We start from the raw sequence: 288,358 nt of genomic DNA on the forward strand, positions 1-288,358 counted from the left end.
TTTTAAAGGTGGGCTAGGAACCAATTTTATCTCCAGACCAAACAGAAGGCAAACACTTCTTTATTAGGAATGCAGTATTTTATTTAAACTACAGCATAAGGTAGTTTTAACAACTCCCTTGATCCCTGAAGAAAGGCACATCTGCTTGCGCCCTGGGAGATTCCGCGCCCGCAGAGCTGCCGGGTCAGGCAGCGGGGTAACCGAAGGTACTGCAGTAAGAGGGCTTCCAGTAAAACTTGAATCGGTGACCCCCAGGCGAAGAGTGGCTGCAGGGCGGCGGCGCGGCCCGGCGCGGACGCGGATTGGTCATCTCGGCGGGGACCCGCCGCGCCTGCGCCGTGCTCCGCGCGCACCGCCCATCCCGCCGCCCAGTCGCCGGTCTTCGGCCTCTGAAGCGGTAGGGCGGCTGCCGGCAAGCCGGCGAGCGGACTGCCCGGCGGGCGGACGGCAGGCCCGGCCTGCTGTCTCCGATGAAGAGGGACGGGACCGTTTTTCCAGTGTCTAGAATCTTGTCGAGCCCGTGCAGCCTGCCCAGGCGGACGAGGGAGAAACTGAGGACCCGCAGACTCTCCACCCGTGCCGCCGCCGCCATGGCTGCCATGATGGATCGGAAGTGAGCCTCAGGGCGACTGCTACCGGCGCCGGCACTTCGAGTTTGGGTTCCCCGGCTCCCGCCGCCGCGGAAAGGGCAGGCGACGCGGCAGACTGCCGACTCTCTCGGCCTTCGCGACCCCTACCCTCAGCTCGGGCCTGCTTCCTTCCAGACTGAGAGGCGGGGAGTGGCTCCCGGCCTCCGGCCCCGGCAGCGAGGAAGATGGCGGACCCGGCCGAGTGCAACATCAAAGTGATGTGTCGCTTCAGACCTCTCAATGAGTCTGAGGTGAACCGCGGCGATAAGTACATCGCCAAGTTTCAGGGAGAAGACACGGTTATGATCGCGGTGAGTGACCCCGCCCCTACCCCTAGTCTATCTCCTTCGGGCCTGGCTGGGCCCCGAGTTCGGGGAAGTGGCGGGGTGCAGAATTGAGAGCTAGCGGTGATGACCCCCAACCCTGCCCCCCAGCAGAGTTTGCGGGTTCAAATAACCCTGGGAAGGGAGACTGCGCGGCTCCCTGGCTGTTCCTGGATCGCCCCCACCCCGAACTTGAAGTGCCCAGAGATGGGAGGCGCCTGATCTCTGTGTCTGTCTGGGACACTCCCCCACCTGGGGCGCTGAAGGAACTGTCCGGGGAGTAAGTTTAGTGCATATTTGCCTGTGTGTGTGTGTGTGTGTGTGTGTGTGTGTGCGCGCCTGCCTGTGCAGTTACTGATGCTGTTGGTGTTTTGCACTATCCCCAAGTTTACCGTTTGTAACGTGCAAGATTAAAGTTCAGCTAAAAACGTTGAGCTTTAAGACCAGCCCTATTGTACCTTAAATAGTAAAGATACTTAGTTTTATGGAAGATAAAGATACAACTGTTTGTTGAACCGTATTGTCTGCCTCTCGGGAGGAGGAAAAATTATCAAACAACTACAAATATACCTGTACCCCAAGTGTTCACCCATCCGTCCTTTGAGTGATGAATGAACGTTCATGTTAACTATTATAAATGACAAATTGAGGACTGTAAAAAGAGTGCGTTTTCTTTTGAAATCGGAGTGACCAATTTTTTTTCCAATTTTCTAGCAGATCTTGCCAACTCTGATTGGGTCAAACAAGTGCCCAGAAAAATCTGTAATCTCTTAGTGGGTTTTATGGGGTAAGAGTATAGCATAGAGTGTTAACTTTTTGTGTGTATTATCATTATAAAAGCAAGCTTTAAAAAAAAATTAAACTTTGACCAGTAAGCTGGATTGGTTTCTTGTTAGTAAATTGATTTTGATAATCTCAAGGATGGAGAAATGATGTCCTTTGTACTGTAAAATATAAAACATAACTAGAGTTTCCTGATCATTGTCAGGGAAACCAGAATGTCAGGTTGATTTTTTTTTTTTTTTTTTTTTGAGGTCTGATCTCTGGTATTGAAAGGTCCTATGTATGTTGAATTCCCAGTTCAAGAAGATTAAAATGGGTAGTAGGATATTACATACCTAATTGTTACTAAAAATTAAATTTATCTTTCTTGGTAATGCAATTGTGGCAGAACTTTTTTGTACATTGCTATCATGGTACAACATCTTAATGTTAATCTTTTCTCTAATGGCGTTCCATGTTTAGCATATTGTTTGCACAGTCTAATTTGGAAATAGGACAAAGGGTCACAGGAGATGGGACATTGATGATTAAGAGCATAGAAGACAAGACTGAACTTCAAGAGTTTTTACGTGAAAATTTGCAAAGTTAAGCTCTAGATAATGAATGTCATGTCATAGCCCTTTGTTGCTTGGTAGACTTGGGGCAAACAAGTCATTAGATTACTAACAACTGCTTGCGACTACTGTGTGAAGACTGTCGGGCTGGCTTTTTGTTAACAAGTTCATGAGAAAAACTAAATGACATCATGGTTAGACAGAGGAGTTAAGCACAGAAGTAGTCATCCTTTTTCTTTATGATGGTATCTTAACATGGAATCAGGAGGCTTGCAGGGCCTGGGTTGTTGGCAAACTGGCTACTAGTTGCTCAGAGTTTTTGTGATTACTCAGCTGCAACCGTGGTTGACACATTGAAGCTATTTCCTTTTTGACTTTTATTAAGAATGTCTCGTTTGTGCAGACTTTTGTGTGTGTTTAAACAAATCTATTAGTATTATAAAGATTCATTTTTTTGAATGATAGGATTTAGGATTCATAAGATGTATTAGGTGAGAAGGCACCTTTCTGCCCAAATATGATGTAAAACGTGACAACAGAGTTAAAACGAGTAATTAATACTGGAAGCACGCATGTATCCTAGGTTGTTCTTTTGAGTTAAGTTCTTGTAAGTTCCTTAACAATGTAAATAAATCTAAATGATAACAGAAATAATGAATAGGTGATTGAGTTGTGAATCCGTAGTAAACAGTTGGCCTTTAAATTGGGTAAGCATTTTATTAGTCTTTTTTTTAAGTTTAAGCAAAAATACAGTGGAGTCACATAGCCTTAAGAAATGTAAGACAACAGGTTTAGTTCATTATTTTCAAGAACTAATCTTCTGCACTTACTAGGTCATTGGTTACTCTGAGGTCTCAATTTCTTTTAATGAATTTATATTTTAAAAGGTTTGGGAATTTATAAGGAATAGCTGGGAGAGTGAAATCTCTAGGTAAAGTTAGGTATTGGTTTATTTTGTTCATTTTACTGGATCTTGATTCAAAATAAACAGTTTTAAGAAGGAATTGCTGCAGTGCATCTTTTAAAACTAAATTATTTAAACATGATTTAAAAAACACTTTGTACAGTCTTCTGGTTAAATTAAGATTTAAAGAATAAGTATTTTAGTTTATAATGTTACTGAATTATAGGTATAATGAATGCTCCTTTAGAAGATAATTTTTAAGGATTCTCATTTTCATTGAAGTTCAGTGTCCAGTATATTGTTGAAACTTTTTTCCTGTTACATCAGTGATTTTAGTATAATATCCCCTGGCAGGTTAAATCTTGTAATATAGATTACAAGTGTCTCTGTGTTTTGCAACTTTCGTACAGATTTTTTTTTTTTGGTAATTAAGTGCTTGTTAAAGAGGTATAAGTATCACATATTGAATGAAATAAATGGATTATTTAAGGAAAACCTTTAAATGATAAAAATAGAACATATTTGCTTTAAATAAGAGAACTTGTTATCCACAAAAAAGAAGGACGAGGGAAACACCATATATAGTTGAAATGAGCCTGCTGAAAACTCCAGGGGAAAAAAATCAATAGAAAAAAGTGTTTATGCATCATAAAAGTGGAACATGTGTATATGTATCAGTTAGTATCTTTACTAATCATTGTTCCTTATATGGTATACTGTAGAGTCTGTCAGAACCAAAAACAGGCTGTTGTAGTTCATTAAAATTAGAGGAAAGTAGGGGCGTCTGGGTGGCTCAGTCAATTAAGTGTCCAACTTCAGCTCAGGTCACGATCTCACAGCTCATGAGTTCGAACCCCTTGTCAGGCTCTGTGCTGACAGCTCAGCCTGGAGCCTGCTTCAGATTCTGTGGTCTCCCTCTTTCTCTGCCTCTCCTTCGTTCATGCTCTGCCTCTCCTTCGTTCATGCTCTGCCTCTCTCTCTCTCAAAAGAAAGAAATTAAAGGACAGTAAAACCTAATTCGATCATTTTGTCCAGTTCCTTGCCTATAGCTCAACATGATTTCTCTTTTCAAGTGAATGATGATTTGGTGTTTGATCATGATTACCTTAAGAGTGAACATTAAAAGAGAAAAAGTCATCATCACATGCCTGTACTGTTGTGGAATATTAGCTGTCATTGTCATTAAACTAAGTAAAATCTGGTAAGCTATCATCCCATGTGATCTGAGGATCACTACTCAAAATTCCAGAGAAAGGTATACGCCTACTACGAGGGTGTCCTTTATAACCAGATTTGATGTTCAACTTGGTCTCTGCAGATACAAACAGGAACCACTTAACTAAGAAATCTGAGGTATGGGGTGCCTGGCTGGCTCAGGCTTTGGAACATGAAACTCTTGATACTGGGATTTTGAGTTCAAGGCCCACATTGGGTGTAGAGACTAACTAAAATTAAAATCTTGAGAGAAAGAAAGAAATCTCATGTAGATTGCAGTTCAAATAAACATTCCTGTTTGGTTTTGTCCACTTGAACCCTAAGTCACATATGAATATATCTTATGACTTGGGGTATCTTTGAAGGTTCATGGAAATAAGACTATATAATGTACATTTCAAGGCCAAGTACCAGGATTTTAAAGAGATGGATGTCTAGATTGTGAGTGTTCCTTGGTTTAATTCATTTGAAAGATTTTTAGTAAAGAAGTGTCCCTTAATTATAGACCCATTACAAGTAGTTTTTATGTTTCATGAATTTTGTTGTTCATCCCAGGAAGCTATGGTCATTTAGTAACTTCAGGTCTTGATCTCTAATCAAAACATTGCCTTATTTAACAAAATTGTAGATTAGTTTTGGAATTAAAACTTTTGTCAACTTAATGCTTATTAGTACTTAATTTTTGATTTAACAAGGATAGAACATCTAAAAAAATCGCTCAATCCCAGCTTAGTTATTTTTTAGTTTGCATATTTGCCATAAGGAATGCTATAGTAAACAGCTGTATAAAAGTACTTTTTAATTGTATTTAAAATTTTTTTTTTAAATTTTTGAGAGAGAGAGAGAGATAGGGTGTGAGTGGAGGAGGGGCAGAGAGAGAGGGAGACATAGAATCTGAAGCAGGCTCCAGGCTGTGAGCTGTCAGCACAGAGCCCCATGCGGGGCTCGAACCACAAGCTGTGAGATCATGACCTGAGCCAAAGTCGGACGCTTAACTGACCAAACCACCCAGGCACCACTAAAAGTACTTCAGAGACAGATTTTACTATTACCCATTATTTTTGGTATATTTCTTTCTAAATGAAAGTTTACGACCACTGTTTTTATTGGTATGATAATGGAGATAACTTAAGGTCAGTCATGTTTGTTCTTTATATACATATATAATTTTTTAAGTTTATTTATTTTGAGAGAGAGTGAGACAGTGCAAGCGAGGAGGGGTAGAGAGAGAGGGAGATAGAGAATCCCAAGCAGGCTCCAAACTATCAGCGCAGAGCCCAGTGCAGGTCTTGAACCCATGAAACTGAGATCCTGACCCGAGCCGAAACCAAGAGTCAGGCACTCAACCAGCTGAGCCACCCAGGCACTCCTGTTCTTTGTATTTTTTATTTTAATAAATTTTTAAGTTTATTTTGAGAGAGAGAGAGAGAGCATAAGTGGGATAGGGACAGAGAGAGTGGGGTGAGAGAATCCCAAACAGGCTCCACATGGTCAGTGCAGAGCCCAAAGCGGGGCTCGAACCCGCAAACCACAAGGTCATGACCTGAACTGAGATCAAGAGTCTGATGCTCAACCAACTGAGCCACCCAGAGACTCTTCTTTATATTTTCTAAATGTTTAATAAAATTTTATTACTTATTTTGGAGGATGCAGTTGTCTTCTTCTTATTACCTATTTTCTGTTGATAAGTTTGTTTCATGCAAGCAGAATTTGAGTTAATCATTGTTTAATTTCATACATAATTTTATACATCTTTATTAAATGTATATTTTGGCTAATTGCAGTCTGTTCTTGACTCTGTACTAAATTGTGAGTTCTTTAATGCCAGATGCTGACTCCATTTCAATTCAGTTAACATTGTGTGACCACTTACATTAGATCCTCGTATACAGCTTCTTACCTTATTAGTATTCAAGATTCTACCCAGCCTTATTCTCTGTTCTTTGAACCCTGCAGTCTGTACTAGCTAAATAACATTTCTGAAACTCTGTTAATCGTTTATCTGATAGTTAAACTGATACCTGATAGGTGCTAAATAAGTGTTTGCTGGATACATGAAGAGGAAACTTTACTTTCTTTTTGGATAGAAAGAATTAGAATGGTTTATCTGTGGATGGTGATTGTTATTTTGATTGTACGTGTGTTTGTTTTCAGAATTGTTCGTCATGATTATGTCTTATACAATCAGTAAAAGAGTAGATTGTCTTTTTTTTTTTTTTTCTTAGTAGCACCTGTAAAATTGGATGTTAATGCCTGTGTAGAATCTTAGTGAAAGGACTTTTTTTTTTTTTTGAATAGTTTATTGTCAAGCTGGTTTCCATACAACACCCAGTGCTCATCCCCATAAGTGCCCTCCTCCATGCCCATCACGCCCCTCCCGCTCCCCCACCCCATCTACCCTCAGTTTGTTCTCAGCATTCAAGAGTCTCTCATAGTTTGCCTCCCTCCCTCTCCCCCACTATTTCCCCCCTTCTTCTCCCCCATGGTCCTTCGTTAGGTTCCTGCTAATCCTCCTACACGTGCAAACATATGGTGTTTGTCCTTCTCTGCCTGACCTATTTCGCTCAGCATAACACCCTCAAGTTCCATCCATGTTGCTACACATGGCCAGATTTCATTCTTCCTCATTGCCGTGTAGTATTCCATTGTATAGATAAACCACATCTTCTTGATCCATTCATCAGTTGATGGACACTTAGGCTCGTGAAAGGACATTTTTATGTATGTTTCATAGGTGAAGAATAATTAGACCTTGAGATGCCTACTTTTAATTGATGTCAAAGTGAGGTCATCTTAGTATAACCTTTAGGAATGCTTTCAGCTGCAGAGGGAACATAACTAATAGTGGTTAAAATAAATACAAGGTTATTTTTCTCATATAAGAAGTCTGCAGATAGGCCCTTGCTGCCACTGTTTACTGACTCTTGTTGTGTGTTGTCATCCTTAAGTTAATTGACTTTTCATCATGTTTGTAAGATGGATGCTACAGCTCCATCATTCCAGAAAGGAGAAAGGGCAGCTCCAGCTGAAGTGGTCCTTTTCATCAGAAAAACAAAAGCATTTCCTTGAGACCTTCAGCAGGCCATCACTTTATAGAATCCAGAAGTGGGTCATATGCCCACTGGTTGCAAAGAGACTAGGCTATCAGGTGGTTAGCTTCCCAGCCTATGTAGTGGAAAGTGGCAAGGGGAAGGGGAATTAGGAATGACTTTTGATAGCCCTTTAGGAGTGTCTGTTTCATTGTAATTTTCATTACCCGAAGCTTTGGGGAAGGAGACTATGAGATATAGTTTCTAAAAAGTAAGGTCTTTTTTTTTATTTTGGCTAAGGCCTGAGAAGTCTTCTGTAATGTTAAGGATTGTTTTGGAAGCCATTATAGTTTTATATTTTAGGGCCCAGCGTCCTTACTTTCCTACAGGAGAGGGTAGAAACCAGACATACACTTCCTTTCAAATACTTAGAATCCCCTTGCCCTCCTCTCTCATCTGTGCATGCTTACTTTTTCTCCTAGATTACTAGATTGTTCCTGCCAGCATTTAAACTTTTTCAGGTCTTGTCCATCTTTAAAAAAATTTTCTTTAGACCTACAGCCGGATTTCTGCTTTACTTACTTAGTTACTTCTCATACTTTTTAAATCTCTTTCCAGTCTGACCTTTGTCATTGGATACTTTTCAGTTTTGCCTTGACCTCACAGCTATATTTGATACAGTCAGTCCCTCCTTGATAATTCCTTGACGTGCATGGACACTATGATTTTTTTTCATTCCATCCCTCTGGCTCATTCGTCAGACAGTATCAGCAGTGGTCTAAATGAGTCCTCAAGATCCTTTCAGGAGACTCAGAAGGTCAAAACTATTTTCAAAATAACACTAAGATGTTATTTGCCTTTTTTTACCTTGTTGTATTTACATTTGATCTTTGCTTCTTAAACTTCCAACTTTTGGCTTCCTGCATTCTACAAGCTTCTTTCTGCCTTAGGATCTTTAAGCATTCAGTACTCAGCTAGGCTACTTCCACACTCACCCTCCCATGACTAGTATTGAGGAAACAGGTAGTGAGCTACTTTTCTTCAGTTTTTAAACATCCTTCTCCAGATTGGTTCCCTGGAATATTTCTGCTTTCTCCCAAACTTGGGAGCTTCTCTTATATGCTGTCATAGCACTCTGTTACATGAGTCAGACAGATATCTAGTCATTTAATTATTTGTCTGATGTCTGCCCCACTATTATTTATGCTGCACTAAAGCAGAGAGTATATCTGCCTTGGTCAGCATTCTAGTAAGATGTCTACTATATTAGGCATTCCATAAATATTTGTTAATAAATGATTGAAAAGCTGTTGCAGTAAAATGGGAGGAGTGGAAGGAGCTCTGAACTGAAAGGAGATTTGGATTTAAATTTTAGTTTTTCATTAACACTGTTTGTACCTTTCAGGATTCTAGTTTTCTTATTTGCAAAATAATATCATTGAAAATAGAGTCTTGGTACTTGCCGGAGTAGACACTCATTAAATAAAAATTCACTCGGCAATATTTGAGTACCTATCATAATAGTGCTAGGCCCTGGAAATCTAATAAAGACATTTTTGGTTTGGTGCTGTTTATTCTAGTGAATGTGTACTTGGTGATCCCTAAGATCCTTTCCACAAAAGATACTATGACACGAAGTAATGCATAGTAGGTACCCTATTTAAAAGGTTAAATATATGATGACATCTTTAAAGGAGCTTATAAGTGCCCATTCACCTTTAATTTGTGATGTTGAAGCCTTTGTTTCTGTTTTTCAGTCCAAGCCTTATGCATTTGACCGAGTGTTCCAGTCAAACACCTCTCAAGAACAAGTATATAATGATTGTGCAAAGAAGATTGTTAAAGGTAAATATATTGCTGTATTGTCCCCAGCAATAAGTAAAATTTTGTTTGTGGTCTTCTCCATTTACCCAACATTTTTTTCATTTTAATGCCCCCCCCTTTTTTAGTTAATTGTAGAAGACAATTGTTTAATAAAAAAGATCAAATACAGTTAGTAAACACACTATTGGCTGAAATTCCATGGTCTAATTCATATATAGTACCTAGTGTAGGGTATTACAGGAATTTTAGTGTTACACACTTGTTCTAGAAGATGCATTTCGATTAGGTATTCCCAGGAGAGTTTCTAAGGTAGCAGTTATAGAAATACAGCAGCATGAAAATGAGTACAAAATGGTTAGACAAATTTATAAAAAGTAGTAGAAAATGGTAGCAAACTATCATTCTTCCATTCCATTGTTATTTCTTCCCCAAAGACTTTTCTTGTGTTCAGCAGAAAAACACTTGAGGAATTTAACAGAAGTTACCAAGGGTGAGAAAAGTGTGTATATTCCAGTTAATACTGTTAATTTGTACTAAGATTTTTCAAGTTTATATTTTCTTTTTTCTTTTTTTAAATGTTTTATTTATTTCTTAGAGAGAGAGAGACCGCGTGAGCAGGGGAGGGTCAGAGAGAGAGGGAGTCACAGACTGAAACAGGCTCCAGGCTCTGAGCTGGAAGTCAGCACAGAACCCGATGCGAGGCTCGAACCCGCGAACCGCGAGATCGTGACCTAAGCAAAAGTCAGACGCTTAACCGACTAAGCCACCCAGGCGCCCCACAAGTTTATATTTTCTAAAATCATAGAACCATAGAGTTGAGAAGAGGGTATGAGTGATAGCCTAGTGAATACTAGGATAGAGGGGATGGAATTTGGTATAAAAGTGGACAGGTCAGGGTTAAGTAGGAGTGCAGTTTATCCAGTAACAGAAAAAAAGGCAGAGTTTTTGGATAGAAGTAAGTCTATAGGTGTGATGGAAGAAAAATGTGGATCTTCTCTTCGTATTAATTCCATTTTGTCTGTGATTCATGGAGCAGAGTCATCACGGAATGAAGATGAAGGGGAGGGGGTTCTAGGAAAAGGAATGAAGCTGACTGGCAATAGAAGTTGAATGGATTAGGGAAATATGACTGTATTGCCAGGCTGCATTACGGGCCCACTTGAAGTTAGCTGCCAGAAGAGTTAAATTTACCTAGTTGGGTTTTTATCAGGTGAGTACAAAAGAGTGAGAGAAAAGCAAGAGAATTGAGGCTGTAGTCGAGAGAATGATGATAATAGTGAACCGTGGGATCTATGGTGAATGAGGGGAAGAAGAACACAGGTGGGTGGAATGGGTTTTAGGGACAGTGAAAAGAAGTGGTAATAATAGTATATTATAGTCTTAGTGGGGTCAAAGGTTTGTTGGAATCAGGGTAGTAGAAGGAATAATAGGGAGTAAATACTTAATTGCCCTTGGGGAAGTAGTGTAATTAATAATTAAAAGGTCTAGAGTATAACTGTAGAGTTGATATCTGAAGGAGTAAAGGACAAGATCATGGAGAAAACTAGGCAGAGGATCTGAGAGACCTGAGTATCTTATTCGGATCATCTACTAAATGGACATTTTAACCACCAAGAATTACAACAGGAATAGTATGGTGAGAGACAGTGGACTGGATGTGAAATCTTCATAGAATGATGGAGAATTAACTTGATTCTATAAATGATTAAAACAAAGAGGAACAGGCAGTGTCATCTTTTGTTTGTAGGCATCAAGTAATTTTCCAAATGGATCTGTCCTAGAACACAATTACATTACCTTCTTTGATTTTGACATAATTTTTTACTCAGTACAGCTTAAGATTTTACAGTAGCTTTTTAACAAATTTATTTCTTTACTTTTTTCTGATCTATAGCTTTTATTTACTTTAAGATTTTATTTTTTAATAATCTCTGTACCCAGCATGGGGTGCGAACTCACAGTATTTATTTTTGACACAGAGAGAGAGAGCGAGAGCGTGAGTGTGCGTACCTGCGAGCAGGGCAGAGAGAAAAGGAGACTGAGAATCCCAGGCAAGGTCTGCACTGTCAGCACAGAGCCCGATGTGGTTCTTAAACTTACAAACCTTTAAGATCATGACCTGAGCTGAAATCAAGAGTCAACGCTTAATCAACTGAGCCACCCTGGCGCCGCACATTCGCTATTTTAATAACATTAAATTATTGATTCATAAGCTCATGGGCAATTTAAATGTACAGATCTTTTTCACATCTGCTGTGGCCAACATTAAACCCTCTTCCACACTTGAATATTGGAGATTTAAAATTTGACTATTGGGGCACCTGAGTGGCTCAGTCGATTGGGTGTCTGACTTCGGCTCAGTTCATGATCTCGCGATTCATGTATTTGAGCCCCACATCAGGCTGTGTGCTGACAGCTCAGAGCCTGGAGCCTGCTTCGGATTCTGTGTTTCCCTCTCTCTCTGCCCCTCTCCCTGCCTGTACTCTTTCTCTCTCCTTCAAAAATAAACAAACATTTAAAAAAATAAAATAAAATAAAATATAATTTGACTATAAGCTTTTAAAGTGTGGATTCTATCTTAACATTTTAGTTCTTGATTATATTTTGAGTTTTGTTTTTATGGTTATCTTATAGGGATAAATATTGGCTATCAGCATATTTAATAAGTCTGTTATGGTGTCAAGGACTTATAAATTTTTTAAAAACTTTTTATGGATGTTGTTTGAAACATATGACTCCAAATCATTTATAAAATGCTTAACTGGGGGTACCTGAGTGGCTCAGTCGGTTAAGCATCTGACTTTGGTTTTGGCTCAGATCGTGATCTAACGATTTGTGAGATTGAGCCCAGCGTTGGCCTCTGTGCTGACAAGTGTGGAGCCTGCTTGGGTGTCTCTCTCTCTCTCTCTCTCTCTCTCTCTCTCTCTCCCCCTCTCTCTCTCTCTCTCTTTCTNGCCAGGATGGGGCCTCCCCGCCTGCAGTTCCCAGGGTTTCTCCATCCGCCGGTTGAGTGGGTCACGCCGACACGCCGAGTCCTCCATTGTCCCAGAAAGGGAGACCCCGCCCGGCGGGCAGCTGCTCCTCTGCCTTCTCGGTGCTCCCTCTAGTGGAAGACATTAGAAGAACACATGGCCAGAGCCATGTCGGGAGACAACTACCATCGAATTGTCTATTCAGCTCACAGGGTGCTAAGTGCTTCCCAGAGCCCTCCTGAGTTCCTCCAGAGCCAGGCAGATCTTCCCTTTACAGAGGAGGAGACTGAGGGTCAGAGAGGACCGAGGGTCAGAGAGTTGAGGTGACTTGATAGAGCTGATGACCTGCTCTGCACCCTTCTCACCCTCTCCCCCTCCCTCCCTGTCTCTCCGTCTCCCTCTCCCTCTCTCTCCCTCTTCCCCTCCCTCCCTCTCTCTCTCTCTCTGCCTCTTTCCCCACTCAAACTTATTAATAAGTTTTAATAAATGCTTAATGGGCTGTGTTCCTTTGCCTAGTTTTCTAAAAACTAAGTAAGGTTTTAGGCAGTTAATTATCACACTGAGTATTCAGCCAACTTCAGACTCTCTTACTTAGACAGTTATCTAGTTCTTAGCTAGTCACATATCAACAAAAATTTGATGAAAAATTTGGATCCTTTTATGAAGTCATGGTACAAGAGTCTGGTGTTTCCCAAAGTGTCAGTCGGGTGACCTTATCCAGACAGGAAATTAGGTAGTTCAGCCATAGCTTTTCCTTAGTGAAATTTTGTATACTTTTCTGTAGTTCCCATGATCTATCATTTTTCCTTTTTGAAAATGAGTATAACATTTACAAGTTTGTCATCTTTTCGTTCTCCACGGCTTTTAAAAATGAGCTTTAGTGGCTGTGAAATTTTTATCCATGGAATGTATTTCTTCTATAACTAGAAATCTGGGCTCATTTATAACCATTCTTTGGCTCTTTTATCCACCTCAGCCTTAAAGTCTGTCTTGACAGTGTTTATTTTGTTGCTCCATTTTGAGGATAATAGTGTAGGAAGTGGTAATAAAATGGGAATACCTCTGTCTTACATTATCTGTTAACATTTTATTCTCTGGGCTGTGCAAGTCTCCTCCTATATTAGTCTCTGTCTGAATATTTAAAAAACTTTAGGGCTTTCTACTTTGTTTTGATTAGACTCACTTATTATGGGCTTTTATTTTTCTCATGCTGTTCTAGTGATTTTATCTCTTTTTGCACATCCTTGGTTAGTCTGTTAATAATAGTCTCATATTTACCTTTCTAAGAACTCTTTGAAATCTATTATCCTGAAGTCCTGAGGTACATGTTTCTATTACGTTTTGTTTCATTACTATTTACAATTTTAAGATGACATGATTCATTTAGTGAAATTTCCCTCCTGTTCTCAAAATTTGATCCCTTTTACTTTACAGCAAATTCCTGTTTTACTTTTAGAACCGAATTTTGAATATCAGTTTCCTTGTTTGCATTATGGTTAAGAACATAGGCTTTGGAATCAGACAAACCTAGATTAAAATCTAGGCTCTTCCACTTTCTCACTGTGTGACTTTTGGTAAGTTACCTAACTTTTCTAAGTCTTCATTTCCTGTTCTGCAAAATGAGGATACTGAATATTGAAAAAAATGATTCATGGAGAGGTGCCTGAGTGGCTCATTTTGGTTAAGCGTCCTGCTCTTAATTTTGGCTCAGGTCATGATCTCACAGTCCATAGGATCAAGCCCCAAATTGAGCTCTAAGAGGACAGTGTGGAGCATGCTTGGGTTTCTCACTTCCTTTCTCTCTGCTGCTCTGCATGTGCTGCTTTCTGTCATTCAAAATAAATTAATTAAAAAAAAATTTTTCATGAAAAAGAACTTCACCCAGGGGCTGATACGAAGAAACAAGCACACAATAAATATCAACTGCTGTTTGTTTCCTTTATCTTCTAAGAGAGGAAATTATTTTATTAATTTAATCTTCCATAATCGTGCTTGGGGTAACTCAGTGTATAATATTTTCACCCTACAAAATTAGGCTTCAAGCAGCTGTTAAAATAGAAAGTTCTGTCCCTGTCTCTCTCCAGCTTCTTTGCTAGCGTGTAATTTGTATTAGGGAAGTATCACCTGGCTATGACTTATTTCTTTTATCTTCCCCCAAATGCTCTCTACCATTTTGGAGGAGCCTGGATATAGATAGTAGGTAGTGGGACTTTTCCTGAACAAGAATATGAATGTGGCAGAGTTACCAATAGATATATAGATTTAAGGAGGGTAAGGAGGTAGACAGGTGGTGGGTGCCTGGTGAGGTACGAGGACAGGAAACCAACCCAAATACATGGCAGGTTGGACTTGGGACAGTTATTGGCACGCCAATCAGGTGGAAGGCCATGGTTAGAAACTGTTGGTAGGCAACAGTCAGCAAAATGATAGGTGAGGTGGTATTTCTTCTGAGATGCGGATTTGATAAGCAAGCTGCCAAAGGTGACCTGAAAGCAGCTAGTACTCTTTGGGCTCCTGACAGTTCACTGAAGCATTGTTTCATAAATTTCTGTACAAGTTTATGTTTGTGTAACTTTATTATGTACAATGTTATTACCTTTTCCTTTCTGTATATTCATTAGATAGGTTTTCTTTATTTTGAACAAGTTTTACCCACTTGTTTTCCCTTGTGAATTCCAAATCTTGAGTGATGTCTCTTCAGTTCCCTATATGAAGTTGTCATTTATTCAGTACTTGCTATACACCAGTCATCTTACCAGACCTTCATAGATTTCTGTTTCCTACCATAGCTTCCTGACCTGAGCTGTCTGCCAACTTTATTTATGTTTAATTTTTCCAGATGCGGCCTGCCATATATTTGTTTTAGTTCCTGTGTTCCTTGATAATACAGTGCAGTGGTCAAGTGTATGTCTTTAGAGCCAAGACTGTCTGGGTTGGGATCCCAGCTCCATCTTACTAGCTGTGGGAGTATGGGCAAATTAATATCTCTGTTCCTCAGTTTTGTCCTCTATAAAGTAGGATTAAAAATAGTACCTTTCACAGGGTTTTGTGAGCATTTAATAAACTAATATATGAAGAATTATGAGAGCCTGGCACATTTTTATGCTTTCAGATGTTAGCAGTAATTTTTTATGATGACTTGTAAGTCTCACAGCCTTCCCTAAACACGTTTTGCTGTTGAGGAAGCTGAAGTTCAGAGATAAGTAACTTTTAGAAGGTGTCATGCTGTTGTCTTGCTTACTAAATGTTTTTCTTTCTTTCTTTTCTTTTCTTTTCTTTTCTTTTTTCTTTTCTTTCTTTCTTTCTTTCTTTCTTTCTTTCTTTCTTTCTTTCTCCCTCCCTCCCTCCCTCCCTCCCTCCCTCCCTCCCTCCTTCCCTCCCTCCCTCCCTCCTTCCTTCCTTCCTTCTTTCCTTCCTTCCTCTTTGTTTTCATTTTTTAGTGTTTTGTTTATTTTTGAGAGAGTATGCAAGGAAGAGGAGGGGATGGGGACAGAAGATCAGAAGCAGTCTCTGAGCTGATAGCAGAGAGCCTGATGCGGGGCTTGAACTCATGATCATGAGATCAAGACTGATCTCAAATGACTCAGCCACCCAGGTGTCCCTAAATGTTTTCCTTTTTTACAGAATATGAGAGAAGTAATACTTGTCTATAGTTGTCCATCTCTGTTTCTCACAAGAACAGCAAAGGTATATTTTAAACAGTGAGGGAGGCTTTAGAAAGATGCTGTGTGTTTGTAATGGTAATAATCATTCAGGAAGCATTTGAGTCCCTACTAAGTGCCAGTCACTGTGCTAAGAGTTAAACACACCCCTGGCCTCAAGGAGTTTACAAGCAGGTGAGGAAGGCAGATAAGTTAATTGACAGTTGCAATGATAGTAATAAGTATAATCTTTAAATGTAAATGCTGTAGGAACACACAGGATGAGATTCTCATCCAAATGTACTTGGCAATGGTTTATCATGTTGGGGTAGAGAAAAAAAGTAAAGCCTAAGCTTGTCTTAAAAGATACACAAAGACTAGGAAGGAGAAGGAGGGGTGCGTTTTGGCAGAGGTGACATTGCGTCAAGGCATACCCACCTGAGAAGAGCATTGTGGATGTGAGGAACAACATACATTGTGGTATGACTGAAGTTGAACCACGTTAATTTGTCAGATTTGATCATTTGACCAACAAAAATAGCAGTGTGAGAGGAAGGATGATTGGAGGTGGAGCTGAAAAAGCAAACAAGAGCCGTGTCAAAAAGAACCTAATTTTACTTGATTACAGATGTATACTCTCTAGGATTTTCAAATACATGTGTATTATTTTTATTTCTTTAAAGATTCATCCTCATGGGGCACCTGGGTGGCTCAGCCTGTTAAGCGTCCAACTTCGGCTCAGGTCATGATCTCACGGTTTGTGGATTTGAGCCCCACATTGGGCTCTGTGCTGACAGCTAGCTCAGAGCCTGGAGCCTGCTTTGGATTCTGTGTCTCCCTCTCTCTCTGACCCTCCCCTGCTCATGCTGTGTGTGTGTCTCTTTCTCCTAGAAATAAAAACATTTAAAAAAAATTTTTTTTTTTTTTTAAATAAAGATTCATTTTCAGGATAGGTACGTATCATTGTATATAAACTTCAGGGAATGAAACTGGAAAATGAATCCTAGTTAATGATATATGCATGGTGAAGTATTTTAGGTGAAAATGTATTGAAGTCTGCAGTTTACTTTGAAATGCATTAAAAAATGAGATGGATGGATAGATACATGATTAAACTGTAAAATTATAAAATGTTAATGACTAAGTTTTTAGTGGTTGTAGGAGTGTTCCCTGTAAAATGTATTCACATTTTCTGTATGTTTAGATTTGTTGGGGGTAAGTCACTAGAGAAAGTATGTAGTCAGGATTTGAAGGTAAGCAAGAATTATTTTCCTAATTAACAAAAATGTTTATCAAACTTACTTTAGTTATACTGTGGCATGTCTAGAAATCACCTCTAATCAGTCATTGTTATATCCCTTCACCCAGAGCAGAGCTTAGATTCTAGCAGGTGTTCGGTAAATATATGAATGTTGAATATTCCATAATCTCTGTAATCATACGAAGTTTTTAGTTATGCTTGAAGTCCCAAATATAAATGTATTGCGTACATTTGTTATCCTAGGTCCCTTCATATAACATAGTTTGACATAGCCACAAATAATACTCTAATATTTTGTAGACATGCTACTAAATATGATCTTGAGAAAGTCACTTGTTAGTTTACTTACCAATATTTTTTTAAGTATTTATTTTGGTGGTTGCTAGGTATTTGGATCATATCATGAATAGACCATATCATAAATAGATGTATCAAAAATTTGGATTTGATTAAAAGATCTTGGGCAGAGAGTGTGACATAGACATACTAAGAACAGGTATGTTTAAAAGAAGTGAATTGGAAAGGGTGCAGTACTTTTTTCTCTGGATGATTTCCTTTTCAGAATTATACTGCAATGCAATGCAATTTCTTTTAAATGTGATATGAGATCTCTTAAGATTTTTCCCAGGGAAGTAAATACCTTTTTTTTTTTCCTCTGTTAATATCTAGTTAGTTGTGCCCAATGTTGGGATTGTCCTTTTTTTCCTTTTTTAAGTAGCCAGTTTAAAAAAACAAGGATTGATTTGCTACTGATTTACTTAAAACTATTGCCATCTGCTATTTCCAACAGAGGCTTCTCTTTTTAACTTTAGCTTCCTCTAGAATACAGTGTAATCTCTTAGTACCTTTTCATCACCAAAAAAATACAACAAACTAGATCCTTGAAAATTGAAAACCAGAAGGTCACCTTGTTACATTTTCTTTTTTCCCTTCAACCTAGTAAAGAAAGATACTTAAATTAAGGTTAATGGTAGATCTTATAGTATATACAGGGCTAAAAAATATTAAATTTCATAGGAACTTTCTGAGAATTTATTTTTGATGTAGAACTGGACTTGTTAAGCTTGTAGAAGGGGGACTGTTGTATGGGTTTGTGAGATTTAACCACTGGTTAACCATCAACAGTAGCCCTAGTTGTTTGTAAAAGTGAATTCCTGTCTCTTATGTAAATTTGCAGAACATTATTTTTCTTTTAGGTCACATAAATCTTTGGAATACAGGTGTAATGACATTTGAGATGTATGTACAGTTATATAAAAGATGACTATAAGCAATAGAATTTAAATTTTGTGTTTTTTTGTTTTTGTTTTTTTTTTATTTTATAAGTTAAGGAGACATTTATTGAGCACGTGCAATGAGCCCTGTCAAGACTAGGGGTTGAAAGACCCTGATCCCTGAGCAGATGTGATTCTTTTTTTTTTTCTTTTTTTTTTTTTTTTAACAAATAGTTTATTGTCAAATTAATTTCCACATAACACTCAGTGCTCATCCCCACAAGTGCCCTCTTCCATCGCAGCCTCGCAGTTTTTGTCAGCATTCAAGTAATCAGGGCTGGAGAGAAAGTAACTGCTTGGGGGAATCATCACTAAGAAAATTACCATTGATGTATTCTTACTTTTTTCTTTAATGTCTTTATAAATTATTCATGAACTAAACTTTGTGATGGTATCTTTCATATTAGTGTAAAGAAAATCCGAATCTTTCTCACTGTTCTTCCCACAAATATTTTATTATGCAGATTTGATTATGCATAGATGAGGATGTGAATTTTTTCAGTGCTTTCTAACATTCTTAACTAATTTCTTATGAAACTTCTTTAAGAGGAAAAAAATCCCCTGAAGTATAAAATCTCTTATTTTCTCATAGATGTACTTGAGGGATACAATGGAACAATATTTGCATATGGACAAACATCCTCTGGGAAAACACACACAATGGAGGTAATATTTTATAATCTGTACTTGCCTGTGGTTTGCAGAATAGAGGTGCATTCATTATTTGTGAAATGATTTTACTGTGTTTAAACAGCTTTATTCTGTTACTTACTCTCCTATGAATAATACATAGGTAACATCACTGTTGGAATCTAATCAGTTCTGGAGTTTGAATAATGAAATTATGTATTTGAAATCATATCTAGCTTTGTTTTAGCAGCATAGCCACACAATTATAACATTTTTGAATTAACAGGAATTTTCTGTTATGATGGAAATTTGAAATCTTGGCTGTTATATGTTTTCATTTCTATTCAGAGCAATTAGTTCTCCTCTCCAAATACCTGTCACTTTTCTTTAATAAGGAATATGTCCACAATTATCGGTGCTGTCACTATAATAAGATGTGGACCTGCCCAAACTTTGCTTCTAGAAAACAGCCTGTACCTTATGCTATTGCTACAAGGCATCTGCTTTTATCATTTATCTGAGCATTATGTATAAATGACTGAGTATTTTAGTGTAATTCATATTACTCATTTCCATAAAGTTATGGAGAATAGCACTTGCATGGATTTAACTTGAAGGAACAATATGGATTTATATGGGAAGAAACAAACTAAACCCATTCTCTAGAATATGTTTATTTCACAAGCATGGACTAAATGATTAAGTAAAAGGCTAAGATTAGTTAGTAACCCATGTTGTTGACATGCAATATTTATGTGTGACTTACAAATACATGTAATAGTTGAATTGGATTCAAATATTTACATATTTGTTAGGGCCATTTTCACAATAAAATGGCAACAATTACAATTCCTATCCTCTATTGACTATAAATTGTAGATTGGAAGTTTTTAAAGTCATACATCTTAAAGTGTCATTTTGTTTTCTGTTTAGGGTAAACTTCATGATCCAGAAGGAATGGGGATTATTCCAAGAATAGTTCAGGATATTTTTAATTACATTTACTCCATGGATGAAAATTTGGAATTTCATATTAAGGTAAAAATCCTTGAGGAAAGATTGTATTTTGTTTTACGTGCAGAAAAACTTTATTCCAAGAAATAATAAATGCTCTTTTGTTTTAAAAATATTTTTAGCTTTTTATGGACCGTTAGAGTAGAAAGATCATTAGAATTAGTAAACTGAGGGTTCTTTATCTGCCATTAGATGACCTTAAACAAGGTCATAAAGTCTCTTGTCCATAAAATGATGGAGTTTATTACTGAACGCAGAGGTTCTTAACTGCTCTCATGAGTCTAATTCATTGAAGATATGAAGATATATAATGGAAATTGCTTTTTAGTTATGTGAGCAGTTTAGAGAATTTAGATCTTCCTATTAGAACATGAGCTGTGGCTGAGTTGTTAACTCTGTCCCCTAGTATAGATGGTGCTTGGCTCTCAGACCCCAATAAATGTAATGACGTAATGAATAAATTATTTTATAATTTTAATTAGTTGGTTTTTTTTCCCCTTTATTTCTTTGCCCTTCAGGTTTCGTATTTTGAAATTTATTTGGATAAGATAAGAGACCTGTTAGACGGTAAGTTAAATTCGTGCTTTTTTATCATTGTAAAATAGCACATGTTACTATTTTTAGTAGTAAGTGTGAGACCATTTCTAAGTAAACTCTATGAAATTGACTTAAATTAGAAGAAACCTATTTTAAAATTCTTTTAAAGTTAGTTAATGCCTTTTACATATTGAATAACTTATTTAATAAGAGCATATTTATAGGTGCTTGTGTTTCTTAAGTAGTAATTAGAGAAATGGATTGTAGTTAGAGATCCTGAGGCCTAGTCTTCTGTCAGCTGTCAATTAGATACATTGCCCTTGGGCAAACTATTCAACCAACCTGGCTTAATGTTATTTCCAAAATGTGGGTGGTATAAGTTGCATTGGACCTAAAATTCTGTGTTGCTGCATTAGTTTCTATTTAAATCTCCTATTGTTTCTACGTAGTCTTTAACAGTGATGTGTTCGTATTTTTAAGATTTACTTATTAGGCTGCTTGGGAAAGGAAACAATCTATTATTGAATTAGCTATTTCATAGTTAACTGTTAGCGTTTAAGAGAATGTTGCTGATATTATTTATTTGTCTTTTTCAGTTTCAAAGACCAACCTTTCCGTTCATGAAGATAAAAACCGAGTTCCCTATGTAAAGGTACTTATAAAATAATGCAGAATGCTTGTTTAGAAAAACCCTGTAATAGGGGCCCTTGTGTGGCTCAGTTGGTTAAGCATCTGATTTGGCTCAGGTCATGATATCACAGTTCATGAGTTCGAGCCCCACATTGGGCTCTGTGTCTTTCTCTCTCTGCCCCTCCCTGCTCATGCTGTCTCTTTGTCTCGAAAGTAAACATTTAAAAAAATAAAATAGAAAAATCCTGTAATAAAATTACTTTAGGTTGTTGACATATTTAAAAAAATTATTTTATAGGGATGCACAGAGCGTTTTGTATGTAGTCCTGATGAAGTTATGGATACCATTGATGAAGGAAAATCTAACAGACATGTAGCAGTTACAAGTAAGTAGAATGTTTATTAACATGAGTTAAGTTTCAAAGCTGCCTTACAGTCTCTTTATCAAGTTGATTAATTGTAAGGTTTTTAAGTAAAGTGATGCTTTAGAAATTACTAGTAAGGGAAAGCCATGTTTGTTTATAGTTGTTTGTGTAATTTCATTGCAGATATGAATGAACATAGCTCTAGGAGTCACAGTATATTTCTTATTAACGTAAAACAAGAGAACACGCAAACGGAACAAAAGCTGAGTGGAAAACTTTATCTGGTTGATTTAGCTGGTAGTGAAAAGGTAAAATCTTTATATTCTGGTAGATGTTTAAGCATTTTTATAAACTTTAGTAACTTGAATTTGGACTTAGGCATTATTCATTGTTAACATCTTAATAACTTATCAAATTGGATTTGGGAGTATTTTTGAGTTTAAACGCATTGATGCAGTGCCAGTGACTACTTAAACTGAAAAATCAATACCAAATTACTGTTATTTGTGCCATAGTCCATTTCAACCAATAGGTGTTACCTTTGGCTTAGGGTATATGTTTTTATTGAGAATTAGTTCAGCGTATGTTGTTACCAGTTTTATTAGGTATCTTTTTCCTAATTTTTGGTATCTATTTTATCCATATTGGCAGTGGGTTTTCTGTGGAAACTGATAACTATCCATTAGTCTTTCTGGTTTGGTTGTATCTTTCTTTCCTTTGGATGATTAATATTACAAACTCTACTGTGTACTATAATCTGTAATTTATGAGATAATCAAAAGTTCAAATATTTTAATATTGATTTCTGTAACCAATTGTGCTGTTTCACTAATTTGTTTCTTCTGTTAAAAGTGACATACCTACTCCCTTTTACCCAAGCCTTAAACATATCCTTCAAAGCCTGTCTTTAATTTTGTGAATTCTGAAAGGCTGTTTCTTCAGTCGACATTAACAATCTGTTATTTTATCCTATCTTTAACATATATATTTCTCATCTTTTTAAAAGAAGCAAGTTGGCTTATATATTTAAACTTAGTGCATAACAGTTAGAATATCAACCTTAATGCTTTAGCAAATTTTAAAAGGTTCCTCTTAATGGAGCAAAGGGGATTAACAAATAGTAAATTACAAATGTACTTGTAAATGTGTTATTTTCAAGAGCACAAACTAAAAATAAAATTTGGGATCTCCTTAATCACATTCTTGTCATGCACCTAGTTACTTGACCAAGTTGTCAGAAGACTAATACTTAAGAAGTAGTGATAGCTTAGAGTAAATAATTGACAACTAAAATCATGAAGCTTTCCATTTTGTTGTTTGCTGGTTATTAATGACCTCTGAACTTTTTAGAAAATTCAAAGAAAATCATTTTAAACTTAAAATTTTGTTTTCATTCTTTTGAAATCTTATGTATAGGTTAGTAAAACTGGAGCTGAAGGTGCTGTGCTGGATGAAGCTAAGAACATCAACAAGTCACTTTCTGCTCTTGGAAATGTCATTTCTGCTTTGGCAGAGGGAAGTGTGAGTACACATATCTTCTCTTTCCCTAGTTATCTAATGGGGAATTAGATATCAATGGACATAAATGCATGGATGTTCCCGGGAGAGGGAGTTCTGGTGTTTTTAAGTTAGTATGTGTGAATTAGTTTTTAGGAATTTAGAGTAGTAGTATGTATGTTCTAGTTCCCATCATAATATTATCAGTTAAAATAACCAAAATCCCTTTGTAATTTACTTAAAGTAGCATATTAATAAAGCAAATTTTATTGTGTAGAAACCCATTGGTCTTGTTTCTTTTGTTTGTTTTTGAATGTAGACGTATGTTCCATATCGCGATAGTAAAATGACAAGAATTCTTCAAGATTCATTAGGTGGGAACTGTAGAACTACTATTGTAATTTGCTGCTCTCCATCATCATACAATGAATCTGAAACAAAGTCTACACTCCTGTTTGGTCAAAGGTTTGTTGTTGAGAAAATACAGAGTCTAAATGTAGATAGGTCTTTTGCTTATTTTTTTTATTTTTTTATTTTTTTTACAAATAGTTTATTGTCAAATTAGTTTCCACATAACACCCAGTGCTCATCCCCATAGGTGCCCTCCTCCATGCCCATCCCCCTTCCCCCCCACATCCATCAGTCCTCAGTTTTTGTCAGCATTCAAGAGTCTCTCATGGTTTGCCTCTCTCTCTTTCCGGTCTTTTGCTTATTAAGTCTAGGAAAATATAGATAGATTTACAGACCAGTGCATATTGTTAATATGACACAACTTTTTAATTCAGAGACATAAGCAAGGTCCATTTTTAAAGCTGCTTGGATTTGAATTAAGTTTTAGTACATATTTAAGTCTTAAATTCAGTCAAATTTGTAGGAGAAACTTTAATTCAACGTTAAAGAAAATAAACATTTTAATCAGATAATGAAGAAAACCTTAACAAATCTAATCCTGTGTTAGTCTCTTGACAGGGTCAAACAATGAGATAACCATATATGAACTGGTTAACCTAGGAAAGTCAGTAGTGATGACTTTATCTTTGACCTTCAACAATATTTTTTTTTTTATTAATTCAGCCTTGCAAATGAATTAGGAAAATATGAGCCCTTGCATTTTTATCCTCATCAGGTGGTTAAACTTTTTTTAAAGCTATTCACAGATTTGAAGACTGACCCAAATTTATTTAGCTTGTTGAAGAAGCATTGTAGTAATTATAGTTCTTTGTATATGGTCTAAAGATAATTGAAGAGCCAAATTACTTAGCCATATATGCCATACATGTATATAAAAAGAGAGATCTATAGCTGTCAATTGAAATAGTTAATCTTAGTCACATTTTTTTCCTGCAATTACTTCTCTTAGGGCCAAAACAATTAAGAACACAGTTTGTGTAAATGTAGAATTAACTGCAGAACAGTGGAAAAAGAAGTATGAAAGAGAAAAGGAAAAAAATAAGACCCTGCGGAACACCATTCAGTGGCTTGAAAATGAACTCAACCGATGGCGTAATGGTAATCATTTATAAATTTGTCATTTTGAGTTTGTTGAATATGACTGAAAAGCTATTTTATAAATTTGAGACTGACATGAATATAAACAAAAATAATAAAGTATATCATTTTTTTATTTTTTAAGTATTAGAGATCATCAAATAAAATGACTAAAACCTCTTAAATTCTGATATTGCCTGAAATAATAAATAGAGGCATAAAGGCCTTCTTGAGAGCTATAGCAATCAAGTTACAGATGGCAAATTTCCTAGATTAGGATGGAAGCAATAAAAATTCCAAGATTTGGTAACTGGATTTTGAAGATGGAAGTGAGTCAAAATTAATTGCAGCTTTTCAAATCTCAGACTGAGTGGATAAGAAAGTTGGTGAGCCCTGCTGAAATGGAATAAAATGATAATAAGTTATAGATAAGTGGATGTTTATTAACTATCTGTTGTCTTATTTTAGGAGAGACAGTGCCTATTGATGAACAGTTTGACAAAGAGAAAGCTAACTTGGAAGCTTTTGCAGTGGATAAAGATATTACTATTACCAATGATAAACCTGCAGCTACAATTGGAGTTACTGGAAACTTTACTGATGCTGAGAGAAGAAAGTGTGAAGAAGAAATTGCTAAATTGTATAAACAACTTGATGACAAGGTGCGTATTGTTCATGTTCTAGTTTGTTTTAGAATGTTATGACATAGGTATTTTTATTATGTAATTTTAATACTGTGGGTCCAGGTGACCTACATTTTCCTTGACTTGTTAACCTTTTGAAAACTGTTGTAAAGATGACCCTCAGACAACTGACTGGTTTGAATTGCATGGGTCCGCTTAGATGTGGATTTTTTTTGATACAGTACAGTAAAATAAATATTTTCTGTATGATTTTAATAACATTTTCTTTAGCTTCCTATATTGTGAAAGTACTGTATATAATACATATAACAAAAAATATGTTAATTCTCTTTGTTATTGGTAAACCTTCCATTCAGTAGCAGACTACCAACAATTAAGTTTTGGTGAAGTCAGAGATTATATGTAGATCAACTCCTTGGAGGGGGGGTCAGCACCCCTAACCCTTGTATTGTTCAAGTCATCTGTTTTAATAAAAAATATAGAATCACAATTGCTGTTTCTGTGCAGCAACTATGTATGAGACAAATTTTTTCCCTTCTTTAATTTTCTAAAGGAAAGTGAACATTGGGTCATTGAGAGCCTTAACAAAATGATCTCTTAGGTCATTGGAGAGCCTTGCCTTAACATTGAGAGCCTTAACAAAATGATCTCTTAGAATCAGGGGTCTAAGGACTCAATAATAAAGGTGATGCAAGAGATTAGAGAGGGAACAGAATAAAGTGGTAATAGTGTTTTCCTGCTTTGATTATATCCATCAGAAGTGTGAAAAATAACAAATTACAAACCAAGTAGAGAGGAAAGGGAAAACAAGAACGGTAAAGAGACTAGAAGAAAATAGTTTTGGTTTTGTTTTCAGGGGAGATTTTATGTGTTTTAAGCAGATAGGACAAGTTTGAAGTGGCTGAATGGCTCTCTCTTGCTGTCTGTCTATCCATCTTTCCTTTTTTATTTAAATTCAAGTTAGTTAATATATAGTGTAATCTTGGCTTTAGGAGTAGAACCCAGTGATTCACCAATTAATATAACACCCTATGCTCATCCCAACAAGTACCCTGCTTAATGCCCATCACCCATTTAATCCATTCCCCCCTCTACCTCCCTCCAACAGCCTTCTTTTTGTTCTGTGTTTAAGAGTCTCTTATGGTTTTCCTCCCTCTTTGTTTTTATCTTATTTTTCCTTCCCTTCCCCTGTGTTCATCTGTTGAGTTTGTCAAATTCCATATGCAAGTGAAATCATGATCTCTCTGACTTATTTCACTTAGGATAATACCCTCCAGTCCCATCCACAGTGTTGCAGATGGCAAAATTTCATTCTTTTTCATCACTGAGTAGTACTCCATTGTGTGTGTGTGTGTGTGTGTGTGTGTGTGTGTACTACATCATCTTCATTCATCAATTGGTAGACATTTGGGCTCTTTCCATAATTTGACTATGTTGATAGCACTGCAATAAACATGGGAGTATAAGAGTGTATGTGCCCTTCGAATCAGCATTTTTGTATCCTTTGGTTAAATACTGAGTAGTGCAATTGTTAGGTCATAGGGTAGTTAGTTCTATTTTTACTTTTTTTGAAGAACCTCCATACTGTTTTCCAGAATGGCTCCACCAGTTTACATTCCCACCAACAATGCAAAAGGGTTCCCCTTTCTCCACATCCTTGCCAACATCTGTTGTTTCCTGAGTTGTTTATTTTAGCCACTCTTAACCAGTTGAGGTGGTGTCTCAATGTGGTTTTGGTTTGTATTTCCCTGTTGAGTAGGGATGCTGAGCATCATTTCATGTGTTTGTTAGCCATCTGGATGTCCTCTTTGGAGAAGTGTCTATTCATATCTTTAGCACGTTGTTCCCTGGATTATTTGTATTTTGGGTGTTGAATTTGATAACTTCTTTATAGATTTTGAATACTAACCCTTTATCCAATATGTCATTTGCAAATATCTTGCCTTTTAGTTTTGTTGATTGTTTCCCTCACTGTATAGAAGCTTTTTGTCTTGATGACGTCCCAGTAGTTCATGTTTGCTTTTATTTCCCTTGCGTCCAGAGACTGTGTCCAGTAAGAAGCTGCGGCGGCCGAGGTCAAAGAGGTTGCTACCTGTTTTCTCCTGTAGGATTTTGATAGTTTCCTGTCTCACATTTATGCCTTTCAACCAGTTTGAATTTGTTTTTGTGTATGGTGCAAGAAAGTGGTCCAGTTTCATTCTTCTGCATGTTGCTCTCCGGTTTTTCCAGCACCACTTGCTGAAGAAACTCTTTTTCCATTGGATAGTCTTTCTTGTTTTGTTGAAGATTAGTTGGCCATATATTTGTGGGCCCGTTTCTGGGTCTGTGTGTGTTTTTGTGCCAATACCATACTGTCTTGATGATTACAGCTTTGTAATTAAGCTTAGAGTCTGGGATTGTGATGCCTCCAGCTTTGATTTTCTTTTCAAGGTTACTTTGGCTATTTGAGGTCTTTTCCCATTCTATACAAATTTTAGGATTGTTTATTCTAGCTCTGTGAAGATTGCTGGTGTTATTTGATGGGGATGGCATTGAATGTGTCTATTGCTTTTGGTAGCATCAGCATTTTAACGGTATTTTTCCTTTCTGTGAGCATGGAATGTTTTTCCATTTCTTGGTGTCTTTAATTCTTTCATAAGCTTTCTGTAGTTTTCAGTGTACAGATCTTTTAACCTCTTTGGTTAGGTTTATTCCTAGGTATTTTATGGTTTTTAGTACAGTTGTAAATGGGATTGATTTCTTGATAGCTCTTTTCTGTTGCTTCATTCTTCTTGGTGTATAGAAATGCAGCAGATTTTCTATATAATGGTTTTATAGCCTTTATTTTGCTGAATTCATGTATCAGCTCTAGCAGTTTTTTGGTGGAGTCTTTTGGGTTTCCCATGTAGAGTATATCATGTCCTCTGCAAAGAGTGAGAGTTTGACTTCTTGCTGATTTGGATGCCTTTTATTTCTTTGTGTGGTCTGATTGGTGAGGCTAGGACTTCCAGTAGTATTCTGAACAATAGTGCTAAGAGTGGGCATCCCTGTCATGTTCCTGATCTTAGGGAGAAAGTTCTCAGTTTTTCCCCATTGAGGATGATTTTAGATGTGGGCCTTATATATGGCTTTTAAAGTATGTTCCTTCTTTCCCTAATTTTTTGAGGGTTTTTACCAAGATGCGGTGTTTTGTCAGATGCTTTTTCTGCATCTATTGACAGGATCAAATGGTTCTTATCATTTGTTTTATTAATGTGGTGTATCATGTTGATTGATTTGAGAATATTGAACTAGCCTGCAGCCCAGAAATAAATCCCACGTGATCATGGTGCATAATTCTTTTGAAGTACTGTTGAATTTGATATGTTAATATCTTGTTGAGAATTTTTGGATCCATGTTCATCAGTGATATGGGCCCGTAATTCTCCTTTTTAGTGAATGGCCATTTTTTTCAGTAATAAATTTAAACATGTTTATTATTTTCTTTAGCATTTAAGTATTTGATGAATAGCGTTTGTAAGTCTAAACTTTTTTAATTGCATGGTTAATGTTATAATTATTCAAAGATATTCCATCTCTTTCAACATTTTCTTAGGAGATTGAAATAAGCAATGTTGGATTTGGAGGAAGTTTTGAAATATTTTGATTGAGGGAATAGTAATCTTACAATTTATGTTAGAAAACGGTTACAATCAGATTGTGAGCTACTTTGTTAACTTGGTACTTTAAAATTCTAGGATGAAGAAATTAATCAACAGAGCCAGTTGGTAGAGAAACTGAAGACACAAATGTTGGATCAAGAAGAGGTAAGTTGGATACGGTTTTCAGGAGAGCTTTATAATTTATCGTTATTATTTGAACATAAAAGATGAACCTACAGAGTTCAGAATATATTAGAATACATTAAAAAAATTTTGAATATGACTACTTCTCTGTGGATATGATATATGGGTTGAAGCAAAGGTTGACTTCCTCTTAAGGTATCTGGTTTTAGTTTTTAATGTTTGTTTATTTTTGAGAGAGACTGTGTGAGCTGGGGAGGGACTGAGAGAGAGGGAGACCCAGAATCTGAAGCAGACCAGGCTCTGAGCTATCAGCACAGATTCAAATTCATGAACCTTGAGATCATGACCTGAGCTGAAGTTGGACGCTTAACCCACTGAGCTACCCAGCAGCCCTGAGTATTTGTTTTTTTTAAGTTAGAGTTCTGTCTAAATGGAGGGAAGAGGATAACAACTTTCGATATTTTTTAACATACTTCTAATAGACGTCTTAAGTCTGTCTTCTTTCCTTGCCTGAAGTATGGTGGTATTTCATCTCCTTATTCTCCCTAAAACATTTCTACTGATTCTTGAGAAAGACTTATTACACTGGGCTGGGATAACTTTAGAGTCCCCCTCGTGTCATGAAAAGCATTTCCATAAGGAAATGGAGGAAAGAATATAAAAAACAATGTTTTACTGTCATTCACTTAAACACACAGAGTTTAAAGGGATAATTAAAGAGGGAAGACACTGATTTCTGAATTACTTTGACCTGGCTTTACTAATTACATAATTTGAGGTATGACTTCATTGTGGGAATGACAATATCAGTAAATGAAATCCCTTGTGACTCCTTTCTCACCACGTCTACCCTCATTGAGCCCATTCATTTCTGCCTTCTTTCAAGTTTCTCTTCTCTAGTTTGTCACCTAGTTTGGACCATCAATTTATCTTACCTGGGAGAGCAGGGGGATAATTGAAAAATGGTACATCATTTAAGATTTGTTTTAGAGATGTGGGCAAAAACTATACAGCTTCCGTAAGGAAGAAATAGCCACTGTCCACCAACTTAATCCTGGTCACATCGTCATTGTACTTAATTCAGTTGTAGAATGTTTTTCAAAAGGGACACTAGTAATTTGCATTCTTCTTCATTATTATTCTGTTCTCTATGTTATAGGACATTTAGAGGACATTTAGCACCCTTCGCCCCTACTTCTAAGTGCCATTAGCATTCTGCCCCATTAGAAATACTTCTACACATATCCAAATACCCCTACTTTAAAGCCACTGACTGTGGATGATTGCAGTATTCTCCAAACTAGCGTCTTGATTTCTTTCCAGTTCAAATTTTATATGTTGATACTAAATTTTCCTGGGGCATAACTCAGGTGTCACCCCTGGTTGCCCAAAGAAAATCTAAAATCTTCTAAACATCTACTAATTTCTTTTTCTGTGCTCACTATTTATGAACCTAATATGCCACTTCCTTTCATATGACTAAGATACATATTCTAGGGGCACCTGGGTGGCTCAGGGGGTTAAGCCTCTGATTTCGACTCCCATCATGATCTCACGATTCATGAGTTCGAGCCCCCTGTCTGGCTCTGTGCTGAAAGCTCAGAGCCTGGAGCCTGCTTCAGTTTGTCTCTCCATTTCTCTGCCTCTCCCGTGCTTGTGCGCATGTGCACACACTCTTTCAAAATATAAACATTAAAAATTTTTTTAAAAATTTTTCTAGCTTCCTTCTAAATGAATAACCTACAGAAATACCCTTGTGTTTTAAGTACTACCAAGTACTTGGTTAGGTTCTGTTCCGTTTTATGGCTCTTGCTTAACATTCCATTTTATGCGTTTATTTATGTACCTGTGTTTCCTCTGTTAGATTCCTCAAAGAGTCATTATTTGATTTCCTTGCTGTCACCTACTGTGTCTAGCACACTGTTATAGTAAATCTGTTGAATGAATAAATGTTAACACAGTTAATGGCATCCATAATTTATTCATTAGGTGTTTAGCAAATGGTGAAGCAAATAGATTTTTTAAACCCGTATACTTTTACTCTTTCATGTAGCTTCTGGCATCTACCAGGAGGGATCAAGATAATATGCAAGCTGAACTGAATCGCCTTCAAGCAGAAAATGATGCCTCTAAAGAAGAAGTAAAAGAAGTTTTACAAGCCTTAGAGGAGCTTGCTGTCAATTATGATCAGAAGTCTCAGGAAGTTGAAGATAAAACTAAGGAATATGAATTGCTTAGTGATGAACTAAATCAGAAATCAGTAAGCTATAATTTTGTTTTCTTAATACTTTAAAGTATTATTTTTAATGCTTATTTGTTTATTTTGAGAGAGAGAGAGAGAACGAGCGCGCATGGGTGCATGGAAGGGGCAGGGGAAGAGAGAATCCCATGTAGGCTCTACATTCAGCACAGAGCCTGACACGGGGCCTGGTCTCAAGAATCAGGAGGTCATGGCCTGAGCTGAAATAAAGAGTCAGATGCTTAACCAACTGAGTCACCCAAAGCCCCTAATACAAGTATTCTTAATTAAAATTATCTCCGTAACTTCTTTCTATGTAACCTCAAGACTGATGTTATCAATTCTTAAGGAACTCCAAATCTCAACTTCATTTCCTCTTTTATATATAGCCTTACAGGTAAAGGAGGGAGTTATCCTTTTAGTTCCTGAAAGTCTATTAATAGGTAATTAAAATGCCATTTTAAGACTTGTTAGCTATTCCTAATATTCTGATGTTAAAGGGAAAATAATTTAGCTTCTAGTTGGTCAGTAAAGTTATTAGATGATTGTTCAAACTAAGTAAATTGAGAAAAAGAGAAAAATATATAACGTTATATAATTTGGGTTTTGTTCACTGTTATATTCCCAGCCCTGGAGCAGAGCCTGCCTGGCACAACGTAGGAGGCTTTTCCTTGTGATTCTGCAATAGCTAAGGATCTTTGTTTGTCATCATTGCTGTAGAACAGGATTTGCCACCCTTCTGGAGTGATGCCAAAGATAATAGATAGCTGTGATTACAACTGCTATACTTTCAGCATCACCGTGGATGAGGTCTCTCATTAAGGATTTATTATTGCTAATGCTAACTTCTTGTCTAGAAACCACATCTGGAGTTGGACTCAGGATCAGTGTTCACTACTTTTTTCCCTGTCCATGTTCATCTATCTAAAGGAAAGCAATCAATACTTTTTAAAGTTTTAGTGCCCCTGATAAATTTCATTTTCCCCTTCTTATATCCAAGGTTACAGTTAAACTTGAAGTTAACAGTTTAATAGCATGGAAACCAAGGTGCCTTTATAACTTGTACTGAGTTGCATTATTAGCAAACCTAATTACTGTTTGGAAGAGCAGTAGGACTTTCTTACATCTCTGTAAGCTATAAGTTGGTCTTTGGTCACTGATTTCAGTCTTTAAGACATTTGTGTTTGTGCCTCAGAAAGCTGAATCTGTCAGCACTTTGATGGTAATAAGAGTTAGAAACCTTATAGCATTCTGCATCTTTGTATATGTGTACTATATTGCTGCTCAGTTTGAGAAAACACCTGCTGATTTAATCATTAAAGCCTATACTACCTTGTGAGACTTGAAAAATATCTGGTATTTTATATTAAACTGGATGAATACACTACTGATATTCAGAAACTTAAGGAAATGACCATAAGAAACAAAAAACTGACATTATGGCATTTTTACTCATTCATTTTTAGTGCAGCTTACTTTTAGTCAGTATCTGACTTGTACTGTAATGATTAGTTTTAAAGTGGCCAAAATGGTTGGGCTTTTCAAAACTGTGGTGACTTTGTTGTTGATAAACCAGCTATTATTTTAAATTTAAAGTAATATAGTAATACTACTTCATCACTGTCTCCTAAATAATTGCGTATATTATGAATTGGTAGTAATTATCTAGTGGATTCTTTCAGTGACTGTATATGTAGAAGGCATATAAAGAAAACCTATAAACCTTAGAAAATTCAGTTCTGTTCTAACATTAATTTGCTCAGACTCTGTTTCCAAATAATCTATACTGTAGAAATAAAAGAAAATCGAATTAATATGGAAGTTTCCCATTTCTAGACAGAAAATATTACAGTCTCAAAAATTAGTGAAATGATACAAACTACCTACTCTTAATGGAGCATAATATGGCAACTTTATATAGTCTATTAGGGCTGCAGTATTTTTTAAGTTTCAACTGAGAGCTATCCCAGAACTCAGTAGATTAGTTAGTTCAAAAAACTGAAAGTAGAGGGGCACCTGGCTGGCTTTAGCTGGTGGAGTGTGTGACTCTTGATCTCAGGGATGTGAGTTAAGCCTCATGCTGGGTATAGAGAACACTTAAAAATAATTAAAAGTAGAAAATAATGCTTTTGTGAGTACTACATGAAAACTTGAAATGTGTCAGTGTTTGAAGTAATATTTCATTTAATAGATTTAACTCTGTCTTTTGTTTTGGGTTCTGTTAGGCAACTTTAGCAAGTATAGATGCTGAACTTCAGAAACTTAAGGAAATGACCAACCATCAGAAAAAACGAGCAGCTGAGATGATGGCATCTTTACTAAAAGACCTTGCAGAAATAGGAATTGCTGTAGGAAATAATGATGTAAAGGTAAGTATAATAACTAAGTATTAAGCATTTAGGCATAGTTATTTGTACATAACTCATATTTCTGTTTACTACTGATTTTCTACAAAGTTCTTTTTCGTGCCCATTATGTCATGCACAACAGCAACATATAGTAAATAGTAGTATGTGAGGAAAGACAAAGAATAAGGGACACTCAGAAGGAATGTTCAGTAAGTAGCATTTATTTGGATCGCATGTGTAAAGATTTCACATTTAGGAATTATACTAATAAATTATAGTACATGAAAGTATGTCACTGGGACAACGGTGAAGATTAGCTCAGGGAGTAAACTCATAAGTGAATTGGCCTATGGTTTTAAATGTTTTAAAAGATGAACATGCTTATTAATTTTTTTAAATTTTATTATAAAAAATATCAAACATCTTAACAGTAGAGAGAATAGTACTGTAAACCTCAGAGTTATTATCAGAATTTTGCCACATCTATTTTACTTATGCCTTTTTTCTGATCATCTTTTTTAGGGTGCTAACATTGGTTATGTTAGCACTAGGCATGTGGTAAAAAAAAAAAGAAAAAAGTTTAGTGACCTAGTTTTAAAACTTGGACCATAAAAGCAAACTAAGACTCTTAACTGCAAGCACATGCACATAATATGAAAGATTTGTATGTTGCAGTAGGTATTAGTTTGGACTCTATCTTCTTGATTAAAGCTTAATCTTGTAACAGAGAACAAACTAGGATTGATAGTGACAGCCTATAAAGAATAAGAAGCCTAGTTTAACAAGAACTTGAATGAGTAAGTTTACAATGTGTAGCACACATTCCATCTCAGTTGTTACTCAGATTTGCTGTTTGTTGATGGAGGCAAGGATTCATTCTCCTCATCATTGTTTAACGTTGGCTCACACCGTAGAAACAAAGGGAAAATGTTATTGTTAAATACTGGATGACTTGACTTGTTCTCTTCAACTCACTTCTGTTTTCATTCTGCCTACCCTTTTTAGGGTGAAATAATGTGAGAGCTGTGTGGAAATCTTTTGGGATGGAAAAGTAAATTTACTTCATATCACTAAAACTAGAATGGTGTCCAAAATTTGCTTTGTAGATTGGCAGCTTCTTTTTAGAAAAATCACTCCATTTTGTGTTCAACTAATCTTAAATGAAAAGATGGTAAAGATCGGGAAAATAAGAGTAGAAATTTTGACTTATGTTCAGTGGCAAGAGCCAGTGATAGAACACTGGTTCCCTTACTCCTAGACTGCTTTTTTCACCATACCACTATGGCATTTTAAAAATAAGTCAGCCTTGCAAATCGGTTCTTTTTTTTTCTTTAAATGTATGGATTCTCAATATTTTTGTCATTTGTACGTAATTCTTTTGACATCATCAGAAAGTACTGCTTGTGTTTTTTATGTTATAATTTACTTTTTGCATTGTACAATTTTATGGATTTGACAATACATAATACAGATCCACCGCTACAGTATAATAATGTAGATTACCTAACAAATCCCTTGTGCTTTTTACCCTATTCATGCCTTGGCCCTGAACCCCTAGCAGTTAGTGATCTTTTCACTATGTGTGTGCTTTTGCCTTTTCCAAAATATCATGTAGTTGGAATTAGACAGTAGATGTCCTTTTCAAACTGGCTTTTTCTTAGCCATTTGCATTTAAGATTCTTCCATGTCATTTTGTGTCATGATAGCTCATTTCTTATATATCAAATCTTCCACTGTATAGATGTACTAGTTTATCCATTCATCTATTGAGGATGGCCATCTTGGTTAACTTCTAGTCTTTGGCAGTTATACATAAAGCTGGTAGAGACTCATGTGCAAGTTTTTCTGTGGACATAATTTTTCGATTCAGTTGGGTAAAAATACCTAGGAGCATGATTGCTAGATCATAAGTTAAGATAGTGTTAGCTTTGTTAGACCCTTAAGGTAGCTATAGCATTTTGTATTCCAACCAGCAATGAGTGAGAGCTCTTGTTACTTCACACCCTCACAAATATTGGTGTCATCAGTTTTTTGGTTTGAGCTCTATAGTGTTACCTTGTTTTAATTTGCATTTGGTTTGTTTTCTTACCTTGAGTTCTTTGTATATTTTGTCTAACAGTCCTTTATCAGATTTGTGTTTTGCAAATTATTTCTCCAAATCTGGCTTTATTTTTTCATTCTATTTAACAGTGACTTTTGCAGAGCATAAGTTTTTAACTTTAACGAAGTTCAACTTGCAAGTCTTTTCTTTTAGGATTGTGTTTTTTTGGTATTGTATCTAAAAACTTCTCTCCAAACCCAGGGTCACCTAGATTTTCTCCTATGTTCTGGAGGTTTTTTGGTTTTATATTTACATTTAGGTCTATGATCCATTTGGAATTAATTTTTCTGGAAGATACAAGGTCTGTCCAACTTCAGTGGGTAGTTTTTCTAGGACCACGTCTTGAAAATCTATCTCCAGGTTACCTGAGTGACTCAGTCAGTTAAACATCTGACTCTTAACTTGGGCTCAGGTCATGATCTCATGGTCTGGACTTGCAGGCTCTGCACTGAGTGTAGAGCCTGCTTAAGATTCTCTTTCCCTCTCCCTTCTCCCCGCCCCCCCCCCCTCGTGTGTGTGCGCATTTATTCTTTTGCTTTCTCACTCTTGATCAAAAAAAAAAAAAAAACCTCCATTAAATTGCCTTTGCCCCTTTGTTAGAGATCTGTTGACTGTATTTGTGAGTGTCTATTCCGGGGCTCTCTTATGTTTCAGTTACCTGTTCTTTTGTCAATACCACACCATCTTGATTACTGTAGCTTTATAGTAAGTCTTAAAGTTGGGTAGTGTCAGTTCTCTGACTTGTTCTTTAGTGTTACATTGGCAAGTCAAGGTCTTTTGCCTTTCCATTTAAACTTTAGAGTTGATAGCCATAAAGTAATTGACTTGTTCTTTAGTGTTATGATGGCAAGTCAAGGTCTTTTGCCTTTCCATTTAAACTTTAGAGTTGATAGCCATAAAGTAACTTGGAAGAATTTTGATAAAGATGATATTAAATCTATAGATCAGGTTGGGAAGAATGGACATTTTCAGTCTTTCTGCCCATGAATATAGACTATCTCCCATTTATTTAGCTCTTCACTGATTTCTTTTGTCCTGTTGATGTTGTATTATTTTATCACATGTATGCCTAAGTAATTCAAGTTCCCTTGTTCTTGCTGGTATATAGGAAAGTGACTTTGGTATGTTAATCATATATTCTACAATGTTACTATGATAGTTTATTTTGAGGGTTTTTTTTTTTTTTGACAATCATATCATCTGCGAATAAAGACAGTCTTAATTTCTTCCTTTTCAAGCTCCACTTAATTTTTACACTGAATATTGTACTGGAATTTTGTAATGAAACTTAAGAAATGTACAGTTACCACAGTTGTTCTTTCGTGAGCTTAAAAGTAATCCTTCCCCTGTCACCTAAACATCAGTATTTGTAAAGTTTTAAGTTGGGCTTACATATGATTAGGAATGAAGAGGAGGAAATCCAAAAATTGAAAGAAGCAAGTGTCATCAGTTTTGTTTTTAGGTTGCATTTTTTTTTTTCTCTTGTAAGCATGTGTTAACATTAAGTTTTAGAAAATAAGGAAGGCAAGGGGTGCCTGGGAAGCTCAGTTGGTTGTGTCTGACTTTGGCTCAGGTTATGATCTCACAGTCTTGGGCTCCAGCCCTGCATCAGTCTCTGTGCTGACAGCTCAGAGCCTGGAGCTGCTTTGGATTCTGTGTCTTCCTCTTTCTTTGTCCCTCTGCTGCTCACACTCTGTCTCTCTCTTCCTCTCTCTCTATCTCAAAAATGAATAAACATGAAAAAAATTTTTTTAAAGAAAATAAGGCCACCTGGGTGGCCCAGTCAGTTAAGTGTCTGACTTTGGCTCAGGTCATGTTCTCCCAGTTTGTGGGTTTAAGCCCTGCATTGGGCTCTGTGCTGACAGCTCAGAGCCTAGAGCCTGTTTCAGATTTTGTGTCTCCCTCTCTCTCTGCCTCTTCCACTGAGGCTCGTTTTCTCTCTCTCTCTCTCTCTCAAAAATAAACAAACATTACAAAAATTAAAAAATTATATTGGAAGGGAAAAATTAAGCTCTTTATTAAAAATAATATTAAAGAAAAACTGTACTTCTATGAATATTGGATAATATTTATTTATTAAAAGATTTTGGAGTCTTAATTTTGTAAGCACAAACTGGACATTTTTGTTTTTAATTTTTTTTCTGACAGCAACCTGAGGGAACTGGCATGATAGATGAAGAGTTCACTGTTGCAAGGCTTTACATTAGCAAAATGAAATCAGAAGTAAAAACAATGGTAAAACGCTGCAAACAGTTAGAAAGCACACAAACTGAGAGCAACAAAAAAATGGAAGAAAATGAAAAGGAGTTAGCAGCATGCCAACTTCGTATCTCTCAAGTATGTATTATTATAGAACAAAATTTAAGGAAAATGACCTTCTGTAGGTAATTTTGGTTAACAATGAAAAGGGTAATACAAGTAGTTTTTCCTAGGTTCACTGCAGTATAACAGCATGAGTGAATTTAACTGGGTTATTTACTAACATGTATAGACATTTATTAGAAAGATGTAACTGATTTGACTGCTGAAGAATTTTAGGGTAGACAAAACTGCAGGACCAGTTTTCTAGCTTTGGGAACTGAATAGATGAGGTCCTTCACCAAGACAGAAGTTATATCAAAAGGGAGAGAGTAATGTTGGATGGAGATAATAGTAAGAATATTATCTCATATGTCAGCTTTGAGTGCCTTAATGTGCAAGTGTTATAAGTTATACAGGTGACCATTTCAGTGATTAAATTTTTTATCATTGCAATATATATTTAGAGATATAAATATCTCTAATAAGCTTGCTTTCAGTTATCCTTATCTACAAAATGTGTGTGTAAGATTTTTTTTTGCACTTCATTCATACCAGTATATTTTTCCCAAAAGCATGAAGCCAAAATCAAATCATTGACTGAATATCTTCAAAATGTGGAGCAAAAGAAAAGACAGCTAGAGGAATCTGTTGATTCCCTCGGTGAGGAACTAGTCCAACTTCGTGCACAAGGTATTAGCTTTCTGTGTTTTATGAGTTCTTGTCTATATTATTCCCTTAGTATAATTGTAGTAAACTTATATTCAAACTGATAGAAAATAGTAGGAATATGAATAACTTGCAATAGGAAACAAGTAATACATTTTAATGTGGCTTTGACACATAATTTTTTCAAAATTGTGTTTGGATATGAAAAGGGCCAATCTAGGAATTTCCCACAAAGTTATGAGGTTGTGTGTGTGTATCTTAACATAGGGGATGTAGTGGAAAGCTATCTCATTCCCAACCGTGCCCTAACCCATCTGTTCTTGGATTAGGCCAAGAAAATAAAAGAAACCATAACCATAATATCAACACAAAGGATAGAACTAAGAGTCAAAATGTTCTGAGCTGCAAGGGCAAGATTCACTATATGCATTTGGATAATTTAAAGTCAAGTACTATTAAGCTGCAGATCCCTCATTAAACCTATTTGCTCCTTAATCAGAGGACTCTAGATGCCGGCAAGGATGTGGAGAAATGGGCACCCTCCTACACTGTTGATGGGAATGTAAACTGGTGGAGCCCCTCTGGAAGACAATGTGGAGGTTCCTCAAAAAATTAACAATAGAACTCCCCTATGACCCAGCAATAGCACTGCTAGGAATTTACCCAAGGGATACAGGAGTGCTGATGCATAGGGACACATGTACCCCAATGTTCAGAGCAGCACTCTCAACAATAGCCAAAACATGGGAAGAGCCTAAGTGTCCATCAACTGACACTTAGATGGATCAAGAAGATGTGGTTTATCTATACAATGGAATACTACGTGGCAATGAGAAAGAATGAAATCTGGCTATGTATACCAACATGGATGGAACTTGAGGGTGTTATGCTGAGCGAAATAAGTGAGGCAGAGAAGGACAGATACCATATGTTTGCACGTATAGGAGGATTAGGAGAAACTTAACAGAGGAACTTAATGTAGAAGAAGAAGGGAAAAATAGTGGGGGAGAGGGAGGGAGGCAAACCATGAGAGACTCTTGAATGCCAAGAACAAACTGAGGGCTGATGGTGGGGGAGGAGGGAAAAAGGGATGATGGGCATGGAGGAGGGCACTTGTGGGGATGAGCACTGGGTGTTATATGTAAACCAACTTGACAATAAACTATTAAAAAAAACAAAAACTATTTGCTTCTTGGTTTATAGGAAGAACTTTCAGGTTTATTTTTTCTCCTGTTTTCTCTCTCTACCCAAACAGAGAAAGTGCATGAAATGGAAAAAGAGCACTTAAATAAAGTTCAGACTGCAAATGAAGTTAAGGCAAGTTTGATGTAACATTGGATTGTAATGACTTTAATCCATTATTCTTAATGTTAATCTGACCTCAACATCCTTTTCCCCCAATAATTTTAGCAAGCTGTTGAACAGCAGATCCAGAGCCACAGAGAAACACATCAAAAACAAATTAGTAGTTTGAGAGATGAAGTTGAGGCAAAAGAAAAACTTATTACTGATCTTCAAGAGTAAGTATACTTTGCTTCCCTCTAAGATATTAGAAGCTAACTCAGTAAGATTGCTGTGTAGCAAGCAGAAATAATAGATTACTGATGGACAATATATCCATTTTAGAAACCTGCATTTTTCATTGATATTATCGTTTTGACTTGAAGATAAAGAATTTTTTTTAGCTTAAGAGTGTAACTTCTATGTTCCAGATTAATTTTTTAAAAATTAACTTCCTTGGGGCGCCTGGGTGGCTTAGTTGGTTAAGCGTCCGACTTTCACTTAGGTCATGATCTCGCGGTTTGTGGGTTCGAGCCCCGAGTCGGGCTCTGTGCTGACTGCCAGCTCAGAGCCTGGAGCCTGTTTCAGTCTGTGACTCCCTCTCTCTCTGACCCTCCCCTGCTCACGCTGTCTCTCTCTCTCTCTCTCCTAGATATAAATAAAACATTAAAAATTAAAAAAAAAAAAAATTAACTTCCTTTTTAAAAATTTAACAGAGAAAATCTTTATTGGAAATTGTGAGGTTTAGTAGTTTTTTTAAAGTTTTTATTTTATTTTAATTCAAGACTTTTTTTTAATAGTTGCTGTCATCTTAGTTTTTCTGGAAGAGATTTTCCCTATTTCCATAGCCATATGTGTATATAGCCTAGATTTTATAGAAATTAGAGGTCTGCAATCTTACTCAAATGATTTGAGTAAGAACCGGAGGTGAGTAACAACAAATGACCAATTTTGACATGTGGGTCTTAAAATGTTAGTACCTAACTGATTTAGGGACAAGGGTTCAGGGAAATCATAACTATAGAAAGATAGTCATGGTTTCAAATCAAAATACAAAAAATATTACATGACTGAAAGTAGTAGCCCGATGCTCTTCCTTTCTTTTCTCCCCACTCTGGGGACAGGATAATAGGTAGTCTAGAGTATTTCAGTCATGAGATTATAGAATTAATGAATTTGATGAAAACATTTTAATGGTGCCATTCAGAAAACAATGGTATTGATACTGTGTTATCTTTTTTTCTTTTGTCAGCCAAAACCAGAAAATGATGTTAGAACAGGAACGTCTGAGAGTTGAGCATGAGAAATTGAAAGCTACAGATCAGGAAAAGAGCAGAAAACTGCATGAACTTACGTGAGTAAATGTTTTAATTCAAGTTAAAAATAAAAACTAGAGGGGTGTCTGGGTGGTTCCCTTGGTTAAGTGTCTTACTCTTGATTTCAGCTCAGGTCATGATCTCACAATTTGTAAAATCGAGCCCCACATTAGGCTGTGTGCCGAGAGCAGGAAGCCTGCTTGGGATCCTCTCTCTTTACCCCTCCCATGTGCATGCTCTCTCAAAATAAATTTAAAAACTTAAAAATTATAAAAACTGAAATAGAGCAGACTTGATTCCTGACTGTATCCAGTGCATTCATTTTTCAGTTTGTATAAGTTAAAGGATATTTTTTTTAAACCTCTGAGTTGGTTTAATTTATACCTTAAAACTTGCAATAATATACTATGTATTATTGTACTTTAGCAAAAGCAAGATACTGTATTTTTCACTGATAGTCAAGATTCAGATTTCTGTGCTACCATATTAGTTGAAGATCCATTGTAAAAATATACCTTACATGACATTAAGTCATTTCAGAGATTTCAGATCTACCACAAAAATTGAATTTTCGTCAGATTTTATTTTGTATAAAAGACGATTATTGTTTCAGCCTGGCTTTTGAACAGAAGTTTTCACCATTTAACTTTTTTCCTAACATACTAAGAATATAATCTGTACTTATTTTTCTAGAATCTGAGCAGGTACAAATGCATGATTATAACTTTTCATATCTTGAATTTATGAAAGACGATTTGTAAGTGGAACTGCTGTTATTAGGATGGCTACATATCAGGACCAGCTCAGAGTTGGTTTTATAAAACCTAGCGAATCTCCACCATCGTTTTGTGTAGAATAATTTTAATATAAAATACATAAAATGTTTGTCTTCAGTTATCTATAATCTCTAATTCCCACTTAATAAGAATTATTTTGGATTAATAGCAGTGTGTTCTGTGTGGCATACTCTAAAATATAATCCCATTCCTTATTATTTGAATTCAGGTGCATTTTATTTCATCCCTTCCATTTCTATAAGAAGGGTTTTTTTTTCTTAATAAACTATAGATTTAGAAGTAAATTATAAAGCATATAAAATTTATCTGAAAATAAAACTACAACTTTATGAAATTGAAGTTGAAAATTACATATATTCTGTTTAGAGTCATGCAAGATAGACGAGAACAAGCGAGACAAGACTTGAAAGGTTTGGAAGAGACAGTGGTAAGAAAAACTTGAAAATAAATAAGATAGTGGGATGTTTAATGGGTTTCCCCTTGCTTATGACTAAATTTAAAGACCAAATTCCAAAAACATTGCTGTTCTTAATTCAAGGCAAAAGAACTTCAGACTTTACACAACCTGCGTAAGCTCTTTGTTCAGGACTTGGCCACCAGAGTTAAAAAGGTAATAAAATAATGCTGAGGTGGGTATTTAAATAAGTGGTGCTTACTATGTCTAAGTATTTATATTCATAAGGAAAATAATTTCATATTGTCATAACATTTCTGTGTACTTAAGGTTAGTTTTTTTTTTTAATCTTTAATGTTTTTGTAGTATTCATTGATCTTCTTTTCTTAGAGTGCCGAGATTGATTCTGATGACACTGGAGGCAGTGCTGCTCAAAAGCAGAAGATCTCCTTTCTTGAAAATAATCTTGAACAACTCACTAAAGTGCACAAACAGGTAATAGAGAGTGTATTTTATGGTAGCTGCAACATTAAGGAAAAAATTGCGTGTTTGTAAATTTCAGAGCACTAAGGAATTTTCATACCCTGAGCTGTTCCATTATTTTAATCAAGCAATTATATAAATAAACCATTAGCAACTTTTAGGGAAGTTAATATTTTTTAGCAACCCTTTTATCAAGAGGCCATTGAAAATGGTTATTATTATTTCTTTACTAGAATTTTAAGTCAGTTTTTCTCTTATTCATGGTAATTTAAAACTTTTTAATAAATTTTTAATGTTTATTTTTGAGAGAGATAGAGCATGAATGGGGGAGAGGGGCATAGAGAGAGGGAGACAAAGAATCAGAAGCAGGCTCAAATCCACGAATCAGGAGATCATGACCTAAGCCAAAGTTGGATGCTTAACTGAGCCACCCAGGTGCCCCTTAAATTTTTTTTTAGTGTTTTATTACTTGCTTAGAGAGCACATGAGCAGGAGAGGGGCAGAGAGAGAGAAGGAATCCAAAGCAGACTTTTCACTGTCAGTACAGAGACTGATGCAGGGCTCAAATGCACAAACAGTTTAGATCACGACCTGAGCCAAAATCAAGTGCCACTTAACTGAGCCACCTAAGCACCCCCTTGGTAATTTAAAAATCTTCAGTAGATAAGTTTTTGTAGTTAAAATACAATTGTTTTAATCTTTTGTCTTTTTACATTTAATGCCCCAGAGTGTGAAATAAATAAAATGAGGCAGTTCAGTTTTTTTTTAAAGTTTCTTAGTGCACTCAATTGTACATCTTTGTTGCTGTAAACCTGGCGTTTGCACTAGAGTAAAGTTAAGGGAGTTTTAACCTTTTTGCTTTCAACACTTGATTTCAACACTTAACATGGTATTTAGCAGATTAGTGTCTTACTGAAGAGACCTAACACTATGTTACAACTTCCTGTCATTGCCCAGTGGGGAGAAAGAACAGTCTTTCTCTCAACCTCTCCCAGAATTAAATGAAATTATATTTTGTGAGATACATATATGGATCTGTATGCATGTATATATTCTTTGCATGTTGCTGCCTAAGTTAAATTAGATAAATGGAAAACATTAATATAAAATGTAGTTTTCTGAAGAAAAGTTATGAAAGTCATCTTGTTAAAGCTAAAATCCTTATTTGTTTACGTACCTTTAGTTGGTACGTGATAATGCAGATCTTCGCTGTGAACTTCCTAAATTGGAAAAGCGACTTAGAGCGACAGCCGAGAGGGTAAAAGCTTTGGAGTCCGCACTGAAAGAAGCCAAAGAAAATGCATCTCGTGATCGCAAACGTTATCAGCAAGAAGTAGATCGTATAAAGGAAGCAGTCAGGTCAAAGAATATGGCCAGAAGAGGACATTCTGCACAAATTGGTTAGTAGAACACGTTAAAACCTTTAAATCTTGCTTGCTTTGAATGTTTTTATTTACTTGAAAACAATCTGATTGACAGATTATGTGTTGTCAGGATCATATTTGTCCTTATTTCTAACTTAAGAGTGGCATTGTTGGGAATGAAGAGGAAACTGAGGAGTACACATTCACAGGACAAGAAGAGAAATAAGAACTAGACTAGCATGCAAGAATGGTCAGGGGGAGGTGAAACTATAAAGAGAGCTTTTTTTTTTTTTCCTAATGTTTATTTTTGAGAAAGGCACAGAGTGCAAGCAGGGGAGGAGAGAGAGAGGGAGACAACCTGAAGCAGGCTTCATGCTCTAAGCTGTCAGCACAGAGCCCGACACCAGGCTCGAGCTCATAAACCATGAGATAGTGACCTGAGCCAAAGTCAAGACACTTAACCAACTGAGCCACAGAGGCGCCTCTCTATAGAGAGCATTTTTAAAGCAAAGAGAGACTTGGAGGAGTATAAGCTTTCAGCAATAATGCTACGTGTTTTAGAATAATCATTGATACAGGAATTAGGTTTTTAAGAGAGTAGGATTGTATAGGTCCTGGAGAAAAGGCTGTAACTGAAAACAGGAATTCTCTGAGTAACGGAAAGGCAAAGAAAAAACACATTTGGGAATTGTTGTGAATAAAGAGAAGAAACCTAAAATATCACTACAGTCATGGGTTAAGATTTATGCTAAAGTCAGTTTTTGTTTTTCACATTAGCTAAACCTATTCGTCCTGGGCAACATCCAGCAGCTTCTCCAACTCATCCAAGTGCAATTCGTGGAGGAGGTGCATTTGTTCAGAACAGCCAGCCAGTAGCAGTTCGAGGTGGAGGAGGCAAACAAGTGTAATCTTTACATATTACCCACAGGTTTGTAGTTTATATCTGGCTTTTAGTCACAGCTCTATATGGAAATATGCAGCCATTGGTTGTTAAATACTACTTTAGATTCCCATATTTTTTTATGTACATGATTATAAAAGTAACTTGGCATGATTTCTTCTAGTCTTTTTTCATAGTTCAGATCATACTATGTTTTCAAGTTTGTGTTCCTAACATTTTTAACTTCACATACTAGATTATTTTTAAAAGCTCTTATATTTTGTCTAATGGATATACCATGGCTTGTAACTATTCCCTTTATTGGACATTTAATTAAGCATGTTAATTCTTTTTCTATATTTACTAAAAATACTAAAATTATTACATTACCTACTAACAGTTTCTGACAAATACTAAAGTCCACTAATTTGCATCTTGCTTAGTTTTACTTTGACATTGAATAAGAATGGCTCTCGGTTTGAGTAGAGAATTAAGCAACAGTCTGGAAGGATTCAAATATCCCAACAATTCATAAAATTTTTTGTCCACATAGTATAGGATTTAAAAGAGTGATATAGTGAAGAATACAGACATTGGATTGGAGTTCCATCTAGGTTTAAATCCTGATTTTTCTACTTTTAGGAACTTCAGCAACTTAACTTTTATATATTTTCTTGTTTGACTCCTTTCACATTTCTTAAGTATGAAAATAAATTATGTTTATGATCTAAAACTAATAAATTTGTAAACATAACATTTTTTCTATAATCACAATATCACACCTAACTTTTTAAACATTATCTGATACCAATTCATATTCATATTTCTCTAATTGTTATTTTTTTCCTAAGTCCTTTATAGCTGGCTTGTCTAAACCAGGGTATAATCCACGACCACTGTTTACATTTGGTTAGACCTCCTAAGTCTCTTTTAATCTAGAAAAATCCCCCCCACCCCCCCTTTAATGACATTGACTTACTGAAGAGACTAGGCTAGTTCTCTTGAGCATATGCCACCTCTGGGTGTGTTTGTTTTTATGTGTAGGAAGTAGCCTTGTTCCTCTGTTCCTTGTAATGAAAGCATTTATTAAATTGGACATAAGTAAGCATTCTTAATAAGACTACCACATAAAGTAGTAATGTGTTTAATATTAATATTGTGTTACATCAGTAACACAGATATAACAGTAGATAGTTTTCCTGCCAATTAGAGGTGCCCTATGTTTTTCTCCATTTGGAGTAATTGTTGAGTCCCTTTGCCAGAAGAATGAAAGTCATCCTTGAGAATTCTATAAGTTAAAATGTTGTTACCTAATATAGAACAGTTGTTCAGTAGATGGAAGTTGCCTTTTCTGGAAGTGTAGGTGGGCAAAGGGATTTTCAAAGCAAATGTATACATACAGATAAAAGTTTACTCTTTTTGGGTATTGTCCTCACATCAGAATTCATGTGTAAACTTTTGCACTATCATTTGTAGACAGGATAGACCATGCCTATAGTTAAATGTAACTTAAGTTTTAGCTTGAAAGTAAAATGCTGATCCCAGTGTAATGACAGCAGTTTAGCACATGAGGGAGATAGCTAACCTATCCAGATGAGGTTTGCAAGACTTGAAGTTACTGTAAAACTATAATCATTTACAGGTTTGTTTCATGGCTGAGCCAGAAGATAGCGGTTGTTATTTAAAGTCTTGCAGCAACCAGTCTTAAACCATGATTGAGGAATATACAAGTCTCATAAGTGGTAAATTGTTGAAATATTAAATAATATGTAGAGAAATTTTTAATTAATTAAAAGAAACATTTCGAGGCACTGGATTTATTTCTGGGAAAGACAACAATGTATTAATACTGATTCTTTTAGAACCCAGTTTTACATGGCTGGTCTTCTAGTTAGCATAAATTGAGTTTTCCTAATCCCACAGGTAAAGAGGTAGTTTAATACGAGATGCTTCCAGGTAACAGCAGTTGGAATTATTTACTTTACAGTCACTGTTTCAAGATGTGTCTCTGGTATATCCATATTCCTGTCCTCAACCCCTACTTTTTGCTTTTCTTTTACGGCTACCATGTATAAAACATTGCTAATTCATGGTCCTTGACTTAAAAATGTCATTTACGGACTCCCATTTTATTAACCATTTGTTTCTTTTTTTAAAAAATGTAATTCCTTCATTTGCTCACATAACTCTCTTGGGGAGAATAAAGAGCTGACCTTTTAAGCATTATACTGCTCATAAACTACCCTGCTTAGAACTTGAATAAAAGGAAAAGGAATAAAATCGTTTAATATTGCCAGTCATTTTAATTTGGGCAAAAGGGGTCTAGCCATTGACTAAAATGTTTTTAAACTATTGGTGTATTTTATGAACTTATTTCATCTTTTTCATGATTATTTGGAAACAAGTGTTATATAAATAAAAATATTTTCTCTTTTTCATCTATTTTCAGGCATTGAAAATAATTGAAGTATGAAGAGGACATAATATCAAACAGAGTCATTCAGTGACTATAACCTCTACCCCCTGGGAGTTGTAGAATTATAACTTTTTTTAATGTATAAATTATACCTGGCTTGTACAGCTGTTTCCTACCCACTCTTCTTGTAAACTCTGCTGCTTCCCAACACAACTAGAGTGCAATTTTGGCGTCTTAGGAGGGAAAAAATGACAGTTTACAACTGTGGTCCTATTTATTACACAGTTTGTCTTTCGTGTCTTAAATTTAGTCTTCACTGTGCCAAGCTAACTGTACCATATAGGATTGTGCTTTTTTTGTGTTTTTTTTTTGTTTGTGTTTATTTTTTAATCTGTTTAAGTTACCTAGCTGCTACTGCTTTTTGGTTTGCTTTTCTTACTAAAATGTCTTCCTTATTTAGGGAAAATGGAACACTTAGATTAAATGTCTTAAATTTTACCACTTAAAACACTACATGCCCACAAAATATATCTGGTCAGTACTGTACTTTAAAATCCCTTGAAATGATTTCAGAGTTAAAATTATTTGTATCATCTCTGAAGTTTGCTTCTGAAAACTACTGTTAGAGCACTGAAACCTTAAAACTGCATAACAAGGCATTTGAGACTGAGCAGTGCTACTTAATTCTCTTGAAATGCCTGTTGCTGAATTATCTTGGATAGAAATATTTTATAATATCAAAAGCAGTCTCACTTTAAGAAAGAGAGTTTAGAGACTCTTCCCAGTTCTGTAATCAACATGGCGTGATGGAATGAAAATACCCTGCTTCATTCTGGTGAGCCTACTAATTAATATAAGAATTGGACAGATACTAGTTTATCATCTTAATATAGTGAAATGAGTTAAGATACTACACGATTAAACAGCATTTAATATTGTTAGTGCTGTATCGGTTAATCTAAATTTATAGCCTGTGGAAATTGAGAAAAACTATGGAAGAACAGGACAAGTATATGATGAACTTAGAAATACGTTGATTCATTTTGGTCTGAAATCCTTAGGTGTTTTTAATCTTTTACACTAAGTCATACACTATAATTTATTTCTTGTTTAGTCTAGAAATAGTAAATTGTAAATCACTAATAATCCTCAAATTATTGTGTTGGCTATAGCCTCTAATTTTGTAATTAGTAATAAGTGTACCTGTTTTTGCCACTTCTCAGCTGATTAAACTACAAGTTTATTTTCAGAAGCTGTAAAAGTAATAGGGAAAGAGGTTTCAATATTTGCTTCATCTGTGCGTGGGGTGACTACAGCTATATTATCAGAAATTTGCAGAGAATGAGGATTTAAGGTTATTCAGTCAGTAAAGAAAGATGGAGAGTTCTGTGTTAGGATCTGGCTGGCAGAATTAACTTTTTGAAGAAGTTTTATACACAGATATTTGTATTAAATTTGGAGCCATAGTCAGAAGACTCAGATCATAATTGGCTTATTTTTCTATTTAACTATTGTAATTTCCACTTTTATAATAGTTTTGATTTAAAAGATAAATTTATTTATTTATTTTTTTAACAGTCAAAAATCCTTGCTGGTGTAGCCTGCAACCTTTAAAATGATTGTGTTGCTTTTAGGATTGATCAAAAGAAACACTCCAGAAATTGAGATGAAACCTTGGTATGCAGCAAGATTGAAGTAATACAGTTTAAAAAAAAATGCTATAGCCTATTTATGATGATAGTTTTATAAATGGAGAAATATTTGGCTGCATTCACATAGACATTTATATTTTGTTTTCAAAAGAAAGCTTGCTTCTTTGGCAGTACTCTTAAATGAAGCAGAATTTTTTTTTCTCTTTGAACATGGTAGTTTCATTCTTGTTAGATGTATCACGGGTATTGGTGCTGTGTAACAAACAATTGTAACTAGCATGTGGCTCAGAATACACAATGTTACGGTTTTTTAATATTGAAATGGTTCTTTTCTATTTATAATTTCAAACTTCACAAAGTGTACAAAGAAATTCATGTTAGTTTTCAGTGAACTGCTCTATTTGCTATGGTAGGTCATTAAACAGCATTTACTCTTATAAATGAAAATTTCTGATCATCTAGAACATTGACGCTTATTTCAATTTGCCTGGTTTTTGTTGTTGTGGTTTTTTTTTTTTTTTTTTGACAATATCAACGTTCCTCTGAATGGTATTGATAAATGGTTCAGAAGAGAAACTCAGTAAAATAAAAGAATAATATTTATTCATGGTGATCAATTAAATTATTTGCCTAACTTAAGCAAACTACTGTTTGTAACTTTCAATTTGATATGAGGTGACAGAAAAGAGTCTGAATATACCTGTGGAATATGTGGGTTTATTTTCAGTGCTTGAAGATACACTCAAAGATCATTGGTTTGGGAAGACGCCATATAATTTTAAGTTAACCTGCATGCTGTAAATGTGTTTTATGTTTAAATAAAGAGGAAAATTTTTTTGAAATGTAATAACTTTCTTAAATTTTATTTGATGAAGTATTAGGTTGATTTTATATGACTAAGTGGCCTTTTGTCTTGACAGAATAGTGACCAATGTGCCATGTATATTTTGTTTCCTAATGTATTACATACTCTTTGGAAGTGTATATTAAATATCTAGGCTGAAAACTTAAGAGCCAAAAATGAATTATCAGTCTCACTATGTTATTTTACTTTAGCTTGCCTACATGGTTCTGTTCACCTGAGCCTGATTGTTTTATTAACCTGTATAAGAAGTGTTTGTTTTTCAGTGCTTACTCAGTGGTCCTCAATGATCATTCAAGCCTAGCTGGAGAAAACTAAAGGCAGACTATTCTTAAGTTCTAGTGGTGATTTTTATGGGGGGGGGGGGAGGATATAAGATTCTTAAATTCTTTAATAGAAATGTTTAATTATATATAAAAGCATACAGTAAATGATGAATCAGTTTCCACAGTTATCAACTCAGGGCTGATCTGAGTTTCATCTGTAACCCCACTCGTGTGGCCCCTCCGCCATATTAAAGCAATCCTGGATATATGCATTTCTTTATAAGCATTTCAGTATATAATGCATATTAAAACACATATTCCTTAAGCGGTTCCTGGTTGGTTCAGTCCATTAAGCATCTGACTTGATAGTGATTCAGGTCGTGATCGCGCAGTCATGCGAATAAGCCCCACTTGGGGCTCTGCACTGAACATGGAGCCTGCTTGGGATTCTCTCTGCCCCTTCCCTGTTTACACACTCTGTCAGATAAACGTAAAGAAATACATACTCCTTAAAACACACACACCAAATACCATTATCACCAAAAAAATTAATAATTCCCTAAACAATTGTTCTATAGATAATTTGTTTGAATCATGATCCAATTAAAATCCATATATTGCAATAGCACCCACTTAATTTCTCATTCTCATTTCCCCCCCCTTAATTAGTTTATGAGGAAAGCAGTTTCTTTATTCTGTAGTTTCCCAAATTTTACTGTTCACATTCTTTTGATACGAACTCCTTGGTCCTTTATATTTCCTACAAATATAGGAATCCTTGATCCACAGACTTAATAAGATTCAGCTTTTTTTGTTGAGAGAGGGGGCAGCATTACTTCATAGGTGCTGACATCTTCCATCAGGTGGTACATAATGTCTATTCTCTTGCTGGATTATTAGCTGTCATTAGTTGCAATGGAGAACTGCCCTCCTCTACTATTTGAGTACCCAAAGGTATAGTTTGTAGAGGAAGAACAGGATAAATCTTGTACTTGCAAGTTTCAAAGTCATTTCACTACTATCTTCCAATAGTGGCCAGTTATGTGTTTTCTTCCTCATTTTTGTTATTTGGTTCTCTTTTTTAAGTGTGCTCTGTGAGCCTCCAAATCATTTTTCCCTTTTATGGAGAAATTTAAATGGAAACTGACTTTGAATTATTATCTCCCACACTGGACACTGGCACAGTGTGTCTTATCAGGGCCTCCACTGTGCTGGCCACTTCTGTCTCGTCCATTCCAGTAAGCTTAACGGTGTTGTGTGGCCTGTGGAGTGGACAGAATTCAGGGAAGTTAACATGGCCCTGGAGCAAACTTGTACATGCATGTTGTCTGGTACATGTGAAAGTGAACTGCTTTTGGTCCTCGTGTAATCTGAAAGGAGCACACTGTACACTATTTTGGCCAGTGGGTGTGGGAAGGGATGGCACCACAGTGTCGGAGGCTTCTGTGTGGCCTCTGGGATAGCCTGTGTCCCACAGGCCAAAGATGCATGTACGGTGTCCCGCCATTAAGTATGTCCATTCTATTTAAGCATGCAGAGATAAGGAAATGGCCCATAAGCTGAGTCCACAGCATGTGCAATTTTATTTTAAACAATCCTGTACATTACTGCTCATCATAAGTGTACTCGCTAATACCCATCACCTCTTTTGTCTGTCCCCCACCCACCTCCCCTCTGGTAACCATCTGTTTCTTTATAGTTGAGTCTGTTTTCATTTTTCCTTGGTTTGTTTTGTTTCTTAAGGTCCACATATGAGTGAAAGGATACTTGTCTTTCTCTGATTTTGCTTAGCATGCTCCGTAGCTCCATCCATGTTACAGATGGCAAGATTTCATTCTTTTATATGGCTAAATAATATTCTATTCTATATATATATATATATATATATATATATATATATATATATACACCACATCTTTATCCATTCACCTATCATTGGACACTTGGGCTGCTCTCATAATGTGACCATTGTAAATAATGCTGCAGTAAACATAGGGGTACATATATCCCTTTGAATTAATGTTTTTGTATTTTGGAAGTAAATACCCAGTTAGTGCAATGAACCTCCATACTGTCTTCCAGAGTGGCTGTAATAGTGTCCATTCCTGTAAACAGAGTAAGAGGGTTTCTTTTTCTCTACATTCTTACCCATACCTGTTGCTTCTTGTGTTTTTTATTTTAGCCATCCTCATAGGTGTGAGGTGATCTCTCATTGTGGTTTTGATTTGCATTTTCCTTGATAATGTGTGATGTTGAGCATCTTTTCATGTGTTGTCTGTTGGCCATAGGATGTCTTTGGAGAAATGTCTGTTTGCTTCTCCCATTCATTATTTGGATTATTTGTTTTTGAGTATTGAATTGTATCAGTTCTTTATAGATTTTGGATACTAACTAACCCATTATCAGATACGTCATTTGTACACATTACAAATACCTTCTCCCATTCAGTAGATTGTCCTTTAGTTTTGTGGACTGTTTTCTTTGCTGTGCAGAAGCTTTTTATTTTGGTGTAGTTGCCAGTAGTTGATTTTTATCTTTGTTTCCCTTGCCTCAGGAGGCATTTAGAAAGATCTGGCGATGGCCGATGTCAGAAAAATTACTGACCTTGCTCTCTAGGATTTTTATGGTTTCACGTCTCACATTTACACGTCTCGCTAACATCCATTGTTAGTTTATTTCTGTATCCAGTTACATTCTTTTGCATGTCGCTATCCAGTTTTCCCAACTCTTTGTTGAAGAGATGGTCTTTTTCCTATTGCATACCTCCTTTGTTGAAGATTAATTGACCATATAATTGTGGGTTTATTTCTGGGTTTTCTGTTTTGTTCCATTGATCTGTGTCTGTTTTTGTGCCAGTACCGTACTGTTTTGATTACTACAGCATTGTAATATAATTTGAAGTCCGGAATTGTGTTACCTCCAGTTTTGTGTTTTCAAGATTGCTTTGGCTACTCAAGGTCTTTTGTGGCTCCATACAAATTTTAGGATTATTCTAGCTCTGAAAAATCCTGTTGGATTTGCATTACATTTTTAGAGTGCATTACATTTGTAGTGATTGCATTCCATTTGTAGATTGCTTTGGGTAGCAAAGACATTTTAACAGTACCTGTTCTTCCAATCCATGAACATATGCAGTAGAAGAGCACTTACATATACATTTATAACTTGGTCAACACTAATGTTTATTACATGCTCTCCCCCTCTCTCCAGCATGATGATGCTTCAGATCACTGAGTGTCACTGTCAATCCAGACTGTGTCTAACAGCCCTCTCTCCAGTGTACAGTTCTGAGTAAATGGCCAGAATTCCTTTTGGGGTCAGATAGGGAATTGTTTTAGTCTGTGCATGCTATGTTGTTGCCAGGTCCTTCCTCCTGGGTACTGAACTTCTTCATTATGTGTTCTGGGTTGAAAAACTGGCTTGGGTAACTGGGAAAGGTATTGTGACTTTATTAGGGCAACTGCCCTTAGCTTCCTTGTTGTCTTCCATCATTAATATTCTGATGGTAAAAACTGAATAATATCCTTATTGGCTGCCCATATATGTTGCCCCTAAGACATACTGTGTTCTATTAACCATACCCATAATTCTCTGTGAATCCAATCCCCTAAACTGCCAGGTCAGCCCTGCTACATAGTGTGATATCATTATATCCTTCTGTCTTCTGGTAGTTAGGCATCAGTACCTGGTCTTTATATTAGAGAGGATAGGGAGAATTTTGTCCTCTCCATCTCTATCAGTAATTCTAGGTGTTTTTTAGGTTTGTTTTTGTGTTGTTTTGTTTTTTAGTTTTATGGGAAGAGTAGAGAGAAGGAGACAGAGGATCCAAAGTGGGCTCCACAGTGAGAGCAGCGCCCAATGTGGGGGTCAGACTCACCAAATTGCAAGATCATGACCTGAGCCAAAGTCGGATGGCTCAACCAACTGAGCCACACAGGCACCCCAATGAATCTAGTTCTCTAAGCCTCATTTACCATTGGGCATCAGCCCTACCTTACAGAAGAAAGCCACCACTGAACTTTTTACTTTAACCAAGTGATCACAATGATACATGTGGATATCCTGTACACTTCATATATAATGAGAGCACTTCACTGGGTTATTCTTCCCCTCACCCCAGTCTGATCATGAGAAAAACATTAAACCAAATAGATCATTCTACAAAATGCCTGACCAGTACTTTTCCAAAGTGTCAAGGTCATAAAAAACAAGGAAAGACAAACTGACAAATCACAGCAGACTGGACTCTTGACAACTAAATGCAGTGTGGTATCTTAGATTGGATCCTGGAACAAAAACTTATAAGTAGAAAATCTGGTGAATAAGTAATGTACCAGTTGGTTTCTTAATTTTGATGCAGCAGTGATAAAAGATGTTAACATCAGGAAAAACTGAGTAAAGAGTATAAGGGAATTCCCTGTATTACCTTTACAACTTTGTAAATCTAAAATTAGTCTGAGAGAAAAGGTTTACTTATTATTTATTATAAAGCCACAAGAAACAGATACAGCAGTAACATTCTGGAAACTGGAAAGCAAAAACTTAGACTCCAGAAACCTGACTCCAAAGTCAACAGTGGAGAATGCCAAGAAGCAACCCTATATCTCCCCTTATGTAGAACGCCCAAATGTTCATGAATGTGACATCAGGTACCAGTAGAAGGAGGCTGACTGAATATAGGATGAGTTGAAAGCATTTAGGACTTTTCAGTTTGATTCCCAGATGGGCTCTTCACTACTATATAGCTTGGCAACAGCATCCCAGCATAAGCCTGTGTGTTTTTTTAGAAGGGCTAAAACAGGGTCTAGGAAACACCAGGAAGAGTTGAGGGGAGGATGACATACTGAAAAGAAGAAGGAGCACGACAATTATCAATTTATTGCCTCTCATCCCCAAATATACCCTTCATTGCTAACAGGAGTTGAATTGTGCGCCTCCCCCTCTCCGCCCCCACTCAAATTCCTATATTAAAGTCCCAACCCTTAGTACCTTAGAATGTGACCTTACATGGAGGAGGACACTTGTGGGGATGAGCACTGAGTGTTATGTGGAAACTAATTTGACAATAAACTATTTGTAAAAAAAAAAAAAAAAAAAAAAAANGAGGAGGACACTTGTGGGGATGAGCACTGAGTGTTATGTGGAAACTAATTTGACAATAAACTATTTGTAAAAAAAAAAAAAAAAAAAAAAAAGAATGTGACCTTACTTGGAGATGGGGTCTTTTCAGAGGTAAGCAAGCTAAAGGTCACCAGAGTAGCTCTAACCCAATATGCCTTGTAAAAGGCAAATGTGACACAGAGACACAGTGAAACTGATGTGAGGAAACAAGGGGGAAGAGCCATCTACAAGCCAAGGAGAGGCCTGACAGAGAACAGCCCTTAGAAGAAATCAACTCTGCCAACACTGATTTTGAACTTCCAGCCTCCACAGCTGTGAGACCATAAATTTCTGTGAGTCAACTAGGCTGTGGTATTTGATTATGGCAGCCCTAGCAAACTACTGCAATTGGCTACATTACAATATTGAGCTCATTTTTCTTTCTCCTTTTTTACCTGGCATGCTTTCATTTGCTTTTTCTTGTTAATACTATCCAGTTGTTAGTGGTGTGTTTGTGGTTTTGGATGGAGACATCCAGGGGCTCTCAACCCTAGGGTATACAAACTCTGAGCTTGCAGCCTAGGCAATGTGACCACTTCTCTGGCTGGCAAATAGACTTCCAAAGCCCTGACTCCTTCTGAGCCTGCCCTTCAGCCTCATGGAGAGGCATTTCCTGCGCACCTGTACTCTGGAGGGATATTCTCTCTCTCTCTCTACCCCTCCCTCATTCATGCTGTCTCTCAAAAATAAATATGTTTTAATAATAAATAAAAATGTTTAAAAACTTAAAAAAAAATGGAAGTGAAAAACTCAATAGAAGAGTTAGAAGATGAAGTTGAGGAAATTGCTAACAAAACAGTACCCAAAAAGTTGGAAAATAGGAGGGAAAAAGAGATTAGAAGACTAGAACAAAAAGACTCATGTGTGAATAATTAAGTATCCTACAAAGATAAAACAGTGGAAATAATCAATGAAATAATTTAAGAAAGTTTAACTGAAGGTCATCAATTTCTATAAACAACGGGTAAAAATAGACCCACAATAAGATACATCATTGTGATATCTCAGTACAAAGAGGACCTTAAAAAAACAACAGATTTTGTACAAACGACTGAGAATCTGAATGCATCAACCAACACTGATATTACAAGAAAATGTATTACTACCTTCAAAATTCTCAGGGAAAATGATTTCAATTTGTATAAAAGAAGTAAAAAAAAAAGGTTTTCAAACACACAGGTTCTCAAAATTTTACTTCTTAGAACCCTTTATTTGGAAGTTATTGCTAACCAAAATGAGGGATTAAGTGAAGAAAGAAGGTGTGGGACATACAAAAGAAGAAAGGGTTCAACAAAAGAAGGGAATCATCAAGGTGACAGATAAAGAGCAACCAGTCTAGATTAGGGCCAGTCAGAAAGCTACCAGTGATATATTTCCAAAATAAAATAGATTAATTGATGTGTTTGAAGATTTGGAGAGGAAATTTATATAACTGAAGAGTAATTTAGGGTTAACTAAATCATTGTTACATAGAACACCAGGAAAAAAGGTAAATTACTGATTCAAAAAAGAACCCTATGTGAGAAAGGAAAAGTCGCCATAATATATTACAGGGCTCAACTGTGATTGGCATATTTCATTGTCACAGTAATATAAACATGGATTATTAAGTAAATTCATGATATGACCTTATTGAGAAGAAGAGGGGTTAAGAGTGTGTATGATGTGTATGTGTGTGGTGGGGGTGAAGGGTGTGTCTGTGTGGGAGGGGTGTATTTGTGTGGTGTGGGGGTGGGTGTGGTAATGAAGAGGGTTCATTTTTATCTTCCGTATTGACAACTGATGCTTAACCATGAATAATCAAGAAGTAACTGGGATTTGGAGATGAAAAAAATGAAAAGGCTGCTTCTGGAGAGTGGGAAAGAGTGAGGTGGGGAAGGGGCCTACGTTTTAGTTTTATTTATTTTGATTTGGGTAGAGGGAACCACTGTTTTTGAAACAAGTTTTCTTTTTCTTTTTTTTTAATAGTTTACTGTCAAGTTGGTTTCCATAGAACACCCAGTGCTCATCCCAAGTGCCCTCCTCCATGCCCATCACCCCATCCCCACCCCATCAGCCCTCAGTTTGTTCTCAGCATTCAAGAGTCTCTCATGGTTTGCCTCCCTCCCTCTCCCCAACTATTTTTCCCCTTCTCCCCCATGGTCCTCCATTAAGTTCCTCCTAATCCACCTATACGTGCAGCCCCTCTGGAAAACAGTGTGGAGATTCCTCAAAAAATTAACAATAGAACTCCCCTACGTCCCAGCAATAGCACTGCTAGGAATTTACCCAAGGGATACAGGAGTGCTGATGCATAGGGGCACATGTACCCCAGTGTTCATAGCAGCACTCTCAACAATAGCCAAAACATGGAAAGAGCCTAAGTGTCCATCAATGGACGAATGGATCATGAAACAAGTTTTCTATAGCGCGTTTGACTTTTCAGGGCTCAGCTCTATATTCTGTGGTCATCAGTAGCTCTCCTGTGAAGATGGCTTTGGATGCTAGCCCCAGGCTCTTGGCCTAACAGACGTTAACTTGTTCATTTGTAGAACAAAGAATTGTCATTTGAAAACCGCAAGGTGGCTCTTAGATTTCTTGTTGCTCTATAAATCTTTGATGCCAACTAACCTTTTCTAGAGATAAAAATATAACATCCGGTGCCTGCTTCAGAAGCACATATACTAAAAGTTGGAATACAGAGAAGATTAACATGACCCCTGTGTAAAGATGACATGCAAATTTGAAGCATTCCATATTTTTTTTATAATTTTTTAAAATATTTTTATTTATTTCTAGGGGAGAGAGAGAGAGACAGCGTGAGCAGGGGAGGGTCGGAGAGAGAGGGAGATACAGACTCTGAAATAGGCTCCAGGCTCTGAGCTGGCAGTCTGCACAGAGCCCAACGCGGAGCTCGAAGCCACGAACTGCGAGATCATGACCTAAGCGAAAGTCGGATGCTTAACCGACTAAGCCACCCAGGCACCCCGTGAAGGGTTTATTTTAAATTAAGCCTTTATAATCACTGATAATCTGCGAAAACAAATCCACAAGTTCTCTGAAATGGAAATAAAGTTATTTGAAATTACTTATGAAATAAATATTGAAATAAATAAATAAATAAATATGAAATAATTCCATATTATGAAATAAATATTATTTATGAAATAAATATTTCCACATTTTGAAAATTTAGAAGGGAATATTTTTTAATTGTGGTAAAGTGTACATAAAATAAAACTTACACTTTAATAATTTTTAAGAGTACAATTCGGTAGTGTTGGAAGAGAAGCGCTTTTTAAAGAAGATGTACACAGAAATTAGCTCAGGACTAGAATTATTTGCGTCATGATCTATACCAGAATATTTATTTAATGCTCTTCATATTAGCTTGATGAATTAATGTTAACATTACAAACTTTCCAATGTGTCCACTGAAGGTAAGATTAGAACCTACGACAACTATTTAAAATATCCAAGAAATTAGTTCGTTTTTTCACCCACTTAACAGTTGGGAACCATTTGAAATAAAAAAATAAAGTAGTGTAACTAAATCTAAGCAATCCCAAATAAATGCCCATTGTTTCTGGAGAGATAGACAAGACATCACCAGTATGAGCTACAGAAAACACCCACATTAACATCTTGGATATATTATTTCTCGCTGAATAAAAAGTTAGGCACACAGCTTTTCTATACAATAACTGGAATTGTGCATAGTCCTCCACCACACAGCTCTGAAAATGAACTTTTGTTTCATGCAGATGTAGGCGAATTAGAATGAACAAAAGGCACACATTTGAAGGCTGAGAACATTCAACTGAAAAGGAAAAATGGATTTTTCTGCCATTAGACAGACTGTTTTGCAGTGGGTAGGTTAGAGGCAGACCAGAGGTCTTCAAACTCTCCCGTCTTTGATAATGGCTGTCCACCAGCAAGAATTTTCTAACTGCCCCTGCCAAGGTTCCCAATGTGGCCTATCTGAAAGAATAAACAGGAACAAGTCGAACCTCTTTCTGGTCATCTCTGGCCCAGTATCTGAGTCCAGGACCAACTTCCTATACCGAGAATCACAATACCTTGCTCATTTTAAGGTCTGAGTAACTTGCTAGAAGACTGAGCTCACAGAGAGCTGATGGGAGTGGAAAACTGCAGCAGACCCTTGAACAGAACTTTTTTGGGACAGGAAGTGTGTATAACCATTCTTAAGAAGGCTGATGGAAAGACGCTTGGTTACCAGGAATGTCGAGGCCAGATCTCTGAGCCTGGTCACAGAGGCAACTGTGAACCCTTCCTACCCCATCCTCTGCACACATGCTCCAAAAGGCTAAATCCACTCTGACATCTGACAATAACTCCACTGAGAACTAGGAAGCCAGAAGAGTGTGCTGTCTTTCCTTGGCCACTGCGAGTGGTCACGGTCCAGAATGATCACACCCTCTGCTCTGTCCAATTCAATCTTTCTTCTCCACACTTCTTGATCCATTCCTTAAACACTGATGTTCCCACTGCTCTTCTGGCAATGCATGGTTTCTGACATGACCTCTCATGATTCTAATGTAACCATTACCTATATGCCCATAAATCCAAAATCTGCTTCTCTAACCCTAATGTCTCCCTTAAATTTCTATCTCATATGTTCAATGGCATGCAGGCCATATACACTTGAACATATACACAGGCACAAAATCCCCCAAACATTATGTGTGTAAATAAGCTCCACGATCTCTTGAAACCCTTGGGAAGAAATGTTTTATGGAATTTTGAGTTTCACAAGTTTAGAAAAGATACTACACAATATATGGATACCACCACCAGTGAGGTCTAGGCCAGTATCTTATAATCATTTTTTAACTTCAGCAAAAGGCACCACTACTCACATTAAGTGGAATTTACAAAGGCTAAATATAGTCTTATGTCAGCTGAGGTTACATTTTGTTATCAAATGAGTTGGCGCCAAATTTACTAAAAACTTCAGGGCTTTTCAGATGTTGGAATTGTGAATAAGTGATTATTCAATTTTATTTGTTCCATATATGATATTAAAGGGCTAATATCCCTAATATACACAGAGCTCTTAGAAATCAATAAGTAAAACAAAGATGAAACCCAGAAGGAAATTGAATGAAGGACACGAGTAAACCATTTAAAGATAACATTTTTAAAATTTTCGACCATACTAACTATAAGCTGCAAAGATATGCAACTTGAAATAGTAAGATATTTTCTGCTTATCAGATAAACAAAGAATAATTTAGCAGTGCACCTGGGTGGCTCAGTCTGTTAAGTGTCCGACTCTTGGTTTTAGCTCAGATCATGATCCAGGGACCATGGAATCAAGCCCCACATCAGGCTCTGCACTGCCTACTTGGGAGTCTCTCTCTCCTTCTCTCTGTCCCTCCCCAACTCATGCTTTCTCTCTCTCAAAATAAATAAATAAACATTAAACAAAATAATTTAGCAAAGGTAGAGAAACAGGCACTCACATATACCATTAGTGAACTAATATTTGTAAAAGACTTAGAATAGTTGCCTTGCATATAGTAAGCTTGACATAAGTGCTTGTTAAATAAATATTGGTAGAAGTTTTTATTGGTAAAAACTTTTGGGAAGACAACTTTTCAATAATTATATTTATTGAAATTTTAAATGTGTATATGCTGATATCCAGCACCTCCAGTTCTAGGAATTTATTCCACCAAAATACTCGGAGATATATTGCGTAGAATGATGTTTGTCAAATCACCGTAATAATGAAATTTGGAAACATCACTTCCCCAGGGGAAGAAGAGAATTATCTTCCTGGGGCTCACGTTTAGGAGTAGAAAAGCTTTTCATGGAAGCTTCCCAGTAGACTTCCTCTCTTATCTCATTGGATATTTCTGGAGTCCAGGAACATTCCCAAACCAATCCACAGCAAAACGAATGGTATTACCCCAGGCCAATGGTTTTTAAACTTTTTATCTTTTTTATTTTTAATGTTTTATTTATCTCTCAGAGAGAGCGAGAGAGACGGCGTGAGCAGGGGAGGGTCAGAGAGACAGGGAGACACAGAATCTGAAGTAGGCTCCAGGCTCTGAGCTAGCCATCAGCAGAGTCCAATGCAGGGCCCGAACCCACGAACCATGAGATCATGACCTGAGCCGAAGTTGGATGCTTAACCGACTGAGCCACCCAGGGGCCTCTCATAAACCTTTTATCTTGGGACCAATCCAGATGCTTAAAAAAATTGATCTCCCCTGCTTGCCCTTTTTCCCAAATAAAAAATTAAAAAGAAATAGCAACAATAAACCCATTAAATGTTAATGTAAGTTAACATGGTTATATTTTCCAAAGCAAAAGCATTTTTTAACATTTATTTATTTTTGAGAGACAGAGAGAGAGAGTGTGTGAGGAGGGGAGGGGCAGAGAGAGATGGAGTACAGAATGTGAAGCAGGCTCCAGGTTCTGAGCTGTGCACAGAGCCCGACACAGGGCCTAGACCCATGAACTGTGAGATCTTGTCCCGAGCCTGAAATCAAGATCCAGATGCTTAACCGACTAAGCCACCCAGGCGCCCCCAAAGCAAAAGCATTTTTAAAATAAAAATGGTAAATATTTAAGGTGTACAACATGATGATTTGACATACATTTAAGTGGTGAAATGATCACTACAATCAAGCTAATTAATATACTTGTCCTCATGTAGTTACCATTTGTGTGTGTGATGAGAGCATCTGAAATCTATTCTCTCAGCAAACTTCCAGTATTGAAGACAGAATTACTTACTGTAGTCATCATGCTGTATGTTAGATCTCTAGACTTACTTATCCTACATACCTGGAACCATGTACCCTTTGGCCAACATCTCCCCCATTTTCCCCACCTCTAGGCCCTGGAAACCACCTTTCTACTCTCTGCTTCTATGTATATGCCTTTTCTAGATCAACATACAAATTAGATCATGCATGTTTGTTTTATTCCTGCGTCTGGATTATTTCACTTGGCATAGTATCCTCCAAGTTCATACATGTTGTCACAAATGGAAGGATTTCCTTCTTTTTTAAGGCTGAATAATATTCCATTGTATGTAGATATCACCATTTCTTTATCAGTTCATCCGTCGACAGACACTGAGGTTGTTTCCACATCTTGGCTTTTGTGAATCATGCTGCATGAACATGGGACTGCAGGTATTTCTTTGAGATGATCATTTCAATTTGTGTGTGTTTATGGGGCAGGGGTGGTTCTACCCAGAAGAGGGATTTCTGGATCACATGATAGTTGCTTTTAGCCATAGTAAAAGCATTTGATGACAACAGTGGTCTTGATTTCCATTTTTGCACATCACCCTAATATTTGGCTTAGTGTGACACAGCTCAATTCTCATACATGCTTTTGCATTTATTTAATCTGTTGGGATCTATTAGTAGAAGTGTTTTTTTAAATATGTATTTATTTTTGAGAGAGAGAGGGAGACTGAGAAAAGAGAGGAGAGAGGGAGACAGAGGATCCGAAGCAGGCTCTGTGCTGACAGCAGAGAGCCCAACGTGGGGCTCGAGCTCGTGAACTGTGAGATCATGAGATGAGATGAAGTCAGACTCTTAACTGACTGAGTCACCCAGACACCTCAGTAGAAGTATTTTTTTAAAAAATCCAGGCTCATGGAGAGGCACCTGTATGGCTCAGACAGTTAAGTATCCAACTTTGGCTCAGGTGGTGATGTCACCGGCCATTAGTTCAAGCCCTGGGTTGGGGTCTGTGCTGACAGCTTAGAGCCTGGAGCCTGCCTCAGATTCTGTGTCTCCTTCTCTGCCCCTCTGTCGTTTTCACTCTGTCTCTCTCTCAAAAATAAATAAACATTTAAAAACATAAATAAATAGGGGCGCCTGGGTGGCTCAGTCAGTTAAGTGTCCGACTTCGGCTCAGGTCATGATCTCATGGTTCGTGGGTTCGAGCCCCATGTCAGGCTCTGTGCTGACAGCTAGCTCAGAGCCTGGAGCCTGTTTCAGATTCTGTGTCTCCCTCTCTCTCTGACCCTCCCCTGCTCACACTGTCTCTCTATCTCTCTCAGAAATAAATAAAACATTAAAAATTTTTTAAAAAACCATAAATAAATAAAAATCCAGGCTCATTCAGATATGTAGCTGGAAACGGGAGACACTCACAGAAACCCCCAGGTCTCAGAAACCCCATGGGCTCTGGCTGCATTTTAGGAAGCTCTGCCTTATGCAAGGAGGCCCACCCCTGGGGGAGGGGGTGATCACTCTCTCCTAACATGTAGGGCTGTTCGGAGAAGAGGTGGGTATGTAAACTAAGTCACACTCTGCCAGGAAGGAGAGAGGAGAAAATAGATACTGTCAGGAAGAAGAGAGGGCAACCAGCCATGTCCCTCTAGAAACTTTTCTCTAGAACCCATCTACAACAAGGTCTGGTTGTCTGTTTCTGTTTCCTAATTGTGGTAAAATATGCATAACATACAATTTCCCATTTTAACCATTTGTAAGCATGCAGACATCCAGTACACTCACACTATTGTGCAACTGTCGCCCCCACCCATCCACAGAACTCTTCATCTTGCAAAACTGAAATTCTGTCCCCATTAAGCAACTTTCCATTCCCAGTTTCCCTTGGCCCCTGGCAGCCACCACTCTACTTTCTATCTCTAAGAGTTTCATGACTCTGTGTACCTCATATAAGTGGAATCACACAGCATGTGTCCATTTGTAACTGGCTTATGTCACTTGGCATACTGCCCTGCAGGTTCACCTATGCCATAAGCATGTGTCAGAATTTCCTTCCTTTCCAAAGCTGAAGAATATCCATTTATGCATGTACACTTAGTTTACCCATTCTGATGATGGGCATTTGGATTCTTTTCACCTTTTGGCTATTGTAAATAATGTTATTATGAACATACATTATTCAAATAGGTGTTCACGTCCCTGCTTTCAATTTTTTTGGGCATATATCCAGGAGTGGAATTGCTGGATCCTATTGTAATTCTATATTTTTTATTGATTTCTGAGAGAGAGGGAGAGAGAGACAGTGTGAGCAGGGGAGGGTCAGAGAGAGAGGGAGACACAGAATCTGAAGCAGGCTCCAGGCTCTGAGCTAGCTGTCAGCAGGGAGCCTGACGCTGGACTCAAACCCATGAACTGTGAGATCATGACCTGAGCCGAAGTCAGATGCTCAACCAACTGAGCCACCCAGATGCCCCTCTATTTTTAACTTTTTGAGGAAGAGTCATATTGTTTTCCATAGTGCCTGTATACCATTTTCATTCCCACCAACAGTGCACGAGGGTCTCAATTTCTCCACATTTTCACCAATACTGGTTATACATTTATAAATTCCTAATAAGTATGAGGTGGTCAGAGTAAGCTTTTAAAAACATAAATCAGATCGTGTCATTTTCCTGGTAAAACTGCAGTGCCTTTCAGCTGTCTTGTAAAAGTGAAACTTCTTGTTACGAGGACTGAGAGGGTCCTGTGGATCTGGCCCCATCCGCTTCTCCAACTTCCTCTCCTACACTCTCCCCTTGCTCACTGTCCTCTGCCCATGAAATTTCTCATTCATTATTATTTTTTTAAATGTTTATTTATTTTTGAGACACAGAGAGTCAGAGCACAAGCGGGGAAGGGGCAGAGAGAGAGGGAGACACAGAATCTGAAGCAGGCTCCAGGCTCTGAGCTGTCAGCACAGAGCCCAACCTAGGGCTCAAACTCATGGACTGTAAGATCATGACCTGAGCCAAAGTCAGAAGCTTAACCGACTGAACCACCCAGGTGCCCCCGCCACCTTCCTGTTTTTCAAACATGCCAAGGGGTTTCCTTGGCCTTTGCACCAGCCTCTTCCCTCTGCCTGGAAACCCTGACCTTTCCCAAGACTGGCTCTCTCCCCTCACTCAGGTCCAAGCTTAAATACAGGTGTTTCCAGAGTCCTACTCCCAATCACTATCATATTTTGTTTCAGACATTTCACAAATGTTTCTTGAGCACTTACTATAGGACAGGCCCTATTCTAACTGCTGGGGGTATAGGGTGAACAAAACACTAAGATCCCTACTCTTATGAGACTTCTGGTGACAGTCTACAGGCGCTAATCACTGCTGCAATTGTCTTGTTCATTTTTTCAATGTTTATTTCGTTGGCTGGTCATTTCGGCATCATTTATAAAGCAAAAGTTGGAAACAACCCAAAAGCCTGACAATGGGAACTAGCTGAAAATTTTACCGTTCATCCTTAATAATATAAAGCCATACGTCTGTTTTGAAGAATGGGTACAACTGTATGTACTGCCATGAAAAGGCAGCAACGATGTACATGCAGGGGATACAGGGCTGTATGCTTCTCAGTTCCCTCGGCACCAGCCTCCTCGCAGATCTCAGCTTTCTGTTCCACCTCAGCACATGGTTCTACCATCAACCCCTGGGCCAAATCCCTGGGCCTAGGAGAGCAAGGCTGTCTCCTCTTGCTGCCGCCACATAAACAGGCCGGACACTTGCCCAGAGTTTACTTGCTCCTGCTACTTTTGAACTTGGAGGACACCACATAGCAGGGCATGGGTCCTGACATCCTAAGCGGCCTCACAACAGGACAGGTGAGGCAACATGGAAGTGTGGGGGTTGACACCCCCTCAGAGATACTTGTCTTTTCTGAGTATTTCAAAGAGCTTTTTTTGATGAGGCTCACATCTCTCCATCTTTATCATATTAGAAATTAAAAGTGAAAAACGCTTAAGTATTTATTAATTGATTTTAAGCATCAACACTCATTGTATGCAAACATGAATAGCATATTTTATATGAAAACAAAATATATTTTCCAGAACAAAAACTGAAACAAGAAGAGTGTATTGCTTCACACTTTTGTAGGTCTCTTTAAAACCTGGTGTAACAGAAAGCAATTCTCATACCTGCTTCTGCATTCAATCTGCTGCAGTATCTTGTTTTGGCTTAAGTTTATGACGATAATCTGGCTGCAGATGTGCAAACAGCATTTTCAGGTAAGTGGATATTCTTCTCTGATACTGCGGCAAAACTTGACAAGGATTAGTTTCTGAAAGGTTGACTGCAACGTGGAATCAGAAACCATGTCAATAAACTCTCTGTACTCCATTATATTAAAATACATTGTTCATCTGCACTCTGGATGGATTTCACCCAAACATAATACTGATCTTGCAGACACCTGAAAGATCTTAGGGATTCTCAAAAGTCCGTGGACCATAATTTGAGAAGTGACGATTTATTTACTTGTTTATAGTTCGCTCTTCCCAATCCTACCCTCTAGAAAGTAAGCTTAACAGGATCAGGGACAGTGTTCTTCTTAATGCCCTTGAACCAGTGCCTAGTTCATTCAGAGTACTCAATAGTCACTAGTTCAGTGAATGCACCTCAGTGACTCTGTAAGAGAGGCATCCCATAAAGTTATCTTATCACCCTACAGTGGTGGCTTATGGTTTTATATAACTTGAGGCTACATTAAATTATTTCCCCAGGATTTAAAAAATTGATGTTGTAAAGATAAATTAATTTAAAACTAACTTTAAAATTCACAAATTTTGCCCTTAAGAAACAGACTCTGACTTTCAATAATAAATATTTATTTCCAGAAACATTAAGTAAAATACGCTATAATACAATGTCAAATACCCTTTAAGAAATATGTGGTACAAAGTTCTACATATGAGGGATAGGTCTATCTAACCAACGTTTTGTGAAGGAATTCTTCCTTCTTTATGGGTATTGTGGAGGAAGAAGAGTAAATGAGACTAAGCTAGAAGAACGTTGTAAGAAAAAAGATGAAAACAAAATAAGAAAAAATTACACGGCATCTTTCAAGAATAACTATAAAAGCTCTGGTATTTCCAAGTTAGAAATGAAGAATCTCAGGTCCCACTAGACCTACTGTGCAATGATCTTTTCCAAACACAGCCACTGCAACATGTTCCATTCCAGACGTTGTGAAGTTACCTTTCTCGCATCAAGTGATGGGGGCAATGTCTCTTCCCCTTAAAAATAAGATCTTTTTGACTGACTCAACCAATAGATTATTGTAGAAGTGACATGAGGTGACTTCTGAGATTATGTCATAAAAATGCCATGCACTTCCACCTTGCTTTGTTGGGCCACTTGATGAAACCCAGCCCCTATGCTGTAAGGGAGCCAAGCATACACTCGGAAGGGACACATGTGAGCTTTCTGGTCAAGAGCCCTTCATCTAGGGTCTCAGTCAACAGTGAGCATCAACCACTAGACTGTGAGTAAACTCTCAGATGATTTCAGTTCCCAGATGTTAAGTCACCCTCAGTGTCCAACTTTCCCATCTAAGCATGTATGGAGACAAGCTTTCCTGACCAGGCCCTGCTCAAATTGCAGGTTTGTGAACAAAATAAATGAGTAATCACTTAATGGCTGTTTTAAGCCACTAAGTTTGGTATGATCTACTGTCCAACAGACAGGTAACCAGAACACCCACTGAATCAGTATCTGCATTTTAACATGACCCTTTAATAATTCATATGCACATTAAAATGTGAGAAATATTAACTTTTTAAAGTTTTTATTTATTTTGAGAGAGAGAGTGAGTATGCAATCGAGGGAAGGGCAGAGAGAGAGAGACAGAGAGAGGGAGGGAGAGAATCTGCGTTGACCCTATAGAGCGCAATGTGGGGCCAGAAACTGTGAGCCCAGAAACTGTGAGATCATGACCTGAGCTGAACTCAAGAGTCGGCGCTCAACCAACTGAGCCCCCCAGCTACCCTAAGAAGTATTGATTTAAAGTAAAATTGTGTGGACATGTAATTCTCCTCCTGCCTTTAACAACACCAATTGCAAATTATGAAAACTGCATACTGAGTTAAAATTGTATTTAGAGTAATTGTTCCCAGAAAGCTAGATAATTGTTCTGTTAAATGTGCTGTGTTCTCTAGGTGTTAGAACTTGTCTGCATCTTAGGTCTGACTCACAGTTGGTGGGTATTTTCTCCATGAGAGATGTAGAAAACTGGCTAAATACTTGAGGCATGTCCAAAGATTTTATAAGCCAAGATTCTTGAAATGTAAAGATGAGGGCTGAGAATGTGTGACTAACTGTCTAGCAAATATACTCATGTCAAGGGCAGTAATCATTTTAATAGCAGAAGACTTAAAGAAAACTTTTGAAAACAGATGGTGTCATGCTACCAAAATTAAATGCAGATGAACATATGCAGGTGTTTGCTATTGTTAAAGTGTAACAACAAAACTATAATTCATCGCATTCTCTGGGGGCAGGTTTTAAGAGTGTTAGCTAAAGTCCTGGCCTATGGTTTCCTAATGCAGTGTAGAGGATAGCTTTCATTCCTACTCGTGCATGTGGTTAATATCACCATGCTTAAGCTCTTTGTTCAGTGAAATTGAACATTTCATTCTTAGTGTTCTAAATTCTAAGTCAATCCAAATCACAATGATCCATGAATAATAATCATCAGCTGTCACATGATGTCAGACAATTGGATATTTGGGAACATCATAAATTTTAAATCAGTTTTTCCAGTTTCCAACCAGATATGTGGCATCCTGTGACCACAGCCAGGTCATTCAGCATTTTCTCCTATCCCTATCAAACCCACCTGCGCTTAGATTATTCCTACAAAGAATAGCCCTGCAGCTGCTGTTATATTAAGTGCAGCTTGCTTTATTCCTTTTCCAGTTATTAAAAAATAACTCATTAGTAAGAGCTCTTGGGTGCAAACAACAGAAACACATTCTGGCTAACATAAGCAGAAAAGGATTTTTTGGAAGGCTAAGGGGCTCATGAACACACCGGGGAGAGGAGTTCCAGGCTCGGGAAAGGGCGGGGTCAAAGAAGTCCCAGCCCCACCCACTTCTGCTCCCACAGCTCTACCACCACAGGGAGACTAACCTCCAAAAGATCTACCATTCTTGTAGCGCTGCCTCCTGGGTCAAAGTCCTGCTGGCTTCTGTAAGTGAGAGGTGGATGTGAGATGGTGGATGTGAGATGGGCGAGCTAACATTTGCCCTCCTTCCAGGATTCCTCACTGAGGGAGAAATACTATTTCCCACAAGAAAACTGGGATGTTATGAGGAAATAGGATAATGCTGGGCATCCCAAACCCTCTATACATCTGCTATAAATAATACGTAAGACTTGTTTACATTATAAAATAATACATGCTCATTGTACAAATATATAATATTGTTTTCTTAATGTTTATTTATTTGAGAGAGAAAGCGTGCGTGAGCAGGGGAGGGGCATAGAGAGAGGGAGAGAGAGAATCCCAAGCCGGCCCTGTGGGGTCAGCCTAGAGACCAAAGTGAAGCTCCATTTCATGAACTGTGAGATCATGACCTGACCTGAAATCAAGAATCAGACATTCGACCGACTGAGCCACCCAAGCACTTCTATAGTATTGTCTTTCTGTATATTTTTTTTTCTAAAATTGGAATTATATTGAATGTACTATTTATAACCAACTTTTTTCTCCCAACACATTGTAATTATTTTCCATGTCATTAAACTATTCATCTGCTTTTCAATTGGTTTTCTCAATGTTGGTATAGTATTTCTTCTCTGTATGTATTTTAATCACTCAGGTAATTTTTGTTTTACCTTTTACATTGTAAATAATGCTGAGCTGAACATACACTTTTTTTTTTCTTTTGCTAAGTACATTGAAGGCTTACCATGTATCAGGCACTATGCTAAGGTGCCTCCTTTACTCCCCACAATACCCTGCGTGGTAAATCCTATTATTATCACCATTTTCCAGATGAGGGACATGCTGCATGGAGACTTTAAGAATGTACTTAAGGGTGCTTGGGTGGCTCAGTTGGTTAAGCGTTGGACTTCAGCTCAGGTCATTATCTTGCAATTCATGAGTTTGAGCCCAGGGTCAGGCTCTGTGCTGACAGCGTGGAGCCTGGAACCTGCTTCAGATTCTGTGTCTCCCTTTCTTTCTCTCTTCCTGCTCTGCTCTCTCTCTCTCTCACACACACACACACACACACTCTCTCTCTCTCTCTCAAAAGTAAATAAACATTAAAAAATATTTTAAAGAATGTGCCTAAAATGACACAGCTGCTAATTAACACACTAATTAACCTGAAGGTCACACAGCCAGCAGAGGCAGAACCTGCCTGCAAAGCTACATACAGCTCAGGCTCTGAACATCTTAAGTTCCTTCTTATGTAGCAGTTCTTGGATAATCCACAAATAGTTCCTTAGGATAATAAATCAAGAGAAGTGGAACTGAGAGAGTAAAGGTCTTTGATACCTTTACTGTCTCCTGAGATCACCAATTTATACAACTGCCAGCAATCAATTAAAGGGCCTGTTTTCCCACACCCTTGGGCCATATCTGTTAGGTATTACTTTTTTTTAATTATTTTTTTTTAATGTTTTATTTATTTCTAGGAGAGAGAGAGAGACAGCGTGAGCAGGGGAGGGTCAGAGAGAGAGGGAGTCACAGACTCAGGGAGTCACAGACTCTGAAACAGGCTCCAGGCTCTGAGCTGGCAGTCAGCACAGAGCCCGACACGGGGCTCAAACCCATGAACCGCGAGATCATGACCTAAGCGAAAGTCGGACGCTTAACTGACTAAGCCACCCAGGCGCCCCAGGTATTACCTTTATCAGAAAACCTTTGTCAATCTACCTGGTGGAAAAAAAGGTACCTTAGCACTGTAGGAAATAAGAAGGGATGTCTGTATGAACATGTATACATTCATACAACTTTCCTCATAAAGCTCAAAGGGCTGAACAACAACAATAATAAGAATTGAATGAATTAAAACAGTTCTCTACAATAGTGGAAAATTATATAAGGAAGGGGAAAAAACTCAACCAAATGTAATATGTGTGAAAATGGAGTTTCTATGCACATGAGTGAGAATTGCTTAGGATGAATGAATTGGTACCATACAATGAGTTAACTGGTAACAAACAGTGAATTCCAGGTATTCACTGAATTCCAATGAATTCCAAGTAAAGGGCCCTGCTTCCAGTCCTTTGAGGGAAAACCTGGAGCCAAAAGATAGTGGCCAAGGAAGACCATGACTGAACTCACCTCCTCCCACAGATACTATATCTGTAGCTACAAATGGGATAATTCCAGCTGAAAGAGAACAGGAACCTGGCTGAACAGCTCTCTCCATAATGAGGGATAAAGAGGCCACACTGAGAAAGGAAGGAGAGGCAGAAGCACAATCTCACCAAAAACTCCACTCCCTGTGCAGCGACCCCCACACAGTAGGGAGGGATCTCACAGGTCTGGAGTGTCTCCCTGAGGAGTTAGAGCTTTATGCCCCATATCAAGCTCTCCAACTCTTTGGATCTGCACCAGAGAGATAAGAGCCCCAAAACATCTGGCTTTGGACGCCAAAGGGGCTTATATCCAGGGAAACTGGGGGGCTGTGGGAATCTGAGATATTTCTAATGAGGGGCTCACATGCAGACTCATCCCAGGAATCAGCACAATGATAGAAATTAGAGAGGTGACTGGATTACACGTGAAGGATATTCATTTGCTAACCTTAAAGCATCTGCCGGGGGGGGGGGGAGCCAGAGATGAGTTGGGACATCCTTTGGGGATGGAGGCACCAGATATTGCCATTTTTGCATTCTCCCTCTACCTCGCTAGTACAGGTGGATAGGTGTGGGCACAGCCTTGCTAAAGCCACGGACAAGCTGCGGCCCAGCGTTCCCGCATCTTCCTAAACCTGTGGACATGCCCTCATCACACTCACGCAGCTCTTCCCAAGCCTGTGTGAGTGCAGTCTAAAGAGGGGATGCTTCTTGATCATCTGGCCCTGGCAGCCTGAGGAACTTGTGTTTCTGAGTCCCACAAGACTACGACAATTAGAAAGTTAGTCCTGGGCAGGCTATAACTGCCAGGGCACTGCACGATAGAAAACTGAAATGTACTCTCAGTGTGCCTGAGAAAAAGGCCCATATACTTGTCCTGGAGCTTCAATCACAGGGATAGCTTCAAATTTGTCCCACTTTAGAGGCTACAGAGACACTTTCAGGGGACATAGTAGGAAAACACCATCTTTGAGCCCTTTCGAGGTCTCACCACAGCTTGCTGGTACCTCCCAGAAAGAAATTTATATACTAATTTGAAGCTGATTTTTGCAACAGGATTTATTATATATATATATATATATATAAAATCTCATATATTATATATATACAGCTCTGTATATATTTTCATACTTTATTTTTATTTTTTTAATGTATTTTTTTTAAAGAGAGTCACTTTAGATCTAAGGACACACATATCAACTGAAAATAAAGGGGTGGGAAAGGATATTTCATGCAAGAAAGCTAGTGTGGCTACACTTATATCAGACAAAATAGACCTTAAAACAAAGACTGTAATAAAATACAGATAAGGGCATCATATAATCATAAAGGAATCAATCTAGCCAGAAAATATAACGTTTATAAATATGTGTGTATCCAACATAGGAGCACTAAATATATAGAACAAATATTAACATACCTAAAGGGAGAAGAATACACCAATACAATAGTAGAGGATTTTAATACCTCACTTTCATTACTGGGATAGACTATCCAGACATAAATTCAATAAGGAAACATCAACCTTAAAAGACACATTAGTCCAGATGGATTTAATACATATATACAGAACATTTCACCCAAAAGCAGCAGAATATACATTCTTCTCAAGTGCATGTGAAATATTCTCCAAAATAGATCATATGTTAGGCCATAAAACAAATCTCAATAAATTTAAGAAGACTGACATTATATCACATATCTTCCCTGACCATAATAGTGTGAAACTAGGAATCAATTACAAGAAGAAAACTGAAAAAAAAATCACAAATATATGGAGATTAAACAGCACACCACTGGACAACCAATAAGTCAATGAAGAAATCAAAGGCGAAATTAAAAAAAAACAACAACCTTGAGATAAGTGAAAATGGAAATACAACAATCCAAAACCTATAAGATTTAGCAAAAGCAGTCCTAAGAGGAAAGTTCATAGTGATACAGACATTGCTCAGGAAACAAGAAAAATATCAAATAAACGATCTAATTTTACACTCAAAAACTAGAAAAGGAAGAACAAATGGAGCCCAACATTAGGGAGAGAAAAGAAATAATAAAAATATGAGCATAAATAAATGAAATAGAGACTAAAAAAACAATAGAAGAGATCAATGAAACTGACAGCTGTTTCTTTGAAAATATAAACAAAAACATTTAGCTAGATTTACCAAGAAAAAAAGAGACAAGCTTCAAATAAATACAAGTAGAAATTAAAGAGAAGTAAGCTGATATCATAGAAATGCAAAAGATCATAGGAGAGTACTATGCACAATTCTATGCCAACAAACTCAACAACAAAGAAGAAATGGATAAATTTCTAGAAACATTCCAAGACTGAATAGACTAATTACTAGTACAGAGATTGAATCAGTAATCAAAAACCTCCCAACAAATGGAAGTCCAGGACCAGATGGCTTCACTGGTGAATTCTATAAAACATTCAAAGGAGATTTAATACTTGTTCTTCTCAAACTCTACCAAAAATTGAAGAGGAATGAAGGCAACCAAACTCATTTTATAAGGCCAGAATCAATTACATTGATACCAAAACCAGACAAAGGACACCACTACGAAGAAGTATAGGCCAATATCCCTGATGAGCACGGATGAAAAAATCCTCAACAGGGGCGCCTGGGTGGCTTAGTCGGTTAAGCGTCCGACTTTTGCTTGGGTCGTGATCTCGTGATTCGTGGGTTCGAGCCCTGCGTCGGGCTCTGTGCTGACTGCCAGCTCAGAGCCTGGAGCCTGTTTCAGTCTGTGACTCCCTCTCTCTCCGACCCTCCCCTGCTCACGCTGTCTCTCTCTCTCTCTCCTAGAAATAAATAAAACATTAAAAAATTTAAAAAAAAAAAAAAGAAAAAATCCTCAACAAATAGTAATGAACTTAATCCAATAATACATTAAAAGGATTATACACCATGAAGAAGTGGGATTTATTCCAGGGATGCAAGGATTGATCAATATCCACAAATCAATCAACATGATACATCACATTAACAAAATTAAGGATTAAAAATCATATGATCATCTTAATAGATATAGAAAAAGCATTTGACAAAATTCAACATCGAATTATGATAAAGATTCTCAGCAAAATGGGTTTACAAGGAATGTACCTCAACATAATAAAGGTCATATATGACAAGCCCACAAGTAACATCATACTCAATGATTAAAAGCTGAAAGCTTTCCCTCTAAGACCAATAAGAAGACAAGGGTGCTTCCTCTTGTCACTTTTATTCAGACAGTTTAGGAAGTCCTAGCCATAGCAACTAGGCAAGAGAAAGAAAAAAGATGCATCCAAATTGGAAAGGAAGAAGTAAAACTGTCACTATAAGCATATAACATAATACTATATATATAGAAAACCCTAAAGACACCACCAAAAAAACCTGTTAGAACTAATAAATGAATTCAATAAAGTTGCAAAATACAAATCAATATACAAAAATGTGTGGCATTTCTATACACATTTCTGTACATAATTCATTAGTATGAATTAGCAGAAAGAGAAATTAAGAAAACAAATCTATTTATAGTTGCATCAAAAAGAATTAAATACCTAGGAATAAATATTTTTTCTAAAAAATTTTTAATGTTTATTTATTTTTGAGAGAGAGAGATAGAGAGAGAGTACGCATGAGCAGGGGAGAGGTTAGAGAGGAAGACACAGAACCTGAAGCAGGGTCCATGTTCCGAGCTATCAGCACAGAGCCCATGTGGGGCTTGAACTTACAGACCATGAGATTATGACCTGAGCAGAAGTCAGACACTTAACCAACTGAGCTACTCAGGTGCCCCACCTAAGAATAAATTTAACCAAAGAAGGGAAAGACTTGTATACTGAAAACTATAAGGCATTGATGAAAGAAATTGAAGACATAAAATGTAGAGATATTCCATGTTCATGGACTGGAAGAACTAATATTCTTAAAATGTTCATAGTACCTAAAGCAATCTATGGATTCCATGAAATCTCTACTAAAATTCTCATAGCATTTTGGTATTGGAACTAGAACTAGAATAATTCTAAAATTTGTAGGGAACCACAAATAGCCAAAGCAATCTTGAGAAAGAAGAACAAAGCTGGAGGCATCATGCTCCCTGATTTCTTTTTTTTTTTTTTTATGCTCCCTGATTTCTAAGTATACTACAAAGCTATAGTAACAAAACAGTATTGTATTGGCATGAAAACAGAGTCATAAATCAATAGAACAGAATAGAAATCCAGAAAAAATAAAACAAACACACATGTATCATAAGTCAACTCACCATAAAGAAGCCAAGAATAAACAGTGGGGATAAGTAATCAAGAAATCATGTTAGGGAAATTGGACAGACACATGAAAAGAAGGATATGCCATATACAAAGGTTAACTCAAAATGGATCAGACTTCAATATAAGACCTGGAACCATAAAACTCCTAGAAGAAAAAATAGGTAGCAAATTCTTTGACATTGGCCTTGGTGTTAACTTTTTGGATCTGACCCCACAAGCACAGACAACAAAAGCAAAAATAAACAATTGGACAAAAAGTGTCAGGAGAGCCTAGGTGGCTCAGTCAGTTAACTGTCCAACTCTTGATCTCAGCTCAGGTCTTGATCTCAGGATAGAGAGTTCAAGCTCTGCACTGGGCTCTGTGCTGGGTGTTAAACCTACTTAAAACAAAAAACTAAAAAAAACAAAAACAAAACAAAACAAAACAAAAAACTAAAAAGCTCTGCACAGCAAAGGAAACCATCAACAAAATGAAAAGGCAAACTACTGAATGGTAGAAAAATATCTGCAAATCATACATCTGATAAGGGGTTAATACCCAACATATATAAAGAACTCAAACAACTCAATAGCAAAAAAAAAAAAATCCAATTTAAAAATGGGCATAGGATTTAACTAGACGCTTTACCAAAAAAGATATACAGATGGCCAATAAGCACATAAAAAAATATTCAATACGACTAATCATCAGGGAAATGCAAATCAAAACCACAAGAAGGTATCACTTCACAACTCTCAGAATGCCTATTATCAAAAAGGCAATAAATAACAAGTGTTGGCAAGGATGTAGAAAAAAGGGAACTTTTGTGCACTGCTGGTGGGAATGTAAATTGGTTCAACCACTATGGAAAACATTTCAGATTCTCCTAAAAAAATTAATAATAGAACTACCATATGATCTACCTATTTCACTTCTGAGTATGTGAAGAAAATGAAAACACTAATTTGGAGAGATTCATTCACCCTTAAGTTCACTGCAGTATATATGTTATATACGTATAATATATGACTTTTTTCATCTATACAATGGATTAGTAGTCCATTTTGTGTGTGTGAGTGTATGTGTGTGTGTAACAATGGACTATACTCAATCATAAAAAAGAAGAAAATCTTGTCATTTGCAGCAACATGGATGGACCTTGAGGGTATTATGTTAACTGAAATAAGTCAGACAAAAAAAGACATATGATTTCACTTATATATGGGACGTGGTGGTTATTCAAGAAGAGAGGGTTGGGGAGTTGGGGAAATGGGTGAAGGGGTCAATTGTATGGTGATGGATGAAAACTAGATTTATTGTGGTGATCATTTTGTAGTGTATACAAATATTAAATTATTATGTTGTACACCCAAACTAATATAATGTTATATGCCAATTTTACCTCAATTTAAAAAAATAACCTATAGCCTACAAGAAATTGGGAGCATATTTTATTTATGCTCACTTTGAAACACTGATCTCCCAAAATAAACAATTAAATCAACTTTGTTTGGGATTCTACATTGAGCACACTATCTGGATATAGTTATATATTACAGAAATTATAGCAAAAGTTGTGTTGTTCCCTGCATTGTGTAATTATCAAAAACACCTTCAGAACTTGTTGAAGCCTCCATCTGTCATATTTGAAGAAAAGAATTTACAGCAGTAATGTCAGAGTTGTGTGATGACAGGGTGGAATGGTAATTAGTTGCTAATTAGAAGTTTCTGAAATATTAGGGTAATCATCACAGGAATATCACACTCAACATTATATGTAAGTTTAAAATGCCACAGGTAGTTATTAACTTCTGAAAATAGTAGCAGGTATAAGTACTTCAGTTGAAGGTAATCAACATTTCTATTACCTACTTAGTTTTTAGAGGTTACAGCTTGATATTTTTTATTGGGCTATATCAGTCTGGTGTTTATACCCAGGTTTATAGATTTATAAATATAAAAATATCTTTTATTTTATTCTGAAGCTGCTGCTAATGAAAATTGGCTTTAATAAACATCATTTTGATATGGGACTTAGTCTTCTTTTTTTTTCACTTGGAGATTTTTTTTAGATTTCTCATCAGGGAGAGTACTTAGGTAACTTACAAGCATGAAGACATAAACAGATCTCAAAGACAAAGTCACATTGACCTTATTTGGGCCTTAACTTCGTGGTGACTTATTTCAGATCTTTTAAACAATGAGTCAAAGGAAACTTGGCAAAATGATTCTTTTTAACCTCAGATTACATTTGAAACTCCATTTGAAGCTCTGAAAAGTTAGAGAAACAGCAAAGAACATAGCCAAATAATATAGTCTACACTTTACCTAGTTACAGAACCCTGTAATTACTGCATTTTCATTTAAGATTTAAATGTTTATTTTTGAGAGAGAGAAAGAGAGTGTGAGCAGGGGAGGGGCAGAGAGAGAGAGAGAGAGAGAGAGAGAGAGAGAGAGGGCTCCACACTGCCAGTGTAGGGCTTGAACCCACAAACCGTAAGATCATGACCTAAGCCAAAATCTAGAGTTGGGTGTTCAACCAACTGAGCCACCCAGGTGCTCCAGGTATCTTCATTTAAGATTTAAATTTAGGGGTCCTTGGCTAGCTCAGTAGGTAGAGCATATGACTCTTGATCTCAGGACTCATGATCTCAGGGCATTGAGATTATTTAATTTTTGTTTAATTTTTAATGTTTATTTCTGAGAAAGAAAGAGAGAGACAGAGCATGAGTGAGAGAGGGGCAGACACACACACACACACACACACACACACACACACACACACACAGAATCCAAAGCAGACTCCAGGCTCCAAGCTCTCACTGCAGAGCCTGATGTGGGGTTCAAACTCACAGACCGGGAGATGATGACCTGAGCTGAAGTCGAACACCCAACCAACTGAGCCACCCAGGTGGCCCTAAATTTTTTTTAATAAATAAGATACAATGCAGCTACAATGTATTCAGTCTGTTCATGGATAAAAATAATACCTGATAGTTTCTTCTAGGGGCAGAAAGTTTGTTTTTTTCACATTCAACACAGACAACATTCAAACATGACAGAAATCACATTTGACATTTTTACAGATTTTTTTTGCCTCATCCTGTGGGTATTTGTTTTGTTTTATTTTGTTTTTTTGGTCATTTGCACATAAGACCACAAATATTATGTAATAATGTACCAATCCCAGTGTATTAGTTATCTATTGCTATTTAACAAATTGCCCCGAAACTTAGTGGCTTATAACAACAAAAATGTATGATCTCTCAGTTTCTGTGGGTCAGGAATCTGGGTACAACTTAGCTGGGTTCCTCTGGCTCTAGGTCTTTCAGGAGGTTGCAATTGAGCTGTCAGCCAGGTATGTTGTTTCATCTGAAGACTAGACTGGGGAAGGATCCACTTCCAAGTTCATATACCTAGTTATTATCAGTCTTAGAAAACCTACTTCCAAGCTCACTTACATGAGCCTTTCCATAGGACTGACTCACAACATGGTAGCTGGCTTCCACCCAGGGTGAGCAATCCAAGAGAAATATAGAAAGTCAGAACATCCAAGATGGAACCTGGAATCTTTTATAATCGAATCTCAAAAGTGACATATCATTACTTCTTTTTTTTTTTTTTAATTTTTAATGTTTATTTATTTTTGAGAGAAAGAGCAAGTAGAGGAGAGGCAGAGAGAGAGGGAGACATAGAATATAAAACAGGCTCCAGGCTGCAGCTGTCAGTACAGAGCCTGACCTGGGGCTCAAACTCACAAACCGCCAAGATCATGACATGAGCCAAAGTTGGATGCTTAACCAACCAACTGAGCCACCCAGGCGCCCAAACATACCTTTACTTCTATCATATTCTTTTCTTTAGAAATGAGTCACTAAATCTAGCCTTTGAAAGAGAGAGGATTACAAAAGAACATGGATACCAGGAAGTGGGGATTATAAGTGGGGGGTTGAATCTTTGAGGTTACATCGTAACTGTAGTCAGTCAATGATGATCTTTTAAAGAAGTAGATTGTTGTTTTCTCTTATTTTTTGTCTGACTGCCATCTTTTTGGGAAGTGACTTCTTCCTTATTTTCAGTCTGTGTGGTTCTGAGAGTCTTACTACCTACCCTCATCACCCTGGCTTTTGTGGAAGGCACTGTGGTGCCTTGGCCTTGCCAGTAAGAATACTTACACTTTTTGGCCACTGTGAGTGGTATAGGGATGGGCCATTTGGTATCTCTTTTCAGGAACTGACATGGGTGCTGGGAGAAAAAGGGTTTCCTAAGATCACAGGTGCAGTAGAACATTGAAAATGGGAATTTCTTCCATCTCCCATACCTGTATACAGGCTACCTTTGCTCCATGTGGAAATATTTTTAGAATGATACCATATAGAATAAAACAGAGCTGAGAAGTAGAAAATGAGCAAGTTACACCAACTTCTCATGACATTTCATGCCTCTCTATACCCAGCTACACCTAAAGCCAGGCTTACCTTTTTTTAAAATTAGTTTTGATTTGGCTTTTTGTTGCTTCTGACAAAAATGGTCCTAATATACTAATATATCCAGCTGTTATGAATGTATTCCAAATATTCTAGCTTACCTTAACAATACCATCACAGCAGTGCCTTTTATGAGATTATCTAAATATTGAGAATATTTACATGCTTCAACCTTATCAGCTTAACTCTTAGAAACCTAAGCTCCAAGTGTTTCTTATTATGTAAACTACTTCCTTTGTTCACCTTAAATTTACTTTTCTCAAGATTCAGGAAAAATCTTGTATTTAAGTTCTTGAAAAGCAGGCAGAAATGCTTTCTTAATTATTAATATCCTCCCTAAATTGCAGCACAATACCTGGCCACATAGTCAATCCTCAATAAACCTTTAATGTATGAATGAGTACATGAATCTTCTAAGTACACTTCAGACTACTTTTGTCTAAGTTCAATATTTTTGCCCATACAAAGACCAATTCCATACTTTCTGCCTATTCACATAGCTTCATACTAACTTCAGGTCATCCCGATATACTTGAGCTTTTCCTACTCAGAGGAATTGAGTAGTACTCAGGCATTATTGTCATTATGCTTTCCTCGTCTAAATAATTAATAAATATATTAAACAGGGCAAGTTAGAGAGGAATGCCATGTTTATGCTTCTTTCTCCAAGAATGCCCTTTTATCCTAAGCCATTGTTTCTTGTCTCTAAGCAACTTCCCTGTGCATTACACCAGTCTCCATCATACCATGATGACTCAATTTTTAAAATAGCCTTTTGTGTGGAGCTTTGTGAAAGGCTTTTTGAAAATCTAAATAGACACCATTCATGAGCTTTGTCCATATGCATATGTGCCTCCTAAAAGAACTTTAATAAACTGATTAGGCCTTATTTCCTCTTATGGAAACCATACATTTTTCTCCAGCTCCTTCCTTGCCTCCCCCAGTTATATTGCCATACAATTGTCTTTTGGAGAAAAGCTCTTTTCTGTTGATCTTCTCTGATTGGGTCTTTAATCCTTATTAGGCATTGTAGAATAAAGTATGGTTAAGATAATTGAAATCAAACTACCCTAAAACAGATTCTTATCAATGGTTAAGTTAGCATGTTGAGGTCAGAAACAGGAAAGGATGAACTCATGCATGGTAAATATGGACAGAAAAACAGATGTAAGTTTAGAAATGTTGTAAGTCAGGGGTGCCTGGGTGGCTCAGTCAGTTAAGTGGCCAACTTTGGCTCAGGTCATGATCTTGTGGTTCATGAGTTCAAGCCCCCTATTGGGCTCTGTGCTGACAGCTCAGAGCCTGGAGCCTGCTTCAGAATCTGTGTTTCTGTCTCTCTCTGTCCCTCCCCTGTTTATGCTCTGTCTCTCTCTGTCAAAAATAAATAAATAAAACATTTTTAAAATAAAAAAGAAAAAGAAATGTTGGAAGCCAATCAGGGTCAAGAATCTTAAAGGTCCTTCAGGAATTTGACAATGTTATTATTTCTCTTTTCTTTAGATTCTCCCTTCCTTTGATTTTCTCTGCATCATGTTCTCACCTTACCTTGGTAAACAGTCTTTCTCAGAGCCTTTCCCTGGATGCTCTCTTTGTCCTTTTAATATGATTGTTTTCCAGGTCTCATTATTGGTTTTGTGTCTCTTCTACATATTCTCCATTCTCAATTTCGTATAATCCAATGGATTTAGGTAAACTATTATGGATCTAGGTACTCTATTTATTCTGTAAATCAAAATGTAAATTTGGGGCACATGCTTCTTCCCTGAACTTCAGAGAAGTCTATTCACCTACCTAGTGGACATTTCCACATCTATATTCCATGGACACTCCAAACATGCATCCAAAAATTAAATAACATGTTAACATGTCCAAAATCAAATGCATCATCTCTATATAATTTAAGGCCTTTTTTTCATTATATGTGACAAAACTTACATCTCATGGAATCTAAGAAGCTAAACAGACAGGGATACAGCTAGGCTCAGAAACAACTGAAGCTAGGACCTGGAAAACTTGATGATTTCTCTCCAAATTATACCTCTACTTTCCTCTGTGTGTCTCTTTTTCGCTTTGTTATAGACAAACTTCTGCTTTTCAGTCTACTTGGTGGGAAATGAAGATTTTTATGTTCCCACTTCAGTCACACAGAATGAGACTGTCTTGATTCTCTTTGAGTTCTAAATTCAAAATTTCAAGGAAGAAAGACCTTGGCTCAGCCATGGTCAACATGTCTACTCATAAATAAATCAACTTTGGCCTCAGGTACAGAGTTACAATGTATGCAGCTTGAAATTGTCCCATAGCTCATTGATGCTCTGGTCATTTTGCTTTCAACCCTTTTTTCCTGTTTCATTAGATAGGTTTCTATTGTTATGTATTCAAGTTGATTACACTTTTCTTCTGCTGTGTCTAATCTGCTATTAATCCCATTCAGTATATGGGGTGCCTGGGTGGCTCAATCAGACTTCAGCTCGGGTCATGATCTCCCGATCTGGGAGTTTGAGCCCTGTATCAGGCTCTGTGCTGACAGCTCAGAGCCTGGAGCCTGCTTTAGATTCTGTGTCTCCCTCTCTCTCTGCCCCTCCCCGACTCATGTTCTCTCTTTTTCTCTCTCTCTCTAAAAAATAAATAAAACTTCAAAAAAGTTTAATCCCATTCAGTATGTTTTTCACCATTTATTTTTCATTTCTAGAAGTTCAGATTATTCTTAATATCTTCTACTTAACATGTTTAATCTTTCCTTTAGATTCTTGTACTTTTGGAATACGGTTATAATAACTTTTAATGTCCTTGTCTACTAATTCTATCTTTGTATAATTAAATGTCCGTGTCATTTCTGCGTTTGCTTCTATTGATTGATTTTTTTCCTCATCATTCATTGTATTCTCCTGCTTGTGTGCACATGCCTAGTCCTTTTTCACTGGATGCCAGACATTGTAAATTTTACCTTCTTAGGTGCTATTTTTTATCTCTATAAATATTTTCTTGAACTTTATTCTGAGAAGCAGTTAAATTACTTGGACATAGTTTGATGTTTTCAAAGCTTCTTCTAGGCTTTGTTAGGCAGGATGAGCAGCCTTTGTTTCAGAGCTAATTGTGCCACACTACTGAGGCAATGCTCTTTTGAATACTCTACATAATGCCCTGTAAATTACAAGGTTTTTCATCCACGGATTATTCCCTCTGCTCCTATCCGGGAGTAGTTTCCACATGCTCAGGTGCTGATCGGGACTCAGCTAAGGACTCTTGGGTCCTTCTCTAGGAGCTCTGTCCCTGTGTGACACTCCTCCCCCTGCTACTGTGCCTGGGAGCTCAAAACGCCATGGCCCCCTCAGACACCCAAGGCTCACACAGACACCCACTCTCTAAATTGCACTGTGGGAACTCTCCAGGCAGTAACCCAGGGCAATCACAAGGCTCTCTTCGTTTGTTCCCAATCTCAGGGATCACCGTCCTCTGCTGCCTGGTACACAGGGCCTGAGAACAGTTGTTTTCTGTATTTTTCCTGTTTTTAAAGTTGTTTCAGATGCGAGGAGGGTAAATCCAGTTCCTTCTCAATCCATCTTGGTCAGAAGTGTAAGTTCAATTCAATCTTTTAGAACTAGTGGCAGCTTCGTATAGGAGGATTAGGAGGAACTTGATGGAGGAATAAGGGAGAGAAGAAGGGCGGAAATGGTGGGGGAAAGGGAGAGAGGCAAACCATGAGAGACTCTTGAATGCTGACAAAAACTGAGGACTGATGGATGTGGGGGGAGGGGGGATGGGCATGGAGGAGGGCACTTGTGGGGATGAGCACTGAGTGTTATGTGGAAACTAATTTGACAACAAACTGTTTGTTAAAAAAAAAAAAAAGAAAATATATTTTAAAAAAATGAGCAAAGGATTTGAATAGAAATTTATCCAAAGAAGATACCTAAATGGGGACAAAATCCTCAAATATCATTAATCATTAGGTAAATGCAAATGCAAATGCAAATCAAACAGCAATGGCATATCATTACACACCCATTAGTGTGGCCATAATAAAAACAAATGAAAAAAAAATAGAACTAGTGGCAGCTTTTTAGAACCTTGGGCTCTTGCGTGTCCAACATCCCTCTTCTGTGAACAGGCTGGTTCCCCTCACAGAACTCTGTGTCCTGTGCCCACAGATCGTAGCTGATTCCTCGTTGTATCTTTGAACTTAGCATAGCTGAAGCACAGCAGGCGCTCCACATATGCTTGGCAGAATGAATAAAACATTGCATATAATTACAACAAAACAGAGAACAATCTTCACTGTTTATTTCAGAGTATTTTATAAGCTGTTACCTGAAAAAATGGGCTATAACTTAAGCATCTCTATATTCTGAAGTTCTCTTATTACATCTCTTTGAGTCAAGTAGGTTATTAGTAAATTTCTCAGCCTTTAGACAGATGATTCTTAACAAAAGTGGTTTAATTAGAAGTGTCTATTCTCCTTCCTTTGAGGAGGGCTGGGGATTGATTGTTTGGCACATGACTGTGCATTTGGTTTGGTTGCATACACTGAGCATGAAATCTTTTCAATGTGTCATAGATTTTGAAAAAGCAATTGTGTATTTACAGCTCATGCTGAGCAGAATGCAACCAGTAACTGCCAAACATCAACCTCATTACTTGCTTCTCATGCAGTGAAAGCCTTCTCTGATTCCAGACAAAGTCACACCATAGTCTCTAGCTGTGCATTGTATTTTATGTCGGTTCCATGGCCTGCCCAGTGCAGATACTGGGAAAACTACATTATGTTTGTCAAGAATTAGATCTCTGAGGGGCGCCTGGGTGGCTCAGTCAGTTGAGCATACGACTTTGGCTCAGGTCATGATCTCTCTGTTTGTGAGTTCAAGCCCTGCATCAGGCTCTGTGCTGCCAGCTCAGAGCCTGGAGCCTGTTTCAGATTCTGTGTCTCCCTCTCTGACCATCTCCTGCTCACGTTCTCTCTCTCTCTCTCAGAAATAAATAAAACATTAAAAAAAAAAAGAATTAGATCTCTGAGATTCTACGATAGGTCCTTCCCAGGCCATGCATGTTCTCTTTCATTAACATGTGGCCATTCCGGCCCCACCCCCCACCCCAGATCTCTGGAGCATTCTGAGCTGAAAGGTCTTGATGCCTTGGTGCTTTCTTTTTTGACCTGAGATGTTAACTGTAAATGAAACAAAATATTTGTGTATGAGCAAATAAATAATAAATGTCTCCTGTAATCAAGCCAGTCAGAATGTATTATACATCACATATTATACATGTTGTATGCATATTATATACATTATACATATTATATATTTTATATTGTATCTACTACTTTGTAAATGGTAATCTGCTTTCCATCCCCCCCATATCTTTCCAAGTCAATGAATATCTTTTTTTAATTCCCCAAAGCAGTAAAATTTAAAATAAAATCTTTTACAAATATTACCTTTTGTTATGTTTCCGCTCTTCCTTTTTCTTTCTGGAATGTCTGTATTTTAATAAAAAAACTCTTGAAGGCATAATATCTAACGTAAAAGTATTAATTAGTCTCAAGGACTGGAGTTTAAGGCATAATGGGGATAGATATTTTGAGTGTTTTTAAGTTGCTGCACTCATTCATTCATGCAGAAGGCCAGCTCTGCCATAATATGAGTAACAAGAACAGTGTCACTAAATAAAACGAGAGAGACTAGAAGAGACCATTTTTAAAATTCCAAATGTAATGTTCCACTGTGTCCTAAATGATAGCCACTTTCAGTAACAGCAGTGATATTTGTGAAACTTTCCTACCTAAAGGAAAGGAGAAAAGAAAAATTTGTGGTTTGACATTTCCAACATTTTCCAATGGCCTACTAAAGCCAACAATGAGCAATTTAACTAACTTCTTAATTTTATATTTGTATCTGGTGTTGGGGCAATGTCCAGTCGATTTTCTTTTCTATTTTGGGGGGAAAATATCAATCTTTGAGATAGTCTAATTTAGGCAGATTAAAACATTAATGTTCAGGTCTCTTTGGGAAGATATACTAAGTTCCATGAGAGTAAGAATGATGTCTACCTCTGGTGTCTAGCATGGTGCCTCACAGAGAATAGGTGTGCGATACATATTTACAGAATCTAATCAAGTGTCAGTGTAGTGTGTTTGCCAACAATTAAAATTGAATGAAAAAGAGTCACTATTTGCATTTGAAAACAAATTATCATCTAAAATTTAACTTTTTTTCTTACCCCTTTGTTTTAGAATGATATTGATATACATACATATTACACAAACACATATCAGGGTTTCTAACCTCGATACTATTAACATTCTTTGTTGTGAGGGACTGTGCTATGCACTGTGCAGTATAGGATGTTTAGTAGTCTCTCTGGCCCCAACCCACTAAATGCCAGTAGCACCTTGCTCTCCTCCATGTTGTGACAATCAAAAATATCTCTAGACAATGCCTCATGTCCCCTGGTGGAGGGATTGCATGCACATACACACACACACAGACACAAATGCGTGCACACCCCCCCACACACACAAAGTCAGACTGTTGAGAAACAATTACAATGACTCTTTAAAAAGAAACCGTATACAAGTGACATATTACTAGTAACACATCAATTCAAAGGAAAAATTACCCAGCACCTCTGTGGATCAGTTGGTTAAGTGTCTTCTGACTCTTGATACTGGCTCAGGTCATGATGTCTCAGTCATGAGATTGAGCCCAATGTTGGGCTCCGCTCTGAGCTTCTGCTTAATATTCTCTTCCTCCTTCTTTGCCCCTCCCTTGTGTGCTCTTGTTCTCTCTCTCAATTTAAAAAAAAAAAAAAGGAAAAATTACCAGGGTGCCTGAGTTGGTAGAGCATGTGACTCTTGATCTCTTGGTGGTGAGTTCCAGCCACATGTTGGATGTAGAGCTTACCATAAATAAATAAATAAATAAATAAATAAATAAATAAAAATAAAAATAAACAGCTTAAAAAAAATAAATGAGTGGGGCGCCTGGGTGGCTCAGTCGGTTAAGCGTCCGACTTCGGTTCAGGTCATGATCTCACGATTCGTGAGTTTGAGCCCCATGTCGGGCTCTGTGCTGACAGCTAACTCAGAGCCTGGAGCTTGCTTCAGATTCTGTATCTCCCTCTCTCTCTGACCCTCCCCTGCTCACGCTGTCTCTCTCTCTCTCATAAATAAATAAAACATTAAAATTTTTTTTAAATGAGCAAATAAAAATGAAAAGAAAAGGAAAGATTACTTTAAGAAGTAGGATCATTTACCTCAATTTGCAGAAAAATGGCTAGATATCTTGACAATATTGACTGGGTTCTGAAAAATAAAAATACCTGTACCATCTAAAAAACAGCCCCTTTGAAATAGTCATGCATTAATTTTATTCATCCAGTTATAAACTTGAACTTTAAGAAAAATAGCTGAAAGCAAACCGGCACCAATATCCTAGTGATTCAAGTAGATTACATTTCAATGCCTTCAAATTCATTCTTTCATAATTACTGCCATTCTTGTTTCCTTCATTATGGAAAAGTTAATTCTCAATGATCCATGCATTGATTATTCTGGTTCTGCCAGTGACACACAGGGCCTCAATTTCTTCACCTGCAAAATAGAGATAGTACTAATATTGACTCTTAATTGTATTGTCAGACTTGAAAGAGTACCCACAAGTGCATAGAACAATGACTGACCCTCAGAGAACACCCAGTGAATATAAACAATATTATTAACATCTATCAATTTGTAACCAGGTTTTTCATATCAGATGACTCATTCTTCTCTGTCTTTGCCACACATTATTTTTGGCTAATCCTTACCATTAAATTATACTAAGCAAAGTGAACTAATTTCAAGATTATCTTACACAAAATATAATTGGATATAGACAGCTGTCTCACTATTCTATTAATACTATTATTCTTTCTTTAGTATAAATAAAAACTTAAGAATTCATGAGAAAAGGGGAGACTGGCTGGTGCATTTGGTAGAGCAGGTAACTATTGATCTTGGGGTTGTGAGTTCAAGACCCATGTTGGGTGTCATAGACTTGGGTCTGGAGTTCTTTCTTGTCCAACAAGAAAGCAAGAGACAGGATTTAAAATGCAAGACAGGCTAGTGTCCAGGAGAAGACAATAGCCCCTGAGTAAGGGTTCTTCCTCCATTTTTATTAGCATCAGAAGGCTTACAGGCATGGGGATGAGTGTGCACAAAAAGACAATGAAATCGTGAACATTAACTCAAAAGCATGAGGAAAAGGGAGTTTTGAAGATATGTGGTGTTACAGGTTTGGGTCAATACAAAACAAAACCCCGGCACCCAAGCAAGGTTGTTTATAGCAGATGTGAGGACTCACCTCTGTTTACCTAAACCGGTCTAGGGAACAAGAAAGACAGAGCATGCTACCTCGGGTCAACAAGGCACCTTCGTGTGAAAGCAGCTTTCTGCTATTGTACTAAATTGGGGCGCATTTCTGCCCTGAATACTTACTCTTGTTTCCCTCATCTTGGATGTTTTCATCCTGAGATCCCCTATTTCTATACCTTTGTCCTATACTGGGACCTTTGTCCTGTTTTACCTATACTGGGGGTGTCTGCCTCACTTTACCTAATCTTACTTACCTAATCTTGTTTACCCAAGCTTGAGTGTGTACATCCTATGGCTTTTTAATTCTTTATGCCTTGTTAACCCATCATGCAAGCTCAGGGAATTCCTAAGCTTATTCCCCCACAATTGGGCATAGAGATTATTTAAAACAACAACAACAACAACAAGATTTATGAGAAAAGAATCTAGTCTTTCTTAGAGTCTCAATTTCTTTCTCCCCAAGTTGAAACGCAGTTTTAAATTCACTTTTTCAGGTGATATACTTTTTTTTCCTGTGTGAAACAAGAACAACAATAACCAGTACCATTGACACTTGAATAATATGGGTTTGAATGGCCAGAGTCCAATTATATGTGGATTTTTAAAAATAACTATAGTACTGTAAAAGTATTGCCTCTCTTATGCTTTTCTTTCTAACATTCTTTTCTCTAGCTTACTTCATGTAATACAATATATAATATATATACAAAATAGTATAAATTGATTTTTCAATGTTATCAATTAGGCTTCTGGTCAATGGCAGACAATTAGTAGTTAAGTTTGGGGGAGTCAAAAGTTATACAAGGATTTTTTGACTGTGCAGGGGGTTGGCAATCCTAATTGTTCAAAGGTCAGTTACTTGCATAGCATTTATCTTCTTTCAGGTACTTTCCTAAGCATAAAATTTAATTCTCAACCTTGTAAGATAGGTATCTTATTATGCCCATTTTACAGTTGAGGAAGCTGTAGCAAGAGAGGTTACGTGACGTGCTCAAGGACATTCAGCTGGTGGAGCTGTGGAAGAGTCTAAGAAGTCTTAGTCTGTGTTCACAGCTGTATATGTCTATAAAACAACAGCAAAGACACAGACATAAATTAAAAGCCCTGTTCTCTTGGACTTTTATGTACCTTCTTAAAATAATGACGTCTCATTGTCATCGTGAAGCTGAAGGACAATATCCCAATTCAATCACTTATTTGCAATTGAAATGGTTAAGTGAATTTTCAGTTGCAGCCAAGTGAGCAAAACTAGCTCTTACTCCAAAAAAAGAAAAAAAAAAAAAGCACACTGTGTTGTACTTCAAAATAAAGCTCTAGAGGGCGAGACATCAGCAAGATGGCAAAATAGGAAGTCCCAGGCCTTTGTTCCCCACAGGGGCACCAACTTAACAACAACATCCAGATCAAACTGCTTTTGTCAGACTTCCAGAAACTCGATAAGAGGCTGCAGCACCTGGGCTAATACAGAGCCAAGAGAGCCACACTGAAGTGTGTAGGAAAGTTTGTTCCATTTTGCCTGCCCTCACTTCTTCCCTACCCACCCCACCCACCCTATAGCATGGTGCAATTAGGAGAAAATTCCCAAAGACCAGTTTTTCCTTCAGGAAGGAAAGAGAAGATTGGAACATTTGTCTAAAGATTTTATGGAGCTCCTTGAGGGAATATTCTGTCTCACTTGACTAAGTGCTGATGTGAACTAGTGACACAGTTGCTTGCAGGGGTTGGGGACCATTGAGAAGAAAGGCAAGCATCAAAATGTTGCAGCAGTATGGAGACTGAAGTATCTCAGGCAGCCACCAGCAGGAGAAAGAGATTAAACTCTCATGAAGAGAAATAGGAAAAAGGTTTATTAACTAGATAATCACATGCACAAGCTCAGAGAAGACCTATCTCCAGAGAAATTCTGAGACATCCCCGAATCTCTAGCTGATTGGTGATGGTCTTCCCCTACATAATGGCAGTCTATAAAGACTGGGAGTGGTGGCTGTTTTTCTTTTTCTTTTTTTTAAAAAATGTTTTATTTATTTCTAGGAGAGAGAGAGAGAGAGACAGCGTGAGCAGGGGAGGGTCAGAGAGAGAGGGAGTGACAGACTGAAACAGGCTCCAGGCTCTGAGCTGGCAGTCAGCACAAAGCCCGACGCGGGGCTCGAACCCACGAACCGCGAGATCATGACCTAAGCAAAAGTCAGACGCTTAACCGACTAAGCCACCCAGGTGGCTGTTTTTCAAATGCCAAAATCTCAACAAAAGACCACAAGGTATACAAAGAAATAGGGAAACATGGTCCAATCAAAGACCAAAATAAACCTCCAGAAACTGACTCTAAATAACCAGAGATTAATGGATTACCTAACATATCAAAATAACTATCTTCAAGATGCTTAACAAGGTGAAAGAGAATACAGACAAACAAAATCTGGAAAATGATCATAAACAAAATGAGAATATCAATAAAGAGATAGAAACTATAATAAAAAAACAAATAGAAATTCTGGAACTGAAAAATACAATAACTGAATTGAAAATTTTAGTAGAGGGGTTTAACAGCAGACCTGATAAAGTTGAAGGAAGAATCTGTGAACTTGAAGATATCAAAATTATTTTTTTAATGTTTATTTCATTTTTAAGAGAGAGACAGAGATAGAGACAGAGAGAGGAGGGGAATAGAGAGAGGGAGACACAGGATCCAAAGCAGGCTCTAGGCTCTGAGCTGTCAGCACAGAGCTGATGTGGGGCTCAAACTCATAAACTCATGAGATCATGACCTGAGTCGAAGTTGAGATTCAACCAACTGAGCCATCCAGGTGCCCCATAAGATATTGAGATTATTGAGGTAAAAGAGTAAAAAAAAATAGTGAAGAAAAGTAAAGATAACTTAAGGGACTTACAAGGCACCAATAAGCAGACTAATATATACATTACTCATTACTGGAGACCTGGAAAGAGAAGAGAGAAAGGGTCAAGGAGTTTTTCTCAAGAAATAAAGCCCAAAAATTACTCATATTTATGGAAAGAGATGATCTTAACAAATTAAAGAAGCTCAAACAATTTCAACAAGGAAAAACCCAAGGAGAACTATACTGAGGTACATTATAATAAAACTGTTAAAAGGCAGCAGTAGAAAGACCCTTGGCTCCTCTCATCTCTCAAACACAACTATATTGAATCATTCTGAACATCCAAAAAATCGACCTGAGGACTGACAGAACAACCTGCACAACTAGAGGGAGACAGGAGGCCACATCAAGGAAGGTAGGGAGTGTGGAGGCTTGGTTTAGGAGAGAAACAGATTGCAGGTACTGCAGAAGGTTGGGAGCCCTAGTCACAGAGAAAGGCAAGAAAGAGAGGAGGGGTGCCCAGGGATACACACAAGGAGAACACTTCCCTAAAGCCACTGACTGGGAAAACAGGAGAGGATAATTTCTGTGAATTTTTGCAACCAGTAGGGCTTGAAGACTGGAGTTATAAAAGTCAAAGGACTGGGCTGGGACAGAGGCCTGAGGGTGCCACCCTACTCCTGGAGAGAAGGAAGGCAGGTAATCTGGGGACAGACTACAAGATCTGAGGAATGCCTGGGGCACACAGTGGGAAGACTCCTCTCCCTTCTTGAAGCACATGTGTGAGAGGTGGTGTTCACAGAGATGCCTTTCCTGGGACAAAAGAGCTGGTGGACACCATTTCCCCCCCATCCCCACCCCTCAGCATAGACACAGAGCCACCTGCCAAGGGCAGCTCGACCCTGACACTGGCTCCCTAACCTGCTTGCTCTAGAGCACCCTGCACTCTAGAGCAACTGCCCATCTTGGTCTTGTGCTGCATCTGTCCCAGCACAGCGAGACTCTCCCTCAGAAGACCAGTGCAGGCCCCTGCCCACACCACGGTCCTAAATCCCGGAGTTTTACAAGTCAGCAGCCTTGGCTGGGACAGAGCCTGGAGGGCACACGGTACTGCTCCTGGAGAGAAGGCAGGCCAACAACCCAGAGGCAGACCTTGTGAAAACCATGATCTCAAAAACACCTGAAACACACAGTAGGGAGATTATTTGCTCTTCTGGGAGTCCTCCCCTGAGAGTAGCAAGCATGGAGACTGGAGACCCCTCTCCCAGGACAAAGGAGCTGGCTGGCACCATCTCCCTCCTCCACCCCTCAGCATAAACACAGAACCACCTTCAGTAAACAGCACAGCACTGACACTGGCTGCCTAACTTGCTTGCACCAGGTAATACCCCACTGCTCTCTATTGGTACTGTCCAGTAAAGTGTATCTCAGTCCCAGCACAACAAACTCCCTCCTCAGAAGACCAGCAGAAACCCCCACTCACATTTCCCAACAAGAGTTTTTGGCAAAGCTTCAGTTCTTGTGGAAGTAGCATCAGGTCTCAGTTAACAAGTATACCAGAGAAAACCAAGTTAAACTCACCACATTCTGGCCAAGGACCAAACACTGCCCACTGCAGGCAAGAAAAGCCTCTGCAGACAACTAACCTAAGAGGGACAACAGCCAAAACACAATAGCAGAGTGCATGTGGCACACACCAAAGACATTCCCTGAAGCTCCAGGCCACGGACACTATATGACGTCTTCTTCATAAAGCCATTACTCTCAGGAGCAGTAAACATAATGGCTTTTCTTTTCTAACACACAGAAGACAGATTTAGGCAAAATGCCAAGACAAAGCAATTCATCCAAATGAAAGAACAAGATAAGGCCATGGCCAGAGATCTAAGCAAAACAGATATAAGTAATATGCCTGATGGAGAATTTAAAGCAACAATCATAAAGATATTTGATGGGCTTGAGAAAATAATGGAAGGCTTTAGGGAGTCCCTTACCACAGAGATAAAGGAGATAAAAACAATGAGTCAGAAATGAAAAATACAATAACTGAGATTCAAAACAGACTGGATGCAATGAACACAAAGATGGGGGAAACAGCAGAATGAATAAGTGACAGAGAAGATAGAATAATGTAAAATAATGAAGCTCAACAAAAGAGAGAAAGAAGGATTATGGAACACAAAAATAGAGACTTAGGGAACTCGGTGACGCTATCAAACATAATAACAGAAGTCCCAGAAGAAGAAGAGAGAAAAGGGGGTAGAAATTTTATTTGAGGAAACCATAGCTGAAAACTTCCCTAATCTGGGGAAGGAAACAGCCATACAGATCAAGGAGGCACACACCACAAAAGCAGGACACCACCAAAACATACTGTAATTAAATTTGCAAAATGTAGTGATAAAGGAAAAAATCCTAAAAGCAGCAAGAAAAAAGAAGTCCCTGCCTTACAAGGAAGGACCCGTAAGGCCAGCTGCCGATCTCTCCATGGAAATTTGGCAAGCCAGAAGGGAGTGGCATGATATATTCAATGTGCTGAATGTGTGCTGCAGCCAAGTCTATCCAGCAAGGCCATAATTCAGAATAGAAGGAGAGATAAAGAGATTCCCAGACAAACAAATACTAAAGGAGTTCATGACCACTAAACCAGACCTGCAAGAAATATTAAAGGGGACTCTTTGAGTGGAAAGGAAAGAACAAAAGTGACAAAGACAAGAAAGAAACAGAGAAGATCTCCAGAAACAACATCAAAACAAGTAATATCTTCTCTCATTCAGTAGGTTGCCTTTTAGTTTTGTTGATTCTTTCCTTCGCTGTGCAGAAGCTTTTTATTTTGATGAAGTCCCAATAGTTCATTTTTGCTTTTGTTTTCCTTTTGTTTAAATAGGTATCTATCATTAATTACTCTGAATGTAAATGTACTGGAGAAAAAACCTCTCATGCCCATGGCAGAGGCGGAGAAAAGTACCCATGTACCCATTTTGAAGGACACCAGAACATAGTTCTTTTTTTATGTTTATTTATTTATTTTTTGAGAGAGAGAGAGAGAGCGAGCATGGGAGGGGCAGAGAGAGAGAGGGAGACAGAGATTCCCAAGCAGGCTCTGCAGCTGGCAGTGCAGAGCCTGATGTGGGGCTCAAATCCACAATCTCATGATCCCAGGTGGATCCCAGGCACCTCTGGAACATTCTGTTCTTCATGATAAGGTCTGTCCTCAGGAGAAGCTATTCTACCAGAGACTAACTTGAAGCTGTTTTATCAGAGTCTAATCTATCTGGAGGAAAGGAAATGTCCATTTCCAGCTAGTTCTAGACTTCCATTTGGGGGAAGGGAAATATTAAACTCTAACTCCCTATGGCCATTTTGTCCCAGGTAAGGGAGACAAGAAACACCTGAGAAGTACTAATCAATTTCATAGTTCAAGGACACAGGTAGACCAAAAGACTGAGGCCAGTCATACTGCCATAAAATACTTACCCTCCCCTCAGCATCTTACCACCACATTATTAATGGCCTGTTTACAGTAGTTCTTTTTACCCAGTATATCATGTCTACCTTTAAACAAAAAAATCATGAAACATGTTAAAAGGCAAAAAATAGTTTGATCAGTGAAAAAACATCAGAATCAGAGTCAGATAGAGCAGGAATGTTGGAATTAACAAACCTGGAAATTGAAAAAATTTTGACGAATATGTTCAGGACTTTAATGGAAAGAGTAAAGAATCCTTAAGTTCAGATGGATAATGTATCAGAGAGATAGAAATTCTAAAAAAATAAATAAATAAAAGAGAAATGCTAAAGTTCAAAAACACTGTAACAGAAATGAAGAATGTAAGATGTACTCCTTCATAGACTGGATAAAGCTAAGAGAATCTTGGAGCTTAAGGATATAACAATAAAAATTCTTAAACATAAAAAGCAAAGAAAAAAAAAGGAAACAATGAACAAGACAGAATAGAATATCCAAAAACTATGGGACAACAAAAGGAGTAACATAAATATAATGAGACTATCATAAAAAACGGAAAAGGAGAAAAGGACAAAAGCAATATTAGAAGAAATAATAGCAGTATTGGAAGGAATAATGACTAAGAATTATCTCAAGTTAACATTAAACACCAAATCACAGATCTGGGAAGCTCAAAAACACCATTTGACAAAAAACCACACTGAGGCATATCATATTAAATTGCAAAAAATCAAAAGAAACAGTGTTCAGATAAGAGAAAAAAGTCTTAAAGGAAGCCAAAGGGGGAAAAAAAAACCACCTTACACAGAGAAAAGTAAAGATAAGAATTATATTTTCTCCTCAGAAATCAAGCAAGCAAGAAAAGAATGGAGTGAAAATATTCAAAGTGTTGAGAAAAAAATCCATCAACCTAGAATTTTATAACCTGTGAAAATTTCCTTTAATAGTGAGGGAAAAGTTTTTCTCAGAAAAACAAACAGTGGATGAAGTTGTTGCCAATAGACTTTTCTTGTAAGAAAGGTTAAAAGAAATTCTTTGGAGAAGAAGAAAATGATATAGATCAGAAATCAATCTACATAAATAAAGGAATTGTATTAGACAAGAAATAAGTAAAAGAAAAATTAAAACTTTGATTTTTCTTATTTTTTTTAAAGTAAGTTCTACACTTGACCCTGAGATCAAGAGTCACCTTGACTCTTGTACTTAATGCTCTACTGACTGAGCCAGGCAGGCACCCCTGACTTTTCTTATTCTTAATTTAACTAACAGATAACAGTCAAAATGATAGCAATAACGTATTCAATCATGTATGTGTAACCACTTACTATAATGATACAAGAGACAGAAGGGAGGAGTTAGGAGTATTTTATTATTATAAGGCACTTGCACTATCAGTACAATTTTACAGTGTTATTGGAAAGTGGACATGGATTAGTTGTTTATAGCAAGCTCTAGAGCAACACTAAAAAAGTTTAAAAATTAAGTATAATTGATATACTAAAAAGGAGAGAAAAAGAAATCTCATAAAATGTTCAGTTAAAACCATAAAAGTCAGAAGAAGTTTTAAAGATAAAAACAGAAACAAAGAACAAGAGCAACAAATAGAACACAGTAATAAATATGGTGGATATTAATCCAACTATATCAATAAGCACTTTAAATGTCAATGGTCTAGGGGCACCTGGGTGGTTCAGTCGGTTAAGCGTCCAACTTTGGCTCAGATCTAGATCACTCAGTTTGTGAGTTCAAGCCCCGTGTCTGGCTCTGCGCTGACAGCTCAGAGACTGGAGTCCCCTTCAGATTCTGTGTCTCCCTCTCTCTCTGCCCCTCCCCCCTCTTTCTCTTTTCCTCAATAATAAATAAACATTAACAAAATTTTAATGTCAGTAGTCTAAATACACTAATTAAAAGACAGATTGTTGGAGTGGATCAAAAAGCAAGACCCAACTATATGTTGTCTACAAGAAACCCACTTTGGGGCGCCTGGGTGGCTTAGTCGGTTAAGCGTCCGACTTTGCTTGGGTCATGATCTCGCGGTTCGTGGGTTCGAGCCCCGCGTCGGGCTCTGTGCTGACTGCCAGCTCAGAGCCTGGAGCCTGTTTCAGTCTGTGACTCCCTCTCTCTCTGACCCTCTCCTGTTCACGCTGTCTCTCTCTCTCTCCTAGAAATAAATAAAACATTAAAAAAAAAAAAAAAAGAAACCCACTTTAAATATACAGACACAAACAGATTAAGAGAAAAGGTATGGACCACATGATTTCACACATATGGGGAATTTAAGAAACAAAACAGATGAATAATAGTGGGGGGGAAAGAGAGAGGCAAACCCTAAAACAGACTCTTAGCTATAAAGAATAAACTGAGGGTTGCTGAAGGGAAGGTGGGCAGGGGGATTGGTTAACTGGGTGACAGCCACTAAGGAGGGCACTTGTGATGAGCACTGCATGTTATATGTAAGTAATGAATCACTAAATTCCACTCCTGGAACTAATATTTCACTATATGTCAAATAACTAGCATTTAAATAAAAACTTGAGACACACACACAAAAGAAGAAACCTTATGGAGAAAATTTTACTATGCTAACACTAATCAAATAAAGTAGGAGTAGCTATATTGATTTCAGACAGAGTAGACTTCAAAGCAAGGAAAGTTATCAGGCATAAAGAAGACTATTACACAATGATAAAGAGATCCATACTCAAAGAAGACATAAATATTCTGAACATGTACATGCCTAACAATAAAGCATCAAAATGAGTGAAGCAAAAACTGATAGGCGCACAAACAGAAACAGATAAATGCACTATTATTGTTGGAGACTTTAGCATTCCTCTATCAGAAATGGACAGGTTTATTTCTCACAGTTCTGGAAGATGTGAAGTTCAACATCAAGGTGCCAACAGATTTGGTACTGGGTAAGAGCCCTTTTCTTGGTTTGCAGATGACTGCTTTCCCAGCTGCCTTCTTGGCTGCCTTCTGGCTGTATTCTCATATGCAGAAAAGAGAAAGGTCTGATTTTCTTTTTCTTCATATAGGGCACTGCTCTCATCATGAGGCTCCAAACTAATGACCTCATCTAAATATAATTACCTCCCAAAGACTTCCTAATACCATAACATTGGGGATTAGAGATTTAACATATGAATTTGGGTGGGATACAAACATTCAATCCATAACAGATATCGAAGGAAAATTAAATAAATGGAGAGATATTCCATGTTCATGGATAGGAAGACTCAATATCATCAAGCTCTCTGTTCTTTCCAACTTGATCCATAGATTCAGTGCAATCCCAACCAAAGGTCCCAGAAAATTATTTTGTGATTATTGACAAAGTGATTCTAAAGGTTTTTTTAATTTAGTTTTTAAATTTACATCCAGGTTAGTTAGCATATAGTGCAACAATTATTTCAGGAGTAGATTCCTTAATGCCCCTTACCCATTTAGTCCATCCCCACTCCCACAACTCCTCCAGTAACCCTCTATTTGTTCTCCATATTTAAGAGTCTCTTATGTTTCATCTCCCTTCCTATTTTTATATTATTGTTGCTTTCCTTCCCTTACGTTCATCTGTTTTGTATCTTAAAGTCCTCATATGAATGCAGTCATGTATTTGTCTTTCTCTGACTGACTAATTTCGCTTAGCATAATACCCTCTAGTTCCATCCATGTAGTTGCAAATGGCAAGATTCTTAAGTTTATATGGAGAAGCAAAGAAACCAGAAGAGCTAACTCAATACTGAAGGAGAAGAACAAAGTCAAAGGACTGACACTTCAATTTCAAGACTGACTATGAAACTGTAGTAATCAATATGGTGTAGTATTTATAAAAGAATAGACAAATAGATGAGCGGAACAGAAGGGAGAGCTCAGAGATAGATTCACATATATATAGTAAACTAATCTTTCACTAAGGTGCAAAGGTAACACAATAGAGAAAAACAGTCTTTTCAACAAATGGAGCTGGAAAAACTGGATATCTACATGCAAATAAAATAATCTAGACAGACCTCACACCTTTAACAGAAAATAACTCAGAATGGATCATAGAACTAAATATAAAATTCAGGCCTATAAAACCTCTAGAAGATAATATAAAAAATTCTAGATGATCTTTAGTATGCCAATGACTTTTTTTTTAAGTTTTTAAATTATTTATTTATTCCTGAGAGAGAGAGAGACGGAGAGAGAGAGAGAGAGAGACAGCATGAGCAAGGGAGGGTCAGAGAGAGAGGGAGACACAGAATCTGAAACAGACTCCAGGCTCTGAGCTGTCAGCACAGAGCCTGATGCGGGGCTCGAACCCACGAACCGTGAGATTATGACCTGAGCCGAAGTCGGACGCTCAACCGACTGAGCCACCCAGGTGCCCCTGCCAATGACTTTTCAAATACAACAGCAAAAACACAATCCGTGAAAGAAACAATAGACTTCATTAAAATTAAAAACTTCTGCTGTGAGGGCATCTGGGTGGCTCAACTGGTTAAGTATCTGGCTCTTGATTTTGGCTCAGGGTCATCACCTTGTGGCTCATGAGATCAAGCCCCATGTTGGGCTTGACAGTGTGGAGTCTGCTTGGGATTCCCTCTCTTCCTCTCTCTCTGCCCTTCCCCCCAACCTCTCTCTCTATCTCCCCCTCTGTCTCTCAAAGTAAATAAAGAAACATTTAAAAAAAACATCTCTGCTCTGTGTAATACAATGTCAAGAGAATGAGAAAACAAGGGACGGACTGGGGAAAAACTATTTGCAAAAGACATATAAGACATATAAGATCAAGGACTATTATCCGAAACATACAAAAAGTTCTTTTTTAAAAAAGTTATTTTAAGTAGACTCCATACACAATGTGGGAATTGAACTCATGACCCTGAGATCAAGAGTCCCAGGCTCCACTGACTGAGCCAGTTAGGAACCCCATACAAAGAACTCTTAAGACGCAACACTAGGAAACAAAAATCTGATTTAAAAAATAGGGTAAGGACCAGAACAGACACTCACCAAAGAAGTTAAACAGATGTCAGGTAAGTATAAGTATACGAAAAGATGTTCAACATTATACATCAGTCATTAGGGAACTGCAAATTAAAACAACAGTGAGATACCACTACATTCTGGTTAGAATGGCCAAAAAACCTGACACCATATACTGATAAGGACATGGAGCAACAGGAGCTCTCATTTATTTCTGATGGGAATGCAAAGTGGTACAGGCACTTTAGTTTCTTACCAAACTAAATATACTCGGGGCGCCTGGGTGGCTTAGTCGGTTAAGCGTCCGACTTTCGCTTAGGTCATGGTCTCGCGGTTCGTGGGTTCGGGCCCCGCGTCGGGCTCTGTGCNGGTGGCTTAGTCGGTTAAGCGTCCGACTTTCGCTTAGGTCATGGTCTCGCGGTTCGTGGGTTCGGGCCCCGCGTCGGGCTCTGTGCTGACTGCCAGCTCAGAGCCTGGAGCCTGTTTCAGTCTGTGACTCCCTCTCTCTCTGACCCTCCCCTGCTCATGCTGTCTCTCTCTCTCTCCTAGAAATAAAATAAAAATATTTAAAAAAGGAAACAAAAAGACAAAACTAAACATACTCTTACCAGATGATAGAGCAAACATGCCTCTTGGCATTGAAAACTTACGTTCACACAAAAACCTACACAGAGATATTTATAGGGATTTTATTCATAATGGCCAAAACTTAGAAGCAACCAAGATTATCTTTCAGTAGGTGAATAGATAAACTGTGGTGTGTCGAGACAATGCAATATTATTCAATGCTGAAAAGAATTGAGCTATCAAGACTTGAAAAGACAGAAAAGAAACTTAAGTGCATAATACTAAGTGAAAGAAGCTAGTTTAAAAGACTACAAACGATATGATTCCATGTATAAGACCTTCTTGAAAAGGCCAAAGTATGGAGTCAGTGAAAAGATTAGTGGTAACCAAGAGTTAGTGGGGGGAGAGTGGGATGAATAGACAGAAAATAGAGGATTTCTGGGGGGCACTGAAACTATTCTGTATGATACTATATTGGTGGATACATGCCACTATACACTTGCCAAAACTCAGACACTGCAGCACCAATAATGAACCCTAATGTAAATATGGACTTTGGATGATAGTGTATCAATGTAGGTTTATCAGTTGTAACAAATGTACCACTGTGGTGCAGCATATCAATTGTAGTATAACTTTTGCCTGTCTGGGGACAGGAGTATATGGGAATGCTCTGTACTTTCCACTGAATTTTGCTATGAACCTAAAAATGCTCTAAAAAGTAACATTTTTTTTAAATAAAAGCAGAACCTAAAAACCATAAAAACCTAACCCCCTTCCAAACAAATAAAAAAGAAAGTAAATGACAAAGCATGTCACTGAAAAAAATAAATGAAGCACAAAGAAAGGAAGTAAAGAAGGGATAGCTTCAGACACACAGAAAACAATTAACAAAATGGCAATATTAAATCATTCCTTATCAGTAACTATTTAAATATGAAAGTATCAAACCACAATCAAATGACATGTATTGACTGAATGGATAAAAACATTATACACTATCTACAAAAGACTCATTTTAGATCTAATGACATGCACAGGCTGAAAGTGAAAGAATGGAAAAAAGATATTCCACACAAATGCTAACCAAAAGACAGCAGGGGTAGCACGCTTACACTAGATGAAATATAATTTCAGTCAAGAACTCACAAGAGGGGCACCTGGGTGGCTTAGTCAGTTAAGCGTCCGGCTTTCACTTAGGTCATGATCTCGCGGTTCGTGGGTTCGAGCCCCACGTCGGGCTCTGTGCTGACTGCCAGCTCAGAGCCTGGAGCCTGTTTCAGTCTGTGAATCCCTCTCTCTCTGACCCGCCCCTGCTCACATGGTCTCTCTCTCTCTCTCTCTCTCTCCTAGAAATAAATAAAACATTAAAAAAAAAGAAAAAAGAACTCACAAGAGACAAAGAACATTATATAATAAGTCACCAGGAAGACATAATGAAAAAAATACATCTATCTCCACCTAACATCAGAGCTCTTAAATATAGGAAACAGACATCAACAGAATTGAAAGGAATAATAGTACCACAAAAATACCAGGAGTTTTCAATACCTCATTTTTAATAATGGATGGAAAAGCCAGGGCAGAAGATAAATAACAAAACAGAGGACTTGAACGACAATACAAACCAATTATAATAAACAGATGTATAGAGAACAATCCCTCCAACAAAAGAATACACCTTTTCACGTGTACATGGAACGTTCTCCAGAATAGATTACATGTTAGGCCACAAAAGAAGTCTTAAAAAACTTAAGAAGGTCGGGGCGCCTGGGTGGCTCAGTTGATTCAGCGTCCGACTTCGACTCAGGTCATGATCTCACAGTTCATGGGTTCGAGCCCCGCATCGGGCTCTGTGCTGACTGCCAGCTCAGGGCCTGGAGCCGATTTCAGAGTCTGTGTCTCCCTCTCTCTCTGACCCTCCCCGCTCACGCTGTGTCTCTCTCTCTCTCAGAAAAAAACCAAAAAAACAAACTTAAGAAGGTTAAAATTATACAAAGTATGTTTTCTGAACACAAAGGAATAAAATGAGACATCAATAGTAGAAGGAAAATGGGAAGATTTACAAATATTTGGAAATTTAAAAACACATTCTTAACCAAAGGGTTACAGAAGAAATCACAAGGAAAATTAAAAATTAACATATATACTATATATATAAACTACATATACATATATATATAAATATATAACATCTAAAATACTTTTAGTGTTTCCTACTAGGGGCTACAATTTATATCTTTAACTTATCACAATCTACCTTCAAATAGAATTTCACATAAATTTAAGAATCTTACAATAATTTATGTACATTTCTTTTTTCTCAATCTTTCCATTATTACAGTTATTCATTTTACATGTAAATATGTAATAAATGCCAAAATTCATTATTACTATTTTTTCTTTAAAGAGTAAAAAATGGGGGGGGGTGGTTGGGTAGCTCAGTCGGTTAAGCATCCAACTCTTGATTTCAGCTCAGGTCATGATCTCATAGTTAGTGAGATCAAGACCCATTTGGGCTCTTTGCTGACAGTGCAGAATCTGTTTGGAATTCTCTCTCTCTTTCTCTCCCCCTTCACTCCTCTCTGTCAAAATAAAGAATTAAACTTTTAAAAAAAGAGTAAAAAATATTTACTCACATATTTACTATAGCCTGTGCTCTTCATTCCTTTTTCTTCATCCAAATTTTTATGTGGTTTCATTTCCCTCTGCCTGAAGGACTTTCTCATATCTTGGTGTTGTTCAACTGGTGATGAATTCTCTCAACATTTATATGCCTCCAAATGTCTTTATTTTACTTTCATTGTGAAAGAGATTTCCACCAAGTAAAGAATTCTAGGTTGGCTAATTTTTAGTCTCATTACTTTAAAGATATTGCTTTACTGTTTTCTGGTTTGTATTATTTCCAATGAGATGCTGTACTTAATGTCAGTTTTCTCTGGCTGCTTTTAAGATTTTTTTTTCTCTTTATCAATAGTTTTAAGCAATTTAGCTATAAAGTCTTATAAATTGAATCGTGTTTCTTGTTCTTGGGCTTCGTTGAGCTACATAGATCTTGTAGATATATACTTTTCATCACATATAGAAAATGTGTTGTCATTATTCTTTAAATAGTCTTTCTGCTTCCACTCTCCCATCCCACCACATTCTCTTCTTCTGAGACTGTAATCACACATATTAGGTTGCCTGATGTTGTTCCACAGCTCACTGAACTATGTTCATTTTCATATCCAGTCTTTTATCTCTTTGTTTTTTATTTTGGATAGTTTTTTTTTTTTTTTTGCTTTGTCTTCAAATTCACTAATCTTTTCTTCTGTGGTGTCTGATTTGCTGTCAATCCCATCCTGTATAATTTTTTGTATTTTCCACATTTAGCAGTTTATATGGGTTATTTCTTCTATATATCTCTTTGCCTGCTTCTTTAAAACATGTAGAATATTTATTATAACTGTTTTAATGTCCTTTTCTCCCAATTCTATCATGTGTTCCATATGTGAATCTGTTTCTATTTGATTGATTTTTCCTCTCACTATAGGTTGTATTTCCCTGTTTCTTTTTATGCTATAATTTTGGTTAAATGCCAGACTTTGTGAATGTTAAATTGTTAAGTGCTGGATTTTTTTTTTTTTTTTAAATTCTCCTAAATATGTTTGAGCTTTGCCCTGGGATGCAATGTAGTAAAACCTGAAACCGTCTTATCCTGTCAAGACTTACTTTTACACTTGTGAGGTGGAACCAAAACAGCCTTTACTCTAAAGCTAATTTGGCTTTTCTCCTGAGGCAATACCCTTCTGAGCATTCTATTTAATGTCTAATTATTATGAAGCTTTCATTCTGGCTGGTGGAAACAATAACCATTCCTAACCCTGTTTGATCTCTCAGGATCATTCAGCCTCTTCCCTTCAGGTGGTCCTTTCTCTAGCTTCAAATAGTTTCCTCACAGGTGTGTGCTGATCAGTACTTAGCTGAGGCCTGGGAGGACCCCTCTCCAGTTCCCTGTAGCTCTCTTTCTATACAATCTTTCTTCTCCAGTACTTCACCCTGCAAATTCTAATCACCTTCACCTCAATCTTGTCATTTCAACTCTGTTTCTTCAACTCAGGCTCTGTTTGGGTTTATCCCTCTTTGAGCTATGGCCTGGAAATAGACAGTAAGCTCAGACAATGGTAGGGCTCACCTCATCTGTTTTCCTTTTCTTAGGAACACTGTCCTGAGCTTTCTGTTGTCCAATATCTTTAAACCAATGTTTCATATACTTTGTCCAATTTCTTTTTCTTTTTAAATTTTTTTTATTTATTTCTAGGAGAGAGAGAGACAGCGTGAACAGGGGAGGGTCAGAGAGAGAGGGAGATACAGACTCCGAAATAGGCTCCAAGCTCTGAGCTGGCAGTCAGCACAGAGCCCGACGCGGGGCTCGAACCCACGAACCGCGAGATCATGACCTAAGCGAAAGTCGGACGCTTAACCGACTAAGCCACCCAGGTGCCCCTACTTTGTCCAATTTGTTATTTGAGGTAAGAGGGCAAATCCAATTCCTGTTCCATCATATTTGGAACCACTTGATGCTTTTTGGTTCTACTAAATGACTTATTCAGCCTGACAACTAGTAATAAGACAAACAAGACTATAATGAGAGTAAAACACTAAGTCAAATATTCACTGAGTATCACTGACATTTTTTATTATGTGCTGACAAAGAAACACTGCCCCCTTTAAGGTTTAATAAAAAGAATATTCTCTTCAGTTTTGGGTTTTTTCTCTCCCAGTTTTTGATTTTGAAAAATGTGAAGACTTTTTTTGGAAAATTTGAAAAAAATTGAACAATGAAAATCCATAAGTCTTCATCTAGCTTCACAAATTAATGTTTTACTGCAGATGCTTTATCTCTGTATATTTTTCAATAAATTGAAAGTAAGTTTCACACCTAAATATTTATCTTTAATCTTTCAAGGAAAGGATATTCTCATACATAACCATAATAGCATTATTTTACCTAGGAAATTTAATAGGGGTCCCTGGGTGGCTCAGTTGGTTAAGGTCATGATCTCACAGTTCATGGTTTTGAGCCCCATGTTGGGCTCTGTGCTGACAGCTCAGAGCCTGGAGTCTGCTTAGGGTTCTCTGTTTCCCTCTCTCTGTGCCCCGTCCCCACTTGTGTGCATGTGCATGCTCTCTCTCTCTCTCTCTTAAAAACAAACATTAAAATGGGGCGCCTGGGTGGCTTAGTCGGTTAAGCGTCCGACTTTCGCTTAGGTCATGATCTCACGGTTCGTGGGTTCGAGCCCCGCGTCGGGCTCTGTGCTGACTGCCAGCTCAGAGCCTGGAGCCTGTTTCAGTCTGTGACTCCCTCTCTCTCTGACCCTCCCCTGCTCACGCTCTCTCTCTCTCTAGAAATTAAAAAAAAAACAACAAAAAAACAAAAAAACACAAACATTAAAAAATTAAACAAGGCGCACCTGGGTGACTCAGTTGGTTGAGTGTCCAACTTCAGCTCAGGTCATGATCTCAAGGTTGACAGATTCTAGCCCTGTGTCAGACTCTGTGCTGACAGCTCAGAGCCTGGAGCCAATTTAGGATTCTGTGTCTCCTCCTTTCTCTCTGCCCCTCCCCCACTCATGCTTTGTCTCTCTCTGTCTCAAAAATAAATAAACATTAAAAAAATATGAAAATTTTTAAAAAGAAATTTAATACCAACACAATAATATTAGGTAATACATAGTCCATATTCGAATTTCTGTAATTATCCTTTTCTCTTTCCAGAATCACAATCCAATCAAAAATTACTCACTGAATTTGGGAATTTTCTCTCAGTAATCTCTTTTTGTTCTGAAACAACTGCCCTGCTATTTTCTGTTATTTACTATGTTAACATTTTTGAGGAGCTCAGGCCTGCTATCCTGTTTAACTTCAATTTTTAAAAATTGTGATAGTCTTAGTATATTTTATGACAACTTGGGAAAGAGAAACTCCTCATTATTCTAGAGTTATATTCATCCTGTCACTTTGAAGACTATGCTAAATTTTGAATATGAATTAATCTCATTTAAAGAACTAATATACTTGAAAGTTGCTCAATGACTCAAATGTGCTATTATAGAATTTAGAAGTGGAAAATATCTAATAGTACATTTCTCCCTGGGAAAGGGAAAAGCAATTGAGACATTTAGCTTCATTTTGTGTTGTCATTTTTGTTTGATAGTACTAGGGTTTAAAATGTGGCCCAACTTTTTCACAAGCACTCTTCTTGGGTGATGGTTACAGAAAGTCAAATCTTTCATCTATTCAGCAGCTGAACATGTATTCTCCCCCAAGTAAAATGGAAAAGGAGAATGCTCACTGATTTGGAACCCCAGAATATGCATGAGAGAAATAAATGCATATTTTCCCCTGATGAAAAGTATTTCATTTTACTTCCGGATATTTCAAAACTACCATCTGGTAGTCCGCCCTGTTTTTCCACCAGATGGCAATAATCCATAATGGGTGAGCAGGACGAATGGAATGTACACAAGGGCGTGAGCATTAAAGGGCTATGAGCTTGCAATGTGGTAATGTAGGAAAAATGATGAGTCCCAGGAGAACAGGATAAATAATGAGTTGCTAAATCTGGCATGCTAAAAGCTAACAACCATCATAAGAGGGATCACATCATTCATCTTTAATTTATTAGTGTAAAATTTAAGAATAGAACCGGTTGTTAGCATTGTTACATGTTTTTGTTTGTTTTTAGAATCACATAGGAAAGAAAAGCTGATAGAGTGGAGAAGTTGCAGATTTTCAAGTAGAGTTTCTCAAACTTAGCACCAAAGAGAACAGTGTATTCCTAACAGAAGTCACAAATTGAGGGATGCCTGGCCAGCTCAGTCAGTAGAGCATGTGACTCTTGATCTTGAGGTTGTGAGTTTGAGCCCCACATTGGGTGTTGAGTTTACTTAAGATAAATAAACACATACCCTCATTAAAAAAAAAAAGTCACAAATTCAGAGTGTTTGAAGAAAAGGGAGGGAGAAAGAAATCTGCAGGAACTGCTCAGGAAACCTGGAGGCCATTTCTCTTCCCCTGCACCATGGCTTGATGGGGGTCCTGCTGACACTTCATGAGTCTTTCACAGTCTGTTTAACTGAACATTCCTTCTTGGTTTTGATTTTAGGGGGTATCATACAAACCCAACCCAATGCTACACCATCTCATTCAAATAATTCCCAGTGTTATAGTGAAAAATTACTATACAATTCTACACATAGGCACGTTTCCTGTGAAAGGACTTTCCCCCACTGGGTATCTGTCATTTTCTTCTCCTCCGGGTTCTTTTTTCTAAGCACTGAGTATTCTTGCAATAAAGGCCAGACTGTTCTTTTTGAAGACTAAATAGTGCTAACTTTTATCATTGTTTTTACTATTTTCCTTTCTTTCCTTTTGAAAAATAACAATATAGAGTTCAAAGTAAACTGGAAAGAATCTAAATGAAGCTGTTTATTGGAGCACAATCATACAAAATTTCTAAGGAAACTGTTAGGAACATTTTGTTGTTGTTGTTTTGGGAAATAGATCAATTATCTACTTACTGTAGATAAGGATGGTATTTAAAGAAAAAGACCAAGATAACAGTGAGAAGAGATGAAATCCAGGGAATTCAGTTTTTCCTTTAGACATTTTTTTTAAGGGGGGCTACAATAAAAAGCTCTTATCCTTTTGTAAGTACATTTTTATCTTCATTATAAGTGATCAATATAAAAATATTAAGAATGCAGAAGAGTAAAGAGTTACCAATATGAAGACAACTGTTATTAACATTTTTGTGTATTTTCTTCCATTGTCTTTTCTAGTAATAAATCTCCTTTTATCTTTTGAAAAAAATCTGTTTTAATGTTTCTCGTTTTTCATGAACTGATTTCTTACATTGCATTATAACATGTATTTTTCTATGTGATTAGAAACAATAAAATTATTTTGTTTTATTTAAAGAAACATTAAAAATTTTTAATGTTTATTTATTTATTAAAAAATTTTTAAACATTTTATTTATTTTTGAGAGACACAGAGAGACAGGGTCGGGGCAGAGAAAAGAGGGAGACACAGAATTCAAAGCAGGCTCTAGGCTCTGAGCTGTCAGCACAGAGCCCAATGTGGGGCTCAAATCAACAAACTGTGAGATAGTGACCTGAGCCAAAGTCAGATGCTCAACCGACTGAGCCACCCGGTGCCACTAATGTTTCTTTATTTTTGAGAGAGAAAGAGAGCGTGAGAACAGGGGAGGGGTGGAGAGAAGGAGACACAGATTCCAAAGCAGGCTCCAGGCTCTGAGCTATTAGCACAGAGCCTGACAGGGGCATAAACCCATGAACCATGAGATCATGACATGAGCTGAAGTTGGTCGCTTAACCAGTGAGTCACCCACCCTTAAAAAACATTTTTTAAATATTTATTTTTGAGACAGAGAGAGAGAGAGCGAGCGAGAGAGCGAGCATGAGCCGGGGAGAGGCAGAGAGAGAAGAGGAGCACAAAATCAAAAGCAGGCTCCAGGCTCTGCGCTGTCAGCACAGAGCCCGATGCAGGGCTTGAACTCAGGAACTGTGAAATCACAACCTGAGCTTAACCGACTGAGCCACCCAGGTGCCCCTAAAATAATTTGAATTGCTTCATAATGTTTTGATAAGGATACTTTAACCTATTATTGGATATTTAGTTTCTCCTTTTTGGTTTAACAAATAACACAGTAATGAACATGTTATTGTATACAAAGTATTTTCCATATTTAAACTTTCTTAGAATGGATTCCCAAGAATGAAATCAGTAGTTCAACAACAATAAAATATTTTAATGCTTTAATTATGATTTGTATCACTGCCAATTTTCTTTTCAATAGAACTAAGTCGGTTTACACTGCTAATCTCGGTGTGCAAGAATGTAGCTTTCACACTGATGCCATCGCTGAGTATTATCATAAAAAACAAGCAACCAAACACTTCACTAAATGGACTCTTACTAGTGCTTTAATTTGCATATCTTTGATTACTAGTGAGATGGAACCTTTTCCCAGTGTTTGTTAAGCAGTTGAATTTCCTCTTCTTTGAATTGTTTACTTATGTCCTTTGTCTGTTCATCTCTTAGTGTCTCTGTAATCTCTGTTTTACAAAGAACTAACAATCGCTATCCAGAGAAAGGTCTTCTGTATGCAACACTGTAGAATTCCTCCCCTTTAAGTCTTTTCAGAGGCAGCACTGGAACAGCATGTGAAGGGGAATCCAGGAAGGGCAGGAAAGATGTCTATTTCCTGTGATATATTTCCGTCTGCTGTACAAGTGAAGTAAAAGCTCATGTTACCGTGGCGAAATCCCCCTGTTCTTTACTTAACCTGGTACTCACTTGAAAATTGCATTCTAATAAGTTTTGCCCACTTTTCAAATATCATGTTTATGCCTTATATAACACCAGAAATACACGTCAGTATGAGTCGCTGTGGAGCTGTGGTTCCACAAACTGTTGCCGTTCCAGGCTCTTTTAAATGACTTAATTAGACATAATTAAATTTAATTTAGCTTGGAACCAAGCTATTATCCTTTATTCTGTAGCCACTTCCTGGGAGGATGGCAGTTCCATGTATATTTTTTCTTATAGGGATGCAACTAGAGCAAGTTCTGAAAGGGGGCATAAATACTGAGCCCTGTCTCTGAAGTAATGGTGAATGAGCTGAACTATCCCATGCATGGGTGACAATCCAGACCCAGGCTCTGAGAACAGCCCTCCTCCTGGCAATGACAGAGCCTAAGACCAGTAAACAGGACTCTAATGCTGATACTGACTTGAAACCGCCTAAATTCCCTAGGTGAAATATCCAGATAATAATAGTTCCTCTTATCCAATGAATATTTTAAAGATTACAAGAGAAAAATCTTTGAGGTTGAAAGGAGTAGCAGTAAGTATTACTATATTGCAGTAAATGTTATTTTTTAAAACATAAGTCAAGACTCAAAAAGGATCTCCTTTGTCAAATATCTTGAGATAATAAAGAGAATCCAGGAATTTGGAAATGGATAGGGTCATGGAGTCATCAGAGCTAACTCTCCTTTGACAGAGGAAGAAACCGAGGCTCTAAAAGGTTTCAGCCACGGTGACACTTGTGTACAGTGACATGGCTAATAAATGACAGAACTAGCATGCTAGTGTGGGAGTCCTGACTTCTCTCTAGATATATTTCTACTGCCTTCCTCCCTTCATCCTGTGGGTAGAGAGGTGTTAAGCATCAAGCATCATCTTTAATAGAGGTGTCTTAACCTCCCTCTTTATTATGAAAGCTATGTTTTTTAAGACAGAGAGAGAAAGAGAGAGAGAGAATCCCAAGCAGGCTCCATGCTGAGTGTGGAGCCGCTGGATCCCACGACCCTGGGATCATGACCTGAGTCGAACTCCAGTGTCTGACGCTCAACCAACTGAGCCACTCAGGTGCCCCCTGAAAGCTGATTTCTGTTCACAGTAAAAATAATTACTTTAGGGGGTGTCGGGCTAGCTCAGTGGGTAGAGCATGCAGCTCTTGATTTCAGGGTCATGAGTTCAAGCCCCATGTTGAGCGTGGAGCCTACTTAAAAAAAATGTAAGTGCTTCAAATAGGCTAAAATATGTATGTAAAGTTCTCTGACAAAGAATGTAAGTTTATTTAAAGATAAAATATTTAATGTCTAAAAGCTTAAGAAATAGGCATCAAAGAGCAGGTTTTAATCAAACCGAGCCATCTTTTTAGCTTGTGCGCTGCTGTAAACAGAGGAGGACAAAGGTCACTGAAATGAAGTGGAACCAGTTTGACAGAGAGCATTCAATCTGGTTTCAACAGCTGATTACTATCAGAAGAAATAAATTTGTTACACTAAGGAAAAAGGCTCTGGAATCCTTGTGATTTAAGAGGCTACACCTTCTTTTCCGCTGATCAGTTAAGTGAATGTGTGAACTTTCTATGGAAATAATGTAAGTTGCAATGAGGAAATTGCTTATCAGTACCTCAGAGAATCATCTTCATCAAAGACTGGGAAAACAGGCATCGAGCTGATTTATTTGTGTGAAGCTAAGGGAAATTATATTAGTAGATACTTCTTTTCTTGTTGTTGTTGTTGTTTTTACAGTTTATTTATTTTTGAGAGAGAGACAGAGGGGGTGAGCAGGAGAGAGAGAGGAAGAGAGAGAAGGTCAAGCAGGCCCTGAGCTGTCAGCACAGAACCTGATATGGGGCTGGAACTCACAAACCATGAGATCATGACTTGAGTGGAAACCAAGAGTCTGATGCTCAACCAACTGAGCCATCTAGGCGCCTCTGTATTAGTAGATACTTCTAATGATCCAGAGTTCAAACTTGTAATTGTAAGTGGTGCTCATGGAGCTACATGGTTAGATAGAGTGGACACAAACTGTAAAAAAGAGAAAGTATCTCTTTCCCTCCCCAATTTCTTTAAATATTAAAGAACTTTTGCTTTCTTTTATATATTCCCCCAACTGAAGTAGGATTTAATATATATTTAGATATACAAGAATCTCTCTTCTTTCATTCTGTGCATGCATGTAAACACACACACACACACACACACACACACACACGAAAGTATGAGTTAATCAAAAGAAAAACACAGTAAGAAAGTCTATGTGGCAAGAAATTTTTTTTTAGAGAGAGAGAGAGAGTCACGGAGAGAGAAAGCATGAGCAGGGAAGGGGCAGAGGAAGAGGGAGAGAGAATCTTAAGCAGGTTCCACACCCAGTGCGGATCCTGCTGTGGGGCCTCTATCTCACAATCATGAGATCATGACCTAAACCAAAATCAAGAGTTAGACACTCAAATGACTGAGCCACCAAGGAGCCACCTCTTTTCTTGCTTTCTAACAAAACTGGTAAGGCAGCAAAAAGAGCTGTTTTACTTTCTTGCTACCTTGCACCCAAAAGAAAGTGAAGAATATGTTTTTGGATTGTCTAAGAACAAAAGGAAGAGACATAAAGGCTGCACATGAGCACAAAGTGAAAATGAATATTTAAGGAAATCAGTACCTTGCTCTTGTGGAAACTGTCACAGATCATGTAGTGGCTGCATTTTATACCTTCTATGCTGAGTGAGAACATTGGTATTTTCGTGACTCACAAGGACAGGGGTGTGCTGCCTGCTGAATCACCCTCCTCTCTTCCTGGGGTGCCTGAATGTTCCAAGACAATAACGGAGGATTAAATCGTGGTTGCTATGACAGCTATCTAAATGCTGTCATGATAATATCAACAGATGTAGTACAGTGTTCCCTGAAAGTTGAAATTTTATTTTACCCCCTTCAAAAACTTCAATAATTTTAATCATTGAAGTTCTTTAATAACTATGCAAAGTTGGTCTAAAGAATTAGTAGTCTCTTTCTTAATTAGATAGGTTGCTGTATTAAGATACAACTCATCTCTTTACTTACAGTGTATTTCATCTAGTGAACAGTGATTGATAAATGATGTTGCCTATTGTATGTTTAGAAATTAAGATAAATAATATCAACTTAGAAATAAGAATAAAGTTTTATCAATTTTCGTAAAGTCTAGAAAATCAAATTTACAAAAACAAATCTGAATACCTTAAGCATTAGCCAGCATCTTGCGGTAATGGGCTGTTTTTTACATGTGCCAGCGCTTTATGCGTACTATAACATGTAAAAACCTGACTGTGGAGGGTTTGTATGTGGTAGGCTGATGTTCTGCCCCTCTCTTCCCTCGGTTCCAATGATTAGAGAATCACCAACAGATTCTTACTTTTATTTTAAAAATCTTACTTTTGGGGAAGTTTACAATATCTTTTGGGATTACCACGAAGCCTCAACTACTGAGGGGCACTTAGAGTCATTACAATGAACAGCATGAAAAGTTCAATGACCTTGAGGGTTCTTGAAATGCCTTTACTAAATGTTTTCAAAACTCTCGGCTGGAGAATTTGCTGCCGCTTTTGATAGAGTGTTTTTCTCCTTTCATTTCACCTGCCCTCAGGGAATTACTTATTCTTTTTTTCTTTGCAGGAGTGTCCTTAGGAACCCTCCTAATTTCAGTGGGACAAAAAATTATCAAAATTATCAAAGGCTAAACTGTTCCTCAGGAATGTGTTTAATCAAATGTGTCAGTCAGGGACCTATCAGGAAGGGGTCCACTTAAATGAATTTAATGGAAGTTAATTTAATCACGGCACTATTCACAGAGGTGTGGGAAGGTTAAAGGAACCAACAAGGGGGTGGTGAAGCACTCAGAGATTAGTGCAGGCAGGAGTCATTCCCACCATCCAGACTCCCACCTCCAGGTGGAGGAGGACAGACCAATCCATGGTCCAGTGCCTGGAGAGAGCCAGGACCATGAGAGAACAGTTCTTAAAGGGAGCCGCATTTGTGGAGGTGAGCAGCTTCCCCACCACTAGAGCCTTGGAAAGACAGGGAATGGAGGGGAATAAATACCCTGGACTTCTCTCTCTTTCCACCTTCTATCTTCTGACAGTGCCTCCCAACCAAAAACCAATAGGGCAAGGGAGCCTCGTTCTGATACAATTGGAAGGGATTGGCCTCCAGGGCATAATACAGGACAAAGAGGGATGGAGAATGAATCTGGGGATGGTGATTGGGTATGGAGAATAACCAGCCTATTAAACTTAGAATTTTAGATTGAGCAAATTTTGTGTATGAATTCTGTTCTGAGTACCAATTACCTCTGCTTTTTTAAAAAAAATTTCTCGGTTCTCAGCTACTTGGGTAGTCTATATTGTCAGATATTTGATTTATAGTTGATCTGACTTACAGTTTTGTAGTCACATCATCGCATTTGGATTCATACTGGGAAGTTATAAAGGTTTACTTCATGTAGCAATAAAGATGACAATATGCATTTTAATATTCTAATATTTTAAACATAATTCTGGACACACAAAAACAAATGTTTCTTCCTAAGTATGGGACAGAGAAAATTCTCCAGGATTGACTCCTCAGGCTATTATTATACACAATTATAAGAGTGAATTGGTAGACACACACTGCAAGCAATGTAGATTTCACATGCTCACCTAAAAGTAGCATAGGCCACCGCTACCACGGAGTTGGAGAATTCATCTAGCATCTTCAGGAAGATATGGTTATGATGGCTAGTTCCATCTTGCGCATGTATTTAGAAAATCTCACAAACTCACACTTAGGGCTGTTATCAGTTTTATTTGAAAATAGAAGAGAAGCTATTTTGCTCGGCTCCCAGAATTTCCAGGGTGGGGTTAACCTCCAACTGCCCACCGTAGGCATCCTTTACTAATTGCACTCTTCTCTGTCTCCTTTCCTCACTCCCCTGCTTCTATCCCCTCCCAGATAAACTTTCTACACTTTAATTCTTGCCTCAAGGTCAGTTTCTGGGGAAACCTATACTAAGAAAAGTGTATTTTCATCCCTGCCTGTGTAAATCTGTAAAGGTCTAACTTCCACAACTTTATAACAAATGACTCTTTTAAAAAGAGTTGAAAAACTCCACCGAACTTCAACTTTATCATTTACTGACCACCTACCAAATGCCAGGTTTGGGGCTAGGTGCTTTTATCTTCTTTAATCCTTCTACCCAGTCATATGGATTTTAGTAATGTGATTTGTTTGGGTGTTTTATCTACTGTACCAAATTGTATAAACATACATAAAGTTTTATCTACAAATTTACTTATTGTCAGATACGTGTACCACTGCCAGTACAATGTTGACAAGATGGTGAAAGCAGATATCTTTGCCTCGTTTCCAAAGTTAGAGAAGTATCTTCATATTTAAACAAGAAATACTATTCCTATATTAGCTGTGTTTCACACTGAAACATTGCACTACTGCTTAATTGTGACAAATACTAAAGGTTTTTCATGTAGTGTAAATAGACTTTAATAATGAATTATTGGTCATTATTTTTTATTAATTTAAAGGTAATTTCTTAGTGCCTATATCTGAGTTGTACCCAAGCGTAAATGGCCACATATTTAATTTAAAAGATATAAGCAGAACAAATTAAAATATATCTTTAATTATTGATTGGCTGATTACATAGTTTAAATGTTAAAGTCAATTACTAATTTTCTGGTGTTAGGCAGCCCTGGCTATACAATTTTGGAATCGAGGTGGCAGTTTGCTCATTAGTCCTGATGACTTACGCCTGAATTTGTCTTTAACAAAAGTGTGAAAACATTGCTCATGTAAGTTTATATTGTGAAAACTGAGATTTCACAAGGAAATATTAACAAATCCATTAAAATCCTTAAGGAGATAGTGTTATGTAAATTTGAATGCTACTGTAGTCTATGATTATAATTCTTTTTGAAATTTCTGGAAATTAAGCCTAGGAATAAATATAATAAAATGCTGAAACATAGTAGGCAAAGCAATTTCCAGGGCATCTAGATAACCTTTGGAAAACAGAAGGTAGTTGACATTACAAAGTGGGCGAATTAACCGATATACATAGAAACACGTCTTCAGTGTTTCTTTCCCAAATATTTTTTTATTAGCTTAAAAAAATTAGGAGATGAATAAATGATCCACAAAATTCAAATTTTACTACTGAAATCAGAGGATCCAAGTCATTAAAACATGTTCAGATAAGGCTCTACTTCAAGAAAAGTAAAATTCTTTTGAAAACATACAGGGGCACCTGGGTGGCTCAGTCAGTTAAGCATCTGACTCTTGGTTTCAGCTCGGGTCATAATCTCACAGTTCGTGAATTCTAGCCCTGCATCAGGCTCCATGCTGACAGTGAGGAGTCTGCTTAAGATTCTCTTTCCCTCTCTCTCTCCCCCTCTCCTGCTCATGCTCTCTTTCTCAAAATACATAAATAAATAAAAAAAAAAGAAAATATACATATATTTGAAATGATGTAACCATGTTTCAAATTAAGTATAGAACTTGGGTCTTAAATTATTTCAGTAAGGAACAGTTATTGTTCAATCAAAACTTAATGAAAATAACTGAATTTTAAAAACATTTATCTTACAGGGGCACCTGAGAGGCTCAGTCGGCTAAGTATCTGACTTTGGCTCAGGTCATGATCTCACAGTTCATGAGTTTGAGCCCTGTGTTGGGCTCTGTGCTGAAAGCTCGGAGCCTGGAGCCTGGTTTGGGTTCTTGTCTCCCTCTCTTTCTCTTCCCCTCCACACCTCGTGCTCTCTCTCCCTCTCTCTCCCTCTCTCAAAAACAAATAATTTAAATTAAAAAAGTTTCCCTTATTTATGTACAAGTTTACCTGACATGCTTATTTGATGAGGTAAACTTTGATAAAATAGATGAAGCCTGAATGTTTAAGTAATAAAATAAAGATAACAAAAAATTAAATATTTTTGTTTAAATTTTTGAGTAGTTAAATCACTCATGTGGTTTGAATATCATAAAGTTTAGATACAAAAAAAGTTCGGATATGAATCCAGTGAAGAGTCTTTCCCATGCCTTCCATCCACAGATTTCTTATACCTCAACAGTTTGTCCTAGTTTAACGCATTTGTCCAAGCCAATACATTATTCTGCACTGTTGTCCTGCTTTTTTTCATTTAACAAAAAAATCTTGGAGATTAAAACATAAAGAACTTTGTCTTTTTTTTTTTTTTAAACAGCCACGCAGTGTTTGAATGTATGGATGTATCATAATTTAATTAGTTATTCCCAATCATTTGCTATTCTCAACAGCACTACAAGAAATATCTTATCATTTCTCATGTATGGAAATACATCTGTGGGATAAATCCCTATAAATGAGTTGGAGTTCAGAATATGTATGAATTTGTAATTTTGATAGGTACTGCCAAATTCTTGTTTCTCTAGAGCCTAGCCAAAGCAGGGATGCCAGATTCAATTTTATGCCTTTTCATTTAGAAATACACAATGAAAATTCAGTTACCTACTAAATAATTAGAAAGCAGGGCATATCCAGCAATTTACAGAGTACATTTCACTCAAAAATACATTCAACAGAAATGTGTTGTGCACCTATCACACCCCAAGTACTTTCAGGCACTTTGCACACACACACACACCCCAAACTCAAATCTCTGCCTTTGTGGAGCTTACATGTGAATTCTACATTTTGGAACTCTATGCTACCTCATTAGAAGTCAGTTAAATGTCAATATCCTGAAAGTGATCTGTTGAGATCCTGAGCACAGGCGCCAGACATATGCTACTAGTGTTATTTAAAAACTAACTAGAGGCAGTGTTGCAAATGATTTCATAGCTCTCCATCAGGTCCTTTTCAAACAACACACTTGGGTGAGAGCTCTTTTTATCTGACTCCATCTGCTGCTGGTGGTGATCAGCATGCTGTGGGCACTGTGGTATCTGAGATTATGTTGTGAAATAGGAAGTAGAGTTACAGGCATATCAGCAAGTATGCAAACTGTTGAGTTTTCTCTTGCTGAAACCAAGGGTGCCCGGTTCACGCTTGGGGAGTAGGAAAGATAAAGTTATCAGCACATTCCCATCAGGGCACAGTTTACTTTTCGCAGTCTGTCCCTGTTTAGGTTCTAGAAAGAGATCACGAGGGATTCTATGGAAAAGTTTCGGAAGCACACAGCAGCCATACTCTGTATGCTGAACAAGGGCATCAAAAAGAGAACGTGTTAGAAACTGAGGGAGACAGGAAAAACCATTAGTTTCTGGCCAAGGAAGCAGTGGTGGCAAGTGCAGTGATACAGACAGTATAGTCTCTGGCTTTTTTAGAAAGTATCTTTCCTTTCTAAAGTAAAGATGTTTTAAAGCTTTAGTGCCCCCCACCCTAAATTTAATTTTATAAGAAGGTGGAAAACTACCGCGTTAAAATCTTGCCAATAACCCAGTGGGTTCTCTGCAGTCATTCAAGAACAAACGGGAATTCAGCTTATGAGAAGGAAGCCAAACACAACGGCATCTTCAAGTATGAGGTGAAGAACAGAAATAAACCAATTCCAGAGAGTGACTTTCCGACCATATCCTTCCTTTATTATATTATTTTTTAAATTCTGGTATCCTTAAAATTTCATCCCGGCACCATAATAGACACAACAATTGGTTACTGAATGAGTGGTTTCTTATGACCTAATACTTATCAGTTTTCCTCACAGTCATTAAATTTAGGGCTAGAAGAAGGAGGCTTTGAGTTCAGTGAACACACTCCTTTGACAGCTGAAGTCGAGAAAGGTGAAGGGACAATGGCAGAAGCTGGGTGTCTTTTCCGGGCTCTCAGTCGAGTACAACTCCTGCCATAGGATCACCACGGAAAACCTTTAATGCCTGTGACTTCTGGATTCTGTGCTGCCAAACTGCAAACGCTGCAAACTGGGACGACTTTGGCCAATGACACTGTGGCCCCGGAGCTTGCACACAAGCTGGCCCCGCGACAGCTGAGCGCTGAAAGAGGGGTCAAGCTGCTTTGCAGCAGCCTGACCACGGAGCGGCCGTTCTCGGGTCCCCAGGGCTCTCGTCAGCCCTGAGTGTGCACAGCTGGCGCAGCAATCTGCCCTGGTGGCCCCGGCGAAGGACAGCTCCTCATGGACCCAGTAAATGGACTCAGTGTCTCCAGTGTTCCATTTCGTCCCCAGGAGGTAGCCTGTGGCACTTTTTCCGAGTCTCCCCGAGGGATTTCCGGGGCGGTGAACGACTGACCTACGCCTGGCAGCAGCTCCCAGCAGGCCAGTGGGCCGAGAAAGGGAGCGGGCAGGGCCCACCGCCCCGCTGTCTTTCCCTGGGCTCCATTCCTGTCACCCTAGTGCTGGCTCCGTTTCCCGCTCGCCCTTCCCTCGTTTTCTCCCGAGCGTTTTCTCTCAGCGTTTCCCACTCCATGTTTACAAAGTGTTTACGCCCACTTGGCAGGCAACAACCTCGCCAGCCCGAATCCCTCAACCAGTCCCTCGGAACCCTCCCCTCCCGGATCCACCTCGGCCGATTCACCCGGTGCCCGCCCGGGTCATCACGTGAGCCTCGCCCCGCCCCCTTCCGTCACGTGAGCCACCAGCCCCGCCCCGCCCCCGCGCCGGCGCGCTCCGACGTGCCCTGGAACTTACCCTCCCTCGGAGACCAGCCTGCGGGGACGGGCTGGCCGCGGCTGCTGCGGTGTGAGCGCCCTTCGGGATCGCCTGGGCGCCCTGCAGACCCCGTGCTAGTACAAAAGGGAGCTGCCTCCCGCGAGGCCGCCGTGCTCTCGGTAAGGTGGGGGACGCGGGTCCCCGCGGGCCGAGGGCAGGTTGGTGAGGTGCTGCACAAAGGCGTCCGCGGCCGGAGCTGTGCCCGCCGAGGGCGGCGGAGTTAGGGGGAGGTGTGTGCGGGAGGCGGTTCGGCGCCGAGGTGCGCGCGAGGTGCGGCCGGGAGCGTCGCGGAGGGGGCGCGGCGCGGGGTGGGCGCGGGGGACAGGGGGGCCGTGGCCAGCCCATTGGCTGACGTGGGCGAGAGGGTTTAAATGGCTCGAAGTTGTGGCTCCACTGCCCCCCGGGTTTCCTGACTTCCTGTGTGAGAGCAGCGCCCGCCCGCCCCGCCCCTAGGAAGGAGGGCGTCGGGGTGTGTGTGTGTGTGTGTGTGTGTGTGTGTAAGTGTAAGAGGCAGGCTGGTGCCTCCTTCCTTCCTCGCCTTCTGCAGCTGCGTGTGCCCGCTCTCTAACTGCTGTGGGGTGTGTAAACCTCCGCCCACCCAGGCAGCCCACCTGGGTCCTCCCCTCGGGGACTGCTGACCTTACACTGGGCACTTTGGTCTACGCAGTCTTTAGAGGTGCTCCGCCCCTGTTGAATGGACACTTGCTACTCTAGCTCTCCTGGGAGCAGTCTCCTCAAAGTCCTTGAATTAAACAAAATACTCTACAAGCGTGCTGCTCTCCTCCCATTTCAACGCAGTTGGTTGTCTTCCAAGAACGGCTGTCCTTTACGTATCGGATCTTAAGTTACGGCAGACCCTCTGAGAAGAAATGTCCGCAGGGTCATCATTACAGGAAAACGCACGGCCTTCAGTTTCAGAGGCTTGCGATGTTTTCCTTTTGACTGCAGCAGCGGTGATGAATGCATTTGCAAAGGCTAAAGCAAAACGTTTAAAGCACACCTTTAGGAAAGTTCTAATGCCATTCCAAGTGGAGTGTTTTTATTATGGATAAAGGCACCTAACGCTCGAATTGTTTTATGGTTAATTATGACATATGAGAGAAGATTTTATTGAGCTTTTATGCACATATTCCAAAGGGGAGGAAATGTGGAGGAAGGAGCAGCAAGCGAGGCTTCTGGTTCAGATTCCGCAACCCCTTCTGAAGGTGAGGCCTCAGAGGATTTGGTGTTAGAGTGGATGATTGTTAAAAAGTATCTAGCTCCTGGCCACGCCTGTTTGCTACTGAAAAGTTGGGAAACGGTGGCCTAGAGCTGTTATTTATTTGTCCGTATCCAGAGTTCCTTCCCTGATCTGTAGGAGGGTGTGTTAAAGAATGGGTCATCTTTGTGTACCTTTTCTTGTCTGAGTAGACATTCTGGCTGCTGGTGCTAGTATTTTTCTCTTTTTCTCTGTTTTGAAATGGTTTGGAAGGGTTTCAAAATAGGGATTTGGGAGCCCAGAGCAGTGCCTAAATCAGGCTGTGAAGTCTTAACCCTGAGCCGTGCACCCTGAAGAGCCAGGCAAGCCCGACGCACATGTGTGACCCGCGGTTGCATGTAGCTGGCTCCCGGCTCTGGATGGGGTTTGTCCTTAGGGGAAAAAAAAATTGAAGTGTAATGGAACAGATTATGTGTTTGTGTATGTATATGCCCAGGATTTGTTGATAGGTTTCGTTCATACTTTATCAGCCATAAAAGTTGGAAAAAATTGCTAACTTAAAAGTTGGAAAAAATTGCTATTTGTAATACATGCCATTTGTAAAGGTTATTCATATATAGACAGTATCTTACGTTTCTTTTTTACTTACTGTACCAGTTGTGTGGCACAAGTGAAAACGTGTACTATGCTGTAGAAAAACAGCATATTATTTGTAGTTAATCATTTGGTTTTCATTTCATTAATTAGAGAGTATCTGCTGGGTGATGTTATGCAGTTGACATTCCTGAGAATACGAGCTTACTAAAATGTTTAAATTGACTGAAATAAAACAGTGAATATAGTGATGTGTAAGTGGTAGTACCAGTATTTTGCTTTTCTGAGAAAATTGGTACTAAGAAAAGGTAACTTAAGGTGAATCTGCCCCAAATGAGCATTACAGTTTTCTAATAAGGGGAGAGAAAAGTGAAATTAAACTTTTATTTTACCTTGTGTCTAACGTCTTTAGTTTTAATTTAGTTTTAATGTGCAGTGTTTCGTGGATTGAATCAGACCTGAAAAGGTATGCTGGTATCACATAGAATCATTGTACTTCAAATCATGCATTTCAAATCTTACTCTTTTGAGGAACCCATTGGGCTACTATCTTTGTGGTTTTTCTTTTTTTTAGTTAACTGGTCTAATTATGCTACATCCTCAATTGTGGATGGCTTTGCTGTGATTCAGCCATTTTCCATTTACTTTCATTAAATATTTTGCAGTTTCAGTTTGCAGTTGATTAGCTTTTTATTTGAACCAAACTGCCAAATGTTGATGTTTCTAAGTACTCCTCCCCTGTTGACAGTTAGTGCTTCTCAAACTTTAATGTGCATGGGAATCACCTGAACTTCTAAGAATCCCCCAGGTGATACCCTTGCTGCTCTTCTGCCCAGGCCACACAAACTGCTGTCCAATAGAAATATAATACCAGTCACCTATGTATTTAACTTAATTAATTTAATGTCATTTTTTATTTAAGTAATCTCTACACCCAACGTGGGTCTCGAACTCAAAACCACGAGATCAAAAGTTGCATGCTGCTCCAGCTGAGCCAGCCAGTCAGGTGCACCTCATCTGTGTAATTTTAAAGCTTTTAGTAGTCACATGATAAAAAATGGAAAAAAAAAAGGCAGGGGGAGGAGGAATCCTAAGTGAAATAAATTTTATCATCTTATCATGTAATCAGCATGATTCTTTTATTCAGACTAAGTGTTCAAATCCTGTGTGTATTTTATACATATACCACATCTCAGCTTAGATTAGCCACACTTAAAATGCTTAGTAGCCACATTTGGCTAGTGGCTACTGCATTGGACATCACTTCTGGAGTCTAGAATTTAGACCACTGCTCTTCTAAGTGTATTTAAAAATTTTTTTTAAATATTTATTTTTGAGGAGAGAGACAGAGTGTGAGTGAGGGAGGGGCAGAGAGAGAAGAAGACACAGAATCCGAAGCAGGCTCCAGGCTCTGAACTGTCAGCACAGAGCCAGATGCAGGGCACGAACTCTCAAACTGTGAGATCATGACCTGAGCCAAAGATGGACACTGACTGAGCCACCCAGCTGCCCCTCTGAGTGTATTTTTACATTGGCCCCATCAGCATCCTTTGGGAACTTGATAGGAATGCAAATTTTGGGGCCCCACCTCATATTGCTCTCATTAGATTGTCTGGGTTTCGGTAACTTGTGTTTAAATTTTTTTTAAATGTTGATTACTTTTTTTTGAGGGGGAAGGAATAGAGAGGGAGAAAGAGAAAGAGAGGATTCGAAGCAGGCTTCAGGCTCCCAGTTGTCAGTCAGCACAGAGGCCAACATGGTGCTTGAATCCATGAACCATGAGATCATGACCTGAGCCAGAATCAGACGCCCAACCAACTGAGCCACCCAGGCTCCCCAGTAACTTGTGTTTTAAAAGCTACAGGATATGGGGCGCCTGGATAGCTCAGTTGATTAAGTGTCTGACTTCTGTTCAGGTCATGATCTCACAGTTCATGGGTTTGAACCCTGTGTTGGACTGTGTGCTGACAGCTCAGAGCCTGGAGCCTGCTTCAAGTTCTGTGTCTCCTCCTCTCTGTGCCCCTCCCCTGCTCCCTTGCTCCCTCAAAAAGAAACATTAAAAAAGTGTTTAAAGAAAACAAGCCTACAGGATATGATTGCAAATTGTGTATGTGGTATTCTGAATGGGATTCTAGAGCAGAAGTCCATTAGGGGAAAACTAAGGAAATCTGAATAGAGCATGGATGTTATTATGTGTCAGTGATAAATGTGCCATACATATATAAGGTATTAAAGGTAGAGGAAGCTGTCTACAGGGTATAAGGGAACTCTCTGTACTATCTTTGCAATAATTCTGTAAATGTAGAACTCACCTAAAATTTTTTAAAATGTTTATTTATTTTTGAGATAGGGAGAGTGAGTGAGGGAAGGAGGGGTGGGGGGAGAGACAGAATCTCTCACTGTCAGAGCAGAGCCTGACAGGGAGCTCAAAACCCATGAGTTCGGAGATCCTGACCTGATCCAAAACCAAGAGTTGGGCACTTAACCAACTGAGCCACCCAGGTGCCCTGCAACTTGCCATTTTTGAATAAGTGGTTAGTGTGGATGCTCTGTATCATGCCTTATAGTTGACAGGGTACTTTTTCCCTTTCGATTCTCAACAAGGATCTTTTGAGGTTTGTATTCTCTATTTTACTGGTAAGTTAAGGTGCTTATAAATGGCAAATCCTAGATCTAAATTTCAGACCTCTAACCTTGTTTCCTGTGCTTTTTTTTTTTTTTTTTTTTTTTGCCACAGGAGAATTTAGAATACATTTTACAGTTTGAGTGGTATCTTTAAAAGTTTTCTGAAAATTACCAATATTTTGCTATATATTACTGGTTTGTTAAAAATCTGTTTTTTTTTGGTATACATTAACATATAATAACATTTAACAGTAGAAAGAAGTGAACTGTAGATACATGCAACAACATGGATGAATCTCAAAAGCATTGTTCTAAGTGAAACAAACCAGATGTAGAAGGCTAACATACAGTATGATTCGTGGGTACTTTTCTGTCACCACTTTGTTTCCTCCAGAAGCAGTGCTTAATGTGATGCTCTTTATCAAGCTTTATAGTTTGTTAAGTACTTTTTCACATTTTGTCTTTCCATTCTCACAAGGATCTCTCAAAGTTTTTGAGTGTAGGTGACATACAGTGTTACATTAGGTTCAGGTGTACAACACAGTGATTTGAAAAGTTATATGCTATGTTCTGCTCGCCCAGAAGTGTAGCTACCATCTGTCACCGAACAACATTATTATTATTAGCATTGACTATATTCCTTATGCTCTGCCTTTTAATTCCATGACCTATTCATTCCATAATTAGAAGCTTGTGTCTCCCAGTCTACTTCACCCATTTTGCCCATCCCCCTCCACTCCTCCTCCCTTCCCACGATCTCTTAAGGTTTGCATTCTTTCCTATTTTACACATGGATGTACCACAATTAGTTTAGGCATTCATTAATTGAGAGGCCTTTTAAAATTTAAAAAAATTTTTAAATTTATTTTAGAGAGAGAGAGACAGCATGAGCAGGGGAGGGTCAGAGAGAGATGGAGACACAGAATCTGAAGACAGGCTCCAGGCTCTGAGCTAGCTGTCAGCACAGAGCCCGATGCGGGGCTCGAACCGACAAATCGTGAGATCATGACCTGAGCTGAAGTCCGTCGCTTAACCGACTGAGCCACCCAGGCACCCCTGATAGGCCTTTAAAAAAATTTTTTTTTTTAATGTTAAGTTTTGAGAGAGAGAAAGACTGAGTGTGAGCGAGGGAGGGGCAGAGAGAGGAGACAACAGAATATGAAGCAGGCTTGAGGCTCCAAACTCACGAACTGTGAGATCATGACCTGAGCTGAAGTCGGATGCTTAGCCAACTGAGCCACCCAGGTGCCCCACTTGATAGGCCTTTGAGTTGTTTCCAGTTTCTGGCAGTTATGAATAAAGCTGTTACAAATGTTCATGTAAGGCCTTGCATGGACTTATGCTTTTTTTTTTTTTTTTAAATGTTTTATTTATTTCTAGGAGAGAGAGAGACAGCATGAGCAGGGGAGGGTCAGAGAGAGAGGGAGTCACAGACTGAAACAGGCTCCAGGCTCTGAGCTGGCAGTCAGCACAGAGCCCGACGCGGGGCTCGAACCCACGAACCGCGAGATCATGACCTAAGCGAAAGTCGGACGCTTAACAGACTAAGCCACCCAGGCGCCCCTGGACTTATGCTTTCATTTTTCTTGGGTAAATACCGAGAGGTATTGAAAACGAATGGCTAGGTTATATGGTAAATGCATGCTTAACTTTATAAGAAACTGCCAAAATGTTTTCCACAGTAGCTGCACCATTCTGCATTCCCATCAGCAGTGAATGAAAATTCCAGTTGCTGGTGTTCTTACCATGCAAAATATCCTTTATATATACTTAAAGCCATTGTAGTATAGGAGGAAGTGATATTTGGTACTTTGAGTTTGCATTTAACAGTTTTATTGAGGTATAATTGCTGTATAATAAACTGCATATATTTGAAATGTGTAATTTGATGAGTTTTAACGTATATATAACCTGAGAAACCATCACCATTATAAGGAACATGTCTAGTCTCCCCCCCCAAATTTTCTTGAGCTCAAGGGTACTTCATTCCTTTGTTCTCTGGTCAATACTGATTTTTTTTCTGGCCTTTTAGATTCATTTCCATTTTCTAGAATTTTATGTAGATGGACCCATATAGTATGCAGTCTTTCTTGTCTGGATTTTTTCAATCTGCAAAATTATTGTGAGATCCAGTTTGTTGTGTGTATTAATAGTGCATTCCTTTTTGTTGCCTTGTGATATCCCGTTGTGTGGGTATACTGCAATTAGTTTATCATTCACCTATTTTTTTTAATGTTTATTTTTGAGGGAAACAGAGTGCGAGCAGGGGAGGGGCAGAGAGAGAGGAAGATACAGAATTTGAAGCAGCCTCCAGGCTCTGAGCCCTCACTATAGAGCCCGATGCGGGACTCAAACCCATGAACTGTGAGATCATGACTTGAGCCACAGTCTGACACTTAACCAACCGAGCCACCCAGGTGCCCCTGTCCATTCACCTCTTGATGGACATTTGGATTGTTTCCAGTTTGGTGCTGTTACAAATAAAGCTGCTGTGAACATTTACACACAGCTCTTTCTGTGGACACCTGAGCTCATTTCTTTCAGGTAAATACCTAGCAGTAGAATCCCTTGGTCATATAGTTAAATTTTTAAGAACCTCCCAAACTATTTCCAGAGTGGTTTTACCATTTTACAGGCCCACCAGCAGTGTGTGAGAGTTCTAGAAAACCCTGATGTATGGTCAGTCTTTTAAATATTAGTCATTCTAGTAGATGTGTAGTGTTATTTCTTTGTGGCTTTAATTTTCATTTCCCTAATAACCAAAGATGTTGGGCATCTTATTTACCATCTATAGATCCTCTTTAGATAAGTGTTTATATCTTTTACCCATTTTTCATAGGGTTGTCTTTTTTTAATGTTTGTCTGTTTTGAGAGAAAGTAGGGGGCAGAGGGTGAGAGAGCGAGAGAGCTAGAGAGAGAGAGAGAGAATGAGAGAGAGCGAGTGTGTGTGGGAGAGAGAGAGAGAGAGTGTGGGAGAGATAGAGAAAGAGAGAGAGAGTTAGAGAGGATCCCAAGCAGGCTCCACACTGTCAGTGCAGAGCCTGACATGGGGCTCAAACCCACGAACTGTGAGATCATGATCTGAACTGAGATCAGGAGTTGGACACCTAACCTACTGAGCCACCCAGGCACACATTTTTTATTGGGTTTTCTTATTGACTTGTACAGTTTTCTATATATTTAAATGTGAGTCCTTTCTTGGAGATACATTTGTGTCTATATTCATGCAGGATGTTAGGTCTTTAGTTTTTATTATAATGTTTTTGGTGTTGTTATGAGGATAATGTTGACCCGATAGAATGAATTGGGATGTTTTTCCTCTATTGCAATTTTCTTCAGAAGGTTTGTGTAGAATTGGTATTATCTTCCTTATATTTTTGGTAAAATTCTCTAGTGAAGCTATCTGGGCTAGGACTTTGTGGGAAGATTTTTAAAGAGATGTCAATTTATTTAACAGATAAAGGGCTATTTAGGTTATCCATTTCTTCTGAAGTGTTGGTAATTTGTCTTTCAGGAAATTTGTCTGGTTCATCTGAGTTGTTGGGTTTATTGGTTTAAAGTTGTTCATAGTATTATCTTTCTGATGCCATTAAATCTGTAGTTTGTTCCCTGTCTCATTCCTGATATTGGTAATTTGGGGTTTTCCCCCTCTCATTCTGGATCAGTTTAACTAGAGGTATTACTGATCATCTTTAAGAACCAGCTTCTAATTTCATCTAACATTTTTCTGTTTTCTCCTTGATTTCTGCTCTGATTTTTATCATGTCCTTTTCTCTGCTTACTTGTTTAATTTCCTCTTTGTCTAGTAGCCTTTTAGAGTGGAAGTATATCATTGATTTGAGACTTTTTCTTTTCTAATGTGGCCAGTTAGTGCTATAAATTTTCTCTGAGCACTACTTTAGCTGCATCCCAAAAGTTTGAGATGTCATGTTTTCCTTTTTATTCAGTTTAGATTTCTTCTTTGACTTCTGAGTTATTTAGAAGTATGTTGTTTAGATTCCAACAACACATTTGCAGCTGTTTTTTATTAAATTATAGCTTAATACAGTTGTTAGAGAATGTATTTAGTATGATTTTAGTCCTTATAAATTTATTGAGATTTGTTTCATGGCCCAGAAACAATTTGTTTCAGGCTGCAGAAAATCTATGTTTATAGGAAACTACTGAACTGGCTGTGCTGTTTTTAGTATTTCCATTAGCACTGTGTTGAGTGTTTCAGTTGTTGGTATACTTATCAGCATTTTGTATTGTTTTTATTTTTTATTTTTTTTGAAAATAATAATATTGTGGTTGGTGTGTAGTGATCTTGTTGTGGTTTAACTTGCATGATTGGATTTTCAGTGTTTTGTAAAATAATTTAAATCTGAATAAAAATTAAGAATCATGGTGTGTTTTCTCCTTTTCAGTCTGAGGGATTGGTAGTTGTAGTAGTTCATCATTTGAGTGCTACATAAGGGCTACTTTCAGTTTTCTAAAAGTTTGAATGTTTTTTGCCTTTTAAAATTTACTTTGAAAGAGTATCTGTAAAAGCTATGTGAGGATTTTAGTGACTTTTGTGGTTGTGGGGTAGGCAGTTATAAGGTGATTTAAACTGTATTCTGTAGTGACTATTGTGGTAATATATACACAGTAGTATTATATGTACATATCACATTTTGTTTGGGCATTTATCTGTCTAGGAACATTTGGTTTTTGTTTCCATCTTTTGGCTGTTGTGATTAGTGCTGCTGTTAACGTGGGTGTACATATATGTTTACAAGTCCCTGGTTTTGGATATATACCCAGAAGTGGAATTGCTGGGTGTTTTGAAAAACCATGGTACTGTTTACCTAGTGCTGCTACTCTTTTGCATCTCTACCCGCAGTGCACAAGAATTGCAATTTCTCCACATCCTCACCTGCCCTTGTTTTTTTGGTTTTTTTTTTTTTTTTGGTTGTTTTGGTTTGATTTCCATTTCTCTAATGATTAGTGATGTTGAGCATTTTTCCATGTTTTTTTTTTTTTCTTTTTCTTTAAGATTTATTTATTGTTGAGAGAGAGAGACAGAGCATGAGCGGGGAAGGGGCAGGGAGAGGGAGAGAGAGAGAGAGGGAGACACAGAATCCAAAGCAGGCTTCAGGCTCAGAGCTTTCAGTGCAGGATATCATGACCTGAGCTGAAGTTGGAAGCTTAACTGACTAAGCCACCCAGGTGCTTATTGCTATGTGGATAAAAACGTCTATCCTTGTTCTTATTGGCCACTTGTGTTATCTTTGGAAAAATGTCTATTCCAGTCCTTTGCCAACAGTGGCTGTTATCATGATGTTAATTTGGAATAGGTTGGTATAATGTAAGCATTAAAAAGAATAGTTTTTTTCTTTTTTGAAAAGTTACTGATGTCTACCTAGAGCTTTGCAAAGGCCAGATGTTAATAATCACTACTCTTGTATTTCCCTTTGTTTTGTAGATTGTATCTTTTTTTTTTTTTTTTTTAAGCACAGGATTTGGTAAACATTTGAGTAGTTGAATGTAAATAGTCATTTCAAAGATTTTGCTTAAGAGGGTAATGTGTATAGTTTTGGAGGAATAAATACCTGAATGGTTTGGGGGAGAGGGTTGTTAATACTTAGGTAATCAATAGAATTGTGAAGTGAATGAAGTTTTTCTTCTAGAGTAAATTATTAGAGGATTAGAAATCCTATTAAACTTTATAAAGGTCAAGGTTATGATTTTTAAAAAATTTTTTTAATGTTTATTCATTTCTGAGAGACAGAACAGTGTGTGAGCGGGGGAGAGGCAGAGAGAAAGGGAGACAGAATGCTAAGTAGGCTCCAGGCTCTGAGCTGTCAGCACAGAGCTCATCGTGGGGCTCAGGCTCACTGACTACAAGATCATGACCTGAGCTGAAGTCGGACACTCAGCCGACTGAGCCATCCAGGCGCCTCCCCTACCCGCCCCGCCTTTTTAAAGTTTATTTATTTTAAGAGAGAGCAAGAGAGTGACGGAGAATGAACAAGGGAGGAGCAGAGAAAGAAAGAGGGAGAAAGAGAATCCCAAGCAGACCCCATGCTGTTAGCATAGAGTCCAATTCAGGGCTGGATCTCACAAATCACAAGATCATGACCTGTGCTGGAATCAAGAGTTGGACACTTAACTGACTGAGCCACCCAGACGCCCCAATATTCTTCTTAATATATGACAACTTATATAATGGTATGTTTTGAGACCGTGAGCATGGGCGCTCTCCCAAAGGATCAAGGTGTTGTTACTATAAGGGGGCGCAGGTTCAATACCACCAAGGCAAGATCAAATTTATGTGACCTATAAAAAAGGATACTTTCTTTTTTCTAAATTAAAAATGATTATTTTAGAAATTTCTTAGTAAGAAGTTAAAATATGGGACTCAGGTGTTAAGGGTATAGAAGGAAGAGTGCATTGTTTGGAGTGCATTTAGAAAGGAGTAAAAAGAAACCTGAAAAATACAGAAGCAGGATTGATTCTCATAGAAGGGTGGTATTTAAAGGCTAACGTGGAGCCGTTATCCATATAGGTAGCTTATGAAATAGAATCTGAAGGAAAACGAAGTTAACCTATTGGCTCAAGAAAATTTTTTGTTTCTTAGATTTTTTACTAGGTCTGAGTTTTTTGTTTTTGTTTTTTACCTTATAGACTGTCTTCCTGGTATGTGCAAATGGATCTGAAAGGTTTTAAATTCTAGTTTAATCTTTAACCCTTTTTGGTTTGAAAGGGCTTGATCAGGACGGTTTACTGAAGTAGTGAGTGTGCGAAAATTTTAATTTAATACCGTAGGCTCCTCATTTTCTGCTCTGTCATATATCAGCTGGTTCAGTATTTACTCCCCACATATAAGAGATTATTTTAGAATGATTTTGAAAATATAACAACCATTGATAATGGAGAATCCTACTGCTTCTTAAATGATTATAATTTATGTTTTGATGAGAAAAATAGGCACTGTGATTCTCTATAAGTGCAGTGTGTAAAGAATTAACGAAATGTGAGTTTTTATTTAAATTATTCAAACATGGGGCAGCATGATGTAAATTTTTTTTATTTTTACTTTTTTAAGTGTTTATTTTTCAGAGAGAGAGAGAGAGAGAGAGAGAGAGAGAGAGAGAGAGAGGCACGAGCTGCATGAGCAGGGAGGGGCAGAGAGAGGGAGACAGAGGATTTGAAGCAGGCTCTGTGCTGACAGCAGAGAGCCTGATGTGGGGCTCGAACTCCTGAACTGTGAGATCAAGACCTGAGCTAAATTTGGACACTTAACCTACTGAGCCACCCAGGTGCCTTTTAAGATGTTTTAATATGAATATAAAATGTGCACAATATCACTTTGAATTTTAGTATAAGAAGATAGTAGTTTAATAATAAGCATTGAAAAAATGATAAGCATTTAAATCTAAGGGCCAGATAGTCCTTAAAAAAGAAAATAAATTTAGTCCTTAAAATTCAGAGGGGGAAGGGTCAATATGGCACTACAAGATGCTCAGGGCTCATCTTGTATGTTTTCTGCCCCAGTCCTTGAATCAACTATTTCTCCAAAGAGCCTTGGTTCCTTTATTTGGAGAATGATATTAGAAACCATATAGGTTTACTTGTTGCTGTGAGGGTGTCATTTTTACTGACAGCAGAATGTATATACTAACCAATATATAGATGCATATCTGTAGTATTTCTTTGTAAAATCACCTTTATTTTTATTGTTATTGTTTTAAATTTATTTTTATTATTTTATTTATTCTCAAGTTAGCTAACATACAGTGCAGTGTTGGCTTCAGGAATAGATTCCAGGGATTCATCACTTACATACAACACCCAGCGCTCATCCCAACAGGTGCCCTCCATTAATGCCTCACCCATTTTCCCGCACCTCCATCAACCCACAGTTTGTTCTCTGTATTTAAGAGTCTCCTATGGTTTGTGTGCTTCTCTGTTTTAATCTTATTTTTCTTACCTGTCCCCTATGATTGTCTGTTAAGTTTTCAAATGTGAAATCATAGGATATCTGTCTTTCTCTGAATCTCTTATTTTGCTTAGCAGAATACCTTCCAGTTCCATCCACATTGTTGCAAATGGCAAGATTTCATTTTTTTCATCACCAAGTGGTATTTCATTGTATATGTAACCACATTTTTTATCCATTCATCAATTGATGGACATTTGGGCTCTTTCCATAATTTGGCTGTTGTTGATAGCACTGCTATAAACATTGGGGTTCATATGCTCCTTGAATCAGCATTTTTGTATCCTTTGGATAAATTTTTAGTAGTGCAGTTGCTGGGTTGTAGGGTAATTTTCAATTATTTGAGGAACCTCTGCACTGTTTGAGTGGCTACCCCAGTTTGCATTCCCATCAACAGTGCAAGAGGGTTCCCCTTTCTGCACATCCTAGCCAACATCTGTTGTTTCCTGAGTTGTTAATTTTAGCCACCCTGAGAGATGTGAGGTGGTATCTCAATGTGGTTTGATCTATATTTCCCTGATGATGAGCAATGTTGAGCATCTTTTCATGTGTCTGTTTTCCATCTGGATGTTTTCTTTGGAAAAGTGTCTGTTCCTGTCTTCTGCCATTACAAAATCACCTTTAGGTTTTTTAATCTGTAGTAAGCTAAAAATGAGTTCATATTGATGTTTCCAAGTTTAATCCATGGATAATTCTAGTCTTTCCCCCATGATTCTAAATTTCCACTCCATCATTGAGAAACCTGGTTCCCATCATCCACGTTCCATTTAATATATGGATATTAATAATATATTTGCCTTGTACCTCCATGGGAAGTGCTTTTTTATCAACTTAGAATATAGTGTTTATGTGCAGTTCCTTTGCCTATATTCTTTTTTAAAATTTTTTTTACGTTTTATTTATTTTTGAGAGAGAGAGAGAGATAGCATGAGCAGGGGAGGGTCAGAGAGAGGGGGAGACACAGAATCTGAAGATAGGCTCCAGGCTCTGAGCTAGGTGTCAGCACAGAGCCCGACACGGGGCTCGAACCCATGAACTGGGAGATCATGATTTGAGCTGAAGTCGGATGCTTAACCGACTGAGCCACCCAGGTGCCCATCCTTTGCCTGTATTCTTGTAGACTTCACTTACTTTCAAAATAAGTTAGATCAGCATCCTCTTCCCACCCTCCATCCATTCAGTGAAGTTGTTCCATGCATTTGTCATACTATTAGACTATCTTATCTGCTTTCCTGGGAAATCCTGGGATTCCCCCAACTGCCTAAATGAATTTTTAAAATTTGCATACATTAAAGTTCATCATTTGTGTTATAAAGATTAATGGGTTTTGGCAAGTGTACATTGTCATACATCCACCATTACAGTATCATATAAAATAGTTTCATTGACCTAAAAGAATCCCCTATGCTTCGCATGTAGAACCCTCCATCTTCTCCTCCCGTCCCTGGCGATGACCGTTTCTATGGTTTTGACTTCCCCAGAATGTGATATAACTGAAGTCATTCAGTGTGTAGCATTTTCAGACTGGCCTCTTTCACTTTGCAAAATATATTTAAGATTAAATTGTATCTTTTCTTAGCTTGATACCTTATTTTTAATACTGAAAATATTCCATTGTATGGATGTCTCACAGTTGGTTTATCCTTGTCCTGTTGAAGGATATGTTTGTTGATGCCGGGTTTTGGCAGAGATACATAAAGCTGCGGTAAACATTTGCATGCAGGACTTTTTGTCGACATAAGGTTTCAACTTATTTGGGTAAATACCTTGGAGTGTGATTGCTAGACCCTATGTATGGCAAGACTATGTTTAGCTTTGTAAGAAACTGCTAAGCTGTCTTCAAAGAGGCTGAGCCATTTTGCATTCCTCCCAGCAGTGATTGAAAAGTCCTGTTGCTCTACAGCCTCACTAGCACTTGTGTTGTCAATTTTTTGGATTGTAGCCATTATAATAGGTGTGCTGTGGGGTCTTGTTTTAATTTGTAACTCCCTAATGGCATGATGTGGAGCACTTTTTCATGTGCTTATTTGCCATCTGTTTGGTTTTTTTGCCATCTGATTTGTCTTTTCAGATTCTTTTTCCATTTAAAGTATTAGGTTATTTTTGGTGACTTTTAAGAATTCTTTGCATATTTTGGATACTATATACTTTGTATATTAATCAGATACATATTTTGAAAACATTTTCTCCTTGTGTGTGGTTTGTTTTCATTCTCTTAGCAGTGTCTTCCACAAAGGAGTTTTTAATTTTAATAAACGCCTATTTTTTTCTTTCATGGATTTTATATTTGGTGGTATATCTAAAAACCCATGTAAAACCCAATGCCATATTTCTTCCCTTTTAAACTGGAATATTTTCTCCATTCTTATAACAATACAAGAAGTCATTATGTGCACCCTTATTTCTGACTAAGACTTTATGGCACAATCGTTCTAAAATACCCTATGCAAATATCATTTTTAGTAAAAAATGCTTGCTTCCGCAAATGCTTTGTTTGTTGTTTCCTCATTTTTGTTTCAGATTTAAATCTTGGTTTTAAATTTCTTTTACTAGTTTATGTGACTCTCCTACTTTCCAGTTACCCAATTATTTCCTGTTATCCTTCTTCTGTCCCTATTTTTGTTATTTTTTCATGGCCAAAATAGTTGATAATACTAATTACTATATTCTTCTTCTCTTCTTTGGGCCTAAAAAAATGTCTTCTTTCTACACGTTTTTATTCTTAGAAAACAGGGGTCATGCACTCTGAAAAACTCCAAGTGCCCTATAGTGGCCTATTAATCTTTTGTTGTACAAGTGTACAGTTTACAGAATTATTTGGTGGTATAATTCTTTATGCTGGAACCTAATTCTGGAATTGTTCTTAACTATTTTATTGTACTCATTAAGTTTAACTGATTTCTTTAGTAGAGGCCTCTTTAGGAATTGTTCATTTTATTTATTTATTTACTTATTTTTAATTTTGGGGGGTTATTTTTAAAAAAAAATTTTTTTAATGTTTATTTTACTTTTGAGACAGAGAGAGACAGAGCTTGAGTGGGGGAGGGGCAGAGAGAGAGGGAGACACAGAATCTGATGCAGGCTCCAGGCTCTGAGCTAGCTGTCAGCACAGAGCCCGACACGGGGCTCGAACCCACGGACCGTGAGATCATGACCTGAGCCAAAGTTGGCCGCCCGACTGACTGAGCCTCCCAGGGGCCCTGGGGGTTATTCATTTTAAACAAGTACTTTTAAAACTACTTGGAGGATTTCATGTCAACAATAATTGTTTAAATTGTATTTTTTAAGTTGGTTAATATTTACTTATTTATATTTTTAAATGGCTTCTTTTTTTATGTTTGTTTTTGAGAGAGAGAGAGAAAGAGAGCATGCACGCGTGAGCGAACAGGGGAGGGGCAGATAGAGAGGGAGACACTTCAAATCTGAGGCAGGCTCCAGGCTCTGAGCTGTCAGCACAGAGCCTGATGCAGGGTTTGAATTCACAAACCATGAGATCATGACCTAGGCCAAAGTCAGATGCTTAACTAACTAAGCCACCTAGGTGCTCCGAAGTTGGTTAATATTCATGTATGTGAAGCTATATTAATATTTTGTTCATGGCATTACAATTGCTATACTTGTTGTACATATAGGTATTAGATTTAAATTGTAGACTATTTCTGAAAAAATTACAGACTCATTAATTATGGATGCATTTACTATATTTCTCTTAAAATTGTGTTTATTTGTTTACTTTTTTGATATACCTAGTAAAGATATCATGCTGAGAGATGTAGTTGATTAAAACAGATGTCCTGGGGGAGGAAGATAACATGTGCTGAGCTGTGTAATTTGTGGTGGGAAAGAAAATGAGGAAAAAAAAGGCAGACAGAAAGGAGGAGGCTATTAGATTTTAAAATAGCATGGTAGAAAGTTCTCAAGCTGATGTGGGGGAAGAGAAGTAAAAGATGTAAGCAGTTGTGTATATCTGTCCTTGTTGAAACATGAGGGAGAAAACTAGTAAGGGGCAAGGAAAGCCTACATGGGTATTTTTGAAGCTGTCAAGTAAAGCAGTGGTTTGTACTGGGCAGTAGATATGCAAAAACATTTTATATACATTGGTGGTTGGGTACTTAGTTGTAAGATGTTTGTGTGTGTGATGAATATAGATGGGGGAGTGTGGTGATGAGTACAGAATGTATTTCAGTTTGAGGAGAGTTGCACTCAGAGTGTTATAGTTGGATGAGTAAGATTCTGATCAAAATACTTGAGAGGATAAAATAGGATAAACAGTGCTTAACCTAGTCTAAAGAGAAGAATACACAAGTTTGGAGAAAGAGAAAGAAACAAGCAAATGAAAAATTAAAAAGGTAAATGTTTGTTTTAATATAGCTTATGTTTTTAAATAAAATTAGGCAATATAACACATTTGCAGATAATTTTCACTTAGATCTAAATTTTTGGAACTACCCCATAATTGTTTTAATTTTTTTTTTTAACCCATAGCTTATAGTAAGACTTTATTTTATGTAACTTTTCCTAGACCTTGGGTTGTGGTACATAATTTCTGCTATGTGAATTTCTAGAAGTTTATAATTTTAATAGTCTCTCTTAGGGGCTTCCCAGTTTCATTCTCCACCATGTCATGCTAGTATTATATCTAGAAAACTATATCAGGTCCATTTCTTCTATTCCTTAGCCCATGTGTCTACTCCTGTTCGTGTTGTCTGCCTTGATATCCAGTTACCTTTTCTATGTAGAAGTCTTTTGACTACTTCTCCATCCTCCTTGTCCTCCCAATCTCATTTTCTTTACAACCTGAGATTGCATGTCTCATATTGAACATAGTGAACTGACTACTTCATCTAACTTCTTCATATTTATCTTTGTAGTCACTGGGCAGGGTGTAGCCCTAAAGCCTGGCAGTGAAAGAGACTGAGCATGGTTTGACTTTTAACCTATTGTTGGTCCCCACTGCCCAGCCTCTCTCCTACTAACATGACATACAATTTTCTTGTTATTCTTCATACTTTCCTTTTCTCCATTGCCGTTGATAAATACCTGACTAATTATGGTATGTCTGAGCTTAGAGGTTTTGCTTAAGTTATTTTATTACTTCCTGGAAAGGAAAAAAAATCACCCGAGGAAAAGTGTTTCAGTGTGGAATTAAAATTTTTTTTTTTTAATGTTTTATTTATTTGTAGGAGAGAGAGAGACAGCATGAGCAGGGGAGGGTCAGAGAGAGAGGGAGTGACAGACTCTGAAACAGGCTCCAGGCTCTGAGCTGGCAGTCAGCACAGAGCCCGACGTGGGGCTCGAACCCACAAACTGCGAGATCAGGACCTGAGCGAAAATCGGACGCTTAACCGACTAAGCCACCCGGGTGCCCCTCAGTGTGGAATTTTAAAAAGTTGTAGTGAAAAACTTTTATGTAGGTAAAAGGATTAAAGCACATACTAATTTCCTGGTAACTCATGAAAGTAAAGGCTGAACATTTTTGGAAGGTTAGATGTTCTGTTTACTGCAGTAGGAAGGATCATGCAGATGCGGTGGAGCTTGGGTGGGATAGAGATAGAAAGTAGATTTTGCATATGGTAAGTTTTAGGTACCTCTTAGAATACCAAGTGGATTTCATTGTTGTGGTTCAGTAGTCTCTTTTGACGTAGAAGAATCTTCCTCTTATTCATTTTTTTCAAGAAATTGAATTTCTTGAAGAGTTCAGGTCTGTTATCTAATAGAATGTCTTACACTTGGAATTAATTGTTTCTTAACAGTTAGCTTAAGATTTAACATGTTTTTGACAAGAATACAACTTAGGCAACATTGTGTACATCACATTAAGAGGCATATATCATCAAGGTTGTCCCACTGTTGGTGTTACTAAGTTTGATCACTTGATTAAGCTCATGACTGCCAGATTTCTCTGTTGTAAAGGGAATATTGTTGTTAGGGAATAAATATGTTAGGACTCCCAATAGCTTGTAGTGTTTGTTATCATTCTCTTTATCCACTCAGTACCATAAACTTGAAAACCAGTTCTGTCATTTTAACAGTTTTACAAAGGTGGCTCTTCATATTAGAAATTTAAAAAGATGTTTGTTAGAATAAAAAAGGGGTAGAAATGAAATTGAAACTATGTGAAAGTGAAGTAGGAGAGGCAGTAGTGAGGCATACCTTGTGTTTGTCCATGTTTGGAGGGCGGTGTGGAACACAGTCTTGAGGTAAAAAATTGTACTGCTTCATAGAGCTGTTATAAAAATGTGAGCAACATGTTATAGCTATTCTAAAACATGAACGTTATTAGCCTTCTTGAAGCAATCCTGGTTAAAGTTAATGAACTTTATTATTTTTTTATAGGTTTAAATGCAATACTGGATATTTATTTCTTAAGGTAAGTTTTTTATTTTTCATCTTTTTCAAAACATTATTAAATTTGTTATCCAAGTACTTTTTCTAGAAAGTAAGTTTTAGTTACTGAATTGTGTCACTAATTTATCATCTGGGCTTAGGGGCTTTATCTATTACAGAGAAGAAAAATGTCCTCAGGGGAATGATTGTTACTGTACACACAGCACCTAGTAATAATATGCCCAGCACTTGAGTGCTGAAGAAAATTGGTGGGTTATCATGAGACCTTAGGTTTACACATTTGTGGTACATCTCAGTATTCAGAATTGCTTAGGTTTGCTTTAGGATCCTTGAGCCTTGGATTGAATATTAGTTTCCTAGGGCAGCTATAACAAAGTGCCACACACTGGGTAGCTTAAAACAATAGAAACTTATTCTCTCCCAGTTCTGGGGGCTAGATGTCCCAAATAAAGGCAGCGTTGTGCACCATTTGTGAAGGCTTTAGAAAACACTCTTTCCTTGCCTCTTCCTATCTTCTGGTTGCTGCTGGCAGTTCTTGGGGTTCCCTGCTTATAGCTGTTTCACTCCATTTTCTGCCTCTGTCTTCACATAGTCTTATCTCTTTGTGTCTCCTTTCCCTGCTTTGAGATCCCCTCTCCTTATAAACACTCCAGTCATTGGGTTTTGGTCCCACCCTAATCACATATGACCTCCTCTTAAATTGATTACATCTTCCAAGGATCCTGTTTCCAAGTAAGGTCATATTCATAGGTCCTGGGTTTATGACTTAGACATATCTTTTTGGGGAACACAGTTCATCTCATAGTGGTTGGGACTTGAATGGAGTTGTAGCAGTATTGAGATGCCACGATCACTTTGATGTTTGAATAATGTATTCTATGAGGTACTAAATTATTTTGTAATTGATATAGAAATAAAAGAGAATCCCTACATTTCTCAAGGCAAGTTAGAGCTTGTTCTACAACAGACTTTGAGTGGTAGAAGAGATGAGAATTTTTAACATTTACACATAAAAAGACTGGGGGCGCCTGGGCGCGCCTGGGCGGGCTCACTCTGACTTGAATTTTGGCTCAGGTCATGATCCCAGAGTCATGGAATGGAAACCCGCGTCAGGCTTTTGCTCGGCATGGAGCCTGCTTAAGAGTCTCCCCTTCCCCCTCCCCACCCACCCTAACAGCTCCGACTCTCAAAAAAAAAAGAAAAGAAAAGAAAACATTTAAGACTGGTTATTTATTTGCATTTGTGGGATTCAGCCTGACAAGGATTGTGGCTCTCCTGAGGTAGGACGTGGCTCTCCTGAGGTAGGACGTAGCTCTCCTGAGTAACAAAGTAGAGGGGTTTTTTTGTTTTCTTTTGTGTGTACTTTGCCTGAGAATAACAGTGTTATCCTTTTTATCCATTTATGTTAGGAAAGGAAACTTGTATAATTGGATAACTTTTTAAAGCTCATTAATACTCTTGACCATTTTAGAAAAGTACAGGGTTATTGCAATTCAGCTCCAGCTTCAAAGAAGGTCTTAGATAAGTGAACCTAGCTCGGTTCTTGGCTCTTGGTAAATGCCTAATATGTATTTGTTATTATTTGTGACCCTTTCTAAGAAAGTGAAGGAGGTTTGAGGTAGTCATGAAAAGAAGGAAAGTTCTCACCTCTTTTAATTATTTTTTTCTGTCTGGCTGGCTAGGATATTTACTGTTCCAGTAATTGGTTTGGTTTTGTTCATAAATGACTGGAAAATGTAGATTACAGTTGAATGAATGTTTTTAATATAGGACAGTACATATGATATTAGATACATGTTTACTTTCTGGAAATTGAAGGTAATATTTTTTAAAAGTGTGTGTTTATTTTGAGAGAGAAAAAGTGCACTCTCATGTGAGCAGGGGTGGGGCAGAGAGAGAGAGAGAGAGAGAGAGAGAGAGAGAATCCCAAGCAGGCTCTGTGCTGTCAGCACAGTTTGTTAGCTCATGGACCATGAGATCATGACCTGAGCCAAAATCAAGAAGTTGGATGCTTAACCGACTGAGCCACCCAGGCACCCTGGTAATATTCTTAAATGCCTTTTATTATATGATGCTTTTGGATAAATATTAAAAATCCAGGCTGTGTTAACTTTTTTCTTTATTCTCTTCTTCCATTTAAATAAAAATAGCTGTATTAATCCAATAAGCTGTAAAGCCATAATGTGGCATACCATCCCGTTTGAGAGGTGAACATTACCAAATAAAAATGGCTGACAGAAGTGGGAAGACTGTTCCAGGACAAGTGTATATTGAAGTGGAATATGATTATGAATATGAAGCAAAGGACAGAAAGATCGTGATAAAACAAGGGGAACGATACATCTTGGTGAAAAAGACCAATGACGACTGGTGGCAGGTCAAACTAGATGAGAACTCCAAAGCGTTCTATGTGCCAGCTCAGTATGTTAAGGAGGTCACCCGTAAAGCTCTCATGCCGCCTGTTAAACAGGCAGTGGGACTGCCAAATAATTCTATGAAAATGATACAGAGTCTTCATCTTCAGAGGTCAACAGAAAATGTGAACAAATTGCCTGAGCTTTCGAGCTTTGGAAAGCCATCATCGTCTGTTCAAGGAACAGGTCTTATTCGTGATGCCAATCAGAATTTTGGACCCAACTATAATCCATGTCAGACTATGAACCTAAGCCTGGACCTGACCCATAATAATGGAAAGTTTAACAGTGATTCACATTCTCCTAAAGTTTCTGGCCAGAATAGGACGCGCTTATTTGGTCACTTTCCTGGTCCGGAGTTCTTGGACATAGAGAAAACTAGCTTCTCCCAGGAACAGTCTTGTGATTCAGCAGGAGAAGGCTCAGAAAGAGTGCATCAGGATTCTGAATCTGGTGATGAACTTAGCAGCAGCTCCACTGAACAGATACGGGTAAGATGAAAAGTATAATGGTGCAGCACTTGTACCACCGAAACAATAATACTGCAGATTTTATTTTAATTAAAATCTTTGTAGGAGTTAGGAATTGTTTGTTTTGCTTTGTTATTAGAATAGGTTCTATCCTGATTTAATGAGGTGGAGAATAGTGGAAGAACTTGTGGAGTTTATAAAGGTTGGCCTTATGGTTTCCATAGTTTTTGTACTTTTTTGGACTAGAACTGCTTCACGTGTAGAAACCTTTTTTTTCTCCATCTCAATTGATAATGTTTAAAGTAGAAAGGATTTACTTATACTACCCAGTGATATTTCTTTTACTAGACAAAGTTTGTTTTCTAATTGTACTCATTTGGCTTGTTTCTGGTAAGTTTTCAGGTAATAGTGGGACTGTGAGGAAAGGTATCATTGGAATGTTAGCTACTAACTCTTGTTCTTTCAAACTTGTTTGTTAACCTTTAATATTAAAGAAAATACGGAGCTGACAAATCTTTGCCTTCATTCATGCACTTTTGTGTCTTAAGTGTTTAAATATACATACTTGTTTGCGTGGAACATTGGCCTGAAAAAAATTGTGTGTAGATGGTTTGATTTTTTTTTTCCTCTTTATCTAACTTTATATTGAGTTTAGTTTATGCATAAAGCTTGTCAAGTAAAGTGAAATAAAAATTAAAAGCAATTGTATGAAATTGAAACTTGAATGTATTTGGATAAGCCTAATTAAAAAAATTTTTTTAGACACACAGAGACACACACAGATACACACACACACATACACACACACACACATACACACACACAGAATGAGTGGGGGAAGGACAGAGAGAGAGAGGGAGACACAGAACCTGAAGCAAGCATCAGGCTCCAAGCAGTCAGCACAGAGCCTGACACAGGGCTTGAACCCACAAACCGGGAGATCATGGCCTAAGCTGATGTTGGATGCTTAACCAACTGAGCCACCCAGGTATCCTGGATAAGTCTAATTTTAAGAGAAATTGAAAATTGATAAATTTTTGCCTAAACCTCTGTTGTAAGATTTATTCATCAAGTTAAGTCAGTAGTTGTAAGACTGGTCTTAGATGTGGCCTGACTGTGATGGAACTAGTTTGTTCTTCCTATAGCTTTTAATTTTTTTGTGACATTTTGAATGGAAAAGGGAAGATTCTCTAGAAAAATTTCTGATGTGTGAGATCAGGGCAGTTACATGAAGTAGCCCTGTCAGTTTATCATCATGTGTCTTAGGAGGCTTCTATTTCTTTAGTCTTTATGTGATACTTTGACATAGGGTGTATAGTGTTTCCTGGAATTTTTCTGTTCATAGCTTCTTTTTTGAACTAGTGGGACTTGGGAAAGGTGTTTTCTATTACTGATAGCCATGACAGTTCATGGTATGTTTTATATGTATGTACTCCAGCAATCCTATGTTCTTTTCATCACGGTCATCTTAAATTCACTGCACGGAAGTTGAAGCTCCTGCTCTCCGGAGCCCTAACACTACTTGGAAATCCTGTTAAATTTCTCTAGCAGGTCTTCATGACAAGTATTTCAAAACTTTTTCATTTCTCTCAATCACCTGCTTTTTTTCCCCTGCTCTCTTAGGTCAGATAACCTTGCCTTCTATTTTACAGCCCAAATAAAAGCTTTAGGATGGAAACACCCCAGCTGTGGGGAGCATGTATTGCACAGCAGTTAATAGCACTGGCTTTAGATTTGGATCTGATTCCATACCGCTTACCAGCTGTGCCATAATTGGGGCAAAGTACTTAACCTCTGTGTCTAGGTTTCCTCATTTTAAAACGGGGATCACAGGGTTGTTGAGGATTAAGTGGGCTACTATATCTAATATGCTTAAAACTATGCCTTGTGCATAAGTGCATTATGTATCTATGGCTGTTTTGTAAATCCCTCCCAAGTCTAGTGGCTTAAAACCATAACATCTTCTCAGAGTTTCAGTGGTCCATAATTCAGAAGCTGGTTAAATGACTAATTTTAAAGGCATAGAGTGTCATGGGGTTACAGTCTTGTGAAGGCTTGGCTGGGGCTGGAGGAGCTGCCTCTAAAAAGGCTCACTCACATGAAATTAGTTGGACCTCTTCACAGGTGCTTGTGTTGTAGACCAGCTCTCCCTCAGAAGGAGCAGTCCAAGACAGAGCAAGGTAGAACCTGCATTGTAACCCATTGAAGAAGATCTAGGTTTCCAGTTTTTTGCTGCTGTAAATAAAGCTGCTATATATAAACATTTCTGCACAGGTTTTTGAGTGAACATAACTTTTTGTTTGTCTGGCATAAGTGCTCCTGAGTATTGCTAATGGAATTGTAAATATGTGTTTAAGTTTTTAAAGAGACTGCCAAACTGTTTTCTAGAGTGGCTGTACCATTTATATTCCTACCAGCAATGTACGTGATCCAGTTTCTGTGCATGCTTGCTAGCATTTGGTGTTGCACTGTGTTTTTTCTTAAGCCATTTTGATAGGTGTGTAATAATACCTTGTGATATTAATTTGATTTCCTAACAGCTAATGATGTTGAACATCTTTTCATATGCTCATTTGTCGTCAATGTCATCAATGAAATGTCTCTTCATATCTTTTGCCCATTTTCTAACTGGGCAAAAGTTTTGTACTCTTGAGTGTAGAGTTCTTTATATAGTCTAGATGCTAGTCATTTGCTAGATAATATGGCTTGCAAATATTTCCTCCCAGTCTATAGCTTGTCTTTTCATATTCTTTTTTTTTTTTTAATGTTTATTTCTGAGAGAGAGAAAGAGGCAGTGTGAGCAGGGGAGGGACAGAAAGAGGGAGACACAGAACGAGAAGCAGGCTCCAGGCTCTGAGCTGTCAGTACAGAGCCCCATGTGGGGCTCCAACCCATGAACTGTGAGATCATAACTTGAGCTGAAGCCGGATGCTTAGCCGGCTGAGCCACCCAGGCACCCGTCTTTTCTTACTCTTAACACCATAGCTGGTTTAGTCAGGGTTCTCCAGAGAGAGGGGTGAGAAAGAGAGAGAGAGAGAGAGAGAGAGAGAGAGAGAGTNATCATAACTTGAGCTGAAGCCGGATGCTTAGCCGGCTGAGCCACCCAGGCACCCGTCTTTTCTTACTCTTAACACCATAGCTGGTTTAGTCAGGGGTCTCCAGAGAGGAGAGAGAGAGAGAGAGAGAGAGAGAGAGAGAGAGAGTGTGTGTGTGTGTGTGTGTGTGTGTGTGTATGTATGTGTATATATCCACACACACACAGAACGAGATTTATTTTTAGGAATTGGCTTACGTGATAATGGAGACTGGCAAATCCAAGATCTGCAGAGTAGGATAGTATGCTGGAGACCCAGGGAAGAGCCAGTGGTGAAATTCAAATCCAAAGGTTGTCTGCTGGCAGGATTTATTCTCGCTTTGAAGTAGTTAGCCTTTTATTCTATTCTGGCTTTCAACTGATTTGATGGGGCAATCTGATTTACTCTTAAGTCTACTGATTTAAATGTTAATTGCATCCAAAACACCCTCACAAAAGCATCCAGAATACTGTTCCATCAGATATCTGGCCCAGCTGAGTTGATACATAAAATTAACCATCACAGTAGGCTTATTTTTACTCTTATTTTCTCTTAAGGTTATGGATTTCCATTTTGTATTTAAATCCATGGTCATTTTGGATTTAATTTCTGTGTAAGATGTAAGACTTCAGTGTAAGATGATTAAATCAAGGTGGGATTTTTTTGGTTTGTTTTTTGCCTGTGAATATCTAATTATTACAGTATCATTTGTTGAAAAGACTTTCCTCCAGTAAACTGCTTTTATATCTTTGTCAAAAATCAGTAGGCCACATTTGTATGGATCTATTTCTGGATCCTCTGTTCTGTTTCATTCATATTGTGTCTTTCCCTACTCTAATATCAGACATCTTTGATTTTTTTTTAATTTTTAATTTTATTTATTTTGAAAGAGAGCAAGTTGGAGGGGGAGAGGGGCAGAGAGGGAGAGAGAATCTCAATCAGGCTCCAATCTGTAAGTGCAGAGTCCAGTGTGGGGCTCAAACCTATGAACTGCAAGATCATGCATGACCCGAGCCGAAACCAAGAGTCAGATGCTTAACCGACTGAGCTCCTCCATGAACCCCTCAGACATCCTTGATTACAGTAGCTATAAGTCTTAAAATTGGTAGACTGATTTCCTCCCAATTTGTTCTTCAGAATTGTTTTAGTTATTGTAGTAGTCTAAATAATATTTGCTAGAGATATCAGGTCCTGATCCTTGGAACATGTACATGTTACTGTTTTAAAGAAGAAGGTCTTTGTATAGGTAAGATTAATTTAAGGACTTTGAGATGAAGGTTATCCTGGACCCTGCATGCAATCACAAATGTCCTTACAAGGGAAGAGCAGAGGGGGCATCACACACAAAGAAGGCTATGTGAAGATGGGGCCCAGAGAGATTTGAAGATGCTGGCCTTAAAGATAGGAATGATGTGGCCACAAGCGAGGGAACGCTGACAGCCACTAGAAGTTGGAAGAGGCAAAGAAAGCGTTGTCTTCTAGAGACTGGCGTGAGTGCAGCCCTGCCTGCTCCCTGATTTCAGCCTGGTGATACTGATTTTGGACTTCTGGCCTCCACAACTGGGAAGGAATAAATTTTTGTTGTTTTAAGCCTGTTTGTATTAAGTTCTTACAGCAGCCACAGGAAACTACTACAGCTATTCTTGTTCCTTTGCTTTTCCTCATACCTTTTAGAAGAGTCTGATCCATATCTATAAAATATCTTGCTGGGATTTTGATAGGAAGTACATTAACCCCATGTTATTTTGGAGAAAATCGACATTTTTACTATGTTGTGTCTTCAATCTGTGTATATCTTGTGTCTCTCCACTTATTTAGATCTAATTTGATTTTTTTACATCAGCATTTTGTAGTTTTCAGTAAAAGTCCTGTATGTGTTTTATTGTATTTACACCTAAGTATTTAAATTTTTTGAGCAATTGTAAGTGTTACTGTGTTTTTAATTTTGGTATTCACATATTTTATTGCTAGTATATAGAAATACAGTTGATTTATTTTTTTAAAGATATATTTTTAAATAATCTTTATACCAAACGTGGGGCTCGAACCTACAACCCTGAGATCAAGAATCTTATGTGCCACTGACAGCCGGCCAGGCAAGCTACAGTTTGTTTTCATTCTTACTTTTGAAGTTTTTTAAAATATACTTTTAGATTTCCAGAAATACTGTGAAGAAATTATAGACTTATGATATACCCCACACCTAGTTTTCACTGTTAACATATTAGTATGATTCATTTGTCATAATTAATGAACTGATATAGATACATTATTAACTAAAGTCTGTACTTTGTTTTCAGGATTTCCTTAGTTTTTATCTAGTTTTCTTTTTTATCTCTTCCAGAATACCACATTACATTTAGTAGTTATGTGTCCTTAGGTTCTTCTTGGCTTTGATAGTTTCTCAGCATTTCCTTGTTTTTAATTAACTTGACAATTTGGAGGAGTTTTGGTCAAGTGTTGTAGAATGACCCTATGTTGGAATTTGTCTCATGTTTTTCTCATGATTGAACTGTAGTTCCAGACTTTGGGGAAGGAAGACACGTAGGTAAAATGTCATTTTCATCACATTTTGTTAAGGGTAATTAATGACCAGCATCATTTATCATTGTTGATATTGGCCTTGATCACGTGATAGGTATTTTTGTCAGATTTTTCCACTTTTTTCCCTCTCTTTCCATACCATAGGCTTTGGAAGGAAGTCGCTACAGTGGCCCATACTTAAGAAGTGGAGGAATTATGCCCTATCTCTTTAAGGGTACAGGGTCTACATTAATTACTTGGAATTATTTTATGTGAGAGATTTGTATGTTTTACACCATTTATTCAATTACTTATATCTGTATAGACTCATAGGTCCTTTTATACCTCGCATTATAATCAGTACTACTATATTTTGTTCCTCAGTTATTTCAGTTTTGGCCATTGAGAACTCTTTCAGGTGTGTGCATGTGTGTTTTAGTCATTCCTTACTTTCTGGCACTTCAAGATATCCACTCCATGCTCATCTTCTGTATTTTCTGTCCCAGCCCTAGAATCCGCCATTTCTCCAAGGAGTCCCTTGTTTCTTTACCTGGAGAATGGTATTAGAAACCAAGTTCTGGGTGTTAGCGTGCTAATACTGCTAGGATGTCATGGCTTCCAGGCCCTCTGAGCTGACAGAACAAGGAAATAAACGTAGGTATGCTAACGCATATGTGTATGTATATATTGGGTGATTGTATACACCCAATCTATAATTATTTCCACATGTAACCATCTACATCTATGTTGAGCTAAACCGGGGTTCATATTGATGTCTTCAACTCTGTAATCTGTTCCTACATGAATCATAGCTTATCTATAAACTTCCTCCCCAACACTGAGATATGTTTTCCACCATCCTTTTGCATAATTGTTCAGTTTCAGTAGAAGTGTATAGGAGTATTAGAATTGTTAACTTGTATCCCTGTGGAAATAACTTTATTGAATAGAATATAGTACTTCATATGCAGTTTTTTTTTAACCTTAAAGTTTATTATTATAATTTTTTTGAAACAGATAGCACAAGTTGGGGAGGGGCAGCGAGAAGGAGAGAGAGTCCCAAACAGGCTCTGCTCTGCCAGTGCAGAGTCCCACACAGGGCTCAATCTCATGAAACCATGAGATCATGACCTGAGTCAAAACCAGGAGTCAGATGCTCAACCAGCTGAGCCACACAGGTGCCCCAGTTTTTCTTCTTTTTTTTAATGTTTATTTTGAGAGAAAGCAAGAAGTACGAGCTCACAAGCTGGGGAGTGGCGGCAAGAGAGAATCCCAAGCTGGTCCCATGCCCAGCACGGAGCCTGTCTTGGGGCTTGTCCCCAGCCAATATCAAGAGTTGGACACCCAGCTGACTGAGCCACCCAGGCACCCCCAAATGCAGTTTTTTTTTTTTTTATTTTAGTTTTACAGACTCATTTTCAAAGTTTCTTTGTTAATCACCCTCCCCTCCTACCCTACCCTCCCTCCCCCCGGGTTTAATGAGGATCCTGCATGCATGCATATATATATATATATATATATATATATAAAGTCATATTCTGCTTTCTGTTTTGGGATTCCCCACCCCACCTTGAATTTCTGTATTAAAAAAATTGCATGCATTGAGAGATTGAGGTTTCCTCTTTGTGCTGTAAAGTTTAGTGGGATTTGACAAATGCATACTGTTGTGTATCTATAATTACAGTATCACACTGAATATATTTTCACTGCCCTAATTCCCTGTACTTTGGCTATTCACTCTCTCTCCCCTTCCCTCCCCTTCCACTCTTGGCAACCACTCATTATTTTACTCTGTCTGTAGTTTTGCTTTTTTTGCAATGTCTTTTAATTGGAGTCCTACAATAGGTAGGTAGCCTTTTCAATTGGCTTCTTTAATAAACAGTGTGTGTATTTAAGATTTATCCATGTTTTTTCATGGCTTGATAGCTCATTTCTTTTAGTGCTGAATGATCCATTGTAGGGATGTACCACAATTTTTTTTATCCCTCTTTTGGACAGGTTAGTTGCTTCCAATTTTTGACAGTTGTGAATAAAGCTGCAGTAAATATTTGCATGAAGTTTTGTGTGTGTGTGTAGACATAAATTTCAGATAAGTTGGGAAATACCGGATATCAGTTGGGTAGTACCTTGGATAAATAAATACCTAACATTGCTGAATAGTATGGTAAGACTATGCTTACTTTTGTAAGAAACTGTCAAATTATCTTTTAAAGTGAGTGTACCATTTTGTATCGCCATCAGCCGTAAAGGAGAGTTTCTGTTCTACATGAACATGAAGATGGTGACCCAGCAATTGTTATTGTTAATTTTTTGGATTGTAGTCATTCTAATAGATGTGTAGGATCTGATTGTTTTAATTTGTGTTCCCCAGTGACAAATTGATTTTGAGGATCCTTTCCTGTGCTTGCTTTGCTGTCTTTTTATCTTCTTTGGTGAGATGTCTAGATCTTTTGCTCATTTTAAAATTGGGTTTATTGTTGAGTTTTAGGAAGTTTTTCTAAAATTGCATTGTATGTTTTGGATACAAATCCTTTATCAGATACATATATTTTACAAATACTTTCTCCTAGTCTGTAGGTTATCTTTTTATTTTCATAACAATGACCTTCACAAAGCAGAATTTTTAAATTTTAATAAAGTGCAAAATTTAATTATTTTTTTCTCCCAGACCATGTTTTTACTGTTGTATCCAAAAACTCATTGCCAAACCTAAGATCACCTAGATTTTTCTCTGTTTTCTAGAATTTGTGTAGTTTTGCATTTTATGTTAAGTCTGTGACTCATTTTGGGTTAATTCTTGTGAAAGGTGTAAGGTTTTTGTCTAGATTTTTTGTGTATACATGTGTTTATATATCTCCAGTTGTTCCTGCTATTTGCAGAAAAGCCTTTGTGCGTTGAATTGTCTTTGTTCCTTTGACAATGAGCAGTTGACTGTGTGTGTGTATATATTTCTGGGCTATTTTGTTCCATTGATCTTTGTGTTATTCTTTTGCTAAAATAACATGCTGTGTGGATTAATGTAGTTTCATAGTAAGTGTTGAAACTAGGGAGTGCATGTCTTCTAGCTTTATCATTCTTCAATATTGTGTTGGTTCTTTTAGGTCTTTTGCCTTCCCGTATTAAGTTTAGAATCAGTTTGTTATCTATGAAAGGTAATTGGGATTTTGATTGGAATTGTATTGAATCTATAGATCAAGTTGGAAGAATTGATGTTTTAACACTATTACGTTTTCCCATCCATGGTCAAGGAATATGTGTTCATTTATTTAGACTTGCTTTTGATATCTTTCCACTAGAGTTTTGTAGTTTTTTGTACCCTTTAGCTATCCCTTGACTATCCCTCTATCCTCCCCTGCCCCAAACAACCTTTAAACAACTTCCTATTTCTGTAAATTTTACTATTCTGAATGTTTCATTTTAGTAGAATCATATACGACGTGCTCTTTTGTGACTGACTTCTTGCACTTAGTTTTCAGTGTTCATCCATGTTGTAGCATGTATCAGGACATGATTCCTTTTTATGATGTAATAATCTATTGTTTATCTATCACTTATTGGGTGTTTTGGTTATCTTCACCCTTTTTGTGCTACCATGAATAATGTTATAAACACTTGTGTACAAGTTTTTATGTGGATATATGTTTTTATTTCTCTTGGGTAAATACGTAGGAGTGGAATTGCTAGGTGATAGGGTAACTCAATGTTTAACTGTTTGGGTAACTTAAGACTATTTTCCAAAGTGGCTGTATTGTTTTGCATTCCCACCAGCAATGTATGAGGGTTCCAATTTTTCCATGTCTTCTTTAGGACTAGTTACTATCTGATTTATCACAGCTGTCCTAGTGGGTGTGAAGTGGTATCCCAGTGTGGCTTTGATTTGCATTTCCCTCATGATTAAAAATGTTGAGTATCTTTTCATATGTTCATTGACTACTTGTATATTTTCCTTGGAGAAATGTCTGTTCAGATCCTTTGCCCATTATTAGGTTGTCTTTTTATTTATTGAGTTGTAAGAGTTCTTTATATAGTCTAGATAGAGTCCCTTATCACATATGATTTGCAGGTATTTCTTCCATTTTGTGGATTGTCTTCTCATTTTCTTGATAATGTCCTTTTAAGTACAAGTTTTAAATTTTGATCAAGTCCAATTTACCCATTTTTAAAATTTTGTTGCTTGTGCTTTTAGTGTCTTTTCTAAGACTCCATTGCTACATATGAGGTCAGGAAGATAGTCCTTCATTTTCTACCAATAGGTTTATAGTTTTAGCTCTTAAATTTAGTTTTGATCCATTTTTGAGTTCATTTTTATGTATGCTATAAAGTAAGGATCCAACTTAATTTTTTTTTTTTTGTATATAGCTGTCAAGTTCTTCCAGGACTGTTCATTGAAAAGACTATTTTGTTACCCTGTTGAATGGTCTTGGCACCTTTGTTGAAAATCATTTGACCATAGATGTGTTTATTTCTGTACTGTCCAACTCCACTGATTTATGTGTGTATTCTTATGCCTCTGATAGATTGTCTTGATTGCTGTTGTGTTGAAAGTGCAAAGTATTGTTCCTTCTGCTTTATTATTCTTTTTCAAGAATGTTTTGTCTATTCTGGCTCCTTTGTAATTCTGTTTGGATTTTAGAATCAACTTGTCAATTTCTACAAAGAAGACAGCTGAAAATCTGATAAAGAAGAGTCTTAAGTCTGTAAATCAGTTTGGAGAATGATGCCATTTTAACAATGTTAATGTTTCTTGCAGGGCAAATGTGGTGCTGAATTCGCTCAGTTTTGCTTGTTAAAGCAAGTGTTTATTTCTCCTTCATTTTGCCGCATAGTTCTTTGGATACAAAGAAAATTGGTGATTTTGTTTCTTTCAACACTCGAAATATTTGACCCATTCTCTTTGTTTACTTGGTTTCTGATGAGAATTATGCTGTAATTATTCAATAGAGCAGGTGTTTTTTTCCTTTGGCTGGTTTCAAGTTTTTCTCTTTATCTTTGTTTTTTGCAGTTTATATATGATCTGCCTTTCTATAGGTTTTTTGATACTTATCCTGTTTTCAGTTGGAGACATTTCTTTTGACATATCTTCATGCTCATTGATTTCTTTTCCCTGCCATGTCGATTCTAGTGATCATCCCATTAAAGGCATTTTCAATTTTTTTAACAGTGCTTTAATTTCTGGCATTTCTTTTTGATTCTGTTTTAGCTTTTCCATCTCTCTGTTTACATTACTTATTTCTTTTTGAAGGTTGTTTTTCTTTTATAGCTATTAAGATATTAATAATATTTAAACTCTGACAATTCAAAGGTCTATTCCATATCTGATCCTTGCTTTATCTCTTCAAATTTTTTCTTATCTTTTGTGTATCTTCTGATTTTTTTGTTGAAAGCCAGACATGTTCTATTGGGTATTGGGAACTGAAGTAAATAAACCTCTAGTATGAAATGTTAGGCTAATCTGGCAAGAAATTGAATTGTGTTTAAATTTTCCTGTGGTTGTAGGTAGCAGAGGCTTTAAACTTCTCAAATATCCATGTCTGGGGACTTTTCTAAGAGTTTCTCATTAATGTCTGGTTTCCCACTAAATCTCTCTGCTATCTCCCTGGCTAGAAGGGGCTGAATTACCTCATTACTTTGTCCACATGGCTTCCACTAACACCCTGAATTAGAGGATGGCTTTCTTGCTGCTTGGCAGTAGTGTAAGTTCTGATTCTCTAAAGCGTGTGTGTGTGTGTGTGTGTGTGTGTGTGTGTGTGTGTTGTTGGGAGGTGGAGGTTACCTTGTTACTGTCTGGTAATGACTGTTAGTTCCTTCCTCTGCCTTCTCTGATACCACTCAGATGGGCATTTTGGAGTGCCTTGGTACAGCCTTGTAACTGTGGAAATCTAGGTTACCTGTTTGCCATTATTGGTGATGTGTGGTGGGATGTTGGGTTTTTTTCATGTAGCATTTGGCTGGTGTAGAATGGTTATGTATAAAAGTTTTCAGTCTTGCTAAATCTTCCCCTTTTTTGGTCCCTTTGTTAGAGCAGGGATTTGTTGGGCCTTTTTAGTCTGTGTCTGTTAGTGTTTCTGTTTTTTGCGGTCTTCCCCCTTTAACTCTGGGATATATGAAGCCAGAATTAAACATAGGAAACTCACCACCATGTTGTTCCTTGGGTTCTGAGGTAATTAGTTGTTCTACCCTCTCTCTACTCTTCAGAGTCTGTGTGTGTTTTAATAATTTAATAATAGTAATTCCTAATACATCCCCTGACTCTCTCTCCTCTGACAACAACTAGTTTGTTCTTTATTTATGAGTCTGTTTCTGTTTATTTGTTTTGCTTTTCAGATCCCACATATAAGTGAAATCATATGGTATTTGTCTTTGTTTGGTTTATTTCACTTAGCGTAACACTCTCTAGGTCCATCCATGTTGTAAATGGCAGGTCTCATTCTTTCTCATGGCTGTGTGTGTGTGCGCACACACGCGTGTGTGTGCCTGTGCATGCATGTGTGTGTACCAAATCTTTATCCAATTCTCTGTGGGTGGACAGATGTGTTCCTGTGTTTTCTATTACATCCAGTATTTTCAGAGGTGATTCATAAGTTTTCAATGGTAATTTTTAAGTATTAATTTTCTTAAAAAATTTTTTTAATGTTTTTATTTATTTCTGAGAGAGAGAGAGAGAGAGTGTGAGCAGGGGAGGGTCAGAGACAGAGGGAGACACAGAATCTGAAGCAGGCTCCAGGCTCTGAGCTAGCTGTTAGCACAGAGCCCGACACGGGGCTCAAACCCACGAACTGTGAGATCATTACCTGAGCTGGAGTCAGACGCTTAACCGACTAAACCACCCAGGTGCCCCAGTATTAATTTTCTTAAAATTTTTTTATGTTTATTTACTTTTGGGAGAGAGCGAGCGAGCGAGCATGAGCTGGGGAGAGGCAGAGAGAGAGGGAAACAGAATCCCAATAAGGCTCTGCGTTGTCAGTGCAAAACTCGATGTGAGGCTCAAATCCACAAACTGTGAGATCATGACTTAGCCAAAGTTAGATGCTCAACTGACTGAGTCAGTCAGGTGCCCCAAGTATTAATTTTCTTGACCTCTTAACAGTTTTGTTAGTCTTGGTATCTCTGGGATATCCTCTCATCATAAACTTCTGTTGCATCCTGTACTCCTCCTTTGTTGTACTCACTGCATTTATGATTATTTTCTTCCTTTTCTTTAGTCAGTCTGTAATCTCCAGACCATACTAGTTATTATGTCTTGTCTGTCTCTGCATATCAAGTGCCCAATATAGTACATGGTACATAATAGATATGGTGAATGTTTCTGGAATGAAACATTTAGCCACAAATACATGAAATCAAAGGGGAAAGGGAAACCTAGATTAACATCTCATCAAAGACATGTTACTTTTTGAAAAACAGTAACCTAGAAGTATTTTGACCCTTGCCTACAGCATAGGTTTTATCAAAGAATATTAGGGAGATGGAGTTGGAGGAGTTGTTTTTGGAGATTCCAAAATTGGAGTCAAAAATTATAAAATTAAGTTTGGCCCTTCACTCGCAGTAAAATGGACACATATTTATTCCTTAGAGCAACAAGTTTTTAGGTCATTTCAAAATTCATACTAATGGTTGATTAGAATATGAAACTTTGAAAATCAGTATGTTAAAACTTTTAACATACTTTAAATAGCCTTAAAAGCTGTATATTTTGCTCCTGATATCTTATTTTCCCTTCATGATCTCACTTAATATTCCTTTAATATGACTTACCAGTCGTATTAAATTAAACTTGAGTATCAAGTTTCCCAGTTCCCTATAGTTAGAAAATATGGTCTTAAACTAGAGAGTAAGGGGTGCCTGGGTGGCTCAATCAGTTAAGCATCTGACTCTTGATTTCAGCTCAGGTTATGATCTCAAGGGTCATGAGTTCGAGCCCAGAGTTGGGCTCCATGCTGGCAGTGTGGATGGAGCCTGCTTGGGATTCTCTCTCTCTCCCTCTTTCTTCCCCTCACCTGCTTCCTTTCTCTCTAATGCCTAGAATCATTATTTTAAAAATATAATATGAATATTTATAACGATGACCATAAATCTAAAAATGTTTGGATTAAATTCTAGCTTTTTAGGTTGGCAGATATGTTTACAGAAGAGTGTCTTCACTGACCGTGATAAGCCAATGCATTTGAAACCTAATCTTCAATTAATCTGGAAAATTTTATATATGGAACAGTTCATCAACATTTTGAGGTGTTACTTTTCTATACTGGGTTCACAAAATCAGTTCCCTTATTTGTTACAGATTTACCCTTTGTTTCTAACCGAGAAATATTTAAATATTTCCTTTTAGTCCCTTTATTCCCAAATTGTGTTGACTGTTAATATAGATGTTTATTGTGTTTAAAAATGCAAACTTAACTATACATATGTATGTTTGTATATTCACAAAGTAAGAATCATGCTGTATGTGCAGTTTCACTATAGGGAATATTTTAAAAATTATGTAGTATACAAATAGAATGTCTGTTACACAAACAAGAATGCATGAGGGATGTAATTTTTCAGGCTAATTGGATTTTCTGGTTAATACAGGATTAGGCATAAAAGGTTTCAGAGTTTGTTACAGATTTGCCTAAATCTGTTTCCACATAGATGGTGCTGATTCTAAAAACAGATATAAATTAGCTTTATATAGCAACAACTAATACTGTCCCCCGTCATCCAAATCCTTGCTTACTGTTAATAGATCTTTTTGTGAAATCCTCCCCCTGCCACACTGCTGGAACCAGTGGAATCATTACTTAGTTGCATCTAAGCAAAATGTTGAAATTTTAAAACTACTTAGTGTCCTTAACTTTCCTTTGTTTACGTTTTCTTCCCTGAATGACATCTGTTTCTGCTTCACAGGATCATCTTCTCGTCACACCTTTCTACTTAAATAGAAAAGAAAAATAGGTTTAAAATTTGGTTTTATTTTTATTCAAACAATTTTTTTAAAAGTTTATTTTTGAGAGAGAGAGAGTGGGGGTGGCGGAGGGGCAGAGAGAGAGGGACACACAGAATCCAAAGCAGGCTCCAGGCTCCATGCTGTAAGCACAGACTCCTATGAAGGGCTTGAATCCATGGACTTCAAGATCACAACCTGAGCCGAAATCGGATGCTTAACTGATTGAGCCACCCAGGTGCCCCAAGAGACCTAGATTCTTAAAGTGGAAGTTTTAGGCAGAGTAATTATGGAGTAAAAATTGGTAAATCTTCTTTAAGGAAATTTAGGCATAAATGTCTAGGTAGATGGCAATTTGGCAGAGGAGCTAGATGAGCTTGAAATTGTATTTGGGTTAAAGCTGAAGGCAAAATTGATTGAGATCTTTTAGGATAACTTGTCTTAGCTTCCTTCCGGAACAAAGAGCCTGTTTTATTTTACCATAGATCTGTTTATTAAGCCCCTTCCTCCCTAATTGTTTCTTTGTTTTGATCTTTTGAGGATCTAGTGAAAGGAATGAATCGTCATTCTAAGAACTTGCCTCCATGTGCATTCATGCATACAGTTTTATTGGGCTCATAGTTCACCTTTTATGTCTACCTCCCTTTCACCTCTTCCTCACCTTTTCATTTTCTAAGGGGTCTTTTAACTTTCTTCTAAACTCTACCTGTCCTTCTACTTTGATTCCTAATGCATTTGGCCTTTATTTTATTTTATATTCATTTACTTTTTTCTGCTTTAATCCCTGTGATTAGTCAGAATGTAGTTGTAAGTGGTAGAAACCAACTGTGACTAGGTGAGGCAGAAGGGAATTTAGTGGCTCATGTAACCAGACTACAGGAAGTGTTTATTCATTAGAGCTAGGGCCTTGTTCACTGTCAGGATTCCTTTTATCACTTATGTCTCATATCTCTGCATCTGTCTCCATGATTTTGTTATTCTTCCAAACAGACTTCTTCATGGCTTTAGATGAGTTGCTAGCAACTACTAGATCACAGCCTCAGTTTTTGTATTAGAGTATCTTATTTTTTTTTCTTTTAATTCTAATTCAGAAAATCTCAGAGAAGGAGTTGGGGTTGGCTTGTGACATGCTTGTGCTTATGTCCAGGGGCATGATTGGGCCTGATAAACTACATAGTTGGAATTTAGAGAGAAACGGTTCTCCCAAAGAATAGTAGGTATGCTGCAGAATAAGGGAGAGGTGCCCGGCAGTCAATATAGTTATCAACCATATTCTCTGTTTCTGAGATTGATTCTCTGGGTCTTCCCACATTGTATCTGTTCTGTATCAGGTCAGTCATTGACACCATCTGCTCTGAAGGCCAGGGATGGAGCTAGCAAGGATGGAATACCCAGACTGATTCTGGTTCAGCATAGGAAGTTTTGAAGATACAGATTTCAAGTGGAGGGGAATTCTCTGCTCTAAAATAGGAAGAGCAAATTTTTGTGCATATATTGTTCACTTCAGAGTGTAGTCTTTAAAGCCAAAGATTGTGTCTTATCTATTTCTTCCAGTAAACTTTTGACAGCAAATAATGCAGTAAATAATCTGTATAGTGAAGCCAGTACTGATTTAAAAAAAAACAAAACACCAGCACCTTAATAGGATATTGCCTACAGTTGACAAGAGGTGAACTTGTGATGAAGAACTGAATTTTATGTGTCAGCTTGGTGGACCATGGTGCCTAGATATTTGGTTAAATATTATCCTGAATATTTCTTTTTTTTTTAAATGTTTTATTTATTTCTAGGAGAGAGAGAGAGAGACAGCGTGAGCAAGGGAGGGTCAGAGAGACAAGGAGTCACAGACTCTGAAACAGGCTCCAGGCTCTGAGCTGGCAGTCAGCACAGAGCCCGACGCGGGGCTCGAACCCACAAACCGCGAGATCATGACCTAAGTGAAAGTCGGACGCTTAACCGACTAAGCCACCCAGGCGCCCCTATTCTGAATATTTCTGTGAAGGTATTTTTTTTGGATGAGATATACATATAAGTCATGGACTTTGTGTAAAGTGGATTACTCCGCATAAAGCGGATGGGCCTCATCCAGTCAGTTGAAGGACTTAATAGAACAGAGAATAGACCCTCCCCAAAATGGGAAGAAGTTCTTCCTGCAGACTGCCTTTGAACTTGAGCCACAACTCTTCCCTTAGTCTCCAGCCTGCCAGGCTACCCTGCAGATTTTGGATTTGCCAATTCTCCACAGTTGCATGAGCCAGTTCTTTAAAGTAAATCTCTCTCTCTATATATACACATAAACTGTTGGATCCATTTCTCTGGAGAACCCTGACTAATTCACCAGGTATGTAGCTGAATATTCCAGGCTTTCGTCATCACAGTTAGATCCAGAAGAAAGACATGAAGTTCATATCCAAAGTCCTTTGCAGGGACATCTTAACCTAGCTTAATTAAGTCTGTGCTCATCTCTGGGCTGATTACTCTGTTAGGTACGTTGAGTACACTGATTTGTCAGAACTGCATTTTGTGCCAGTCCCTTCACAAAGGTGTGATGTGTGCAGGGTAGAATCATATATTTGGGGGAGGGCAGACAACCAAAGAAAGGAAAGGAGGTGGTGGTAGTACATGAAAAGGAGAATGCTAGATAGTCAGAAACAATGTGTGTTCATATAGCACAGTTATTTGCTGTACATTGGGATCTATCTTTTGGAATATGGAATTAATGTATTTATGTTTCAGAATTTTTGGATACTCTGTAAGATCAATTACATACACTTTTTTTTTTTTACATCTGTGGATGGATTCTGAAAGACTTAAATGTCTGAATATTCTAGTCTATGACTTTAAAAAGTCAGACGTATTTAAAGGTTAAAGTCACTGTCAATTGACTTGGGGTACTGGGAATTTCTTTATCTCTTGACATATATGTATGTGTGTGTGTGTGTGTGTATGCATACATATAATTGTAGTATGATTGTAGTAGAGTAGTAATAGAAAATGTGGTTGAAAAGATCCTCTTAATAGAGCCATTAAAAAATGTGTACATTATAAATGTTCTGTGTTTTCACCCTGTTTTCTTCCTAGGAAAGAATTTGCTAATCTAGGTGACATATCAACAAAAACAACAGATGTGGAAACATTTTTGCATATTTCTTCAGAAAATTCTCATCTGTATGCACAGAATATCTTTAGCAATTGCTTCAGTAAATGCCAGACAGATGGTTTAGACTCAGAATGACTACTAAATAATTTTATCACCATAATTATTTTGAAGTGGGTATAGTAACACCACTCAGATTTCTGGAAAATCATGAATGTAATTTGGTACATTAAAGAAAGAGGTGCAGAAATAGGCTTCCAAACCAGAGAAATGTTTGTCTCAGAGCCTTTATGCAAGTGCTTGACTTCTGAAGTCCTCTTTCTGTAACCTGTGATTGAACATTACTTACTTGCCTGCATTTCTGCCTCAGAGCAGTGTAAAATTCAGCAGTTCAAAAGTGACTGGAAAGTGGGTGAATGGCAACTTCATTTTTAATGAGAGGTACAAAGATAGAGAGCATCCGTGAAAATAACCAATATCATAGAGAGAGGAAGGTGAATGGATCTAGCCATTGCTGAGTGTCTTTAATGTGTCAGGCACCAGGAGAGATGCGTCCATATGCACTTGCTTCACCACTGCTTTGTAAAGCTAGGTAGGAAATACTTTCTTATTACACCGAAGAAACAATTCTGTATTCTCAGTTTGCAAAGTCGGGAGAACACTTAACACTTTTAAAAAATACTTGAATGTAACTATGTCAAAAATCTGACATTCTTGTTTGAGTTAGGATTTGAACCAGTCACTTTTCATGGAACAACATGAAACAGTTTTACCTGAAAGAATGAGATGTGGTATTCACTCTAAGGCATATATTAGATATTTTCTCAGATATGAACAAAGTAAGGCCATCACTTTAAGGAAAACAATATTTGTTGCAGATGATAAAATTCAACTTTAAAGTGAAAATTAAGAGTTTTATCTTATTTTATATTTTTAAAGTTTATGTATTTATTTTGAAAGAGAGAGTGTGCAAGCACAAATGGGGAGGGACAGAGAGAGAGAGGAGTGAGAGTGTGACAATCCCAAGTAGGCACCATGCTGTCAGTGCAGAGCCTGATATTGGGCTGGATCCCATGAACCATGAGATCATGACCTGAGCTGAAGTCAAGAGTTGGACACTTAACTGACTGAGCCACCCAGGCACTCCGAAAATGAGAATTTAAAAAACTTACATCTTTATATCTGCCGCCATGAACTTATAACTTCTCAGTCTTAAGACCAACCTTCCTTCCTTCTTCCCGTCCTTCCTCCCTCCCTCCCTCCCTTTCTTCTTTCCTTCCCTTTAAGTAATTAATTAATTAATTTTGAGAGAGAGAATGCAGGAGGGGCAGAGAGAAAAGGAGACAGAATCCTAAGCAGGCTCTGCACTATTTATTAGGGCTCAGGGTCATAAACTATGAGATCATGACCTGAGCCGATGTCAAGAGCCAGCCACTTAACCTACTGAACCACCCAGGCGCCCATCTCAAGACATTTCTGATGAAACATTGGTGATATTAAGAGATTTCTTTCATTCTTTTTTTTGATATTGTCTAATGAAATGTTTCAACATTAGGAATATAAGTGTAGCTCAGTGAATTAGTATTTTTCAAATGACCAAAGCATGATGAATACAAGAGTCTTTCAAAGGCAAGATAGACCAATGGACTTTTAATGTGCCAAAGAACAAATAATTGATCGTTGTGATTTTAGAGTCCACATTGCAACTAATCTTTATGAAACTACCACTTGTTGAGTTTTGGTAGAGTGACAGAGAAGAATGTTCATAGTCATCTGGAAGGGCTGTTAAAATACTTCTCCCTATTCCATCTCCGTATCGGTATAAGACCATTTTCCCCTTCATGTAGGTTCAAAACAACATATTACAAAAGACTTCACATAGAAGTAGATATGTAAATCCAGATAATAAAGAGATTTGTAAATGTAAAACAATGCCATCTTTCTCACTGTTTTGGGGGTGAGACTATTTTTAGTTTTCATAAATATATACTTATGTTAACATAAAATGGAGCTTATTTTTAAATGAATTTAAATAATTTCAAAATTTCTTTGTTTTAATTCCTAGTAACTAAATAGCAATCAATAGAACATAGATAAACCAAAGCCCTTTGGTGTCCCCAAGTAATTATTAAAAGTATAAAGGGACTCTGGGACCAAAGAGTTTGAGAATTGCTGTTTTGGTGAAAGTCTACATTTGATTTTGTGAGATGGCATTTGATTGAGGCCTGGCGGGATTCTCCTCTTAGAAGGTGAAGGGTATATGTTGAATGGTTTAGTGGTTGGTGATGATAAACATTTTTGATAAAAATGTTATAAAATTTGACTATGCACTTTTTGGCTAAACTCTTTTTCAGTTAGATAATTGGTAGGTGAATCCTTTGTAAAAATCTGTATCAGTTAGATCAGAAAGCATATATTCAGTGGTCTTTTAACAATATATAGAATTAATTTTTTTGTTTTAAACCCATATGAAATATTATGAATTATGGTAATACTAAAATGTTGGAAATTTCATGCCTTAGAAGTAGTTTATACTTAAATCAGTTATTGTATATAGGTAAAGTCACATTTCTACAAGGAAAGCATTGTGAAAATACTCAGTTTCAAGACCTGAAAACCTTGAATATGCAGAAATGGAAATGACAAGAAGTGAAAGACTTAATGTATCTAGTAAGGATAGAAAAGAGGACGAAGTCGGACTCTTTAAATATTTTTATGCTGACGTTAGAAAAGGGAAAACTTGTTAAAAAAAAAAAAAAAGAAAGAAAAGAAAAAAGGCCTGCCTACTATATTGGTTCTTCCTTAAGCATAGTATGCAGTTTGAGAGATCCCTTAATTAGTGATAGAACTTTTTCACTCTTTGTTATGAGATGAATTCATAGCACTTCCTTTATTTGTTGTGCTTGTTGAGCTGAACTTTGAAGCAAGTTTGGGAAGGGGATAATTAATATAAGTCTTAGGGAACAAATATTTCTTTAAAAAAAATTTTTTTTTAATGTTTTAATTTCTGAGAGCGAGAGACAGTGTGAGCAGAAGAGAGAGAGAGAAGGAGGTACAGAATCGGAAACAGGCTCCAGGCTCTGAGCTGGCTGTCAGTACAGAGCCCGACAAGGGGCTCGAACCCACGAACTGTGAGATCATGACCTGAGCCGAAGTCGGACACTTAACCGACTGAGCCACCCAGGTGCCCCAGGGAATAATTATTTCTTAATGTAATGAAACCTCAGTCTGTTTCCTAGGGTACAGAAATTTTAGCCTAATTTCCCTTAGGAAGATAGGGATGCCCAGTATCTATGTTTTATTCTCCACTTACTAAAGACTTTCTTTGTGCCTGATAAAAATGAAGTCTTGTCTAGTTTTCTGCCTGTAGGAGGCTTATAATTTAGTGTATTGTAAGCCATGCTTAGTGTATTAGTATAGTAGTATATGAAAGATTATTGAACCTTTCTTTAAAGAAACGAAGACTGTTGTCATCATAATTATTACTATTAGTTATCTTCATAGTAATATGTTAATTTGTAGTGTTTCCAAGACTCAGTGCAGTTTTTTGGGAAAAATAATTATACTATCAGATATCATTTGCCTCATCCTCTAAAATGCTGAGAAGTTCCAGGTAACAGTTTTGGTTAGGTAGGCTCTGACTACAATAATTTATTTATATATAAATACATATATTTATTTATTATATATTTATATATTATATTTATTGCATATAATTTATTATGTATATTATATATATAAATATTTTAATGTGGATTTTCACCTTTCTATCTGATTAAAACAAAATCTAGATAAAACTCTAAGTTTTGAAACACTTGTTTCTTCTACTGTATGAACTCTTAGTGTGTTTATTATTTCTGACATTCATTTAAAATCCTGTAGATTTAGACTTAGTCTTATTTTGGAGATTCTACCCTCTGAATGTTACTTACCATTTTTGGCATCTTAGAGCCCAGAGCATACATCTGGCCTTCTTTGGTCTGGTATCTAGTAGCTTCTCTGCAAATGAAGACCATATGTTAGCTAAAATCTCAGAAGTACCTAAGCACGTAATCTAGCTGAATGGTTCACAGTAAGAGAATTGTTCTGCCACCCTCTCTTTGAAAACTGATAGAGTGGGAAGGTATCCAGTCCCTTACTTTGGGAGGGTAGACAGAAATATGTGCTGTATTCAGAAATGTATTCTTATTTTAAAAAAGAAATCAGTGGGTGTTTCCTGACCATTATTTTATAATTTCCAAAGTACCAGAGAACAATGAATATAAACCTTGAGAATGGTCTTTTTCTGCTCAAAACTACCTGATGCCCTTTATTTACAGGCAATAAGTTGGATGACTCTGTGTAATGAATCATGTAGTAATCTGTTTCCTAGTGGAATACACTTTCGCACCATTAATTATCCTACTTTTATTGTGCACAGCAAAATTATTTGAAGCATTAAAAAATTTTGAGCTTGGATTTTTGGTAGTGTCATGGATGTGGTAACCATACTGTAGGAACCAAAAATCAGAACATTTCTTGTGACAAGTATGGGAAGTGAGAATGAACTTCTGGGGGCAGTGGGAGGCGCTGAAATCTGAACTGTATGGTTTCCATCCTCATAGAGTATTATTTAATGATTTAAATATTTATTGATTACTTATGCTGTGCCAGTCATGTTTTAGAAAGTATGGAACAGTATTTTCACATCTTTTGCTAAAATATAGGCAAACTGAAATGAAAGTGGAATAATTTAGCACTTAGAATTTCCTGTTAGTGTTTTCCTGTTTGTAGTTTCAGGGAAAGACAGTGTGTCTGTTCTTAAATTTGAAACTATTTTACACTGTGGTAACCCGAAAGTATTAAACACAGCTCTACGAAGTGATTACTTTTACTTCTACTTGGTAGCAATAATACAGGTACTAAGTAATAACCCAGACTTTGAAATCAAATAGACCTAGTTTTGATCTTGATTCAGCAACTTCCTTATGAGGAGGAGTAATTAAACTCCTGGGTGTTGAGAAGATTAACGAGATGAGTTAAGTGTTTTGAACAGAGTTTGTGCTTAATTTTAAAGTACAAAACATTTTGGATTTCTGTCTTTCTCTCTCTCTTTCTTGTTCTTTTTCTTTTTCAAATGTTTAATTTGAGAGAGAGATGAAGGGGGAAGTGCAGAGAGAAGAAGAGAGAGACTCCAAGGCAGGCTCTGTGCTGTCAATGGAGAGCCTGATGCAGGTTTTGATCCCACAAACCATGAGATCATGATCTGAGCCGAAATCAGGAGTCAGATGCTTAACTGACTGAGCCACCCTGGTGCCCCAACTTTGTGGATTTCTATTTAAGACCCTTCAAAAGAGCATTTCTGAGACAAGCAAAAATTCTTTTTTAAAAAAGATTTTCTTAAATGTTTATTTTTGAGAGAGAGAGCACTAGTGGGGGGATGAGTCGGATGCTTAACCGACTGAGCCACCCGGGCATCCCAACAAGCACAAATTCTTAAATGTGTTATTGGTATATTGGTGTGGAATTGATTCATTTGGAGTGTATACTTAGGTATTTTGTATAGTATATTGAGCCTCTTGTAATATATCATTGGGCCCAGGGCATTTGTGTTTTTCCACCTATAAGGACAGTGTTACTGCTTTAAGCAGGTTTTTGTTTTTATTTTTTAATGTAGTATTGCTTCCTACACTTACATTATTTTAGATAATTTTTTGTCAATTTTAATATTCTTATGGAAAACTGATATAGTTTTTTGAAGGAACTTAACGATGTAAAGTCTGGGAAGTATACTCAATTGCATTGAGTCTTGTTTCCCATACATGAGTTGCCACACTTCTCAAGGACAGTGATTTGTCTGTTACTTTTTCCTATCATTTCAATCAGGGATGTGTTGAATGTTTCTTGAATGAATAAGTGAATGATGGAGAGCATAAAAGGTGACTAGTGAAATAAAAAGATCTGGACGTTAAAGAATATGATTTCTTGGGGCGCCCGGGTGGCTTAGTCGGTTAAGCGTCCGACTTTCGCTCAGGTCATGATCTCGCGGTTCGTGGGTTCGAGCCCCGCGTCGGGCTCTGTGCTGACTGCCAGCTCAGAGCCTGGAGCCTGTTTCAGAGTCTGTCACTCCCTCTCTCTCTGACCCTCCCCTGCTCATGCTGTCTCTCTCTCTCTCTCTCCTCGAAATAAATAAATAAAACATTAAAAAAAAAAAAGAATATGATTTCTCAGTTCTTTTTCCTAATTAATATATACATTGCCAGACAGAAATGTTATTTTATACACTGGGCCAAGTCCTTTCTTGGTTTTCCAGTTTAGTCTTTATTCCGAAGAAGACTTGAATTTTGGTATGGTTTACTTTCTATAACTCATAACTGTTAGCCATGTCTAAATTTTCCGTATTTTATTTGTAACTTTAATACACTTTTTACCCATTAATAAAGTGTAGAAACAGCATTTGGGTAAGAGCGACACAGCATGACAAAGTGTAGCGGCAGCGTTGTTTCAGAGCAGCATGCAGCATGGAAAAGCGTGGACGTTGTGTAAGAGCGGCACGGGGCATGGCAGAGTGTGCAGGCGGCGTCGCGTCAGAGCGGCATGGGGCATGGATTCTGGAGCCAGGTGGCCTGGGTTCAAATGTCACTTTCTAGTGGTCTGACCCTAAATGAGTACCTGTAGTTTTCTGGCAGTATTTCCTCAACTGTAAAGTAGGAATATAGTACCTATGTCATAGGATTTTATAAGATTAATGAATTCATATAAGACTTAGACTAGTGCCTGGTCCATAAGATATACTGTAGAAGTGATTTCTGTTTTATGTGTAGATATACTTTTGTTACTTTGATCTCAAGCATAGAGCTAGAACTATATATATGTTTTCTTTTTCATCTGTGAATAAAGACAATTTTGTTTTTTCTTCTCAATCTGTACACAAGAAAATTTGTCTTCTTGTGTGGTTGTACCAGCTGGGTCTTCAAGTATGATGTTGACAGGAATGGTGAGAGGGAACATGATTGCTTTTATTCCAGTCTTAGCAGGGAAAACTCAGTTTCTCACCATTAAGTTGTTAGAGGTTATGTGTAGATTTTTTGCAGGTTAGAACTACTTATTTTTTGACATTTTAATTAAAAATAGAAGAAAGGAAAAGTATCTAAAGCTTATTTTAATATTTACTTAGGAAATGATATTTACCTACCAAGTAAATATATGAAAGTCATAGAAGTACTGTTATATTTCTGGTTGAGCACTAAAGGTGGAACTTAGTTAATTCCTGGGGATATTTTGATATTGATGTTCATCTGTATTTGTATTTGGTTATTTTACATGAAGAGATGTGAGTCTATATTTTTTAGATAAGCATTTTTCTGAGACCATAACAAGACAGGGTGTTTGAAAATAGAACCTGCAATATCTTCCCTGTGTTTCAGAGAAGTTTGAACTCATCAAGCGAAACAATAGTTTTTTAATACCCTTTGTCAACTAGGGGCTTTAAGAGAACTGTTTTTTTCCCCATACATATTTGTTAAATATCTGAATATTTTTTATTTGGAAAGGAAGGGAAAGAAAACACTGATGGGGAAGAATAAAATAAAGCAAACGCATGACTTCCATAGATTTGGAATAATTAATTCATTTATGCATTCACTGAATGTTTATTGGGCATTAGCTACATACTTTGTATTGTGCAAAGTTCTAGGGATATGGTGATGAGTAAAGGATCATGTCTCATAATAGAACCATGCTTTAAAAATGAATACTAGATACCATTGTGGAATAGTAGATCATTTCTGCTACTTCCTAGTGGTCTCCCATAAGATTGACTGGACATTCACTGACATTTAGGGGTTAAAAGTACCTGCAGAAACTAGAATGACCAGCAACCTTGTAGAAACATGTAGGAGCCATTACTGTTAACAAACATCAAGGAACTAATATAGGAGATACCAATATGTTTCTGGCACTGTAAGTGGAGATGATTTAAGTTATGGTACTTATAAAAACTGCTAGACTGTGCTTGGCAGTGACATACAGCTCTGATGTTTTAGGTGTTCCTCCCTGCGTTCAGAGGTTTAAAGGTCACTACAATTTGAGTGTATCTGTCTCTCTATATAAATCATAGGAAAAATCAATTCACACACATTAATTTTTATTGACTCTTCCAGGAGCCTATGGAGGAAATGGGAGAGGTGGAGTGCTTGGAAAACCAGAATAATCAAGTGACCTCAGCTTATTTGGAAAACTATTAAATGGTTTTGAATAGACAGTTAAGCTCAACTTTCTTTAGATGAAGGAAAATGCCATTGTTAATCAGGAAATGAAATTGTAACACAAAATCATTTATACTCTGTAATATTTCTTACCATAGAGCTTTTTTTTAAAGTCTTTTTATTTATTTTGAGAGAGAGTGAACATGGAGGAGGCATGCATGGAGGAGGGGCAGAGAGAGGAAGACAGGATCCAAAGCAAGGTCTGTGCAGACAGCAGTGAGTGTGACACGGGACTTGAACTCACAAACCGTGAGATCATGACCTAAGCCAAAATCAGGAGTCGGACATTTTAGTATATGTGCTGCCGAAGTGAGCACAGGAGTCAGACATTTTAACCAACTGAGCCACCCAGAGGCCCTACTGCAGAGCTTCTTAATTTCTGTGTATGGGCATCTAGGTGGTCAGTTGGTTGAGTGTCCCATTCTTGGTTTCAGCTCAGGTCATGATCTCCTGGTTCATGAGTTCCAGCCCTGTGTTGGCCTGAGGCACTCACAGTGCTGAGCCTGCTTGGGATTCTGTGTCTCCCTTTCTCTCTGCCTCTCTTCCTGCCCATTCTTTGTCTCAAAAAAATAAATAGGGCCGCCTGGGTGGCTTATTCAGTTAAGCATCCAGCTTCGGCCCAGGTCATGTTCTCATCACTCGAGCCCCACATCGTGCTCTGTGCTGACTGCTCAGAGCCCAGAGCCTGCTTTGGATTCTGTCTCCCTCTTTCTCTGCCCCTCCCCCACTCATGCTGTCTCAATAATAAACATGAAATTTTTTTTATAAATTAAAAACAAATAAATAAACTTTTAAAGAATGTGTGTTTATGTGTATTTCAGATTTTTGTAATTGCCACTCTTATTTTCCATTCAAGTCTCAACTCCTTTCTATTTTGATCTCTACAAACTTTTTCATCCCCCAGTAACTCAGAGCTCTAATTTTCTTTCTTTTTCTAAATAAATGTTTATTTTATTTATTTGAGAGAGAGAGGGAGAAGAAGTGAGCAAAAAGGGAGGGGCAGAGAGAGTGAGAATCCTGCATGAAGCCAGATGTGGGGCTTGAACCCACAGACTGTGAGATTATGACCTGAGCCGAAATCAAGAATCGGACACTTAACTGAGTCACCTGGGTGCCCCACAGCTCTAATTTTCTGTTCTGCAAATGCAAAGAACTAAAATATAGGAGTACAAAAGAATTAGATCCAAAATATGAAGAGTACATATTCATTGTCTTAAAAAATCCCTGACATGTAAGAAATAGAAACTGCCACTTAATATAATTTTAGTAATAAATAAGCTAGGGGGGAAAAACCCCACCAGCCTAGAGTCAGTGACTTTTTTTTTTTCTTTAAACTAGAGCCAGGTGTGAACATGTTAGGTGATTTGTTGGAATGCAGGTAATTAGTAGGATAAGCAGTGAGTAAGATAAGATATGAGGTCAGAAGGAAAATATGTGGGGAAGAATAAGTTAAACAATTTTTAAAATTAGAGATTCTGCACTTAATTTGTGTGTCTGATTTGGTCTAGGTACTAATGTGGTATTTTTATTATTTATTTTTAGTTTTTTTTTAAATGTTTGTTTTTGAGAGAGAGAACAGAGTACAAGTGGGGGAGGGGCAGAGAGAGAGAGGAAGACACAGAATCTGAAGCAGGCTCCAGACTCTGAGCTGTCAGCATAGAGCTCAGCCTGAAGCTGGAACTCACGAACGGCAAGATCATGACCTGAGCCCAAGTCAGACATTTAATTGACTGAGCCACCCAGACACCCCAAGTTATATTTTTAAAATAAAAATATTTTTAAATAAAATTTTTAAGGAAAATCACTAAAGGCCTTGCTGAGAACTATTTCTGTAGCTAAGAGAACTATACTTGTCTTTTAAATAGACAAGTTCTATTAAAACTTGGTTCATGAGTTCCAGCCCCATGTTGTCTTTTAAATAGGTAATGTGTGAATTACGAAAATCAGGTGAAACTCACTGGTAACATAAAAGCTGTATGTAGAAGATTGTAATTTTTGTTCATACATTCTGAGGTTTATAGGAGAATGTCAATGCTGAACGGATCTAAATTTTGTAGTTATTTAAACTAATTACTTTGGAACAACGCAGTAAAATACATATCTAATTCTTGTGTACTTGGTTTTAAGAAAATCTAGCTTAATACGGGGAGGGCGTTTTCACAGGAGTTGGCAAACTTTTTCTCTGATGAACGAGATAGTGAATACTGTACGTTTTGTGAGCTTATATGATTTCTGTTACAAGAATCAATCTCGCATTGTAGCATAAAATAGCCATAGACCATATGGAAACAGTGTGTTTCAATAAAACTATGTTTTACTGAAAACAGCTATGTTTCAGTAAAACTTAATTTACAAAAATAGACTGCAAGCTGGATTTGGGTTATAGTTTGCCTGTCTCTGTATCATAAGGAAATCTAGGGGAATGCTATAATATTTTTTTGCCTCATTTTAATAAGTGTAAAATACAAGAAAATGCTCAAATACCAAATTGTAATGGTTGCTCTGCTGTATCACTATTGTTATGAAATAGCTTTCATGTTAGGGCATTTACGGAAATAGAATATAAAGACTGAAAACTGTGATAACCAGACTTGTTCCTTCCTACGGTTAGCATTTTCTTCTATTAAAAGGAACAAGGCATCTTTATGCCACTTTCAGTATGTGTCATTTGGAAGAGCAACAGTATCCTAAACAGACACCGTAAACAAGAAGTTAGTAAATCTTAATTTAGATCTCTCGCAGATTTTCTCAATTGTCTGTTTTATATGTAGAGACTTCTGAAGCCTGAATGAAAATCTTTTTATTTCTCCTTGAACGTTCAGATACTTGATAAAAAGGAGCAAGTATATGAATAACTGATTTGGAAGCAGAGGGCACTGACATGTCTCAAGTGAGCCTTGGAACAGGATAGTGAGTCTTTAGATGAGAGTCAGTACTTGATTAGACTTTGGGGAAACATATCTTTTGTATTTAAGAGCTTTTTAAAAATTCCAAACTGAGAACTAGTTTTGATGGGGAAGAGAGGTTGGGAAGGCCCTGCAAGGAGACTAAGGTTCTTGGAAAACAAACTGCAGTTTTGGTAAGCATTAACTCTGTAGAATTCAAGTGCATTTACTAGATAAATTTTGTTTCGTGTACTTTGAAATATAAGTAGAATGTTTTATATTTTTTCTCTTTTGCAATGAAGATATATGAGAGGTCAAGAGGAACAAAATTAAATTGCTTTTAAACTTAGCTGCTGATTTTTCTCCTTCAAAAAAATTTTTTTTTTGACATTTATTTTTTGAGAGACAGAGACAAAGTACAAGCGGGGAGAGGCAGAGAGAGGGAGACTGAATCCGAAGCAGGCTTCAGGCTCTGAGTTGTCTGCACAGAGCCCCATGCAGGGCTCGAACCCCTGAACCATGAAATCATGACCTGAGCCGAAGTTGGACGCTTAATTGTGTGAGCCACCCAGGCGCCCCTGATTGTCCTTCTTTTAGATTAATGGTCTTTCATATATAAATATGTAAGATGTCAGAAGTGGAAAACATTCAAGGTATCAAGGTTGTTTTTTGAATGATGACCTTTAGAGCTGATGGTAAGTTTAGTGAGGAATTTCAGAAAAAAAAAGGGCTCTTAGTATTAGGGTTCTCAAGAGAAAAAGAACCAGTAGGGTATATATAGCTATATATACAAGATTTACCATAGGAATTGGCTCATGGAGTCATGGAGGCTAACAGGCCCCAAATCTGTTACCTCCACCTGTAGAACCAGGGAAGCCAGTAGCATAATTCAGTCCAAAGCTGAAGGTCTGAGAGCTGAGGAAGTCTGATGGTGTAAGTCCTTGTCTAAGCCTTAAAAAATTTTTTTCTGTTGTTTATTTTAGAGACAGACAGACACCAAACACAGCAGGGGAGGGGCAGAGAGAGAGAGAGGGAGACGCTGAGCTGTCAGCTGTCAGCACAGCCCGATGCACGGCTCAGACTCACAGACCACGAGATCCTGACCTGAGCCAAAGTCGAACATCTAACCAACTGAGCCACCCAGGAGCCCTAGTCCTAGTGTAAGTCTTAACACATGAGAACCAAGAGAGTCGTGATAAGAGAGTGATTTTGCCCTTTCTCTGCCTTTTTGTTCTATTTAAGCCCTTAACAGATTTGGAAGATGCCAGCCTCCTTTGGTGAGGATAGTCTTCTTTACTTAGTGTGTTGATGTAAATTCTGATCTCTTCCAGAGACACCCAGTATATTTTTCCAGCTATTTGGGCATCCTATTAATCCAGTCAAGCTGACAAATAATCAAGCTGACAAATATAATTAATTGTCAATTCAAATGAATTGAAAGCAGGGACTTGAACAGATATTTGTATGTCCATGTTTACAACAGTGTTATTTTTAATAGCAAAAGGTAGAATAACCCAAGTTTCCATCAAGGGACGAATAAACAGAATGTAGTATGTACATTCAGTGGGATACTATTCAGCCTTAAAAAAGAAGGAAATTCTGACACCTGCCACAGCATGGATGGATCTTGAAGACATTATGTTAAATGAAATAAACCAGTTACAAAAAGATAAATTTTGTATGATGCCACTTACTAGAGTAGTCAGATTCATAGAGACAGAAAGTAGAACATTGGTTGCCAGGGGCTGGGGAGTGAGGGGATGGAGGATGTACATTGTGTAATGTGTACAGAGTTTCAGTTTTGCAAGATGAAGAAAGTTCTGGAAATGGATGGTGGTGATGGTTACAAAGAGAGAATGGCTGGGAATGATTACCTAGTGTCTAGACAGGCTTCAATTTATGAAACTTTAGGATGAACTGCTCAAAGAGGTATTAGTATTAGACTTTTGACTGCTGTCATTATAGAACATTCTCATTTTGTTTCACCCATTTTACCTTTCCCTTCTCTACTCTGTCCTGTTTTATCCTTCAGCAACTCGGAGAACTTGCTAATGGGAACCGTATTCTCCTTGTGGCTTAATAAGGATTTTAATTCTAAGGACAGTGACTACATTTTTCATTTAGAATGAACCCAAAATATTTATGACTGTAAATTAGCCCTTCTTCCTTGCCTTTTCTGGGTACACTTAAAGTTTTGAATTTTGAACTCCATGGGCATCATCAGTGTGTTCCTGCCTTTATAGCTTAGGTTGTAGAATTTCTTAAAGATCATTCCAGAATTTTTATATAGATTTAAAGCTAATGGCCTTTTATTCTTCCACAGATTTTTTCTTTTTATTCTCACTTCAGAATAAATAAGAGAATACCAGCTGGTAAACAAAACCAGCCATAATTACCTGAAATAAGTTACAAAGCTATAGTCTTGATTTTTTTCATGCATATGTGTGTGAACGTATGGATATATTTTATATTTATAGATTCATCTATATGTGTCTAAATACTTATTTTGAATATCTTTTAAGGAATTCAGGGCTTAAATTTTGTTTCTTATTTTAGTATAAAGTGGCCATTAAGATTATGGAAAATCATCTACTTTTTATTTACTTTGTATAGGAATAAGGTTTTTAATACAGCTTTAAGGATATAATACTTAGTGGCTCAGTCAGTTGAGCCTCCAACTTAGGCTCAGGTCATGATCTCCCTGTCCATGAGTTCAAGCCCAGTGTCAGGCTCTGTGCGGACAGCTCAGAGCCTGGAGCTTGCTCTAGATTCTGTGTCTCCCTCTCTCTTTGCCCCTCCCCTGTTCTGTCTCTCTGTCTCTTAAAAATAAATGAAAGATTTTTTTAAAAAGGACATAATACTTTAAACCTTGTAAACTGTGCACTCAGTTTAGAATTGATATAATAATAGATTGTCCAAGTACCTGTATTGTAGCATTGTCATGAAGACTTCTTAACAAATTGGTACATGAGGTAAAGTAGAAACCCATTTATTTGGTTGTGTCCTTTTAAAGTGAAAATTTAAATTTTCCTTAGTTAATGAGTTCAGAATATTTTACTTCAGAAACATTTTTGATAAAACAAAAGAATGTGCATGAAAATGACAGGATGGTATGTCAGCTATTTAAATGTATACCATGTACTTTTGGATTGATCTTGTTTTTTTTTTAATTTGTTATATTTTGGGTTATTATCAGAAACCTCAGATTCTAAGCTTAAACTTGTATATATATTACATGCTTTCAACAAGTAAACCCAGATGCATTTTTACCCCATGGGTTATTGTACCGTAAACTTTTTACTCTCTAGAAATTTCACAACAGAGTATTCTTTATTCTTTAGTCATCCTCTGAATGCTGATCATACGGTTACCATTCAAGTCCCTAGGGAGAGAGATTTGTGATAGTGAATGGCAGCATACCAGGCCATTGCATATTGCTTCATCAGTATAAATTAGTAGCTAAGTCTTGCTATTTCAGCATAATGTCCTAGTGGAGAATTTTATTTGCTTAACTGACCAAGGACAGGCATATCTGGTTGAGTACTTTCAACGCAGTAATGAGGTTTCATCAGTCATATTAGTTCTTAGCTGTTCCATTTACCTTTCTATTTTTTAAAATATTCTATGTATTGGGAAAGCGATTACTGGGAAAATTATCAGTGTTTGAGTCAGGGCTTGAGAGGCCATCTTCAGTTTATTCATTTGTTTCCAGACTTTGAGAATACAGTGTAATTAAGACATGATCTTGCTCTAAACTCTTGGCGGGGGGGGAGGGGGAGGTGGACTTCAAGTTTAGTTGGAGAGACTGAAAAATAACTAAGTATAATGTAATGTGATGGAGACTATAGTAGAGGTGGTTACAAAACACTGTAGGTTGATACTGTCTAATACAGTAGCCAGTTGCCATGTGTCGTTATTGAGCACTTGAATGTGGCTAATGAGACAGGAATTTATTTTAGTTTCAGTTATTATAAGTTAAATTTTAAAATTGATAGAGAATAATTTGCATATGTGAATTTGCTTTTTCAGTTGTAAATCTTATGATATCTAAATAAAGATCAAGTACTTTGAAAATTTGGGATTTAAATTGAGATATGCTATAAAATATTGAATTTTTTAAAAAATATTTTTATTTCTAGGAGAGAGAGACAGCGTGAGCAGGGGAGGGTCAGAGAGAGAAGGAGACACAGACTCTGAAATAGGCTCCAGGCTCTGAGCTGGCAGTCAGCACAGAGCCTGACGCGGGGCTTGAACCCACGAACCGTGAGATCATGACCTAAGCGAAAGTTGGACCCTTAACCGACTAAGCCACCCAGGCGCCCCTAAAATATTGAATTTTAAAGATTTAGAATTTTTATATTGATTATATGGTAAAACACTAGTATTTTGGATATATTAGGTTAAATGAATATGTTATTAGAATTCTGTTCAGCTCTTTCTTTTTGCCTTTTTAATGTGGCTACTAGAAAATTTTAAATGACATACCTTGCTCTCATATTTGTGTTAGTGCTACTGTAGATACATAGGAAACCTGTGCATTCTGCATTGAGGAAGAGAGGAGAATCTCAGAGAGAAGGTGACCTTTGAACCAGCTCTTTATAGTTTTATATATTGTTTACTGGTTTGTGATTAGGGACAGGATATCGCAGATAGAAGGATAAAGAAATATTTGAAGGTAATGTTTGGAGGTGGGGGCATAGCATGACATTCATAATAGGTGTGTGACTAACATGGGGTTTTGGAGCAAAGAATGTAAAGAGAATGAAAATAAATGAGGCAGAAAAGATTGGGACTGAAGTAAGTATTCAGGAGTCTTAAATTCTCTGCTAATGTATTTGAACTTCTTTTACAGTCAATGAACTATTCATTGATGTTTTTAAAAGCAGGTGAGTAACAGGATCAAATTTGTGTTTTTAGAGAATAATTATTGGTACTGTGAAAGACCAATTGGACAGGGTGAAGAAATGGAGGCAGTTGACCCCCAAGGATGCTTGTAATCATTTAGAAAAATAAATGAAGAGCACCTAGACTAAGGTAGTTAACTTAGGGCAAGAGAGGAAAGAATTTAAGGTATATTAGGAAGAATTCATTGAATGTTCTGGAGTAAACAATAGAGACACAAGATGACTTTGAGATCTCTGAGTAGCTTATGATGCTGTTATTTGAACTGGCAAATATTCACAGCTAGTGTGTTACAGGAAAAAAAAGTTTAGGAAGAAGATATAAGGAATTTAAGGTATGCGTGGAGGATCCAGGGTAGTAGGTTTTTCAAAATACATGTCTGTCATTTAGGGGAGAGAGATGGATGTTAAGAGAGGGAGTTTGATTTTAATGAAGCAGTAAAATTAGGTAAGATTTCCCAAGGAAACTATTAAAACAGGAGTAAGGAGTTCATTTCAGTGGATTCCAGGATAGCTTCTTTAGTTATATGAAAGTAATTTTCATCAAGGGGTGTATTGAGTGCTTACTATGTGTAGGTGCTATATTAGGCACTGTGGATGAAGAGATAATCAAGGCAGACATTGCTGCCTAGAAGATCATCATGTTGTAGAAGGAAAGGCAGACAAGTAAATCTGGGATCATAGTACATCTACAGCATAGTAAGGCTGCAGGAAGAGATGAATGTGAGGGCACAACAGAGAATTACTGAAAGAGATAATGGGCTTATTATGTTTTGTGTGGGGGGCTTAATTTTTAAGGGGAAATAGGTCATTTGTTCTTTCTTGGCAAATCTTTTACGTGTGATAAACTTCCTAATTGTGCACACCCTTATGACTATGTCTGTATGGGTCCCTTTTACTGTGGTGTCTGTCAGCTCTTATCTGTCCACTCTCTGATTATCTACCTCCCAGCGATTTTAGTTTACAGCACAGCACGTTTGCACTGTTCAGTTGGCATCTGGTTTTGCAGGTCAGTAGCACAGAAATGACTTCATCAGTATGTTTGTTTATGGCTTCATAGAAGTAAGCCTTTATGGGACCTCACAGCTCCCCTGCTTGTGGCCTGCCTTCTTACTGTCTGTCAGGGGAGAGAGAGAAATGGTGACAGATTCCTGATGCTGGAAAGCAGTTTTTGAAGTTGTCTGTTAAGGTGATCCAGGAGGAGGGGAAGAGGATGGAAACAAGATGAAAGATGAGCAGCTAAGAATACATGAATATAAGGTATCAAACCTAGAGGAGTTGAACAACCCTGAGGTGCGATAAATAGGAAAAAAACTACAGAAAAGAGATTTTTGTTTTTAACCATGAAAATAATATTTGTTAAAGTTTTTCACAGTACTGACTTTCCAGTATTTCATCATGGAAAGTTTGCTTTTTATTTCTTGTGTTAATATTAGCTAAAAACAGATTTTAAGTGTCCTTGGACAGCCCTTCAGCACTTTCTTTGACCTCCTTGGCTTCCTCCTGATTCCCGCTGCTTCCCTTTATAGATCCAATTAAACCTGTGTTGTGAACCTTTCTTTAACACCACGTCTCACCCTCTCCTCGTTGTTTATCGCTACTTTTTTTGTGCTCCTAGAGTATCCTGTACACAGAGCTGTCTGTAGCACTTAGCTCATACCATTGGAATAATTTTATCATCTGTCTCTTCTTCTTTACTAGGTTGCTGGCCCTTAAGGATAGGGACTGTCATAATTTCATCTTCCATCCAGCTCATAATTAGTTCTTGAATGTTAGTTAAGTAAGTAAAATCATAGAAATTGTCAGTATACTCTGTAGATACTGAAATCTTAATGCAGGCATGCTTTAAGATAGAAACATTGGAGGGGTACCTAGGTGGTTCAGGCAGTTAAGCATCTGGCTCTTGGTTTTGGCTCAGGTCATGAGTTCCAACCCCACGTTGGGTTCTGCCCTGATGGTGTGGAGCCTGCCAGGGATCTCTCCCTCCTATCTGACCCTCCTGGGCTCATGCTGTCTCTCTCTCTTAAAATAAATAAAACTTAAGAGACATAAACATTAGAGATTGTAGGTTTTTATATTTTAAAATTATCAAACGAAGGATAATATATGTTTTTCTCCCTAAAATTTGGCTTTAAGTGACTAGATTTCTTTTGGAAAACAACATTTTCCAGTTAAAATTGATACACAATTTTCAGTTGTGAAACTAAAATTTTACCACCTATTTTATTTTTTATTCTTATTTTTTAATGTTTGTTTATTTTTGAGAGAGAGCTCATGACAGCGTGAGTGGGGGAGGGGCAGAGAGAGAGGGAGACACAGAATCTGAAGCCTACTCCAGGCTCTGAGCTGTCAACACAGCCAGACATGGGGCTAGAACTCACAGACTATGAGATCATGACCTTAGCCGAAGTCAGATGCTTAACTGCTGGAGCCACCCAGGTGCACCTTACCATTATTTTAACTGAATGTTGGCTTGTTGACTATTTTTTGTCCTCTATTCTGTTGTCTAGACCAATGTTACGATAATTGGCAGTTATAGTAAAGCAGAGTTTAAGCAGCTAAATTACCAAAGGCATATAAATGTTTTTTCTCCACATCAGTTAGAGGTAAAAAATAATTTAAATTTTATTTTGGATTCTGATACTTTGGTAAGTGTTTTGCTTTATTTTACCCAAATCGAAGTCAGATATGATTATAGGCTGAAGGGACTTATATTGATTGAATAATCAATTATATTACTAAATAGTATAAATATAAATATATTTATATAAATGTAATTCATTACTATTTTTATTATGATGATGATGAAGGTAGATACTAAGTATTAGTACTGAGTAGCATATGCTATTTAAGAAACAAGAGGCATAGCTCCTTAGTTAATACATATTCTGCCATTGTCTGAAATTTTTTCTAGAAGCAATACTTTAACTAATATTAAAAAGTAAAAAGAGAACAAATCTCTGTGTTTTTGGTATTAAAAAAGTAAGGATTCAGGAATAGTCTAAGTTTAAAGTTACCTTCTTATATATATGTGTGGTTCCCCAGTTTTTTCTTTCTGTGCATAGTGGGAGGACTATTTTAGTCTATGTATAGACAAAGTAGAACAGGCCAGGTCTTTTTTTAAATATAAAATTGGGCCATGTGCAGAGGTACTAGTCCCAATTCAGTTGTTAATTAATGACAGATATGGCCCATAAAATTAACTTTGTTTCTTTGCTCTCCTTTTAAGGATTTTTTTGTATGAAAAGTCATTTGTTTTTGTGGTCTACAATTCATGAATAAGACTCTTTGTTCAGTTTAAGTGTACAGTACATAAGTTTTATAAATATTAGAAAACTAATTTTTATGTGATTCATACATTGGAAGTACTTCTTGTTGCTTTTTCTTTTAATTCATTGTCTTATCTGCAGACTAAGAAGCAACTGGTGGTGTGGACTTCAGAATTGTCTTTAAAGCTTTTTAGAATACAAATTTATTGGACGAAGGTGACCAGTTTGCCCTAGTCCATTCAGGAAGATTTAATTTCATCAGTGTGTTCCAAACAATAGAATACATAAGGATCCCATAGAGTACTTAAAAATACAGATTCTTGACTACCACTTCCCAGTGTTTCTGGGATCTGAATCAAGAATTTTAAATTTTAAAAAGCATTCCTAAATGAGTCTGATATAAATTATCCTTTGACCACCTGTTAAACACTGGTTTACGTAGTGTTAATACTGTTACTCTCACTTTTATAGGTCCCTTGGACAAGGCAGGTGCCCCAGATTATTGAGAAAAATAAAATTGGGAAATAAAGCACATAAAAAGTCATATATAATCCTATTATCCAGAGAAAAATGACAGTGTTCAGTTGATTTTTCTTCATACTTTAAAATTTTTAATTGGAGCTTAGTTGGAAGTTAGAAGCAGCTTTATATTATGCTATTCTCATTAACCTCAATTTTTTTACCATGTTATTAAAAATCATTAACATTTTCAGTGACTCCCTGAAAAAAACACATAAATATTATTCCCTTATATATCATTATTTACTTAACCATTCCTCTGTTGCTGGATGTTTAGGTGATTTCTAATTTATTTCTGATAAATAAGATTGGAATGAACATCTTTGTGGGAAAAACTTGTGTCTATACTTAGGATTCCACCCCCCACCCAGGGTTCTAAAATTATTTCTTAAAGCTTTTGAAACATACTTGCCAGACTGTTTGCCAAAAAGGGTCAGCTAATTAAAGTCACCAGCAGTAACCTGAAGCTCTCAGATTCAACCTTCACCAGCATTGAGTGTGTTTGTTAAAAAAAAAAAAAAAAAAAAAAAAAATTAAAAAAAAAGTTTTTTTTTTTTGTTTACTAGACAAGATGGTATATTATTACTTACATTCATCTCTGTAGTTAATCTGTGTTTATGTGTAAAATTAGTTTGATGTTTTATACTATTTTTTCAAGAATTTATTTTTAAGAGTTCTTGAAAAATCCGTAGTGATCTCTAAGGAAATGCCTTAGAGAAATGGCCATTCTCTTCAATTTTTCTCAATGGTTTGAGCAATTGATGATAAATATACACAGTTTCTTTTTCCCAGAGATGAGAGTATTAATAAAAATGCTGAATCTTCTGTTTTCTTTCCATATACTTTGGAAGTTAAACTATAAGCTGATTTTAATTATGAAGTTAATTCTTAATTAAGAAAACAAAAGTCTTCTGCACAGATGAGCAACATTTCAAATGAACATCTGTCAAAAATTTTAACTGGTAGTAAGAATGTGAAATATTAAAATTTTACCATTCGTTCATTGTCAGTAAACCTCTTCTAACTACATATTCTTCTATTTAAAATTACTATTATATTTCTTAATTTCAGACATAACTCTCCTTGATTTCTTAGTTTATCAATTTTCAGGAACACCAACAAAATTTGGAGATATCCTGGAAAAATTAGAGACCATTCCTCTTGTCCTCTCTTTGCAGTATTTGATACTTATATAATTATTTTCATTTCTTGTATTTTTCCCTTTGTTATTTTTAAATAAGAAATGTAAACCTTTATCTCTGTCCTGTTTAGTCACCGAAACTGTATGTATGGGTTTCCCCTTCCTGTGCTGATTTCTGGAAGCTGCCTCCAGGCAGAAAGCCTTGGAATGGTGAGGGCACACCTCATTTGTTTCTTCTTGCTTGAGATCACAGTCCTGTGTTGCTTGTTGTTACAATGCCTGAAAATACCTGTTTCTCATATTTTATTTCCTTTTCTAGTTGCTGGTGGCAGGGAGATAATTTGAGATCCTCATGGCTAGATGTTGAAGTCTTTTAATGACTCCTTAATTGTTAAATCCAGTGATTGTTCCAGAGCCCTTAAATCAAATTCTTTGGAATGATACTGTCAAATTCCCCTTCTTTTGAAATTTTCTTCTCTTGATTTTTTAAATACCACTTTTTCCTGTTTAGCTCTTCTATTTCTGACTTTCCTTTCTTCCTTTTTTATTAGATTCTCTAACTTTGGTACTTTAATTATAGTAATTGCAATAATAATTATAATAACAACAACAGTAGAGGTCACCATATCAAATCCTGTGCGAACTTTATACCTATATTTGCATTTTAATTCATAAAGCAACTGCTTAGTATTCTCCAGGGCTCTGTTTTCTTCCTCCTCACATTTTGTATACTCTAGTCTCTAAGTTATTGACCCCACCTGTATGCTGATGACTTACATTTGTATTTTTAGCCCTTGTATCTGTACTGAACTCCCCATCCTTATATCCAACAATCTGTAAGCATTTTCAAAAGGCGCATCAGTCTAATACAATCTGAATGGAATCCCTCTTTGCTTCTTTTTATCCTATTCTTTATCTTTGCATTATTTAATCTGTAGTTAAACACACAAACAAAACAAAAATATACTTCGCATAAGCAAACATACAGTCTGTATGTTAATGTAACCTCATTATTTCTTCAGTCTGGCCCAGCTGCTCCATTCCTACCATCCTGGTCTCATTGTTGCTTTCTTCATCTTCTGTCTGTACCTTTGTACCAGCCTAACTGCGCTCCGCCTCTACTTGTGTCCCTCTGTAATGTTTCTAAATTTTAAATCAGAATGTACTTCCTGCCTTAAAGTCTTCAACCCTCCTTTTTCTGTCATTGCTTCTCCTTAGATCTCCCTCTTGCTGCTGCTTTTACACACACTAGGAGTCAGATCATACCTTGACTGTACCATGCTCTTTCCCCAAACTTTTGTTTGTGTTGCCTCTGAATCCCCAACTTTACCTGGCTGACTCTTATTTATTCATTTCTAGAACTCAGTCACTTGTTTCCAAGTCTTTTTCCTTTTAGCTCCTGCAGCGTCCTATGCATAGCTCTAGAGTCGTGTCGATTATGAACATAAATGAGCTTTTGTTTCTGTTTCTTTTGCTGTATCACGACATCCTAGAAGACAGTACGTTTTTTAGTTCATGTTTCTAACCGGAGCACCTACCTAACTAAGTACTTGACTCCCAGTTCATTTTATGATAGTTTCTTTTATTATTATTATTATCATTACACTTCTTTTAAAGTTTATTTATTTTTGAGAGAAGAGGAGAACATGAACAGCAAAGGGGCAGAGAGAGAGACAGAGAGAGAGAATCCCAAGCAGTCTCTGCACTGTCATCGTAGAGCCCAGTGCAGGGCTTGAACTCACAAACGGGTCAGATTATGACCTGAGCCAAAATCAAGAGTTGGTTGCTTAACCGACTGAGTCATCTAGGCGCCCCTAGATAGTTTTTATATTAAATGGTAATAAAACTGTCCATCCTTTCCCAAGACTAGAAATATGGATGTTTTTCTAGTTTCTTCTTTCTTTATCACATGTAGCCAGTTCCAAGTCCTTGAATTTTGCTTTCACTTGGGCATTATGTGTTTGTATTTTTTTGTTCACATGTTTGTTCATTCAACAAATTTCATTAAGTGCTACTGTGTTCTAGGCAGTGTATTAACTATACTGCTTGCTTAACATTGCATTGAATTTGTAGAATTTATGGATTAATTTTTGCAAAAATTGCATGTTTACAAGTTTACTTTTTCATTTAGAAACAGGTTTATCTGAGTAGATAAATATAATTTTAGGTACCTGAGGAAGATTTTGTAAGTTCGTATTCCTCATTTTTGGTTTTGTACATTTCCTTTAAAGCTTATATTCTTTTCCTGTTGTGAATGAGGTTTTTTACCTTGTTACATTTTCCACTTTGTCATTGCTCATGCATGAGAAACTTTCAGATGATCTTTTATCTGGCCAACTTATTAAATTTCTTAGTAGTTTATATCGACATGGATTTCCAGTTATTTGTTATGTCATTGAAAGATATCAGAGTTTTTTTTCTCTAGGTATTTATGAGTTTAATTCATTTTTTGTGTCTTAGTACATTGCTTAGAACCTCCAGTATAGTGTTGAATAAAGCAGTGATACTTGGCATCCTACTTTTATTCTTTTAATGAAAATGCTTCTTATCAATCCTTGCTAACCCTGATATTTTATTTAAACTTGTTTTTAAATATATATTTTTGAGAGAGAGAGAGAGAGAGTGCATGTGCACAAGCAGGGGAGGGGCAGAGAGAGGGAGACAAAGAATCTGAAGCAGGCTCCAGGCTCTGAGATGCCAGCATTTTGGCTTTTTTTCTGATTTACAGAATTTTCTGATTTTTCTGGTTTAGTTAATACAGTGCTGGATATGATTGTTAATGTTTTACTTACTATATTTTAATTTCTAAGTGAGGTTGGTTTATAATTTTCTTCCATTTATTTCATCTCTGTTTTTGTTTTAGAATAATGCTAGTTTTATAAACTGTTAAAACATTTCAATTTTTTAATGTTTATTTATTTTGAGAGAGAAACAACGTGAGTGGAAGAGAGGCAGAAAGAGAGAGTTGAGAGAGAAGCCCAAGCACACTCCACGCTGTCAGCCCAGAGCCTGATGTGGGGCTTGAACTCACAAAACTGTGAGATTATGACCTGAGCTGACATCATAGAGTTGGGCACCCAACCAACTGTAGCACCCAGGTGCCCTGAAGCATTTTTTTTTTTTTTTGCTCGCATTAGATGATATATTGTTATTTTCTTTACATAAATTGAGGAGAAAACATACAATCAGATCCATATTATATGGATTACATTATTACAAATATGTAATACAAATATATTACAAGGCATTTAGGGAGGTGTGTTTTCTTACCCAACAGAAAATTATCTGAAACCTACCTTCAAAATGAAATCAACTTGTTTAAAAAGCTCTATCCCTGGCTCCTTTCTTGTTTAGAATGTATCCTGATTGTGACTGAAGTATCAGTAAAAGGATTAAACAAATTCTGTCTTATGAGGCTAACATTCCAGGTGTTCCAAAAAATCATATTCAACACATTCTTCGGCTGGCTCAAGACCCTTGGGCCATCTGTAACCGGGAACTCTAAGGTTGGAGGCCCCTAGGTGTTGGCAGTTTTTTTAATTAGAAAAACTTCAGATTTGAACTGTTTAAATAACCGGAATTAGTCATTTCTTAAAGATGCAATAGAATTTTCCATGAACATCTTTCCATTTCAGAAAATGGCTGTTTCTTGGCATCTTTATTTCCCTAAGTCTAGTAACTTATCAGGAGCAAAGTAAGAATTCTTTTAACACCTGTTGAATAAATATTCTCTAGATAAGGTTCTAGGAAATGATTCTCTAGATAAGGTTTGTTGTATTAACAGAGTTCATTGTAGTCAGAGAAACATTGTTACCTTGGCTGATTCACCAGGGTATGGAATTTCTCTGGAAGAGAAATACTACATGGAAATCTGTCTTCATGGATAGATTTTCTTCAGAGAAAGATGCTGTTGGTGGTAGTCTAAATTCACAGCTAGCATTTAAAGGAAAACAGTCTAATTTGTATCATTGTGCGTAATTACCTTGTGTAAAATGACCAAGGGTAATCATTTTATGTATGTATTCATGTTTGGAGTTATTTTACTGTTCTCTCTTTTAAATCTTATTCTGTGATTTGGATTCATTATAATTATTTTATAGGTAAGTGATATTTTAGAAGTTAAAGTACTCTGACTCAGTGTATTCATTCACGTTTCCCTTTTTAAATTCAGTATTTTTAAGTGTTCATAAAACTGGGTACATTATAGTTGTAATTAAACATCTGAATATAATTCTCGTATTTATATAGTAAAGCAGTGGTTCTCAGGCAAGGTCAGTTTTGTACCCAGGGGACATTTGACAATGTCTGGAGACATTTTAGTTGACACAGTAGGGGAATGCTACTATTATCTAGTGGGTGGAGGCCACAGATGCTAGTAAACATTTTAAAACACACAAGATAGCCCCCACAGCAAAGACTTATCAGTCCCAAAATATTGTGCCCAGGTTGAGCAACCCTGTTGTAAAAGGAAAGATAAATATACAAATATGAATACACAGTATAAAAAGGTGTTCTCAGACATGTGCTTTTTTCTACAGTTGTTAGACTTCTAACTTAATACAGTAATATTGTCCTTATGCAAAGTGTATGAAGAATATTCTGCTCTTGACTGACATCTAGTGAGACATTTCAAAATAAAAGGTAAAGCTGGAGGTTGAGATTAGGCATGTAAATCAGTTACTGCTAATGCGTATTTTTCCCACTGTTAGGAAATTCACAAATAAGGAACCTAGAAAGAGATTAAATGATTTGTTTATGGCAACTGAGAAATTATAGCTGTATAAGGTAGTAAATTCTTAGCTGAAGAATTACATCTCCTTTATCTTTCACTTATATATTCCTGATTTAATATTAGAGCTTAGAACATAAAAATCTTTCTTTTGATAGTTTTTGGAGTTACCCAGGTGTAAGACTTTTTGTATTTTAAAAAAATTGCCTAAAATGATAGACTTTTAGAAACAAAGGAGACCTGTGTGGTTTAATCTGATTCCCTCATTTATAGACATTTAAAAATTCAATTTCAGAGAGATGAAGTGATCTAATCCAAGTATTACAACTTGTTAGTGCCAGATCTTGAACTGGAACCCACAGATCCTGACTTTTAGTGCATGATTCTTTTAGGGTGAGGAAAAGTTACTAAGTACACTTTGGATTCTGTTTGAAGCTTTTATGTTTTTTTCTTTTTTTTTTTTTTTTTTACCAAATCATGAATATTAATACTATTATATTATTTTTCTTTAGAAAGAACATATACACCTGTATGCATGTTTTAAATAGATTTGTATGTATTTTCTGTGTCTCATGTTTTATTTAGTTTTTATTTGTAACTGTTATGCCAGTTTAAACATGAATATTTCACATTTTCCACAGGCAACGACACCTCCAAATCAAGGACGTCCAGATTCTCCTGTCTACGCTAATCTACAAGAACTGAAAATATCCCAGTCTGCTCTTCCCCCGCTCCCTGGGAGCCCAGCAATTCAGATTAATGGAGAATGGGAAACTCATAAAGATAGTTCCGGGCGTTGTTATTACTATAACAGAGGAACACAGGAAAGAACCTGGAAACCACCTCGTTGGACCCGGGACACAAGCATAAGCAAAGGAGATTTCCAAAGTCTGGGAGACCAAGAGGTATGAGTGATTAAGGAATCAACCGGTGACTTAACCAAACTTTCTCTGTTTCTATTATTCAAGACAAAAGAAGTGAATAGGTTTGTTTCTTGGTATTAAAATGGTAGAACACTTGAAACCTCTAAGATACTAAATGTTCCTTTCAGGTTTCGTTATATTAATGCTTGTTACTTTCTAATGTCTAACTAATAGACAGTAACTAACCTTACAATGTGCTTACAAGCTCCAGAATTAACTCCAAGTGGCTTAGTGCCAGTAGCTTCCCTCACGTTATAAAAGATACTAATTCAATTATTGTTATTGCTAAATCAGTGACTTTTTTTTAAAAAAAGGAAAGAAAATACAGATATGACTTAGCCAAATAAATAAAAGTAAAGTTATTAACTGGTTAAAACAGACAGTTTTCGATATTGGTTTGCTATGGCTACTAAGATGCTTCTCAGCTTTTGTCAGAGGTACAAGGTCACTTATTTTTTATATGTAAGGAAAATAAATAAATATAATTCCTTTGCTATAAATGGGCCACCCCTGTAAAGTATGACCATTCACTCTCAAATCGTTATTTTCTCTATCAAATGTTCATACTACATGACCCCCTACAGCTCTTTGAGGCTGATGCTGTGAACTTGGCCAGCCATGTTTTGAGTAACTCTCATGTACAAAGTCTGGAAGGATTCTTTGGGACTGTTCAGACATGCAGGAGAGGCTTGGGTAGAATTGATAGAACAGAGTGAATTTATCCTGTTTGATAGATGGAGGCCCCTATACCTGCATAGAACACCTTGGTCTTATAGGAAGAAACTGGATTGTGTAATAAAAACAGAACTCCAGTCACATAGGAACTGGAAAAATCAGGTAGCAAATGTTGTATTTAGCAGGATCTGAAAGCTTTTTGTAGTTAATAACTCCTCTTCTTGTCCTATTTTTCAGTAGGTTATTTATAGCTTTGGTTTGGTGGTAACTTGTACTTTTTAGTGTTCAAGAATGTGATCAAGAATAGTGAGAGAAATTTGTTCATGTGTTACTATAATAAGAAAAGTGTTGGGAAAATTGTTTGAATTGTAGACCTAGAAAGATTTAAAATTACATTGTCCTGTGTATGAATAAAAAGTAAAATTTAATAATTTGGAAGAATGAAGGATTGAATTAAATTATAGAATAATTTAAAGTACACATAGGAACTTTAAACTTGATTTTAGCTTTCTGTTTTAATAAATAGAGTGATTGTATATCAGTCTCAACTTATACTACTAGTCTCTACACAAATTGTTTCAAAATAGGGGGCGCCTGGGTGGCTTAGTCGGTTAAGCGGCCGACTTTCGCTTAGGTCATGATCTCGCGGTTCGTGGGTTCAAGCCCCGAGTCGGGCTCTGTGCTGACTGCCAGCTCAGAGCCTGGAGCCTGTTTCAGTCTGTGACTCCCTCTCTCCCTGACCCTCCCCTGCTCACGCTCTCTCTCTCTCTCTCTCCTAGAAATAAATAAAACATTAAAGAAAAAAAAACAAAAAATGTTTCAAAATAGATATTTCCATAGTAGCTGGAGCACATTTTCCAGTAACCTCTTAGGAAAGATTGCATATAGGATGTAATATGGAGACTATGTGTGTGAAAATGTTTATATATTTTTTAAATGTTTATTTATTTTGAGAGAGAGAGAGCGAGAGGGAGAGGGGCAGAGAGAGGAAGAGCAAGAATCCCAAGCAGGCTCAGCACTCTCGGCATAGAGCCTGTCGTGGGGCTCCATCTCACAAAGCATGAGATCATGACCTGAGCTGAAATCAAGAGTTGGCTGCTTAACTGACTGAGCCATCCAGGCGCCCCAAAAAGGTTTATATTCTGCTTTTATGTTTAATTGATAGCTTGCCTGAGTATAGAGTTTTAGGTTGGAAATCATTTTTTCTCATAATTGGAAAAACACTTTGAACTTCACTTTATGGCGATATGGGTCAGCTGCTTGCAGGGAGTCTCCAGTGTCAGAACCATTAGGTCTTTCCTTTTAGACTTAATGAGTCCTCATAGAGGTCTTAAAGTCTGCAGGAAAGCCAAGGTTGCAAGGGTCTTGGTAGTCAGCATTTAGTTTGCGTATAGTCCCTCAGTCTCTCCCCTTTCGGCTTGGTACCAATGTCCCAGTTGTGCATGTTGTCTTCCAAATCAGAGTCTTACTGTTTTTCCGTCTTAAGAGGGAATGAAATCCCTGTACTTCTGCTGGGAAAAGAGAAGGGTGAACATCTAGCATTCAGGCCTGAAGGAAAGGGATTCTGGCAATTTTAGTGCTCATTGCAATACCCTGCCTTCCCCCCAGTTCAAAGAGGACCTAATACTGTCAGTTCCTGAGCCATTTGAAGATTCTCATCTGTAAAGTGGTTGGATTTTACTTCCTTCTCCAACTCCACCTCCTACCCCCACCATTTTAGACTTTGCTCTTTGCAGATAATTTAGTCCTTTGTTCATCTGAGTCTCAGCTTCCAGAGTTTTGTGACTGTTGTCTCTTCTGTTCTCCCTCTTCTTGGGAGTTTAGGTCTTTTATTAAAGCATATTTCAGTACTTCTAGTGGGGATTGAGAGGAAATAAGTGTTCAATCATCCATCTAATTCAGTCTTACTATTTTAGTGTTTAGCTAGAACCAGTTGTTCTCAGCTGGAGACAGTTAGTCTCCATGTCTGGGGACATTTTTGGTGGTTAAAACTCAGGGAGGGCTAGTGGCATTGAGTGGGTAGAAGCCAGAGGGGCCTTCAAACACCTTATGATATACAAGAAAGCTACCACAATGAAGAATTAGGTCCTAAATGCCAATAGTGCTTCTGTTGAGAACCCTGCCTTATAATAACGTGCATGCTTATCAAAGTCTAAAGTTAGTATCTTCTTGCTCTTTAAAGCCATACGAGAACCATGTGCTGTTTGCTATTGTCTTTTATTTCTGTTTTTAGCTCCCTCATTGTTCTACGTGGTAACTCTTAAAATTTGCCCTCATATTCTTTTTCTCACACTCCTTTATGCAAATTAGATATCTTGGATAACTTTTGTCTTGGATAACTACTGTCTTAAGTATGTGCTTTTAAATTTGCTTAGTGAAGATTTATTAGTGATAGAATCTAGTTTTGTCTAGAAATTTAATTTTCCTCATTTTTTAAGAATACCTTTACTTGATATACAGTTCTGAGTTGACTGTTTTTTCCTAGTTCACTGAATATTTTATTCTCCGGTCTTCAGGCTTCCATTATTGGTATTGGAAGTTCAGCTGTCAGTTTGATTGTCATTCCTTGAGAAGAGCAGCTCATCTCTTCTTGCTGGCAGCTCTTAAATCTCTTTGTCTGTAATTTTCCTATGTTGTGATTAGGTGAGGGTATCTTCTTTATTTCCTGCCAGGGTTTTCTGGAGGTTCTTGAATTTGAGGAGCCTTATGAGTTCTAGAAAAGTCTTGGTCATCTATATATAGCCTCTGCCCCATTTCCTCTTTCCTTTCGTTCTGGAACTTTGATTGGTTGAATATTTAATCTGCTTATGTTGGTCATGTCTCTTGATTTTCCTTATACTGGTGTAATTTATCTCTAGGTCTCTCTGTGTTTCATTCTCAACTTTTAGATATAGTTCCTGTTCACTATTCTTCATCTTTGTTTTTACATCTTTTTTTTCTGTAAGTTTATTTATTTTGAGAGAGACAGAGAGAGTGCAAGCAGGGGAGGGACAAAGAGAGGAAGAGACAGAATCCCCGTCAGGCTCTGCACTGAGAGCCCAGTAGGGGTTCAGACTCACAAATGGTGAGATCATGACCTGAGCTGGGATCAAGAGTTGTATGCTTAACCAAGTGAGCCACCCAGGCACCCCCTTCTTTATTTGATATTAAACCAATCCTTGAATATTAAAAACATGCTAGTTTTTATCTGGGGGAGCTGTTCATCTTATTACTTTGAAAAGTTTTAAACCTAAAGAGTAGAATAGTGAACATCCATGTAGTAGATAGCCTTTGTCAAGATTTACCAGTTTTAAATTTTGCTACATTTGCTTTATTTCTCTCTCTCCTTTTACCCTCTACCCTCCAGTAATTTTTTTCTGAACCTTTTAGATAAGCCAACATAATATTTTATTTTCTAAGTATAAGGACATTCCCCAGCAAAACTGTTCTGGGTTTTTTTGTTTGGTTTGTTTGTTTGCTTTGTTGTTTTTTGGTGAAAAGTAATTTATCAATTGGTATATTATTTAATATACAGTTAATCTTCAGTGTTTCTCACTTGTCAAGTAATATCCTTTATAGTTGTTTTCCTACAATAAAAGATTCAGTAAGGGATCAGATATTTAATTTGTCCTATCTTTTTTGTTCTTTAGTCTTTTGTTTCTTATAATTGTAGTATATACAGTCTTTAAGAGTCGGATTATGCTGCTTTTCTGCTGACTCTTATGGTGTTTTGTTTCACATCTTGTCCAAGTATGTGTGTTTTAAGATGAGATTATAGTTCATATATAGGAAGTCTTTGATGCTGGGATTTACAGTCTGTTCCATCAGAGCAGATTTGCTTTTGTTTCTGCCAGGAAGTTAGTATCCTGTGAACATTTGAAACTGAATTTTCAGCTTTCGTGTTTACAGGCCACCTAGGTAGTAGTAATTTGGATTGCATGAAGACTGATTTATGGGTGGAGATTCTCCCATTTTCCCTCATTTATTTGGGAAGATCCCCATGATTTCCTTTGTGTGGGATAAAGGGACAAAATTTGTTTCTGGTTCACTTGATAATCTGAGGGTATAATTCTTGGGGGTCCCAGTTATTTATTTTCAGAGGGGAATCCTGTTAGACTCCCTACTTTTGGTAGTCTTGAATTCTGTTTCCCAATGCTTTATGACTTTGAAAACTAATGTTCTAGTTTGGGGTTTGGGAAATGCCTTCATAGAGAAAGCTGGTCTTTATATCTACCTGTCTTGATTCTTGCATCTACTTAGTTCTTAGTTCTGAGTATTTCTTAGTCTATCTGTTGGCTTCTTTATGATGTTTTAAAAAATTTGGGGTGCCTGGGTGGCTCAGTCCACTAAGTGTCCAACTTCAGCTCAGGCATGATCTTTACGGTTCACAAGTTTGACCCCTGAGTTAGGTTCTATGCTGACAGCTCACTTGCTTAGATTCTGTGTCTCCCTCTCTCTCTACCTCTACCCTGATTGCGCTCTCTCTCTCTGTCTCTCTCTGTCTCTGCCTCTCTCTGTTTCTCTCAAAAATAAACATTTTTTTAAAGAATGTGTTAAAAAATTTAATATATTGAGGGTGCCTGGGCACCTCAGTCAGGCTCTGTGTTGACACAATTCCTGCTTGGGATTCTCTCTCTGACCCCTCCCCTGCTCATTCTCTCTCTCAAAATAAATAAACTTAAAAAAAATTAACATTTTAAATTGTTTTAATCCAGGTACCCATTTTAGTACCTACATGTCATTCCCTGTATATGGAACATCTATGTAGCCCCCTATATTTCTACTAGGCCATCTTTGCTGCAAAATACATACCCCAAAGTTACTGAGCCAAGTATCTTGTTGAATGGAATTATGAGTATAGTGCAGTTAACATTGATAATGCTTGCCAAAAATAATCTTAATTTTATTTAGTTGCCACTAAATATCTCTTTTCTAGCAATAAACAATCAGGATCTTAAAGGTACTCCTGGTTCTATAGAGTAATAAAACACATTGAGATACTAGAGGTTTCTTTTCATGGAAGAAAAGAGTATCTTACTGCACAAAAGTTGGGAAATTATGGGAGCATTTTGTCAACTAGAAAGTCATATTTACGAAAAAAATGATTTGGTGACTTTGTTACATAGATTAATTTTACCAGTTTGTTTATTCAGGTATATTTGACATATAATATTATGTTAGTTTCAGGTGTATAACATAATAATTCAGTATTTGTGTATATTGTAAAATGATCACCACAGTTAGTCTAGTTAATATCTGTCACCACTTTTGGTTAAGAATTTTTGGTCTTGTGATGAGAAGTTTCAATATCTACTCTCTTTGCAACTTTCACATATGCAATACAGTATTATTAACTGTGATTGCCATGCAGTACATTATATCCCCATGACTTACTTTGTCACTGAATTTTATGCCTTTTGTCTCCTTTGCTTATTTAACCTGCCCTCCCCACCTCTGGCAACCACCAGTTTGTTCTCTGTATCCGTGAGCTTGTTTTGTTTTGTTCTGTTTTGTTTTGAGGATTCTACTTAAGTGAGATCATATAGTATTTGTCTTCTCTTTTTGACTTATTTCACTTAGCATAATGCCTTAAGGTCCATCCATGTCACAAATGGTAAAATTTCATTCTTTTTTTTTTTTAATGGCTGAATAATATTCCACTGCATAGATTTCTCTCTTTCTAAAAGATTTTATTGTACTTTGCCCACATGAACTTATATTTTAAGTAGTCTCAATTAAGTAAAAATAAGTCCTGATTTTTGCAATAAATTTTCCATTAAAAAAACAACAACATTCCTGTTACAGAACATATATAGCTCACTTTATGCAAGGCTTCTGTAAAGCTGTCTATGTCAGTTTTTGTGTTATGTTATTAGTATGTTTATGTCTTTAAGTTACTTCTAAAATATTGAGAATCTACACATTTTACTATTTTAGACCAAATTATGATGGTAGAAAATGTAGTCAGAATAAGTAAGATTTAATTGCAGAAACTATTTTACCTAAAAGTGACCTGAGAAAGGTCATTGTGCATGAGAGTTAATCTAGTAAATATTTGTTGAATGAATGCTGCTCACATTATGGTGCTTCTTGTTTGAAAAAAGCAGACATTAGGCTTTCTAAGTCTTAATCGCTTCTGTGTCTGGATTCTCTCATGCTTTTATATTTTTATTAAAAAATTATCTTTTAATGTTCATTTATTTTTGAAAGAGAGAAGAGAGAGAGAGAGTGAGAGAGAGACCGAGTATAAGCGGAGAGGGGCAGAGAGAGAGGGAGACACAGAATCTGAAGCTCCAGGCTGTGAGCTGTCAGTACATAGCCCAATGCAGGGCTCAAATTCACGAAATGTGAGATTATGACCTGAGCTGAAGTTGGGAGCTCAACTGACTGAGCCACCCAGGCACCCCTCTCTCATGCTTTTAAAAGTAAAGTATACCTAAGTTATTTCCATACTGAATGTTTTCATCTCTTTATCATGTTTGAATTTTTCAGTACCATTTTTTCATGTTTTGAAGTTTAGTTTCCAACCATCTTTAATAAACATTTGGTTGAATGAGTTAGGAAATCTTGCCAATAATTTAGAACATAAAATACAGTAATATAAAACTAATGTCTCTCCTCTCTCAGTTTCACACATTAAAAAAAAATTCAAGACCTATTTATTGAGCACTGTTGTTGGCCAGACATTTGGCTAGGAACCTGTAATATTATGGTGAATGAGAATTTTCAACAAACTCAGAGTTATGAAGTACCCTTGTCCCCTATTTTGCTTACAGATGGATGTGTATACCCATACACACGTTCCTGTCAGTTTTTAACCTGATTTTGGCTCAGAAGCGGCATTAAATAGAAAGCAGCATTTTATCTCTCAGTCTGAAAACATTGTTTTCAGTTTTATTATGGTGAATTTTTCTAGGGTTGTATCATTGTGCTAAAATAACTATTGTTACTTTCACCTTACCACTTATAGTGTACCCTTTGAAAGACTAACAATTTGTTTTGAAAACATTAAGATATAGTCAAGATATCTTAGTGCTTCAGCCAAATATAGTTTATTGCTTAGATTTGCAATTGCTGCATATATATATTTGTATATTCAAAGAAGAAAAATCCTTATGTTTCTGACTGTTTATAGCTTCTTTCATCAGAAGAAAACTACCACAGCATTTGTTACAGCCAGTCAGATAGTCAGTGTGGTTCTCCTCCAAGGGGTTGGTCAGAAGAGTTGGATGAACGTGGGCATACCTTATATACCAGTGACTATACTAATGAAAAGGTACATTCTTTTTTTCTCATCTAGTTTTCTTGGCAGAATCCTCTCATAAAAATAGTTGTGTACTGAAGTTTGGTATTTTAGAAACTCATGAAAACATTCTTTATTGTAATTTTTTGTCTTGGCAATTGACAGCATGAAAATTCACTATAACTACTGATTCATGGTTTTAAACTGTTTATAATTACAATGATTCTTGTGGTGTCAAAACCCATTTAAAATAGACCTGTATAAGAGTAGACCTATTGAATGTCATTCTGTTTAGACTTCTTCAATAAGCATATTTCTTTTTATTTTTTGGGAGGAGGAATGGTTTTTGGGAATCATTTTCTCAGCATGTGTCACTATGATATATCACCTCACTTTATATACTCCTTTTTCTTTTATAAGCAAGTTATGTAAAACAAAAACCATGAATCTAGTATTTTATGATTAATTAACTAGTTTGGGAATGCTCATTGAAATTTTATGTATTTACATCTGGTATCATCAGAGAAGGTAAGGTTGTGCTTGCCTAGAGAATAGACATTTGGGAATAAATGGAGATGGGTTTATATCCTTCATTCCTGCTTTAAATTATTTCACACTAGAACATAAGGAAACATTAGTTTTCATTTTTTTCACAATAAAGATCATATGTTTATGTTAGCAGTACTTAGTCTTTTGTCCCTCATATTCCCTGAATTGTATGAAGTTTTATTAGTATCACTTAAGTCATATGAGGTTAGAAATTTGTTGGCTACAGGAGGTAATTCCTAAGGGTTTGCATTAAGTTTGGCTTAAATTGTTCAATAGTTTTATATTTGAAGATATAAAAAAAAGTCTCTTGTTAATTTTTCAACCTATTTTCAGACTAAGTGTGGCTCTGTGTCCAGTGTATATGTGTATCTATGTATCTTTATGTTACATATTTCTTACATTAAGTGGTGCTTGGCATTGGAACTAGCTTGACACTGTAAGAAAGAGAGGGAAAAGAAATTCACATTTAGTATTGGATGTAGTTATTTTTACCAAACTTAAAATACAAATCTGTTAGTGTAAGTTTGTAAATTTCTTTTACAGTGTTGCTGAGCAAGTATAATATAATTCATAAGAAAATATCTAATATCTCTGATTATATAAGCTTAACTCACTTTTACTTAAATTTAAAAGGTGACACCTGTTTTGTTTTTATAGTGGCTCAAGCATGTTGATGATCAAGGGAGACAATATTACTACAGTGCAGATGGATCTCGGTCAGAATGGGAATTGCCAAAGGTAATAAACCTTAACACTGAATTTCTGTTTTAAAATAGTAGGTAAAATAATATCTGAAAATGGCTTAGCAGATTTACTTTAAAATTTTTATTCAACTTTTAAAAAATAAGACTTGTTTTCAGAATTCACTGAGAATCTTTTGCCTACATTTTTCTAAGATGTGTATTATCTTGATAATACTATAGAGTACTGATAATTCCTTTTCAAAACTTCTTTTGGTTTTAACTTGAAACCAATTTTTCATCATTCCTAGGATAGAAGAATCTCCTTGAGTGCTAATAATGACCTCATATATCTAGTTATCTTGACTGTATTGAATTTTCTACATGAGGTTGGTTTTACATTTAATCTTTTTTTTTTTTTTTAATGTTTATTTTTGAGAGAGAGAGAGAGAGCACGCAAAGTGTGGGGTGGGCAGAGAGATGGGGACAAAGGATCCAAAGCTGGCTCTGCACTGACAGCAGCGAGCCCAATGCAGGGCTCGAACTCACAAACCCTGAAATCATGACCTGAGCCAAAGTCAGACGCTTAACTGACTGAGCCACCCAGGTGCTCCTAATCTTCTTTTTTTAGGAGGAAAAAAAAGCAACTCAATATTTCTAGTTTATTCTCGTATGTAAATATGTGTTGTAATTGTCAGATTAGCAACATGTGCTGATAAGATCTTTTGGGGTCTCACTGAATATCTCCTTTCAGGTAAGTGCACTAGGGCTGAGCTTAAAAGGCAGGGGGTTTCATAGTGTCAGTGATGATAAGTTTCATATTTTAATTATAAAACTCCTATATGCAAAGAGTTATGAAAATATCACATTGTGGGTTTTTTTTTAAGACTTAATTTTTTTAGAACAGTTTTAGGTTTACAACAAAATTGAGAGAAGGTACAGAAATTTCTCATATATCCCCTACACATTCATAGCCTCCCCCATTATCAACATTGCTTACCAGAATGATATATTTTTTTACTAAGGATGAATCTACATTGACACGTCATAATCCACAGTGTCCGTAGTCTACCCTGGGGTTCATTCTTGGTGTTATGTATTCTGTGTGTTTGGACAAAAGCATACTGACATGTCCATCATTATGATATCATGTGAAGTATCGTCACTGCCCTCAAGATCCTCTGTTACTACCTCTCCTATCCCCCAGCAGCCACTGATCTTTTTATTATATCTGTAGTTTGGTCACATTGTTTTTATTTAAAATAAACCATAAAAGAAGCCAAGAATGAAGAAATATTGAAATAAAAATTTAGTATAAAATGCCATAAAACTGCTCCCACATATGTCATGGTTGAAAGTTTTCTATTATAACTCTTTAAAATTATGAAATATAGGGGTGCCTGGGTGACTCAGTCGGTTAAGCGTCCGACTTTGGCTCAGGTCATGATCTCACGGTTCATGAGTTCGAGCCCTGCGTCGGGCTCTGTGCTGACAGGTAGCTCAGGGCCTGGAGCCTGTCTTCAGATTCTGTGTCTCCCTCTCTCTCTGACCCTCCCCTGCTCATGCTATCTCTCCCTCTCTCTCAAAAAATAAATAAAACATTAAAAAAAATTTTAATTATGAAATATAATTTGGTAAAGCATTCATTTTTTTTTTTCATTTTCATCATCACTGATATGTTTGAAATCTGATTCTGAAGGTAAAACCATATTTACCTTTTAAATTTGGAAGTTGTGTCAGCCATTCAGAACCCTGTAATATTTTATAAACCAGATAATAGCAGTTGACTGATGCTCTAGTAATAGTTAGGATTTTTTTGTTTGTGAGGTTATTGTTTTGTTTTGTTTTACCAAGAATTAAATATGAAATGGCCTAATTTTTCTTTCAGTAAAATTTTTAGTGGGAGATAGTATTCCAAGTTAAATAAAATAGAGTTAAAATTTTTAACTTTTAGGAGAAAAGAGAAATTATAGAATACATCATCTATTATTTTGCAAAACTGTTACCATTTATAAATATAATCCTATTTAGCGATTAAATTGGAAAGAATGGATGGTGACAGCCAAAATATGTAATACCTCTGTGCTGGGAAAAGAATATATATTTGGGGACAGTTATTCAGTACTGAAACCTATGTAACAGTGATTGGTTGTATTGGGCTTATAAAATTTGAGATCTGATTTTACTTAAAGATACCAGAAGATAAACCTGCTGAAAGTTTAGTTCACTGAAAATGATTTAGATTATAGAAGGCCAATATTTTATTAATATAGTAGTAATTAAATAATTTAAACATATATTAAATTTTTGTTTTACTTGACAGATTCTCATTGTAGCTTATATCAGTATGTCAAATATCATTAGAGTTATAGAAAAATCTTACTGTATTGCATCTTCCTTCATAGTAGTTTCTAATTACCTGGAGTAATGAGATCAAACACAAGCCTTCTTTTGAGTGATTTGTCTTAGGTCAGGGTCCACTGAGAGAAGAGGCTTCCAGGGTGACCTTATGTAAAGAGCAATTGGAAACTATACTTAACTGGTAGCTAAATATTTCTATTTGTTTTTGTATTAACTCGTATACTTGGTCTGAAGACTTAAAGGTTCAGTATTAGGAAACCTGCTTGTGGAGATGTTCTGGATGAAAGAAAGAAGAGAGGCAAGGGACTGAGTGATATCAAAACCTTTAAGGGTAGTTCCACAACAATGGAAATGAGTGCTGATTGTGACCAGGGTTGAGTCATTAGTTTTGTGGTATGATCTCATTTTCTGCCAACACTTGGACAAAGTCAGAATGGGCAATTTCTTGAACTTCTAATTAAATTGGATGTGGGGAGGTTTGATTTGGGTACAGTGAAATTAGGAAATAAGGCAAAATGTTTTAGAACCACTATTTAAAGGATTTTTACTGTATATAAAGAAATTATAGGTTAAATTTTGTATTCTAAACAATGTACCACTTAATAAATCCAGAATAAATTCTGTCAGATAGTCTTGTAACTCCCAATGTAGATACATATTAGAAACCTAGCTGACTGAATATGATAAAAAATAAATTGGAAATATTTCAGGTGAGGGGTGCCTAGGTGGCACAGTTGGTTGAAAGTCTGACTTTGGCTCAGGTCATGATCTCATGGTTCGTTGAATTTGAGCCAGTCATCAGGCTCTCTACTATCAGCATGGAGCCCTCTTCGGATCCTCTGTCCCCTCCCTCCCCACCGACCTTCCTCCACTTATGTGCACCTTTTCTGTCTCTCTCAAAAATAAATAAAACATTTTTTAAAAAAGAAAGATTTCAGATGAAAAGATAGTGCAATAAAAATGCAGTCAGTAGTGTAAACTATAGACAGAAGAGCAGAAAGATAACAAATACTAAAGCATAGTTAAGAGAAATGGAAGATGGATGGGAGGTTTCCTATATTCATATAATAGGAATTCCAGAAGAGGAGAATGGAGGAAAGATAGGGGAAGTAATACTTAAAAATATAATTTCTAGAAATTTTCTCAAATTGAAGGAAGGCAAGAGTCTTTATAGAAAATATGCCTTAAATACTGACCAGGATATATAAAAATAAATCTCCGTGTTGACAAACTTTACTGGATATTCAGAACTTCAATAGAGGGAGACAGTCATAACAGCCATCAAAGGGTAAAGGACCATGTTACCTGCTGTGGTAGAGTGCGTTATTGGATCCGTTCTGAACCCACTCCTGTATCCGTGCTCTTTGCTGTGTGCCTTGTAGAGGCCTCCCACTGTCAAAGGAGGTATATTCTGCTGTAGTCTGAGTTCAGTCATGTGACTTACTTTCCCAGATGATTTTTTAAAGTTGTTTTTTTTTTTTTTTATTTGAAAGAGAGAGAGAATCCCAAGCAGGCTCTGTGCTGCCAACACAGAGCCCGATGCAGGACTTGAACTCCTGAAACCATGAGATAATGACCTGAGCTGAAACCAAGAGTCCGATGCTCAACAGACTTAGCCACCCAGGTGCCCCAGCTTTCCGTAATGATTTTGAGCAAGCATGTCACAAGTATAGTATTGAAATGAGCATGTGCACCAAAAAATAGAGTTTTAAAAGATAACAGAGTCTGAGAGACCTGTGAGGAAAATACCAAAGTGTTAGATATTCATGATATTCATTTCATTGGAGTTCTAGAAGAAGAGCAAAAAGAGTGTGAAGCTGAAAAATATTTGCAGAAACAGTGTTTGAAAACAGCTTAAATTTGGCAAAAGACAAACCGCAGGAATCAAGAAGCTGAACAACACTAAACAGGATAGACCCAAAGAAACTCACATCTAGACACATTGTGGTCAGAGTTTTGTAAACTAAAGACTTCCCTTTCGCACTAAAATAATCTTGAAAGCAACTCAGTGAAACAACACAGTACCTATAGGATAATAGTGGTTTGAATGGCAGTGAGTGTCTTTTAGAAACTATGAAGCTAGAAGGAAGTAGTATAACATTTTTGAAATACTAAAAGAAAAAACTAAACCTATAATTGTACATCCAACAAAAATGCCTTTCAGGAATATAAGTAAAATAAAGACATTTTCAAATGAAAGTAAATTAGGAATTTTATTACCAGTATCATGTTCTCAAAGAATTTCTATTGCAGTTCTCAAAGAATTGCTGTGTAAAGTCCTTTACACAGAAGGAAAATGGTAACTGAAGAAAATTTGGAACATCAAGAGAAAGTACAAGAAAGGGTGAATATCTGAGGAGACTTGTCTTGAGTTTTAAAAATTGTTTGACATTCAAAAAAAATTAAAACATTTCTGAAGAAGAACTCCTTAGAAGTAGAAATGATACTTTTTTTAAAAGTTTATTTTGAGAGAGAGAGTGCATATGTATGAGCAAGGGAAGGGCAGAGAGAGAGAGGGTGAAAGAATCTCAAGCAGGCTCCCCACTGACAGCACAGAGCCCAGTGTGGGGCTTGATCTCACAAACCATGAGATCATGACCTGAGCCAAAATCAAGAGTCAGTGCTTAACCAACTGAGCCACCCAGGCGCTCCAGTAGAGATGATACTTAAAACAGCTATATACGGTACCAGAAAGAGGGGAGAGTAAAGTGATATCACTGTTAGTAAGTTTTCTGCCTTTCACTTGAAATGGTAAAATGTTGATAGTAGTAGACTGTGATAAAATTAAGCACGTAAATTGTAATCCCTAGAGCAATCACTAAAAAACTAACAAAAGATAGATTCAAGAAACTATAGATGAATTAAAATATAATAGTAAAAACTTTTCAAGTAGTCCATGAGAAGGTAAGAAAGAAGAAACGTGAATGATAAACAGGATAAAAAACAAATAAAATGGCAGACTTAAATCTCATAGTTTGTGAGATCAAGCCCTGCGTCAGGCTCTGAGATAACAGTGCAGATCCTGTTTGGGATTCTCTGTCTCCCTCACTCTCTGCCTGTACCACACTCATGAGTGTACCCTCTCTCTCTAAAAATAAATAAACTTAAAAAAAAAAAAAAACCCTACTATTTCTCTGGTAAAAAGTCAGGTTTGAAATGTGATAGAAATAAAGATCCTCTTTACATCAGCAGCAGTAGCAACAAGAAAAGTTGCAACTACAAATACATCTATTAAAGGTTTGTAAGATCTTAATGAAGAAAATTTCAGAGCAGAATAGAAGGACATAAAACCTGAATAAAAGGTGCAATATGCCATTGTGATCTTGGACCAGGAGGCTCAATGTTATTACAGTGTCCACATTAATCTATAAATTCACTGCATTTTCATTTAGTTTCTCCCCCTCCACCTTTTTTGGAACTGATGCTAAATTTTATTAACAACAAAGGTCTTTGAAGAACCAAAGTATTCCTGAAAATGGGAAGTGGGGAATGTGAGGGATGAGGTTCATGCTACGGTGATTAAGATGGGGTGGTAAGAGCACACATAGAGAGAAATAGACCAGGATAGAAAGCTCAGATCTGGCATTACAAATCAATGAGTTAAGCATGGATTATGCAATAAATGCTACTAAGATTATTGGTTACTCTTATGAAAAAAATGAAATGTAGATCTTTACTCACTTCACACTTAATGATTAACTCAGGTAGATGAGAGATGTAAATTTAATCAGCAAAACTTTAAAGGCTATGGAAGAATATATAAAAATCTTTGACTTAGGAGTAGGAAGGATTTCTTAAACCAAGACTGCAATAACAAAAACCTATAAAAGGAAAGATTGGCAGGTGTGATTACATCATGTTAAACAAAACACTTTCTAATAAAAGAGGTACTTTTTAGAGGAAAAGCTGAGCTGTGGACTAGGAAAAGATAAATTCAACTCAAGTAGCTTACAAACATTTAGAAACAAAATATATAAAGAACTTCCTGATCTTTCTGTACGTAATAGTAGGAGAAAGCTCAGTTGAATTTGGGCTAAATACATGACCAAGCAATACACAGGAAAGGAAATACATGAAATAAGTATATGAAGAAATGTCTGTGAAAAGATATCGAAATTTACAGATAATCAGAAAATGTAAATTAAAATGATGACTAGCATTTCACCTTTCAAATACATTTTTTAACGCGTATATGTACTTAACATTTATTTTATATACTCAAATGCATATAAATTCAGCAGTACTAAGTAGGGCAGTGCAAAGCATTATGTTCTGCTATAGAAATATAAGTAAATTAGTACTACCACAGTAGACATGTCCTTTTATAGCAAAATGGTTAAATTATGTTTATAATGTATTATTATATAAAAGTGAAAATAAGTGCTGCATACTCACCAGCATGGATATGTTTTTTAAAATAACATATTGAATGCAAAAAGCAAATTGAAGAATAATGCATGTGATATGATTCCATTTATATAAAGTTTGAAACTCCACAAGTAAACATATTTATAGATACATAAGTATATATAAAGTGTGATGAGAATGATGACCACTGAATTATATGGTGCTGCTGGGAAAAGAGGGAGAGGAATGGAATTTCGAAGATATATTCAGAGGGTCTCTAGTATGTCTATAATATTTTCCTTTTTTTTTTTTTAAGGGTACCTTAAAGCAAGTATCTTCTATTAGATATGCTAAAACTTGATGGTGGGTTTTCATTATAGTCTTTATTCTTTTGTATGTGTTTGAAATAATTTAAGTAAAAGTTCATTTAAGATTCTTAAAAAGGTGTTTTTAATGGGATTGGAAAAGTTTTAAACGTAGCCATCTTGTTAACTAGACATGTGTGTATGCATGTGTTTTAACTGTGGGGTCTTGTTATTTTTCCTTTCTCTAATTATGTAATAATACCTTGTTTTTGTCTTCTGTCTATGCAGTATTTCTCTGACATTTTATTTATGCTTTGTTTTTATGAACTTACTGTGCCATAGTAAAACCACCAGCACATTTACAGTTGTGTTTATTGCCCAGTTTGGTTTTACATTACTTTTGATAACACGTAGAAAGGATTTCTCAGCAATTATAGTAATTTTAAAACTCATAAGCTAAGGTAGGTGTCTGTAATGGCTTATACACATACTTCCACACAGCTGTATATTTTAGTTCTTACTAATGATGTTTGTATTGAAGGGAAAGTATATTTTTGTTTAGGTCTGTTTTCACTTAGAGACTTCTGGCAAAGAATTTTTTTGGGAGTAGTCTTTCAGTTTCATCTTTGTTCATTCTGGAAATGATCCCTTTATGAACTTCTGTGACAGATTTTAAGATTGCTAATTGTTAAGCAGCAGTGATTTAAAAACAAATGCCATATGTAACTGCCTAGCTTTGGCAAATTTTAATGTGGAGAATGAAGTAACAGATTTGGGAGATAGTTTGGGGGGGGTCTCTATAGGCTCCTTTCGGGGAGTAAAGAAATGGCATATTATAGAAAAACATGTTGGAAGATTTTTTAATATTAAAAACATTTCTGTAATATAATTTTACTGGAATTATAATGAATTGTTAAAATTTTAAGATTTGCTGAGCTTTTTAGGGGTGGGAGAAGTAGATAGGTATTAGATGTCCTTTGCTTTCAGGAGAGGAATGTAGCATCTAAATTTTTTTTGTCATTTAATTTTATAATTTATTAAAATTGGCTGTATAAAGCAGCATAACTTCTAAACCTCACACTTCTGAAATGTTTCTGCTTGCTGATCTACTTAACATTTCAAACACATGATTTATACCTTAATATATTCTTAATTTTATATATAACTTTGGGGGGTAGTTATTATCTATTTTTTGTACACAACTGATATGTTCAGGAATGATCTTTCCAACTAGTATCATCTCTATCTTCTGGTCTGGTTATGTCTTACCACTTCAGAGAAACAGATAATAGTATGTTTGGCCTATAAATGATAGCAAAAATAAAAACAAACAAAAAACCCTTTAAATGTGAGGATACTGTTTCATATGTAGTCATTATTTTAAAAACCTAAACCAAAAATTGAATTCATGTGAATTTTTGAGTTAGAAGGAAACTTAAAAAAATCAATTTGTTCAATGACCTCATTCTACAAATTATAATAACCAATATTTATTGAGAACCTACTGTGAGGGCAATAGCACTTTTTATACTGCTTAACTTTGTTTTTAAGTTTATTTTGAGAGAGAGAAAGAAAGAAAACACAGGGGAGAGGCAGGGCGGGAGGGGATGGGGAGAGGGAGAATCCCAAGCAGGCTCCATGCTGTCAGCCCATAGCCCCACTTGGGCTCACAAACTGTGAGATCATGACCTGAGCTGAAATCAAGGGTCGGACGCTCAACCCACTGAGCGACCCAGGTGCCTGCATACTGCTTAATTTTTATAACACCTGTGTGAACGAGATGGTATTTCTGTTGTGCGTGTTTTACAGTTGATGAAACGGAGACCTGGGAGACTGAATATTTTGACAAACTAACGTTAACTGTCTGTCCACCACCAAAACCTTTGGTCATCTCAGTTTTGCCACAGCGTGGTCCAAGATGAGCAAACCATGACCAGAGAAATTCCTGTGATGAACTTTGCCTAATATTAGGTGTCATTTGGAGACTGTATGTTTAGATTTCACTTTTGTTTCTATTATTTATGAGGTATAATGTTTTTGTTTTGTTTTGTTTTTAGTATAATGCTTCATCCCAGCAGCAAAGAGAAATAATTAAAAGTAGGAGCCTGGACAGGCGGCTGCAAGAACCGATAGTATTAACAAAGTGGAGACATAGCACCATTGTGTTGGACACCAATGACAAGGTAGGGCTTTTTGAGAAAATCTGTTGAGAATATTGGCAGGTTCTTAATTCTTTAAACTTTCATTTTTTTCTTAGCTGGATCTCCTACTTTGGGGACTACTGTTTTATTATATATAGATAGCATCAATTTGTCCTGGAATGGGTTTTGGTTTTGAAGCTTATTGATTTTTGCACTGACTTATCTGTGGCTTAATAATGTATACATTTGAGCCTACTGGGTGATAGATACTTTTGATAACCTTTTTTTAAAATCATGTATCTGTTACTGTTTGTCTTCAGTCTTCAGGAGGTTTTAGAGTAAACACATTTAATTAATTTTCTTTATTCCCTTGGGAAGATCGGAATCCCACTCCTCTGTTTCCCTAATTGTTCTCTGCAGGAAGGACTTCTTTTATCAATCTGATAAGTGATGTTCTCTGTTTCAAATAAGGGATAAATTTTGGTGCGGACATGGAAAAGCCATAATGTTTTTAACTTCCTTATGAGTTTTCTCTTTATGTTGTGTCTTCATTTTGGGGATGGAATAGGAAATTCATGTCAATTTGTTGAATATCAACCATACTAATGTAAAAGTGCGAGGGTGGTAGTAACACTCTAAAACTTGTATTTTAAAAAGTTATCTGTCACTGGGGACTTTTTTTTTTTTTTAACCATAATCAGACTTCTCTTTAGCATAATTAACAGATTTCCTGCATTTTCAGGTGTGTTAGTAAAAACAAGAATTAACTCTCCTAAGGAATATTTCTCTGTTTAGGTACTTTCTTTCAGATGTAAATTCCTTTATAAATTATATCAATCAGTCAGAACAAGTATATATATATATATTTTTTTTTTTGAGTGACTTCAATGTTCTCTTTTGTGACATTAAATGGAAAGCTTTTTGTGCAGCTGTAGAAACACTCTACACACATTGTATTTATAAGATAAACTAATAAAACAACAATGAAAGACCAGTTTGTAATTTATATTTGTAAGGATATTATGTGGTTTGAAAGTAAGAGCATATCAAAGGAATAAAATTCTGGAATCTGTGCTGTTGAAGAATGCTTTAATATTTTAGCATTGAGATTAATGTTGAGTAGGAGATTCCTAGAGATTTTTAATAGAAAAATTTATTTAACTCCAAAAGCCAGATTATAATTCAGTGTAGACAAAAAGCTTGTAAATGTTGTCATATATAATGCTTTAATGCAAAAGCCATAGTTTTTTTTTGTTTTTGTTTTTAATTCTTTATGTTTATTTTTGAGAGTAAGAGACAGAGCATGACTGGGGGAGGGGCAGAGAGAGAGGGAGACACAGAATCTGAAGCAGGTTCCAGGCTCTGAGCTGTCAGCACAGAGCCCAATGTGGGGGCTTGAACTCAGAACTCAGGGACTTGCGAGATCACAACCTGAGCCAAAGTCAGCCACTTAAATGACGGAGCCACCTAGGCATCCCAAAAGCCATTGTTGAAATAACTCCACTGATTTTTCATTCTTTTTTTTTTTTTTTTTTAATATTTTTATTTATTTCTAGGAGAGAGAGAGAGAGAGACAGCGTGAGCAGGGGAGGGTCAGAGAGAGAGGGAGACACAGAATCTGAAACAGGCTCCAGGCTCTGAGCTGTCAGCACAGAGCCCGACTCGGGGCTTGAACCCACGAACCGCGAGATCATGACCTAAGCGAAAGTCGGACGCTTAACTGACTAAGCCACCCAGGCGCCCCTGATTTTTCATTCTTGAACAAAAGGGTTGATTATTTTGCAAATGGAGACTTAAAATTTCTTATTCTTTTAAAATCTTTTTTGACATTTATTTTCAGTCTGTTGTTAGAATAGCTTGCCTGAAGTTCTTATGACATTCCTTCTTTTTTAATGTTTATTGATTGGGGGGGGGGGGTCTGTGTGAGAGGGGAACAGAGATTCCCAAGTGGGCTCTGTGCTGACAGCAGAGAGCCAATGCTGGGCTTGAACTTACGAACCATGAAATCATGACCTGAGCTGAAGTCGGACACTTTTAACTGACTGAGCCGCCCAGATGCCCCAGACATTTCTTTTTTTCACCTGATTGTTTCAGAGTTGTGATAGCATGATTTTCTTGAGACCAGAGATTTACTTATTTTTGGTAGAAATGTCTTTTTTTGGATCCACACCATAAACTTTGTAAATGGAATCATAGATAATAACTTCACCAAGTAAGCTTTTCTATTTATTATCACCACCTCGTATATACGTTTTTAAGATTTGAGGTTATGAAAGAGGAACTATGCCAGAACAGCTAGCTGACTAATGAGGGTTAAAGGATGTGTCACCTGAAATGTAATATAAAGTGGGGGGCCTGGGTGGCTCAGTCGGTTAAGTGTCCAGCTTTTCATCTTGGCTCAGGTCATGATCTCATGGTTCATGGGATCAAACCCTGCTTTGGGCTATGTGCTGGCAACTTGGAGCCTACTTAGGGTTCGCTCTCTCTGCCCCTCCCCCACTCATTCTTGCTCTCAAAATGAATGAAAAGACTTTGAAAAGAGGAAAAAAAAGAAATAATAAAGAAACCTAATACTATGTAGCAAATGATGTTATAAGTCCTAATTCGAATGTCAGACAAAATTGGAGAAGGTAGATGTGTGTATATCTGTGTGTATATATATGTGTGGGTGCACTGTTCCTGCTTACTATGTATGTTTTTTACTAAAACCTCATCGAGAGTCTTAATAAGCATCTGTGGTAGAAATCACATAATGTGTCTTAATATTGACAAATGAGAATTGCTTTTAAAATACACATTATTCACTTGTTCCTGTTAAATATCCTTGAAGGCTTAGACATTAAAACATTTTTTTTCTGATAAGTTATTAATCTTTAAAGTTTTTTTGTATTTTAAAAAATCTTGTTTGTTTCTAATAATTGTGGAGAGTTAGCTGTAAGTTACTTTAAATATTAATAGCAGGTTTTAATTTCTCACATAACCATTAACCAAAATAAAGGTTGCATTCTGGCAGTTGCCACATCACTCCTGTGACTGTTACTTAACCTAATCCTGGGTTTTCATTACCTATCATACCAAGAGTCAGTTAGTAGGGTGACTAATACATTTTTATCCATAAGTGTTTAGATTTTTACCTATTTTAAATGTGGTCCGTTCAAGCTGATACAGCATCATGGTATTAAGACACCATGCATCATTTCTTTTGAGTAATTCTGTATGCAGTATTTAAACTTAACTGTAATTAGAATAAAATATGCCATATTTCATTAACTTTAAGATATCTATAGTTTACAAGTCAGTACCATATTAGTTTCAGAGCTGAATATAGAAAGAAAATAACTAGGAAAAAAATTTTTGATCTTCCCTTACTAAGCTCTCCCACTGTGAATAGAGGGAGAAATATAATGGTATAAAATAGAGTAACATTTTTCATTACTTATTTCTTGTAGGAATCTCCAACTGCCTCAAAACCCTGCTTTCCTGAAAATGAAACTTCTCCCTCTTCACCAAAGCACCAAGATACAGTTAGTATGATAGTGTATAGTATAATATAGTCCAGTAATTTCGATCAGTTTCGATAAATTAATTTTCTCTGAGTGTAATGCTTAAATATTTCCTGGGCTTCTGTTAACTTTCTTTGGTTTTTCAGATAATAATAATAATTAAAATAGGTTTAAATTAAGAATTTAATCAGATTTTACAGACTTAAAAGCCCCCTTTTTATGCAAAATATGGTATCTTCATGATTAAATATGTACCATATTAGTAGGTGACAAATTTATATTTGGTTTTTTAAAATAAATATAAAATCCCTGGAGAATACTGTCAAATTATACTTTATTCTTTTTTCCTCAGGACAGCAGTCCAAAGGTAAGCAGTGTTTCCCTTCTTCCTAATGAGCATAGATCCCACCTTTGTTCTGTGCCGTACAATTCAGTGCTGGGTCTGTGCCAGAAGGATATTAGTGATCTGTAACTCAACTTTAAGTTTGCCCTAAATCGAAAGCTCCTGGTGACTTCTCCTCCGAGACCTGGTTTAACTGGATGAAAGTCTACTTAATCTGTGTATTGCAGTCTCTCCTAGTCTTTTCTATATTGGACTGGTCCTGCTCCACCCCTTCAGTGGCTTTTCTTTTCTTTTAGAAGGAAGATCAGCATTTAATGAGACTCCAAGACTGAGCATGCTCCAGCCTCACCTCATACTTCTGTGTCCTCCTCTTCCCTCCTTGCTTGTTTTCCCTCCGCTGCAATGTACTTCTTTCCTCAGAAGAGCCTGCTTTTCAGCTCAAGGTCCTTCCTGCCACATGTCATTCCTCTGTCCACTGAACCGTTTCTCTCCCATGTCTTTGCCTGTTAACTTCTGTTCCTTCATTAGAGTTCAGTTCCAGTTTTGCGTCCTCAGAGAATTTCATTCAGATCTTCTAGATTTGGTCAGATTTCTCTGTAATACTCTTTGTAGCGTATATTTATATGTTACTTGATTATAGAAAATAGAATAACACTTTTCATATTTTATTTCTTGTAGAAACCTTAAACCCTCTGTGTGTGTCTTCCCTGCTAGACAAAAGCTTTATTAAAGCAGGAATAGAGTAACCTCAGTACTTCTGTGTACCATTTAGTAGATTTTCAGTAAATATTTATTGAATGAATACGTGAAACTTTTAAAAGTTTTTCAAAGACAAACTTGTTACTTCCTTATGTTATGAAACTATAGTAGACTTATTTCTAGGGTACTTCTGATTTTTTTTAGAGGCAAAGGCTTCCACAGATGCCATTTTATTTTTGTAACTCTTTCTCCATTTCCTCCCTGATCTTTTATGTTTCATATCACATGTTGCACACATTTCCATCTGACATCCATTGTCAGAGTCAAGACTGACTGTATAAGAGGGCTTGCCAGACTAACCTTAGCATAATAATGGTTTCTTCTCTTTTATTTATTTACTTTAATGTTTATTTATGAGAGAGAGCGAGCAAGCGCGAGAGAGGCGCGAGTGAGCGAGCGCATGCGAGTGAGGGAGCAGGGGAGGGGCAGAGAGAGAGAGAGAGAGAAACAGAATCTAAAGAAGGCTCCGGGCTCTGAGCTGTCAGCATAGAGCCCAATGCAGTACTCGAACCCACAAACCGTGAAATCATGACCTGAGGCAGTCTTAGCCTCAACTGATTGAGCCACCCAGGTGCCCCGTGATCTCTTCTTATTTTCCTGAATTTCCAAATTTCTTACTGCATCGAATAGTGTAAATGTTACCTCCTATATCCCTCATCTCCCTACTAAGGTTTTAAACTCCCAAGGGATACATAGTAACTACATTGTTTAGTTTCTGTTTTCCTTTTGCATTATTTAACATAGTACTAGACACATAAACATTAAAGATAAAAGTGAAAGTGACTTTAGTGCTGGTGTCAGGATTAGTGTATGAATCTAAGGTGTTGTTAACTCTAATACTCTTTATCAGTGCATCTAGAAAAAAGCAAAAACCCTTTCTAACTTATTTTAAATATAAGTAATACATAATTGTTGAGACCTTTTAATAAATTATTTACATTTTGGTTAAAGCCAGTCTCTAGGTTAGACTAGACACACGAATTTGCAAATGTTTCACATAGAGTTAAAAGAACAATTTGCAAATTGTTTACCAAACAATTTACCCCTTTTCTCCAGTTTGAGAGACACTAGACCATCCTGGACTTACGGTACCCCCCAATGGTCATCACAGGGAACTGTCTCACCAGCATTTTGCTCTTTCATTCTTTTATCTTCCAGTGAAAAGTTGAATAGGTTTGTTAATCCTGTGTGACTCCATTCTTTTTTTCACATAATCACACAACAGGAGTACACCTCTTCCATGCCATCTTGTCCCTTTCCATTGAGGCTTTGCCCTCCTTGACTTTTCAACCTTTGTTGGCCCCCAACTCTCTCTCCTCAACTTGTGTTCTTTCCACCAAGTCTTACCTGCCTTTCCCACTCTTAATGGGTTAATACAGGAGATATCTTTTCCCTCTTTGTGAGTTAAAATCTGGTTAGTATAACGCCTTAGCAGTAAAAAAAAAGAAAGCTACAAATTTAGGAATGAAAATAATAGTGTAATCAGTGTTAGCTTCCTGATGTCATCTTAAAATCTCTGCAAATTACCCATCTATCTCTTCATACCCTGTTTTGTTTTTATAAAAGGCTTTTACTGAAATGTAATTCATATACTGTACAATTTACCCACCTAAGTATACAGTTAAATGGTTTGTAGTGTATTCAGATTTGTGTAGCCATCATCACAGTCAATTTTAGAATATTTTCATCACCTCAGGAAGAAACCACATACTATTTGGAATCACTCCTCTACCTCCATGTCTCACCCAGCCCTGAACAACTTGGAATCTGCTTTCTGTCTCCCTAGATTTGCCTATCCTGGACATTTAATGAATGGAATCATAAATTATGTGGTCATTTTTGACAGGCTTTGTTCACTTAGCATGATATGTTCACTTAATCTCTTCTAATTAAACCAGATTTAAAATTCCATCCCTCATAAATTTTAAACATGTTCATTTTTTTTCTTGTTTCATTTCCATTCAAGCGCATTATTGTTATTTTTCATGGCCCCTTCAAATCCTTTTTTGGCTTTTTGAAAGGACCAATGTTCTATTTCTGTGTAATATAAGTACAGTATGGATTAAATAGGTGTGGGCTGATCTAAGAACCCAATCTCTTTCCCCGTGTGTCTGTGACAGATGTGCATTTTATTTTTTTAGGTTTTTATTTAAATTTGAGTTAATTTACAGGATAATATTAGTTTCAGGTGTACAATATAGTGATTTAACAATTCCATGCATCACCCAGTGCTCATTGCAAGTGCCCCCATCCTCACACCTACTCCTTTCTGGGAACCGTCAGTTTGTTTTCTGTAATTAAGAGTCTGTTCCTTGGTTTGCCTCTCTCTCTGACTTTCTCTTTTCTCACTTCCCTTTCTTTTGTTTTCTTAAATTCCACATAAGTGAAATCATGTTGTCTTTCTCTGACTGACTTATTTTGCTAATACTCTCTAGCTCAATCCATGTCACTGCAAATGGCAAGATTTTATTTTTGTGGCAGAGTAATGTTCTAGACAAACGTGCATTCTGAATACTGAATAAAATTTTAGAATAAATAATTTGGAAACTTAAGTTTTTGATCCTGTATTTCTAATTATGGCATTAAAATGCATTGGGAAAAGAATATTTCAACACTTTAGTTAAAATATTAGTGGACATATTTGCTCTTTTTTTCATTGAATAATACTATTCTAAAGCATTTTTAAAAACATGACTTAAACATCAAGTTTTTAAACAATGTTTATTTATTTTGAGAGAGAAAGGAGAGGGGAAGAGAAAGAGGAGAGAAAGAATTCCAGGCAGTCTCCACACTTAGCATGGAGCCTGACATAGAGCTTGAACTCACGAATCGTGAGATCATGACCTGAGCCAAAATCAAGTCAGACACTTAACCAACTGAGCCACCCAGGTGCCCCTGAACATGGAATTTTTTTTTAAAAAACAATGGTTCTTTAAAATATTTTTTATTGAGGTGAAATTCATATAGCAGAAAATTAACCATTAACTATTTTAAAGCACAATATACGATTATATGGCATACATACATTTATAGTGTGTGCAGTGATTACTTCGGCCTTGTTTTCAGGACATTTTCATGACCTCAGAGGGTAACCCACACATTCACCCCACACTTCCCCATCACTTTTTCCTCTCCCCTGGTAACCACTAGTTTGTCTTCCCTCTGTGTCAGTTTACCCGTTTTGGAAGTTTCATCACCCTGGTTCTTCAACCACTGTATCATTGTGCAAAGTTACTTTACTCTGTATGAAAAAGACTTATTACATGAATAACTGAAGGTAAGGATTTTGATGGGTTATATTGAGTTTGGTATATAATAATTGTTAGATTGGGAATGTCTGTTTGTAATGTCTGTTTTACTAAAATGAATGCAACATTGATTAGAAATTCTGTATCCTGCTTAGGCACCTGGGTGGTTCAGTCAGTTAAGCGTCTGACTTCAGCTCAGGTCGTGATCTCGTCGTCCATGAGTTCGAGCCCTGCATGAGGCTCTGTGCTGACAGCTCAGAGCCTGGAGTCTGCTTCAGGATCTGTATCTCCTCTCTGCCCCTCCTCTATTTGCACTCTGTCTCTTGTTCTCAATTTCTCTCAAAAATAAATATTTTAAAAAAAATTTTTCAAAAAGAAAATATTCTGTATGCTGCAAAGTGACTATGAACGTTTAGAAATTTTCCTAGATTACTCCCTAGGACTGATATTTTATTGTTTGCTTGCCTTATAGGATAGGGTAATGTAAGTATAGTTTTTGATTAAAATGTAACTATATTTTGCTAGTTCTTTATTAAAACACATCTGCTTATTTTCAGTATGAAGTTTCCTTTGAAGTATAAACTATATTTAGATTCAGAAATGTTTGTGTGTGGATATGGACATTTTTTGTAATACTTAAGATATTTTTATGGAGTCATTTTAGTAAATGACACAAAAACATTGGTTGCTTTTGAATCCTATTACGTAGAGAAAATATATCAAATAGTATGATAAAAATCTGTCTAAATTTTCCCCAAATCTCTCAACTTATATAGCCAAACCTATATTATTCATCTACCTACCCAGCACTTTTATGTTAAATTCAGAAACATTAGTGTTAAAAGTTAAAGCTTTATTTTCTCTATCACTGACCTTTTATATTTCTTTCTTGTGATAGCACTGCTAATTTTGGTTAATTTTGCCTCAACCAGGTACATATCACACACCAACTACATGCTAGGCACTGGTTATACATCTTGAATACCAACTACATGCTGTAGGCACTGATCATACATTGAGGAACACAATACATGTGGTCTGAACGTACAGCCTAATGACAGAGACAGTGAATAAGTAATAGATATGTAATTGTACTTTGCATGAAGTACAATGAAGGGAACAGACTGGTGGCAGTGGTAAATAATGGGAGGGTGGGGGACCTCCTACTTAAGAGTGGTCTGGGAAAGCTTTTCTACAAAAGTGTCCTTGAAACTGAGATACTGCCATCTGCCCAGTTGTTCAAGCTTGAGAGTTTTCCTCAGATCTTTCCTCTTACCCTCATATGTAAGTCCCTGTCAATTCTGTCTTCTGAGTCTCTTGAATTTGGCCCCTCATCACTCACTCACTGCCCTAGGTCAGGCCTTTACCGTTTCTTGTGGTAATTAATAGAATGTATTCTGGCTGGTTCCCAGTTTCGCCATTCTTTCTTAGTTCATTCTTTCCACTGCCTCATTTCTTTGCTACTTCACCTCACCAAGTACTTTGAGGGAACTTAAACGCTCTCAAATATGATATGCTCTCTTTAGGTTTCTGTACCTTTGTACCTTCTGTTGTTTTTATGTCTTACTATTAACCATCTAAGTAACCCCTGTTCCTTAGCTCGAGAGTCTCCAGGAAGCCTCTTCACTCCTCCTTTCTTTCCCAGGTTAAGTTAGAAACAGCTTTTTCATAACACTTACCACATTGTGTGATAGTATTTTTGTATTTATATATTTTGAATTTGGCAAATTTTGTTCTTATTTTATGTTCAAGTTTGGTTAGAGCATTTTTACTTGGGTCTTGATCCCTGTGAGAATTTCCTGAACATTCTGGACCCTTGAACAATGTATAGACTATCCACACACAATTTTATACCAGTTTCAGTCCATCCAGTGACTCAGGTAAGAATCTCTGATTTAGAATGTCTCTCTCATCCTTCGGCTTATGCCTTCTGTCACTGTTGCTGTTTCATTTTTCTTCCTGTTTTGAATACACCTGTGCTTCCCTCATGCCTCAGCTCTTTTGTTCCACACAACTCCAGCTTTGGCATTTTTATAGGCTTGACTCCCTCTCCTCTGCTCTTCTAATTCTTGTATCCCCTAGCTCAGATAAACAGTGCCCTCCTGGCAGATGTTGTTAATTAGTTTCTGTATCATTGAAAGAGTTTCCCCCCCCCTCCCTGCTCCTGATAGTAAATTGGGAATGTTTTTACTTACATGTGCATACTTAAAATTGTGTAATTGATGTTTTTGTTAAGAGGAAACAGAGAGCTCCTTAGAATCTAAGGAGATCTAACCTATGCTTCATGAAAAAATTATAGTAAAACTTCAGATGGTGTTTCCCAAGTTTTCAGTATACTGCAACTGATGAACATTAACTAACTTTATCAGCTTTGTCTATAGATGAGAAATTTTAGCATACTATACAAAACTTTCAAACATTATTTTTAGACATTATTGAGAAAATAGTCCACATTATGTTTATCACCCATACTAGAAAGATTTATCTTTTTCTAATGGAAGTACCTTGAGAAAATAGCTGAGGGATAAATTAAGTAGAAATAAATTCTGAATGGGAATATTCTGTCTGTGTGTGTGTGTGTTTCAGTTGAAGTAATTTGCTAGTCATATACATACAATGCTTACTAATCTGGATGATTGCTGTGGACACCAACTCATTTTGATTAAATCCAGTTGAAGATTAGAAGCTAAAGCAATGAGAAAGTGTTCCCTTTCTTCCACCAGGAAGATCACATTTAACTTCAGCAAAATGGCTTTTTGCCTTCATGGGGTTTGATGATAAAGCTGTGTCACTATTTGACATCAGCTACTATATCTGGTTTGTCCAGAGCCCAATTCACCATCTGGTAGTATGTTTAATGAAGCACATACTGAATTTTTTAATGCCACATTAAGGCCAGTTTTATGCATAGAAACATTTACTTTTGAGTAATTTATTTATACAGTTACTTCATTTGTTTTATTTAGTTATTTTTGTATTCTGACAGAACACGTTAGTATCTTAAATAATTTTCAGACCATATTGCTGTAAAATAATAGCAAAGCAAGTAATTTCTTTTTGTGGTATTTATCATTATAGCATTGTATTGCTTTCTTTGAATAGGAAGTCATAAATCATTTTCCCAGTGCTGACTAGTGGTGTTCATGTGAAACCTAATTTGATAGCAAAGTACTTTATGGCTGCTATGACTTGAGAAGAAGAAAGGTTTAATTGTAAAATTGCTGAAAATAACTTTACAGAAGTATTAGGAAATTGTATTCCTAACGTACTTTAGAACTAAGCATATTATATACTACCCTTTTTTTAAGCTGATTTTTAGAGTACCAGATCATTTTGACTTAATCATATATAAGAATATGGATCTTATTGTCTAGATGAGTGGTGTATAAATGGTATTGTTCTGTTCCATAGGGTCAAGAAAAATATGGATTATTAAATGTAACAAAAATAACTGAAAATGGGAAAAAAGTTCGGTGAGTACAAAAATCATTAATATTCTGACATGTTTTATTTGATTGAAATAATTAAAGTCTATGAATATAGTTATAGTAGAAATGATTAAAAGGTTCATAAGAATTTTAAATAATGTATTTTCTAGTATAATGTATGGAGGATTGTCATGAAATATATGAAAGTCTCCTTTTGTCTTGACATTTTTGAAGGTAATACCAGATTCAGAGGTGATAAAGCAGAGAAATCTGAACAAGCATTAGCTTCATTTAAAATTTTTTTCAATAAGTAATAAGTGCACCTGATTAAAAGAAAAAACAAAGATACACATAATATTTAGCCAAAAGTCAGTCATGAGTTCCCTTCCCCAGAGGCAACTAGTTAATTCTAATGAGAAGTAGTGTTTTCCTCCAGAAATAGAAGATATGTACATCTGTATATGCATAGATTAATTTTTTGAACAGTCTTTGAACCGTTTATTTTGGAGATGGTTCTATTTCATTCATGTAGAGCTACCCATTGTTTTTAACTGCTGAAATATTGTGTGGCTGTACCCTAGTTTATTTAACCTTTATTTGCATGTAGGTAAATATGCCTTGTCTGTTGATAGACATTTAGAATGTTTACGTTTTTTTTTTTTTTGCTATTGCAAACAGTATTACATATATATTACATCATACATAGTTCATTTTGCAAGTATGTAAATATACCTATAGAATAAATTATAAAAGTGTAATTGCTAAGCCATATGCAGTGGTCATTTTGATAGTGTTCCAAATTATGCTCTAAGGCATTGAATCAGTCCATACCTCTAATAGCAGTGGATTTCTCCACACCTTTGCCAGTTCAATATATTGCCTACTTCTTTGATCTTTGCTAATAGAGATTAGAGAGAAAATGGTATTTTTGTCTTACTTTCTAATGTGGTAGAATATCATAAGCCATTTGTAGGTCTTTTTTTTGTTGTTGGATTGTTACTTCATCACCTTTGTTTATCTGTTAGGTTGCCCTCTTTTTTGGTTAATGTGTAGTAACTCCTAATAAGTCAAGGAAATGAACTCTTTGTAACCTAAGTTGGATTTTCCCCAGTTTTTAAAAACTACTAAAATGCTATGATTTTATAGTCAACAGAGATCAGTCTGTTGTGTAAAGAAGAGCTTAAAATTTACATATAGTAGAGTTTTTAAAATTTGCTTTAACTGAACTGTCTTTGTCCCATTTTAGTACTTGGAAGTTTTTCTTTTAAGTGCTCTGAAATAGCTTTACAAATACTACAGTTATTCCTTAATTGTTCTTTGGGTGGAGTCACTTGTTAATTGGGTCTTTATTTTTCCCTTTTCTCCCTTTTGGGCATGTGTAGTGTTGATAGTTTTTTGGCCACTTTCTCTTTTTGTTGTTTTTCCTGTGGTAATTAGTCTTTTAGATTTTTTTACTTTTTTTGGAATACTTTTGGTGATTTATGTTTTCTAAGAAAATCATCCATTTCATCATCTTCAAATTTATTTATGTAGAGTTGAGGAAAATAGTTTTTTAATTTTGTGTATATCAAGAGTTCTCAAACATTTTGATCTGAGAACCCCTTTAAACTCTTAAAAATTACTTAACGCTGCAGAGAACTTTTGTTTATGTAGTTATAGCTATAGATATTTACTTTGAGAAGTTAAAACTAAGAAATTTTAAGTATTGTAACTCTTAAAACTAATAACCCATTCTGTGTTAACATGAATAACATTTTTATGAAGGAAAATGCCTGCATTTTCCAATACAAAAGTTTTCCATGAGAAGTGTGGCATTGTTCTACATTTTTGCAAATCTTTAATATTTGGTTTGATGGAAAACAGCTGGATTCCCCTCTCTGCTGGAAGCCGATCTGTTGTGACACACTGTTTTGGCTGAAGTATATGAAGAGAATCCTCCCTTTCATATAGAACGCTGGCAAAGGGAGGAGTAGTTTAATTGTCTTCTTAGGTAATTGCACACAGTTTCTGCTACACCCAGACTCCACAAGTGTTAGTTGCAGTTAGTGAACTTTCTTACTTCGTCATGTCAAATTCCATCAGTCTGTGTTGCACTTTGAATGAATCTTTACCCATGCACAATTTTGTAGCATCTTTTGGATCATTTGGAAAATACTGATTCACTAAAGTTTGCTGATTTTTTTCAAACATTGACATATTTATAATACCAAAGAATCACAAATCATTATGTATTGGAAAATTGTCAACTCAAAATGACAGGCCAGGTTTTCCAAAATTCTATTTTCCCTTTGAAAGCTTTAATTTTTTATTGTCAACAAATATTATCATTTAAATGACACGCTCACTTTATTTATTTTTGAGATAATGTCTACATGCCAAATGCTCAAGTCTAAATAATCATAGGGTGATCATCAGTCTTTTTTTGTTGTTTTTTTTCCCAGGAAAAATTTCCTGGGGGAAAACATGTGACTAATTCTGCTTGTAACTCAGTCCCACGAGTGCTTCAGTCTTGTATACAACTGTTGTTAATTCACTGTTTAATATGTATCCAGTATTCTTAGATATGTTTACTAGTTGTACAGTTTTTCAGATTTTGATAACTAAATTCAAAAAGTTTATTTAAAGTAGAAATATACTAATTTTTGTATTTTTCAGAGAGGGTCAGATGTTCTCTGTAGAAATAGAAGATTGAGTATAAAATAAATTTACAAATAAAAATAAATCTCTTCAAAATATCCAGATCCACACAAAATAATAAAATGAAATGAAAATAAAGTGATGACATAAGGATCAAACGTCTATCAATATCTCTGCTCCTCTATTAAAAGAAAAAGATACTCAGACTGAAGCACAAAACAAAACCTACCTAAATATTATAAAAGAGATATCTGAAAAATAATTCAGAAAACTTAAAAACAAAAAAAAACAAAAAAAACAAAAAACATGTCCAAGTATTAAAAAGTAAAGCAAGAATTGGGATCTTGATAGCACACATGTTCAGTTCGGAGGGAAAAGAATTAAACATTACAAAGATGGGGACCTAAGATGATAAAAACCATGGCTAAATCCACAATAAAGATCTAATACTTAGGAATAGCCATTTGCCAAATAAGTAGCATTAACAACCATAAGCAAAAACACCAGGAAATAAAAGGAAAAATAGAAACTCAGTAGTAGTAAACTTATTTTACTTTGAATCCATGAAGTTCAAGTATACATAAAAACTAATAAAATAGGTCTAATTGATAGATACTGAGTTCTACTTCTGAAAAAGGAGAGTAAACCTTCTTCTGAGTACCCATAGAGTTTTCACAAAATTGGCTGTATGTTTGGCAATAAGGTAGGCCTAGTAGACATATTTGACATTCATTTTAGCCTGCCAGGAATTGAATTCCCTTCTAAGGTAAATATTGGTTGTTTCTGAAATGTGGATTAAAGAAGAAATAGGGACTTTTCTCTTTATACTTTTTTCTTTATACATTTTTATATTTAGAGTTTTATATATGTGTTAATTTTGTAATTTAGGATAATAATTTCATCTTAGTAACCTCATTGATCAATGAGTATGTAACTTATTGTATACTTATAGTGTACTTAGTATCTGTCACATTGTGTAGCCTTCTTAGGGGAGGGGAGAATACCAATAAGTATAAAACAATGTGTATCTATAAAGAATTGGGTGAGGTGGGCATGTTTGCCTAACTTTTAATCATGGATAATTCTTGCCAAATAAAGGGTTTAGTTCATGTTACTTTAAAAATGAATTCATACCCTTGATCACAAGTGTGCTGGATTAGTCCATGTGAACATAATTAGGTATATAGTTATTCTGATAACTTTCTATTTCTATTATCTTCATTCATGGGGGGCCTTTATGGTCAGTTTGGGACCATAAAATGTATGTAATTCCAGTAGCAGTATATCTTCAGTAAATACAGTTAGAATGTCATAATGAGTGTGAATTGTGGAAAACATTGTTAACTTAAATAGGCCTTAATATTTTAAATTCAGTTGGAAAAACTGAGTAGCAAAGTTTTAGTTGGTCATCTTTATAATTACAGAAAGAACTGGCTGTCTTCTTGGGCTGTGTTGCAAGGTTCATCTTTACTCTTTACCAAAACTCAAGGAAGCAGCACAAGTTGGGTAAGTTTTTCTTCTCTTTGAAGGCTTTATACATTTTTATACATTTTATAAATGTATATGTGGAAGGTATTGTACCTGAATCTCATGAAGTATTTCAAAGTTCTTCTATCTGTGGCTGGTATGCAAATAAAAGTAAATGAAGTTTTTTAAAAGATACATTTTGATTCATTAATAAGAGGGCTGTTTAGAAGTCTGATTAGTTGTATTATTTAAATCAACAAAGTCTGTTTTATCCATCGAACTGAAAGGTGAGCTTTTACTTGGACATTATAGAACAAAATATATCTCTTGATTCATCTCTGGGATGTTATAGGTTTCCCCTGCTGTCCAAAACCAGAGCACTCCAATGAAACCTTCCTAAAGCATAATTTATATGGGAAAAATTTGAGCATTCCTAGTCCTCCTTCCCTTTCAAAAAAAACATCTTTTAGGCTTTTCTGATACCTTAGGAAATATCTTGCTAATGGATGCACAAACACGCTAAAGCACAAATGCTCACACAGTCAAAACCATTGTAAATTGATGCTCAGGTATTAGTGTGGTTCCCTGAGAAGGAGCCGGGGGTGTGAGCTGCCTCCACAATTGCTCACTGACAACAAATGCCGAACGCTATTTTCACTTTCCACCTTTTTTAATGAAAGTGAAAATACTCATCAGATTTGTATTGGTTAGCAAAAACAGGTACTCATGTAGGTCTTTTGTAAAAGCAAAGTGGTGTAACACAACTTCAGAAAAGCAGAGGACACCTGTAAAAGTTCTCTTATGCTTTGTGGCTTTGCCAATTCAGATATTTAGTCAGAAAATAAACAGTAATGTTTCAAGCCCCACCTTGAATTGTGATCTGATCCTTGGATTACTAGTCAGTGATTATATATCTGTATGTCAGCCAGCATTTAGAAGAATAAGTAAATGTCCAATTACTTGTGGGATTTTTGAAGTTTTTTGTATATCTGAGTGTTTGCTATTGTTATTCCTTGGTTAATTTGTATAGAAATATTAAAAATCACAACTTGTGACATATAATAGCTAACACTATTTGAATGCTTAATATGTATCAGGTGCTGTTTCAAAGGCAGAAGATTGTGCATACATGGTCCTTTTAAGTCTGAGATAGTTACTGTTTATCATCCCCACTTCCCTTGTTGTAGATGAGAAAATGAGGTGTAAAACAGTTAAGGGGCTTGCTGAAGGTCATATAGCTAGCTAAGTGGCAGAACTAGGTGGCATTTTGTCTCCAGAGTCCATGCTCAGAATATTTCCAAACATCTTTGGTCATTGAGTTTGAAAAGTCAAGCTTAAATAGAATTTAAAATGAAATCAATCTAATGTCTTTAGTCTGCTCTATATCCTACCTTAACCAGTATTTTCTTATATTTACTGAGTTGCTTTAAATGAACAGGACCTATGGACCTTATGTTTGATGAAAAAAAAATCCATTTATAAAATTCAAATTCTACTCATTTACATTATAATGCAGCCATTTAACATTGTTCTGAACCAGGAATGCATGAACAGGTCATCAAATACTCTAATATGGCAACAACCAAAAATCCTCCGGATTGGGCACTAATATGAACATTCTAGAATGTTTCTTCTGTTTTGTTCACCAATTCTTTGATTTGCTTAATTGTTTAACCAGTACAGTGGAACCAACCTGTGATCTGCTTTTCCATATTTAAAGATTCAAATTTTGGGTTGACTTATCTTAAAGTAAATGGATAATTATGTGCTTCTCCTTTTTTTCTCTGAGGTAAAGCATATAGTACTTTTTGTTTGAGCTAATGCATTTCTAGAGGGTTATGCAATTATTTCTTCTTCCTACTTGTGGCTCAACGTTTATTTGAAATCGAGTGCAGGAAATGAATGCAAGAAGAGGAATGGAGAAGCAATTAAAGATTAATAAGTAATAAAAAAGTACCTAAAGCAAGCTGGGTAATGGTCATTTATTTGATACTTTCTGATACTTAAAGATTGGAAGTTGTGGTTTACAGATAAAGTAGAGAGTATTGTGGTAAGAGGTGTCATTTAGGTAGGCAGATTTGTATGTTATTTAAAGAAAATGAAAACTTCTTTTTAAATTTAAAGATGTTAAGTGAATACCTCAGCTTATGATCGTTAGTGCACACTGGTTGCATTTTATTTAAGGTTTTCACTCTTGAAGATCTTACATAATTCAGAACTCATAATTAAATCTGATCTTGACAAAGGGTGTGAGGTATTTCTGTTCATCAGCTAAAGTTGTGTTACTGTATTACCATGTGGCAATAACGGAAACAGTTTAAAATTCAGTGAGCTAGTCAATTTTCAAATTGTAGAATTCTTAATTAATTTTTAATTTTAGAGATTCACTACTTGAACTTCTGCCTTTAAGTGAAATGAATATATTATAATCATTTCAGATTCATATAATTAAACAGATGTGAGATGGTAAATTGGTTGCCTATGCAGTTAATTCTTAATTTTATGGCAAATTTAAAATTCAGGCTGTCTTGCTTTTTCTTTCCATATGTAACATTTATGGAGAGAATGAAAACTAATTTAAATGGTCTAAGTAAAAGCAAGTCAAGATTATTCAAATAAAAACTACATGAGTATGTACAATATATTTTAGCACATACAGCATTTATAAATATTTTTTAAAATGGTGAAATATGTGAGAGGCTTCTTAATTAACTCTGTAATTAGGATAGTTAAAAAGGATTTGAAAAAATCACAGCTTTGTTTGTCTGCTCAGCCACCAAGTAGATCTATTGTAGGTAAATTGTATTCTGTTTATGTAATAAAATCACACCTTACCTGAGGATAAGATTCTAAGGCTGGATCAAAAAGACAAAAATCACCTATAGTGAAAATGTCCTTGACTATCTCTTAGAAAAGGTGTTGGTTAGAAGTTAGAATTATTTTCTGCCTTGATGTTGGAAGATTGCTTGCCTCCAGTTGGAGTTAACATAAACATTAAGGAACCATATTATAGAAGTTTGGTTCTTTAAAAATTAGTTTCACAAGTAGTGCTAAAACCTATACCTAAATTTACTTAAAGAAAGAGTAGGTTCAAATCTTATGCTCACTCCAGGGCATATACTGGTTGATTGAAGGCTGAGCGAAATCACCCACACTATTTGAAGTTGTTTTTTCTTTTAACTAATTCATACTTTGTATTTATTTTTGGTTCCATGGATAGTTAATATTAAGTAAACAAAATACATACGCACCATGCAACTCCACTATATAAGATAAATTTTACATAGATGGTGCATTATCATTGAGACTTTCTCTCTTCTTTAAGATACATTCCAATTGTTTTCTGTATAATATTGGTTATCCACTGGATTGTGATATCAGCAACATCAATTATACTTGTTTTTCTCTGACTTCATTTCACTTAATTTGTTCAACAGACTTTAAAACCTATTTTTTTCTGGGCATTGCGTTAGTTTGGGGAGTTAAAAGTACGTAACGTGATCTCTATCGCCATGGCTTACACTGCAGTGGGGAAGACTGATAAGTGCAGTTATAATATGACTGTGACATGTATTGTGCTCCCTTTCAGGTATCATTCATCATATTCCTTGAGTATTATAAAAATCACCCCCACAAATATTAGTAATTATTTAAATTTATTTATATGCACTTTTAAATGTCTAAAAATTGTCATTTTGGGAGGGCCGGGTAATTCTTTGTTGTCAGGGATCTCCTATAAATTTTGTGGTATTTAGCAGAAGACTGTAGCATCCCCAGCTGTAGGTGTGACAACCACAGATGTCTCCAGACATTGTCAGATATCCCCTGGGGGATAAAATTGCCTGTGGTTGAGAACCACTGTCCCAGAGGAAGGGAAGGCAAACTGGATGGTAGGGCCGCCAGGGGGACATTGCCCAGCAGGTCACAAGGAGGAAGCTGCTGATTCCTGGGTAGGAGGCTGAGCAAGGTAGTGTTGGGCCAGATGTGACTCCCATCTGTGACCCTTCGAGTTTTCTATTGTGAATATAGGCTAAGATGAGTCTGTTTAATGTAATTTCTGTAAAGCATTCACCGTAAACATAAAGCATCAAATTCTGTAGTAACGGAGTCAGAAAATATTCTGAGATACAAATGCTAGGTAGGGCCTTTGCAAAAATATTTGGAGGTTAACTCTGTGTTGTGTCTGCTTGTGGAATTGTATTTTTGTCCCATTTTGTTCCATATGCTTTTCTCTTGTGTGTCATTTTGCTGTTGTGCATTATTATGACATCATCATTTTCTTCCCTTTTTCCATCAAGTCATTCTGCCAACAGGGCTCGGTCTCCGAGCTCTTGCTTTCGCTGCTTTCTTCTTGGAAAAATTCTGTCAGTCGTCGGCCTGCATATGTAAAATCTGATCCTGTTTCAGCCGTCACTGTATGTGTTCTTGTTGCATGCCCCTTGCCACAATTATTCCATTTTCTTTGCCATGAATTCATTGGAGGGATGTATGATAAAGTGGGACTAGAGTTTGAAAAAGAATAAATAACAAACACAAAATTTTGTGAACCACATTGAATGCAATTCTACCAGCCAGCATTCCATGTCCTGTCATTGCATTTGTTACTTGGTTGCTGTATCTTACTTGGTTAGTTATTTGTATCTCAGCTTATAGCTAACCATTCACAGGCATGTGATGACAATTTGTATTGATTTTTATCATTCAGTTAAATGTATACATTAAGTTTTACAACTTTTGAGATATATCATTTTAAATTTCTCAGAAAGTTCTCTTTGCCCATTGTAGCTCTTATGGTTAATTAAATATCTTTTGAATGACAAAAGGCACTTAAGGCCAAGACTCTGTAAATTAGTTACAATTTTTGTGATTGTTATTAGGATTCCATTAATAAAAATTCCATATAATGCCCTAAGCTTTGTTTTGATTCCACTAATAACTTCCATATAATATCCTAAATGTTGTTTTGTTATAACAATAAAATAATTTAAATCCGCATTGCCAGCTGAAAAGGTGAAGTAAAAGGGAACAGATGAAGTTGAACCATTCGTTAAATGTGAAGCTCCTGAGTAGTTACTGAAGTTATGAACAGTGACTAAGATATCGCTAGGTTGATGGGTAATGTCCATTACCAATTATAAGCATAATTTGACTTGAAAATATTCTAAGAAATGAAATTTTCTGTACCAAATCTTTGACCTTAAGATTATAGCCCTTAAAGATTTTAAAACCCTTAAACCTTTCAATAAATGGGAATGCTATTTTCTATTCTTACTCTTAGTTCTGTTCTCTATTCTTAAATTTCCAAACAAAAATTTAAGTTAATGATGACAAGGTGCAGAGTACATCCGTATTTAACACGAATTTTCTGCTACTTGCTAATCTTTTCCTTATCTGGTTAACAAAATCTAATAGCTAGCTAAGTGCTTTTTCTTTTCAAACCACCCATGTCAGCTGTCTTCCTGTTCTTTTCACAATTCTTTATTAAATTGCTGAGGCTTTATAGCATCTGGCTCCAGGTATAATTTCTAACAAAGGCTGAATAAAAGAACATGGAGCTTGAGAGTTTTCTGTTTTTATAAGTTACTGTTAGTTGTTGACAGCATAAATAGTCGATAAGGAAATAACTCTTGAAAGCACAAAATCAGGTTTAGAGAATGTTTATTAGGTGGAAAACAACTTGATATCTGCCAGATATTATTTATACATATGTAAGAATAATGCCTTGCCTTTTGAACACATCATTTTACCTAGTCCTGTATATTCTAGGATCAGTTCCAAGCCAAAGGATACATGCGTTTGCAAATTTCCAAATACAATATTAGAATTTTCCCTCTCTAGGCATTATTCCAATTTATACTCCACTTAGATGTGAAGGCCTGTTTCTCAATGTAAAACATAGTTTTTCATCTAACTTTTAGAATGTTTTCGTACACTGATGGATGAAGAAAAGATTTTAGTGTGGCTTTTTTTTTTTTGTATTTTTCTTATCAAGATGGAAGTCAAACCATTTTCTTTTCTGTGAATGATATATTCATATCTTATAGACATATTTCAGTTTTAAAGTAGGAACTGTTATTTTATAATAAAGACAAGCATTTGAGGTAATCACCTACTTGATTTATTGTTCATAATACAAAATTGGTGTAAATTATTTTTGGTACACTTGTGTACATGAATATCACAAGGTTTTTCCTTTTTTCTAAAATGAAGTTTGGGAGTAATCAGTCCAAGCCAGAGTTCACAGTGGATCTTAAGGGGGCGACAGTGGAGATGGCTTCAAAGGATAAATCCAGCAAAAAGAATGTATTTGAGGTAACACATTTTTTTCCTAAGTAAAATTCACCTTCTTAACCATGGTAATCGAGTGTTCTTTTTTGAGTTATTTTGAGCTGTATTTCAGTGCAACTGATTGAAGCAAAGTTGGTCATTAAGTCAGTTTGGTGTCATAATTTAAGGGATAAAAAGCTGATATAAAGATCTGGGCTTCATTTGCATAAATTATTGGATGTCAGACTATATATTGCAAGCTTCTGTTCCACAGTCTTGCCTTTCCCTACCAACAATAAAAAGGGTATAGTTTCCTTTACCTACCAGATCTAACATTGAAAACTAAATTGAAACCTTTCCATTTTGTCATTAAAAATCCCCCACAGTAATACATGGGGGATACATGATTCTGTATCTGTTATTTACTGCTGCATATCAGACCACCTTAGAATTCAGTAGCTTAGGAGCAAAGAATCATTCTGTTAGTTGGATTTGGCCTGTGCCGAGCTGAGTGATTCTTCTGATCTCACTGGGACCATTCATGAGGCTTTAGTAGTGGCTTGACTGGGTCTGGATGGTCTCCTCTTGAGCCGGCAGGTTGCCAGGCCTCTTTCTCCCCAGGTTCGCTCATGTTTCGGGAGGCTCTGCCAGGCTTCTTCATGGGGCCGTGTCGGGGTTCCAAGAGGGGGAGAGCAGAAACTGTGAGACATTCCGAGGCCTAGGTTTAGGAGTCACACACCAGCAGATTCCATTGGTTAAAGCAAGTCCGAAAGCCAGACGAGTGTTCAGGGTTGTGCGGAGCGAAAACACACCTGTTGATGGAGGAACAGTAAAGGCACATTGCAGAAGGGTGCATCTTTGGAGATCAGAGGAATTTTTCAGACTGTCCTTGCAAACAGTCTTTCCAATCCCAACCTACCTTTATACCATCGTGTGTCAGTCCTTTCCTGTCTCATTCAGGCATTTGCTGTTTTCCAATTGAGACCTAGGTTTTCCTGCTCCTGTGACTTTACTGTTTCCTAGTACCTATGGCATTCTCTGCTTGTCACATGTTACCTGTCTTCCAAGACCCATGAGAAATATGACACCACCACTGAGGGCTTCTTTTTTTCATTATGCTTTTAAAATAGCATTTAACTTAATATCTCTTAGGTTACCATCATCTGTACTCTTCCCACTAGATAATTATTTTTTCAGCAGAGAGACTGTATTTTCCTTATCTTGAAGTAGGAACCTCTGACAGTATCTTATGTGCAGTGAATACTCAGTATTGGTAGACAGGCTTCACCCACTCTCAGAAGGAGTACAAGAAAGGAAGTCAGTGTTTACTGAATTAACCTTGTAGTTTTAAGAAGTAATTTCAGAGTGAAGGTGAATCCATGGTCAAAGAAATGTAGGCAATGGTATATATTGTTATTCTTTCCTTAGAAAATCAGTGCACACTGGGATATCAAAGCCCTGCGATATCTTGAAGGAGAGAATCTTGTTTAACTTTCTGTAATCCAGTATTTCCCAAATTAATATCATAAACCTTTTTTAATTTATTGTTTTGAGGAATACTTTTAAAAAAAAGCATTGCTTTCGGAACTATGTTTGAGGCATATGTCTCAGAATGTTGGGAAACATTGCCATATGTTCCTCAAGGAAAAAAATAAATCAGTTGCTAACCAGAAAATAGGAGGAAGGCTTTCCCCTAATACCTCAAAATTTTTCTTCAATCAAGTAGAAGAAAATTTGAACAAAAGAAATTATACATAAATTGGTTACTGCCTTCATATAGAATAATAGATAGTGTCCTTAGTTGAGTTAGTTCATGATTCAACACTTAACTTACTAGTACTGTTTCTGCCCAAAAGTGATATAACATTTGTCTGGGCATAGACTTTCTCTTTGCACCAAGCCATTATATTTGTCTATTAAATAAGAGATAATATTTAACTCATATTTTTCAACATTTATTTTTTTAACTGGAGAGAGAAAAACATGCCTCAGATTTACATAAAAATATCACAGATTTTATTTCTTTACAAATGAATTTTGTTTCAGGGCACCTGGGTGGCTCAGTCGGTTGAGTGTCCGATTCTTGATTTCAGCTCAGGTCAGGATCCTAGGTTGTAGGATTGGGTCTTGCACCGGGTTCTGCACTGAGCATGGAGCCAGCTTGGGATTCTCACTCTCTCTAAAATAATAATTATATATGTGCATGTGTGCATTCATTTGGTTGAAAGCACTAACCATACTCTTTTTTGTTTCCTTTTCTCTAAAGCTGAAAACCCGTCAAGGAACAGAACTGCTAATTCAGTCTGATAATGACGCAGTTATTAATGATTGGTTTAAAGTTCTTAGTAGTACTATCAGTAACCAGGTATGTGTTTGACTTAGGTAAATGTTTTTACTACAGAGCTGTTTTTCTTTTCTGCTTTCTAGTTGGCTATTGTATCTAGTTTCCAATTTATATGTGATAAAACAGAGGTGGGAAAGATAGTGGTCAGTTTAGCAATTCCCCAGGACTCATGAAGACTGAACATTCCTTCTCAATTATATAATATTTGCTATTAGTGGATTTTAAATAATTTTCAGATTAAGCCATTGGTCCTAAAAGAAATCATTCAAGAGTAGGAAGAAACCATTTCCTAGTTCATAGTATTTATTCAATGACTGATGAGTTGGGGATAGTGCTGTTTGGTGGAGGCAGGTCCTACGCACATTTTTAAAATGCATAAAGCTATCTTGTCTTCATGAGCACCTTTCCTTTCGTCATGATACCTCTCTAGCTACCTCTTAGATGTTCTAGTTCCTCACCCCACCACCAATCATGGAGTTGTTCAGTACTCTCACATTCCTGGTAATCTTCGTGAGCACGCGCGCGTGTGTGTAATATACTATATATATGCAGTAGATATATAATACAGTACATTATAGAATATATGTATTATATATATAATAACCAAAAAGAACCTCAAATTTGTATTCTGTAGCTGTCTTAGTAAGAGCAGGGAGAAACAGAATAGGGACTCTACTTTTTCAGACTATATTCTTACCCTTCACTGTTTGGGGACATGGTTCCTGATTTTTTTTTAAATTTTTTTTAATGTTTTTTATTTATTTATGAGAGAGAGAGAGAGAGTGCGTGAGCATGAACAGGGGAGGGTCAGAGAGAGAGGGAGATACAGAATCTGAAACAGGTTTCAGCCTCTGAGCTAGCTGTCAGCACAGAGCCCGACACGGGGCTCGAACCCATGAACCATGAGATCATGACCTGAGCTGAAGTCGGACGCTCAGCCGACTAAGCCACCCAGGTGCCCTGACATGGTTCCTGATTAAGGATCATAGGTCAGTGACAAAAAAGAAAGTGAATTCTTACAGGGGGGTATTATGGTTTTAAACTAAACCAAGACTGAAAAATAGTTGGGACTCACGGGCTTCAGTGAAGACTAAGAAGTCTTTCAGAGACTGTAGGTGAAGCCTCATTATTAATAAGATTTGTGATCTTACTGAGGTATTCTATCTCTATGGGCTTCCATTTTTTCACTTATAAAATAGATTGGATTTGATTGTCTCCCAGTATCCTTTTAAGCTTCAAAGTTTTTATAATGCACTCAGTTCAAAACAGCCAGTTTTGCAATCTTTAGTATTAACTCTTCCTCCTCTTTTACCTCTTGTAGCCAATTATTCATATATATTCACATATATATTTACACATACACACATATATAGATATATATATTCTTCCTTTGCTGTTTGTAATATTGTATATTTCTGAATCTAGTCTCTTCCTTTCCATTTATTCCTGAAACCGTGATCAGGACTTTATATGTTAGATAAGAGTCTGTTTCTAGTTTTTCTTATTTCACCTCATCCCCCATCGATACGCTCTTAATAGTATTGCTGTATGAGACTTCCTAATGTTAACTTTACAGTCCTCTCCTGCTCAGAAACCTTCTGTGACTCTCATTAAAATTCAACAACCCAATCCCAGTCTATCTTTTCAAATGTACCTTCATCTCTACCCGGTATGGGCTTTCAGTTCTAGTCACTGTAATTTCAATCCCTTGAAAAGCAAGTATGGCTGCATTCATTTAACAAATGTGAGAGTACTTTATTCACTGGGGAGAAATAGCAGCATGCATCCAGATGCTACACCTTTCTATATGGAGTTTACAGCCAAAGACAGAAGATTACTGAAGACAGATGACTGAATAGCTAATACGGTGGAATGTGATGAGGTTTATGATAGTAAGGGATATACAACTTACTATGAAAATACCAATTAAGTAGAGGCTAACCTAGTGTAGGAGTCCAGGAGAGCCAGGAGAGAGAGGATTTTTTTCATTTAAGCTTATAGGATCAGGGAGTAAGCCAAGTGAAAAGAGACTAACATATTATTGACTATGAAATTTAAAATATATACTGTTTTAAAAGTGGCAAAAGATACTGTAGAAATATGCGCAATAAATGTAGAAAGATGCACAAGACGCCTGTAGGGAAGATTATAAAACTTGATTGATAGACTTGGAAGAAAATCTCATTACATGAGAAGTCTATCATGTTTATGGATTAAAAGATTCAATAATGTGGAGCACCTGGGTGGCTTGGTCAGTTAAGCACCTGACTTTGGATCAGGCCACAATATGGTTCATGAGTTTGAGCCCTGTGTGGGACTCTGTGCTGACAGCTCAGAGTCTGGAGCCTGCTTCGGACTCTCTGTCTCCCTCTCTCTCTGCCCTTCTCCTGCTCACACAGAGACAGTTCTGTCTCTGTCTCTCTCTCTCTCTCTCAAAAATAAGTAAACATTAAAAGAAAATTTTAAAAGATTCAATAATGTAAAGATATATTCTTCCAAATGATTTATAAATTTATAGATTTGAGATTTTTGAACCTCCTTCAAACTCTCGTTGAATTTAACAAGCTTACTCTAAAATTCATACAGGAATATAAAGTCTGTAAAAATATCCAAGACACTCTGGAAGAAGAAAGTGGAAGGACTTATTCTCTCAGATGTCGAGACTTTATAAAGCTGAATTAATTAATAGAACGTGCCATCCATACAGGGATAGATATACAGATCTATGGAACAGAATAAAGAACCTAGAAACCTTCATACCTTTGGACACTTTATGCTAGATTTAGCACTGTAAAAACATAAGGAAGAATAAACTTTAAAATAAATGGTACTGGGTCAACTGGATATCCAACAAGAAATTAGAACCTTTCTTTACACTGTACACAAATATAAGTTCTAAGTGGAGTAAAGACATCAGTGTGAAAGGCAAAACAATGCTTTTAGGTTTGAAAACTCATTTCAGTTTTTTAATCCATAAAAGTGACTTTGATTAGGCTATACATGAGCTCTAGGATTTCTATCAATGCCTAAAATCAATGAATCTCTGAGTAATTACTAACTGTTGATACAAAGCATAATTTGCAAAATTTGTTGGTATGAAAAATTAATGTGCTATTGACTAGTTAGCTTTATCTTGCAGTATTAGCACAGAATGTAGCTTCATCCTGTTCTATCACCATAGATTTAACTCTTGTTACCACGATTCTTATGCAGTCGATCTACACGAGGGAAGATAGCCTCATCATCAGTATATAAACCCATTGTCATGTGAATATCAGCATTTTTTCTTTTTTGAAATCGGAATTGATTTCCCCCATTTAGAGGGAAAAAGAATATTTGTAAAGCGGTATCAAGTATCTAAATCATATATATTATATACTAATTGGTTCACTAAAATCATTTGGGAGGATCATTTACTGATTAGAATGAGAATTATGCTGTCACATCTAAAATAATTTCAAAAGAATATGTGTTTGGGAAATCTTTAATTAATAGACAGTAGAAAATGATGAAGCAATTGAAGAGGAGATACCAGATTCACCAGGAATAGAAAAGCATGACAAAGAGAAGGATCCTAAGAAACTTCGTGGTAAGTTATTCTTTACCTATTTTGCTAGTAGCTTGACTGAAAGCATATTCTCTTAGCTTTTCAAGTATTTTAAATATATAAAGGCTGAATGGAATCTCCAGTGTTATAAGAAAATTGTAAGATTAGGTAGTTACAAACTCAGTGTTTCAGGATTACTCTCTTTTTGTTAACTCGTCAGTTTTCAGCCTCTTTATATGTGCCCGTACAGAGTCCTTCATTTTAAGATATTCTGGTACTTTAAGAGAAAAAAAATGTATTAGAATGTACTTCTGTTGCACTTGTGAATTACATTGTTTAAATAGGCCATTAGCTATGGCTCTGAACTTATTAAATGTATTTTAACAGATTCACATTCAACTGAGAATTTTAGGCATTCAGATTAACTGATTAGAAAATCATTACTGTTTTTGTTTTCCCACATTCTGAAGAAGGTTAGGCCTGTTACTGACATTGTCACAGACATATAACAATGTAAACACATGAAGATTTGATTATTTTAATTCTTTACTAATACATTGTTTGTGCTCTCAACTTTCCTCAAATATAGTTCTTTTCAAGAGATTTACTTTTTGGGTACTTTTTATGGTAACCAAAAAAGAAATCAGACTGATGGGAATATAGGACATCATTCACGTGGTTGTATTCTTAGTGTAGAGGTAATTATGACGATATGTCATTAGCTTAAAGTACAAATAATTATGATGGATATATATATATCTCCAGACTCCAGTATCCAGACTCCAGTAAGGATACTGCAGGATAGGGCCTTGTTGTGTTTTATGGATATTTTTTTCTGGTCATTTTACCTTCTAAAAGTGATGGAGAGTCAAAGGAGGTAAGTAGTATCATTTATGAAATAATATAAATTAGAACAACCAGTGTCTTAGCACATATACCAAAGAAAGTACAGTTGATTGTCAGTGTTTAGTGATAAAAATGAAATGTTTTGCTTGGTTTATCACTTTGAAATTGGTTCTGTGTTACTTTGATTCTTCAAATATTACTCTTAAACTATGTTAAAGTTATAATAACTGAATTTATAACTGATTTTTACCTTTGAGATTAATATATTTTGAGTGCTAGGTGGAAAAACTCTTTATCAAAAAGTTGTTATTTTATGAAATGACTAATATCTGTTTTTCTTAAGCCATGAAAGTGTCTAGCATAGATTCTTCAGAACAGAAAAAAACGAAGAAAAACTTAAAGAAGTTTCTTACACGGCGCCCCACTTTGCAAGCTGTTCGTGAAAAAGGTTATATTAAAGGTAGGTAGAAGTGATGTTTATAATAATGAACTTTGGCCAAAATCAGAAATAAGACATTTTAAATTAAAAACTGAAAAATTTTTGCACAGTAAATAAGTTTTCATTCTTTAAGAGTTTACCAGGTTCATCGATTGAAATACATTTGAATGATTAAAATTGATATTTTAAAGCACATGAAGGGTTTAACTAAAGCCTTGAACAGACCTAACCACCAAACTGAAGTTTTTAGAAACCCTATACCAGAGGAACTACAGGGATGTTATGGATGGATAGGAGATATCAAAATAAAGATTTTAGTTTTGAGATGCACAGATCAGAAGAAATTTTGAATAACCTGTAACTAATATAGTAGAAAGAAAAATATTAAACAATTTTATCTTGATTTTTGGCTTTCAGTACTCATTTCAGGTGATTTTAAAATTAGTATAAGGTGTCTTTTCCTAATTAATTTTTATATTTGTTATTTCATTTATAAGCAATAATATCACTAGAGATCACTAACCTGATCTCTTTTTAATAGAGAGTATTCTTTAAAATCACATATACTTGTGTACACCTTTAGTTTTTACAAACATTTTTAATTTCAGTGATAAAATTGTCTAGTACATGACTCAAACAGGGATGTTAATTAGTAAAGATATAGGTAAAGGTAATACATAACTTATATATCTGTCTCTGAAGTTTCAAACAAAGACCATCACTGGAACATCTGTTTGCAAAGCATCTAAATTACACAAATGGGTTTCATTAAAAAGATACTTAAAACTAGGTAGAGTTCAGCCAATTAACGGATTCAGATTGGCAACCTTAAGAGTAATTGGTAAACAGAGATTCCCAGATGATGCATATGAATTTAGTATATTGACTTCAGAACCTTAAAAAAAGCCTGACAAGTCAATGAATAGAAACTGCTATTAATTTGTTCACCCGGCTTTTTCACTGAGAAGTATAAACTGTTGGTGCTTTTTAAAGTGTTATGCTGCTTTATGGTGATATGAGATTGTGTTTAGCACTTCGAGCATAAATGTGGCATGTCAGAACTATTGGGTTGAAAGATTAATGGAACAGCCTTTACAATATACTTTGTGAAATCAGTGTTGGTACACAATGGGTATCACCATGCTTTTTTTTTTTTTTTTTAATGTTTGTTTATTTTTGAGAGAGTGAAAGAGATAGAGTGTTAGCAGGGGAGGGACAGAGATGGGGGAGACTCACAGTCCAAAGCAGGCTCAAGGCTCTGAGCTGTCAGCACAGAGCCTGATGCAGGACTCAAACCCACAAACCATGATGTCATGACCTGAGCCAAAGTCGGACACTTAACCAATTGAGCCACCCGGGCATCCCATGCACCTCATGCACCATGCTTGTTTTAATACTTTAAAAAATATTTGAGTATTTACTAAGTGTAATTAGGTGCCATGAATACCTACTGGTGTTCAAGAATTACAAGGTCCCTGCCCTCATGAAACTTACATAAAAACGAGAAATGGACAAGATAATTTCAAATAGTACTAACTATCCTGAAGAATTTAGAATAGAGAGTGACTGTGACTAGGTTGCCTTACGCTGCTCCTAAGGTTTTTCTAAGTAGATAATGCTGTAGCTTAGGGTGGGAGTGAAAAGAAGGAGCCATGTTTGGGGGAGAGGATGGATCTCTGCCAAAGGTGTAGAAAACAAAAAGGCTGTCAGGTAAAAATGAGTCAGGGTGTTTGTGGAGTTTAGTAAAGCAAGACAGTTGTTTCAAGTGGCACTGGAGAGGGTAGGCAGATCACAGAAGGCGTAAGTCACAGTTGACAGTGTCTGGATGCACTGCAAGTCTTTGATAGCACCCTGGATGGTTTTCACCATGTTGCAAACTAAATTTTAGCAGGATGGTTTATTTAAAAAAAATAAATCTCTTTCAGACCAAGTATTTGGAGCCAATCTTGCTAATCTGTGTCAGAGAGAAAATGGCACAGTGCCAAAATTTGTGAAGTTATGTATTGAACATGTTGAAGAGAATGGTAAGAAAATGATTTTTTTTTTTAAATGTTAAGCATACTGACCTATTGTTTTGCCATCAAAATCCTTAGGATTTTTATGATTTTGAGTGATGGAACAGTTGTAAGATATTAAGAAAAGCATCTTGTTTGCAAAAAACTTACATGTTTGTGCCTATTTAAATTAAGATCTTTTGAATGTTAAGACCTATTGAATGTTCCACACTTGTAGTTGATTAAGCATATGATATTCTTTGAAGCCATTTGGAGTTGGCATTTGCTTGAAATGAAGAAGGTAGTGATTATGAAACTGAGTTTATTAAGAAGTGATTTGATAGTGTAGAAGGTAGGAGGTTCTGTTTACTTATCAAGAGAGATTTCCTTCTCTTTAAAATAAAAATGAGATAACAGTTTAAAACTGTTAAATGAACTATAAAGTGTCTAAATAGACAAACCTTATGTCATTTCCTGTTAAATAAGACTTAAACCAATTTATATTTTGGTTATTTTTAACATGTTTATAATACCTATACTTTTATTATATATCTATAATTTATATTATATAAATATGTAATATTTTAATAAAATAATAATATCTTGATGGTAATCACTTTAACTTGTATCTGTATGTCATCAAAAACAACTAGTATAGTTAAAATGTTTCCATAGTTCATAATTTCTGGCACTTTCAGATCTTGTCTATTTGACTTTTCTTGTCAACGTTACCATAAAGACAACATGCCTTTATTTGAAGTTATATGAAGAGCACATTAGATAGTGTGTGCTTTGTTAAATGTGTACAGCCTTATCATTTAATGAACATTTGGATTTTTTAGGCTTACTGGGGTGAATTTCAAATGAATCTATTCCACATATAAAAGAAATTAATAAACTGTCAAATTATCAATAGTTTTTATAGAGCCTTTACTTTTTAATTGCTAGCTTATATTAAGTTTATGATAAGAACTTAATAGGACAGCCATGTTTAAAAGAGTGCTTTAATAAGATGTACATCCACATTATAAAATGTGCAAAAAAAAAAAAAATGGGCTGATTTTACTGGTTTCTGTTACCTTTTGAACTATCCCCAGATGCAGAAGTTTATCTTAAATTGTTAGTATTTCAAGTTTGATGAGATGATTTTTCTGAAATGATCCACAGTCTGCATGATAAACAAAGTAGAATTGTTGCTGTTTATTAAATATCTCCACCCCCTCTGTCTCTGCCAAACATCTATAAAAAGCCAGTTAGAGGAAAAGAGGATTTGCCCATTTGATTTTAGGCTAATGTTAACGAAGAAGGATTCTGAAACATGCAAGCATCTTTAGAAGAGGCAAACACCTACTTTCAACACAAAAATACTGTAATTTTCTCTTAGGTTTGGATGTTGATGGGATATACAGAGTAAGTGGCAACCTTGCTGTGATCCAGAAACTGAGATTCGCAGTCAATCATGGTAAGATTGTACTCCCTACTGTTATGTGAGAAAACCCTCATAACTGTTAGAATAGGTTTAAAGTAATTTTTAAACATTTCCTCTTCTGTTTTCAGATGAGAAGTTGGACTTGAATGATAGTAAATGGGAAGATATTCATGTTATTACTGGAGCACTCAAAATGTTTTTTCGAGAATTACAAGAACCTCTTTTTACATTTAACCATTTTAATGATTTTGTTAATGCAATTAGTAAGTATGTCATTATACACTAAGGTTTTTCTAGATGTTGAAAGTCCTCTGTACCGATGAAGCTACTGCATTCTGTTCGATCTTTTAAATTTTTTCAAAGGTTTTACTTCAGACATTTTAAATGTGACCACCAGATGTCACTGTGTATTACCAAATATCAGGTTCTAAAATATGTCACTGTTTTCAATTTCATACAGAATCTCCAGTTACTACCTTTTTTTTTTAACCCCAGAACAAGAACCAAGACAGCGAGTCGCTGCTGTTAAGGATCTAATCAGACAGTTGCCAAAGCCAAATCAAGATACAATGCAGATTCTTTTTAGACATCTCAAAAGGTAAGAGGTTCACCACGGAAAAAAAGAAAGGGAGGAAGGGAGGGAGGAAGGAAGGAAGGAAAGGAGGGAGGGATGAAGGAAGGAAAGAAAGAAGTAGTAAATAGGGAAGAAAAAAAAGGTAAGAGAAATGCACAGTTATGAGATGTGGCATGGTACCCATGAGACCAAGGTCACTGACACACTGGTTCAGATCCCAGCTGAGCTACTTCCTATCTTTGTAACTTGAACAAGACCATTCCTTTGGGCCTAGTGCCTCATAGGTAAATGGTCTGCTATGAAAAATATTTACTTAAGGTAAATATTATATGTGAAACATTTATATAATACCTAGCATGTGTCTAGAAATTATTCTTGAAGTTAGTTAATAAGATGAGATTGGTTATTAAGTGATGAATATTACATTTAAATTACTCCTAAGTAAAGCCATCACAGCTTATTGCTATAGTTGTTACTGTAGTTACTACAGCACTATATTTATATAGTTACTTTAGTACTATATACTATAGTTACTATAGTTACTGCATAGCCATTTTAATAACTTTTTTGTCTTCTAATAGAACACTAGAATACTAAAATAAATTATCCCAATGAAGGAGATTTAAAACAAGCACATGTAAAATGAGTAAAATGAAAAATTAATATCTGTACCCTAATGAAATTTTTTTCCCTATCAACCTAGTGGAGTGATTATTGTTACCTGAATTGTAGCTCATGCTTAAATCTGTCTTACTTTAAACACTAAGCTGAAATAATCACACATTGAAAGTTTGCTAGAGTGTGTATAGTTGAACCTTTCAGCTGTGTTTATCCAAAAGAAACCTTCACATGGTATTTGGACTGAGTTCTACTTGGTTAAGTAGGTTCACTTGTATGTGTCTTAGGAAAATGGGCATTATTTCTTATTTGTTGTTTCTTCTTTTTTTTTTATTTTTTTACTTTTTAAAAAATTTTTTTTGAGAGAGAGCATAAGCAGGGAGGCGCAGAGAGAGAGGGAGACAGAGGATCCAAGCAGGCTCTGTGCTGTCGGCACAGAGCCCAATACGGGGCTTGAATTCATGAACCGTGAGACTGTGACCTGAGCTGAAGTCAGATGCTCAACAGACTGAGCCACCCAGGCACCCCATTATTTCTCATTTCTAAATGCAAACTGTTTTTGTTTATACACAATTTGAGAATTTTTCCTCTCTGCTTACTCTTTTAACAATTTATTTTTCCCCCCTTAGAGTTATAGAAAACGGAGAAAAAAACCGAATGACTTATCAGAGTATAGCAATTGTTTTTGGTCCTACTTTGTTAAAGCCAGAGAAAGAGACTGGTAATATAGCAGTTCATACTGTCTACCAAAATCAGATTGTAGAATTAATTCTTCTGGAAATAAATTCCATCTTCGGGCGTTGATTCTTACTGAAGATAACCTGTGGAATAGAAGCTGGATTCCATCAGATTTCACACCCTTAAACATGATGTGTTTAATTTTGGACCAAGCAGTGACTCTTTGATTTTGCACTTTTTTGAGGGATCACAAGGGAATGGGAGAGTCAAGATGTGTGTTAAGGCCCTCATATTTGCTGCTTTGTTGCAAGTTGATATAACTGTGTGTAATTTTGAATTAATTTTATCCTGAATGTGTGCATTTCATACTCTGAATTTCAGTAAAAATCAAAACTTGCAATTCTAACCAGTCGTATACACTGGATAATTTGGTAAGAAAACTACATTCTTTTTCCTCAAACTGGATAATGTAGACTTTCTTCTCATGATTTGTTAGATTCATCACTTGATAGGACAGCACTCACTATCAGTTGTTTTGAAGACGCTCTTGGGCATTCTAAACAAAATGAAGTATATCCTTTTTGAAACCTGTGTACTTCTTTTCCAGGGTTTCTGCATGCAGTGGTAGTCTGTACTACAAGTCTCTATAGCCCGGATGTAATCCCCTGTGCAGCCTTGCTGCCCGTTACTGTGTTGCATAGCATCCTTACTGGATGGATGTCTTAGTTGCTTGTTTGGGCAGCACACTAATAATACTTAACACACTGTGATATACTGGAGTTTAATGTAGCATAAGTCAGTTCAGAGTATTTTTGGGCTGTCTGTGCTACACTGATTTGTAGCTAACCATCCTAATTCTCTCTAGTGCCATACTGAGTTCTTGGTATGACCCTGTGGAAACAGACGTTAGTTAATGTAAATATAAGCTAAAGACTTAATGTCCTTTAGCTTATGTATATAATTTTGTTGTATAGTCTCAGAGTACATCCTAACCTGACATTTCTAATCATGATATTGGTACTCTTTTCCGTGAATATTAGGTTTCCTCCAGAAATAGGCTGTTATTTGAGAAACTTAACTGTGTGCACTTTTAGATTTTAATTACATTTACAGGCAAATCACTGTAATGCAAATGGTACTGGAAAAATACTGAATAGACTTGCTAAATGGTAAATGCACTACAAGAGGAACCTTTTAGATAATTTAATATGTACAGAATACATTAGAAAAAATTTATTACAGAATTCTAACTGCAGTATGAATAGTGGAAACCCATATGTAAATTAGATGGATGGAAAATGACATTGCTAAATTGTGAATTTCTTTTTACATTACTAATGTAGATTGATTTGTACAATAAAACAGGGTTTGGAAGGTTTTGTTACAGAGAGCATGGTCTGTTAAAGATATTTTAAGATGTATTTTTCTAGATTAACTGATGTATATGAAATGTCTAATCTGAATAAAGAAAACTATAAGAGGTTTAGAGATTTTCCATTGGAAATGTGCATTTTGGTTTTAATTTTTTTCCTTGTTTTTGCATTTACTGGCATCCTCTTATACCTCATTTTTAAAAAATCAACTGAATCCACTGTTTCCTGTGGTAGATATGTTTTCCTCATTTTCCACACCTTTTCTGCTTCCTGCCATGCCATTACCTCCTCCACTATCCCCCCTCCAATTTTTATTTCTTCATCAATATTTAAAAGTGGATGATTTATAATCCAGACTGTTTTCTTAGAATTGGATTTGTAATTTACAGATTGCCTTCCTTGGGAACAAATAGTTTTTGTATGATCTGCCTAAAAATCTCTTACCTGAGTTTTGTGGTATTGTTTTGGTATTGTTTGTTGTTGTGCTCTTGTTAAACTGGTAACAAACCAAGCTACTTGATAGCTGCGAAAAGCAGTTTGTTTTGGGCAGGGAGAAAAAGACCCAAAATGAGAATGTTTATATTTGCCTAACAATGTCCTGAACAATACAATATGCTTTAGAACTGGCCTATATAGTGATTGTATGCCAGCAAAACAATTAGACTCAAATCAGTGATGCTCTTTCTCTTGGTAGCTGTGGACATAACAAAGATTAAAATTGTCCTGTGTTTCTTGTTTCAAAGTACATATGTGTGTATGTGCAGTCTTAAATGTTTTATTAGTCTACAGCTAATTAGTTTATTGTAATATTGTATGTACAGTGAGATCAATGTCTTGTGTTTTCATCCTTTGTGAATTAAAAATTCTCACTTTTTTTTTTGTAGTAACAAAACCGGTAATATTTTCCTGTCTTGATAACTTGATTTTTAGTAGAAAATATATTAAAGGCTGAAATAAATTGTCAGTGGAATTTCATTTGCTAATAGGCCTTCTCCTTCAAAATGTCATTTAAAAAGTAGTTGGAAATTGAAAGAAAGAATATATTCAAATATGAATTAGAAGAAAAATGTTTATTCAAACTTTACAACAGGAAGAAACTGCCTTTCACTCTAGAAAAATGATGTTGTCTTTTAGATAGGGGCAAATCTGCCAAATGTTTTTTTCTTATGGGAAAAGCACCAATGGAATAATTCAGCCAAACTGGACTTAGGCAGATGTGTAGTATACACATACACATGTATGTGTATTTAAGTGTGTGTGTATGTGTGTGCGCGCGTGTGCACGCATGCCATTGCTTACATATAAATGAAAATTCATTAATAATGCAGGTATCTGGAAACCTTTGTGCTATTTTAGTTCTATCCCACAATTCTTTGTAAGCCTGTAATATTAGATGTTAAGACAGCAGGGAGAGGAAAAAGAGTTATTCTGTAATTTTGCCAAGAGATTCTTTTCCAGCTCATGGGAGAGCTCCTCTAATTAAATATTTAAAGTAAACATGCAGTTTCCCATGACACTAATTTCTCCAACATATTTAGGCTTTTAAAAGACACAGAGGAGTCTACAACATGTCATTTTAGTAAAGAAGAAAATAAAAATAGTCAAATGGGCATCATGCTCTCAATGGCCTAATAAAAGTCAAATGTTCAAAGTAGAGAACTGAAAATGGGTAGAAAATAAGATTTTATGGAGTTTGCTTGTTTCTCTGAACTCTAGCCATCAGCTCTAATGATCCTCTTTTATAGAAAGCACTTCTGTAGTACAAGACTAGAGAAGGTGCTTAATAGGCACAATAGCCTGTAACAATCCTAGATGTGGGGCATAATCTTGTTTTTGTTTGTTTTTTAAACAGTATTTCAATATAACTAATACAGTTGTGTTAAATGCAACTTTCGTTTTAAACCAGAAACCCCCCACAAAAAAACAAAAAGCAAAGGGGGCTGTAAAACAAAATCAACAGTCTTACAATAATGGTGTATTAGAATCTATTGGAAATTCACAAGCTGCAAACCCAGGCCAAGCAGAGTCAGACTTCGTATTCTAGAGAAGAGGGAGGTACAGAATGCCTAATGAGACATTCTATAACTACTAAAGACAAGGGAGTTCTCCTGAAGAATCTCAATTAGTCTTCTCAACTGAAGTTTTGTGGGCCAGTGGTGGCTGCAAATATATTCAGCTGGATTGAGCTTTTACAAATTAGCCTTATGTGAATATGGCACTTAAATGAACTCTTTCATTTCCTTCATTGCTTCCCTTCTCCCACAGGAAAAAAAGGGAAGGGGAAAAAAAGCACTTTCATGGTGCTCTCATAAACAGAGCACTTGTAGAACAAGGTAACTGTTTAACAAACCATTACAAAATGTATTTAGAAAAGTCTGATTTCTTTTTTTTCTCATCAGCCCTCCCCCCACCCCCTGCCTTTATTTTACTTCCTCTCTGTGTTTTCAGAAAAACAGTTTTTGGTAAAGATTTTAAAATTATTAATGCTAGTAGGTGAATCTTTCAGGTAGTTCTAATAGTTGTGGCTCACACTGCAAGTAGCACTGAAACTTGTAATGTCATGAACCTTGTAATGCTAAAATTCATGGTGACATCATCCCAACAGATAATGCTGTGGAAGCTCTTATCAGCAGGGCCTTTGCAGAGATGAACATCAAACACTCATCTTATGGTGGAGTGACCGGTGGAAATTCAGCATAGCATTCAAGGCCTTCTTTCTTCTCCTGGACATTTTGAGGGATTGTTTATATTTAGGCAAGAGCAATGGGACTCTTAGACGCTCAAGTAAAACTGATTGATTGATAAAGCAGGACAGAACCAATAGAGACTCTAACATTCACAGCCTTACTTTATGGAAGCACAAAATAAGAAGCTTAAGGCTGGAAGGAAGACCTATCTTGATTAGTGACATATATTATATGTCTCTTTAAACTTTGTGATCAATTTAAGTAAAGTGTATTCTGGCATGTTCAAATAATATCATTTGAAGAAGAAATATTCTACCTATTCTGGCCATTAGGTTTTCAAGCTAAGTTAGTTTTTATTTATGAGGCATATTGAAACTTCATTTATTTACTATTTTTATTTTAATTTTTTAAACTTACTTTTTTTTTACTTTTATATATTATGTCCATCTGTTATGAATATAGACATGGCAGGAGGGTATGTATTGCTTTCTACTGGTCTGTCCTAGTTCTAGTTGTATAATCAGATTTCGGTAGTTGTATTTCTGTCTGCCGACATTCTGGACTTGCCATTGTGTTCATTAATCTCTGTTTAATATGGATATCCGCTTTCACTTGAATTCTAGAACTGTGCTGTCCAGTACTGTAGCCACTGCACACATGTGGCAACTTAAATTTTCATTAGAATTAGAGTGAAATTTGGTTAGTCACAGTAGCCACATTTAAAATGTTCAGTAGTGATGTGGAGTTTATGGCCACCATATTGGGCAATGAAGGTATAGAACACTTTTTTATCCTTACAGAAAATTCTTTTGGACAGTGTTGTAGAAGGTTGGTTGTGAGGAGAAAGCAATTACAAAATTCTTCCAAAAATACATGATCTAAAGCATTATATTTTCATAATTCTCCCTCATGCTTGTCTGAAGTACGCGACACTAGAAAAATTTAAAATCTAGAAAAGAGAACATTTTTATAAAAGGCCTGCCAAGCTCTGAATATCCCATTATATGCTGTCATTATAGGGGGCTGGAAGGGTGGTAAATGTGATTAGACTTCTAGTACAGCTCCATCAAAATGCTTGCAATTTGGTGGAAATCAATTTGAAACTGGCTTAAGAAAAGCTTCAGTTGACATTGTTCTCTGGAAATTTAGGAACTATGAGATAATTAACATTTCTGATGCTATGTCACAGTATTTTTACATTCAGATTTTAGGGATTTTTCACCTTGGGAAAGATTTCCTGAAATCTTATTTTTTTATTATTGTATGCAATCTTTATAAAAAAATTTTTTAATTAGATTCAAGCTAGTTAATGTACAGTGTAGTATTAATTTCAGGAGTAGAATTTAGTGATTCATCACTTACGTATAACACCCAGTGCTCTTCCTAACAAGTGCCCTCCTTAATGCCCATCACCAATTTAGCCTATCCCTCCTCCCACCTCCCTTCCAGCAACCCTGGAAGTTTCTATATTTAAGAATCTCTTGGGGCACCTGGGTGGCTTAGTCGGTTAAATGTCCGACTTTCGCTTAGGTCATGATCTCGCGGTTTGTGGGTTCGAGCCCCGCGTCGGGCTCTGTGCTGACTGCCAGCTCAGAGCCTGGAGCCTGTTTCAGAGTCTGCGTGTCCCTCTCTCTCTGACCCTCCCTTGCCCACGCTGTCTCTCTCTCTCTCTCTCTCTCTCTCTCTCTCTCTCCTAGAAATAAATAAAAATATTAAAAAATAAAAAAGAATCTCTTAGGTTTCCCTCCCTCTGTTTTAATTTTATTTTCCCTTCCCTTCCCCTATGTTCATGTTTTGTTTCTTAAATTCCACATAGGAGTGAAATCATACATCCTTCTCTGATTACTAATTTTGCTTAGCATAATACACTCTAGTTCATCCCTGTTGTTGCTAATGGCAAGATTTCATTTTTTTCATTACAGAATAATATTCCATTGTATATATTGTATGTATGTATGTATATATCTATATATAGATATATACACCACTTCTTTATCCACTGATCAATTAATGGACATTTGGGCTCTTTCCATACTTTGGGTGTTATTGATGGCACTGCTATAAACATTGAGGTGCATATGCCCCTTTGAATCAGCATTTTTGTATTTTTTGGACAAATACCTAGTATTGTAATTGCCGGCTGGTAGAATAGTTCTATTTTTAACTTTTGTGAGGAATCTTCATACTATTTTCCAGAAAGTCTGCACCAGTTTGCACCCACCAACAGTGTGAAAATATTTCCCCCTTCTCTGTATCCTCACCAACATCTGTTTCCTGAGTTGTTAATTTTAGCCATTCTGATGGGTGTCAAATGGTGTCTCATTGTAGTTTTGATTTGTATTTCCCTGATGGTGAGTGATGTTGAGCATCTTTTCATATATATCTTAGCTATCTGGATGCCTTCTTTGGAAAAGTGTCTATTCATGCCCTCTGCCCATTTCTTCACTGGATTTTTTTTTTTTGAGGGGGGTGTTGAGTTTGATAAATTCTTTAAGATTTTGGATACTAACCCTTTATCTGATATGTCATTTGCAAATATCTTTTCCCATTCCGTTGGTTGCCCTTTAGTTTTGTTGATTGTTTCCTTTGTAGTGTGGAAGATTTTTACCTTGACTGGTCCCCAGTGGATCATTTTTGCTTTTGTTTCCCTTGCTCCGGAGACCTGCCTAGTAAGCAGTTTGCTGCGGGCCCAGGTCAAAGAAGTTGTTGCCTGTTTTCTCCCCTAGGATTTTGATGGATTCCTGTCTTACATTTAGGTCTTTTATCCGTTTTGAATTTATTTTTGTGTATGGTGTAAGAAAGTGGTCCAGGCTCATTCTTCTGCATGTTGCTGTCCAGTTTTCCCAACACCATTTGCTGAAGAGACTGTCTTTTTTCCATTGGATGTTCTTTCCAACTTTGTCAAATATTAGTTGGTCGTATGTGGGTCCATTTCTGGGTTCTCTGTTCTGTTCATTGATCTGTGTGTCTGTTTTTGGGCCAGTACCCACACTGTCTGGATAATTACAGTTTTGCAGTACATCTTGAAGTCTAGAATTATGATGTGTCCTGCTTTGGTTTTCTTTTTCAGGATTGCTTTGGATATTTGGGGCCTTTTCTGGTTCCATACAAATTTTGGGATTGTTGTTCTAACTCTGTGAAGAATGCTGGTGTTATTTTCATAGGGATTGCATTGAATGTATAGAGTGTTTCGGGTAATATAGACATTTTAACAATATTTGTTCTTCCAATCCACGAGCATGGATTGTTCTTCAATTTCTTTGTGTCTTCCTCAATTTCTTTCATAGTGTTCTGTATTAAGAGTACAGATCTTTTAGCTCTTTCATTAGATTTATTTCTAGGTATCTTATGGGTTTTGGTGCAATTGTGATGAGATTGATTCCTTGATTTTCTACTGCTTCATTATTGGTGTGTAGAAATGCAAGAGATTTTTGCACATTGATTTTATATATTGTGACTTTGCTAAATTCATGTATCAGTTCTAGCAGTTTTTTGGTGGAGTGTTTTGAGTTTTCCATGTAGAGTATCATATTGTCTGCGAAGAATGAAAGTTTGCCTTTTTCCTTGCCGATTTGTATGCCTTTTATTTCTTGTTCTTGTCTGATTGCTGGGACTAGGACTACCAGTACTATGTTGAACAACCGTAGTAAGAGTGGACATCCTGTCGTGTTCCTGACCTTAAGGAGAAAGTTCTCAGCTTTTCACTATTGAGTATAAGGTCAGCTATGGGTCTTTCATATATAGCCTTTATGATGTTGAGGTATGTTCCTTCTATCCCTACTTTCTTGAGGGTTTTTATCAAGAAAGGATGCTGTATTTTGTCAAATGCTTTTTCTGCATTTACTGAGAGGTCATGTTGTTCTTATCTTTTCTTTTATTGATGTGGTGTATCACATTGATTGAGTTGCGAATAATGAACTTTCCAACAGCCCAGGAATAAATCCTCCTTGATCGTGGTAAATAATTCTTTCAATGTATTGTTGAATTCTATTTGCTAATATCTTGTTGGGAATTTTTGTGTCCATGTTCATCAGGGAAATTGGCCTTTAATTCCCTTTTATAGCGGGGTCTTTGTCTGGATTTAGAATCAAGGTAATGCTGGCCTTGTAGAGTTTGGAAGTCTTCTTTGCATTTCTGTTTTTTGGAAAAGTTTGAAAAGAATGGGTATTAATTCTTCTTTAAATGTTTGGTAGAATTCCCTTGGGAAGCCATGCAGCCCTGGAGTCTTGTGTGTTGGGAAGGTTTTGATTACTGATTCAAGTTCTTCCGTGGTTATGAGTCTGTTCAAATTTTCTATTTCTTCCTGTTTCAGTTTTGGTAGTTTATATGTTTCTAGGAATTTATCCATTTCTTGGAGATTGCCCAATTTGTTGGCATATAATTGCTCATAATATTTTTTTTATAATTGTATTTCTGTGATGTTTGTTGTGATCTCGCTTCTTTCATTCATGATTTTATTTATTTGGGTCATTTTTTTCCCCTCCTTCTTCCTGAGTGCACATGGAACATTCTCCAGAATAGATCACATACTGGGTCACAAATCAGCCCTCAGCAAGTACAAAAAGATTGAGATCATACTGTGCATATTTCCAGACCACAATGAAACATGAAATTGACCACAGGAAAAAATTTGGAAAGACTACAAATAACTGGAGGTTAAAGAATATCCTACTAAAGAATGAATGGGTTAACTTAGAAATTATAGAAGAAACTAAAAACTACATGGAAGCCAATGAAAATTAAAAACACCACAGTCTATAACCTTTGTGATGCAGCAAAGGCAGTCATAAGAGAGAAGTATATAGCAATCCAGGCCTTCCTAAAGAAGGAAGAAATATCTCAAATACACAATCTAAGGAGCTGGAAAAAGAACAAAGAAAGCCCAAAACCAGCAGGAAAAGGAAATAATAAAGATTAGAGCAGAAATCAATGATACCAAAATCAAAAAAACAAAGAAACTAGGAGCTGGTTCTTTGAAAGAATTAACAAAATTGATAACCCCCCTAGCCAGACTTATCAAAATGAAATCTTATTTTAGAAACAATAATTAATGAAAGAAATTGTTCTAATTAGAGCTCTCCCTTGAGATCCAAGTTTCTTCACCTTGTACTTACTTTGATTTTTAATAGTGATTTTTAATACCTCATACCTGTATGAGGCAGTGGAGATTTTGAAGGACTGACGTACAAAATTTCTCTTTGAGAGCTGACATGTAGCCATGGATACAGGGAAATTTTTGGATGTCTCAAAGTAAGTAGGTCTGTACATGATTTCACCAGATGCTTGCTCAAGTTTGGACAGTCACATGGTACATAGGTTCTATAGAGTAGATGGTAATTAGCATTTTTCATTTTTGTCTTTATCAGAATGTTTAAGGGTCCCAGGCCATATTCTTTTTTTTTTTTTTAACAAATAGTTTATTGTCAAATTAGTTTCCACATAACACCCAGTGCTCATCCCCACAAGTGCCCTCCTCCATGCCCATCCCCTCTCCCCCCTACATCCATCAGTTCTCATTTTTTGTCAGCATTCAAGAGTCTCTCATGGTTTGCCTCTCTCCCTTTCCCCCACCATTTCTCCCCTTCTTCTCCCCCTTGGTCCTCTGTTAAGTTCCTCCTAATCCTATACGTTCAAACATATGATATTTGTCCTTCTCTGCCTGACTCATTTCACTCAGCATAACACCCTCAAGGTCCATCCATGTTGCTACACATGGCCAGATTTCATTGTTTCTCATTGTCCCAGGCCATATTCTTTCAGAGATGGTACTTCTGTGCATAGCTGACGTATATAATGCTCTGATTGAAGAAGATAGTCCTGTTGTATTTTCAACCTTGTTAGGCTTTCTGTTAAGAAGTATCTTAATATTTCTAGGTAGCGAGTATAATAGTTCGTTATTCTAATTAAACCAACTCATTGACAGAATGCTTCAGTTCAGACTTAAGCAAAGCATAGGGTTAAGAAGCTTTGCCATCTAATAAAATTAACTCACAAAACTATCTTTTCAATACAAAGTACATTGGAACATGAAATACTTTCTGTGTCTTTCCTCTTATATCTCCCTTCTCATCCTCTCAGTAGTTGCTGTTTGCTTTAGATGATCAAGTGAGTGCTACTCACAGAGGCTGTTTTGGGACTTATTGAGGCCCTTGTGTCCACAGTGTCCAGGTTTCCTAAAGGGGAGTTAGACTTAAAGAGGAATCCAAGGCCACTAGGGAAGCCAACACAATTGCACCAAGGAGGAAACTAAACCTTTTATAAAGAACAATTCCAGTATCTTTGGATGACATAGTTCTTACTATGAGATTCCCAGAATTGAACCTCTTATGCTAGATGACCAGATATATATATATATATATATATATATTTTTTTTTTTTTTAATTTTAAATGTTTATTTTTAAGAGAGACAGAGACACAGAATCTCAAGCAGGCTTCAGGCTCTGTGCTGACAGTAGAGAGCCCAACACAGGACAACCATGAGATCATGACCTGAGCCAAAGTCAGATGCTTAACCGACTGAGCCACCCAGGCGCCCCTAGATGACCAGAGTGGTTTAACATTTCTGACATCTGGCTATGTCTTATGAATGCCCTCTCTGATAATGTCCTTGTCTCCTGATTTGTTAGATTAGCCAAATTGATTGCCTGAGCATTGCCAAAACAGTGACAACCTTCTTATCCATCATATCACTCGTTAATGACTGTTGTGTATTCAGTTGGCGTATTCAGTTAATGGTTCTACAAAGCCAGCATCAGACAGTATGCAATTGCTTTTTTAAATGATGGGTAATGCTGAGACATCTCTTCACTGAATAAGAGTTGGGAAGAGTTAATACAATCTGCTAAAAGTCCATTCGTTCAACAAATTCAGTGAATTTGTTTTAGGTATTTAAGTATAGTGTTAACCTCTGGGGATAAAATGGTAAACCAAACAGATGGAATCCTTGCTTTCATGTTTACAGTTCTGAGATTGGTAATATGATAACTGGTATATATTTAATTCTGATACCTGATTTGAGTAGGTGCACTCAGAATGGTCAATCTCAAGTAGTTTTATTAGTGTGCCTTCCAATTTGGCTCTTTGTGTTGTGGTCATGCCAGTCTACTGAGGTTGAACTAGTGTTTATTGCTACATAATTGAGTAACGTGTTGAGAATGACATAATTCTTGAGTATTTGTTCAGTTGAAGTAAGGCAAGTTTTTCAAATACAAGAAATGTTGAAGACTGTGATGAAGCATAGTTTCAAGAGATGTGGTTTTAAACTGCAAATGGATCACCCTGGCATGAAACAATAAAATGTGAACTGGAACATTCTCTATGAAAGTGTTAAAAAAATAAAAAAGCATGGATTTAATAACAGTAGTGGTCCCACAAAAGATTCACATCGTACTTCATATAAAATTAAATGCGGAGAGGATTCTGGGAAGTTGGTAGTGGTGACAGCCTTGTTTTTCAATTCATACAATAAAACAACAATATAATCACATTGACCCTAAAACTAGGTAACAGCGTATCCTCATACCCCTCCACCTACTAGTAGGTGGGATTAAAGCATGAACACCTCCAAGAATTGCAATGATATTGGTGTCTCAGAGGGAGGAACAAGGAAGAAGTGACATGGTAACATCTGCTACGTCTGAGAACAGGAGAACCACAGTATAATCATCAGGAATTAGGGGCTAAAACATTCTAGCCTCTGGGAATTCTCAAAACCAACCTAGCACAGCTTTCTTCCTAGACAAGTCACATTGAAGAAAAGTTGCTGAGAGTGGAATCAAAATTGAACAGGATAGGGAAAATAGACCAAAAAAGTGGTCTAGTTCAAAGTGAGGAAGGGAAGTAGAGCCAGGAAATCCAGGAATCAAGCTGTCAAATTTTTAAGCACAATGCAAAAATAAGAATGAATCTGTTAATGAAGCTTTCTTGAATCCTATTTCAAAAGTTGGAGTTGATTTTACATAAATTATTAATAATTACATAATATAAGTACTAAAAAATAATTTTACACAAAAACAAACAAAATAATAGTATCAAAGCCAAGTCTCATATTAAGTTATAAGAAAGAGCAGAATAACACCCAAGTGGGAAATGGAAGTATGCCAAAAACACATGCCCACAAAGAAAACTGAACCTATCATTGCAAAAGGAACTCCTAAAGACATGAAAGAACAACGTAAAACAGAATTATAAGAAATAAGTTGACAACTCAGGAAAGAATAAGAAATAGGAGATATTCCAGAATTGTAATAGAAACATAAGAGCAGATCAATAAAACAATGCCCTAAAGGTAATAGGTGTAAAAAAAAAAACAATTTTAAATCAAAAATAAAGATTTAAGATCATTTTAAGATTAAAAAGTGTCCTTGAAGATAGGCAAAGAAGATCAAACATGCAATTAATAGGAGTTTATATATAAAAAAAGGGCAAGCAGATGACATTAAAAATATTTCAAGAACCCTGAAATTGGGGAAAAAATTGAAATTCTGTATTGGAAAAACACAGCAAATAATTTAATATTGACCTAAAATAACCAATACCAAGACATAATCTAGTGAAATTACTGGACTGTAAAGAGAAAGAAGCAAATCTTTTGGGCATCGGTTTTAAAAGGACATGTGATTTCTATTAGATTATCAGAATTTTCTAAAGCAACACTTTATACCAGATGAAAAGGGAGAAATATATTTAAGATTCAATTCAAAGGAAATAGATTGAAAAGGCAAGTTGTGTGAACCTAAAAAAGACATTCATTTGTAAGGAAATGTAAAGAGAAACTAAAAGGAGATACGCAGCACTCTAGTATACATGATGCCGCTTACCGATTTGGAAAATTTGAATGATGACTTCTTAATATAGTTATATAACACAGAAATAATTCATTGAATTAAGACCTTCAACTTTTCTGATGTCTGCTAAAAGTAGAGGCCTGGAATTGAATTTGACTTTGCTGACACTTTCAGAAGAGGAGCAGCCAGGTGGATAATTTTAATAAAGAAGAGCTAGTTGGTCACCTGGAAATGATAGGACACTTGGGAGATGGCCTTTTATCCCGAAGTTCATAATAGGGGAACGGAATCCTGGGACTAAAAACGGTAGTAACTGAAATTTAAAACCCAGTGGGTGAGCTTACATATTAGACACAGCGAAAGAGAGAATTTTACCAGAAGATATGTCGAAAGGAAGTATCCAGACTGAAACTTGGAGAGACAAAAGGATAAAAAATAAGGAATTGCACATAAGGGTTATATGGAGCATGGGGGGAAAATTTAACATATGTGTAGTAAGAGTTCCAGGCAAGTGGGGAGAGAATATGGCAGGAGCCTTGTTTGAAGAGATAATAGCTGGAAATTTTCTAAAATAGGTTGAAAATTGGCCATAAATTGAGGAAGCTCTGTAAGTCCAAGCAGAATAAACACAAAGAAAACTGCCTCTTAGGGCATCATAGAGAAATTGCTTAAAAACAAAAGGAAAAGGACATATTACCCTCAAATAAGCAATAATAAAATTGGCTGTGGACTTCTCAACAAAAATAGTAAAGTGTTAAAAGTAAAATGCCAACCTAGAATCCAGTACTTGTAATATGGTTTATGAGAAATAAATGACCCAATATATATTTCTCATGTGTTTGGGTTTTGCACATAGTTCCTGGCTCACAGCTTCCCAAACCCTTGTAATTTCTTGAGCAATGAGAGCATCTTTTGTTATTATATTTGGTCTCTTGTCCTCAGTTCCTAAAACTGCATCAGAGTGATTTTAGAGTGAAATGGAGGTCTTAGTGACAAGCCCTTCCCACCACAACTGGATTTATGTTAGTGAGTTGACTTTTGAAGCACCAAAGGATAGGGCTGGTTTCCATGGGAAACAAACATGTGTTAGAGGGTTGGAATTTTCAGTCCCACCATCCTGATTTCCAGGAAGGGGAGAGGGGCTTGAGGTTAAATTAATCATCAATGGCAGTGATTTGATCATTCATGCCTATGAAATGAAGCCTCCATTAAAACCCAAAAGGACAGGGTTTGGAGAGTTTCCAGGTTGGTGAACACATGGAGGTGCTGGGAGAGTGGTGCACCCAAAGAGGGCATGAGAGCTTTGCATCCCTTCCCATATACCCTACTCCCTGCTCCTCCATCTGACTGTTTTTGAATTCTATCATTTTACAATAAACTAGTAACTTATTAGATAAGAATGCTTTTCTCAGCTCTGTGAGCTGCTCTAGCAAATTAATAGAACCCAAAAAGGGAGTAATTGGAACCTCCAATTGACAGCCAGTCTGTCAGAAGCCCAGATGATAGCCTGGGCTTGCCAGCTGGCATTTAAAGATGGTGAAGTGAGATACTCTTGTAGGATTGAATCCTTAACATGTGGGATCTGACACTGTCTCGTGATATGTAGTGTCAGAATTGAGTTGAGCTGTAGGAACCCCACTTGGTGTCCAAGAATTGTTATTGCTATGGGAAACCACTCCCCCTCTTTCCCACATATTGGACTTATGTCTAGAACCCCGTTAATACTCAACAATAATATCCTTCACAGAGGAGGGAAAATTAAGACAACTTTCAGAATGATGAAATAATTTGGAAATTATTTGTCACTAGTATTTTCTTGATAAACAAAATAACAAATATAGCTCCATAGGCAGAAGGAAAAACAATCTCAAATGAAACTATATAGATTGAGGAAGAAGGCACTAAAAAGGTAAATATGTAGGTACGATGTGCGGGGCATGCACGAATGCATGCGTGTATGCATGGATACTCACATGACTAAAATACAGCAATAATGATACAAATGCCAAGAAACTATTTAAGTAAATAGAGTCAAAATGTCCTGAGATAATTGACATTGTTTAGGAAGTGGTGAAAGTACTAATTTATATCATAGTTAATAAATCGAGAGACTTGCTGTAATTTCTGATCTCTTTTGTAATCAAAAAGTAGTAAAGTCTCTTAATACAGATGACAGACTAGGGGTTGCTAGAGAGGAGGGCATTAAGGAGGGCGCTTGTTGGGATGAGCACTGGGTGTCATGAAAGTGATGAATCACTATTCTACTCCTGAAACCAGAACTACACTGTATGTTAACTAGAATTAAAAAATAAATAAAATTTAAAAAAAGTAGTAAAAGAATATACAGCTAACAAATTATCGTAAAGGAAGTGAAATACTGAAAACCATAAGATTTTTTTAAAAAGCAAAAACAGGGGAGAGAAGCAATAACGTAGGATAGGTGGGAAAATAGAAAACAAAACAAATAGATGATAAATTGAAACATAAAAGTAATGCATGAAATGTAAACAGATTAAATGCTTCACTTCAAAGTTTATCGTACTAGACCAAACAAAACCAAAACTTACAAATATACCATTTATAGGAGTATGCAAATATAAAAATACAAAAAAAATTTAAAAGAATGGAAAAGATATGCCATGTCAACATTAACAACATGAATCTGTTGGAGTTACAAATTGGACTTAGGCAAAAAAGCATTGCTAGAGATAAAGAGGGATATTTCATACTGATAACAGAGCCAGTCTACAGAAAGATACAAAATTCTAAATTTCATGCAGCTGTTTACATAGCCTCAAAATATGGAAAGCTAGAACTGTCAGAACTGAAAGAAGAAATAGACATATTCACAACCATGGTGGAAAATTTTAACACACCTCCCTTAATAACAGAAAGCTTGTTGAGAAAAAAGCAAGGATATAAAAAAGAGAAATGATACCATTAATTAATTTGCCCTAATCGATGTGTGTAGAACACTGTACCCACAATATTAGAATGCATGTTCATTTAAAGTGCACATGTAACATTTACCAATATTGACCAGATATTGGACAATAAAGAAAATTTCAACAATTTTTAGTGGATTCAAATTATACAGAGAATACTCTAGGACTGGAGTAGAGTTACGTAAGAAATCAGTATCAAAGGGAGCTATAAAAGTCACATGTGCTTGGATACACTTTGTTTTGTTTGCGTTTTGGGAGAGAGTGGTTGGGCAGAGGGGCACAGGGGCAGAGGGAGAGGCAGAGAATCTTAAGCAGGCTCCATACCCAGCGCTGAGCCTGATGTGGGGCTTGATGGCACCACTGGGAGATCGTGCTCTGAGTCAAAATCAAGAGTCAGACGCTTAGCCAACTGAGCCATCCAGATGCCCTGAAGCAGTATACTTTTGAATAACCCAGAGGTCCAAGAAGAAATCACAATGGAAATTTAAAAATATTGTAACTGAATGATATTGGAAATATGCCAGTTCACCTCCTGTAAATAAGCAAAGGAGAGGAAATTAAATCCACAGAAGTAGGACGGAAGTAATGACATTAAAAGAAAAAAAATAGTAAGTGTACAAGAGTAGGGATTAGTAAAGCCAAAAAATAGTAATTTGAAAAAAAAAACTAATAAAACTGATGAGAGAATAAATAACCATATCAAGCACAAAAACAGGTGGCCATCATCACAAATTCTAGAGATAACTTAAAGGTAATAAGAGGATATTATGGAAATATTCCAATAAATTTGAAAATTTAAATAAAACAGGCAAATTCCAGGGGAAAAAACTTCCCAAGACTGACACAAAAGAAATAGAAAGGAGAGAATCTGTCATAGATAAAGGGATAATCCCCCTCATACTTAAAGAGCCCTTAGAAATTAAGTGAAAGACCAACAGTCCAGTAGAAGAATGAACAAAGGAAGGAAGAGAATAGAATAGCAACTATGAAAGTAATAAGGGTTTCATTATCAGTGGATGCTAAACTAGGGAGTGAGAGTTGAATGAGAAGGAAGATACACAGCACCCTCTTTTTTCAGTCATTCCCAGTTGTTTCTGTAGTTTGGAGACCTTGCTACAACTCTGTTATTACTACTACTACTGCTGTTCTTATATGAGACATCAATTCACTCTTCTCTTGGTAGAAGCTGCTAGATGGACCTTATCAAGCCTTAGAAATTGCGTTTTACTCCCATTCAGCTTTGGAATTCTTGTAATTATTTATCTTTCCACTCCCAAAAAGACATTATCTCACAACTTGTCTTGGATTCTCAGCTGCTTCGTTTGCTAATTGGTTAAAGGGGACACAATGGTAGAATTACATTTGAAATGTAAGGAATCTTAAGTTTTTTCCAAAGTTGTATTTCACTTTTTTTTCAAAACAGGTCATTGGGAAGAAAAACTTCCCCATATGACAGAGATATTTGTATCTGAGGCTAATTTCAAACAACTTACCTATTTAAAAATTTTTTAAAATATTTATTTATTTTGGAGGGTCAGAGACAGCGCAAGCAGGGGAGGGGTAGAGAGAGGGACAGACACAGAATCCGAAGCAGGCTTCAGGCTCTGAGCTGTCAGCACAGAGCCTGATGCGGGGCTGGAACCCACGAGCTGCAAGATCACGACCAGTGCCAAAGTCCAACTCTCAACTGAGTGGGCTACCCAGGCGGTGGCTCACAACTTACCTATTTTTGAAAACTCAATTTCTGAAAAGCCTGATAGGCAGTCAGATCTATTCAGACTCTTGTCTCCGTCACTTTTGGATGAGTTTATACCTAGGCTCAAGGCATCAGAATATGTGTGACATTTATTGATATAGTCTGTATTGACATAGATTTTCAAGTCTCTGTCCTCTGCTGCTATGGTTTGGGATAACTAACACAGAACTGTCAACTCATTTTGAAAATGACTACATTTTGCATGGCATTCAAAAGAGAAAGAGAAAAACATCTTTCACTTAGTGAATATGGAAGTTATGTGTCCAGAGACTGCCCTGTTTCCCTTCATTTCACCTAAACAGAGAGATCAATCTGCATGGTTTTCTGCTTGTCACACCTGTCATCAATAAAAGGCACATGGTCTCTTTGTCCAAGTAGCTGAGTCTGCTTGAAACTTTAATAGTACTATTTTATGAGCTGAACTGCTTCAAGTTTTTCTTCTAGAGAATGGTTATATTTTATTGAGAATAATTGTGCTGCCAGGTAATGGAAAATAAACATTAAACACTGATACTATCATCCTCTTGACTTGTCTAATTTTCCTAGCTCATAATGCATTGTGGCTAGACTGATGAAATCAAACCGTTAATGGTAAATTACCTGTCAGACTGATTTGTCTGCTCTGTTCATTATCTTTGGTGAAAATACGGCTGAGATGGTGTGTGTGTGTGTGTGTGTGTGTTGCTTTAATTTACTTGAGCTTAGAGTAGAAGCTGGAAGTGCCTCTTTGCAGAAAGTAAACTTAGTGTGTGTATGTTTAAAATAAAATAGCTACCCACTCATAACCGATGTTCAAATATAGTCATCAAGCTCTTACTGTTTTGGATTTATCTTGGAGTCCTAGAAAACAATAGTGGAAACTCTTCTGGTTGTGACTCTTTACTACCCAGAGGATTTTGAAGACATACCTGGATATATCACTGTGTTAGGCACTGTTTTCTGGCTCCTTCAGTGATTGAAGCCAAAAACAGCTTTGCCATAACTACGTGAAGGCCTTCCAAAGAACAAAATGGAAGCCGTAAACTGATTCCTAAGTAGACCAAAGTGCAGTTCTACTCAAAAACTTAGGAAATAGTTCTTTGGGATCTGGAGACGAGTGACAAAAATTTAAAGCTGTTTTTGTTTTTTCCCTTAAAGTTGAAAGATCATTTTTTAAAAAACCTTTTGTTAAATGAGAAAGAACTTCCTTCAGTATCAGCCTCTTCTATCGTGATGTTTTGGACACTCAAAGACTGCTTGGCCTGTGTGTCTGTAAGTGGAGGACAGGAGGAAAGCCATCGTGAACTGAAGCAGACCTTGGGCGAAAGGAAGCAAGTGGCACCATCACCATAGTCATGGGGACACTTCCGTGGGGCAGCCAGAGTCAGAACCCTCTGCAGAACTGGGTTTCCCCAGCTGATCCAGGTTCTCCAGGCTAGGAAGTGCTGTGCTCTGGTACATTCATTCTAGTGAACTTGAGAAGGACGTGGATTGGAGAGGACCTCTGATGTTCACTCCTTGATTCCTAGCCAACCAGACAGTTGGTTCCAGAGTGGCCTCTGCTGCCTCAGAACAGTGCTGGGTTCAGTGGGGGCTCTGGGATGACACTGAGGCACAGGGGTTAGGAGTGTGCAGGCTCCAGGATCAGAGACTGAGTTCTGCTCCCAAATTTCTCAGTGGGAGACAAAGCAAATTTCTTGAACATTTTAGGACTTCGATTTCTTCATTTGTAGAATGAAGACATTAATGTTTTCTTCACAGTTTTTAAAATACAGATTAGATGAGATAATGTATTTGGAGCACTTTGCCCATAGTGCCTGGTTTACAGTAAGTACTCAATAAGTACTTATTAGTCATACCAGCATAATGCGATATTACTCCAGGTACAAGCCTATCATAGAAATTTTCATATATTGGGTTTTATTTGGACCTTATAAGAATGCTGAGAAGTAGGAGGGTGGGTCTTATTATTCCATTATACAAGAGGAGAAACTAAACTGCAGAAAGATCAGTGCCTGACAAAGGGCAGAAGAGAAGTGGCAAAGCAGGGGCAAGCTCTGTGTTCCGAGCTCCCACAATTCAGCCTTTCAAAAATAATTTTGATTATTTCCTATGTGTTAAATACTAGAATTTACGATGGATATTACCAGATATATTTCCTGCTACCAAGGTGTTTATAGTCTTGTAAGGGACAGAGATATTAATCAAATAATCCCACTAATAAATGTCTAAATCAAAACTGATTTAAGTGGTCTGGTAGCAAGGAAGGAAGTTTTAAAAAGGTGTATTTACAAAGGGGCGTGACTAAGACTTGGGGTCAGAGCAAGCTTCCCTGAGGAAGTGCCGCTGGGGCCAAGGTCAAAAGGAGGAGTATGGGTCAGCTGATCATGGAGCAAATGTTGAGCCCCAAGGGAAAGGTCTGGGGTGGGAGAGCATGGGAGCTTCCAGGAAACGGGAGGAAGTCAGTGCAGCTGAAAGACACAAAAGACAGAGAGGAGGCAGAGACTGGAGAGGTGGAGGTGGTGATCGGAGGCAGTAAGGGTGGTTGCTAAGATTTATTGACTCTGTGCATACCAAGTAAGCTGGGCCCATCTGGGACCACCTTACACCAGATTCAGAGTGTGCGTTTCCCTGTGAATCTGGGCTGCAAATCCATTCAAGGGCCGGTGGCCAGGGATGTGTTCCTTTGGGGGGTTTTTCCTTGCCTTGCCTGCTAGCTGCAGCAGTGATCTACCTACCCTATGACCTCTGGGGTGTGTGTGTGTGGGGAGGAGAGAACCGGTTTGGGCCCAAGTAGTGGCCTCCAGGAGTGGGGAGGGTGTCCTGTGGGTTCCCTGTCTCGGTGGATTCCCAGGCCTTGGTTTCCATTTTCTTGCCCCAACAGGCTGTTAAAGTAAGACCCATTTAGTTTGCCCATTTTTAGCCCTGAAAACAGCTGAGATGCTTTGATGGTCTGCTACCTCTGTGGGTTCCCATTTCTGCTTCGAGTCCAGCCTGGTAGTTATGATACTTTTAAGGAGTTTACTTCTATTTTATCCTCTATGTTCCCCCCTCCCCTCAGTGGGCAGCTTGGTCTGAAAATCTGGCTTGCCACTGAAGGAATCAAAAATCCGCCTATTACTGGCTTCTTCTCTCTTGGCCTGTGGAAACCTTATGTAATCTGAGACTGCTATGGGGCATTTTTTTCATTCCCCATGAGGAGTTAAGTAACTGAAGAATTGCTTTTACTGTGGAAAAACATATTACATACAATTTACTATTTTAACCATTTTAATTGTGCATTTCAGTCGCATTAAGTACATTCACAATGTTGTGCGGCCATTGCCAGAACTTTTTCATCATTCCAAATAGAAATTTTATACCCATTAACCATAACTCCTATTCTCCCCACCCCCAGCCCTTAGTAACCTCTAATCTATGGTCTCCATGAATTTAATGACTCTAGGTGCCTCAGATAAGTGAATCATATAATATTTGTCCTTTTGTGTCTGGCTTATTTCACGTACCAGAACGTTCTCAAGGTTTATCTATGTCATAGCATGTCAGAACTTCCTTCCATTTTATGGATGAATAATACTAATCATACATATACATGTCACATTTTGTTTATCCATTTATCTATTGCTGGAAACTGGGTTGTTTCCACCAGTAGGCTATTGTGAATAATGCTGCTGTAAACATTAGTGTGCAGGTATCTGTTTGAATCCCTGCTTTCAGTTCTTTTGGGTATATACCTGGGAGTGGAATTGCTGGACCATATGATAAATCAGCGTTTAACTTTTGGAGGAACTGATAATCCATTTTTTTGAAGTCACTCTTTCTGACATAAACTTTATGACCTGGGGCTCTCCCAGCACACATCCTCAAACCTGAGCTTCTCTGAGACAGCATCCTGCCCACGTGCTCCTATAACTCCTATGCCTGCCCTGTGACTACACAGATGGCACTTACATGCATCTCCTGGGGCTTGCGGGAGGACACGGTCTGTCTGTGTCTAGCACGGTGCCTGGCATGCTGAAGGAATTCATTCCTTTGATGAGTGTTTTTATACTCTGGCCTTACAAGGGTTGTGGACTTGGATGGAACATGGCCTCTGAGAATCAGTTCCCCCTTCATCCAGAGTATATGGACCAAAAGCTCTGAGCTCAGCCACACCCTGTGGACACAGGAGCTTCAGATCTGTCCTGGATTCTAAGGGTGAGGGTTCTTTTTTTCTTTTAAGTTTTTTTTAATGTTTATTTATTCTTGAGAGAGAGTATGAGTGGGGGAGGGGCAGAGAGAGAGGAGAGACACAGAATCTGAAGCAGGCTCCAGGCTCCTAGCTGTCAGCACAGAGCCCAAGGCAGGGTTCAAACCCATGAAATGTGAGACCATGACCGAGCCCAAGTCGGACACCCACCCAACTGAGCTACCCAGGTGCCCTGGATTCTTTTTTTTAATGTTTGTTTCTTCTTGAGAGAGAAAGAGAGGGAAAGAGCAGGAAGAGGGGCCAAAGAGAGAGGGAAACAGAGAATCCGAAGCCGGCTCTGTGTTGATAGCAGAGAGTCCTATACAGGGCTTGAACTCACGAACTGTGAGATCATGACTTGTGCCGAAGTTGGACACTTAACCGACTGAGACCCTAAGGGTGAGGATTCTAAGTGTGAGGGTGGATCCACCTGGAGCAGGGCACCCACAGCGAATTACGCCCATGCTGGGTACTAATCACTGGCCAAGGCTAGGAGCTCGTGCTGGCCTGAGTGTTTTCCTTACTCCTACGAGCACCAGCGGCCAGATCTTTCCAGAGGCCAGATCTGGAAACAATTGAACACTTTTCTCTTTATTCCCATTAGATTTTTCTTCCTTTTAAACAATTGTGGTGAAATATACATAATATAAAATTAACCATTCTGACCATCTTTACAGTGTTCTGCAACTTTCCCATTGATTTTGAAAAGATCTCTGTGGTCAAAAGAGTTTGCCTTTCTAAATACTAAAAAAAGCCTTTACCCTAGGGAAGCAGAATGTTCCCCGAGGTATGTGATTTTCATCAATGTGCACAGCATTACAGATAGAGTAGGTAGATGCGACAAGGCAGACCCTGGGCTGTTGAAGAGAGAGCCACAGCCTTCCTCCTTCCTCTTCTTTCCCTTCTCTCTTCACCTTCCCTGTCCCTTTGTTTCCACAGTATTGGAAGTCAATACAAGTGAGGTCGTTTACCTCCTCCCTGAGGCATCAGCATCTTTGATGGTGTCTGCAGGAACCCGTGTTGCTCTGTGAATAATAGTGATTAATTCCTGCTTTTGTCTGCAGTAGGTGATGGGGGTGGGGGGCAGGAAGCCAAAGCAAAACTAAAGAGCAGGAGCTGAAGGCTCTATTTATGTATGTATGTATGTATGTATTTATTTATTTTTACCAAACTATCAGTTTTTAAGTGATTAACCTGTGAGGTTTTATTTCGATGTCACTGTTTCGGAGCAAGTGACATTTCAGAAATATCTCAGCCGCAAAGCCGAGACCTGAGTGGTCAGAGATGGTGGGCTCAGGGCCTGGGCTCCTCTGTCCCACTCCAGTGGTGGGACCACCTTACTTCCGCCATTGGAGGGGGAATGTCACCCCCAGTCTCCGCACAGCCATGGAATCAGAATCGGTAGATCTGGAGGGACGGGAGGGAACTGATCCAGTGCCCCATTGTGCAGATGAGTTCATTGTGGCTGTCAGTGAGAAGTGCCTTTGAGCTGAGCCCCTCCCAGGAGCGGAGGCAGACTCCCCGGAGGGAACGGGCACACTTTTCTCCCCGCCAGACCGCAGGGCTGTCTGCACCAGGTGGGTCTAAGATTCTCCCGGGGGCTCTGCAGTAGGAGATTGGGGGGTCCCAGGGGTTCTTGCCCCACCTCCGCGGCTCAAGGCCTGGCCTTCAAAGTTGTAGTACAGCCACCGTGCGCGCGCGCGCGCGCGTGCACACACACACACACACACACACACACACCCTTCCTTTTTCTTCCTTTTGACCCAGGCAGTGGGCCTGTTCAGACCCCCCAGGCTTACAGGAGCCTTCCCAAAGACATGGGCCTGTTGTTGATTTACGGGGACACGGCTCCTCTGTGTGCGCCTGGCTGCATAACTTAACGGGATCTGTCACCTTCAATAGACGGCCACGCAGCTGCGCGCGGGAGCAGCTGCCTTCTCTCGGCCTTTGTTTGGTCTCCGCGCTCCTCTCCTCCAGCAGCAGCGGGGCCGCTCTCCTCCCGGCACCTTGATGAGGACGACTGTCTGCCCGCCACGGGCTTTGGTTGGTCCGCCTCTATACAGTGTCCTGCCCACAGTTTACGATAGTGACAGTGAGCAAAGGTCGTCCATAAACAGTGAGTCGTGGGTGGTAGCATTAGCTCTTAAAAATCATAATCAGCTCTCCTGGTGGCCTCTTAAATTCGTGTGCGGCTTTTCTTCTCATCCATAAAATAGGCTCCTTGAGACAGAGGCCCCCGAGTTGGCAAGCGTACAGAGCACATGTTTGGCCTTGATGCCTCAACCGGGAGTACACTCCCCAGTTGGGCTGAGAGTCTGCGTGCTCCTCTAAACACGCGCGCACGTGCACACACATTCAGTGACACGTGAACACCCATGCATGCGCACACGCGCACGCGCACGCCCTCGCGTGCACCCCAGAGCCCGTGCTGTGGGGCCCCGGCAGGCTCGCGGCTGGCTGGACCTGCAGAAACAGCCTCCTCTGTCCCTCCATTATGGCTCTCTCTCTACTTTCAAATCTCCGTGCTTGCCGCCTGTCCCCTGCCCCATCTCAAAGAACATCTGACATCATTTAAGAAGGCCTCTTCCAGGGACACTTGCGCTGGCTCCTGGGGTTGTGGAGTGAAACCCCACTGAGTAGGTGGCCAGGGCGTCTGAGAGCGTCATGCCTGCTGCAGCCAGCCGCTGGTCACTAAGTGCCACCGGTTCCTCAAGGGCACCAGAGTGGGCCTTGGGACGGGAGGGAAAACTACCCGCTGACTGGTCACCACCTGGGCAGTGCCGCCCAGAGGAAGGAACGCAGGATTCCCAGACAGACGCACCTGGGCTCACCAGCTCCTGGCCATCCCACTTCCTGGCTGTGAGACCTTGGGTGAATTATTAATTTAACCCCAGAACCTCAGTTTCCTCATCTATAAAAAAATGAAAATGAAAGAACCTACCTTCGAGGCGCTATTAATAGGAGTAAAAGAAAGAGTGTGTGTAAAGGGCGAATTGTTTTACTGGGGCTCGATACGTGGCAGCTATAATAAATACTATTATTATTTTATGATCGCTTTGGCCAAAGACTTTGATCCCGGGATGAGGAAACAAGCATTGGGCCACATATGCTGACAGACCCAGGGCTGATTTCAGCAGCAGGGCCAGTAAAAACCTCACCTTTTCGATGTGTGTGTAACAGGAAGGAAGCAAACCTGGGTATGGAGGCTGGTGGGCAAACCAGGGCTCCTGTCTGACTCATTTCCTAACTCTTCTGGGGTTCCTGTGCTCCCCCTTGGCACTGGTGTGTCTTGGTTTGAGACCCAGCCTTCCACTGTGGTAAGCGCAGGAAGAGAAGGGAACTGGGGGACTCTGAATGGCCATGGCCAAGGATGGGCGGTGAGTCCTAAGTCACCTCAGATATTTGCCCTGGGCTCCCATCAGGCTCAGAAGAGCTGCTGAAATTGGTGTTGAGTGGCCAGGCACACTCACCAGCCGTTTGGTGTCAGCATCAACAAGAGACCAAAGCAAGCCTCCACCTTCAGCGGAGGGACGCCCAGAGACAAGGGAACACAGGGATTTGAGGGCTGAGCAGAACATGCGGGAACACAGTTTGGGACCCGTTACCTCGGGCCCCAAGGCTTAATGTTTCCCAGATGCTAGAAGCTCCACTTCAGGTTAGCACATAAAGAGCAACTCTTTCCCCTTGACATGAGGATCCCAACTCACGTTGTCTGGCATGTGAGAAGGACAAGCCATGAAGCCTTGTGAGGTTCCTTGGAAGAACCATGCTGTAATGACACAAGTCATTACTTAAGGCCAAGCTGACAGAAAGCCTGCCCTAGGACCGAGCTGGATGCTGGGAAATGTGCCTGCTGACTCACACTTTCTTCTCCCCCCTCCACCCAAGAACCTGGTTCCCATCCAGTTTTCAGGCAGCTCATGGCTCACCTGGACTGCTCTCATGAAGCTGAGTCCTGACTCCAGGCCTCCCCCTCCTCCTTTCCCCAGTCACCTGAGCTCATCCCGGAAGTGCTGAAGGTCAGATGTGTTCTCTCACTCTTTTCCAGGGTGATGTGTGCCCTCCACACCCACTTCACCTGAAGGGTGCAGGTTGGTACAGGTGCAGATGAGCATGAAGTATTGTTAGACAGACATTTCGATTTGCCTCCTGCCATTTATGGGAATAACTGTCATATACGCGGTATACACTTTCATGTAGAAAATTTAATTATCATATCTATCCTGTTTTTGAAACTTTAACCATTCAGTATTTTGTGACTATTTCCCCATGTCCTTATATAGAGTCTTCTAGAACATAATTTTTAAGAACCGCAAAGTATTTACGCATGAAAGATAATCTTGTGGGGTGCATGAAAGACAATCCCCTGGGATGAGGGAAGAAAATACTGCAGCTTCCTTTCATATGTATTTTTATCCAAATATAAGAAAGAACTTTTGGTTGACTGATACCCTAATACCTGGACTCACCACGGTGTTGGCGCCCAGTCTGCTAGTCCTCTGGTTACGTGTGGCCAATGCAGGTCCAACAGCATTGTTTGGTTTTAGCAAATTGCAATTTACTGTAGTTTTTGAGTCTGGTTTAGAGACTTTGCCAGGTTATATTCTTTTAGATAACAACCTTCATAAAAGGAACAGGTGACCAAAAAAATCTTCCTCCAAAGAGAGTGTAGGGCATGAGAAGAGAACAAGAAAATTGCAGAGTGGGTTCTTCTTCAGCTTCGAACATGAGCTCATCATAATTCTGAGTAGATGTTAAAAAAAACAAAACAAAAAACCACTAGGATCAGATCTGAAAAGTCAGCCAGAAGTATATTCATATCTTGAGAAGATTATGTAAATAATGGCTATATATTCATTTCATTCATGATGGGCTTACCTTAACTGTATATTATATACAGAGATATTAGCTTCTGAGGTAGGAGCGAAGGAGAGTAGCACCACAGGCAAGATTTTAAGAAGCAAACATCGAAAATATAAGGGTAGATCTCAACATTCTCCCACCAATGTTTAAAGTCGTGCAATATTTCAGGACTTAGACATTTTTGCTAAACTACTGATAATACATGTTCAGCATCTTGAAAGCCACATACCATATTAAAACTGGCCAAAATAACACATGAAAAAAATGTAGGGACGAACTTAAATGTAGTATTTTGTCAGAAAATACTGTTGGAAGGTGTAAGGGAAGCAATTCCTGAATGTTTGAAGAAACAAGTATGAGAATACATAATGTCATGTGGGAGTTTTGCCACAGGGTTGGATGAAAGTACATATGTTTCCAACATGATTCAGTTATGGCAGTTGCCAAGTTTTGCTTCAAAACAAAACCCATGAATTATGTTTTTGCAAGCCACCACAGGAAGGGTAATTGAACGACATGTATTCTGAATATGAAATGGGCTCTTCAATAATGGTTAAAACAACAACAACAGTGAATGATGGAAGTACTAAGTGCAGATACGGCACCTGCTTTGACTTCAGGAACAAGATTCTTGAGTGTCATTGCACAGATAACGTCTAGCATGGTGTAGAATAGTGCTGTTCCGACATCCAGGATGTTACAGTTCAAACTCCCGTGCTGCTGCTTGTTAGGGGTGTGACCTTGGGCCAGTTACCTAACCTCCCTGTGTCTGTTTCCTCCCCTGTAAAATGGGGATAATAATTGTGTCTACATGAGAGCTAGTTGCAAAAAGTAAATGAAGTCATATTCGTAGGGTGCTCAAACTATGCCTGGCACATAGTAAGTGCTCAATAAACAACAGCTAATAATTTATATCACACTTGAAATGTATTTGCAGACAAATGGCTACAGCAAAGGATTTGAAACTGGAAGTTTTACACTGAGTATCAATGACGTGGTTAAGTTAATAAAATGAAGCTTTTAATATATAGTAGAATGTTAGTAGAATCTCCATAATATGTTACATAATTTTAATACATTATTATATAAATATGTCATTTTTATGATATGTTTTTATAATATAAAATATTTATAGTATGTTATAATAGTAAGGTCATAGAGAATGAGCAAAACATCTTTTACGTACACAAAATTAGATGTGTATCATGTAGCAAATTACTTAAGAGTTAATAAATATAAAAATGAATTAGGAACTTTGTGGCTTCCCATATTATGCTACTTAACCCTTAAAATATACAATTATATGGAATTTGTCTCTTCAAATTCTGGTGGCATTTTAAAAAATGAATAAAACATAAAGCTTTTTGAAAGAAATAGAGCACTTTGATTTCCAATGTTATATGACTTTATTGCTGGAAAAAAATGCGGTTGTATATAAAAACTCTCACATACTCACTTTAAAATGTGGAAACAGAATTTGCTACCTTGTTTAAATACCTTCCAGTTAAATTTTTAGTGTTCTAGATGCATTTGTTTAAAATATAAAGAATGTAAGACCTATTGATTGACATCATAGCAGTAGAAAATTTACTTAGCCTGGGGCGCCTGGGTGGCTTAGTTGGTTGAGCCGTCCGACTTTGGCTTAGGTCATGATCTCGCGGTTCGTGGGTTCGGGCCCAGCGTCGGGCTCTGTGCTGACTGCCAGCTCAGAGCCTGGAGCCTGTTTCAGAGTCTGTGACTCCCTCTCTCTCTGACCCTCCCCTGCTCATGCTGTCTCTCTCTATCTCTCTCAAAAAAAAAAAAAAAAAAAAAAAAAAAAAAAAGAAAATTTACTTAGCCTAATTTTAATAAAAGTCTGTATACTTAGTATATGAGAATGAAAAAGTAATTTCTTAATTAATAAATGTGCCCAATTATGCCTTTCTTCTATTTGTATCTGTGTCTTTATAAAAGATTGCTTCCAATTATGGCAACTACTATAACCAAGAATAAAAATATGCTGACCTTTCAACTGTTGCATCACCAAAGGTTAAGATAGGATTTTACAAAATAATGGAGCATATCCAAAATCATGTTGCTCAAAGCCAAAATGTTTCTGTAGTATTAATGAATAAAATAAAGAAAGTTTGAATATTTGTTATAATTTCCATACTCTATGTTTTGTAGTGCACATAACGTCTTTAGTTCAGTAATACCCACATGTAACTCATTATAAACAAATATGTATTTGTCAGGATGTGAACTAAAATATTACATTTGATAGGAGCATGTGATTGTTGAATCGAAGTACCACTTAACTCCCTATTGTTGGGCACTTAAGTTATTTTAAGTTTTCCCCTTTTGCCACATTCCTGTTTATTTTTTGGGACAGATTCCTGGAAGTGGTAGTGCTTAATCAAAGAGTATTTGAAGGCAATATTTTTATAGTTATGTATTACAAGTTGCCTACAGAGAGATAGTAAATCTGTAGTAATTGATGTGACTACCGCCGTCAATGAGAATGTGTATCCCTTGCTCTTGGGTTTGTACTAATCTGATTTCATGCTAGTAGGAGGGGAGGGCTGTGGTCTGTCTCAGGGCAGTCCTGTTGCCCAGGGGCTCTGGGGAAGACAGTTTTGGGGAGGAAGCCCAAGTGACCACAGACAACGGCCACCAAGGGCATCCTTTGCTTCAGGCCATTCCTCTCTGGATGATGAGCTCCCTGGGGACTTGGCATGGCTCTTGGGTTGGCAGCAGGGTGGGGTGCAGGATGGTGTGGGAACATGGTCATCTTGCTCCGAGGTGGGGGTAAGAGGTCAGGGAGTGAGGTTCTGTTTCTGGAAATTGTCTGTGGGATGATGATTGTTTACATGCTGCAGTGTCTAAGGATCAAAAGCGAGTGGAAAGAAGCCTCCTCCACTCTCAGGCCATGTGGAAAGCATTTATCTCTTGCTGGAAACTTTGCATGAGAACAAAAGCAAACCTTGCAGAATGCTTTCAGGCGCTGCATCTTCTTGCTGCCCGTCTCTCGGCTTTTTGCTAACACAGCAGAGTTGGGACTTCCCGCCAGAATCAGAAAAGCAAGATTTTTCCAAGCAGAGTGGACGCACAGCAAAATAGTGGCATTTTGTCCCCAGTCCTGCTAAGCTGGCACGTTGGTCCATATTGAGCTTTTTTCTCTGTCCGGAGGCCAAGACAGTGGCTCCTAGTTGAAGAAGGTGTTAACCTCACAGCTTCATTTATTTGTTTGTCTTGGATTCCCTTCTCGAGGGGTAGTTTGGGAGTGGGAGACAATGACTTGGTCAGATGAGCCCTTTTGATACTACCGCTTACCACACTGGCACACAACAGCCTCGCCTTTTTGCAGGTGGGTCGTTGGGAGTCACAGGACCAGCCTTACAGTGGGGGATGGGAGGGTTCTGCTTCTATCTTCGTCTGTGGCCCCACATGGAACCCTAACGTCAGCAGCCCCATACCTCTTCTTTCTTCCTGGGTCCTCCTAATACTACCCAGGGCTGGAGGGGCATGGTGGGTGGGTAGAAAGTCGGTATTCCCAGGGAGGGGTCAATGCAGCTGCAGGGTCTGAAGAGAGGATAATTGAACTTGCCCTTCAGGAGCAAAGGGCTTGGGGAGATTGTTACCACTTGCTTCATGTCATTTGGATAGGTGTCCAGGCAGCCAAAGAGACAGGAAGGCTTATTGAGGGATCTTCCAGAATAAGTAGGGAGTGGCTTTAGAGGCCAGATTAGCTTCTACACTGGTCCTCTTGATCCATCTTCTCCCTCTCCTCTGAGACCTGACCCTATCTGTCTCCAATTTGCCCATTCTCTCTCTTTCTCTACACATATGTGTACACACACACACACACACACACACACAGGTTACTTCCATCCATCCATTCAACTAGCAAACCAAGCAGCCATTTATCTTTTTTTTCTTCATTTGCTCGTTCCTTCGCCTATTCCTTCGGTCAAAAAACATGAGACTGTTTTAAAGCAGATAGCTGTGGCTGAGAGGGGTTTGAGGGCTCTCACCCACTGCCCACAGGACCCCCCAGGACTTTGGATAGAATCTAGTTCAGAGCTTTGCAGGTCCAGAAACTCACTTTTGTCTACTAGCCCAGGGATTCATTCCAAAGAAGTCGTAAGTGACTGATTTGCAAACCTAAAGGCCAAAAATCGATGTAGTCCAAGTTAGACTGGGTGGGATAACCAGTACCAGTGTTACCTCCTGGGGCAAATTGAACTCCAGAACGGGGATGTCGACTCAAGATAATTGAATGGATTGCTTTTCCTCATGCCAAGAAGATTCCTCTCTAGATAATGTTGTGGTCCATTAGCCACACAGCAGCCAGAGTGGTGTTTACAAATGTAAATCAGATCACACCTCTCTTCTGCTTAAAACCCTGCAATTGTTTTTCATTGGACTTAAAATTAAATTACAGCTCCTTACATAGGAGTACAAAGTTCTGAAAGATCTGGCCCTGCCTCCCCTTTCCAACTTCTCCTCCTATCACCCTACCTCTGAGCACTTTGCTCCAGCCATCCACCCTCCTTTCTGTTCCTTCACCATCCAGCTGAATGCTTCACCCTGTTCCTGAACTGGAAACCCATGCCAGCAGCTCCTGCTACAGCCTGGAGTCTGCGTGCTCTAGCGACACGGGCTTTCCTCGTCTGTCTTGTTTGGTGTATCCTCGGTGCCAGCACAGAAGAGGTGTTCAAAGGTTAGTTAAATGAATGAGCAGTAGCAATTACTGATGGAGTAGGCTCTGCTTTGAACGTGGTAGAAAAGATTTTGAACTTTGCTCGGTAGGGTGGAAAAAGGTGCATTTTAGCCGTTTATCTTTTTTCTTCTCCTTCTCTCCTCCCTCCTCCTTCTTCTCCTCTGCCTCCTCCTTTCTTCCTTTGGCTAGACGTCACCATGAACTTCCAATTTCTGTGCAGATGGTTAACCAATTTGACTGTTTGCTGTTTGACTATTTTAGAACAGCATTGGAGAAATTATGAAACAAAAGGAAAAGTTGGATTTTATGAATTAACCAGAAAACTAGGAGAAAATCATGGGGGCCTGAAAGCTGTTTTGAATTGGCGCATGTGGTGGGGAGGCAGGTGGCTGAAGGTGGACACAGACAGCAAGACAAGACTAGGCCAGAGGAAAGCTTCTGAGATTCTTCCCTTGGCTCCCAAAAGCCTTTACCATTGACGAGATTGTAGGGGAGTTCAGTAAATGCATGATGCTGGGGTAAGGGAGGTGGCCCAACATGCCAAGATGTGGTGGGTTTGGTAAAATGAGGAAATCTATCCTTGGATGGCTGCAAGATTTTACAGGTACCCAATTCAATTGATTCTGTGTTGTGGGTATGGGATATTTGGAAATTAATAGAATCCAATCAATAGCTGCTATACTGCTGACCTAATGCTCCATCACTCTGCCTTTTAAGGTTTGGAAAGTTTGTGAAATCGTCTGCAAGTCCTGCAGAATCAAAGCCTACGTGTTGCAGAATCACTGGAACGCTTCAGGGTTTCAGACTGTGGCCTTAAAGGCAGCTTCTTCTTTTTTCAAGGAATCTACCCAGACTAGTATCAGAAAGCTCAGCTTGGTCCTTGTCTCCATCTTCTGAGGTCTGGATGTGCATGTTGCCAATTATTACTGGACAGTATGAGAGTATGAAGAAAGGGGCGAGGCACAGCAAACCCGAGTCCCTGGCGAAAGCAAATGGTCCAAGTTGTCCAGCTTGATGGGACAGAAAGCGCATAGTATTTCTGCTCTGAAAGCTGGGCTACCTTGTGCAAGTTTCCCAGCATCTCTGGGCTTCAGACTTCTTATCTGTAAAGTGAGGGGATGAACAAGATTGTTTATCACCCCTGCCGGCTCTGACACCTGACACTTCAATCAATCCTCAGCCCAGAGCATTCCACATCTCCTTGGGTTGGATGGGAAATTCATCTCCCTTGCAGATTAAACACCTATTGATTTTTTTTTTCTTTTTCTTCTGGCAAGGGAGAATGAGACAGCTATTTCTTCCTCTGTAGACAGAAGGGCAGAAAAAAGAAAATCAAACCAGACTCCATTTCGGTGATTCTCTGTTCAGGCCTGAATGCTCCCAGAGGGTGACTCAGCTTCCGCAGCTCATAGAAATTTGGAATTGGAAGGGTCCCGACAGACTATCCTGTCCTCTCTAAATTGAGGAAACAGAGACCCCCGGACGGGAAGTGATATGGACTTCGGTGGTGATGGAAACTGAACTAGAGTGTACACAGTATTTAAGATGAGCGCATCTGATGGCTCTTCGCCGCAGAAACCTTTCCAGGGACAGCTATTAGGGGCTGCTCGGGTTCTCGTATTGCTCCTTTATGTAAAAACGATTAGATAATCCTGCTTGCGTTTTGCCTCTCTGATTGGAGTTTTCATTAACCTCAATTAAGCCATCAGCCTAGCTTTCACTTACAGAGCATGGCTTCGGGAAGGCGACTCTCCACCCTGTGTAAGGAGACGCGGCCGGTGATTGGTGGCTTCAGGGAGCGGCGGAGCCAAAGACCAATGGGGAGCGCTGGAAGGCGGGGCATCCTGGGGCGGGTCGGAGCCGCGGAGCCTCGGGTTCAAGGGCTGGGGGCGGTGCGAGCCCGCGAGCGGTCTCCGTGGTTACCGCACCCAGGCTGCGGCTGATCAGTAAACACTAATTACGCCCGCCACCCAGGTGCTGGGGCGGCTTGTTGAAGACTGAAAAACACCTCCATCCCACTCCGGGACTTTGCTATGGTTTTTAATTTTACGGTTCCTGTCCTCGAATCTGTCCAAGCGCATTAGTATTACGTGCGAGGTTTCCCGACAGGACTTTGATGGATGTTGCCCGGAGAGAAGCTGCTTTCCCGGGCAGAGAAAATCTTCCTTTAGAGGCCTGGATGGACGAGCCCTGCTGTACCCTCCTGGACCTGATGCAAGCGCTTGGGTGGTCCTTGATGGAGCAGAAACATCGTTTTCTGTGTGAGGGCCCGTCATGGCCCAGGTGGACAGCCACGCACACACGCCACCTCTCCCAGAAATCTGTCCCAAGCCAGGGGTGCAGGGGGCGGCTTCGCCCGGGAGAATCACGAAGAGCGCCACCGCAAAACCCAGACTCCTACGCCCCAGCACGCTGTCCCCTGCCCCCGCTGTCCTGCCCGCGAGCAGTGGGGACACAAACGTGTGCACACAGACTGCCAGGGCCACTTCACCGCCACGCCCAGTCTCAGGCCCGCGGGCCCGCGCTCCCCATCCAGCTCCAGCTCCCTCTCAGCCCCATAGCACCCTCTAGCGGGGATTACGTGCTCCCTCGTAGGCAGGCCGACCCAACGGACTTGAACCTAGCACCAAGGGCCCACCTTTCTCCTCCCATAGTCCGGTGCTGCAGCTAAGGCTTCTGCAGGTTTGTTTGATCACCTGCCTTTCTACTTCTTCTGCATCTACGACCCTGCTGACACTCGGGGAGAGGGCAGCACAGCTAGCCAATCAGGATGCAGTCATCTCTAAAGGTCAAGGTAATGCCCATTTGCCAAGACGATTCACAGACTTCACAATCCTTGTTCTCATGACAAAAAGTGGCAGTCAGCACCAAATGTGACTTTTCTCCTATCTTCTGGCAACCACCAATAGAATAAAACGCTGAAATAAAAACGAACCCTTTTATTAGAATTAGAAGTCAGTCTTAAACGGTTATAATTCTTCTCACCTGGGACCTGTCTTCAGTATTAAGGCAAAGCGCTGACATGAAATGAGTTGGTCTGCATCCCTTGCATTCCAGGCATCCCCTGTTTCCCTTATCACTTTGTAAAAAGTCTTTTTAAATGCAGGGGAGGAGCAGAGAGAGGAGGGAGAGAGAATCCCAAGCAAGGTCTGCGCTGTCAGCAGGAAACCAGACACGAGCTCAAACTCCCCAACTGGAGAGATCACGACCTGAGCCAAAATCGAGAGTCTGAGGCTTAACCCACTGAGCCATCCAGGGGCCCCTCCCTCATCATTTTAGATAATTTCACTTTTTTCCTTTAGCTGTTGAGACACAGACCCCCCTTTTATGAGCTGCACCCTGCAGAAAACTGACCCATTTGACATCCGTCAGTTTGTAAGCTTAAATTTCATTGGAGGTTAGAGAAGGTTGGAGGATGAAGGGACTGGATGAACAGGAAGGAATGTATACCTGTGGAGTCACTTTCTTTCAGGTAAGGTGCCCGAGCCTTTCAGTACACTGAACCTACTCTCATTCCCACCTTTGGGGGAAAAAAGCGTGCTTTCATCATGATTTCTGTGCTCGAAAAACTAAGGCACCTCCTGGTTTTGCCCCAATGTACTAAAAACACTCCTGCCTCTGCATCTGAGACCTGGAGCTACCGGTCTTGGGAAACCAACCTGACTGCAGATGTTGTTCTGACTTCCATGCTTCGCCCTGCTCAGAATACCTTCCTTTTAATCCTCGAACCCCACCTGCACATTCCCCATCTCCATTCACATCCGGTGGGTCCCATAGTTCAGCCCTTTGCTGCTTTTGCCTCCTCAAGTACCAGAATGAGAACCTTTCATGTTTTTGTTTTTGTTTTTTTTTCTGAGACAGAGAGGGAGACAGCGTGAGCAGAGGAGGGTCAGCGAGAGAGGGAGACATAGAATCTGAAGCAGGCTCCAGGCTCTGAGCTAGCTGTCAGCACAGAGCCCGACGCGGGGCTCAAACCCACAAACCGTGAGATCATGACCTGAGCCAAAGTCGGGCGCTTAACCGACTGAGCCACCCAGGCACCCCAGAATGAGAACCTTTCAAATGGGAGGGTTATTCCAGCCCTGGGTAAGAGGCCTCTGGTTCCCATGGGGTCTGGTTCTAGCCTTGGTGTGTGGAGTCGTGTGGGAAGGTTTGAGGAAGACGGAATTCATCTGTGGTCGGCAGAGAGGAATGAAGGTGAGGTAGGAAAGTTGAGAGGTGACAGGTGAGGTCGGACTCTGTAGCAGCTGAGACCTCTCTGGGATTTGTCCCAAGCTCCGTAAGAACCCCAGGCTAGACACCAAAATAATGTGGAGAGCTGTGTTTTTCCCTGTCAATTTATGACTAGCTATGTCTGGCCAAGAAAAAGGAGGTGGGGGAAGCACGCCAGGAGCCATTTGCCAGACAACTCGGCAAATAAGGCTGAGTCTGAAACTGAGGCAGGCTAGAAATTGCAATTAGCGTGGAAATGAAGATCTTTTCAGAAAAGAAAATGGCCCCAGCACTTGTTCCCTATTGTCTCTCCCATCCTCTGGCGCCCACCCAGACAGCCCCGAGACAGCCCCTTGGCTCACAGACTTGTGAATACCCAGCCAGGATAAGGGGGAGCACTCACCCACCCTCACCTGCTTCTGGAAGGGCTGTGTTGCCTGTGATGAAGGGAAACCCAGGGAGGCTGGCAGCAGGCAGGCCCGCAGCCGGGGAGGAGGAAGATCTGCTCCGCTGAATACATTTGGACAGAGTTTAATGCCAACCCCCCAAATCACAGCGAGTTTAAAAGCACCTTGGGGTGCTTGGGTGGCTTAATTGATTAAGTGAAGGACTTTGGCTCAGGTTATGATCTTGGGGTTCAGGGGTCCAGCTTTGCGTCAGGCTCTGTGCCGGCAGCTCAGAGCCTGGAGCCCGCTTCTGTGACCCCCTCTCTCTCTGCCCGTCCCCCAGTCGTGTTCTTTCTCTCTCTCAAAAATAAACTTAAAAAAAAAAGTAAAATAAGTAAGTAAACAAATAAATAAAATGGTGTCTTTGAGAGCTTGTCTCTCTCTTTCCCATCTGAAGATATTAACTTACCTAAAATGCGCATGCTCTCCGGGAGAAGGCTCGGAATTCTGAGCTGAAGTTACAGGATACAAACTTAGCCGTTTTGGGCAATGAAAAGGATAGGATGGTTTTTTTCATTTTCATTCTGTTTGTAGAATATGGGCGGGACCAGGTCCCGCTAGCCTATATTATACTCATTCTAACGAAGCCATCTACCATTTGAGCATTTACCACTGGCAGACTCAGGGCTAAGTGCTTTGTATGCATAGTTTCGTTTTATCCCACGCCTGCTTCACCCAGTGGGCATTAATCGCCCAGTGGATGACAGAGGAAGTGGAGGCTGAGAGGTTAAGTAACCCACCCAAGGCCCTGCAGCTCTGGAGTGGTAGCCAGGATCAAGCTGGGGATTTTGACCCCACGGCCCAGCAGCTCTGGGCACCACGCTGTAGGTACCGTGCAGTGGGAGTCGAGGCAAGAAGACCGGTGTCCCTCACGGCCTCGCAGGAAGTGTCTGCGGTGCCCGGCGGGGAAAGGCCTAAAGGTCCCAGATAAAAATACGACAGAAACAGCCTCTGGTGGCAGGAAGCGAACCAGCCTTGCCCAAGTAAGGGTCGGTGGCTGGAGGGTAGCAAGGCGGCGGAGTGGGAGATGGCTGAGAGCCGGGCTTTGGGCCACGGCCAGGATTTGGGCTCCAGCGCGGCCTTCCCACGACCGAGGCCCGGAGGGCCCCGCAGCCCGAGATTCACCCGCAGCCCCATGTGCCCCACGCTCTGTGTCTCGCGGCTGCGGCCTGTCCCCTCCCCTGCTGCTCAGGAAGGCCACGAAGCAAACTAGTCCCCTGGGCCTGTGCACGGTTCCCTGGGTGGGGGGGCCTAGGTGCCGCCGGCTGTTTCCCGCGGGGTCTGCGCACCCATCTCCTGTTGTTGACCAGCTCATACTGGTCCTCGGCTTGGGCTTGGGTCGCCGTGACTGGGATGCAAACGTGGTTACGTAGGCCCGTTGCAGGAAGAGTGAGTATCCACGATGGAGTGCCTTACACGTGCTCTGCATTTATAGGTTCTTGCTCAACTCTGCAACAACCGTGGTGGGTGGAGGGAGGGGGGGATATAATCCTTATTCTTGTTTCACAGAAAAAGAGGGCGTCCAGGAGGGTGAAATAACTAGTCTAAGGTCATTCTGCTGGGAAGTGTCGGGACATGCAGGCTGTGGTAACTGGAGAGGAGTCAGAAAAGTTGTGGACTGTTAAGGGTCTGTGGGGAGGGCAAAGAGTGTGGGGATGTGGGGGCCCCAGCGTGCTCCTAAGTGTGTGTGGTGGTGAGGCATGGGGCTGGGAAGGCGACAAAACCATTGTCCTTCTTCCATTTGCTCAGGTTGCAGGCAGTCTACAGTTGATACTGATACTATCCTCAAACTGTGTTTCCAGCCACTTTTTATCACCTCGTTGCTGTAGTCAAGCCACTATGAAACCTCCCCAAGACTACTTACTGAATCTTTGGAGTGGTCTCCTTGCTCCTGCCCTTACCCTCCTTTAGTCTGTGTTCGACAAGGCAGACACAGACATCCAGTTAGAACTCAGGTCCCGGCACTCCTCTGCCAAACCCTCCGGGATTCCCTTTACATGAATCCTCCCCCACCTGAGGGCCCCCATCTTCTCCCATTGTCCGCATCTCTCCTCTGCCTCCTACTTCAAAACCTTGGCAGTTGCTCTTCTCTCTAAGTAGAATACTGTTCCTTCAGCTATCCACATGGTTGTGTCCTCACTCCTTCATGTTTGGTGTTTTTTTGTTTTTCGTTTTTGTTTTGTTCTTATTTTTTGTTTTTGTTTTTGTAACAGTAACTAGAGTAAGGTTTTCCCTGGTCTCCTTATCTGAAATTTAAAACACCCCTTCACTTCATCTTTATCACTTACTTATTTTACACTTTCTTATTTTTCTTATTCACCTTCTGTCTCCCCAGCTGGAGGGGAGGCTCCATGATGCAGGGAGGGGTTTTTGTCTGTTGTTGTTTGGCTGGTGTCTTTCACTCGCTGCTGTATCTCCCTCCCCATGCCTACAACAGTGATTGGCACACGTTATGAACTTAATAAATATTTGCTGAACAAAGGGATGAATGAATGAACAGACCCACAATTTACCCCAGGTCACAGAAAGGAGCTACAATCTTCTGATAGGACAGGGAGTGGGGGAGGGCGGGGAGCAGAAGCGTTGTTGAAGGAGACGTTAAGGAGGCCATGATGAAGGATGAGGAGAGCAAAGACCTATGAGCTAAAAATGGATGTCATGAAAGGCAGCGGGTGTGGGGGAACCCCTCCATATCACCCACGCCCTCTCCTCCATCATGTGCTGGGTCATTGTGACTGGGCCCTAGCACCTGGTATCAGCCTGGGGAGTCCCACAGGAAGTCCTTCTGTAGGTCTAGGAACAGAATGAGACATGTCAGAGATGACATGTGTGAAATGTAACCTCCACTGTCATAGATGGTGTGAAGTGGCCCCATCTTAAAGGAACAGGGGGTCAAGAGAAAGCCAAGGAGTCTTGGAAACCAGATGCTGTTGGCATCAGGGCAGAAAGTACCTTCTCTCCTGGTAGAGCCTCCCTGGCTCCTGGAGTAGGTATGGCCACCCTGCCCACCTCATCAGGGATGTCATCTGTCACCTGCCAAGAAAGACCTGTGGGCCCACCAGGAGAGTCTGGTATTCTTCTGGTTCTTGGCAGAAGTTAAAAAAAATTTTTTATGTTTATTTATTTTGAGAAAGAGAGAGAGTACACACACATAAGCAGAGGAGGGACAGAGAAGAGAGACAGAATCCCAAGCGGACTCCACACCATCAGCACAGAGCCCAATGCAGGGCTTGAACTCAGGAACCACGAGATCATGACTGGAGCCAAGATCAAGAGTCAGACGCTTAACTGACTGAGCCCCCTTTGGCAGCAGCTTAAAACGCACAGGCTTAAGATAAGGGAACAGCCCAAATGCTCATCAATGAATGAATGAATGGATAAAAAAAGACATGATGCGTATACATAATGGAATATTATTCAGCAATTAGAAAGGAGATATCCTGCTAATTGCGACAACAAAGATGGACCTTGAACATGTTATGCTAAGCAGAAGTCAGACAGAGAAAGAGAAGTACTATGTGATATCACTTATATTTTGGATCTAAAAAAGTCAAACCCATAAAAAAACAGAAAGTAAAATGGTTACCTGGGGATGAGGATGTGGTAAAGAGTGATGGCATTTAAGGTACATACTTGTACTTTGTACAGAATAAGCCACAGAAATCTAGTACACAGTATAATGAATATAGACAATAATATTGTACTGTAACTATATAATGTGATAAGTATCACTACATCAGCAATCACATTACAATATATAAAATGCATCAAAGTAACAAGCTGTATACCTTAAACTTATACAATTTTATATGTCAAATTTATTTTTTAAAAAGTACAGGCTTCTTGTCCCCAGATTATGGGCTCTCTGGGACTTGGAGTTAGGCAGGCCTGGGATGAGTCCTGACTGCAACTTTATTGTGTGTGTGATGTTGGACAGATCTCTCTAATGAAAAGTGTGGCAGATGAGGTCTAGTGAGAGCGGACTATCATGAGCACTCATGACATAATGCATACGATGTGCCCTGCTCACAGGTGCTCAATACGTTGTATCAGAATCTTATTTTCTTTTCTGTCAGAGTCACATTCAGAAGCTGGAATGGCGTTTAAGAGTGCAGTCGAGAAAGCAAGAACCCAACGAGGGATCTGGAAATGTGTGCCGGGCTCCAGCTCCAGCTGGGTGTGTGGTCTGAGCAGGCTACTCAGCTTCCCGACAGCAGTCTCTATAGGAAGATGGAGTGGCTTGAGCTCCATGACCCCTTATGTGCCTTTCCGCTCCAATATTATGTGATAATGGACTCTGAGCAAAGATCATTTTTAACTAGGCTCCACTGAAGGGGCGGAGTAAGAGGCAAGGGCCCATCAGACTTCACAGAAGGGCTTCTCAGAGGACTTCTTCGGAGTTGGTGGGCATTTGTGTGTTAACACATTGTGAATGTTGCAGAGCTCTGCTAGGAATATCCTAACTGCCATTCTCACTCACACATCGGACCCAACCTCCCAGTGGCCTACAAGACACAGGGGCATTCTTCACACAAAGGCAGCTAGGTTAGCGATTCTTGAAACTGGCTGTGCCTCAGGTTCACCTCAGGTCAGAGATCAGATCTCAGAACCACCCCCCCCCCCGCCCCCCGCATGCTTATGGATTTAGAATCTCTGTGGGCGAGCTCAGGAGTCTATACTGTTATCAGTTCTCCAGGTGATACCCACAGCTATATAAGCATGTGCACTTGGGACCTATTGCAGCAAGGGGTCCGCCTGTCGTGTAGGGCGTGAGGTGGACAGGACACAGGTTGTCCTAAATGTCTTTGCAGTGTGACAGAAGTGGACATCTCACCTGACAGTGTCTCCCCGTTGATGTGTCCCGGCCCAATAGGTGTGAGAACACGTGACCAGGCATCGTGCATTTGCTTCTCTGGTGCTTTGCTAGGCTGGCTACGGGAGCGGCTCTGTGAGAGATGCCCCCACCCAGTGGGTATGAGGATGAGTAGAAAGGCAGGAAGGGGCTGTGTGAGTCTACTAGGGCAGCCATGACAACGTACTACATGCCGAGTGGCTTAATCAACGCAGATCTGTTTCCCCAGAGCTCTGGAGGCTGGAAGTCTGAGACGTGGTGCCAGCTGGTTGGTTTCTTCTGAGGCCTCTCTCTTGGCATGTAGATGTCGCCTTCTTCCAGTGTGTTAGCATGTATCTGTGCCCCAGTCTCTTGTTACAGGGACACCAGTCATATTGGATTAGGGCCCACCCATATGACCGCATTTTCACTTGATTACCTCTTCAAGGATCCTGTCTCCAGATACAAACACATTCTGAGATACTGGGGGTTAGGGTGTCAACACACAAATCTGGGGGAGGTCAATGACACAAATCTGAGTGTTCCCATAGCAGGAACACTCAGGGGCAGCATGGAGGAGAGGAAAGGGGGGGGAGAGGGACAGTGTCTTTCTGTGTGTAGACTTGTCCGAGGGCCCACCTGGCCTTTCCTACACCCCAGCCTCTGAGGGCTCACCACCTCCACACTTTCCTTGGAAGGGAGTGCTGGGCTCTCCCCCTCCTAGTTCTGATCCCACTTATTCCTCACCACCCTCCTGTGAGGCAGGCAGGGCCGGCTTATCATGATTTTGCAGCAAAACATAAGTTCAGAGAAGTCAGGTGGTGTATCCCAGGATGGATCCAATGATTGGTACCCAGATTTTTGGGCACCCGGAGAGTGTTCCTCCCACAGGTGCATGAGCACCTGCTATGCACACTACATCTGTTTCCATGGCTTTCAGGGACTTGGGTGCAATGTCTGAGGAGGCCCAAGTGCTGGCAGGAGATGGTGCAAAGAGAGATTCCATGTTTCCCTCCCTCCCCCCTCCTTCTCCCCTTTCTGTATTTTCTGTTTAGTTGGGATTTTTGCTGCTGTTGGTTTTTGTTGTTTCATCACCTCTTATATTCTATTCTCTGGTGGAACTCCTAGGAGAATAAAGCCTATTCTGTGTATACAGTTAAGTGTTTTTCCATTTTTGGCCTATTAAAAGCATGGGCCTTGCCTAATTCATTAAAAATGCATGCTCCATTTGCTTGGGTGTGGATGGTAGGAAAGCTGAAGAGCCAAGGAGACCAAGCTAGCTCATGTCTCCTTGACATGAGGGGGTGGATGGCTGAGCTGGGAATTAGAGAACCCTCCGGAAGAGTCGATTCACTCCACAAACTCTCAAGTGCTTGCTGTCCTGGGCCACAAACAAGACACACCCTCTGCTGTCACTTTACGGAACTAGAGAGGTCAAACGCATGGATGATGCTATGACAGTGCACTGAGCAGGGTGATGGAGATGTGTCATTAGGGATCTTGGTTAAGCGCAGGATAAAATGGGGCAGCCGAGGGTGAGTGGGGGTGGGGGGCGGCTAAAGAAGGAGTCAGGCTGGGAGTGCTGGTTCCCCTCAGCCTCTCTCTCTCTCTCTCTCTCTCTCTCTCTCTCTCACACACACACACACACACACACACACATACACACACACGGGCTCTTGTGATGTTATGAGGCATAGCACTTGTTTTGATGTGCATTCTTTGTATTCCCTGGGGCCTGGGCCATGCAGGTGGGAGCCACAGAATTCCCAGGCCACCTACCAGCCCTCAGGCAGCCTGAGGGTGCTCAGGGGCCAGTATGCTGCAGGAGGCTGAGGACCAGTGTGGGGAAATGACATGGGCTGGAGTGTTACAGGGCTCCCTGCTCCATGGTCACCTAGAAAACGAGCTCAACTTCCTACGAGTTTTCTGCGGCATCTCTGCATCACCAGGAGGGGGGCCCAATCTTCAAAAACCATAAACCAGAAGCAAGTGGTCAGTGATTACAAACCGCCGAAGGATGGCCTGGGTGGGGGTGTGAGTGTGATGGTCTTGTCCCTCTGCTATTGTGTTCTGATTTGGGGACTTCCAAAAAGGAGCGTCCCTGGATTGCTTAGGCAGCAGGACAGTCCTTTCTTGTAGACAGGTTCCACTAGTCGCCAGGGATAAGATTCCCACAGTGACTGGAGGTCTCGTTCAGTGTTGCCTCCTCCATGATCTCTGCCTGTGTTCTCGGCTCAGTCAGCAGTGTGTCTGGAGAAAAGAGAACCCCAGCTTGCCTGAGAGGCTTGGGCAACATAAACGTCTGGGCCCCTTAGTCAGTCTGTAAACTGCTCTCTCTGGCAAGGCCAAGGGCAGAACTGCTTGTTTGTTGGTGTTTCAATCCTTATGCTAATCAAGGTGTGAGGACAAGCTCTTTCTCTGCTCCCAACCAGGCTGGTGGGATTGGTGTTGGGGCCCAAAAGCCAACTCCCCCAGCTCAGTGGATTGAAGCCCCCGCCGCCAGCCCCGCATTGGGTCCAGGAGCTTTGGCCAAGGGAGAGGGAGATCCGACAGGGGTGGGGGCCCGCTTCTCCAAGAGCCGCCAGGGAGGCTCCAGACCGGTGATTTAGTGAGAAGAGGTCCCCTTGTTCATCTGTCACTTCCGTCCCCAAGGGCCCAGGACCGCAGCCCAGCAGTCCTCCCGGCATCTGACAGGGGCGTCAGACCAGATCCGAGAGCAAGGAGGGGTCCTGCACTGACCTGGCCTGGGGCCCAGAGCTGCTCGGGGTGGGGGAGCCGCGTGTCAGGAAGGGGCTGCGATGGGGGTGGGCAGGGGAGCCCGGGCAGGCTGGGACGGCCGCCAGCAGACAGCTTTGTTTTTCCGTGGCAGTTTGCTGGTGATACTTCTATTTCCCGAGCCGCCAGCTGAGCGGGGGAGGGGAGAAGAGCCAGGCTTGAAAGGGACAGACTGTGGCCAAGAAGAGCGGGAGCCGGTGCTTGGCACAGCTGCGGGGCAGGGGCTGCCTGACGCCCCGCCCCCTCGGATCTCCTGCATCCGCCCTTCAGATCTCACGGCCAGGGGAGCAGATGTCTTGCTGGAGAGACTCCCCCATCCAGAGCCCCCCACCTCCTCCCCGGCCTCCCCTCCTCCCCTGAGGCTCAGCAGGGCAGGCGCCAGGCTGAGAGATGGCCTGCCAGCTGTTGGCTCCCTCGGGCGCTGGCCGGGGCCTTGCTGTGTGTGCCAGGAGGCAGGTGCCCCGCAGGGGTGCTGCTTGAGTCTAGGCGCTGGAGTGTGTAGGGCGGGGGCGCAGGGGGTGGTGGTACTAGGGGGCCGCTGGAGGGGCAGCAGGTTGTTGCGAGGAGGGGCAGCCACCTTTCCGAAGGCCCTGGGGACAAAACACTGGGTGGACAAGTGCATAAAGTCTTGGCCTAAACCTCAGATTCCACGTCATTCTGTTTTCGCTCGGAAAAAACCAAAAAACAAAAAAAAACAAAAAAAACCCAAAAAAACCCGGCCTCCAGCCGTGGTCTCTTTTCCAGGCCTCAGGCTTTCCCAGGGCAGCGAGTGGTGGAGGGGGGAGCCTGGGAGCGTCAGGAGACGTTTCTCGGGCTGTGGTGGCAACGCCTGATCACAAGCTGACCCTGAATTCGGCCCCAGAAGAGGACTCTGGTTCTGCAGAGCAAGTCCCAGGACGTCCCTAGGCTTCGGCCCCTTCTGGGACCGCCCACCGCCCCTGCCGGCCTCGCGAACCCTCTCCGCGTCTTCAGACGGTGGCGAGAGCAGCTGCGGGGCTGCGAGGTCACCATGGTGACTGGCGACAGCCGGCACCCCCGCCTCCATCCTCCAGGCGGGCAGACCAGCCCCCTCCCCCCCGGCCCCCAGGGAGCTGCCTCCGGGGCTTCCTTTCAGTGCAGATTTCTCTCTGGCAGCCCCGATTCAAAAGCAGGGCTCCGAGTTGAGGCAAATGGGCATGAAAGTGTCCCTGGAGGAGAACTCAAAGGCGTTACAAATGTAAGGTATTGTTGGTACAAATAAAATCAAACTCATTATCCAGGAGATAATAAAGATTATGATGTTAGAAAGAACCTCGTCTAGTTAGAATATCCTAATTCTCCTCTTGAGTGTCCCCGCCCAGGCCGTGTGATTCATTCATTTAATGAGTCTTTCTGGTCTGCTGAAATCTGTGCTTTATTTTAAGATCATTTACTTTCAATTTGTCAGAGGTAAAGAATGACTGATAAACTTCCTTCTCAGAAATCTTCAGCTATTTTCAGGCCAATCAAGTCTTCTCTTCCTTAATCTCAGCCACCCCAATTATTCTGACGGGTGCTTTTTAATGACTAAACATCTTTTTTCTTTTAGAAGGATATGGACATATCTGCTTGATAAATTAACATCAGCTGACTTACAAGTACACCTGCCAATAAAGAAGAGGCGGAAGGAGCAAAGCACAAGAGGAAAGGGTTGGGGAGTCATGTGACCATTTATCAAGAGAAGAGAACCAGCACCCGACTTAAAAAAAAAAAAAAAGGCACTGGGGCACCTGGGTGGCTCGGTTGGTTAAGTGTCCAACTTCGGGTAAGGGTGTGATCTCATGGTTGGTGAGTTCGAGCCCTGCATCCGGCTCTGTGCTGACAGCTCAGAGCCTGGGACCTGCTTCAGATTCTGTGTCTCCCTCTCTCTCTGCTCCTCCCCTGCTCATGCTCTCTCTTTCTGTCAAAAATAAATAAAGATTTTTTTTTTTAAAAAGCACTACTTTTAACCTTTCTTGAAAGACTATTTCCCATGTCTTTGATCATCTAGATTGCTCTTCTCTGAATCCTCTCTAGTTTTCAGCGTCCTTTTGAAGGGATGTTAATCAAAACTACCAATTTTTCTGATCAAGGTTTAAGTAGCTACACGGTATCATAGAAGAATTATTTTACAATCTCTGTAAGTCATATAAGTATCCTTTATTATAGCCCAAGTTATCAGGCAATCTTTCTTTCTTTCTTTTTTTTTTAATGTTTTTTTTTATTTTATTTATTTCTAGGAGAGAGAGAGAAAGAGACAGTGTGAGCAGGGGAGGGTCAGAGAGGGAGAGAGTCACAGACTGAAACAGGCTCCAGGCTCTGAGCTGACAGCACAGAGCCTGACGCGGGGCTCGAACCCACGAACTGCGAGATCATGACCTGAGCGAAAGTCGGACGCTTAACCGACTAAGCCACCCAGGCGCCCCAGGCAATCTTTCCTTCTGTCTTTGCTTTTATTAACAGTGACTTGTTATTTCAGTTCAGCTTGTGGTAAGCTAGGGCCCCTGGATTTTCATTTTTGTTTTCTGTCCTCTATACCTGGGCCTATCTACCAAGTATTTTTGTGTTAGTATGAGCTCTCTGCCAGTTCATTTAACATGTTTTCATTGAAGCAAAGTAAACACACACAAAACTGCACATATAGTTAAGTACACAACTTGATAAATTTCACAGACACACACAGCCCATGTAACCAACATTCAGATTAAGCAACCTTAGGTTATCAGCAACCCGGAAGCCTCTCTTGGGCCCTTTACCACCTTTGCTTCTGATACCCCACCTATGTTAATTAACTACTATCCTGATTGCTAATACTGTATATTAAATTACCTGTTTTTATTCTTTATAACATATAATCACAGAGCGTGCACTATTTTGTGTCTGGTTCATTCATGTTGCCTCTCACTTCTACTCTCCTTTCTTGAACTCACCCTTTTCATTGGTGGGTCTACAAGGATATAGGGGTGTGAGAACCAAGGCATTTCCAGCTCAGACCTGTCCGTGCTGACTGCAGCTAGGTAACATAGTTCCTGTGACACGCCCGATTTCTGAGGTAGAATTTTACTTGAACCATTTACTGGTTATTTTGTCCCTTTTATTCTTCAGAATCAACCCTCTCCTCCCCAGGTCAATTTATACTCTTGTATCAGGGTAATCTCAGAGGACATAATGTGTGTGTATGTGCTGTATTAGCCCCATGGGGAATTATTTCTGCTTTTATGAGGGAAAGGATTAGAGAGAGTTGTGTCTATGTTTAAGAAAGCTTTTATCTCAGAGGCTTATTCAGCATTTAATCCCTAATTGTGGTGTATACTAATATGCTGGGGGCATGACAGGTATGGGAGGTGGGGAGATCATGGGTACAGCTATGAGGAACAGTTCCTCCCAGCCCTTTCCACAGCATGGCATCACAGAGATGACAACATTTATATGGCAAACTGGGGCCAGTGGAGAAGATATTTATGTATAATGGGCAACAAAATGTAAGACAATGTTTTACACCATTCCAATATTTACAACAGTTACATTTATATATATATATATATTTATTTATTTATTTATTTATGTTTAAGCAGATCTAGTATATATTTAAATGCATTTAGTGAATAAATCTAATACATGTATTTATATCATTATGTATGTTTATGTTTAAGGAATCTAATAGCTCCTCCTTTTCTTTGCACCACATGTGATGTTGATTTGTGTGTGTGTGATGTAAATAGAATTCCAAATCCAGACTAATTTATTTCATACGAACTAGTTCAGAATAAAGAAGTTCTAATTTGCAGAATAAACATTCATCGTTAGGGGCTCCTGGGTGTCTCAGTCGGTGAAGCGTCCAACTCTTGATATCGGCTCAGGTCCTGATCTCACTGCCTGTGAGTCTGGGCGCCGCATCGGGCTCCGTGCTGACAGTACAGAGCCTGCTTGGGATCCTCTCTCTGCCCCTCCCCGACTAGCACACAAGGTCTCTCTCTTAGAATAAATAAATACACTTAAAAAAAAAAACATGCATTGTTAGACCAGTGCTTCATTGACTAGCTTGGGCACCACTAAAAGGCATATCAGCTAAATCACAACAAAAGTATCCAATATACACAAAGCTGGAGACGGAGCTGTGCCTGCTGGAGCCCCTGCTACCCCCAGGGGCCTCCATCGGGCTGTGGGCCACGCCCTCTGGCACGGAGAACACAAAGTCCTGCAGCAGCTCATGGTCACGTCCATGAACAGCAGCTGCAGACTTGGTGGCTGGCTGCCGGAGCTCATGGGCAGGTGGCGGAGGCAAAGCCACAGGTGTGGGGTGTTTCTCATTGTGCCAGCTGCCTGCAGGACCACGTGCATGCCATCAGACCCCACATCCCCGGGGCTGCCCCCCCGAGGAGTGGGAGGTGAGGCTGCTCCAGCCACTCAGGCCCTGCTCAGCTGCCCAGAAGGACGAGGGGGTCATCTCCCTCCCTCGGCATTCCTGGAGCTCATCTGCAACGCTCCAGTTGGCTTAACGTTTGGGACGTTCTTCCTAAGATGTTTTAGTGACAGAGCCCAGTGCTCTAGAACTGTCACCTCAGTCCACCTGAGCTGCTACCACACGTACAGCAGGCTGGGTGGCTTATAAACAACACAAATGTATTTCTGATAGTTTTGGAGTCTGGAAGTCTGAGACCAGGGTACCAGCATGGTCAAGTTCTGGTGAGGACCTCTTCCAGCCTGTAGACTGATGCCTTCTCATTGTGTCCTCACATGGCAGAGAAAGAGTCTCTGTCCTTTTTCTTTTCTTTTCTTTTTTTCTTTTTCTTTCTTTCTTATGTTTTTTGGTAGGCCACGAACCCCATTCATGAGGGTTCCACCCTTATGACCTACCTACCTCCCAAAGTCCTCACTTCCTTATACCATCACAATGGGGTTAGGACTTCAACATATACATTTCAGGGAGACACAGACATTCAGTCCGCTGCAGCTCTTCCCCCAAGCAAGCTAGTTGCACCAGTCGAGGCTAGGAGAGCTTTGTTGAACAAGTTCCTGATGATCTATTCAGAAGGCTGGTGAAAAAGTGTCTGAATATGTGTGGCACTGAAAACTTTTACACAGAATATAGACAGGTGAATCACAGATTCAAGAGCTGTGAATTAGGCCCACTCAGAACAGGTGGGGATTGGCTCTAGTCTGAGAGAACATCCGCTCTAGATTCAGCTTGACTGAACTGGGCTGTATCAGTGAGGACTGTGATAGATTATCCAAATGGAATAATTGAGAAGAGTTTAATAAAGCGACCGCTTACAAGAGTACTGGCAGGGTCAAGGGAAATCAGAAACAGTTAGTGAATCATCTTGGGATTAGGGTACCCTTACCACCCCTTTGCCTGAAGGGAAGAGGAGGTGTGGGGACCAGAACTTGGAGGGTAAAGTGCTGTGACCTTTAGTAAAAATGTGGCCACTCACTAACAACCTGTAATGTGATGGGAAGGAACTGATGGAAACTAAGGAGCTGATGGCTATGACTTCATTGCCTTCTGCCTCCAGTTTCCTGTCAGAGCCCCCCATGGCCAAACCCAGGCGGATGCTGAAGACAAAGGAGCCCATAGATGTCCGCAGAGGCCAGCTTCCAGGAACAGAGCACGGAATGGAGGAAAGAGAATATCCAACACTTTTCGCACCTTTTGCCCTTCACCATCCACCTTGTCCAGATGAAGACTTCAGGTTCCCAGCATCTGGATGTACAAAATCCCATTAGTTACCGAATAACATCCTATTCCCACCCGAAACCTAAAGTGTTAGCCATAATGCTCTTCATGTGAGGCTTGGGGGTAAAAGTGAAGGAAGAGAATCAAGTAAGTAACGTAAAAGCTGCTATTATCCCACCTTCTATGCCTGGTCATGAGACCCAAGTAGATAATTGTGTCTTCCTTCTTTTATTGCCTATTACACATTTCCTAACTCTTTGCTACCATCTCAACTGGACAGGGTTTTTTACCCTCATTTCTTCATGATCTGTGTCCTTTGGTGGCACTATCTTTTTTGGGTTGCCTCAGTTTTCCACTGAGCAGTAATCCAGGTAAGAGAATACTCAGTGGTGGCCCATGAACTCCTGGATTCTGCATCTGACCTCATTGTATAGTGGTGACTTAGTTTCTCCTTGGTAATCAGATCGAACATCTTGGTGAGTGGCCTGGCCCTCTTTTCTGATTATTGGTTCAGTAGAATGAGAAGCTGAAGATGGTTAGAAGGCAGTAGCAGCTTCTGACTTAACAGAACCTCAGCCACGTTTTCTGGTTCACAAGGACCTACACTGAGGCCACTGAGACCAAGGTTGCAAGAATCAAAAGTTCTCCTTTAAGAGGATGCAACAGTGAGAGGCCACTCTCACATCCATGCTTGGTTCCCAGACTTGAGCATTCTGGCTGTGGGACAGCACTGTGTATATATATCGTGGCTTCTTGTTTAAGGTATGTACAATGTCCAATAAGAGATTTTGCAGCCTATGGTCTTCTAACAGGCACAGTAACTGAGACTCCAGTGGGCCATTCCACTGGAATATGAAGCAATCTACTTCTGGGTAATGAGGCATGTGGAAAGACCACATGAATTTAATTGGAATAAACCCTCTACTGCACTTTCTTTGCACTTTGAAGAAAGGAGTTTCCTGGTTATGGGCAACATGATCTACAGTGATGAATAAGGTATTCTGTAGGGGAGGATGGTATTGGTAGAGTGTCATGAGCAAGTAAAGCACAAACAAATGTAGAGTATATATCTATTCATATAAGGACAGGCCACTGCTCCCACAATGCTGGAAGGGATTCAGTGACATCAACCTGTCACTAGGTGACTAGCTATTCGGCGTAGAGAATAATACTATATTGGGAACTCAGCACTGACCTCTGCTGATGGCAGCAAGGGCATTCAGCTGTGGCGCTGCTTAGGTTAACCTTGGGGAGGTGAAGTCCATGTTGCTGAACCTACCATAGCCTCTATCTCAGGAAGGGGTGGAGCAAGCTACTTTTTCA

At 38.0% G+C, this 288,358-nt stretch overlaps 2 protein-coding genes and 1 non-coding gene across 6 annotated transcripts; all 3 read left to right on the top strand.

Annotated features, from left to right (window-relative positions):
* Nucleotides 1–382: 382 nt before the first annotated feature.
* On the top strand, nucleotides 383–50,413 carry KIF5B (kinesin family member 5B). Its single transcript, XM_039248658.1, has 26 exons — nucleotides 383–940; nucleotides 9,195–9,282; nucleotides 19,002–19,075; nucleotides 19,973–20,077; nucleotides 20,572–20,620; nucleotides 21,187–21,242; nucleotides 21,519–21,606; nucleotides 21,769–21,893; nucleotides 23,002–23,106; nucleotides 23,402–23,547; nucleotides 24,443–24,591; nucleotides 25,039–25,232; nucleotides 28,931–28,999; nucleotides 31,032–31,238; nucleotides 33,443–33,586; nucleotides 37,815–38,003; nucleotides 38,540–38,657; nucleotides 39,889–39,950; nucleotides 40,044–40,153; nucleotides 41,167–41,268; nucleotides 42,394–42,454; nucleotides 42,566–42,637; nucleotides 42,812–42,916; nucleotides 44,088–44,304; nucleotides 45,046–45,196; nucleotides 47,598–50,413. The coding sequence occupies exons 1-25, from the start codon at nucleotides 815–817 to the stop codon at nucleotides 45,174–45,176; spliced, it is 2,892 nt and encodes a 963-aa protein (XP_039104589.1). The 5' UTR covers nucleotides 383–814; the 3' UTR covers nucleotides 45,177–45,196; nucleotides 47,598–50,413.
* Nucleotides 50,414–58,143: 7,730 nt separating this feature from the next.
* LOC120242755 lies at nucleotides 58,144–58,246 on the top strand. The gene has a single exon (XR_005531158.1). It is a non-coding gene; the product is annotated as a U6 spliceosomal RNA (small nuclear RNA).
* Nucleotides 58,247–119,519: 61,273 nt separating this feature from the next.
* Nucleotides 119,520–240,091, top strand: ARHGAP12 (Rho GTPase activating protein 12). Of its 4 annotated transcripts, XM_039248666.1 has the most exons (20): nucleotides 119,520–119,653; nucleotides 138,251–138,284; nucleotides 140,413–141,167; nucleotides 185,095–185,358; nucleotides 193,166–193,306; nucleotides 194,480–194,560; nucleotides 203,573–203,698; nucleotides 207,106–207,180; nucleotides 207,512–207,526; nucleotides 214,921–214,982; nucleotides 218,999–219,080; nucleotides 225,252–225,353; nucleotides 227,575–227,673; nucleotides 231,148–231,241; nucleotides 232,389–232,505; nucleotides 234,410–234,508; nucleotides 235,863–235,940; nucleotides 236,036–236,170; nucleotides 236,403–236,505; nucleotides 237,729–240,091. In XM_039248666.1, exons 3-20 carry the CDS (start codon nucleotides 140,490–140,492, stop codon nucleotides 237,901–237,903), a joined length of 2,526 nt encoding a protein of 841 aa, XP_039104597.1. In that variant the 5' UTR covers nucleotides 119,520–119,653; nucleotides 138,251–138,284; nucleotides 140,413–140,489; the 3' UTR covers nucleotides 237,904–240,091. The 4 variants fall into 4 exon arrangements, with proteins under 4 accessions (XP_039104597.1, XP_039104598.1, XP_039104600.1 ...); XM_039248667.1 differs by lacking the exon at nucleotides 207,512–207,526; XM_039248669.1 differs by lacking the exon at nucleotides 193,166–193,306.
* Nucleotides 240,092–288,358: the final 48,267 nt, after the last annotated feature.

The sequence above is a fragment of the Hyaena hyaena genome, unplaced genomic scaffold, assembly GCF_003009895.1.
Source record: "Hyaena hyaena isolate Hyena2069 unplaced genomic scaffold, ASM300989v1 scaffold_314, whole genome shotgun sequence".
In the NCBI taxonomy this organism is placed as follows: domain Eukaryota; kingdom Metazoa; phylum Chordata; class Mammalia; order Carnivora; family Hyaenidae; genus Hyaena; species Hyaena hyaena.

What these genes read in the sequence shown, in the direction of transcription:
- KIF5B (XM_039248658.1), top strand. Translation starts at nt 815, where the DNA reads ATGGCGGACCCGGCCGAGTGCAACATCAAAGTGATGTGTCGCTTCAGA. An exon ending in CAGACATGTAGCAGTTACAA is followed by an intron (nt 21,607 to 21,768) that starts GTAAGTAGAATG and finishes ATTTCATTGCAG; the next exon opens with ATATGAATGAACATAGCTCT. An exon ending in CTGCTTTGGCAGAGGGAAGT is followed by an intron (nt 23,107 to 23,401) that starts GTGAGTACACAT and finishes TTTTGAATGTAG; the next exon opens with ACGTATGTTCCATATCGCGA.
- ARHGAP12 (XM_039248666.1), top strand. Translation starts at nt 140,490, where the DNA reads ATGGCTGACAGAAGTGGGAAGACTGTTCCAGGACAAGTGTATATTGAA. An exon ending in TGTTGGACACCAATGACAAG is followed by an intron (nt 203,699 to 207,105) that starts GTAGGGCTTTTT and finishes TATTTCTTGTAG; the next exon opens with GAATCTCCAACTGCCTCAAA. An exon ending in TGATTTTGTTAATGCAATTA is followed by an intron (nt 236,171 to 236,402) that starts GTAAGTATGTCA and finishes TTTTAACCCCAG; the next exon opens with AACAAGAACCAAGACAGCGA.